Source organism: Ammospiza nelsoni, chromosome 15, assembly GCF_027579445.1.
Source record: "Ammospiza nelsoni isolate bAmmNel1 chromosome 15, bAmmNel1.pri, whole genome shotgun sequence".
NCBI lineage: Eukaryota > Metazoa > Chordata > Aves > Passeriformes > Passerellidae > Ammospiza > Ammospiza nelsoni.
This window is the reverse complement of record NC_080647.1, coordinates 14,977,613-15,196,733: the sequence shown is the minus strand read 5'-3', so window position 1 is coordinate 15,196,733 and position 219,121 is coordinate 14,977,613. Positions and strand designations below refer to the sequence as shown.

Genomic DNA, 219,121 nt, shown 5'->3' with positions numbered 1-219,121 from the left:
CAGCAATGGCCTGCAGACAAAGCCTGACCAGAAACTGGGCTGCATCCATGAGAGAAGATGATTTTCCAGATTTTGTTCTGGTCTAAATCAGATCTGACATAAGTATCCAAAACAAACCTAATTTAAGGCAGATGGACTGTGCTTGGTTTTGGCATCTCTCGCTGTTCATTGGCAATGGTGCAGGGTCACTGCACGGTCAGTGGTGAGGGACCTGCACCATCAGCTCTGCTTGGCCCCTGTGCTGGAGCTGGGAGCCCTCCCCCAGGGCTGTCCCTGCAGTAAAAGTGGCTGTGGCTCCTGCTCTGGCCCCAGCACAGGCACTCACTGCCCCAGAGTCCCAGGCTGCTGTCCCTGCCACAGCCTCAGGCACAGGTGACTCTGTGGGTGCTGCCAGCCCTCCTAGCCGGGCTGGTGCCTCACTGTGCCATGCTGGCTTCAGCACCCCACCTCGTGGGTATCCCTGATGAGCCCTGAGCCTGCCCTGTGCTCATGCACCCAGTTTTGGGTGCTGTTACCCAAGGCTAGAGGGCAATGGGCCTGTGATACAGCTGCAGCTGTCACCCCCTGTGCCTTTGTTTGTGTCTGTGTCCCCCCGACATACGTGCACATCCATGCCCATGTCCATTTGTGGGTCTGTTTGTGCCCATGGGCACATCCCTGCCTTACAGGCCATCCCAGCCCAGGCATCCACTGGGACTGGCAGAGTTCAGGGCATGGAGCAGGATTCTGGAAGCTCTGGACAGCTCCCACCATGGCAGCCCAGCAGGGCAAGCAGCTGTGTGGCAGCTTTGGGGAGTCAGTGCCACTGAGCCATGGCTACAGCAGCCCTGTTCCCCCCCAGGCTCTGGGCCAGGCATCCTGTCCTTAGCCACCAGCCTGTGGGGGTTGTCCCCAGGTCTGCACCCACTCTGGGGGTCCCTGCCTCCCTCTCTGTGCAGGCTAGCAGGGCTGCCAGGGATGGCACCACATCCTCTGCTGGGCAGCACCTCTGCCTTTCCTAGCCCGTGCTGGGGTTACTGCACATCTCAGCACAGCAGCTGGTGAACAACAAGAGCCAGAACAACACTCAGAGCCTCAGTGTATGTCTGCACAAACCATCTGTGTCACTGGTGTACCCACTGCCCCAGCAGCCTGCTCAGATAGCAGCCCAGCTCCATCCCAGAGCCTGGGAGGAAAGCATGTTCCTGAGGAAGCCTGTCAGGGGCTGGAGGGTGGCTTTCCCCTCCTGTACCAGTCTGGGATGTGCCCTTTTGTGTTTTGAGAGAATCAGCAGAAAACAGAGCCTGGCTTTGCTGTTGGGAGGCCTGTGATGAGCTGCCCTTATGGGGAAGGAAGGAGGAACCAGCCCCAGCACAGCTGCGTGTGGCTTGCCCTGGCAGTTGGGTCATTTCCTCCCCAGGCTTGATATGTCATTTCCTCATTGCCATTCCCCCCTGGAATGAAAAGGGAGCAGGATGGCTGTTGAGTCAGTCCCACTGTGTCTGGCCCAAGCCATGCTGAGCAGGCAGGTGGCTGGGGAGGCCCCTGTGGCCACTGGCTGGTGACAATGTGCTCTGGGGTTCCTGCCAGGGATGCAGTGCTGCTGGCTTGGGCTGTTGGGGGTGCAGAGGGTGGGTACTGCCAGCCTCCCTCCCCATGTGGCTCCACCACACCCCATGGCAATCATAACTTCATATCTTACCTGGATAACTTCATATCCAGCTGGTTTTGGGGGACATGGGGTTTTCCTGGTGGACCCCTCAGAGCAGCTCTCTGGACACCAGATGCTGCCACCTCCAGGGGGGTACCAAGGGGCCATGAGTGTGGCCATGCAGGCTGGGGGCAGGATGGAGATGGGGGCTGTGCTGCTGAGCCTCTGGAGGCAGAGCTGCAGCTGCAGAGCCTGTCCCTGCACTGCTCCCTGGCCAGAACAGGCCCTGGCAGGCAGAGATGTAGCAGCAGATTAAATTTTGATCCACTTGGGAATTAAAATAGGCTGGCAACTCTGCTCTGCTCTGTGACACCAAATGCTTCAATGTGAGGAGTTAATGTGCCACCTTCTTCCCTGTACATCTGAGCACTGTCAGATCCCCTTCCCTGCTGGTGGGGCAGAGCTGCAGTGGCTGCTGAGTGGGATGAATCCAGCAGCAGGGCCTGAGTCCTGGAATTTGGGAATTGACCCCAGGCAGATGTAAGAGCAAACTGGTGTCAGCTCCTGACAGTTCTTGCAGCAGCACTGGGTTGTGCTCCCTCACAGTCCAGAAGGGCTCCAGGAAATCAAAGCAGGTGATGGGGGAGATTTGATCACTCCTTTCTCACCTGGCTCCAGGCAGAGCCCAACCCTTCTGTTCCCTGTGGTGAGCTTAAGCACATATGACCCAGTAGCTGTGAGGAGCCTGTGTGCATCCAATAATCCTCTTGCCCTGAGCTGTGCCAGGTGGCAGCTCCCTATGAACACACAGGCTTAGTGCTCGCCTCTCTGCCTTTGCAGCCTGCCATGATGGCTGCTGTCACATGGCTTCTCTTCCCTTATTCTCCTTTATTCCCAGTGCTGCAGCTGCTGCCCTGGTTCCTGCTCTTGTTCCCCAGTCCTCACTGCAATTAGGCAAAGGGTGACTCCTCTCACAGCCTGTCCTGGAGCTGCCGGCATGCTGTGATGGCACCTGCACCCTGCAGGATGTCACCCTGCAGCTTCAGAGGAGTCCCTCTCATGAGACAGCTGTGCCCCCATGGCATCCACACCTCACTGAGGGGGAAGTGAGCCTGAGTGAGTGAGTGGGGCAGGGAGGAGATGACAGGCAGCATGGGCAGTGCAAGTGGCACATTTATGGTGCAGATGGGTAATTTTCCATCAGTGTGGCCACTTCCTGATGAACTACCCCTTCTGTGCCACCATCAGGATCACCAAAGGCTGCACAGGTGTGCTGGTTTCCCAACCTCATACACAAAAGATTTCTTGCTAATCATAGAGTTTTAAGGCTGTTACATCCCCTTGTCCTCCTTAAGCTTTCCCATTTTCCTGCTGTGTTCACCCAAGCACTTGTTCCATCTCTAATTTATATTCTCCACACAGGACCTCACACTGATGATGGTGCTTTGCAAGACTGGACAGATGACTGCTCTTATTTTTCCATTTTTATGCCAATGTGTCCTCTTCCATTTCACTGTATCTCAGGGCAGCCTGCACCATGGCCTGGTCAATGCTGACATTTTTAAAACCTGCTGAAGAATAAACATGCAGTTCCTTCAAGACCTGTGGCAGCTGTACAGGCACAGTAACCTGACTTGCAAAACAAACGGGTAGGAGACATTTTGACAAACTAAATGTAACACCCCTCCCAGCTCAGTTATCAAGACTTTGGGGTAATGTGAGTGTTAAATTAATTTAACTGGTCTGCACATAGGTGTGCAACAGTTTCTATCATCCTGGACAAGATAATGCATGAAAAATCATGATACATTACTGGGCAGGGAGCAGCTGCTATTGTTTACATAATACAAACCAAATTTACAGACAGAATTTAACTTGTTCAATGGAATTACCTGCCCTGCCTGAGAGGTTCTTAGGGACAGATCAAAAAGGGTTTAGATCTCATCTTGTTTGGACATAAGAACAGGCTAGAGATTGCTGGCCATACTCATCTTAAAATGGGAAGAAATGCAGGGGAGTTCTTGGTTCCCTCCTCTCTGAAGTGATCACTGAGCATTTGTTATGTTTTACAGGCTACTCCAATTGTGGGACAGGTGACAGGACAGGGAAAACTCTCCTGAATTTTCTCAAGCTGCTGATATGAAACATAAGGACTGGTCTGATTGAGAGCAGAAGCAACTTGGTTTTGACATCAGCCCTGAGCCACTGCACAGCAGGAGAGGAAAAGCCAGCAAGACAGAAGTGCAGAGAACCATGGTGAGACTCGTGCACACTCCTAGTGTCCATGTCTGTGTTTGCAAGTGACAGCAGCTTTACAACACCAACAGATGTGTCCCCCACCAAGTTTGTGTCATAAAGTGGCTCTGACACACAAACTGCAACTGCTGCAGGATTCAGTCTTGGAGTGGCTGGACACCAGGTGCCCACCAAGCCACTTGTGTCACTTTCCCCCGTGGGGTGTCCCTATCCTTGGCAAGGTGTTGGAACTAGCTGGTCTTTAAGGTCCCTTCCAACCCAACCCCCTCTGTGACTCTGTGATTTGTCCAGGTTACTCCATGGAGAGGGCTCACAAGCTAACATTAACCTGGAAAATGCATTTCCCCAAAGCCTGGTGTCTCCTCCCTGCTAGCTGGTGGAGACATAGCTGATGTCTTGATTACAATCATAGGCACGTGGTGACATCCCTGATTTTGTTCCCAAGAACTGAGCAGCTCTTGGGCTTTCCTACCTTCCTGCTGACTTTGGGCCCTGTAATGCCAGCATCAGAGCAGCCAGTAAGGACTCCACCTGGCTGTGATCTTTCCACATGTCTCAAAGTTCTGATGAGGGCAGACTGGGTTTCTGCTTCTTGTCTGAATTCCCTCACTCCTTCCTGCATTTTCTTTTGTCAAAAACCAGCTTCTTGATGGAACCCTTCTTCTCCCTCCTCCCCTAATAACTGGTGATACAGACCCATTGACTTCCATGTACACTGGGTTTTTCCCACAACTGGGGCAACTGCAGTTCTTGTTTGAGCCCCTATCTCTACTCTCACCTCAGATGGAGTTTGTCCCCAGTCTCAATCAGGTTACTCTCAGAGGTGGCTGGGCTCCCTGAGTTAACCACAGCCCTCTGACAGCCCTGAACTGGGCTTTGCAGGCACATGCCAAGCCCCAGCACAGTGCCAGAAGCTGCTGGTTTTCACTGGGCTGGGCACCTTCTGTCAGTTGGCACGTCAGTTTGCCAGGGGTACTTGCCTGTTCACGTGTAGTCCCAGGCTATGGGAGGTGATAACTAGCCCAGGCATTTGCCCAAATCCTTCCACACACTCTGCCACCCACGGACCAGCTGCCTCAGGGCACATTTCAGTATTGATTCACCCAAAAATTGTCTTCTCTTACACCAGGATGACACCAGATTACACAGACCCCATGATATGCCAACCATGTTAATTAGTAGCATTAAATATTTCACATAAGGCTGAGCAGGAACAATAAAGCCACCCACACCAGGTGGGAGTGGGAAATGGATCCTCTCCACAAGGCAGCTCCCCCAGCCGAGCAAGGCCATCAGTGCCAGGGGAAAGCACAGAGCCATGGTTTGTACTAACATGTTCCCAAAGAGATAAGAAGTGCAGCCAACAAACTCTGTGGCCCAACAGGAGCTGCCTACTTAGTAACTACTATGGCTAAAGCACACTTAGCACAGAATAGCCATTGCCTCAGGCCCCACCCTGGGCACCAAACTGTGGAGGGCTGACCCTGCCTGGACACCAGGTACCCACCAAGCTGCTCTCTCACTCCCCTCCTCAGTGGGAGGAAGGCAGGGAGAAAGGAAGATGGGAATGGAATTTGTGGGACAAGATAAAGGCAGTTTAATAAAGCAAAAGCAAGGCTGCATGTGGGAACAAAGGAAAACTAAATATTTATTGTCTACTTTTGACCAGCAGGAGATGTCCGGCCACTTCCTGGGAAACACAGCTTCAGTGCACAGAGCAGCTGCTGCAGAAGACAGATGCTTTAATAAAGAATGCCCCCCATGTCCCTTCTCTTAGCTATTGCTGCTGAGCAGATGCCATAGGGTCTGGAATATCCCAAGATCTTGCTCCCAAGAGCCTGCTGGTAAGGTGGGAATGTTAGAGACAGCCTTGACGCTGTGGGAACATTGTTCAAGAATAGCCAAAACATTGGTGTTTTATCAACAGCTTCCTAGCTACCAACACAAAACACAGCTCCACAAGGGCTGCTAGGGGTGAAATTACCTTCTTCTCAGTCAGACCAAATACAACTGTTTATTTAAAAAAAATTAACAGAAACTTTTAACAAAATCACACCGAACATGAGGACCTGAAAAGCCAGGCAGCACTGGGGGCATCACAAAGAGAAATGCTCTGCAGGCCCTGACCAACCCAAGGGCTAGATGTGCAGACAGGCACCTCCAAGTGGATGGTAAGACCTTGTCCACTTCTCTCATTCAGTGATACTGTTTATTGAGCAGGTGAGGTTGTAGATTAGAAACCTGAATCTCTTGTGCATCCTCACTAGGTGCCCAGGCACCTGGAGGGCTCCAATGGTGATAAGCTTTTAAAAAAAGTTCCATTCGAAAGCAACCACAGCTGCAGTTGCAGCTTGGAGGAAACCACCTGCTTAAGTGCAACATGAAGAGTATGTCATAGCATAAGGTGTGTGTGACATGCTGCATTTCTTCTTGCCCAAAATCCTACAGAGCTGTCCATTTTTTCCCGTTGTTGCCCTGTACCAGCACAGAACATCCTCTCTAGCTCAGGAAGAAGGGAGAATGAACACATGTATATCCACAGTCTAAGGAGAGTCACCTTTTGCTGGAACTTGGATCTCACTCCATACCCCAATCCCAAATGTGAGAACAGGGCTAGCTCTGGAAGGACAGAGCCCTCTACGAGCTAGGAGCCACGAGGCAATTAGTAGATTGCAGGCTGGTGATTTGCCTTCTGCATCTGGATGATCTTGCCAAAGCCACCTCTTCCCACATCGTAGTCTGTCCGGTATTCATCTCGCACCTGGGGCACAGCAACAACACACACATTAACAGCCAGCCCCCTGCCAGACCCCAGAATCATCACCCCCTCCTTGTTCAGCTGGTGGGGAACTGAAATTCACATTAGAAGCACTTCAACTTGTCTGAGATCTCTTCAACTAATCCACCAAAAAGGTGGTAATGGTGGTGAAAATGACCAAAAAGGATATATTTGATTGTGGAGATTTTTTTCAGGTAAGAAGCAAAGACTCCAAAATATTTTTTTGTTCAGCTTTTCAGTATGCCCTTCTGAACTGCCAGGCTTGGCCTTCAGAACACTTTATCTCATCTAAACCTCATCTTTGCCCTTGGGGAAACTGCTGTGTTATGAGATTGGCCTGGCAGCCACACTGCTTCCCTCTACTCAAATTCTGGATCATTTCAAGGGTACTACCTTGAATTAGGGAACATTCTGCTTACATTGCAGGAAGTTTGGAGTCCTAAACAAAAGTGGCCTTAAGTTCTATTTCCAGCCTTTATCACCAGGTGTCAATTACCAAAACAACCTGGGAGTGAGTAGCCTTCGTTATCGGGTCTTTACAGTCTGCACATCATTCTCCCTGAGACAAAACCAGCAAGAAAGTACACAGAGTCTTACAGGATCAAATTCAGGGATGAACTGGCATTGCCTTTACCTGTCCTCCAGTCTTTCCTCTCCCATACTGCCTCCCCTCCTTGAAGCCTGCGTCCCAGTCCGTGCGGATGATGCGGTCGTCCAGCCGCGTGCCGTTGATAAACCTCATGGCGTGCTCGGCGTCTGCTCTCGTGTAGTACCTGAGGCACTCTGTAAGGACAACTCAGGGTGCTTTTTGTTGGGCACAGGGAAAAAAATGAGGGAAGTATTGTATTTGAGAAGCTGAACTCTCCCCACTGCCTTCCAGCCTTTTCTGCTCTTCTCTACGGGATCAAAAACTGCACTCACGAAAATCCAAGCTAAGACCAGCTCAGCAAGGATTCTGTACTTTACTGTGAGTACCTGCACAGACAAGACAATGGAACAAAGACATTAAAGCCTTGCTAAGGGCAAGAAATCAGCCTTTTTGTACTATGTAAAACCTGACTGAAATAGAACAAAAGGAGAGCTTTGCACAGACAGCTCCTGGCACAACCTGTATAAGCGTGTACCCTCAGCTTGAAAATGCCCCCACAGCTTATCCTGCTACTTCCTTCAGGTGTGCAATTGAGATGAGAAAGCAAACACGTGCTCTGGACATGGAAGATGTCAGGCTGATGACTAACAGTTCTCATTTTGGCCCTAAAAGCATTAAAGAAATTAATGAATTAAAGGGGCTCTCTTCCACCTCCAGAAACTACAGCTCTGGTGGCACTCGTCACATATGGCACCACTCAGACTCGGGGTGCAGAGAGGAAGGTGCAAGGATGGACGGGATGTGCCTGGTAGGAAGCACCTGGCTATCACCTTTCCAGCAGCAGCACAGATACACTTGCTGTGCAGAGGAACTACAGGTGCCAACCACACCCGCGCTGACAGGAGGAACCAGAAAGGATACTCTACAAAGCAGAAGCCACAGGGGGTTTTCTTGATCTTGTCCAGCCCCATGACAATCCTCTTGACATCCCCGCACTTGGAGAAGAGCTCCTGGATCTGCTCCTCGGTGGTGTAGAAGGACAGATTGCCGACATACAGCGTGGAGGAAATCTTCAGCGATTTCTCCTGCAGCTGCCTGCTACCCTGCGGGCACAGAGGGCACACCGCGGGCTCAGCGCGCTCGCCGTGCCGCTCCCGCCGCTCCGTGCCCTCCCGCTGCCCGGTTCCTCGCACGGCCTTGTCCCGGCCTCAGCCCTCCCCGCCCCGGCCGGGCCCCGCCACCCGCCGCGCCGGGCGCACCCGGAAGTGCTGGTCGCGGTACTGGCTGATCTCGCAGTACGAGTCGCTGTTGAGCCCGCTGAGCGTGGTGTGCAGCAGCCCCGACATCGCGCCCGCCCAGGCCCCGCCGCCGCCGCCGGGATCCTTCCACAACCGCCGCGCACCGGACGCGGCGAGCGGCGCGCGACGGACGCCGCTCCGCCGCTCTGCGTGATTGGTCACACCCGCTGTCACTCAGGGCGGAGGGCGGGGCGAATCGGCCAGACGGGCAGTCGGCGGCGCGGGGGCTCGCCGGCAGCGCTGGGTCGGGGCGCGCAGGCGCAGTGCGGGGGCGCTGCTCCCGTGGCTCGGCGCCCCTGGCGGAGCTCCCTGAGGGGTCATGGCGGGGCCGCGGGTGGCGGCCGTGGAAGGTGCCGCGGGCTCTCCCTTCCCGATAAGTGCCGTCACTGGCGGCTGATGTTGGGCTGAGTGTCACGCCGCGCTGTCCTCCTGTCTTTCAGCGCTGGTGCGGGAGCTGCTGAAGGAAGAGGCGCCGTCCCGCATCGCCGCCCTCACGGAGGAGCTGTTCCGGGCGGCGGAGAGCATCTCTGAAGAGGACGGGAAGGTGGCGGAGGGAGAGCCCCCCGCTCCCAACCCGTCTGACGAAACGGGGGCTGCATGTGCTTCACACCCCACAGCCCTGGCCCAGGTTGGTGCTGCAGCTCCGTAAACACCAGCTGCTGCTGCTTCCCCCCTTTGGCGAGGAAGCTTAAAGTGTAGCACTACTCAAATGTAAAGAAAACAATTCACTTCTTCATTGTTTGCCCCAATAGCGTAAAAGTGTGTGTGTTCTCTTTGAAAAAGGACTTTTAAAGTAAATGTTTACTTCTTGCTAAGTACTCCTCTAGGAGAAATAAACCAAACATTATAAACAACCACCTGATAAACTTTTACAATGACTGAAAATGAGTACCTCCAATATAATTTTGTGTACTGGGATATTGTTTACCAGGCAGCTAAAATGACATGCTTGCTTGTTTTCTTCTTCCTTGGGTTATCTGCTGTCACTATGGGAATCCACAGACAGGGTGTGAATTCCCTGGGACCTCTCTGATCCAGTACCAAACTCTTAATGCATCAGTGCTCTGTGCTTGCATTTTTACTTAAAATTACAACTAGATACTACTAGTGGTTTGAAATAATAAATACCTTAACATCATCAGTAACCAGTAATTTTCCCATAATTATCATAGAATGGTTTGGGTTGGAAGTGACCTTAAATATCACCCAGTTCCAACCCCTGCCATGGGCAGGGACACTTTTCACCAGACCAGGTTGCTCCAAGCCCTGTCCAACCTGGCCTTGGACACTTCCAGGGATGGAGCAGTCACAGCTTCTCTGCATAACCTGTGGAAGGGCCTCACCACCCTCTCAGTATCTTACTAATATCTAATCTAAGTCAACCTTCTTTCAACATAAAGTCATTTCCCTCTTCCTGTTACTTCAAGCCCTTGCCCAAAGTCCTTCTCCAGCTCTCTTGGAACCCCTTTAGGCACTGAAGGTGCTGTAAGGTCTCCCCAGAGCCTTCTCTTCTGAACTCCGTCTGTCTTTCCCATCTGGATGTTCTCCAGCCCTTCAATCACCTTCACGGCTCCCTCCAGCAGATCCACATCCTTCTGAAGCTGGTAGCCCCAGACCTGGACACAGAATCCAGGTGGGTCTCATGGAGAACACACTGAGAACACATACTGATTCAGCTTGGTCAATGCAGAGGCACTGGTGCATTAAGAGTTTGGTACTGGATCAGAGGAGAGGTCCTTCTCACCCTGTCTGTGGATTCCCATAGTGACAGCAGATAACCCAAGGAAGAAGAAAACAAGCAAGCATGTCATTTTAGCTGCCTGGTAAACAATATCCCAGTACACAAAATTATATTGGAGGTACTCATTTTCAGTCATTGTAAAAGTTTATCAGGTGGTTGTTTATAATGTTTGGTTTATTTCTCCTAGAGGAGTACTTAGCAAGAAGTAAACATTTACTTTAAAAGTCCTTTTTCAAAGACAAATCTGGTAATACATGAATCTGAAATAAGGAAAAAGACCAGCTGAGATATTGTCCAACTTCTTCCTCTAAAATTATATTTTCAAGAGACATTTAAGAAGTAGCAATTATTAGCTGAGGAACACTGATTTTGGAAGTCCTAAATTTGCAACAAGGAGCGAGATAAATTAGCAAGTGTTGTAACAGAAAGTGTCAATAGTACAGTGTGTAAAAAAAATACAAGAGCATAAAAATGGTACCCTTCAGTTCTTCCTGAATCAGTTGGGCTAAATTATTTTTGAAGAAAGGAGAAATCATAAATTTGTAATCTGACCACTTCAATAAGAGGGGCTATGAACTCTCTCCTAGACAGGCAAATATGTATTCATAGGCAAGATCTGTCATGGAAAGTAGAATAAAGTGATGGAAAATCAGCCCCTCAGGGTGGGTTGCTAAAGCAGTTTATTGCCTTTATGTAGTGCTGTGTCTTTTTAACAAGAGTATATAGTCAGTAATCTTTGTTCTTTGTTTGCTAATATCTGAAGTTTCGAAGTGTAGGTATTTAAAATAATTAAGCTACTTAGTGTTCTTTTGGATGTGCAAAAGAGGTGAAGCCTTACTACAGATAGTTCTCAAATGTGATAAGATTCTTAGAGTTCTTTTCCAACCCCTTCAGATTTTAGGTGAAGAAGTGCTCCATCCATTCAGCATGCCTGTTTTCAGGTCACTGTCCAACAGGTCCCTGTGGGATCCTGTGACAGTTTTATAGAAAACTCACACCTTTGGTGTGAAAGGGAGCTGGGTAAACATGTGGAGAAACCATTCCTGTGAAACACATGAAAGATGCTTCTTTTTCCAGTAGTAAATTTCAATGGGATCCACATCCAGGACACAATTAAACTGAGTGGAATTCTCCTCTCCAGGTTGAAGAGAGTGCAGTCAGCTTGTGGAACTGGACAGTGACCAAACACATGGATGCTGTTATCAGTGATGAGCAAAGAGCCAAATGTACGTATGTTCTGTGCCTCCCTGAGAGTGTTCTGTGTGCTGCAGCATGGAGACCAAGCACTCCCTGCTGGCAGGCACATAAACAGTGCTGGAGATTTGTTTGAGTCTTTGCAGACACGGGCTAGAAAGAGAAGAGTGTACTGGTGGGCTTGTATAAACAGTTCAGGAAAAAGCATCCTGATGTAGTAGTTATCTTGTGACAGAGAATCGGTGCAGGCATTCTCATCACTCCCCTTTCCATGCCAGAGCACCAGCAAAGAGGTGATGTGACCAAAGGAAGCTGTAATTTGCATTTCTGATATTGTGGTTCAAATATAAAAATGTATGGAAATAACATAGATGTAAATCTTAGACTGTTGGTCACTTAATTTATATCAAGCAAGGTTGTTTTTTTCATGTAGCTATCTCAACCATGTTTACATACAGAAACATTCTAAATCCTCTTTTCACTGACCTGCTTTAGCCAGGTGCACAGCTCCTGGGTTCTCTTGGGCCAGGAGCAGGGCTGGGGGAAAGCAGAAATGAGCTTTTGGTGTTTTCCCTCAGCATGTTCTTTCTGTGGTTCTGTGGGATTGCAGAGTCAGGCCTACATTCTTGTCTTGAGGGATTATAGTCAAAATGATGTATAATCTACATCATATAAATTACAGCTAAGGGGAAAAGGGTAAGTTGACGCAAAGTAGAACATGATATTCTCAGATCACAGCTGAAGGGCCAGGGAGAGGCTGTTTTAAATACATTAAGTAGTGTCTTTTCCATCCCTGATGTTTAAGGAAGGTCTGAAATTTTTGCTTTTTACTTTGAAACTGTAAAGATTATTAAACTTCATTTCCTTATTTTGCTGAAGGCTATTTTGAGGGCTTTCAAGAAATGTTACTGTAAGCACCTGCAATGTAATTAAATCTTTGAATACCATGTATTTAACTTAAACTCTCTCTAAATTGTTTAATAGGTATTTTAATGAGAATATTTTTTTTTTCTTACTGTCTGAAAAGCAATTTTAAACATCTTGGCTAAAATTCAGATTTCTTTGACTCCTGACGCTTTCATATTTTTCTGTCTTGTGATTTAAAATGCCAGATAGTCTTTCAGATGTGGCAGGGCTTGACTTTCTGTAAAAAAAATTAAGAAGTAGAGAGAAGGGAACTTTTGAATGCCTGCTCTGTTTTCTTGCAGTGCGGTTTGTTGCCTGCAGACTGATTTGCCTTTGTGAGGGCAGCGATCCTCCGGAGGGAACTATTAGAAGACAGATTTTGGTAAGGCTCATTGTGGGTGTGTAATGAAATACAGTTGATCCCCCAGGGAAGTCTTCAAATCTTATTACATTTGCTTTGGAAAGAGAGTGAAGTATACGTCTGGTTCTGGAAGGGTAACTGGTGCTTTGGCAGGAACATTGCTGACTCTCTCTTCTCATCACTTAAAGATAAGACTGATGATCCCATTTTTTCCCTTTTAAGAACACAAAGTACATGCTGAAGTGGGACCTGTATCTTACAGGGATACCTTGCTGAGCTATTGGAGCTAGGAGTGTCTGGGCAGTGTGGTTATCACATCTTCTCATAGGGTAAAATATGAGCAGGACATGCATTTATTTCAGTGTAGTGAGAGTCCCATGTATTGGATAAGTGGGTCCCAGCTATTCTAAATGAGCCACAGCTGCGAAATCCTTAGTTGGGCAGCAGCTGTGGCTTGTAAAGATAACTGGGATAAAAGGGGTGGGCTGAGAGCCCTGGAGAAGCCCCTGTGAAGTCATGAAGAACTGTGCTACAGAGAAGAGCTACATGGTAGAAAACCAGCTAGAAGGTATGGACTTTAACAATATAATAACAACAGTATGGAACTCTAGAAATATGATAATAACAATAAGATAACAAATTTTCAGTATCTCATAATATTGTCTAGTAGGCCACCATAAGTCTTATGCTGTATCTGAGTGTTCATTCAGAAGTGAGAGTTGCTGGTCAGAAATTACAGAGCTGAAATACCCTTGTCCTGTGTTAGGTCTGTGCTACAACAAGATGAGCTCTTACATTGCCTTTCTTGAAAGTGACTGCATTTTCACAAAAAACTTACTACCTCCTTCAGATGTCTATGAAAACTGGGAAAGGATGGATAGATATTGGAAAAGCTGCTCTTGCAGATGGATTTTTAGAGAATGCCATGAATGTAAGTTCTTTGCCACTTTTGATTTCTTACATACACCCCTGGTTGTAAGTTCCATGGGTGATGCCTGCACTTTGTTTTGCAGAGTATAGAGAAGCTGTATGCCAAGTTACGGAAGGGGAGCGAGGGTGAAGCAGATATTCAAGTGCACAGAGCTGATGTGGAGAAGAGCCTTTTCAAAGTACTCTCTTACCAAGCTGAATCAGTATGTGTTCTCAGTTTTCCCTTATAAGTCACTCTATACCTTGTAGACGTATAGAGGGAAACTCTGACCCAGTTATTAGATACCCGAGTGCTTGGCATTGAGGACTTGCTGAGGGATAGATTTCCTTCACTTAGATAGAAGATAGCAGATCTCATGTTTGCATTCAGTGTTGCAATCATTTAATGATTTTTAATTTCCCTCATTTATCACAGTCATTCTTGCAGTGGTGTTTATCTCTTCTAGTTCAGATTTGTTGCTTTATAATTTGGCTATCATGGCTGTTTATAAAATAAACAGCTGCCTCTGAATTATACATGGGTCAGTTCCAACAGTGTCCTGTGCTTGACTGGAGAACAAGGCAAGTAACTGTAATTTAAAAGATGCAATTTAGAAATTCTAAGTTTTGAGAGGAATTGTTTTTCCTTCTGAAGTGCCTGAGATCTCTACCAATCCTACAGAGCATTACAGACACAGGAGTGCAAATACAAAGTATGTATGTATTTGCAAACATACAAACTGCATTTGTTGGTCGCACCACTGACCTGAGTATCTAGAATGGAAGTGCTGAAAATTCTCAGGAGCTACCCTAAACAGGACAAAGCAATGGCCCATATTTTTAATTTGATCATGGAGACAAAAGGAGAGGTGATATAAATTTTGCTGAGCTCTTGTATCATCTTAATGTGTGAATGATCTTGTCCCATGTCTCTGGCCTTTGCACACTACCTAAGCACTGCAGTGATTTTCTTGATCTCTTGATCATCTGGCAATATGGAAAAATAGAATTGTTATAGCACTGTAAGGACAGATAGCTAATCCCAAACCTAGCTTTACAGCATGTGAAAAGCCCAAGTCCTATTTTAAAGAATGAGGTTTTTAGTGAATTTTAAAGAGCAGTTGCACACTAACAGTTTGTTGGCACGCTCTGCTGCTTTCTCAGGCTGTTGCTCAAGGGGATTTTCAGAAAGCGGTGATGTGCGTGCAGCGCTGCAAAGATATGCTGATGAAATTGCCAAAAGAAGTAAGTGAAATCTTCCCTTTTTTATCATTCCAAACTTTGAGAACCTACTTTCCTCTCTCTATGTTAAAGCATGGCATATGCCACAGAAAATTTTGAAAAGTACTCTGAACCGAAGATCTCTTCTGCGATTGGTTGCCTCTTTCAGATTTTGTTGCTAAAAATTTTGTGTGGAAACAGCAGAGTTTTTTCAGAGTGCATTTTTTTATTGCTTCTCTTAGATTAGAATTTGAAATAGAATAATAAACTCTTTTCCTAAACAATGAGAAGACAAATCAGCAAGCAAGGCAAAAAGATTTCTAAATTGAATATACCACCTACTCGCTACAGAACCAGCTGCATTTTACATCTTGCTCTTGTATATTGCATCTTGTACCCCTGTGAACATTTGTCTGGGGACAGATGGGACAAGAGAAGAGCTGAGTTACAAAGTTATTGATATGCAAGTCTATCACTACCATCAGTACTAATCTTAATCTTCATGAAACTGTAGAGCTATGAATGGTTTTTGTAGTGGTTTTTGTAGCTCTTGTCTCACAGAGAAAACAAACTATCCTGTGCAGATTAGTTTTTTGTTTGCAAAGATAAAAGTCTGTTATTGTTATATGAGAATAAACTTCCTGACATTTATTTTCATTTGTTTACCTGTTTTCCAATATTTAAAAAACATTTTCTTCCTGTCTCTCTGGTGTAGATAATAAAATTTAAAGGGGCAGATGCAAATTCTTGAAGAAAAATATGGGAATTATTGTTGGAGTTTTTTTTAACCAGTTAAACTCCAACTGATTTTACATTGCTTTGTCATCCTCAGGCCATGTTCAAGTGCATCTGAGTACTAAGTTGCAGGGGTCTAGCTTTGATTTGAATTATAAGAGCAGAACTTCTTACTGTTGAAAATGTTCACTGGGATTTTGCCCTCCTGTTTCTCATTTAATTCTAAATTAATTTCATTCTTTCTGCTTGAACTCCTTCATTAAATAATGTTAAGCTTCTTGTGATGAAAGCTCTTCACAAAGCAGGAGCACTGATGCAGACAAGGTAAAGGTTTCTGATCATGGGAGAATGATACAACTTACTTCTGATTTAAAAAGTGGTATTCAAAAAATGAGGCAAATGGAAAGAGCTAGTGATTGCTGAGTGAATCCAAATCTTTTAGACTGCTGGGTAGCTCTCAATCCTAAACTCTTGCAGGCCCCCATTGCACCAGAGAGTCCCTGGAGAGTAACACAGGGAGATTATTGTGTTGTGTGGTACCAGAGATGAGCTGGAGAGGGTTGTGATCCTTGATAGTCTATGAACCAATGCTCAGAACAGGAAACTTTCTCTCCTGGAAAGAAAACATTCACAAATGAACCTGTGAAAAATAAGGTTTCACATCTGAGAGTGAGCTCTTTTGTCTTTATGCATATACCTACTCTGTGCTTTTGCCTCTGGATTGCAAAAAAAATTGAAGCAAGATGTTGTCCTACCCTTCTCATTTTTGTCTGAGAATTTGAAATCTGCAGTCCCTTGCAAAAAGCATCATTTATATTTGGGAAAAAAGATACTGCAGAGGCAAAATGGATGTAAATATTGGCAGCCTGCTGGCATATAAAATGACTTTTTGTCTCTTCTTTGGATGACATATGACAGCTGCAAATAATTTCAAAGAAATGACAAGTTGTTATGAACAGATGTTGTCAGGGCTGACTGATAAAGCTCTGAATAACCAAGCATTCAAAAGCAGTTTTCTTTTAAATCTTGTAATCCTTTTTTAACCCCAAAGAGAAATGCTGGGAAGAAGCCTACCATAAAACAGGTAGAGTCCTCTTCACTTATTATGTAAAATTTTTTTGTTATTAAAAAATAAAAGGGGGGTTATGGTATTACAGTTTTTCCTCTCTAAATTTAAATTTTTATTGTTTAATTTACACAGTTCCAGTGCTTTCAATATGATTTATTGAGGAACTCTGTGTTCCTCATATGTTTCAAAAATCCTGCTGTTTTTTGTGTCCTGGTCTGGTTAATGATACTTCACTTTCCCATCCAATTAATGATTCCATTTAGTCATCATCAGCATCCTCTTGCAAAAGGCCAGAAGTGATAGCAGTGGAAATATCTTGAAAGTAAAATGCATTTTAAGGAACCTGAGACTGTAGTGCTGTAGATGTAATGATGTTTGACAAGAACATTCTAGAAGCAGGAGTCTTTTATTCCAGACCTGTTACCTGTCAATCCTCTGTTACAATTTTGGAGTGGAAACCTATGAATGGAAGAGGTATGAACAGAGCTCCTTCTGGCTCAGGTAATGTGCAAAAATCAAATAAACAAACCCAAACCCTTTCTTCTGAGATGTAAAAACCTGTGTGAAGGAGAGGGGGAAGCAAGGGAAAGTAGGGGACCATTAAAAATGTGAGAATACAAGATTTTAGCTGAACCAAATGATCTGAGCAGATATTTTGTAATGGTTGTATATTATTGCCTAAAATCTATGTCTGTTTTCCCACATGGATTTTCCTGCCATTAGAATGAAAGTCATCTTCCAGTGGTTCTTTCCAATCCTCTCCCTAGCCCCCTTCCTCCAAAGGGATTAGTTTTCTGAAGAGTCCTTGACTGATGAAAAGCACAAACATCAAGGTGAAAAAGGAATGGGTTGAGATGGTTTGGGTAGGATCCAAATAACTGCTGTGGTATTACCAAGGGTGAGGAAATGTAGGCTGTGAGGAAGAGCATCCTCATGCTATGGTAACAGCCTCACTGCAGAAAATTTGTGTTAATGTCTTCTTGTTCTTTTAAATAGAAGAAAGTGGAGGGCAACAGGCCAAATTCCAAATCATTATCGTTGTATCTGTTGTCAAAGAGGATTTGTAGAAATGCTCAGAATTAGTTACATCTGGTGCTTTGGAGAATATTTTATATTTTATTCCTGTGGAAAATTAAATGCCGAGTCCCGATGACAAAATTTGAGGAGGAAATAAAGCTTTGCACAGTGCAAATAATAATCTGTAGAAAGAGTGTGGCTCCATCTAGTGGGATAAGATTTCCCTGGTCTGAGAATATATTAGATTAGAAAACAAGAGCCCAGTTACTGTTTTTCTTTCTAACAGCTCGCTATTCACAGCATTTGTAATCAAATCTGGTTTTGTGGCATTATCACTTTGTTTTCTCCTGGGTGGTTCTTTGTTCTGCCATTTGTCTCTTAGAAGAATAATGGGGATCACGAGTTACAGGTTCTGTCTTGCTGTTGGTGTGCTGTGGTCTGGAGACCAGTCATGAATAGATTTTGTGTATTGCCATATTGTGTTCCAGGTGAGAATGGAAACACTTGCTTCTTCAAAATTTCTGAGGTTAAAATTGATAAAACCTACCAAAATGTTTGAATATAGAAGATGTTACAGAATGTGCTGCAACAAGTTGAAGAAAGTGATTGAGTACAATTTTTAATGTAAGGGTAGAAGGAACCCAGAATTTTCTATTCTCTGGTAAAAGTGTCTATTGAGATTAGTTTGTGTGATTTATGTGATTTTTAACTGCTTAGGAAGTGGGAAAGGGTAGGAATTTTGAACATATCAGAAGACTGACTGAATTTATCTCTGTCATCCTGTTTAATTCTAACTTCCATTTATCATTGATAGCCAGAGTTATGACATTGGGAAGATGGACATGAAATATTCTGTTGGCAAAGAAATGCAGGTAAGAAATGGAGAAATTTCTATTTACAAATAGGAACATTTTGTTAAACTGACTCCAGTGTGTTATCTGCCTTTTCTGTGCAAACCTGCCCAGTGATGTCTTGGTCTCCTTTTTAGTCATCTGCTGTGAAGTTTGGCAGAGTTTAAAGTTCAGTTGTTACAAGCATCAGTCACTGATGAGCACCCTTAAATCACATTTGATTCTGCTATTTCATAGAAATCAAAGTGTAGAAAGAGGCTGAAGTAGATCCTGAAAGGGCATCTCTTCTCTTTCAATACACCATCAGTTGAGCTGTCATTTGTGATAGATGTTTCTCTGTCTCATTCAAAGTCAGTTTATTCTTTTACTTCTGACTGCAGATACGAAGATTTTAATTTCTTCCTCTTTATGTAAATAGTTTATGTATTTGAAGTCCATAATCCTGTAGGTCTTTGTCCTGCCTTTTTATTTGTTTGTTTTCCACTGTGGAGCGTGTGCCTCCTGTTATTTCAATTTCTTCTTTCATTCTTTTTTTCCCAGTTATCTGATTTTCCTTGCAGCCCTTTGGTTTTTCTCTGAATTCTAGTTGATTCATGTCCTTTGTGTACTGCATTTCTTCAAGACTGGATATATTTCAGATGTGAGAAATCACCTTATGTCTGATACCAGGCAGGGTTTTTTTGTCTCAAAGAGCTTTTATTTTTCACGGCCTTAGGATTTAAGTGATTTGTGTTCATATTTATGTTTGTATGTGGCTATTTTTTGTTCCCAGGCTAAAGTGCTGAGGCTGTTAGCCACGACCTATTTTGAGTGGGATTGCAGCCTGTACCTGGACAAGGCATTGAAAGCCATAAGCTTGGCAAATCAGGTACTGATTTTTGCTGTATTTAAAGATTGCTATACATGAAATTCAAGCATTTCTTGACATGATAATATAGACCACATCAATCCCTGGTGTGTTATCCTTGACAACAGATTGAGGTGTTTATGCTTTGTTTCCATGCTCTTATGGATATTTTAGTGTTCCCAGCTTTTTTTTTTTTTTTTTTCAGAAATACTTTTTTGCATGTAGAAGTAGAGCTGTCCTCCTGCCTCCTGTGTGTTAGTAGCAATGTTCTTTGATGGTGTGACTAAAATTTCTCAGATGTGTGAGTTGATACAGGCAGGCAGCTGGGACAACCACAAACCCACAGCTAAAGCACAGAGAGTAAAATGATTTCCGTTACCTCATTGTCTGGGGGATCCCCAGAGCAACACCCAGGCAGAGGCATGCAAGCAGATCTGAAAAATGAGGTGTATAAACATCAGCTACCCTGAAGGAAATTCATACATCTCTAAGCAGCCATTACAGTGAGGTCTCTTGATCCTTTACAAATTCTGCTTCCCATAGAGACTTGAATTAATTTTGTGCTTCTATCTATTTAGGTTAGTGAGGAGTAAATGAAATCTGAAAAATTCCTATTTGTCTTTCATTGATCATTAAAAAAATGTCATTTTCTGTTTTGTACAACACAAGTTTTAAGTATGAAATTTTGCTTTAAATGGAAGCTTCAATTTCTGCATGCTGCCTGAATTTACAGGCAGATCATAGTGCATATGCTCATGAGATCAGGATAAAAGGCAGTGTATTTTAGTTATGCAAATAATATGCTACTACAGTATCTAAGCCTTTTGTCCTATTGTTTACTTTTGCAAGGCTTTTTGAGGCAGAAAGTGTTTTTATCCTAAGTTTTGATAATGTACATTTGATATTGTGTGAGGGTATGGAAAACCAGAAGAAAATGTTTATTTTAGAACCTGAAAAATACACTGTTTTAGTGAGGACTTTATTATACAGTCTTCGTTATTTCCTGAATTTCTTCTTTTTATAAACTACTTTGAATCTACTCATATTAATTCTAGATTAATCCAGCCAATTCACACATAGAAAAGCTGGAAATTTTTCTATCATTCAGTAATGTTCAGCTTCTATTTAAAAATATGAAAAATGGGCCACAGCAAACTGAGAATTTTACATCTTTTGCTTTCATAATCCTTGTGGTCTTTTGGTGATGTAAGAATAAATAGTAAAGATGCACATTGCATTTAGAAGAAATTATGGCATAAGTTGCTTACCATTTGCTTCAGTCATTAAAATGGAAGTGAAGATTTCAGTGGGGAGTGTGTGATTCCTTAATATTTGTTTGTATTATGAATGTGCTGTACTCTCACAGGATCTGTGTTCTACAAAGAGCTGTCCAAGTAATGTATTGTTTTTCATTGTGCAGGAGAATTTGCACCCAGCGGGGTTTTTTTTGAAAGTTAAAATTCTTCTTAAAAGTGGAGCATCAGATGAAGATATTAACTCAGGTATCACAGCTTTCCCTAGGTTTTGTATTACTCCATATCCAAGGAGACTGCATGTGTCATACACAGAAAAACAATTTTATGGTTTTGGCAGAATCTTTATTAGCTAAATGTCCTTTTGGTTTTGAAGTATGAGACCTAGTACTCAGTGTTCACAGAGGAGGTATCCAGATGCTAATTTAAATAGCATTGCTGTAAATAGAGGAGGGAGAACACTTTGAAGGCTGTTAGAAGGAAAAGAGTGAAAATGTGGCAATGTAAAGCTACAGTTTATTTAGACATATGCATAAGATTGTGCAGAAGGTGAAGGTGCATTGACTTACACAGTCAGCACAGAAGAAAGGCTGGTGAAGCATTGCTGTTCTCTGGGTGGGATTTTGCAGATTTTAATCAAGAGATATCATGTGCTCATCAGTGTGTTGTTATAAACCTGTATTACAAGAGTTAATGTAAGTAAAATAAACTCTTTTCTCCTTATTCCTCACATTTGTCACTTGAGCAGAATTTATTCTGCTATGGAATGAGAGGATAAGAAAGTTTTTGGGGAGACTTTAATATAGAAAGGATAATTAATGTGTCAGATAAATTTATTTTCATAAATAATGAAATCTTAAGAGAGTAGGGTTGGAAAGCATCAGATGTGTAATGGATAATCTGAGAAATGTAGGATGTGATTAGAAATTTCTTGCAGAGAGCAGGGGTTTGGATGCTGTCAGACTAGCAGAAATGGTAACTCCACATTCCTCCTTGGGGCTTTCAGCCAGATTTCAAGTAGCCAGTCATTTAAACCTTACAATTTCAAATAAACAGACAGGAGCTGACTTGGGTTCTTCAGTTTGAATTGTGAAACCATAGAGTTGCCTATCAAAACACACTTGGCTAATGTTTAGTAACACTAAACCTCCAGTAAGTTTTTCAAGCACATTTATTAATGAGTGGGTGTCTTTTTTCTTGTATGGCTGGCAGAAAAGTGTGTGCTCTCTGTCTTTTGAGTGAAGATTCCTGCTAAATTTTAGGCATTTCACTAAAATCTTCTGTTGCACACTTGCATCAGCCACCTTCAAATGCTTCTTTTAACAACTCTTCCAGTCACGTCCTTGTGTATTCCTTCTCTGATCCCATCCAAGCTACAAATGTATCTGTTTTGTTCTTAACCATTCAGCACAGAGTAACAGTTTTAAAACTTTATCTGCGTGGTGTGAAACTGATACCTGCTTATCAGCAGCACTCAGTCCAACAGCTGATGCTCAGGGCATTATGCTGAAGTAGTTCCCAGTGCCATATGATACCACACCCAGCCTGAGCACTAACCTCAGTGTTAGGTTGTTCCTGCTGGATAAGGATGAGACATTTTGATAAAAGGCAGCTTGAGGCAAAAAAAAAAAAAATAAAATATTCTACTAAAGTTTATGCTGTTCCTGTTTAGAGAGACAGAGTGCTGGAATTCCAGGGCTATCAGCCTGTCACCTTTCTGTAGTACTGCATTAACTGTACAGTGAAAGGAAAGTCAAAACACAATAGCTATTATTCTTCCATTTGTGGTACATCTGTTATAGGGTTGCTGGATTTTTTTTTTTCAGTTTTGTTTCTGTCTTTCAAAGAAGGTGGAAAAGATAAGTGGTAAATTGAGCAATTAAGTGTCTAAGTTGATTACATAATCTCAAGTGCTTTGTGTTCTGTCTAGCTCTTGCAGAATTCACACACTTTGAGATGTCCTTAGACTTCTGTTTGAATACTGCCAAACTGCTGCTGGAGCATGGAAGGTATGAAGGCATCTCTAAGTGGGGTAAACACAATGTTTGGAGGTTTTGGGTCTCTTTTTATAAGCAAAGAACATCTATTGTACAATGATGCTTTGTTTCAAATAAAAGCTCATGGGGGTAAGGTGAAAGGTTTTGAGAGGGAGCCTGTCTTCTATAGCAAGGAGATAGTGATTATGGTAGCAACAGAACACAGTGTGAAATAAGTGTAGGGGCAATTTGCAGTGCTGTAGACTTACTTTGGAATGATTAAGATTCATTATGTAGTTTTATTATATGTCTGGAATCATCAGACTGACTTTTTTTATAAGCAACCATCAGAATGACTTTAGAGCCCTAGAACCATTCTTGAGAAAAACAGTAGAAGGATAACAAGTTACTGCAAAATAAATTGAGGCACGAATTTTTACCCTGTTAAGTGCTCCATCATGATTATGTATGTATATGCTTGTATCTTAATGCAAATGTGAAGAATAAACTCTTATGAATACAGTGGAAGAAGCCTGTGGTAAGAGGAAGCTGCCACTGAATAGATGAACTGTAACAAATTCATACCTTGATTCATTCTGTCGGTGTGATTGAATGACAAACATGCTGGATGGTGTGAATATGTTAATCTCCAGAATGGAAAATTAACAGCTCTTCTGGTGCAGCCTCTTAAAAATGCATCTCTGTGAATAGGGAATCAGTTGGTTTTGATTTTCTGAAATCTGTTCCTGAACGATTTGAATCTTCACCTGACCTTGGAAAAATTACCCTGCTCCACATCGAGTTCCTGCTGCAGAATAAGAGGGAGCTGCTCGCTAAGCAAAAGATTGAAGAAGTTATTATAGGTCTGTATCCATCTTTTACTGCTGTTTACTGAAAACTGGATGTAGTTGGCTAAAGTCTTGCATTGTAATTTTCACTTTTTTTACGTATTCTTGTTTTTCTTTCTCTGTATCTGTTTTCCATTATGTTTCTTTTACTTGGCAGCTCTCAACTTCCATATTGAACAACAGTCACAATCAAGTTTGGGGTTAAATTCATTTACTGGAGCAATTCCTTCTTTTTAGTGTAGACTGTGTGTGACTGATTCATGTGGGATTAGAAACATTAACCAGTAGTTCTGTGTAATGTTAATGCTTTGTCCATCCAGCCCAATTTATTTTTGTTTGTCAATCTAAGCCAGGTTGCATATCCTTGTTAGAGCAGCTGCATAACAGTTTATTTTTCAGGTCTGTTGCACCTGTAGCATTGTAGTACTTTTTGACTTCAGAGCTGCTGTAAAACAAATCCTATTTCATGTTGCATCTAGCTAGGACCAAGAGATACATTTACATTGTTCAAGCATGAAAATATTTTTCTCTTACTCACTGGGTATTTTGGGTTTTGCTTGGTTGATTGATTGGTTTGGTTTTTTTTTAAATAAACAGAATATGAAACACTGGCTCCTAGCTGAAACTATTGCTGTGTCCCTGTTTTTTGTTGCAGGCTGTAGAATAATTCTTAGATGCCTCTCAGTGTGCTTGTTCTTGTAAAGTTCTTGTAAAGTGATGATTTGCAGTATCTTTTCAGGTCATTATACTGGCAAACAGCTGTTGCCTGAAGCCTTGAATCAGCTGCACATCATCTTGTGGGACAGAGCTGCCAAACATTATGAGGTTTGGGACCAAATAGTAGTGTTCTTATTTATATCAGTGAAAATGAAATTCTTTTTCTGACCTCTTTGATATGTCTATTTTTGGTTAGAGTGCAAACTGTTACTAAGAGCCTTGTTCCAGCTGGCACTAGTTTTATTTTCATCCATCTGGGTGCTGTTTTCAATTGCAAAATCAAGTTTCAGGTAGCCTCATCTTAAGGTTTGTGCATGGGAACAGTTAATGCAAGAATTCCTGCTCCAGCTGGCTCCTATATGGCTCTGGGGCCTGAAGGGATTTGTTCAAGAGTAGTCAAAGAACTGGCTGGTGTTATTGTGAGGCTTCTCAATGATTTTTGAATGGTCTTGGGAATCTGGAGAGGTCCCAGTTGGCTGCAGGCTGGCAAAAGTTATCCCAATTTTCAAGAAGGGCAAGAAGGACAACCCTGGAAAGTACAGGCCTGTCAGTCTCACTTCAGTGCCTGGTAAAATTATGGAGATTATTCTGGGAGTTATTGAAAAACACCTGAAGGACAATGCAGTCATTGGTCACAGCCAGCACTAGTCCATGAGGGGGAAGTCCTGCTTGTCAAACTTGATTTCCTTTTAGGACAAGGTCACCCACCTTGTTATCAGCTGAAGCCAGTTGATGTCATCTCTTTGGATTTCAGTAAAGCTTTGCATTCTGTCTCTCACAGTGTCTAGACAAATTAGAGGGCTGGGCACTCACCAACTGTATGAAATCTAACAAAGGAAAGTGCTGGATTCTGCACCTGGAACAACCTGGAGGTTGCACTAGAATATACTTGACTAAATCTTTCATTGCTGTGACCTTTTTTTTTAAAAATAGGGAAGACATACGCAGTTTAATCACCCAAATATGTTTGTTTGGGTTTTATTTTATTTTTATATTTTCTAGGAGAAAAGCTATTCTGAAGCCCTTCACTGGTACAATTATTCTGTTAGCTTCTATACACCTGGGCAGATAGACCAGAACTTGGCTAAGCTGCAGAGGAACATGGCTTCTTGCTATCTTCATCTGAAACAAGTTGACAAGGTATATTTAATACATATGTAGACATACTTATGTCTTTATTTGCATTGCTCTTATTTTTGAGGAATTGGCTGTTTCATTTCTGCTCAGCCTTTGGTGCTGTCTTCTGGCCTCATCACTTTTGTTTCAAGGGCAGATCTGGCCCTATCAAACATCTTGAGTTATTCTCTAGATATCAGCAATGTAACCAGTAATGTTTTGTGTATCTTTTTATTTCTTTTCTATTGCAAATTATATACTAATTTCAAGGTGATGTTGTACTGATTTCCTTTAATCTCTTCTGTGAATAGGCTAAAGAGGCAGTTAAACAAGCAGAAAGGTGTGATCCAAACAGCATCTTTACTAAATTCAGTGTCTATAAGATTGCAGTGTTGGAGAACGATACTGATAAAGGTACAACCTGAAAGTTAAAGGACCCACTACAAGGAGAAATGCCAAATATATTAAAAATACATATAAATAGCTTTGGACTGTTCATCTTGAGAAAGACACCACAGAGGGTAGCTAGAAGAAGGGTCCCTAAGATCATTGAAAATGTCAGGCTGTAGATTTAAGCTGTAAAAGTGGGATTTAGTTGGGTTTTTTTTAGCACACAGTATGTAAGAGGCAGAGGCCTTTGCTATATTTGATTTTGTTTGGATGGAGCCTCTGTCTAGGGAAGAGAATCCTCCCATGGGCAGAAGCTCTAGTAGCATCCCAGGGTGAGAATCAGTCTATATTTTTTAGTATGCATATACAATATGGAGCTTAGGGGAACCATTTTTGCTGCTCTTAACTTCTCTGGACAGATGGAGCCTGAAGTTACCAAGAAATACATGAATTATTGAGATTACTTACAGAATGTTGTATCTCTGTAGCCTCTTTCTCCTTTATAATGAGTTCTGCTGTTTCATATTTTAATGAGGATCTTAGCTCAAGTAATGAAAATGGAGAAATAGTCTATAGTTACTTAGAATACAGAGTAATGTGCAGAGGTTATTTTCCAATGAGTTCTCTGCCATTTAATTATTCTCTATACAAATTTTATTGACAGCATAATTTGCTCACATAATATAGAGTGGGAAACACAGCACAGTGTGAACATAAAAGCAGTGGCACCCTTAGCACAAGCCAAGATGTGGGAGCTTGGAATGATGCCCAGACAATGTATTAGAGAAAGTCTTCTTGTCTTTGGTAACAAACAGTTACTTAGCAGAACAAAATTAAGATGTGAGATGAGTATCATTTGTGTGGCATCTTTGTTTCCTTAGATTAGTAACTTGAAAGATTTTTGGCACCTCCCTAGGAGGAAATGTGTATTTGAGGAGAAGTGTTGGTATGCTCAGGTTTTCTTGTCTTGGCTTTTCATTAAAAAAATAAAAATTATAGCCTTTCATAAATCATTAAAACAGAACTTTGCACCTTCCAATAGCTTCTATAAAAATGTTGTTTCCCTCTGTCTCTTTCAGCTATGGAAGCAGTTATTGAAATGGGGAAACTAGCAGAAAAGCCATCAGAACATGAAGACAACCTGAGAGTGGATAAAAATACAGGCAGCAACCTCTTGAGTTTAGCTGCCCAAATTGCTTTAGAGGTAATGTTGTCTTTGCTTTATTGATATAAGTAGGACAGCCTAACCTCTTTAACCTGGTCTAGATTTAATATTTCTCTGTATTTCATGGATTTCTTAGTTCTTCGTGCTTCCGCAACAAAGGTCTCACTCAAATGTGTTGTGTAATGCAAAGTAGAAATTATTTTCATGTAGAAGGAAGTGGTATCTTTTTAAAATTTTGACAGAAGAATAAAGAATTCTGAGTTACAAATGTTAGCATCTGGATATGACATTGTGTATTTCTGTAAAATTCTCCTTAGCAAAGTGTTTCATCTTCTTCTGCCTCTGGGATTTGATCTTTGATGTGAGAGGGGGAAGCTGTGTAAAAATACACAAAAATCCATGATGAAAGTCCTTTGTCCCGACTGTTTGCCTCTTGGTTGGTGGCCTGAGCACTGACTGAACTGGCTGATTGCATTCCAGGCTATCAGGGCTTTGTTCCCAGCCCTGTGAGGCATGAAAGCCTCAGCAACCTGTACTAGTCGTGCTCTTGCCACAGGCTCTTTGTGCAGGGAATCATATGATCTCTCCTTAGAGCTTTCTCTGCACTCTCAGGCAATTCTGTGCACAGTCCTTTGTTCGTTTTCCTGCTGCTGGGCTGCACAGACTTGGAAAATGTGGTTGCTTTGGGGTTTTTTTTTGTTTGGGTTTTTGTTGCTGTTTTGGTTAGGGTATCTTTTGTGGTAACTGAGGTAGTGCAGTATATACAAAACATGTTTTAATTCTTTTCAGAATGACCAACAAATTGTGGCTATCAAAGCTTTGGAGTATTTGTCTGAACATTTACAAGACTGCCGACAATTATTTACATCCTTAAAGTAAGAATTCAATATACATACAAGGAGAAGCATAAGGAAGAAAAGGGGATCCTTTCAGGAAAATTAGGGCAAAGTACACCATTGAAAAAAATCTTGTTTCTCTATTTCTTGTTTTTCTCATATTTAGATGTTTGGTCCGTCTGATGTTATCAAAAATCATGGCAGAAAATGCAGAGAAAAGGTGGGTCTCCTTGAAAAACCATTTTATTATGGTGGACGTGTTGTTCAAATTGTGAAAATTTCTTTTCTGGGCATTTTTTTCTTGCAGAGTAATCAAGAGATTATTTTTTATGCTAGTAAAAGTCCACCCACATGACTTTCTAGCTTGACCTAATGGCATCACATAGGAACATGTTTTCAACTTGTCTAAACTTTTCTTTAAATATTTGCTCTTTGCCTTCTTCTTCTTTTATTAATTCATATGCCTGTCAGACATTTTTAATGGAGGTTGTGAGCTAAGCAATCTCTTTGACACTAGTGGGATATCTTTCCAAAATTTGGAGTGACAAGAGTAGATCTATCTATAACTTGGAAAATATATTCCAACATAAATAATGTGTTCTGTTTGTTTTTTTTTTCTGTTGAAAAACATTAATCAATTTTCTGAAACTGAATTTCTTCTCCTTTCTAGAGATGAAGATATCAACTCCATACTGACTTACTTGAACTTGGGTATGTTTTTCTTTTATTTGCATTTTCTGGAGTTCTTCCACATGTGAACATTTTATTATATGATTAGATCCATTCCAATGAAATATTTAGACTCCTTATTTCAGTCCAGGCTCTGAACTTCACAGTGAAATCAATGAAAACTAGAGCTGGATATTCAATAGTATTGTGAAGTTGGATCTCAGTGCCACAGGTTTTGCTATCAAAAGCTTGCAGTACTGCTGCAAGTAGAAGAGATTTAAGAGCAGAATTAAATCAATAAAATGTTCCTAGAAGAAAGGCCTCAAAGTTGTAATTAAGTTTGTGAAATTAAGTAAAACTCCTCTGCATTAGACTTCAGTGTCAATGAACTTAGAAGAGCTGTTCTTGTTGGCATCTTCTCTAAAGTGCTGTTTGAGGCCCCTTCTGTTGTTTTTAATAGGGCTTTCTGAAGAATATTAGATTTAAGTTGTGAGAATATATCTTCATCAGGAATTACACAGGTGTTTTGGAAACCTCTGTTTTGTAGTGCAAGGATGAGACTTGGAAATGTTTTTATTCTGCTCCAAAAGTGGTACTTTTGTATTGAATTATGTTTTCTGCAGCTCACAAGAAACTTGCTGAGTCTTTCACAGAAGAGAAATTCACAGGGGATATGAGGATCCTTGAAGCTCACTGGTTTAGAAAAGTTGGTAGGTTGCTCTCTCAGAATCTAAACTGAATCTCCTCTCTTTACTGGTCCTTTAAATTTGCAGCCCTGGAGTTTGCCTTGAACTACAGACTGTGAAATCCAAACAGCAAATATTATCACAGATAAAGTGGTTTCTAGTGAGAAATGCAGCTCCCAGGGGCTGCCCTAAGCTTTATGCATAGAGCTGTCTCTGGATCCTCATTTGTAGTCTTTGTTACACTGTTTTGGTAAAGGATTAGTGCATTTGCTGTCTATAAATAAAAATGTAAGCATAGGCCAATTTTTCAATTTTTCAATTGGCCCACAAGCTGGGCCAATTTTTCAGCTTCTTGCTTCTGTCAGAGCATACAGGAGAGCAAAGAGTTGCAATGAGTGTCAGAAGACAGCTGCTCTTGCACACATGCTCACAGTGTGAGTGTGCTCCAGTAAAGAGCAGCAAGGGAGGGGGAGAAGCAGCAGAGGTCAGATACAGTGACATGAGCATGAATGGAATCAGGACCTGTCAAAGGCAGCATTCTCACTCACAGGATAAACAATTCAGAGACTACAAAAACATGTCCTATTGAATAAATGAATGTGAAAGTTGCTGGAGAATCTAAACATTTAATTGGGTCAAGCTCTCATACATGAATAATTTGATTGCCTTTAGATTCTCATGCATTTATTACTCAGAATTGTGTGATTAATTGCCATGTACTTGACCTTGCTGGGGTAAAATGAGGAATGGTTCAAAACATTGTGGGTTTTTCTCCTTTTGCTTTTTTATTTTTCTTGGGAATACTGTAAAACACTTCCCCTCATATGATGTCTTTGTTAACTAATATAAGAAAATGCTTTTCCCAGTTCATGCTTTTGTTGGCAGGGTGTGTGCTAGAAAGGGTTCTTGGTTGTGGTGAAGTTATCAAGGCAAAATGTGAAAGCTTGAATTAGCTATTTTAACAAATCACTAGTAACAGTATTTCTTGCTGTTGTTAAATAAACTGTTGATGACATATTGGTTCAGAAATAGAATTGTAGAACCTGAACTGCTTTTTGCTAGAGATTAGATGGGCACACATGTAGCAGTGCAGATTCTTATTCTAGTCTCCATTTTTGTGTCTTTGTTAGCTTGGAACTTAGCTGTACAGTTCAAGGACAGCCCTGAAAAGATGAGGGATTTTTTTGTACTGTCTTACAAGGTATTTACTTTTGCTAATAGTGTTTCTAATTGAGGAATATATTAATCTGTCTAGTTCTTGTAGAAGTCACATCCATGGTTTGGGTGTCTCCATGGAGACATGCTTGTATGCTCTAAAGATGGAGCATTTTTGTCACAAGGAGATTGACTTGTAATAGAAAATGTGTGCATTATTGTCATACTTCACATTCTGTTTCTTAAAAATGTAATCAGATTTCAATGAGAAGTTTCTAAAATAAATGGATGCTGATGTTTGTAAACTGTATAATTAATACAAACATGTGAAGTACTTAGGTCCTAATCTTTATGCAGGACTTCTGCCAACACTGTCAGTTTCATATGTGCTTGTAGAGGGGGGACTCCAACTCTGCTTTACACTTTAAATAGTCCTTTTTTATAGTTATGCCAGTAAAATTACAATATTAATATATACTACTCATGACTGATTCCTGCAAGTGTCATAGAGGAGGGTCAGCAATCATCTGTTCACAAGCAACTTGCTTTATGTGGGTAAAATTCTCATTACCTTTTCCTATTTTTGGTGTCAGTTGTCCCAGTTTTGTCCCTCTGACAAAGCTGTTCTGATTGCTCAGAAGACATGCCTGCTAATGGCAGCTGCAGTTGATCTGGAGATGGGGAGACACCAAGTAACACCTTCAGAACAGGTAGGGCAAAGCCTCTTAACCATTTCTGAGTGCACCAGTTTAGCATTTTCTCCTTCTGATTTTGAAGTCCTAGTTTTTTCACTCAAAACAGGATATTGAGAATGTAAGCAAGGAAATATTTAATAGTCAGAATTGATGCACCTTTCCAGACAACTCTAAGTGTTGAATTTCTGTAAATTAGTTCAGTGTCTTTGAATGGGTTTGTATCAATAAAGGGTCATGGCAGTAACTTCTGAGAGGAATTTCAATCTACAAGATATATCTTGTAAGGAGCCTGCTGCTAACTTTGGGTTAGTCAGAAAGACAATTACTGCTGTTGCTAAAAGTAGTTACCACTGTGGTTGTAATAAAATTCTTTTCTTTTATGTGTACATCTTTTTGTGGGTGGGAGGAAGAGGGCATTGTGCTTACTGTGATAAGAAGATTAAGGAAAACACAGAGGTTGTGAAGGAAGTACAGAAGTCTGGTATAGAATGATTGTAGAAATTCTGTGGAGGGCAATTGTTTTGTGGCATTTAGTGGTTTGTGAGTCTCAGTAGCACTATTTTATTCTTGGGAGATAAAACAGTCATGTCCCACAGGAGTATGGATGGTTCTTTCTGGGCCAATGTGAAGTGGCTTTGTCAGAGATATGGAGGTCTTTGAAAAAGACAAAAAACCCCAAAAGCCCAGTAACTGGTATAGATGATTTACTAACTAGGCTAATTCTTAATTTATTTTATAGCTGGTTCTGACATAATTATTCCTTTTGCTTTTAAAACCATGACAAAAATAACTTACTTGATTTTGTAAAATAGACGGAGCTTTTTAGTCAGGCCCTTCAACATCTTCAGACATGCAAGGAGGTATGGAAGGTGCTGAAATTAACAGGTAAGCCACAAAGTGTGTGTTCAGCACATGTAACTCTTAGTCACAATGTTAATGGAAAATACAGGGCATGTGGAGTTGCTGTCTCAGATGGAGGTTATTGGAGTAGATAGATAACAGTATGATAACAGCTGAGGTGTTAAGTGACTGTTGCCCTAGCAGATGCATGGTTCCCTTTTTCTGGTGGGATATTGGTAGAAAAATTCCATCAGATATTCTTTGAATGGCAAATTCCACTCAAATTTGCTCTTCTGTTAAGTCTGAGTGCCTTTGATGATTTTCCTGCCTGTTGGAAGCAAAAATTACCCTGTGGCCTAGAGAAAATTCATCATTACATACAGGCAGTCCTGTCTCTTTTGTAGGAGATTTTGCTAAAGACCCAACAGACACGTTGTTGCTGCTTTATGAATTTGAAGCAAGATCCAAACTGAATGATCCAACACTTCACAATCTTATGGAGTCAGTTTGGGAGCAACCCCAAATAGAGATCAAGACACTTGAAATCATTGCATGTAAGGACAAAGAAGCTTTCATTTCTCTTTCCTGTTCTTTTGAGGTGACCAGGATTATCATGTGTTGTACAATATACAGAAAATGGGTCTGACCATATATCTGAAGCAAAGATGCTTAGGATCTCAGCAAGGTTAGGAGAGCTGTGGTTTGAAATGGCAGATGACATGGGGGATGAACCAGAAAGTTGTGATATCTTTCCATTTCTAGACCCTGAGACACTCATATAGTTTGTGAGCCTGGAAAGGGTTTTTCAGATAAACTTTTACATGCTCCAAACTGGCAAAGGCCAGAGAATGACCCTCACTGATTCATGCCCCAGTGCAGAAGTTTTGGGCTGTGGACCTTGGATAGATACTTTAAGATATACTTTAGTATATTTGAGCCACTAAGATAATGTTGAGTTTCAACTCTCAAGTTTTTATAGTCAGTTTGTAAATAGCACTTCTCTACACTGTGCCATATTTTCATCTCAAAGTCCTAGTAACAAAAATGTGCTTGAGAATCTGGAGCAGGATCCAAGAAAGATGAGGAGCATTTAGAGCTACCATGGCAAGTCTTTGGAGGTGTCCTGTAGGATTGCATAAACACCTTCTGTTCTCCTTGCCCTGAGGGAGAGCACTCCAGTGCCTGGAGACACCACTCTCAAATCCTGCTCCTGCATAAGGTTTCCATCTGGATTTTTGTTTTCAAGGAGACAAACAAAACTCTTTAGACAGTGCCCCTCACCAGAATTTTTTTGTATTACTGCATTGGAGGTAAACAGCAGAGAATTATAAAGCTTTCTGTGCTTCTGCCTTGTTCTCATTGATGATGTGCTGAGTAAGAAAGAGGGAGAGAAGCACCAGCTGGTGACCTGCCCATTAAACAGATCTCTTTTCGCTTGTTTTTCACAAGGGATCTGGCAACATGCTGCAGTTTATTTTAGTGACCTAAGAGATTGAAGTTGACTTCAGTAATTTATCTTTTATTCTTCTCTATTTTCTTTTACTTTTGAAGCATTAGCAATGGAACCTCCAGCTCGGTATCCTGTACTGTGTAAGAAAGCTCTCAAGAGTGCACTAAACCTTCACAGAAAGCAGGCTGTCATTGATGCTGTGCAATTTAGGTTAGTGTTATCACATAGCTTTGCCATGAGCCTGTGACTGGAAATGCTGACTGGGCATAAAGCCTGCAATTTGAAAAGAAGTGGATTTTACTTTATATGCAAGGTTCCACTTCTTGCTGGCCAACCAATGTAACTCTGAAGGATGACTGCCTAACAGATGTTTTACCTGCAGTTTGTTCACTTGGCATGTTTTCTGGCACAGTCCTGTTTCCAATAAATTCATCTATTGAGGAAGGAAAATGAAAATTGGATCCAGAAGAGGTCTCTGGTTGTTTCTTGTGAGGAAGGTGTTAATTTCAAAGTTACTCTGGGTATTTCAAAGATAAAGAAGAGAAATTAAGGGTTGAGAAGAAAGCTATGAGTTGTAAGGTAGTGATGCCACGTAGTACATATGTGATTTATTTAGCATATTTGTGTTACTTATGCTTTCCAAGTTCCTTGAAGTGGCACTTGGCAAAGGCAACTGTTGATATTGTCTTTCTCACTTCACACTGAGAAAGGCAGAGCTGTTTTCAGTATTTGTTACTGACTTTCTGAGGATGCTGCCTACATAGCTCTTGTTGGGGGAGTTAGAAAATGTACTTTGTTCTTGCTGTCATGTGTAGCACCCTAGGTAATACTGTGATTTTCCTTCTGTGTTACTGTAGAGACCAGCAATGAAATAATTAAGTACCAATTGCTCTTGACTCTATTTTTCATAGTTTGTATGAATAAGATCTGATAGTACAAAAATGCATATTCTGCTACAAGAATGAGTGTGTTATGCACCAAGGTAAACATGTCTGACAATCATAGAGACATAACTCTGTGTGCTACTCATATTTAAAACTGTTTGTGCACATGGTATTTAATATTTCCTCTTTTGCTCTCTTTCAATCCTCAGCAAATGCTTACACAGTTTGATTAATATCTCTTTGCCAACTGGACTGACAGACTTGGATACCTGTGTGCTGCAGGAGGTGTGGGACTACTTTGAAGATGCTCTGAGTGTAGTCAGCAGCATGGTAAGTTGAACAGGAAACCAAGAGACTGGGACATGATCCTGAGCATGTTTGGAAAAAATTCTCATTAGACTGAGAATAATTAGCAAAATGAACATTACACAATGTTATATGTGGAGCTGCTAAGGCTTCTTCAGTAAAAGATACACTGAAGGTGTAGAAAAGTCTCTTGGATATTTAGGACTGCATTACAAATTTCCTTGGATTTTGTAAGAGTTTTTTCTCTCTTTGCTTAGGGTGACAGAACCCAACTGTTTTCTTACTCTAAAATTAAACTCTAACACACTCTTGACTTGTCAGTTTTGAAGTGAAGATTCTATTTTCTGGTGAGGTGCTGCTGCTTGTTTGCTACCACAGGATGCTTACCCAGAGATGGAGATCCTTTGGTTGATGACAAGAGCCTGGAACACAGGAATATTTCAGTACACTGTTGGTAAATACAAGGAAGCTGAGCAGTGGTGTGGATTGGGAATGAGGTTCCTCAATCACTTGGGCTCTCTGAAGAAGACCTATGAAGGCCATGTGAGTGTGCACAGGGGGATTTGAGGATATGGGATTGGCTGGCTGGCCTGAATTTGAGATGTGGATCTGGGTGAAGAAACCACTGCTGATGATCTTTAGAGTTTCAGGAAAATCGTGGTATCTAAATATTCTGGGGGAGCTGGTGCTAAAAGATTTTTTCAAAGTGAGGCCCGAAAAGTTTTGCTAGACAATAGAGAGAATAATGTAGCATTCTTTTACTGGAAGGATGATGGAAATGGGTGACTGGAAATAAATTCAGACTGTTTGTGGCCGTGGGAGAACCTTGTACCTTTGCCTGCTTTAACTAAAGCCAAGGTGCTGTACCAGTTTAGTTAAATCAGCTGTTACATACTTTCAGGTTTGGTTTCTAGTGTAATCTCATGTTTTGCAAATAGGCTTTAAGATGGTGTGAAGAGAATCACTAAAGCTCATCTCCTCAGGTGCAGCTTAGCCACTTCCTATGAGGGAGAAATTTCCAGCCTAGCACCTACAAAGTGTAGGTGACACTTTGCAATGACACTTTTCTTACTCTGTCACAAATAAGCTTCTTCCTACAGCTTTTGGCTGCTGCTCCTGTCTAGATTGCAGCCCTGTGCAGCCTGGCTGGTGTCACCATTCATTCTCTTGTGTACAAGCTGAGCAATCAAGGGCTTGGCTGTAACTTACACCATTTTAAATGCATCAGTTAAAGCAATGAGAGCTGACAATAAGAATCTTCCCCATCCTCAACATCAGCTCCCAAAATCTGTGATTTGGTGAATAGGTTTATGTGCTGGTGTAAGACTCACATATAAACTATGCTTTATGACTGTAAATAAAAGCACTTTTGTTAGGACCATTGTATTTAAACCTATGCCAAAAATCTTTACATGAATTTGAAATTCTGGGTTTAGAAACTGGTCGTAGCCTCCCACCTATTCCCTTAGTTCTGTTCTGTGTTAAATGATACATTTAGTTAAATTATACACTTAGTTAAATGATGCATTTTTATCCATCCTTGTTGACAACTGTGGTGCTCATATTCTCCAGATGGTTGGCCTTTATAGTGAGGTTCTGGACAAGCTGGACAGAGCAAAAGGATTTATTCCAAATGAAGAATAATGACAGCCACAAGTACAAAAAAAGGAAAGCAGTCTCTCTTGGAAGTGTTGTGCTGAATGAGAGGCTGTTAGCTCTGTGAAGGCACAGGGCCATGGGAGCAGTGGGAATGAAACCAGCATCTCCCTCTTGTTGGCAGAGAAGTTATGTACTTTTTAGGAAGTGTTTATTCAATAAATGTAATTGTTTTCCTCTAGGGAATAATTTTCATTCTCTGGAGCTTTTTAACAGTTAGAAATAAATATTTAAGTTTTACATGAGATGCCTCTGCTGTTGTGTAACAGGTTGGTTTAAATATCTGGTTTTAGTAGCAAATGGCAATGAGCACAATGAAAGTCTTTAAAAAGTATTCCATCTCCTCTGGTTGTCATAGCTGCCTTGCTGCATAAATATTTATCAGATTGTTTAGTTTCCAGTCCATTTCAGTGGGGACAAGAATCCAGAGCTATTTGCTGGTTTCACAGTCCCTTGGAATAGAAGAAGCAGCAGTGCTGAGCTCAGGGAGAAGCTGCAGCTGTCCCTGGCAGTGCTGGGAGGGCTCCTGAGCCCTGGGCCGGGCAGGTGCTCAGCAAGTCTGAGCACATCTGGGATGTGGCTGTGGAAAGCTGGGGCTGAGCCAGTGGGGAATCCTCTGTGTGTGAGTGTGGGGTGTGCAGGGAGCCCAACAAGGACCCACTGGGTCACTGGAGCTGCCACTGCAAAGGGCCTCTGGTCCCAGTCTGGGGTGGTGACACTGGGACCCCAGGAGGGAGCTCCTTTACAGGAGCATGGATCTGCTTAGTGTCAATTCTCCATTTCATGGTCAGCTTAAATCAGTTCACCAGGCCTAGTTTGGGTCTCTGAGACACTGCTTTCAGATCTGTAATGCACAGTGTGCTGCCTGTTTAACCAAGAAATACCTTTAAATCTGTAAAAAATCCAGGTCTCAGATGAAACAGAAAATTTTTCTGGAGTCACAGGTTTGGAGATCCATGCTGCATCACAGCACTGGGGGACTCTAAATGATGCCACAAACTCAAAGGTTTCCATCCTGCCTGCAGAATCTCCTTGGAGCCTGCTGGGCTGGCTGTAATTGCTGCTCAGTTCTGACTTGCACACACATAAACAGGTAAAGGTGTCACACTGTACCTGCTCAGAAAGGTCATGCTTGCCCAGCAAGTGCAAGGAGGTAATTATATACAGCCATAGAAGGCAGCAAACACTAAGTGTGGGTTTGCCTACAGCCAGAATGGTTTGAATTTTTTCCTTGCAGATACTCTGATTTCTTTTATGCTACACACAGCCCTGAAGAGCCCGGATCAGAAAAGTTTCAGACTCTGCTGATAGCACTCATCTCTTCCTGCACATTTTTACACAGTACATTTTATTCCAGGCTTAATATTTACCAAAGGGTTTAAGTAGGGCAAGAATTCCTCTCCTAGTTGAATCAGACTGTAATTAGCCATTTCCAGTGGCTGTTCCCTGTAGGTTGTCTGTGTGCAATCACACCTTTGCAGGTGTTTTCTGGTCCAGATGCAGACTGGTCCAGGCTAAATGTGCTTTACAGTTCAGCACTCCATCGAGGGTGACTGTGGTTTATAAATGTTTTCTAAACCAGCAACAGCTGACCTGTAAAAAAATAACAGAGCTGTTCATTCCTCCCCTATTCTTACCTTTTCATTGATCCCTGTTCTCTTTCAGCTCAGAGCTGTGTGCTCATCCCTGGATGTGCCCAGAGGGCTCCAGAGGGTGGCATTGCAGCTGTACTTTCCTATTTACACATCACTGTGGGAGCTCCAGGGTGTGCTGGACACTGGTTCTGTGCTGCAGAGCCCTCCCTGCTCCTGAGAGCACAGATGGATCCTCCAGGGCAGGACATCACAAACTTCCCTCCCTTTTCCCTAGCCAGTATTTTCTGCCCTTTTTTGCCCCTAATTTGACTTTTTAACCATTTGTGGAGGAGCAGCAGTGCACAGGCATGAGGGAATTGCAGTGTGAATTGGCTGAGTCCAAACCAACACCTGGGATTGATGGGGCAGGCAGCCTGCCCTGGGAAAAACGTCCTTGCTGAGAAGATTTGGGAAAGGACAGGGCAGAGAGGATCCCAGCCCAGCTGCTGAGCCCTGGAGCCCCTTGCACCACCTCTCACCCAGAGCAGCAGGAGCAGGGCTTCTCCACAGCCCTGCACTGAGGGTGCACCTCCCAGCAGGCACTGGGGAGAGAGCTCTGCTCCCACTCCTGGGGCTGCACTGAGCACCTGGGAGAGGCAGGACAGGAAGGGGAGCTGGCCTGGCCACTCACACTTAATAGTGGTCACAGTAATCAGAAATGAAGGTAATTTGGAAGAGGGCTGAAGCTCATTAGAGGATTGGGCAGGAGCTTTTGTCAAGCAGTGCACTGTAACCAGGGGAGGAAATTCCAGAGTCGCCCTGTGCTGAGTCAGGTGTGGTCCCAAGCAGGTCCTGCAGGTCCCAGAGGTGCTCACACGTGCTGGTACCATTCAGACATGCTGCACTGATTGTCTCTAACTATGTGTAATGTTTTCCCTTAGGGTTAAAAACCCTAAGGGTAAACAAATGACCCTCATTTGGAGGCAAGGGATATAAATAAACACTGAAGGTCAAGGTACCCAAGGATTCTTGAAAGAAAGAGACACCTTTGACAATATGATAACTTTACCTGCTTCACAGCAGATGCTTCAGTGCCATGAATCCTGCTGTGACAGCCTGAGGAAAGCAGAGAACAGCAGTTCTTGAAGATTGTGCTGCCAAGCATCATTAGCAACAACAGGCGTATCTAAGACAGCTCCATCAATGGGGAAAATAATTTGGAGAAAATTCTAATTACATTCCTTTAAGGCCCCTCTTCCAGTAGCCTCACAGCACAACCTGTGCTCTCCTGCTTAGCTAAGACAGCTAATTACCCAGAGCTGCAGACAGAAGCACAGACATGTTTCTCTAGAGCACAAGCAGCTTACAGTCTAATTTTCTAGAAGTGTCTTAGGGCAGATTAGTTTCATGCCTGTTGCAGGCAGCTTTAGCAGGACATCTTAGGAGAGAAAAGAACCAGCTCCTACATTTCACAACTGCACAGGAGCATTTTCAGGACAATGCTCTGCTATTTTCTGGGCCAGGACTTTGCAACTTATCCTTAGCCAGGAAAATGGGTGGTTACAGCTTTAACAGAGCCAGTTCCTTCTCCAAGCCACCCTCTTTCTCTTCACATGGTGTTTCTCTTCCAGAGGTTGTTCTGCCTCACAGCAGTGCCAGGGTTTATTTGAGAAGATAACCCTGTGTTCCTCTCCCCCTGGAGCCTGGATGTTTTGCTGTCACAGCAGATGAGGTGACACAGGAGCTCAGGACAGGCCATGGGAGGGGTGTCTGCAGCCCCACATGGGCTGGGCAGAGCAGCAACAGAGGATATTTCTGTGCTGCTTCATCCCTGGCTCCACATCTGTCAGCATGTAAGCAAAGTTTGATTTTGACAGTGGTAATTCTAGCATCAGGTCTGCTTAGCAACTGCTGAATCTTCTGCTGTTTTGTGGACAACCACCACCACCAGGCTGCTGATCTGATCAGTTAAAGGAGTTTCTAAATGGTTTTGAATTTGTCCAGTGAGCTTCACAAACTCAACAGTCAGCAAACTGTATGCCCATGCTCAGTGGGTACAATATCCTTGTTCTCCTGAAATCATAATTTGCTTCTCTTCTGTGCAGTTTGAAATTAAAAAAGAAATTGAGTATTTAAAAACCAAACCCCTTCAGCTCAGCTAAATGACAAAGCAGATTCAGGCACAAGAGTACTGTGACACTCCTCTAACCACATTTGTCTCAGTGAACACTCCTTTTCTTTGCATTTGAAGGTACTAAAAAAGTTATACCAGTTGTCCTTACAACTTCTGATATTTAAACAGCATGTTAAAACTGTAAAAAGAAGCTCTGTATTAGCTGGACTATGTATGTGCTTTGTTGTCTTTATATCCAATACAAGAACAATTATATAGCAGCCCACAGACCCTATTATTTGTAAAGCAACCTCCCCAGAATTCAAGCCATGATCCAGAATACATTATGGTGTTGTGTCATCAGGCCAGACTTGACCTGGCTTAAAACAACCCAACCAAAAGCACTTTTCAGTGGCTGAGTTGCAGCTCTAAATAAGCCCACTTCCTTTCTTTTATTTTCTATTTTTTTTTTACATTTCCTTTTTCCACTAGGCAAGTTCTCAGGTATCACCTTTTATACTAAAAAAGGCTATTTTTTTCCCCCTAAACAAGTGTCAACATTCCAGTTTGCCATAAAGAGACCATATGAAGAACTGCTAACACCAGCACCAAAAAAACCAGATCTGGTACACAATGAAGGACTCTACAAGAAGGTCTCAAAGACAAGAGTTCTTTGCAACTCTCTGTTTATTAAAAATATATGTCTCCTTGGAAGAAACACTGTTAACCAACTACTGTTGTCATTGATTCAGTACTGTCAGCTATGCCATGGAGTACATCATCTTTTCTCCACGTGACTCGAGAGAGGGAGACAGGCTATTAGGAAAAACCAGAAAAAAGAAAAGAAAAAAAAAAAAGACAAAAGATAGGAATGTGTGACTAGCACCTTAAGGACTTTCATTTCACTTACTCCGCTTCTTCAGGGACCGACAGTTATAGCAGCTGGAGCAGGACCAGCGGGGCAGGGGCTGGATGCCCGGCAGGAACCCTTTGCCAAAGTTCTGTGTGCTCCTTTAGGGTCGGTCCCAGCGACAGCAGAATCCTCCTGCCCTCCACTGTGCTCACAGCTGGGGCTGCTGCAGAGCCCTCCTGGCCCCAGAAGCTGCTCAGTCCCTGCAGGGCTCCTCGGGATGCAGGGTGGGCAGAGAGGCTCCTCCCCAGGCAGCACAGGGACAGGGACAGTGTCACTGACTGACACACAGAGCCATCACCTCGGGGACAGGGACCACAGGAGGAGACTTACCTGGGCGTGCTTGGACAGCGACCTCCTGTGCTGTGGGTGGCTCTGTGTGAGGAACAGCATCGACAGCTCTGGGTAAGGTGGGAACCCAGCACACACTGCTCAAAGGCCACGAGAGTGTCCCCAGCTCCACACAAGGGCCCGGAGCCCCACTCAAGCACAAAGTGTCCTCAAAGACAGACATGTCTCAGCTTAGGGCCAAGTGTCTCTGTGCCTCTCCTGAAAAATGCCAGTGCCCAGGGCATGGGGCAGCTCTGCACCCTGTGCTCCTCTGCTGCCAGCTGGGGCACCACTCCAGGGCTCTGGGGTGGCTGGGGGAGGCAGCAGAACCCAGCTCCAGCCACAGATTCACACAGAATGTCAGAGCCAGGCACGGTGGCCATGCTGTCACCTCTGCTGCAGGGAGGGCTCCTCCCGGGACAGCCAGCCCTGGCACGGGCACACAGCAGGGCAGGGGAAGAGAAGGGTTTAATCTGTCACTGATCTGCAAAATGGGAGTGTCCATCCAAGGCACAGCTGGGGGCTTTTCCTGCCAGTGGCTAATGCAGAAGGGAATGCCAGTGTGCTGCCACAGCCAGAATGGGTCATTCCACCTGCACCCACAGGTACAGGGCCAGTCCAACATCCCAGGTTTTTCACAGCAACACAGGACAGTGAGTACATTTGTTCCATGTGGCCAGTAAAGTATTTCTTAACTAAACACCACAGATCTAGATTCTATTTACAATAGAGCCAGCTTAAAAAATAAGTTAAAAAACTGGATTTTATACCCATTCAGTTCATCATTGACAAGAGAAAAATGGAATAATAATAATAATTATAATAATAATTATTAAAAAAGCCAACACAACAACACAATATGGTTTTGGTTTAAAATCAGCTTAAAAAAATAGAACCAAAAGGAAACCTCTCATGCAAACACATAAAGTGATGTGTAAAACAATGTGCAATTTAATATGTAGCATCATCCATTCTCTTGCTCCGCAGCCTCCTGCTCAGTCTCTGTCTCCCAGCCTCTCACAGGCCAGCTGCTGCTCCTTGCTCTGGTCCCTCCTGCACAGGCTGTGCCAGTCTCTGGCCTGTCTCAGACCCAGGGGGGCTGCAGGGAACTGGCCTGGATGGGAGAAGTTTCCAAAGCACCTGGTACCGTTTGAGCTCTTCCTGCCCAAGTGGACTCCCTGCACCGAGTGCTCGGGACAGAGGAACTGAGAGAACCTTGCAATAATACAACACCTTTCCAGAGAGGTCCCTCAGATTTCCTAGTCCACATACATATATATATATATATAATATATATATAATATCTCTCCTCTATATTATATATAAATTACATATACAGATAAATAAAATGCTTTCTGCTGCCCCATCTGTCGCACTGTTCAGAGCTGCTAGACGGTCACACTTGGAAAAATGCCCCTGGAGCTCTGACACCAGCTCATGTGTTCAGAGTCCATTGTTTCACTTGTCTTCTTACATTAGTCCTTAGCTGCCTCCTCCCATCTTGATTCTTCGTTTAGTTAATAATAATAATAATATAATAATAATATAATAATAATAATAATAAAAAAACGACCTTGAATGGGTTTTCGTCTGTCTCTACTGGAGCAGTGGGAAGGTCCATGCAGGAATGGTGGGAACAGTCACGTGATGAATGATATGAGTTCATCCCAACAAAAGAAACAGGACTAGAAAACTCAATTTTGCGACGATCTAAAAAAGGGAGCAGGAATAGTTTTCATATCCTTCCCCCTCGGGGCAGAGGGCTCGGATGGGTGGGACTTCAGAGATCTTCTGCTCACAGGGAAGCAGGAGGGAGACATCTTCAGAGTTTCTCTGGGGACGGGACCCAGATGTAGTGCCCGGACTGGTCCTCAATGATCTGTTTGATTTTGCTGTAAATTTCTTCAAGAGAGTCTCCTTGTACGATGGCTGGAAGAGAACAAACAAGACCCTGAGCCCCAGGCAGCACTGCCCTGAGTCAGGGAGCCCTCCTGGAGCCCCAGAGGGCACAGCCTGCAGGGACTGAGCCAGGCGGTGTCAGGGGAGCTGCCCTGGGCCCTGTGACACAAAGGGTTAAAGCAGCACCTCGGTGGGGATTAGCCAGTGCTGATCCCAGCTGGCAGAGCTCCTGGCTGTGTGCAGGGCCCTCCACACCAGGCTGCTAATCAGCTTTGCACGCTGTGTCAGGCACCGGGGCTGTGCTCACCAGAGCAGGGAAGGCAGGGCTGGGGCAGCTCATGGGGTGCACCAGGAACCCCCCCGAGGTGCCAGCTTTGTCCCTTCCCTCTGGTTTTCCCTCTGGCTGACTGCTGAGGGCTCCTCCTGTTTGCCTCCTGTGCTGCAGGGTGGGAACACAGAGCTCTCAGGCTGGGAAAGGCTCCCAGCAGCAGCCCCTGCCCCATCCTGCTACATCACAGCAAGATGCTCAAGAAGGGCCAAAGCTTTCCTGCCTCTGTAACCCAGCCAGGACCATCCTCCAGCATCTCTGCTCCCTCCTTCTAAGTTACTGGCACAGAACCTGTGGTAGTGACCATCTCTCTGCCCATTTCCCAGTTCTTTCAACACATTTCAGCCAACAGCATTCCTTTTTCACAGGTCAACATCAAACTCGCCCTCCAAGTGCACAGTGGCATGTTGAGGGCCTGTTTTCCTGGAAAAACAGCCAGCAGCTCTGGAGCCCAGGACAGGAGGTCTGGGGAAAGCTCACTGTGTTTGTATCCCATTATTTGCCCAGCTGAAATAAATTTTTGGAAAGCATCCTGCTTGGGGTTTTTCCCAGTAGCTGTTAGGCAGGTAATGCACAGTTTGGCAACATTTTCATTCCTCAACTTCAGAAGAAACAGCTATTGCACTGGAAAAAGGATGGAAGACCAGTTCCTCTGCCTCTTCACCTGCCTGTGGTTTTCCAGAATTAATCATGTTACAAACATTAGTTCCCTAATGCACAAGGATGCCTGTGTCATGAGCAGTTCATCTCAGCAGGCACAAAGTGTCAGCAACCCCTGACTGGCTCTTGAGCAAAGACTACTTAGGAAGCAAGCCAAACTTCCAGTCTTTTTTAGTAGATGTTTTGTAATAACTCATGACTGTCTCCACCATTTAGGTCACTAATTTTTAATCTTTCCCCTTTAGAAACTTCTCTTTTCTCTTTTCGAAAATGCTCCCCTTTTCTCCCATGCAGGGAGTTTACTTCCTGTAGACTTGTAGCACTTTGAAACCCTGTGCTTCCCCTGCTCGGGGATTTTTAGATTTTTATTATGGTTGAAGTTGGTGATTAGCTTTCACAAACTCAGAAAATCCTGCCTGACAACTTGTCTCCTCCTCTCTGACTGGTTTACTTCTATCCACTGATCTTGGAGCAGTCCCCTTGCAGAGCCCTCCTGGCAAAGTGCCATTTCTGTCTTGCTTTGATGAAGCTGGATGTTTTCCCATGACCCTGCAGTAGGACAGTGCTGGTAGAGAGGTCACAGCTGCTGGATGGAAAAATGAAGTAAATCAGATACAAGCCTGCTCAGGACACTCACCTGTAAAATATTCTCCAAACTCTTGCTCAAGTTTCATGGCTTTGTCAAAGACCTTGTTGGCCTGTTCATATGTCTGTCTCCGGTTCATCTCCCTGCCACACACAAAAAATAAGAAATTTTCAGCTCTTTTTCTCAGCAATGAACAGAAGCAAAAATAGCCCACAGAGCCAGGGTGCCTGGGAATCCTCTGCTCAGAGGAATGGAAGCTGTGCAGGACCCAGCTCCCAAGGGCAGCTCCCTTCCCCACAGACCCCAGGCTGCCTTGGCCCTTCCTCTCAACCTCCACAGTTCCTCCCACTGCCACCTACCCCAGCCCCTGCACCACAGCACGGAAGGGAATTCAAACCCAGACAATCCCTTAAACTTGTGAGACTGCTGCTGCCTGCCTAGGGTTTCTCATCCCCATAAAACACAGAAATAAGCAATTTGACCCCTTCTGACTTGAGAAGGGCTTTTCCCAGGCCCCTTGGTGCCAGCAGAATTCCTTCTGATCTCAGGGTCACTCTCAAGCTGTTGACTCTCCCCACAGATAATACTCTATGCTGCTGCTGCTGCTCAGAAGAGTTGCAAGCTCAGGTCTCCCATTCTTTCCAGCCTGCTCTACCCAGGGCCAGGAGCAGCAGGACAGGCAGCTGGAGAGGCACAGAACACGGTGCTGCACTTACATGAGGGCTTCAATGGATTTAGGTTTGATGAAAATGGCAATGGGATAAAGTTGTGCTTGTCGCAACCTCTTGATGGCATTGCCAGACACATCCAGGATGCAGTGCTTCCCCTGGAAAGGAGACAGGCAGGATCAGACCTACCCACACACTCTGCTCTGTGTGGGAAACAGCTTGCTCATACAGATGTGCTTGGAAAGGGAGGAGCCACAGAAATGAACCCCACTCCTAAGGCACAAGCCAGCTCCCAATGGCCTCACACTCCTGCTTGCTCAGGGCAGGACAGCAACAATGCAAAGGGACTGAGCCTTTGTCTGGACTTGTGAAACTATTTACAAGCCCTGGGTAGCTCCAGGACTCCTCCAGAGGAACGCTGCTGCTTTGAGGGCACCCAGGTATCTCCATTCTGTGAGTCCTGAGCACAAGGCTGGGCCAGCAGTGCCAGGCTTTTGGGTGGAGTTTGGATGACAGAGGTACCATACTGAGGCAGAGTAACACAGCTGAGAAAAGCAGCCACATGGCTTGGCAGGACTCTGGAGGGAGGAGAGGATCTGCTGTGCTTGCTTAATGTGGTTACAGCCCTTGATTAACACCAGGGGGGAAGGAGGGGAGCTGCTGGATGCATCCCAGTGTCAGGAATGGCACTTGGCACTCACCCGCTCCGCCACCGCCCGCACGGACTGGATGCTGGTGCCATAGAGATTGTCATTGAACTGCCCAGCCTCTATGAACTTGTTGTCCTGGATGTCTTTCTCCATCTGCTCCCTGGACACCACAAAGTGATAGTCCTGGCCGTCCACCTCGTTGTCACGCCGAGGCCTGGTGGTGTCTGCAGAGAGTGGGAACCAAGAGTGAGCCCAGAGTGACCCCACAAACCAGGAGGGACAAACCCACCCTGTGCTCCTGCCCCCTCCCCACGCCACAGGCAGGACCCTGCAAGGAGCAGAGCCAGCCCTGTGCCCTCCCTCCACCTGTGGCCCCGAGCTGGGACTTACGGGGCACGCAGGAACCAAACTTGTGAGGGAATTCCGAGATGAGGTCGTCGTTAATTCTGTCCTTGGTCGGGCCCAGGATGATCACTGGCCTGGCATAGTGAACTGCAAATGAGAGCCACACCTGAGCCCCCTGCGCTGCAGAGCTGACCCCAGTGCCACGTTTGGCATGGACCTGCCCTCTCCCTGCTGGCAGTGGGTGCTCCTGCTCACATGGGCACCCAAAGGTGCCTCCTCTGTGAGAGTTTATCTCCTCCTGGTCATGGTCAACATGTCCTTCCCATCTGACCCAAACCATCTGCACAGCCCCAGGGAAGGTTCTGCAGGTCTCCAGGGTCGTGGATCAGCAAAGCTGCTCCCTTGCTTGGGCAGGAGCCAGAACCAGGACAGCTAGGCAAGGATGCACAGAGCTGGGGGAGTGATGGGAGCCTAAGGGTCAGATCCAGCTCCTGGCAAAGACAGACCACCGAGGCTGGGACTATTCAGCCTGCAAAAGGGTCTGCAGGGTTTGGGCATCAAGCAGGGTTAAAGGCTGCAGGCTGTGGCTGGGGAGGGGATGCTCTGCTCTGCAGCAGGGACTGGGGCTGAGGCAGGAAGGGATAATCTTGCCCTCAGCTGAGGACTAAAGCCCAGCTCAGTTTTACAGGACCCCCTGGCTGTGCTGGGGACACAGGTGGCCCCACTGCAGTGGGCACAGGGCAGCTCAGCTCAGGACTTACTTTCTTGCCGCGTCACTGGCTCGTACGACAGGATGGTGTCCTCTTGTCCTTCTGCAACAGAGCCAGGGGGACAGAGGTGAGCACTTGCAGCAGCTCTCCAACCCCTCTGCAGCTGTGAGGAGCTGGCCCCTGCCCCTCCAGCCTCCTCCAGCTCTGGGGACACTCCAGGCTGTCCCCTTCACTCCACCCACGGATGTGAAGCATGACGGGCATGCAGCTATGTGCCCTTGAGCCACTTTAATTATTCATGTCCCAGCTCTGGGTCAAGCCTCCTCCTTCCCTCCCCCACTGCTGCAGGCTCCAGCCCATTGGGATGTTGCGTCCTCCCTGCAGGTATTTAGAGGACTTTCTGGGGACAGAGGGAGCATCTGTTGCAGCTGGATCCCATACTCTTGTACAGGCTTGGGCTCCAGGAGCCATCTATGCTCCAGGCCTGGCCTCTGGCCATTGAGGATGGGGCATCACCATGGACTGGGAGCCACCACCCCGCCCTGGAGCAGCCAGGAGAGAGCAGGGAAGCAGGCAGGCTCACTGCTACTGCCAGCCCCTGCTGTCCCTGCCCCGAGGAGGGAGCTGGCCGCAGCATCTCAGTGTCACCAGCAGGAAGGAGCAGCCTCCAACAGACAGGATGGACGTGCCCAGACGTGCACACTGACACACGGACACACGGACAGGGGTGGGAGAGCAGGTGCACACACACTTACTGGAACTGCTCTCGCTGTCACTGGTGTTTGATGTCACGCCCTCTGCAAAGCAACCAGAGAGATCCCTTCAGAAGGAGCCTGGGCAGGAGGCATGGGGGCAGCCAGCTGTCACCCAGCACTGGTGACCAAGGGCAGAACAGCAGTGGCTCCCCAAAACCTGCAGCCCAGCACCCAGTGGGACGAGTCTGTGCCTCGTGGGCAAGGGCGGCATCGTTCACCCTGGGCTGGGAGCCCGGGACATGCAAGGGATGCTCCAGGAGGGGACAGAGAGGCCAGGAGGGCCTGCCTGGCACATGTGAGGGCATCCCAGGCCGAGGGAAGGGGGAGTGCACAGGGGGTGCTGGCAGGGGAGCAGTGCAGCATGCACACAGCGGGCAGGGAGGGCACGGCTGTGCTGGCACAGGGATGGGGACAGAGGATCCACTGCCTCTGGGGACGGGGCTGGGACACACAGAGACAAGACAGTGACAGAATGGGACAGAGTTTGGGGCTTTGCTTGCTCAGGCTGATCCTAGTGCTGCGACCACCCCACAGAGCCTTGCTGGCTGCTGCCTGCCCCAGTCAGGCTCTGCACTGCCTGGGGTGTGGGGCTTGGCAGGGAACTCACACCCCATGGGGCTCCTCTCCCTGTTCTGCAGTTCTGCACATGTGGTAACCCAGAAAAAGGTGGGAACACCTCAAAATGTTGTCACTCTCCCCGTTCAGAGCAGGCCCACCATGGCCACGTCCCACCCACACTGGAAGTGGCTCTGAGTGTTGAAGCACCAACCAACCCAGACAGGAGCAGGAGGAAGAGGATGAGGAGGTGCAGCAGGCACTCAGGGCATGGCCACCACCCCCACACAAGCTCCCCCACCCTGTCCCACGTGCAGCAGAGGCACCTCAAGCCCCGCAGCCCCCGGGCTCCTCCTGCCCTGCAGCCAGGGAAGCACAGCTGCCCCAGGCACGCCCCAGGCACCGCCAGCCACACACAGGGAACAATGTGCATCAGAATTCAACTTACTCAGGTTCTTTGCTCCATAATAATCGTCACTTAACCCAGGGAAGTCCTGATTTCATAGACAGCAAGAAGGGGGAGAGGGGGAGAGAAGACAGCGCAGGAAAGGGGAGTCAGAGGGACGGGGGAGACAGAGCCAGACCGGCATTAGTGACAGGAGTGCAGAACGGCCCAGAGCTGCAACTGCAAGTGAGGTTAAATATCTTCAGAGCTGACACCATCAGCCCACTGCCAACACCCTGCCTTGTCTGGCTGGACCCCCTCCGCCCCCCAAGCTCACCCTCTCTGTCACAGAGCCCCCAGGAGCCACCCTGGGCCTGGGGAGGGCAGGGCAGCCACAGCAGCATCGCTGGCAGCAAGCAGTTGCAGCCCTGAGCTGCTGGCACAGGGGCTGAAGTGCTTCTCCTCATGGGGTGCCCTGGCAGGGCACAGTGGCTCTGTGCTTCCCCAGCACAGCATAAAGTCCTGCAATACGTGGCAGGAGGACACTTTTCCCCAGCTGTGTGTGTCAGCTGCCCCACACCACAATGCTTGCACAGGCTGTGGAAATGTGAGGCAGGGACCCCTCAGTGCCAGCTGGGATGGACAGGGCAGAGCACAGGGAGGGAGCTGGCTGTGTGCCTGTGACACAGGCAGGGAGAGAGGGGCCTGCCCCATCCCCGTGCTGTGTCACCTCACTGCAGGGCAGCCAAAGCCAGCCCCAGGTTCAGCACGGATCTCACTGGAGCCCAGCCATGTGCAGGCACTGCCAGAGACAGGCAGATGCACAGACAACCTCAGCACAGCCAGAGGCTTGGGCTGTCTGCTAAAATCAGCTGGCACCAGCCTGGCATGGGCAGCACAGGGATACAGGGAGCCCTTGGAGCAGCCCAGCAGCAGCTCCTGCTCTGTGTGACACCAGGACAGCCCCAGAGGGGAGGGGACGCGCTTGCTGTGCTGGCACTGGGGCACAGACACAGCTCTGCCTTGCCCACTGCCCCTTCCCAGAGGTGTGGGCACTGCCAGCTGGGTGCCTGCCCGAGGAGTGGATGCAGCCCAGCACTCAGAGGAGGGGCTGGGTTTGGGGAGCAGCTCCAGTGCTGCCCACATCAGCATTTGGGGCAGCAAGATAAACACCCTGCCTTTACTGGGAGCCCCAGGGTGGTGAGAGCTGTGGAGCTCTAACATCTGCAGCCAGCTACCAGAGATGCTCCTCAGTCATGGGTGGGCAGCAGGGTCATGGCTTCCCTGTGTCCACACTGGAAGGGCTCTCCAGTGGGAATGTGAAGCTGTAAGTCACTTCTAGGGAAGATGAGGCTGGGATTTCCCCAGGCCTGAGCCCTGGCAGGGACAGGAGAAGCTCTGCAGGAGGCAGCCAGCCCCTCACTGGGAGGGAAGCAGGCAGAGGGAGGGAGCAGAGCCTGCAGCAAAGGGGGGAGAGCAGGGGGAGGCAGAGCAGGGAGCTGGGTGGGTGTAAAGTTGGATGAAAAGATGAAGACATTGAACATGAGAGAAAGGAAGAGAGTGCCAGACTGCAGCTGTTGCTTTCATTTCCAGCTCCAGTTTCTCCCTAGCTGCTGGCACAACTGTGGAGCACAGACCTGAGTACAGGCAGGTGCCAGGACCCCTGGCTAGGGAAAGGTGCTGAATCTCTTCCCTCAGGGCAGGGAAGCTCAGGGGTGCAGGCTTTCCCTCTCTGGCCAGCTGCTACTTACGTTCCTGTCCGCTGCTCTCCTGGGCCAGGTTCTCTTTGCTCTTGTAAAATGGGAACTTTCGAGAGAGGCGGAAACTCTTTTTACGTTTCGTTTTGATCGACTGAAGAACAGGAGATGGGAGGAGGACAGAAAAAACAATGGTGTTTAACACACGTGGGGAAAATTAAAATGGAGACACAATGAGGAGCTGTGGCAGGGCAGTCACCCTCAAATGAAATCATGGAGATTATGTGAGAACTGTAATGCAGGAAAAAAATTAAGCATGGAGAAAAACATGTGGTAGGGATGCTGGGAAGCTGACGGGGCAGTCAGTAGCTCTGCAGGGGTAGTCAGGCTGCTCTTCCTCTCTTGTTGGCCTGTTAGGCACTGCTCCTGAGGTGTGAGGGCAGCTACCTTCACCAGCTACCTTCAGGCAGCTCCAAGCCATGAGCTCTGCCACCCCATCACTCCAATCATGGCTCCTTCCCAGCGCTTTCACACCATCCTGGGCTCCTCTGCTCAATCACTGCATATTCACTGAGGGTTTGTGCCAAGCAGATGTGGGCCTGGGGCAGGTCCAGTCACACAGCTCTTTGCCTTGGGATTGTTTGAGCTGCCCCATGAAGAGCTTTTGCTGCTGGGACTCATCCTGCCCTCACTAGGTACCAGTTCCAGGTGCCCCACCGAGCCCCAGATCAGCACTTACCCTGTTGGACTCAATCATGCCAGTCCTGGCATGGAACTTCACTGTTTTCAACCGTGCTCTCTCCTTCTTCTCCACCCTGATCAGGAGACAAAGAGCTGCTAGTCCCAGCCATGTGCCCCCCACGTGGCTCCTCAGGCAGCCAAAGGCACCCTTGGGTGGTGGCCCCGTTGGCAAATGGAAGCTGCTTCCAAGGAAGGGGCAGATGTGGAGCTGCCTGCCCAGGGTCTGGGCAGCAGCAGGAGAGGAGCCAAGCCAGCCTTCCCAACAGGGATAGGGACAGACTCAAGGCTGGCTATGCAGACCTAAAGGCAGCAGCAGCCAGCTCCTCTGCTCTCTGTGACTCCCCACCTCACAGTGGGATCTGACTACAGAGCTGGGCACACTGACAGAGGACACAAGGAGCAGCCCTTGCTCTCACACAGAGACCCAGACTGACTAACACCAACTCCCCAACCCCACAGGTACCACAGAGGGGGCTGATCACTCCCCTCCTCACCTGGAGTCTCCCCAGCTTTGGAGAACCTGCCCAGGGAGACCTGCACACAGCCCCAGCTTGCAACCCAACCCAGCTGCCCTGCAGGCTGCACAGGGCAGGTGCACTGGGACCACAGGGAGATCCCTCCTGAGCAGGGCCCTGGGGCTGCAGAGCTCAGGGAAATCCTGGTGTCACTAGGTGTGACAGCTCCGCTGAGGGACACTCACCTCTTCTTGCTGGGGATGACCCCGATCTGCTCGCTCTCGCCGTGGGCTGTCACCAGCCTGGCCTGCCACCACTCGTCATCCGAGGCGTTGATGACGTGCAGGATGTCCCCGTAGGAGAAGCTGAGCCCCTGGCTGGGCAAGCAGCTGTCCCTGGTCCGGTCATAGTCAAACAGGGCTCTGGGAGGGGCAGAGAGCAGCAAGGCCTTCTCTGAGCACGGCCAGGCAGTGAGGGCAGCAGCAGTGCCACCCTCCTGGGGCACTGCCACCATCACACCTGATAAAGTTTAACCCAAGCCCTGCCAAGGTGAGCAGTGCTGGCAGCCACCTGCACACCCCTGGGCTGGCAGGCTCAGCACAAGCCCTGAGGAGTGCAAGGCAGGAACAAGAGTGACTGAGAGACTGGACTGAGAGAACTCCCTGCTGACCTCAGCTGCAGGTGCACATGAGCCACGCTGAAAGTGCCTGTGGTTGGTGAGCAGGCCAGGCCCACAGCAGCAGCCCGAGGAAAGGCTGCTCCCCACCATCCCTCCATGGCTGTGGGGCCAAGGAATGGGATAGGGAACATCAGACCCCACTGCTGGTGGGTGGTTGCACTGGCAGAGACCACCAGGCCACCACAGCTTTGAGCACAGCCTTTATTTATGTACAGAGCCTGTGAGTGAGGAATGCATCTCAGAGTATATATATCTACTTCCACAACTGATCCTTTTCATAGCCCTAAACACCTCCCCTGAGAACAGTTTATTGAGTTTAAAATTATCTTCAAAATTAAACTAACCAGCTATAAAAAAGACTTTGGTTTTCTACTAGAGGAGCACAAATGCTTTTCCTGCACACCAACATCACACACAGCACTGCACCCTGTACCCATAAGCTGCTCTCAGAGGCTTCACCTGCAACTTGTTCTACTAATGTCAGATCACACAAACTGTGTCTGCTTTGATGCATTAACTTGCAAAAAGACAAAGAAAGGAACAAGTCACTAAAAGTACTGGCAGCAAAATCTCTTGTATTTGCTCCTGGGACACTGGCGCCACTGGCCCCCAGCCCAGCACGAGCCTAGCACTGCAAACACTGGGTTGCTGCTGGTTTAATCCTGGCCCTAATAAACCCTCTGCAAGCAGGAGAGACGTCCTCTGTTCTGCTCATTACCCCCTTCCACTGTGAGGACCCCAAAGGGGGTCTAAAAGCACACTGTAAGGGGAAGGGCTGTGGGATCATGCGGCACGTCCCTGGGGAGCTGCAGAGCTTGGAGGGCATTTCTGCCAGGTGAGTCCTGGGCTATGAAACCTTCCAGGGCACTTGGGGCTGGGTCTTGAATGGGAAGACAGGCTGTCCCATGGGGAGGGACAAGACCCAATGTGCCCTGTGCATCCAGATACATTCAGCCACCAGATCTGCTCTCCTTGCCCAGCCTGCTCGGGGCTGGGACAGCTCCTGTGCCTGTTCCCTCTGCAGGGCAGCCTGGCTGGAGCTGGCAGCAGAGCCCCAAAGGGTGCTTTGGCTGGAGGTAATCGAGCCTTGCAGGCAGCTCCAGGCCAGAAGATAAGGCTGCATGTGGCTGGCAGGCCAATGTGAGGTCAGTGCCGCTGGCCAAGGCCTGGGGGAACTGGTCAGGCCGGTTTCAAAGGCAGGCAGGCTGTGAGGAGCCCTGCCCACTCCCTGCAGCCTGCCCTGATCAGGGCCCGTGCTCTCCTCCCTACCCACTCCCTGCAGCCTGCCCCGAACAGGGCCTGTGCCCTCCCTACCCACTCCCTGCAGCCTGCCCTGATCAGGGCCCGTGCTCTCCTCCCTACCCACTCCCTGCAGCCTGCCCTGAACAGGGCCCGTGCTCCTCCTGCCCACTCTGCGCAGCCTGCCCTGAACAGGGCCCGTGCTCCTCTCTACCCACTGCATGCAGCCTGCCCTGAACAGGGCCTGTGCCCTCCCTGCCCACTCTGTGCAGCCTGCCCTGAACAGGGCCCGTGCTCCTCCTGCCCACTCCATGCAGCCTGCCCTGAACAGGGCCTGTGCCCTCCCTACCCACTCCCTGCAGCCTGCCCTGATCAGGGCCCGTGCTCCTCTCTACCCACACCATGCAGCCTGCCCTGAACAGGGCCCGTGCTCCTCCTGCCCACTCTGCGCAGCCTGCCCTGATCAGGGCCCGTGCTCCTCTCTACCCACACCATGCAGCCTGCCCTGAACAGGGCCCGTGCTCCTCCTGCCCACTCTGCGCAGCCTGCCCTGATCAGGGCCCGTGCTCCTCTCTACCCACTCCCTGCAGCCTGCCCTGAACAGGGCCCGTGCTCCTCCTGCCCACTGCGTGCAGCCTGCCCTGAACAGGGCCCGTGCTCCTCCTGCCCACTCTGTGCAGCCTGCCCTGCAGAGTGCACAGGGCCCGTGCTCCTCCAGCAGCAGCCACCAGCACCCCAGGACAGGCACAGCAAGGTCTGTGCAGGGTCAGGGCACCGCAGAGCCAGCACAGGAGGCCCTGGCACCCCAGGGCATGGTGCTCCATGAGAGCAGCCCCTGGCTGTGCTGGCATGCAGCACCCCCGTGGCTCGGTGCCCCTCGGGGCGCAGGGGCAGACGGCAGCTCCGGCAGCTCCGCTCTGTCCCAGGCCAGCTCTCACAGCCAGGAAAGCAGATGGCTTGGCTGGAGGGCAGGGCAGCAGTGCCAAGGACTCCCATGGCTTCCTCCTGGTGCCCAGGCACAAAGCCTGCCTGACCTCCATCTCCACCCAGCACGGCCCCAGCACTGCAGACTTTGCCCTCAGCAGTGCAGGGAGGTGACAGGCAGCATGTGAACCTGCCTTGCCCCTGCCTGCGCTGCACCCCAGCACCCCCAAATCAGCTCCAGCAGGCACTGGGGTGCCCAGCTCCTGCCCTCCCACAGCACACAGGCTGCAATGCAGCCACACAGGGCTGACTCAAGCAGCTGAGTAGCAAGTCCTGTAATTGATGTCCTGTCCACAGCACAGCAGCTCAGCTGGTTTCGGGTGAACTGTGCTTGAAACTACCCCGCCCAGAAGGGCTGGGGCAGCCTGGGCACCCGGCAGCTCTTCCCAGCACGTCTGCAGGGTGTGTGTCAAGCAGAGTGCAGTGATGGGCCACACTGGGGAAAAGCTCTCCCCTGGGATCACCCTCTCAGCAAGTCACAGCCCAGCTCCTTCTGGGTATGTGCGAGGGGCACAGTGCTGTGGAGGCCTCCAAAGCCCCATGGGGGGATGCACCAAGAATTAAGAAATGCTATGAGTATCATGGAGGCAACAGGGAGCTGCTCTGTTTCATAGGAATACTTTGATCCATGAGCACCTTTCCAGGCAGAGAACAGGCTCAACTCAAGCTGGACCCAGCCTAAAGCCTCCTCCACACATGAGGGTGCCCACAGGACAGCAGGGGAGTGAGGGCAGGCCTAACAAGATGATGTTTATTCAACACTGCACCCAGCTTGTCGCACACCCCCAGGAAGCCTGGGATGCTAAATCAAGCAAGATGCCTGCAGAGACTTGTGGGAAGGTGTGAACTGCAGGAACCCAGAGCTGCAGCTCTCCCCTCCTGCCATGCCAGGCTTGCAACATCTCCACCCTGCCTGAGGTCCCTCTGCACGGAGCAGCCATGCAGTGCGAGATGCAGCTGAGGCTCATGCAGCCTTGGCCCTTGCCATCCTTCTCACAGGGAAGGAGAAGCAGCATCCCTTGCTCCTGCCAGCCTCACCTGCAACAGGCTGCGCAGGGTTAGGATTTACAGGATTATTTTAATTACCAAGTTAAAATTACTCATTAGCGCTCATCCCACTGGCGCTGTGGCAGGCAGGAGGTGGCAGGAGGCAGGCAGGGATTGTCCTGTCCACACAGGACTTGCAGCAGTTTGAGCTGCATGGCTGTTTAACCCCTGCCTGCCTGTCCTGCAGCTGGCTCCAGACCAAAAGTGCTCTGAGGGCTCAGAGCAATAATCCTCCTAAGAGCTCATCTCCCATCCAGCCAGATCCTGCCACAGCAATGGCAGGACGAGACAAGGAGAAGCCTGTTAGCTGCTTCAGAGACAGTGCCCTGAAAGCTGCCATGAGCTGTCTGGGACACAAGCAGGGCTGGATGCCCACCATTTCCCTGTTCTCCTCAGTGTGTTGGGCTGGCCAGCAGCCACCCAGGCTCTGCAGAGACCACTGCTTTCCAAGCTGGAGCAGACCTTGGGAGAGGCATGCGAGCACACAGCCTTGACAAGCCAGTGCACAAGTCTGGTGCTCCCTCCAGGCTTTGTGATGCATCCAGGGCACTCCACTCCCCTGGCCCCCGACACACTAACCTCCTCTGAGGCTCTGCAGAGCCCAAGGCTGAGCAGTGACATCCCTGCAGCAGCCGTGGGGATGTGTCCATGGCACTGTACAGCCCAGGTTGAGCTGTGACAAGCCATGCAGCCCACGCTAGGGGATGTGCCCGTGGCTCTGCATAGCCCAGGCTGAGCTGTGACACCCCAAGAGGCAGCCATGCTGGAGGCTCTGCACAGCCCAGGCTGAGCTGGGACCAGCTCTTGCAGATGCGCCCATCCCTGCTGGAGGCTCTGCATAGCCCAGGCTGAGCTGTGTGCCCCCTGCAGCCCTCCCCACCCTCGGGGGCTGTGCCGGTCCCTGCCAGGGGCATTGCATAGACAAGGCTGATCTGTGACCCCTGCCTGCAGCCATGGGGATGTCCCCGTGGCTCTGCACAGCCCAGGCTGAGCTGTGACCCCCCTGCAGCCCATACTGGGGGATGTCCCCATGGCTCTGCACAGCCCAGGCTGAGCTGTGACCCCCCTGCAGCCCTCCCCACCCCCGGGGCCGTGCCGGTGGCTGCCGGAGCGGGCGGGGCCTTACCGGACGTAGAGCGATCTCTTCTCGCTGGTGCGGAGCGAGCCCGAGCCCGAGCTCATGCTGCTGTTCATCATCTGCTCCCGCAGGTCGTGGATCTTGGACTCGAAGCGGCTGTACTCTGCGGGGACAGGGCTGCTCAGGGCCGGCACGGCTGGCCCCGGGCTCATCCCCACGGGGCATTGTGCCCACCGGCCGGCCTGGCACTGCACACAGAGCTGGAGAGGTTACAGAGCCGTGCAGGGGTCCGGGCAGGGCATCTGGAGCAGGCAGGGCTCCAGCTGCTCCCAACCCCACCACAGCTTCCCACACAGCAGCTCAGGCAGTGCTGCTGTGACCTCCACTGCTCCTTGAGGGAATGGCTGGGCAGGACTTGGCAAGCTGCTGACCTACAGAACAGCTCAAAACATGGAGAGAGAGCAAGAGCCCCTCCAGGAGACCACTGCCCACCAGCTGGAGCAGGGAGACACAACCACAGCCACTGGGGGAGCCCCCAGTTACCGCTGTGCTGGCAGCAAACACCTTCTCCTCAGCAGGAATAGGGAAAAGGAGGCAAAACACGAAGTGCCTGCCCTTGGAAGAGGTGCAGGGAGGAGGAATTCACCTTTTGCTTCTACATCCCAGCAGCAGAGACGTGCAGGAAGAGCTGGGGAAGCCTCCAGAAGACAGCAGCCCCTTCCTGCCAGGCGGCTGGGCAGGAGCAGCCGCCAGCCCGGCACCCAGCGCTGCACAGCCCGACCTTCAGCCTCCAGCTGGGTGTAAAGGTCGGGCTGACACGCAGGGTGGAGGCTCCAGGCCTCCCTACCCAGGGCTGAATGAGGAAACTGCAGTTGCGGCTCCAGGAAAGCTGCAGGCACTGCCACAGCTCACACTGCCAGACCTTGCCTCACATCCGTCATTTTGTCCCTTGGGCAGGTACAGGTGAGAGAGGACCAGGCTCATCTGTGCTCTAAGACCTGCCTAGAAAGTCTTGTCCACAACCCAGTGGTTTAGATGTGGCTTGGGATTTAATTCTGGGAAGGGGAGCATGGCAGCTGTTGAGGAGCAGAGCCACAGCTGTGCTGGGCTTGTGGAGCCACCTCACACGGGGGGAGCAGCAGCACTGCTCAAAATGCTCTGTGGGCTGTTTGGGAGCCAGCCCCTCTCCCATGGACTGTCAGTGCAGACAAAAGCAGGGCTGGGGTTGTGGGATGGTGCAGCTGCAGCTCGGCAGTTCCTGACTCTACAGCCTGGGGATCCCCCTGCTACACCCACTTACCAAAGATACATTTTTACTTAAGGATTGGGAAAAAAAAAAAAAAAAAAAAAAAAAAAAAAAAAGGGCAATACACACAAAAGCTGCCAAGTGGCACACAGAAGCTCCATGCAGTCCATGCAAAGCCCCTTCTCCTGCCATGTAAAACCCAGAGCTGCTGCAACACCAGGCAGGGTCAGTTAATGTGGGGACCATGAGAGCCCCTGGCTGCCCCACACCAAGGGGCACCCACTGCCCCACCTGCCTTCCTGCTGGCAGAGGGAAACACAGACCCAGCAAGGCATGGACAATGCTTATTTCACAAGAAAACTGAATTCTGCCACCCAAGCAGCACCAGGGTTTTACTGTGCTCTCAGCAGAGGGAAGGGAGCTCCATCCCACTCCACATCTCTGGACCCACACAGCTCATTGTGCCGTGCAATACCCATAAGCTCTTGAATCCCAGAGGAGCATCTGTCAGAAGTGGGTACAGCTGCTTTTTAAGCCCTCTTTGATACAGAAGGGCTGTTTTCCCCCCAGAAAGCACCACTACAGCCCTTGTTCCCAGCCAGGTCATGGCAAAGTCTGCTGGGGCAGAGATTCCCTGCACACCCAGAGGGGAACGCTGCTCCTGCTGCACAGACTGACTCCTCCTGCAACACTTCTCCACAAGAACTGTGGAGGATGCACTGCCTGGGACTGGGCAGGGAACACAGGCCAAAAGGAGAATTCTCACCCCAGCATCAGGGTGGGGGTGTTGGAAGGGCAACCTGTGGGTGCCACTGCCCTGCCAGAAATGGCATGTGCATCCCCCTGCAAGCAGCCCAAAGCTCTCAAATGTCCCCATTTCAGCTGGGACACTCCATGGAAAGGGCCTTTCCTAGTTTTGTTAGAGTGGCCACACTGTTGGGAGGGAGTCACTAACATGACAAGAAGCACAAACCAGGCTGGCTACAGCAAACTGAAGGACACAGGGGCTGCTCTGGCTTTAACCCCAGAGAGCAAACACAGTCCTGCCCTAGGAAGGGTCTGCAAGGAGCCACCAAACCAGATTTGCCCCAGCTGAGGAGGGCAGAGAGTGGAGGAGCAGCCAGCCCCAAAACAAACCCACTGCCTCCCTCCCAGAGCAGGGGAGACAAGGTTACCCCAGGATTGAGCACAGGGCATTGCCACGTGCCATGGGCACCCTTTAAGTGCACATTAGAACAGCCTGAGACAATTACCAGCAGATCACCCCCAGCAAGGAGTGCCCCTGCCTTTGCTCCCCAACTTAGGGCCAGCTTGGCTCTGGAGCACCTCCTGTGCAGCTGAAACCCTCGCAAGAAGCTTGCCCAGGGTGCAGCAGGGAGGTGAGCCAGGGCTGATCCCCACAGTGCTCAACACGTTCAGGACATGCTTATCAACACTGCAAGGTATGTAACAGGTGAGCTGGCACCTCCTGCCCTGAGTGCCAGGGCACTGTGTGCCAGGATGTTTGCTCTTCTCACTCAGCAGCTCGATAAAAACACCCCTGCACCCTCCCACTGCCTTTCCCTTTCCAGGGTGTGGGTGTTCCTAGAGCTGGGCTGATTCTGTCCATCCTCAGTGGAATCCCTGAGTGCGTACATGAGTGTGCACATGCTACAGACCACCACCAACAGGCAGGGATCACCTGCCTGCCCCAAGATCCCAGCAGCAGCACACGTGTGTGACACACCTGCAAACACACCCAGCAGAGCCAACAAAGCTCTGGCTCTGCAGCTGAGCACCAGGAGACAGCACAAAGGAAACACACTGCCAGACAGGGGAAAGCAACTCCTGAGTACACATAAAGCCCTGGATCCAAAAACTTCTGCCAGGCCAGGCCATCAGCAGAGCCCAGAAATGCTCAGTCACAGATTTCAGCCCAGCCACTTGCAGAAACTACTGACAGCTTCAGTCCAGCATTTCAGCACCCTGACCCCAGACACCTTCCCTCTGCACAGGCCCAGGAAAGCAGAAGGAAGCACAGCCACAGGGAAAGCTCAGAAGCTTTTACAACTCATTGCACAGCCTTGGAACTCCCCTTTGAACAGACTGACTCAGAGAAGGGCCATAATGTGACTTTTTATACTTTCAGGTGAGGAATTCAAAGCTTTCTTGCATGGGGTGTGAGGAAGGGGAATTGCTAAATCCAAGTGCTGGTGATAGCAGCAGGCAAAGGTCAGGGGGAGAAGTGCTCAGAGGGAACAGACCTCACAAAAACTCTGAGGAACCATCACTCCCCCTCCTCAACAGCAGGCAGCAGTGGTCAAAGGTGCTGTGCTCAGAAGAAGGGTTAGAAAGAGGAGCTGCTGTCCTGCCTTTCTTGGTTGGTCTTTGATTCTTTTCCCTCCTAGTGTTTGGAAGGACAAAACAGGGAGGGCTCCTCATCCCCTGAGACTGCACAAGCAGCCTCTCTGCCCCTGGAGCCCCAGCGAGGTCAGGCACAGAGCACACTGTGCTCACCCAGCACCCAAGGCAAGCTCTGTCCATGCTCAGGTACAGAGACGGGTGCCATCCTCCACCTCTGCTAGCGGGGAAGAACTTCTCAAATCCCTTTTCCACCCGCATCTCCTCCTCTGGCATCCCACAACCCAGCTCTCCTGCTTTTTCCACATGACAAACAGAGAAAAGGCAAACATTTGAGAATGCACAGCCCATTGAGTGGGTCCAGCCTCACCCACACTGGGGGCTCACACCCACCAGGGAGATGTTTCTCCATGACTCTCAGCCCTTCAAGCCTCTGGAGCACTGAGGGCAACCTCCAAGTCACAATAGCCTGTACTTTACAGCCACAATGCTGCCTCCTGGGATGGCTGCAGCCCCTGTGCCGGGTGTTGCTGCCCCAGGAACCATCATGGACGTGGAAAGTCACCAGCTACAACACACTGACATTTCCGCCTGGGTCTAAGGGGGTTTCAAAACATTTTGTCCAGTTTGACATTTAAGAATCACTCTCGGTTGGTATCTTTGCCAAATCTCAAGTGGCAAAGGGAGCCAGAAATACGAGAACATTAAGCTCTTCCTGGAAAGAAAGAAAAAAAAAAGCCAAAACAAACCCCACACCCACAGCAGAGCCTGAGCAGCACCAATGACTCCACGCCCCAACGGCCTCTGCCACGGGATGGAGGAACAGCGGACACCGGGACAGCGGGACCTCGCCCAGCGATGCCACAGGAGGCACGGGATGAAGGGCAGGGCCCGGGGGCCATCGGCCTCCTTGGAGGGGACAGAGCATCTGGTGGGGAAAGCTGGTGGGGAAAGCCGGTGGGGCCCAGGGGAGAGGCGTTTTCCAGCGGACGGGAACGGCGGCATCCCGGCACGTGCACGGTGCGGCCCCGGGATCAGCCCCGGCCCCGCTCCCTCCCAGCGCTCGCCCTCGCAGCCCCCGGGCCACGCTCCAGCCGCCCAGCGGAGCCCCGTGCGGGCACTGCCTTCCCGCTGCCCCCGGCGGCACCGCCCGCCCCGGCCGCCGCCGGGGAACCCGAACCTAGCGATAAGGAAGGGCTGGGGCGGCGCCGCAGGTGGGATGCTCGCAGGGGGGACGAGCCCCAGCTCAGCAGCGACGCCCCGGCTCCAGCCCCGCCCGCACCGTGATCGCCCTGCGGGACCCCTGAGCTCTCCCGACCACGGGGTCCCTCCCGCAAGGCCCGCGGGACCCCATGGAGGCGGGCCTCGCGGCGACGCCCTCCGGCAAGCGGAGCTCTTCCCCCTCCCCCGAAGGCGACCCCGGCCCGTGGAGACCCCGCGGCCTCGCTGCCGGTGGGTCCCGGCGGGGCTGCCAGCGCTCACCTGAGACGGGGCGGCCGCGGCCCCGCACCCCCGGCCCGCACACAAAGCCGCGCAGGCACGGCCGGCGGGACGGCGCGGCCCCGCCCCCCTCCGCGCCCGCCAATCGGAGCCCGCCCCGCCCCCGGGCCACGCCCCCGGCGGAGCCTCGCCCGCAGCCCCCCGCCCCGGCCTCCCGACGGCGCGCCAGCCATGCCCCGCCCCCTCATCTGCATAACACAACTGTCTCATCTGCATAGCCACACCCCTCATTTACATGTCCCGCTCCCGGTGCCGGGGCCGAGCGCGGTGTCCCGTGGCGGTACGGTACCTTCGGGCCGGTACTGCGCGATGATGGTCACCGTCTGCCCCGCCCGCTTCAGCGCCGCCGCCGCCTGCTCGTGGGTGGCGTTGCGAAGGTTCACGCCGTTCACCTGCCGGGACAGGGACAGAGCGGCTCCGCTGAGCCAGACCCACGGGGCACGAACCACTGGGTCTACCCTGCGCCTCGGCCCCGCTGCCCCGCCCTGTACCGGTACCCACGGTACCCTCAGAGCCGCATCTCTCTGCCACTGCACCCTCAGCACCACGCCCGGTACTGGCACCCTGCTACCCCGCCCGGTACCCACGGTACCCTCAGAGCCGCATCTCTCTGCCACCGCACCTCCCGCACCACGCCCGGTACCGGCACTTCCAGCACCGGCATCCCCGGCACCTGCCCCCGGCCAGCCCCCCACTGCACGCAGCCCGGGGCCGGCCCCGGCACCAGCACCCGGGATGAATTCCCCAGAACCGTGCCCAGCCGGGGCTGTGGGAGCATGGAGGGGCAGAGGGTTCCCCACCGACTCACCGAAAGGATCCGGTCTCCCCTTCGCAGCTCCCCGCTGAGGTCAGCCGGGCCTCCAGCCAGGATAAAGGACACAAAGATCCCCTCACCATCTTCCCCCCCAACGATGTTGAAGCCCAGGCCGGTGGAGCCTTTGTGCAGGATGATTTTCCGGGGCTCCCTGTGAGGACACACAAGGGACAGAGAGAGATTAGGGTGAGGAGCAGCAGAGCTGGTGACAGGCTCTCCTGTGCCCAGGGCTCGTGGCACATTGGTGGGGCTGGAGTCACTCGAGTGCAGCCTGGTGTGACTCAGCCCTCAGCACTGTGGAGACTGATAAATCAGAAGAGGTGGCAGGTGGAGTGACATGAGACACAGCATGGACAGAGACAGAGCATCCACTGTGAAATGACACACAGAAACACTGAACTGCATGGTGGCGTCAGACGCCATAAGCCAGGAGGGTGGGATCAAGCCCCTCCACAGCCCCATGCACCCTTCCAGTGCCACAGACCCTGCACAGCTCAACAGAAGTCCTTCATTTTTTGATGACTTAATTCTGTCACAGCTCAAACAATAGGGAGGCAAAAGCAGAAAGACAGCCCGGCAGTGCAAAACTCCTGTGTCAGTTTTTGTCTGGGAGAAAAATCCAACGTGATGGGAACAATGGCAGCTCCCAGCTCAAGCTCTGGACTGAAATAAGGAACAAATGATGCCAGACAATTAGCACAGGCTGGTGGTGATTGTCAGCCAAGATGATACTGGAGACCATCAGTGCATCCACTGTGGCTGGATCCTGGGCACTTCCTTGGGTACCACAAGGACAAAGGACCATGGAGCTCAGCAGCCTCATCAATCATCACCTGCCAGCTATCAGAGGGAAATCTCTGGGCTGTGTTAGGAGAGATGCATGGCACTGAGTGAGGCACTCTAAAATGCTGGCAGACTTGTGCTGAGAGAACCAACCCCGGGGCACTGGGGTGGGGGGCTGGAACACACCAGAACCAGCAGATCAGGAAAACCATGGAGATGCTCAGTCAAAAGATGCTCAACCCCAAGTCCTCAAGATGTTACCAGCACCTGGCTTAGGGGCAGTGGTGAGGGGGCAGGGAGGGCTGCAGCCATCAGTCCCTCTGCAGTAAAGCTGTGCCCAGGGCTAGAGCTCTCTCAGGGGAAGAAATAGGTCAGGTTTCTGGGTCTGCAAACCCTGCCTCCAACCAGGAGATGAACTTGCTCTGCCCTTTGGGTTTTGCTGCTGCCCAAGCAACATGCAGGAAGCACAACCTCAACTCAGCATCCCCAGCACCCGTGAGGACCAGACAGTTTGCTGGAAGGCAAAGAGACCCTACAGGAATAAGGGGAGGAAATGAAGCCCCAGACAGGTACATCACAGATCTCAGTCCTGATGTGCACTCTTGGCTTCCATCCCCCTCACAAGAGGCATGGCACAGATCCTGCAGGCAGATCCCATGCTGAATGTCAGTGTTAACACTGGGACCTCGGCACAGAGCAGCTGAGGGGATCCTGTGGGGCTCTACTGGGTCTGGGTTGCTGTGGTGGAAAACAGATTCTTTGGTTCCCAGCCCTAGGTGCTGCAGGACGTGAGGGTCACTGGAGCCACATCCACATCTAAGCAGCACCTGTGCCATGGGAGGGGGAGAGACTGGATACTGCACTCTGCTATTCCTGAAAAATGGCTGGCAGGAGCCTCATGGGACACAGCTTCTTTTCCAGGGCAGCTGCTGCCTTTCCCCACACCAGTGAGTGCATTTGGACCACACTGGTGCCAGTGCACAACCTTGGTGCCAGCAGACCCGCAGCGATGGAGCTGCCCTGGGGGTCAGCAATGCACAGGAGGCTTTCAGCACTGCCCTGGGGCTCAGCAATGCACAGGAGGCTTTCAGCACTGCCCTGGGGGGGTCAGCAATGCACAGGAGGCTTTCAGCACTGCCCTGGGGGGGTCAGCAATGCACAGGAGGCTTTCAGCACTGCCCTGGGGGGGTCAGCAATGCACAGGAGGCTTTCAGCACTGCCCTGGGGGGGTCAGCAATGCACAGGAGGCTTTCAGCACTGCCCTGGGGGCTCAGCAATGCACAGGAGGCTTTCAGCACTGCCCTGGGGGCTCAGCAATGCACAGGAGGCTTTCAGCACTGCCCTGGGGGGTCAGCAATGCACAGGAGGCTTTCAGCACTGTCCTGGGAAGCACGAGCCAAGTGCTGAGCCCACTGCAGGCTGTGGATCTGCTGGGTGGCAGGGGGCTGTGTCTGGGCACACGGGCCCAAGTGGCGCCAGCCTGCCTGCAGTGGGGCCTTCCACAAGGCAGCACCATCCTCTAGTGGCCACCAGCACGTGCTGCATCAGGGCCACTGCTGAGCCATCACTGTCACTGCCAAGCCTCTACTGGGCCACTGCTGAGCCATTGCGGCGCCCCTGTCACTGCCAAGCCACCACTGAACCACTGCTGAGCCATTGCTGTGCCATGGCCACTGTCAAGCCACCACTGAACCATTGGTGAGCCATTGCTGTGTCACTGTCACTGCCAAGCCACTGCTGAGCCACCACTGTGCCATGGCCATTGTCAAGCCACCACTGAACCATTGCTAAGCCATTGCTGTGCCACTGTCACTGCCAAGCCACCACTGAACCACTGCCAAGCCATAACTGTGCCACTGTCACTGGAAAGCCACTGCTCAGCCACTGGAAAGCCCTGGTTATACCGCTGCCATTGCCAAGCCACTGTGAGCCACCGCTGGGCCATTGTTGTGCCACTGTCACTGCCAAGCTACTGCTGAGCCCTCACTGTGCCACTGCCACTGGCTAAGCCTAATCTGGGCTGCTCTTCCTGCTCTATGATCCACAAATGGGAATGCTGGCAGGTGCAAGAAGGACACCCTGCTGGGACCAGGGTCTCTGGTGTGTTTTCCAAATATTGTGACTCAGCCCCTTCTGTGGTGCACTGTAATGGCAGACAGCACTGCTCCTGCCTGTGGCATCATCCCCCTGTGCCCTGACAGCACAGAAGCTGCTACACCTGCTGAGGATGCAGTGCCAGAAACAGGCTCCAAAACTGGCACTGATGGTGCCAAGCCCAGTGGGAGAGGTGGGGAGGGTGGAGGACAGTGCTGCACAGGTCATGGTGTGCAGGGACACCCAGGTGTGGCTGAGCACCAGGAGATGAGAAAGCCCCATGACAAAGATGAGTGCAGACACTCTCCAGGAAGATGGCAGACCTACAGCAGATCAGTCAGGGTCTCCCATTCCAGCATCCAGCACTCAGCTGCAGAGTGGGAGAATCCTGGACAAAGCCACTGCATCCTCCACTGTAGGCACACTCCCAAAACCAGCTGCAACCTTGCTCCAAACAGCAGAGCCAGCCCTAAGCCTATGTCAAATGTTGGTTCTTATTAATCAGCCTAAGCCCTACAGTCCTGGCCCTGGGGACAGCACATTCAGAGCACTGGCCCCAAGGCTGTGAAAAGAAGAGGGGAAGCTGTAACAATCACCTGTAGAGCAGGACTTTCCAGGTCTCTCTCTCCCAGCCCCAGCTCGAGGCTTTGGAGAAGTTTTATACTGCATTTAGGCTTAGAGCAATGTTTCTTTATTTCCTGGCTTCAGGAAACAAACCTGTTCATGCAGCTTAAAGGATTCTACTGGGCCCCACTTGTTTGCAAGGCTGTGCTCCCCCTGGCCCTCCATCCCTGTCCCAGCTCCACCTGGGGACATCCTGGCAGCCTGTGGCACTGCTGGATGGCACCATCAGGGCAGGGAACACCTTGTGCTGCAGCCATTGTGAAATAAGCAAGAGAATGAAACTGAAATGCAGTTGTGTGAGGCTTGTGAAAGAGTAGGAGAGGGAATGGAGAGGGAGTGAATGCAGCAAGGCAGAGATTGACACAGCAGGGCTGGTCTCAGGGGATGAGCACAGAACTCATTATGGGGACCTCAGGCATTGCACTAAATGGCCTTTTGAGGCTCTGCACTGGCAGTGGGGATGACATCAAGCCACCACAGAGGGTAAGTGATGGACTGAGAAGGAGCATAATGGGGATGCTGCTGCCTGGTGCTCACCTGGTGAAGTCATCATCTCCAATCATGTGCCGAGGGATGGGCGAGTACCGGGACGGAGTCACCTGGGCAGGGAGGGGATAGGCAGGCTTGCTCTCAACGCTGCCCAGGTAGCCCAGACTGGAGTTATGGCTTATGTGGTTGTCAGCCAAGCCTGAGAAGGCTGCAGGGGAGGAGAAGGCCATCAGGAGCAGAAATGCATAGACAGTGAGGACACGAAACCAGCCCAGCTCTGCTCCCCAGCCCAGCAGGCTGAGGTGCCCCAGCCCCATGTGCCCCCAGCCCAGCAGGCTGAGGTGCCCCAGCCCCATGTGCCCCCAGCCCAGCAGGCTGAGGTGCCCCAGCCCCCGTGCCCAGCCAGGCGTACGTACTGCTGGCGTAGTCGGGGGGCGCGTACATGTCGTTGAGGTGGATGTTGCCAGGCTTGGCCACTTTGAGGTACACCATGTCAGAGGTGTTCTTCAGGGCGGCCACGGCCTCCTCGTGCCGCACGTCCTGCAGGTTGGTGTTGTTCACCTGCCACGGGAAAGGTGGCACGGCTGAGCAGGAGGGCAGGGAGCAGGGCATGGGAGGTGCCACAGCAGCACCAGAGGCATTGTCCCATCACCTTGGGTTTGGCCCCCCTGCCTGCAGACATTACTGAGCCTGCCCTGCCACAGCAACATGCCAGCAGGAGCCCCAGGGAAGAGGGGTGAAGCTGCTGACAGGATGGGTGCTGGGGTTCAGGATCAGCACTGCATGGCAGTGGGAGCTGTTCAGCCTCTCCTCACAGCTGGCTGTGGGCACGGGGCTTACCGCAAGCAGCCGGTCTCCGATCTGCAGGCGCCCGTCCTTCTGGGCAGCGCCTCCCTCGATGATCTTGGTGATGTAGATGCTGTTGTCCCCAGGGATGTGCTGGTTCCCAATGCCCCCTGCAATACTGAACCCCAGGCCTGAGGGAGAGTGAGAATGCAGGTGAGGGACAGGCAGATAGACAGACAGATAGACAGAGACCACAGCCACTGTGCCTCACAGGCATTCACACCCTGCCCAAACCCAGCAGGCAAAGGGTCACCCCAGCCTGGCCACCATGGGTCTGTCCCATACCCCGTCCCACAGCACTGTGGGTCTGTCAGTCCCATAGCCCCTGTCCCACAGCACTGTGGGTCTGTCAGTCCCATAGCCCCTGTCCCACAGCACTGTGGGTCTGTCCCACACCCCCTGTCCCACAGCACTGTGGGTCTGTCAGTCCCATAGCCCCTGTCCCACAGCACTGTGGGTCTGTCAGTCCCATAGCCCGTGTCCCACAGCACTGTGGGTCTCTCAGTCCCATAGCCCCTGCCCCCCAGCATTCCACACTGCTCAGCCACCCCTCAGCACTGCAGCGGTGCCACCCTGCATGCCACACCCCCCTGAGGCTGCACCTCACAACATCTCACACCAAGGGTCACCCCACGCTGTCCTGTGGGGCAGGGGGGCACCCTGGCGCAGCGAGCAGAGCTCAGGGCTCACCTTTGGGGCCCTTCATGAGGTTGACCTCCATGATGGTCTCCGGCGGGGGCTGCCGGCGGCGCACCACGAGCCGCACCACGGGGCCGGCCTCCTTCAGGGCCTCCACTGCTTTGCTGTGCACCACCTCAGACACGTCCACGTCGTTCACCCGCAGCACGCAGTCGTTCACCCTGTGGGCACAGCGTGGCCCTGAGCATCCCTGGGGAACCACCAGCGCGTGCCACCCTCCTCTGGTCACCCTGTGCCACCCTCCTCCAGCCCCCAAATGAGAGCTGCTCAAGCTGGCAGATCACGCCCTGCTGGGGTGAGAAAGGGATCCCTCCCAAAGCAGGGCTTGGTCCCTATAGTGCACCCCTGATGGAGATGGGAGATGAGAAGGAAGGCTGGGTCCCTGCCCTGGGCTGTAATGGGATGGGTGGGACCATGAGGCTGATACAGGGAGGGGAGGATGGGTGGCTACAGACAGGAGGCGGGTGGCCAGCGATGGACAACCCTGTCCAGAGGGGATCTGGCTGTGGGAAAGAGACATATGGAGGCCAAAGACCATATTGGGAAAAGGGGTTAGGCCCAGAGGGTCCATGCAGAGATCCTGGGTGACCCCCTGGCTGCTCCCCCAGCCCTGTACTCACCCTAGACGGCCATCCATGGCTGCTGCTCCCCCGGGGATGATCTTGGTGATGAAGATGCCCGGATCATCTGGAACATGGGGGTTGTCGATGCCTCCCGCTATGCTGAAGCCAAGGCCGGAGTTCCCCTGTAGGAAATCAAACGCTGTGTCCTGCCCCCATGGGCACCTGCGTGCTGCCAGCCCTCCTGAAGCGGTTCCCCCCAGCTTTGGGACTGCCTGGGGCGCAGGAGGAGCCCTGACAGCAGCTCTCCCACCCGGGGGTGCCCAGCCCAGGGGGCTCAGGGATGCTGCTGGAGGAGAGGCTGGTGTTCCTCAGTGCAGCAGCGTGGAGCACTGAACAGATGGAGGCAGAGTGGGAACCTCCCTCAGCACCGCGTCTCCACAGAGAGCGCGAGGCAGGCAGGGAGCTGGGGGAAGAGGAGGTGGTCCTTGGCGGAGAAAACCTCCCCTTGCTGGCTGCTCCCCAGGAGGAGACGCCGATGCTGCAGCCTCCACGGAGCAGCGGGGATTGTGCCAGTCACCAGCATCCCACTCCTGCCCCTCTGCACCCTGGGATGTAGCCCTGGCACAAAGCCCAGCTGGGGACCAGCAACGCTGATGACAAAATCTACAGCTTTGCGTGGAGGTGGTGATCAGGATGGAGTGGGCTCTCCAGTTCTGTCTCCTTTTCCTCACAGATATGCTTGTCCTGCCCAATTCTGCCTGGGGGGATGCAGGGACCACAGCTCATCTCCAGGCCATCCCCCCAGCATCTCAGGATTGAGTGGCTGTGGCCCTGTGCCGCCTCTCCCACTTGCAGGATCCTCATTAGTGACACACTCACAGGCGCTGCTTCTAGATACATGCCTGATGCAAGTGGACAATTCCTGCCTTTTTTGCTCTGCCTTGAAAATCAGATGGCTCCTTGCCTTGTTTCCTCATGTGGAAGAGCTGACAATTAGTCACAGACAGTTGTGCCTACCTCTCTCGTACACGAGTGGGCTCAGGCCAAGCTCTCCTGGCTGCCCATGGCACCGGTGCTCAGTGGTGGATGAGGGGGTGCTCTGCTCTTCCAGGGTCCCTGTGGACTCCATCTCCCCAGGATAATTTAGCACCAACAGCCAGATGGGGATTGCACTTCTCCCCGGCAATTTTGCCCCAGCATCAGTGATGCAGAGCTGGCTTTGTGACACTTGTGACACAGCACCAGGAGCCACCAATGCCTGTCACTGTGCAGTGCTCCCGGATGCTCCCTGGCCAGCTGGGATTTGGCTGGCATGTGACACACAGGCATTCAACAGTAAAGGGTCTAGGCTGCTCTCTTTCCTCTGTGCTGGGTTCTGATTACCCTGAGCCTAGCTCAAAAAAGCTCTTTACTGTCACAGAGACCAGGCCTGGCTGCAGCAAGGGAGGTGAGATTGCAAAATGATCTCCAGCCATTAGTTGTGCCTGTCTGTGGAAGGTCCTTGGTTAGCTACAAAACCTGGAAATGATCTGGGAGGTGTTAATTTTTATTCTGATAAACCTCAAAAAGGAGTTCAAGGGATTTCTTAGCTGACATCAGGGTTGATGCCCTGATGCCAGGGCAGTTCCTGCTGTGGACATGTGTGGTGGGTAAACACAAAGCCATGTCCCTCTGCAGATTGTGTTTCTGCTATTATTGCCCCTAAAATGCTGCTGCATTTACGTTTGTCCTTACAACAAAGGCAAGGATTAATAACAGTGACTGACCACGATTTTGGGGTGCACTGAGGTCAATTCTGGAAGCCAAACCCCCCAGCAAGGGGACAGCCTCACCCACAGGCACCAGGGTGCTTCTCCTGCATTAAGACAGGATTGTTGGATCCCACCAGGGACCAGGGGAAGGACCTGGGTATGGTCCATGCTGGCCCAGGCTGCTAAGCAGTGAGATTCCCTCATGATTCCTTGCTGTCGGAGAATGAATTGCTGCTCGGGGCTTTGAAATGAGGGCATCAATGAGTGCTGCCTCTCTGTGTGGTCCTGCCAGCTCTTTCCCTGTTCCCACCATGTGCTGAGGACAGAGGATGCTCTGAATCCCTGAGACAAGGCTTCTGCCCGTGACTGGGGCCCGGAGCAAGAAGCACTGAGCCCAAAAAGGAAGGAAGGAACCTCTGGGCTGGTTTCGTCAGGCACGCTGGGGAAGCGGTGGGTGAGGCGGCAGCCCCAGATAACCTTCCGTCCACCCACCTCCGTGATGCAGAGCCAGGGGAAGGAGGGAGATGACTAAAGGCACAGAGGAACAGAATAATGAGCGCTGCCTCTTCCCCTGCAATGCCGGCCACGCGGCGAGGCTGAGCCGCCAGCACGGCACCAGGGGGAGGCAGGGGCTGAGGGGAGGCCAGGGGTGATGTGGGGAGGGATGGGGGCTGTGGGGAGGCCAGGGGTGATGTGGGGAGCAAGGTGTGCTGTGGGGAGGGAAGATGGGCTGTGGAGAGGCCAGGTGTGCTGTGGGGAGGCAAGGGGGATGTGGGGAGAGAAGGGGGCTGTGGAGAAGCAAGGTGGGCTATGGAGAGACAAGGTGTACTGTGGGGAGGGAAGGGGAGCTGTGGGGAGGCCATGTGAGCTCATGTGGAGCTGTGGGGAGGCAAGGTGTGCTGTGGAGAGGCAAGGGGAGCTGTGAGGAGGCAAAGGGAGCAGTGGGAAGGGAAGGTGTGCTGTGGGGAGAGCGGGCAGCCTCCCACCACAGCCACTCCCAGCCACCAGGGCTGTGCCTGTCTCTCAGAGTAAACCCTGGGTCAGCTTTTCCCACTCCATTACTCCATCTTCGTCCCTCCTCCCCGGCTGCTTCCTGGGCAACAGAAAGCCCTTGGTACCCTGTGTGGTGCTGGCTTGCCCCTGGATAAACCCCACACATGGGGGGAGCTGATTCTAGCCACAGCTGGTGCGGCACATGCCATCACCTCTGTGCTGCCAACAAAGAAAAGCCTTGAGCAGGAGCTTCCTCCATTGTGGCTTGTTTCACTAAACAACCTGCTCTTGAGCACAGCATCCCAAGGCTGTGTGCCCTAGAGTGACAGGGAGCCTGGTGGCAGGGTGGCTTTGGTCCCTGTGCCCAGTTGTGGGGTGCACCCAAGCAGAGCTCCCCACACCTCTGTTTTCTGACAAAGGCAATGACAAAGAGCCCCCCCATGCTCTGCACTGATCAATTTGTGGGGGTGAGGGTGTGAAAGGGGGAGAAACCCTCCTCCCTCCCTTCTGTGTGCAGGAGGAGAGGGGAGCAGCAAGCCCACCCTGGTGGGAGCCAGACTGGCACAGCAGGTGTAACACCCCTGAAAGAGAGGGGGGAGCAGAGACAGGCTCTCCCCATGGGCTGTGCAGGGATGTGTGGGGGGCAGCAGGGCCGGGGGTGGGCGAGGGGGAGGAGGCTGCTGGTGGGTGGGTGAGCAGTACTTACCCTTTCCAAGACAATCTCTTCGTACTTGAACATCCCATCACTGCCATTCATCTGGAGAGAGGGAGACAGCGTGTTACGACTCTCTGCTGCTCCTGGGGGAATTTGTTTTTCCTCTCTGGTAGCTGAACATGAAGAATCCAACCTAAAAGCTGCACCATCACCACTGAAAAAGCTTTAAATGCAACTGCCTGAGCCTGCCCTGGAATTAAACCATGTGCTGCTTTTCTCTCTGGGCATGAGCCAAAGCCCACTGACTTTAATGCACTTCTGTGCAAAGCCTTTATTCTCCCAGCTCATTTCTCCAGCCATGAAAAGGAACACAACCGAAGGCACAAAAAGAAATAACACCTTTGTTACGCAGCATATAATTAACCTCAGGAATTCACTGCTTGAGGAAGGCAAGAGAGGGGGTCGGTCCATTTAAAGGGAAAAAAATGTCTGTACATAATAACATAATAAACACCTTTAGCAGCTTATATTTTTTAAATCTTTTCATAGCATGACTGTATTAACAGGCAATTCAGGATAATTTATTCTATGAAATTAGCTGGGTGCAAAGGAAACAAGGTGTGAGAGAGTGGGGCACAGTAAGAGGTGCAAACATTGTGATGCCCTTCTGTACAAAAATGGTGTAGCCTGTCTCAGTGCTGTACACCACACTGATCCCCACGCTCAAAAATCTCCCATACCCCAAGCATCAAAGCAGAGCTCTTGAAAGCATAACGAATAGAAACAAAAAGGGATGCAATTGTAGGCTGTAAAATGGTAAATGTAGACTCAAAAAAAAAAATCCATTCTCCACATCATCAACAGTGCACGGGAAAAATGTAATGGTTTCACTCCATATCATCAGGATCAGGCCAGAAAGAGCTGCCAAGGTCTAAAATTTAGCAAGATTTGCAATGCAATTGGCTACTGAAACATCCAACACTTAAAAGCAACAGTTTCAAGGAAAACTGAGTTGGAAGGGAACTCAGAGGGCCATGGAATCCAACTGCTGGCTCTGCATGGTCCCCCCAACAATCCCACCATGTGCCTGAGAGTGTCCAAATGCTCCTGAAGCCCTGGCAGCCTTGGGGCTCTCACAAATCCCTGAGGAGCCTGTCCAGCGTCCCACCACCCTCTATGTGAAAAACTTTGTCTAATGTCCAAGCTAAACCTGTCCTGACACAGCTGCATGCCCTTCCCTCAGGTTCTGTCCCTGAGCACCTGAGAGAGGAGATCAGTGTCTGCTCCTCTATTTCCCCTCTTGGGGAGGCTGCAGACTGGGGACCTCTGTCCTGTCTCCTCCAGGCTGAATGAGCAGAGTCACCTCACCCTTTCCTCATCTGGTCTCCTCTAGACCCATCTCTACCTTTGCAGTCTCCTTTGGATGCTCTCTAACAGCTGTAAATCCTTTTATTGTGGCCCCAGGGCTCGAGGTGAGGCTGCCCCAGTGGGAGCAGAGCCTGACAGTCCTCCCTGGCCCATCAGGTGATGCTGTTCTTGCTGCATCCCAGGCCCAGGTTGGCCTTTTTGGCTACCAGGGCACACTGTCGACTCACATTTATTTTGGAGGGGACTGAACTCAACCTCATAATTTGAGTCATTCTGGAAGAGAAGGGATGGGACATGGGTAGTTCTGTATGGCAAGGCAGAGGCAGTGGAACCTGCACTCAGCAGGCAAACAAACCCCTCTCTCACTGTGCAGTCCTGCCTCTGCCTGTGGCCTCTGGACACCATGCAGGGCTCCTCATGTGGGTTTTACATCCACCATTAACTGATGGCTCACAGATAATATGGAGCCACTTTCTGCATATGCTCTGTACCCCAAACTGGAGCTGACATGCCTTTGTTTGGACACAGTTCCCCTCACGAGGCACCAGCATGCTGGCTGTGTCCTGCTTTCCCAGCTCCTTGCTATCTGCACAGCCCTGCCATGCTCCACACCCCCAGAGTGCTGGGGCATTCCATGGAGGGGACAGCAGCCATCCTTTATGCTAAAGCCATCATCTGACACCACAGAAGAAAACCCAGCGAGGCTGGCTGAGGCTCTATTGATGGGTATCAAGAGGAAACAGGAGTTTTTCTGGGTGGCAACAATCAGGGGCCCAGGCAGAGGAGCAGTGCTGCAGAACAGGGTCTGCTGTAGGGCTGTGCCCCCTGTGACACACACACCCTCATTCCCTGCCCTGGGATGCCAAAGCAATCCCACACCCTGTCCTGCACCTCAAGGATGAGGCTGGGCAAAGAGATGGGAATGAGGGTCCAGTGAACACAGGCTGGGTGTGTTGTCCCTCCTTGGATGTGCCCTGTGCCTGGTGCCTCTCAGCCATGGGAAGATTTCAGGGGACAGTTCAGGGTTGGGACATCAGATACTCCAACAGTAGGATACTCAGATCCTCCCAGCACATTGGGAAGGGCTTTGGCCAAATCTTACAGGAGGATGCTGCAGCAGAAAAGCACCAGAAGTGGTGAGGTTTGTTGCCCTGATTTTTTAAGATTTTCTAAGCCTTCTGATGTTGACATTCTTGTAGCAAACTTTCTCACACACTTTCTGTAAATAACTTAAATAACTCTTTGTTTTGCATTCTTTTGTGGAGGAAGAGAAAGTTGATAAACTGTTGGCTTGTCCAGTGTCATTGGAGAGGTGGCACTGTCACCCTCCAATCCACTGTCACTTTTGGAAAACTATAAATGTTGAAGTCAGAAAATAAACTGCCCTTTTCTTCACCCTGAGAACAGCAGTGTGTGTGCTTGTGTTCTTTTGTGTTCTATAGTGACAGGGGTTAACCCACAGCAGGATCCCAGCCAGCCTCAGAGGGTCAGGCACACATGGTCAGTGCCACCTTGTGCTGTGCTCCTGTGGGCAGAGGGGCATTGCTTCCCTTGCCACAGGTTCCCCCTTGGGCATGGGCTGCTTTTCCTCCTCTCGTCTTCCCATATTGACTAACCCTAAGTGCAGCCAGCTCACTGGCCCCTGCCACCCTCAGAGCCTCCCTCAGCACAGCCCCCATCCCATCCCATCCCATCCCATCCCATCCCATCCCATCCCATCCCATCCCATCCCATCCCATCCCATCCCATCCCATCCCATCCCATCCCATCCCATCCCTCTCTGCAGTTGCTATCCCGGTGCGTGGGGTGCCTCTCCCTGGTTTTCCAGCAGCTCGGATTGCTGGCACCCTTTGCTACTACACACATTGTCCTCTGTGCTTTGGCACTCGGCACAGTTGCCACACAGGCAGCCATATGCACACCCACGGGCGCAGGGAACAGCGTACACATCCCTGCAGGATGGGATCTGCAGAGAGCTCTGACAATCTGTGAGCCATGAGCAGAGCCAGCGCGGGGCGGGACTGCCAGCGGCACCGGGGCTGCACCGAGAGCCCAACACAGAGCCTGTCACACACCGGGGCTGCACCGAGAGCCCCAAACAGACCCTGGGCTGCACCAAGAGCCCCCACAGAGCGCAGGGTGCACCGAGAACCCCGCACAGACATCAAGAGCCCGGCACAGACACCGAGCGCCCTGCACAGAGCCTGGGGTGCACCAAGAGCCCTGCACGGACCCTGGGCTGCACCAAGAGCCCTGCACAGACCCTGTCACACACCTGGGTGCACCGAGAGCCCGGCACAGACAGACCCTGTCACACACCCAGGCTGCGCCAAGAGCCCTGCACAGAACCCGGTGTCACACATTTGGGCTGCACCGAGAGCCCTGCACAAACTCTGTCACACACCCCGGTGCTGCCAGGCAGCTGAGCTGGGACAGCCCCACTCCCCAAATCGCCGAGCTGCCAATGCTGAGCACTGTTCTGCACTGCTCCCACAGAACCAGTGGCGTAGGTGTTTGCTTGGTGTGGTGTCTGCTGGGGTCAGCCAGGCCTGACCGTGAAGTTTTGGCACTGGTTGTGTTTTCAAAATTCACGCAATTGGAATGCCAATTAATTGTATAAGGAAGGCAAATGAAGAACTTAATATATACAACGTAACCAAGGGAACAAGCCAACAAAGCGAACGTTCCAGTGTCGGAAAATCAAATACCAGTCACTCACTGATGGCAAAAACCTCCCCATGATACCCACCAGAGCTGCCAGGACCTGGCTCTGCCACAGACTGATCCCCCTGTCCTTTGCCAGTGCCCTGTGCTGCTCCCCAGATCCTGTTTGGGGCCATCTCCAGAGGGAAGACGCCTGGCTGGGAAGATGCACCACACCCTGCTCTCCTCGGGTAACACCTGCAGAGCTCACAGCACTGTCAGGGGCCAATTAGCTGTTCCCAGCATATCCTGATCCTAAGCATCACCTGGTTTCTGATGGAAAAGAGTATGGGTATTTTTTCCAGGCCCTTCCTGTGCAACAAGCCCACCTGATGGCTCGGGAAGAGGCGCCTTTGCTGGCCCTCTCCTCCTCTGAGCAGGAGGGGAATGGTTACCGATGATGGCATTTAGCTCATCAACAGAAGGCTGCAGAGGGAACACTCATCTGATAAACAGAGGAGCACACACCTTCCAGAGCTACTGCAAGCTGTCTGCAGGCTCTGCCGGCCAACACCGCCACAGCCCACGTGGAACACCTCTTGAAATTTGCTGCAGAGTAAGGATTTGAGGTGGGTTTTTGGGTTGGGGGGTGATTGGCTGGTTTTTGTGGTTTTGCTTGTTGGTTTGTTTTTTAAATAAAAAAAGAAGGCCAGATTCATAAGGCAAAGATCAGGTTCCTCAAATGCAACCCAGATAGGCAACCAGGCTGCAAGAGTAAATCCTCTGCAGGAAGGATAACAGAGCTCACAGTCCCTTTTGGAGCAAGGTCCTGCCCGTATCCTGTGCTTGGGATGTGAGCAGTGGGACCTGCTGGTGGAGCAGCCTTTTATCGAGATAATGGAGAGGGTTTGAAGACTGCAGAGCCAGCCCCTGGTTGTGCCAGCCAGCCCTGGGTGTGGAGAGCATTTGGCAATGCCCCACAGCTGCCCCAGCACGGGGAGAGGGGAGCAGACCCGTGCCAGGGCAGCGGGTGCAATGGGCACCTCCCTGCTGGCACTGGCACCACCAGCGCTGGCACAGGAGAGCTCTGCCTGCCTGCACATGGCAGGGGGCCCAGGGAAAATAGGTCAAGAGCTGCCTCCCTTCACCTGCCCGTGTCCATGTGTCCTGCTGCAGCACTGAGACCTCCTGACTGCCCTCCAGCCACCCCCTGGCCTCAGCCCCTCGTGTGCAGTGCCCACGGGGCTGGCCTCGTGCACAGAGGGGATAAATGCCCTGTTTGGGGTCAGCCTTTGCCAGAGGACCAACCTGCTGAGCTGGGCAGAGTGAAGGGTTTGCAGCCCTACAACAGCTGTGAGGACAGCACAGACACACTGCCTGGGAATTGGCACTGGGATGGGCCCAGCCAGCACCTGGACCAAGGTGTGAGGGACCCACTGACTGAAATCAGGCCTGGAAAGCACCTGCCATCCTCACACCTGGCTTTTAGGCAACTGAAGGTGATTGGACCTCACTGCTGGGCAATGAGGCACCAAATCAAGCTCCAAGGAAGCCTGAAAACCTTCAACTGAAAACCTCACTCTGAAACTTTCAACTCCTCAAGGGCTTTGGAGTGACTTTCCTTGTTCATTTTGGAACTGCCTGGCAGCAAGAAGTTGTTTTAGCTTTAGAGAGGCAGCTCTGAAATGCAGAGATCTCATCTGCCATGGAAACTCTGTTTCCAATTCTCCATCTCCACATTATGGACATGCTGGGCAAAATCCACCAAGATGTGAAACTGTGAGCATGGATGATGCCCTCCAGCAATCTCCTTAAAATCATCAACGGATGATTTTAACACTGCAGGCATTTTATAGTGGATTATTTGGGTTTTTACACCCTGGGGATGCTGGGCTCTGCTCAAGCCACAGACTGAGCCCCAGCCATCCCAGTGCTGCAGCCCCCACCTCAGAGTGCTCCTGGGGATGGGAGTGGGTGGATGGGGACATTGAAATGCAGAACAGACTTCTTGATAAACAGGCAGGGCCAAATCAAGCCCAACAGCCAGTCCAATGCAATCAATGGAACTAGAACAGGAAGGAACTAGACTACTTCCATCTGTTTATCATTACGGAAAGCAATGAACAGTTAAGTAATTAAAGACTGGAAGATGTGAATTTAACCCTTCCAAATACATGCTGTACCAACGGGCTTCAGATTTTGGGTTTGTAAAAAAACCCTCATGTTTCCAGATTGGGCATTTTGGTGTTTGCAGCAAGGTCCTGGTGTGGCTCCTTTGCTGAGCTGGGAAACTGCTGAGTTGTTTTCTCTGAAGCCTGAGGAATCCAGCACCCCAGAGAAGGAAAAGATGGAGCAAGGCCTGTTTCCTGGTATAACATGGAGTAGAAGGCAAGAGTTTCCAGGCTGGATGCTGACAGGAATCAAACTGAGCTGTCTCCCCTGCTCTGGGCAGCCAGAGGTGACACACACCAGATCACAGCCAGCAGAGCACAGCTAATCTGGTGGCCCTTTGGACCCCTGCAGGACAGGTCCCAGCATGTTCTGCTGAGTTTGGATGGATGGGAGCAGTGACTGTCACCCCCAGCATGATGCTGGCACCTGTCTGGGGTGCAGAGCACCCCCTGAAACCCAGCCAAAGTGCAGGGAGAAGGGGTGGACATGGATAGGGAGGTGGAGGGAGAGGGAGGGATGTGAGGTTGATGAGCTGGAGCACAGGGAAGCAGCCAGGAGGCAGGAACGTGGAGTGCCCTGCAGTGGAAGGAGTGGCTGCTGCCCCACATGAGGGCTCCCAGAGCTTCCTGGGCTCTGCAGGGCTCAGGAACCTGCCTGGGGTGACAGAGCCTGTCCCTGGCCCCTGGGCTCTCCTCTCCTTGCCCTTGGGCTCACAGGGGCAGGCAGGAGGGATGGGCATGGATGGAGGGTGGCACAGGATGCAGTGCTGGTGCCTGCAGTGATGAGTGGGCAATGTTCCTCCAGAGGTGCGACATTTGGTACCCAGGGAGGGTACAAAATGGATGTGAAAGCAGCCTTTCCACCCAGGAATTCCTCTCTGCCCTACCATGTGTTTGGGGAAAGTAACCTTTGGGGACAGCTGCTCCCCTCTGCCACATTGATACAAGGCTGCTGGACCCAGGGCCAGCACACTGAGAGATGCACCACTGCCTTCCTCCCCAGTCAGGTGGCTTTAATTCAGGCTTAATTACACAGCCAGGGCTGGAAAGGTCTCAGCCAGGCTCTCCTTCTTTTCTGTGGCTCTTCTCAACAGCCCAGTGCAGCTCTGATGGGCACTGACCCCATCACAGGCTGTGGGCTGAGATCTGCAGATTTCTACAGGGCAAATTCAACCCCCAGAAGTCCCCTGCGGCAAATTCACCTGTGGCCACCACCCTGACTCCAGAGATGGACCCACCCCAGCTCTGAGTCCTGGTGCTGCTCCACTGCTGTGGAGGCAGCTGCAGTTTGATTCATCAAAAGTAAACCTGAGGCAAAGCACCCAGCCCTGGCAAAGCTGTGAGCTGGGCTCCTTTGGGCAAAGAAGGGAAACACCCCACAAGCACAGAGCCAGTGCTGCTGGCCAGACACCCATGCTGGCCACCCTGCTCCCTTCATCTGCCCCGCAGGAATGAGTTACAAATGTTCTGGGGAAGGATGGAGCAGGAGGCAAACCCTGTCTGCCACAAACTGAGGAGGATTATCTTATACTACACCACTACTACAGGGTGCCAAATGCTGCAAACACACTCACCAAGCACTGCTCAGCTGCTGGCAGCCTTCAGTGGCAGAGGAGCAGCACCTGGTGGGCCCTGCTGCCCTGAGGACCGGTGAGGGAGATGCCAGCAAGCACCCAGAGAGCTCTGCACTCCTCCTGAAGTTGCCTAAGGAGACTGAGGCAGTGCAGGAAGAGCCCCTCAACCCCCCTGTATGAGAGGCAGAGGAAATGACTGTATGATTAACCCTGAGCACAACCATCTGGGATCCCCAGCTCCTCTGCTGAGGCCTTTTGCCTTGTGCCTCCTTGTGCTGGAGCCCCAGCATCACCTGCTGCTGGCCTTGGCTCTGTGCTGTGTCACCCAGTCCCAAGGTTTGGGGTGGGATGAGCTATGGGGACATGGCGTGGGTATCAGGATCTTCTGCTGCCTTACCAGGGCCTCCTTGAGCTGGGAAAGTCTTTCCTGCATTGCTGAGCAGGGAAAATGCAGCACTTGATCAAAGGAAGCAAAAGGAAACTGGGAGACTTACAGAGAGCCCTTGTTCCAGCGAGTCAGTGTTCACCATAATGGGAGCGGGGTTGGCCTGTGAGGAGACAAAAGGGGGATGTCACCAAGCTGAGCCACGGACCCAGCCCTGGTGGTGCACTGCCTCTCCCCTGGCCACGCCAGCACGGACCCTCCAGGCCAGGCAGCGCTGGGAGGTTCGGGAAGGGCTCTGTTTGTCCAACAGCCCTGCGACAGGAGCAGGGCCACAGCACAGCTCTGGGCATCAGTCTGTCCTCAGAGCTGGTGTGTCCCAAACACCCCATGGCCTTGGCTGCTGGGAGGGACATAGGGAACACTGGAAATTCTCTCAGGCCTGTGTCAGACTCCCAAAATTTATGTGAATTTCACACTAGCGAGAGGTTAGGAGATATGAGGAGTAGGGAAAGAAGCCTTTCTGGGGGAGGAATTTACTGCCAGCACACCAAACACCTTCCAACAGCTGCTGTTCCTCCTAAGCACAGGGCCACCATGCCCTGAGAGAGGTGACAGCATTTGTTCCCTGATCCTCATGACTGCTGGGCAGCCTCGGCCCATCCTGACAGCAGCACACACATCCTCCTGTCCTGGAGGGCTCCCTGTGACCCCCTCCGGGTCCCTCCTCCCGGGCTGCCTCGGCCTCGGCTCGCTGCACATGGCGGGGCAGGCACGGAGGGAGGGAGGGCCGAGAAAGGGATGGGAGAAGGTGCAGCGCCGTAGGCCGGGGGCGGGTGAGGCCAGGGGAGGGACGGGACGGGACCGGACGGCTGGGGATTAGGGACGGCCGAAGGAGGGACAGGACGGGACGGCCAAAACCATGGGGAGGCCGGAGGAGAGAGGGACGGGACTGGGAGGGACGAGACGGGATGGGACGGGGAGGGACGGGACAGTCGGAGGAACCGGGGTGGGACGGGACTGGGAGGGACGAGACGGGACGGGACGGGGAGGAACGGGACGGGGCGAGACGGGACGGTCGGAAGAACCGGGATGAGACGGGAAGGGACGGGGAAGGACGGGACGGGACGGTCGGAGGAACCGGGGTGGGACGGGACGGGACGATCGGAGGAACCTGGGTTCCTCCGGAGTGGGACGGCAGGCGATCTGGGACGAGGATGGCCGGCCGGAGGCGCGGGACGGGGCCCGGAGGTGGAGGAGGAGGAGCAGGGCCGGGCCGCTGAGGGTCCCGCCCCGGAGCTGTCCAGCGCCGCCGCTGCTGAAGGCGGGGGCTGCCGGAGCCTCCTGGGCGCTGGGAATGAGGGAGGAGCGGCCAAAGCCAGAGGCAGATCCAGGGCTGGCATTCCCCGCCGCACACAGCGGAGCAGGGCAAGCCTGGAAGGGCAGCGGGGGCTGGAACTCGCTTCATTATCCTCGGGCTCGTGAGGAGAAGAGCAGCGGAGTGAGACAGGAACCACCGGGGAGGGGGAGTGAGCCTGCCTGGGCATCACCAACAGCAGCCAGGCAAGGTGGACTACTGAAACAACCACCAGCACCACTGCCTGCCCATCAACAGGGTGTTTGACCACACGGCCCCCCAGCCTCTGATCTGTGATGTTTCCACAGGAACCAGCTGCCTCCTCATCGCTCCTGTCTGGGTTTGCCCATCCCTGACTGAGAGCAGCCCATGAATGTCACACCAGCCTCCTCCATACCCCAGCACTGCAGTGCCCACTGTGCCCTGCTTTAGCTGACTCTATTTCTGACTATTCACTCTCCTCAATTAGTGGAGGAGAGAGTTAAGGACCAACCAGCCTGTGGTTTAAATCCTGCCCTGGAAGGTTCTGCTCTCATATGGATGGAGCAGGAGGTAGTTAATTTGATTTATTTAGATGCTTTCTGATCTTTCCTGCAGCTGTAACTATTGGTTACAAAACCATAGTTTTTATGGCAATTAATTCTCTAACTCAGGCAAATATGACCACTTCCAAGCACTCCTGCCAAACCCCTCCTCCACACAAAGGAGAATCACAATTTTCAGGTCGAGTGTCTTGGGATCTCCAAGTCCCAGAAGCAATGTTAAACTGGGAATATCCCCTCTCTGGCAGTACACAGCCCTTGTATTTAATCCAGATAATTTGAGAGATAGAATATATTAAACCTGGCAGTGGCTTTTATTAGTCCCCAGTGCAATTCTAGGAAGGGATTCCACATTTCAAGGCAGAAAAGAAGCACTTCTACTGCCAGCAATTAACAACCGGTAACACATCAAGGTTTGAACACCCAGATGCCAGCTCTTATTAGATGAGTTTCCAGGAAGGATGCAGAAGAGGCAGCCTAAGTGAATGTAGCCATCATGTGCCCCATGATTTATAAAAAGAATTCACATCCACAAATGATGCTTTGGATCCCTCCCAGGGAGAAGTGTTCTATATAATAATGTTATAGAGGCTTTTGCAGGTCCAGCCTGAGTCTTCCACTGAGCCCCACTGCACTCTTTGTTGAATTAATAATAGCCCAAAAATCACACATCACATTGCCTCTCTCACACACTGGTGAGCCCTGAGGACATATTTTGTTCAGCCTGCTCCCCGTGCACCGAGCATCCTTTGCAGCCATTCCACACTAGTGATTTTTTACATCTCGGAATACTGCTAGGAGCACAATTTCCCACTCAGGCTCCAGATGGGACCCAGGAGATACCCAGTGTGAGTGGCTGCTCTAAAACAAAGTCACACATGGTCAGGAGGAACTCAGACCAGGAAATCCCCACTTGCTTCCTGCAGCCAGCTATTCCAGCTACTACAGCAAAGGTGTTTGGGCATTAATTCTGACTCCCACTTGCAAATATTTCAATATTTGCACTTTAACTGTCCTACTGAAGAGACAGATAAGACCTAAGGCTCAGAAATAAGCAGAGCACCTGAAAATGAAAGATTTTGCCTCTCTCCACCAGTCAGGCAGAGGTACTGAGCAGCTCTGCTAGCCAGGGGAAGACAGAGACAGCCATAATTTTTTGCTGGGCAGCAGGAACGTGCTGGTGAATTAACCATGCCTTCAATTCCATAAGGAAGGGTAAGTAATTTATGCCCTAAGGAGCAGGGCCTTGCAATACAGGGAGGAGAGGGAACAGGGCTGTGCATTCAGACCACGTTCAATGGGGGCTGTCAGATCTCTTCCATCTAAACCCCTTCATCACAATATTATTTACCAAGCCCTGTTTGCGCTTGGGGGGTTTAGAATAGAATATATATATATATATAAAAATAAATGTAAATATATAAAGAAATAGAAATAGAAATAGAAATAGAAATAGAAATAGAAATAGAAATAGAAATAGAAATAGAAATAGAAATAGAAATAGAAATAGAAATAGAAATAGTCCAAGTGCTACAGTTCTCATTCCATGGCAGCAGAGCTGGAGGTGCCCTGAACTCTTTCCATCAGGCCCTTGGTGTCAGGGGATGGAGGCTGCAGGGACTCAAGGAGGACCTTGGGCAGTGAGGAGGGCACTGCACAGCTGCAGAGAGATTGATCTGGGCACAAAGCCAGCGAGGCAGAGGACAGCTGTTGAGAAAATCTGGGCAGCAACAGGAGTCAAAGGAAACCGTGGTGAAGGGGGATGAAGTTTGAAGGTCAGGATTGAAGCGCTCTCTGGTCTCCCAGGGCTGAGCGAAGCAGAGCCTTGCATTCACTGAGCTCAGCACAGCAGTCCTGGTGGCAGCCACAGCCCAGGAGCTGATGGAGGAGCAGCAATCTGCCCCAGGCAGCCCCAGAGAGGGACTGGCTCCCTGTACAGACCTTCGTGCCTGTTTGGGGCAGCTGCTGTGTGCAGGGCAGGAGGGATGTCTTCTCCTCTACAGGCTCAGAAATGCCACTGCAGCACGGGCAGGGAACAGCCAGGCAGGCAGCAGTGTTGGAAAAAATCTCAGGTACAGGATGTAGCCCTTCAGAAGCACCCTTAGATATCCCCTCTGGGTAGTGATCTGTGAGGGACTGCTGCTATTTGGGCTCCACTTGGGCCCAAACTGGCAGCCCAGTGACACTAACACTGTCACCTGGGAGCACCAAAGCCCCAAACATCTACAGGTATCACCCCTCACCTCAGTTCTACTGCTGTCATCTGCTGGCACAAAGGTAGGAACTGCAAAACATGATTTCCCAAAACTTCCAAGCAAAAGAAAAGCTGCAATTACATGCAAATGGAGGTTCACTAGCCTGCTGCTGAGGGTTGGGTCCTGCCCTGTGGCATTTCCCCAGGACTGCTCTCAGGGCTGGCACACAGGAGCTGGGCAGGGAGACTCTGAACTGAAAGTTCAAGATGATGTCTCCAGAACTGAGATTCCCAAAGCTTTTCCAGCTTCACATCCTCCACAGAACCAGCATGGGGCCAGCCCACAGAGGTCAGGAGATGTGTACCTGCTGGAGGCAAAATACACGTGCTACAGGTGTCCCAGGACAAGGCAACTGGATTGTGATCACAGATAAACACATTTCCATCTTAACCAGCAACAGGAACAACAGCAGCCTCCAGAGCAGGCCAAACACACAGAGCTGCTGTCTGCAGGAGGGTGGGATGTCCCATGTGTGGTGCAAGGAGGAATGTGCAGGACACAGTGGCTGCTTGAGACACTGGGCTGATGCATGAGAAGCAAAGCACTAATTTAACTCCTTTGTTTCCCCAGACTGGATCAGAGTGAAAATTCAATCTGTCTTTTAATATCCTTTGTTTCATATCATCTGAGGTATAATAGCAGCGCTCAGAAGGAAATGGCTCTGAAGATAAGTGAAATTCCATCTTTACATCCCTTTAAAAGCTCTCAGGAGCAGAGGTCACAAGTGGGGAAATGCCCAACAGAATTATCTAATCAGGGCTGACACTGAGCTGCTTGTAGTCCAGCTCCATCTGCTTTGATTTTTTTTTAAAGGGTGTTAAAGCATGGAGAAAGCTGTGCATTTCCAGCTCTGGAAGCAGCTGCTCTGTGGCAGGACCCAGCCCTGTTGAATTCTGGCTGTGAACAAGCAGGTACAGGCTCGGGGATGCCGAGGGTGCTGCAGGCAGTGGGGTCAGCCGCAGGATGCCCAGACACAACAGGATCTTGTGGGGAGTGGGTTTGCACCAAGCTGCTGAATCAATGTCACAGGAACGAGCTCAGGTCCTGCCTGCAGCACACACAGAGCCCCTGCTCAGCTCTCACCCTGATGAGCCCTGACACTCTCATCTGCTTTGTGCCAGCCTGGCTGCCCACATGTGCCCAGATGCTGCTTTTACCAACGCCGGGCTCCTTCCTGCCCCAAGCCAGGGCCCAACACGTGGCTCCCACTGCACCTGAGAGGACACAGCTCCTCCCCAGCAACCTGAACTTGTGGTCAAGGCCACACAGAAACCCACTCTTGAGGCTCCCTGAGGAAAGGAGGGGATGAGTCTGGCTCTGCCATTTCTGAACAGCAGGTGTGTAGAGCAGAGAGGTGCTGGCATCTTCCCTCCAGGTTGCCCCTGACCCCCCAGAGACCCCCCTGGTTTTCCCCTGGCTGTGCCCAGAGAAGCCACCTCACAGTCCTCCTGTAGGAAGCAAAGCATGGCACATCCCTCCCCAGACTGAAGCCTGCTCCCAGCTGCCCCATGAGATGCAGGGTTTTTCTGACATCTCAAGACCAAATCCATGCTTTGACCTAACTCTTCCATTCTCAAGGGGAGAGGTGCTGGTCCCAGGGTTGGTCCCATCCTCACAGATCCCTGTGCTCATCTCTCTTTTCTTTCCTGGGCTTTACATGGTGGCCAGAGCTGAGGTTGCTTGGAAGCATCAACAGAACTCTGAGGGAAAGTTGATCCTGCAGGGTGCCCACAGGATGGGACAGGGAAAGGCAGCAGAAAAAACCTGAAAACTTTTGGAGGCTGAGGAAGTTCTTGGCCAGAGATGAATAACCCTTCCTTTTAACTGGGCTGGATAAAGGAATTCTCTCTGCATTTTTCCTCATCTCCTGCAAGAGCAACCTGTTGGCTGACATGGTTTGGGCAGGGGGAGGACACGACCCAACAAGTGTGCCTGCATGAAGGGCAGTGACAGGCTGAGGCTGGCCCCTGCCCTCCTGCACAGCTCAAAACGTGGCACCAACGATGTAGGGAAGGATGCTGGGCTGACTCTGGAGCTCGCAGGTGCCCACGCCCTGTGCCAGTCCCATCCAGCCAGGTGCCAGCTGCTGCCTCCCTCCCCATGCTCGGCTCCCAGCCAGCCTGGTGGCCTGCAAGCAAGAGCAGCCCTTCTCTCCAGGCTGAGCTGGGCTGTTCAGGTGGCAGGAGCAGGCTCTGGGGCAGCACAGCCCCGGCCCCACGGCTGCCCCTCGGCACCGGCTTAAAGCGCCGCGGCCAGCCGGAAACAAACACGGAACACGGGACTTGAAAGGTCCCTGCTCACAAGGAGCTTTGGCAAAGCCACTGAAGTGCCCCAAGTGTAATGTGAACACAAGCAGCTACTGAAGGTTTAATCTTTGTTTTGGTGCCTTTTTTTTTTTTTTTTTTTTTTTTTGTTAAAGAGTAGCTTAAATAGGGACTGGAAAAAGCCTTTACTCAGTAGCAGCACAGGAAGAAAGCTTCCCAAAGAGAAGCTCTGTCGAATATAAGTTTCCATTTAGAAACCATTAAGGCCAGGGTGTTCAAACTTGAAAGTTAGACATCCTGTTCCAGGCTCAGCCCACTAAAATAAGTGACCCAATTTGCAGAGCTTCTGGACTTCAGTAGCTTCTCTTTGACCTGGCGGTACCAAATAAAATTTACTTGATTCCTTTTTGCACAGGAAGAGTTATTATCTGAAAGAGTCACATGCTTTTATCTTCCTCTCAGACAAATACATATGTATAGGGGGAAAAGAGAGAATAAGGAACAGTGTTAAAATAAAGATTTCTTTGGTTCCTGGGACTCAAATATCCTAATTTCTTCTTTTCAGTAAGTTCCAGTGCACACCCAATTAACAAGTGTTAAGAAACCTGTTTCTGTGGGAAAAAAAGCAAACCAAAACCCATCAACAGAGATTCAAGAAAAATTCTAGTTAATACAAAGGTGACAAGAAGGTATCTAGGGCCTGGTCTGGGGTGCTCTGAAGCACTGCATGTTCCCAAAAATAATTACACCCTTGGAACAGCCCTTCCGCAAGCCCCATCGAGCGAGCTCTGCAAGTTAAACTGCAGAGTTCATTCCAAATTCAGGTATTCTGCACTTGTTAAACACTGTATTAAAAGTTTTCATCTCTAAGTCCCTGATACATGCTCACAGCATATTGCTGGATTTGCAACGAGGGCCCTTGAGGACTCCCTACATCATCCCATCTTTGCATGTGTTAAAACCAGCTGTGAGCATTAGCACAGCCCACTGCACCCACAGTGCTGGCACAACCTCACAGCAGGGCTTACACCCATCCCTGCATCACAGCTGCCAGGCTGAGCCCCAGGCTCTCTGTCCCTCCTGCCTGCACACAGGATTTGGGGTGGCAGAGCCCCCCAGTCCCCACATGAGCAGGGCAGGACCTCCCTCCCCTGGCACCCAGAGCCCAGGTCCCCTTGCAGAGCATCCTGCACCGGGCTGTGCACAGCGGGGCCCGGCACATCAGCACGGCCCTGATTACTCCTGATTAGTCTTAATGACTTCCCCTCTCTAAATGAGCATTCACAGCTCGGGAAGGAACGGAAGCTTCTCTCCTCCCATAATAGCACAGGACGTGCGAGGGGCTTACCCGAGCAAGGCAGCTCTCCAGGAACAGTGACAGTGACAGCTCCTGCTGCCTCCTCCCACCTCCCCTGCACCAGGGTACCAGGCTGGACCTCTGGTACAGCTGTCCCTGGGTCTCCCTCTCATCCAACCCCCGTGGGACCCACACCTGAGGATGGCCAGCAGATTCCTGGCACTGGTCAGGACTGGGCTCAGGCAGGTTCAGAGGTGCTGGACGAGCTAGTGGAAAGCACAGCCACAGGGGCATGGACATCCGTCCTACAGGAGTGACAGCAGTGCTGTCACAGTGGAGGCTGATGGGCTTCCTGCTGCCCCCAGGTTCCTCTCAAGGAGCAACTTCCTCCACACTGCACACACCCCTGCTGAAACATGCCTGTGCTTGGCCCTGCATGCCTCACCAAGCACTCTCCTCCTCCTCCTCCTCCTCCAGCAGGGTGGCAGGGCCACATCCTCCCATTTCTGGCAGGTACTTTGCTCTTCTTCCACAGCTTGCATTGATGGGGTCTCTTCCACCTCTGGCTTCAGACCCTGCCTCTAGAGCAGCAGCTGCATCTCTGGCACAGCCAGCTCAGACACAGCTCCAGCCCCTCTCCCTGTGCTGCCCCAGGACCCCAAAGCCAGCAGCCAGGCACAGCTCTGGGGCTGCAGTCTGCACATCTGGGCTGGCTGGCAGGCAGCACTCAGTAACCCAGCTGGAGAGGAGCTAAGCTCAGTCCTTCAACTCACTTCTCTAATTCCAGCATTATCCCTTACTGTATTAAAGGGATGAGTCAGAAAAGCCAACGAGCACAAGGGTGCAGCCCCTGTCCAAGGGACTCACGTGCCCAAAGAAAGGGGGAAAGCCTTACAGGTGAATCAATAAGCTAAGGAGAAAAATGCCCTCAGCTGTTAACTCCTAAATGAATTCAACAGTGAAGGAGCACTGAGAACATCTGATTCTCCTCACTCCAGGGGATGGGTGACAGCAAGACACGGGATGCTCCGGGGCGGGTGAGGAGAACCAGCTCACTCAGCATCTGTGTGCCAAGGTTTTCCCAGGAGAGGCACAGGAAAGGGGTATGACTGTGAAAAAATAACATTATCTAGGCCTTGATTTCATCTGAGGGGCAGGAAAGGAACATCAAAAGCATGGGGAAAATCAGCTTCTTGCCAGGGGGCAAGGGGCGAGGGTGGGTGCGAGGCTGGGTGTGAGGCTGGGCTGGGGGGAAGCAGAGCAGCTCAGCACCTGCTCATAGCAACTCAGCTGGGTGATGACGGCAGGAGCACCAGATGGAGATGCCCAAGAAGCAAGCTGAGAGGTGAGATCAGATGGAGGGGGATATATTAGGAACAGACACGCAGATTTACACATCGTGAGTGAGGAGGTGACAAACAGGTCTGTGGAAGGGGAATCAAACTCTCACGAGGGAGTGGAGTGTGATGGGGAGTGAGGGACAGGGAAGACTCTCTGGGACTCCGGCTGGCAGGGGGACATGCTGGAAGAGATGCTGGAGGTGGAGGGAGGACAGGGGCACCACCAGTGGCCAGAGAGCAGGGGCTGAGCAGGTGGATGGGGCCAGGAGCAGATAAGCTCTATGTTCAGCCATGGAGCCAGACGCAAAGGACAAGTTTCACTACAGTTGCATCTACATTTAGGTTGCCAAAAATACCTTTCACAGATTGGCTGTCTTTAATTAAAAGGATGTCTCCTGTGCTTCTGGCACGGTACAGAACTCATCCTGCCACGTGGGGCTCTGTGTGGAAGCTCTGCAGGGGGGACTTTCCCATGGGACAGCTCCTCTTTGCCTGCATCCTTCCCATCCTGCCGGTGCTGGGCAGCTCAGGCAGTGGTGCTCCCCTGAAATGCCCCTCCACAGTGCAGGCACAGAGAAAAGAAGGAAAACTTCACCCCCTTACTGTTTTGGCTTCTCTCCTTCCCTCCAAACACGGAGAACGCCTTCCTCCTCTCTCCTCCTCCACGTTTCAGTGCAAAGATTTAGCTAATTTCTTCTATGAATAGCACGGGAGTAGCCATAGCAACATCACCCTGCCAACCTCACCACCTCCACTGCCTCCACGTCCCCGGCACCCTGTTCCTCTCACCCTCCCTCGCACCTCCCCAGGGAACATCTGGGGCTTCAGCCATTTCCCACAAACCAACCTGCATTCCCACAAACCAACCTGCATTTGGCTCCCTGCCTGCCCCCCTGGTGCTCTCCTTCCCTCCTTCCTTCCAGCCATACCTGCTCATCGCTCAGGATCCTGGTCTGAACCCCCATGGTTTCTCCACAGCTCTTTCCTCCCCCTGCCCCAAGAGACAGGAGCCCCAAGCCCAGCATCATCTGAAGGCTCAGCAAAGGCCAAGATGTGCTGTCCTGTGCTCACCTACTGCAGTAACTGCCCAGGGCATGGGAGGAACTCAACAAGCAACGTTTGTGCATTGAAAACCATCCTGGAAATCAGTGAAATGCTCACTGCTGAGGGTGGGCAGGGAAGAGCTGTCCCACTCCTCCACCTGCCTGCCCATGAACACTTCTGCCAGGGGTGGAGGCCACACAAGCCTGGCATGCTCTGGGCATCTGCAGGTGGTCAAGGTCTCATTGCAATGACCACCCCAAGAGGAGAAAGGGACCACAGAAAGGGGGACAGCAGGACCTTGCATTCCTGGCCAAGCAGGGCCAGCAGATCTGGGGCAGCCCTGGGGACAGAGGGCCCTTCCTCGCTGCATGCCAGGGAGCTGCACTGCCCTGGGCCCTGCCCCAGCCACCCAAAATGCACATGAAAATGCTGGTGACACCCTTGGGACCCTCATGGGGCTCTGGTCACTGTGCCTGGCACCAGAATCTTTAGAGTGAGCTGAGACTCAGGGCTGGACATTCCCTGTGGGAGGCAAAGGTGCTGCTTCTGGACCCTCAGCCCTTGGAGCAGGGCTGGGGAAGGGGCTTGGGCATGGGCAGGCAGCTGAGCACCCTCTCCTGAGAGGCTGTGGGGTCACTGTGCAGGGCAGAGGAGGGTTTGAGCAGTGCTGCACATCCGGGATGCTCCCCTGGATCACACTGCTGTTCCTCCCCCAAAGCCAGGAGTCCTCCTGTCACCCCAGCCTGGCAGGGAGGAACTGAGCTCCCCACCAGCCAGCAAAGGGGGACAAGGAGGGCACAGGGCCAGTGGGAGGGACAGTGATGGGAACAATGGAGGACAGCAATGACATCAAGAGCAGGGATTGGGAACTAACGAGCAGGGAACAGGAATAGATAAGGGAAAAGAAATGGGAGACATCTCAGGGGGGAGAAGAAAAGCAAAGCAAAAACGATGTGAGATACCTAGACCTCTGAGATTTCCTCCCTCCCTGTGGTGAGGATCAGGGATTCTCAGTTACTGGCATTGCCTGAGCAAGCTAAAATGTGTCCTAGAGAAGGGGAGAGGCAGGAGGAGAGAACAGACGGGGGCTGGACGTGGGAGGAGGTGCAGGTTGACGCTGGGACCGTGCTGTGTGTTGGGCAGCACGTGTGGGCACGTCTCACATGCCGTGGAGCTGCTCTGGCTGTGTGAGTGTGCCATGATGTCAGAGAACATACAGCACCATAGGCAACTGGGAGCACGTTTCTGATGTCAGAGCACTAGCACACGCTTCTCTGCCTGCACAAAGAAGCAAGGGGAGGAAAAACACTTAAATGAGAGCTGGTGAAGCTCCCCAGGAGGGTAACAGATCCCTGCTCACCCGGGAAAGCCTCCTGGCCTGTGCACCCCTTCCCACCTCAGCTGCTGGAAGTGCTTACAGGGACAGTGAGCTCATTTAAAGGGGCAGCCCTGAAAAATGGCAGCCCTGCCTCCAGCCAAGGCTCTCCTGGAAACGGAGGCAGCCTGTGAAGGAGATTGCTTTGCATCTGCAGCCTCCAGCCAAATCCACCCAGAGCCCAACACCTCCCGGCCTCCCAGAGCCAACTGGACCTGCCTGCCCGGGCACAAGCCATGCCTACATGTTTCCATGTCACCACCTTTTGTCCCTCTGCCCACCCCTGGGCTGGGAGGAACATGGATTCCTGGGGCTCAGGCGCCTTGGCTGAGGAGGATGAGGAGGAGAGCGTTGCTGAGGCGTTTGCTGCAGGCTTTACTCACAGCATACATTTGCTCCACACCGGGGAGCGGCCGCCTGCTCTGATACAGGCACTGCACACACCACACACGTCATATTCTACATGCAGACCCTGCTATGCTCACACAGCCTCAAACACTGGCATCCTCTGTTGCTGGCAATGCCGTGAGGAGCTTTTGATTTTCCTTTTTTTGTTTTGTTTTTTAAACATGATCAGAAAGGCAAAGGCAGAGCAGAGATTCCCAACGCGGACTTTCCGAGCAGCCCAAGCTCCATGGCAGCACCACAAAGAGACAATGATTTCTCTTCCACCATTGCAAAAACATGAAAGGCTCCCCTGCCCAGGCTGCCACGGCAGCAATGCAGCTGGCATCACTTCCTTCTCACGCTGCTTGCAATCGTCTTACCAGGAATACTGGGCCGGACCTTTCATCAAGCAGGAGCAGAAAGAAGGGAGCAAACATGCTTCGATTTTCTGCTCCCCCAGCTTGCTGCTTTGGATGGAGGGAAGGAAAGAGATAGTGGAGGAAAGATGGAAGAATGCTTGCCAGGAATCAGCAGGCCAGAGAGAACTGAGGCTGATTTTGATACAAAGAGACAGAAAGCAGGACCAGGCTCATAGGAAGGTGGCTGGAGTTTTTGGTGCCTTCTGTAAATATAATCTGGGCTATCAGCTATGAATCTAATTATTTCAACCAGAGCTACAGACAGACAGTAATGAAGAAAAAACAGAGGAAGGGAAGAAGAGGGTTGTGTTTGCCGAGAGCAGAGGAGGAGAGAATTCCCATTGATTCCCGTGTGTCTGCCTGCTACAGCATCTTGAAATAATAATTAGAAGGATCAATAAGAAATCATGTGAGGTTTGAAGATAATGAATGAAAGAAGCAGAAGAAGCAAAGTGAAATGCCTTTCTCTCAAGCAGGGTAAATTGTTTTTCAGGCAGGGTCTAGCCTCCATTTTAATGCTTTGCAAAAAGATCCAACCATTTTCTAAGCTGGCTCGTGGGTTCAAAACAAGACTGGTCTCTCTATTTAGGGGAGAGAGACACAGCCCGAGAATGGGTCCTGGAGAGCACTAATAAAATGAATGTGTGGGAAGAAATGGAGGCAGTGAAATGGGGCAGAATGCACACAGCACGCCAGCGACCAGAGCAGGGTTACGTAATAATCTCGGGGAGCAGGGACGTAGCAGCAGAGCGAGGAAACCACAACTCAATGGAGAGTGGGTGACACTTTGGGAGCGCTGGCAAGCAACACCGCGAACCCACGAGGCTGCCCAGCGGGCAGCACGCACCATGCCTGCCAAACACAGCCCGACGGGATGCCCTTGGCGCTGCCAGGGCTTCAGGCACCGCGAGCGGCGAGCACCTCAGCTGGGGCGTCCAAAATACATCAACGCCCGACGACCACCTGGCGCCAAGCAAGATCCGTTCGGCCCCGGGAAAGCTGCTCCAGTGCCGGGCTCCCAAGCCGGGCAGGACCGCAGCATCCAGCCCGAACCACGGCAACGCCAACCCGACCCGAGCCACGCCGCCGGTACCCATCCCCGGCATCCCCGGCGGCTGCTCACGCCCCCGGGGTGATGCTGCAGGAGCCGGGAGCCGCCGGGAACCCCGCGTCACCCCGAGCGCCGCCCGCCCCGCCGCGTCCCGCACCGGGGAGCCGCGTCCCGGGGCTGGCCCGTACCTGCTCGTACCAGTCGCGGCTCGAACACGTGCACTCGGGCCACCAGCCCGGGCCGCTCCCGTTCACCTTGGCCGCGCTCTTGCCCGGCGCCGGCGGCGGCGGCTTCAGCGCGGCGGGGTCGCGGGCGGGGGGCCCCAGCTTGGCCTTGCCGCGGGCGGCGGGCGCGGCCCCCCCGGGCGCGGGCAGGGTCTGCGAGCCGTAGCCGCCGTAGCCGTACTGCTCGTGCTGCCACTCGCCGTACGAGGGGGGGTCCATGCGCCGCAGGGCCGCCATCCGCGTTACCTCGTAGCACTCGGGGCACTTGCAGCAGTGGTGGTGCTTGTGCATCGCTGCCCTCACACCATAGAGCCGGCAGGGAGGGAGGGAGGGAGGCGGCGCGGAGGGGCGGAGGGAGGCAGGGAGGAGGGAGGGAGGGATGCTCAGGGGGCGGCAGCGGCCCCCGCCCCGCGCAAGGCGCGCCTGCCGCCTCTTCGCCCGCTCGGCGCCCCCGGCCCCGTGGGAGGAGGAGGAGGAGGAAGAGGAAGGGAGGGGGGTGGTGTTACAGCGCGGTGATCTCCGCGGGGGCGCGCCGCGGCATCGTCCGCAACGCCACTCAGTGCCGGGGCCGCTCCCGGCGCGGGGCGCGGGGCAGCAGCTCCGAGGCGCTCCGCTGCACGGGCCGGCTCAGCCCAGCCCGGCCCGGCCCGGCTCGGCTCGGCTCGGTGCGGGACCGCGGCACCTGCGGCGGCGCGGAGCATCCCTCGCCCTCCCTCCCCCGCAGCGGCCAATCCGCGCCGGCGGAACCTCCGCGCTCCGCCCCGGCGGCGGGGGCGCCGCTCACCCCCAGCCCCACGCTCATCCCCGCGCTCATCCCCATCCCCACGCTCATCCCCATCCCCGCGTCCATCCTTGCTCCCATCCCCGCGTCCATCCCCGCGCTCTGCCCCAGCCCCACGCTCAGCCCTATCCCCACGCTCATCCCCGCGTCCATCCTCGCTCCCATCCCCGCTCCCATCCCCACGCTCATCCCCGCGCTCAGCCCCGCTCCCATCCCCGCTCCCGGTGCCCGGGCAGCCCCGGCCGCGCCGCCCCCGCGCAGGCGGCATGGGAAGGAGCAGGATGGCAGGATGCTGCTCTCTTCACGCATCACCTTGCGGCTGCCCCCAGCCGTCTCCCGGCGCACCGGGCAGCCCCTGGGCAGCGCTGGGTTCCTCCCGCCCCGCGCGGCCGTGGCAGCCCTGCCAGCTTTGTGATGGACGCCAAAAGGGGCTCGCTTTGCTCCAGCTGCGGGCTGCACTGGAATAGGAAATAATTTTTCCAGATCTGAGCTGGTCACTAGGCTGGTAGCAGCACCTCTGCATCAGTTGTCACCTTGCTTTTTTGGAAATGTTACCACATGCGCTGCATCCAGAACAGCACCCTGGGGACGCTGCCACTGCCCCGTGAGCCACAGGTGCACTGAGGGTATAGAAACCCCTTATAGAAGGTCATTGCTGGGCCTTCCACCTACTGCCATCAGCGGATGGCAAAAGCAGAGCAGAAATGCCTGCTGGGGCAGCAGGGCAGGGGTGCTGCTCCCAGTGCAGCTCTATTACTATTACACCAGTCCTTCACCACTTGCAAAGAAGTGCAGGACTGGAAGAAGTTCAGAAGAGCCATCCAGACAAATTGATGGGGAGAGAGAGAAAAACCATTACAAACCCTCACATCTGACCATTTAGAACCTGAACCATGCCTCTTAATGCTCAAAGGTTGTAAAAAATACTAGGGTGGGTGAAAAACTATTTTAAAGAAATGGTACATAAATATGTAGAAGAGCAATGAACTGTGCACTGTGTACACAAGCAGGAGGGGGCCACAAGATGAGCCACAAGATATGGTGGTGCAACACCTCAGTTCAGGTTCCAAGGTCTGTAACATGGCCCTGGGCAGGAGCAGGGCTGTGGGAGGAGGAAGTGCATGATGGCTGGTCAGATAAATGCCCCTGCCCACTCCCTGTTCCTTCAGCTCTTTAAACTGCAGTACAAAATTACTTCTGCACTTCACCTCTGCACACAGAGGTGCTCCTGCAGGGCTTGCTCCCAAGCAGCCAAGTGAAATGGTTGCTTCTGGGTGAAGGGGAGGGGGCAGAAGACACCCCATAATCAGGATTGGTGCCCCCAAGTACCATGCTCCCCACTGCACAGTGCAGCACCTGTGCTCTCCAGCACTGCCTGCACGTCACTGTCTCTAGGCCGCTCACATCACCTCAGTCACAGGGTGGCTTAATGCCACAGGATGCTGGAGTGGCTCAGACACTGAGATTTCCCTGCTGCAGGCTCAGGACAGTCATAATGTCCCTGGACAAACAAGTTTAGAGCACCCGTGCTCCCCAGGCACAGCACAGCAGTGCTGCTGGGCCCTCAGGAACAGCTCCACAGGTGGGGCTCACCCTGCTGCTGGCTCACCCCGCTGCTCCCCTGGGCTCTCTCTGGACACTGACCAGCCCCAGGGGCACTGTGGCACTGACCAAAGACGTGCACCAAGATGAAGCCAATGGCTGCACACCAGACAGTGTTTCCACTGCAGAGCTCAGTGCCACAGGACACGGCAGAGCCCAGGAGCTCGCCAGGGCAGGGCAGGGCAGTGTGGGATGCCTGCATGCAAAGCAAGCTTGTTCTGAACTAATCAATGAAAAACTGTGTTTGAGTGCATGGCAGGAAAGTGTGCAGTGCTGGTTTTAAGAGAACTTTACACTTCAGGTTTTAAGAAATTAGGATTATCTCCACATCTTCCACCTAATTCTCACACCATAGAGCCAGCAGGGAGGGAGGGACCGGGGCCATCCTTGTGCCATCAGATGGGAATGGCAGGAGGGACTGGGGCCAGACTGAAGCTGAGATAGAGGGCTGCTGCACCAAAGTAGAGCAAAAAGCCTTGTAAAAAAGGCCAGGTGGCCATTGTCTCCCCCATGGGAACAAAAGGACATGAATGCCTTGTTGGCTCTCCACCCATTGGCACCTCTGAGATAACTTCATCAGTGAGATGTGCTCAGTACCTGGGCGTGGCTAATTACTGCTCCACCCCACTGCAAACCTGCTTCCCATTGTGGTTCCCGCACGGCACAGCATGGTCAGGTTCCAGGGACCCTGCAGCGGCCACCAGTGAGGCATCTCCACTGCCATGGCCTTCCCCAGAGCCGTCTTTGGGCCAAGCTCAGGCAGGAACCCCAGTCTGCAAGAGGCTGATGGGTGTGAGGAGAGCACCAGGGAACTGCACAAGCAGAATTTGTCACCCCAGCTGCTCACAGCTGCCCTGCCCCAGACACATCCCCTGTCACTGTCCTGGGATGGGGCAGGCAAGGACACAGGTATTCACTCAGGGGGGAAGTGCAGAAGCAAAGGACAAGAGCTGTTAGAGAAATATGCTTTAATAAGGAGCTGGGTGAACAACAAAGAGAAGCATTTAATTTGATTTTTTCCCTCCCATTTTTTTTTCCTTTTTTTTTTTGGTGCATCCTCCACAAGGACGGTGTCAGGTCCTCCCTAAGCTCTGCAGCCTTCACAGCCATCCATGCCCACATGGGAAGCACCCTCAGTGCCAGCCCTGGAGGGCCAGAATTACAGCCTCCACCCCACACCACTTCCCCCACTTCTCTTATCTCTTAGTGCCTCATTGCCAGTTGCAAACAGAGGGGTTTTGTGCCTCAGCTGCCACAGCTCTTTAGAGTCCTTCCTGACCTTCTTGCATCTCCCCATCCCAAACCCCACATTTCCCATTTCAGCTGCCAGGAGAGTTGTTTCATTTCTGTGCATTTGTAATGAACTGCCTGTGCCACCTGCTAACCTCAATTAAAAGGGAAAAAAGCAATCCATGGTTGCTGCTGCCTGCTTGCAACGTTCCCTGATGCTGCACAGGATCTGGGATACCTAATCAAGCTCAAGAGGAGGCCAGGGCTGGTTGGCCAGGGGCATCCACACTCTGTATTTCTCCAGCCTGTTTTAGTGAGTGGTGGCATTTTGGGAACTGGAGGTGGCTCTGCTGGGAGAACAAGTGAAGTGGGCACCTGCACTGGGGGCCAGGCCTGTGGCTGGCAGGGCAGGCACAGTGCCCAGCCCTTGAAGCAGCTGTGGGCATCTTGCTGCAGTAATGTGAGCTTTGAGCAGGCCTAGAGGAGATGGGAGCTGATTTCCAGGCAGGTGCCTGCATGGAGGGAAGTGATTCAAGAGCTCTCTCATTCTCTACCCTCTTCCTCCCGGTATTCTCCCTGTCTTGTTTAAATTCTGCTTTGGCAGCTGCTCTTTTTACAGGTGCTAATTTCAGCAAAGTGTCAAGAAATCCCCAGAGATTATGCTATTTACAAGGCACAGAGATGGCACAGAGATGGCACAGAGATGGCACAAAGATGGCACAGAGCTAGGTTTGGTCTGGTGTCACCGCATTTCAGCCCCTGCTGCTGCTGCCTTCCTCTCGCATCAAGTCCTGCGGGAAGAGGAAGGCAAGTGTGAGGGTTTGCTGTACCTACAGCCCTGCCAGGATGGGGGATGTTGGCTGTACCTACAGCCCTGCCAGGATGGGGGATGTTGGCTGTACCTACAGCCCTGCCAGGAGCAGGGGGTGGGAGGATGGAGCAGGCTGAAGGCAGCCAGTTCCTTGCAGAAACAGCAGCCACGTGAGGGCTTGACTGTCACCCAACAGGAGCTGGGTCCTGCCAGGGGAACCAAAGCCTCAGGTTTGCTCTGAGCCTGGCTGCAGACAGGGAGGCTTTAGGGATGCTCAGGAGCAAGGGGAGGACAGTTTTGCTTGGGGGAGGTGCCTTTCTCCATCACAATCACCTGCAAAAAGACACCCAACACATGCAGCCCAGGGAAATGTGTCTGTGTGGGCAGGCTAGGAGGAGATGAGCAGCAAAGAGAGGGACCAGCTGAACTTGGCTCAGTCTGACAGTCAGTTCCTCAGCACTAACACAGACCCCAGCCAGCAGGAATTTGCCATTTGCTGGGCCTGGGGCTTCTCAATTGGAACTTGAAGATGTGATTTGCAGGGCTGGGTGCACAGCTGCTGTGGGCAAAAAGGGCTGCAGGCTCCTGTGAGCACTGGAGGGTTTGTGCACTCACAGCTGGGTGGGAAGGGGCAGCATAAGAAACATCTCACTCCGCGGCTGCTCCTTCCTGCCACCAGCAGCAATTCACACTGGGAAAGGTGCAGCTGGAATAATAATCACCAGCCATACCAAGGGACCAAGAGCTCTTAGCACTCTCAGGGCAGATGCCCAACAAATTATTCTCCTCCAGGGCAAAACCATTTTTATTCTATTAATGATCCCTGATACGTTGCCCAGTTGCTGCACCCTTGCTTGTGGCAGCAATGGCACAGGAGTCTTTAATAGGCACCATTGGCTGGTTTCTGCAAACTCGCATCATGGACAACTAAACATCTTCCATGGTGTTCTGGGGAGGGGAGAGGAGTGATGGAGACCTGAGCAGGTCTTTCCAGCAGGGCTCAGGCTCCCTGCCTGTAAAGGAGAGCCTGGAGGCGTTATTTAATAACATCCAAATGCATCAGGCTGTATGAGATTCCTGACAGCCTCACAATGCCCACAGCTGCTCTCCCCATCCCTGGCAGGGATGCTTCTGCCCTGGGCTGGGGCACTGGAGGCACGGGCTGGCTGTGGCTGCCTTGATGCATTTTCCTCCGCAGCAGGGGGAGCCTTGCTGCTGCAGGGCTCGGCAATTACAGCGCTGGGTCAATTACCCACAGCCCGTGGTGCCCACTCCTGTGTGTGCCTCATTTCCTCCAGAAATGACAGAGCAGAGGGAAGGTTGGACACTGTGACCAGGGCACCACTTCACCACTCCACACCAGGGTCACAGCAAGGTGTTTTGAAGTCTCACTGTCTTTTAGAGAATTGGTTGCTATTTTTTGGGTACTGTACCACATATGCTTGTGCCGAGTGTGACATCACCAGAAATCCTGTTTCCCTGCATCCTTCACCAGTCCCAAGCTATCCCTGGGTCTGGTCACATACATCAGCCTTAGCGGGAGCCAAACACACCCTGCCCGGGCTGTGCAGATCTCCTGGCTGCCTCTGCCTGAGCTGAAATGACCTTGGGGCCACAGAGCCCCACGGGCTGACTCTCAGGGCTCCTCACCAGCCCATCCCTGCAGGAACAGGCTCTCTCCTGGAGTGGGTCAACACTTGGCTCGGACAGGGAGGAAAGGGCTCAGCAGATCCGCCCAGACCAGGCATCACAAACCTGCCCAGAGGGACCTTTCCCATCCAGGGCTCCGCGATGTCCCTTCCTCGATTATTCCCACCCTGCCTGTGGAACAATTAGGGGAACTCGGTGGGCAACACGCATTCCCCCTTTCCCCATGCCAGCCCTGCTCCAATCTGCCCCTTCCAGATGGAGCAAAGCCCATTCCGCACCTCCCACCGCCCACGGCCAGTGACTCACAGGGATGCTGCTGCCTCATGCGGGCAGTGCTGCCCCAGAACACACTTCCCGCCGGGAAACCTGCCCAGCCGCGGGTGACAAACCGGTGCCGGTGTCCCCTGGAGCCACGGGTGCCCGCGGTGCACGGGAGGAGCGCGCCTGGCCGGCCCGGCGTTGCCCCTTTAAGGGAGGAGGAGCCGCTGGCAAATTTGTGAATGGCTGTCCCCGCCCCCGCCGCGCGCGCCGCCCGCCCGGCCAATCAGCGCGCGTGCCGCAGGCTCGCGGCCCGCGCACGGGGCCCTCTTAAAGGCGCAGCGCCGCCACCCGCCCGTCCCCACACGGCCGCTTCGGGAGCCCCGAGGTGACCTTCAGAGCGGGATGAGGAGCCGCTGCTGAGGGCAGGCACAGCCCTGCCTTCCTCACGAGCGACACGCCAGCAACACAAGCCCTGGAGGGTGGCGGTGCTGAGGGTGATGTGCCAGCTCCCCTCAGCCTGAGTGCAGGGCTTGGGCAGGGACGGTCAGGCCGCAGGGCCCGGACACCCACACTGCCAGAGCACACGGCGGGGCTGAGCTCCCCCCAAGGCCATGGTGTGAGGGAGAGCAGGCGGCTGGGAGAGTGTTTCAGCACCCCACTCCTGTTCTAGGCCAGATCAGGAAGGCAGGAGCGCTCCCACAGCAGCGCAGCACTAAAGCTTACGAAATCTTCCTGCAGAAACACCCCACGAGACTCAGCTGTGCAAAACCTACCCCTGCACAGAGGAGAAACAGCTGTGCACCGTGTACCGAGGGGAGGGAATGAACAGTGGGATTGCAATAAACCCAGCTCCAGGTCTCCCCCTCCTTGCTCTCCACTGCTCCTCCCTCAGTCTGCTCTAGGCCAGGCTGTGAAATGATCTGGTCTAAAAATACCCCTTCAAGGGGGGCCAGCCTGGCAGGACACTGCCGTGTTTCCTGCACGCGTGCAGGTGGGGAGCTGGTGGTGAGGCTGGGCAAGCAGTGCTGGCCAGGCAGGATGGTGTCCATGCCAGTGCTCTGGGCACAGACTGGTGTACCTGAGCAGTGCCAGCCCCTACAGCTATCCAGGCCACAGGCTGCAGGAGGCTTTGCCTCAGCCTCAGTATTTGGAATAATTTTTAGGTGCAATGGCAGCGAGACTCCTACAAGGTGCTTTGTGCCTGCAGGGCTTGGGCAGGTGCTGCCCTGGGGTGAATCTTTGCTTCCTGCAACAGGGCAGGGATTGGTTTGAAATGCAGCCACTGCTGCAGCCACACACGATTTAACCCTCCCTGAGCAAGGCAACAGGAGGCAGCACACAGCACAGAGCACCTTTCCAAGGGCTCACGCTTGGATTCACAAGAGGGATGATTTCCAAACCCACGCTCATTTACTGTCCTCCCCCTGCACTTCCCCCAGCTCCTACCAATGCTGAGGATAATACATCTCTCAGCATAGCTTGATACTGATCCTCCAAATCCTAAAGACCATAAACCTTCATGAGCAGTTATCGTGGCTGCTTTATTTATAACAGTGCCAGCACTGCCTCTGCCACCAGAATCCTGATCTCTGTCCAGCCTGATGCCATTAAGATTCAGTGACGTTCCCCCAGCTCCAGCACTCCAGATAGAAAGCAGCTGGCCTGCCAGGCTCTGCCTTCAAGCTTGGTTTGTTTCTATGAAAATGGCGAGGAGAGCTCGTTTGTTTCGCAGAAAGGCACCTGGGGGATTTGTCCTCACCCTCCTGAGTTGCTGGGGTGGAGGAGAGGGTGGCACATCCCAAGCTCTGGCTCCATGTTCCCTGAGCCCCTGGTGGGTCTGTGCTGCAGGAGACAGGCTCCAGCTCTTTGCTTTGGTTGCAGCAGGAATATGGCCAATCAATCACCTGACGAGGCAGAGCAGGGAAGGAGGAACCTGGTGCTGCTGTGTGGACCCTGCATCAGCACATTTGGGAAACTTGATGAGCAGAGCAGAGACCCAGCAGAGGCAGTGCAGGAGCTCACAGCTCCTGGCCAAGACACCGATGGGGCTGGCCCCTGATCAGTCCCCATGCTGCTGGAGATGCCTGTGAATGGTCTTGGTTCTTGATTTCAGAGCTGCACATGGAACTCCTGAGTGTGGATCTCATCAGTGTGCAGGTTCTCCAGCAGCTGTGCTCCCCTGGGGACAGACAGACACAGACACTACATGGAGGCAAAGCTGAAGCTCTGATCTGGAGGCAGGATGGATGGACGGACTCCAAGCCTGTGTGGATGGCTCTGGAGCATGGCTCTCTGTGGGACACTCCCCAGAGCCTCCCGTTCACTGCTCCCTTTCTGCCATTGCATGGGGAGAGCTGCATGCACTCACACCATCCAAATACCTTCAAAACAGTGACAATGACTTGGGTGAATGGAGACACCACATCCAGCAAGATTTTCCTACGCTGCACAGCCAGAAACACCTCGTGTCTGCAAGGATCTTCCTTTTGCTGCTGGTTTTAGACAAGAAGTCCCCAAGTAGAGTAGGAATAGGTGACCATGCATGAGATTTTGGTTTGACAGCCTGGTGGCTCTACTGACTTCTTCATCCTTTGCTGAAGATGGATGTTGAGCTGGGAGAACTGAAGTCAAAGGATGTCCATCTCTCCAGCAGGAATAGCAAGAGCCTCTAGTAAAGCTGAGGCCATTCAACCCCAAAATGTCCACTGAAGTGACAGCTCCTACTGACACAACCCTTGCTGACCCCCTCTTTGAGCAGCAGCCTCCCTGGGACACAGCTGCCCAGCTGGGTGTCCCGCTGTTCAATGTGTGTGTGTTACTACAGACACACACCCTCTGGAGTTCAGCACTTTGGCTTCTGAGCCTGCATCTGCAGTGTCAAAACACAAAATCGCCGGAGAGCATCTGAATGCCCTGAAGCAACCTCTGGGCACAAAGTGGCTCAAGTGACACTGGGCAGCAGCCTCTGGGCTGGGGGTTGCTGCTTTTCTTCTCTGCTTCTCCTAAAATAAACATGCTCCTCCTTTTGCATGGCGATGCAATGGGGAGGGGAGAGTTCCTCCAGGAGCTGGTTGTTTCTGTGGTCCCATTGCTCGAGCATTAGCCATTTCCTGGGATTTTGGGGTTGCAGAGCTGATGCTGATGGGCTCAGGGCGAGATAAAGCAGTGGCCTGGTGAAGTCTGGCCTGCAGCAATGGCTTCAGCTGCCTGCCCAGTCAGCCCACAGGGAGGACATGGGCTGGTGGGGACAGCAGGGCACATGCAACCGAGCAGCCTGACAGGGGCTTCTTGCTGCATTCACTGTCAGACGTTCACCCACACCAGAGATCTGCTTCATTTCCCTGACGCTCCTCGCAACAGCAAACAGCTCCGTGGTGCTTCCCCTCTCCTGCATCTCACAGAGAAAATGGAGAGCGGTGAGAATGCAGCCAAGGCAGGGAGCGGGGAGCTCACAGCCGGCATCTCCAGCATCTGCCACACGCCCATCCCATCCTGACCCTGCGCTCCCGCCCGGCAAAGGTGCAGGCACGGGAACGCCCTTTCGGCCCGGCCAAAGGCACACTGGGAAAGAGGAAAAAACACTTGAGAAAAGGACGGAGAGGCAGGCAGCTAGTCGCCACGCCGGCGGCACAGCTCGCCTTTCTCTGCCAAATGCCCCAGGGAGCTCCATGGATCTGTGTGGCACTCGAGCCGTGGGTTAGGGACACACGGATGCATCTTGTGCAGCAGAGAGGGCTCACATCCTGACAGGGCGTTCCTGTCGGAGCTGTGCCCTCCCTGGGACACAGGGACGGGACCGGGGCATCTCTGGCCTCAGCCCCGCCGGGCTGGAGCGCAGACCGGCCCTGTCAGGCTCAGAGGCACCGCACACCCCGCACACAGCCGGGGCAGCAGTGACCCCTGCCAGCGAGCTCTCCTGCTCACCGGGGATTGCGGGACACGCATGGAATGCCTGTCCTCTGAGGCAGCTCCTCGCACTCTCCATCATATCAGGACCTGCTGTTGCTCCGTGTCAGCTGTCAGGCCGAGGCAGGGCAGAGCTGTAAGCTGAGGAACGCCTCGGCGGGCGGGAGGGATGCTCGGGCGAGCGGGAGGGATGCTCGGGGAAGGGAGGGATGCTCGGGGGAGGGAGGGATGCTCGGGGGAGGGAGGGATGCTCGGGCGGGCGGGAGGGATGCTCGGGCGGGCGGGAGGGATGCTCGGGGGAGGGAGGGATGCTCGGGGGAGGGAGGGATGCTCGGAGGCGGAGGGGCGGCCCCGCACTGGCGGTGACAGGGATGGAGTCACAGCGGCTGCGGAGCCGCGCTGGGGAGCCTGAGAGGGTGGCAGGGGAAGAGCGGCGCTTCCTCGCAGGCGCAAAGCTCTGCTCATCAGCGGCATTGTTCCTCTTTCCTTTATCTTTACAGCTGGCTGCTCCCTGCACGGAGGATGAAAGCGGCGTTTGCGGAGGGCAGCAGCCTCGTTGGCAGCCTGGGAGCGCCAGGCGAGTGTCACCGGCCACAGGAGCGTCCTCCTGAGTCTTCCCGCAGCACATGAGCCCTGAGCAGCCCTGCTGAGGCAACCACAGGGCTCGGGAAAAGGCTGAAATGAAAGGTTCAGCAAATAAAACCCCACGAGCCCCAGAACTCAGGAAAGGTTTTGCCTCTATTAGCCCCAACAGGGCTTTTTATCTGGCAAAGTCCCTTTGCTCTTGCCCCGTTGAGAGCTGAACATCCACTTTGCCACGGAGAGATAGTTTCAGCCCACCAAGCCTCAAGAGGAAGCACATGTTGCTGCTGTATTTACCGGCACCTCTTCCTTTGTAGCAGCCATTTGCACGCTGCAGGGCTCTTCAGAGCACACCCATATCCTTGCCAGCAGGCAGAAATTTCCTGTTCCTGGAAGCATTTGTGTGGAGAGGCAATCTATTTGACATGCATCTTCCTGGCTGAAGCCGATCATGGTAGCCTTTGCTCTGTTAACATTGCTGTGGAGAGCTGTGGGCAGGGGAGAGGACAAAGCCAGGGCAACGGAAAACTTATTTACATTGCTGGATGCAGTAAGGGAACTGCACTCAGTTCAGGTAGGAAAAGCCACCTCATTGTATTGCCTTTCATCAGTGGCAGGGTGTCCACTAGAGCTCTCATTCCTGGGCTGATGGCACCAGGGTGGCAGCAGGTGCTCCCCTCTGCCCTGGCATTAACTATCATCAACCTATAAAAGCTTCCCTGGTTCTTCGAAAAGCACTTTGCCAGCTCAGGTATTTTTGTGAAACCTGCTTTGGAAATGCCTGTGGCATAAAAAGCACACACTGAAGGCTGGAAAGCAGCAAGTCCCCGTGGAGCAGGGCAGGAGCTGGGTGTGCAGGTGTTGTGCAGCCCTGGTGCTGTCCTGCATGCTGTTGCTGTTGAGAACTGACACGGGATGTGATGCTGGCAGGAGCTGAGGTGTCCTCAGTGCCTTCATGCAGGAGTGAAGGAGGAAAAACAGGGCCTGTGCTGTGGTCCAGCAGCACAGCCTGTCCCAGTCTCCTGGGGAACTGCTGGAAATGCTTCCCTCTGTCAGGGCCAGGCCTGTATTCAGCAGTGAAGGTGACATCCTGGGAAAGGCTCACCACTGTGATGAAGAACTCTGCATCCCAGCACAGGGGCTGCTGCAGAGGAGCTGCAGCTCTCCAGCACTGCTTGGCTCCAGTTTGCAGGAAAGCTGCTGGGTTTCTGCAGAAAGCCAAGTTTCAGGCAGGACTACAGGCATGGCAATACCTGGCACTGAACACTACCATCCTCACAGCTTTTCACCTCCAGCTCCCTGCTCTGCCTGCAGCCATGCTGTGAAATGACCATCCTCTGGGATGGAGGAGGTTGCAGATGAGAGCTCTGCCAGAGCACAGAGCTCCCAGAGTCCCAGTCTGCCCACCCATGTTCCTCCATTTCAGGGCAGTGACCCCCTGCTCAGGGCTGGCAGCTGCAGCCCCTGCAAAGGGGTGACCCCTAAAGCTCCAGCACCTGGCACCAAGGACTGGCCCCATGCTGCCATGGGCTAGGAAAGAAGGAGGCTGGAAAGAATGACAGGACTTATTTCAGGTCTGGAACAACCTGCTTCAACAGCGAGCGAGTGAAGAAGCCAATCTGTTTAGTTTATCTAAGGGAAAGTTAAGAGGGAACTTAGATGCATCTATAAATACCTACATGTTGGGAACATTCTGATTGCCAAGGTCCTTCATCCTAGCAAACAAAGGCAGCAAAATTTCCTTGCTGCTGGGAGCTAAACCAAGAGAAATACAGGCTAACAGTAAAATATAGATTTTTAATGTGAAGGATAAATAATCATCAGGCCAGCCAGGCCAGGGACAGAGCAGATTCCCCATTGTATGAAGCCTTACAATCAAAACTAGGTGTCTGCTGCTAAAGGAGACATTGCAACCCAGCCAGATATTTGGGGCTGGATGCAAGAGCTGCTGTACTTCATGGCCTAGGACAGTTAGGAAAATCCCTTAAAATCACAACAGAACCTGTTCCCAATTGCTCAGGCTCTCACCCCCTCAAGGGTTTTGCCCTGTGATTCCCCTGTGGTGGTGTTTCCCACCCACTGGCAAATGGAAATCAGCAACCAAGCTCATCTTCTTGTCATATCCAGAAAATCACTGTCTCACCCTCCAAAAACTGCAAAAGATATGGTGAATGATTGAAAATGCAGAGAGAAACAAGAGAAAAGGAGAAATTAAACAGTAAGAGAAAAAAATGGGGTGTTACCCATTTTATTGCAGTCCAGAAAAAGAAGGGAAACATTTAAAAAAGGACAGAAGAGAGGCAGTGCAATTTTTGTATTTAAAATACTTTGGAAGAATACTTAGACTTAGCAAACAAGCATTATTTCAAACTTTGCCAAGAAAAACAACATTTTCATATAATTTTAAATCTGTGGTGAGCTCCATTCTTCCTGGCCACTTCATCCTTCCCAAAAGTGCATTTTGCCCTTCACTCATCCCTAAAACTCCCCTCAAATGCGTAGCCCAAAGGATTTTCTTGCACTAGGTGGAGGCTGAGCTTTACGATGCACATCCAAATAAATGGTGTTTCCAAGTAAATAAGACAGCAGAGAAAAGCTCCCGGGAAGCTGAGGAACGGACCTGCCATTTAAGAGCTCGGAGAAAAAAATATGGAAATCTGCAACATGGGAGCGTGCCAGCGCCGGGGGCGAGAGGGACGGGCCTGGGAGGATTTCCAGCTCCAGCAGCCTCGTTATTCCTGCGCCACATCCACCTGCCCTCCCAGCCCTCAGGGCTCACACCACTGCTAAGGCAAGGGGATGATTTCAGCGCTGTCCAGCCCCTGGCACAAGTGACTGCTCCATTTTCTGGTGAGAGCATCAGCAGGACAGCCAGGAGGACACCCTGCCAGCCCCAGGGGAGGGACCGAGAGCGCGCGGCTCCGCGCTGGGCCCTCAGTGCCAGGCAGGGCGGGAGGCGGCGTGGGGCGCACGGAGGCTCACCTGGGGCAGGGTGCTGTGAGAGCTGAGCACCAGGCTGCACACACTGGCTGGTGCCTCTGTCCGCCGTGCTGTCACCCTGACCAGCCGTGGCGCCGTCCCCGCAGCGCTGGCCCCCGCGGCGAGCCTCTGCTCACGGTCCCAGGAGCAGCCCTGAAACGAGACAAAGTGGGGGCACACGTGGGTAGGGCAGGGCAGCTGCCTCCAGGCTCTGCTCTGCTGCTGGAAGGGCCAAAAGGAGCTTTTCCCCATGGTGCCTTTGATGGGCATCCCACATCTCATGTCAGCCTGCCTGGCACTGGCCCCAAGGCCAGCAGGGTCACTGCAAGCAGCAGTGGAGGTTTGCTGGCCCCAGACTCTGGGACTGTGCCATTGCTGGGTTGCATTTCACGTTTCAGCCACACAGGACATCTCAAACACATTTTTTTAGAGAAAGAAGGAGGGATTGGATGGTGTCAGTGCCAGGAAGCCCAGCGACTGGATGCTTTTTTCATTCCCCTCACAGACAGGGCACAGTGGAAGGAGCAGGGCACTGCTCACACCAGCTGTGCAAGGCCCACAGTTGCTTCCCTGCTTGTTTCCACATTGATTTTTCAATGCCCTTGTTCAATCTTGGGAATTCATAAACCGGTCTGGCCACAGAGACTGATGGCTATTGCCAGCAGAGTTCACTGTTGGGTGGATCAAGGCTGCAGGACACCCAAAATAACCAAAGCAGGATCCCACTGCTTATGGCATAACAGCACTACAAATTAGTCCTTAAACACATCCTAGAGTTGCAGGTTTCACTTTAACTAGAGGGACTGGCAATGTGAAGGGGGTCAAGAAATAATGGGACTAAAGTGGCTCCTGAGTCAGAGGAACTCAAATATCTCCTGCAGTGATTGTGGGCTGTTTTGTCCTCCTTGTTCTTGATGCCCAAACTCCTTTAAAGTGTTCTTCCTTAGATGATATCATTCAGCTCCATCTTCCCTGTGTGACACTTAAATTTGGAGTACCCCAGGTATATGATGGGAAGCCAGTTCAATCTCTGAGGCAGAAAATGGTGTTTATCTGATAAGGTTATTTCACTGAAAGGAGGAATCCCTGGATTTTTGCATTTCTGCACAAATGTTTCCCTAGATTAGGGAGATCAGTGAGTGAGGGATGGAGGCAGTAAGTGAGGGATGGAAAGAAGGCCTGCAAAGACATGAGGCAATTTTATTTACCTTGGTGCCTTTGAGATAACTGAGACCCTACTGCTCAATTCCTGCCTCTCCACCTGGTGCTGTATCTTTTAGAATGCTGTTGAAAATTGAGGAGAATGCAAATAAGAGAGACACAAGTTACCTGAGAGCTGGGAAAAAATCCTGAAAAGGGAAACTTGAAAGACTCAACCTACTTCACTTATCAAAAGTGGCTGGATCAGAGAGCTGAAACGCCTCCATGGGAGACAGTGTCAGACAGGAGCAAATAATCCAGCTGCAACTGCAGAGCAGGAGCCAGAGCTGGAGCTGTTCACATTATGAGTAATTCAATTAACACTTGTGAACCAGAGAGGTTGCCTCATTAATGAGACAAGCTATCACAGAGAATGTGGGAACAGCCTGGATGTGAGCTGGGAAGGGGGTGGTGGCCAGCAGCCCCTGTGTCCCTTGAGTCCCTCTCAGCACAGGAGTGTGCAGGGTCTGGCCCTGCAGCACCTCGAGGGTGGCTCTTACCTCAGGCAGGGTTTGGGGCTCTCTGGGTGTGACTGTGGAGCTGGGCTCGCTGTCCCCAAGCTGTTCCCTGGCTGTGCCATGATGTGAATCCAGGCTCGGAGACTGCTCGGGTGCAGAGCGCAGCGTGAAATCGTAGAATTCATGGATATCTGCAAAACAGCAGGAGGAACAGCCTCAGGACCAGGGGGCAGCCTGATGCCTCACAGCAGCCTCTGTGGGGCGCAGCACCTGTGACCTCCACTCTGCCCCCAGGCTCTGAGCCCTCTGGGAGAGGCTGGCACCCTGGGAGAGGGCTCTGCTGGCCCCCTGTGCTTGCTGTGCTGCCCACCACTCCCCCTGTGCAAGGCAGGAGGTGTAGTGGGGTGCCTGGCTCACTGTGCAGTGCCCATGGCTCTGGAAGGCATGGGAATGTCCATGGAGCAGTCCACAGGGACTAAGAGCAAACCCTGCTCAGCAGCATCAATCCAACACCCAGCCCATCCTGCTCTCCTCCAGGCTGTGCCAGCCCCAGGCATGGCCCCTGTCCCTGCTGCTCTGACAAGCCTCCTGCACCAGGCAGTCCCTGCCTGCCCTGACACTGATGGGCTATTCCCTCCCCATCACAGTCCCCCACCACCCTGTGGAGGGGCTCCCTTCCCAGAGGACAGGCAGAGAAGCCACAGGGCACTCAGTGTACAAGCCCTAAAGCCGATGAGTAAAGCTCTGTTAACCCCAGCTCCCTCCCTGGTATCTCCCCTCTTCCCCCTGCACACTGCCACAACAGGTATGGCACCCTCATTCTGGGCTCCAAGGACCTGAGGCTGCTGTCGTAGACCACTGTGGCTCTAGAGAGTGCCATGAAATGGGGTAAGCCAGCCCTCACTGCTCCAGAGATACTTATGGGGTGAGACTGGGACCTGAGAGCAGGTAAAGCTCCAGAGGTGGGAGCCCAGCCCCTCTCCTAGCCCAGCCAGGATGATTTCACCCTCTTCAGGTGACACACAGAGGATTCCAGGGAGCAGAAGGGCTGCAGTGGGCTCTGCTCCTCCCTAGGGAAGCTCCCACTGCTGCACACTCAGGCACTGCGGGCCCCTGGCAGCTCCCAGTTATCCCCAGAGCCAGCACCTCCACAGTGGTCAACATATCCACTGCAGAAGTGTTTAATTTCAAAAAGGAAACTACATCAAAAGTGAGAACCTGTTTTTATGAAGAAACTGAAAGGGGTAACAAAAACTTGTGGGAGGCTCTGAGCCTATTTAGAGAGACCCACTGGGACACCAGAACAGACATGGAGTGTCTGGCTGGAGGATACTGTAAAGGCAAAAGGGAGGAAAGCAAGGCTTGACTGCAGAGGAAAAGAAGCAATTGAAAATGAGAAGACATTCATCTAAACTGCTGAAGCTGCATCCAAATGAGAAAACCAGAATGGATGGTAAATGCTGTCAGGTTAAAGGTAAAGCTCCAAGAGGTCAGCCAAAAGAGTTTGGTAAACGCCTTCCAAAAGCCATAAAAAAAGTCATAAATCCCTTCAAGCACCTGGGAAACAGGAAGCCTGGCAGAGCCTGCAGGGCCAAAAAGTCAAGGCAGCATAAATGAGCACTTAAAGCAGGAAAAGACACAGCAGGAACCTGAGATTATTTTCTGTACCTGCATCTGCTGTGGAGGAAGCTGGAGAGCCCCACTTCTGTGAGTGACTCCAAGGGCAAGCTGTGGCTCTCAGCTTGAGGGGGATGTGGCCACTGCCACGGCACTCCCTGGGAGCTCAGGAATGAAGCACCTGCACTTGCCCTCCAGCCTGTGATTTCTCACCTGAAACTTTGCCACAGCCTGGCACCACGAGGTATTAAACACCCACATCACAGAGATTTCAACAGGAAATCTGGTGAGCACTGGCAGTGCAAGCAGGGACACGCTGGCCACTGCCTGAGGCTGGTCCCTGGCTGCAGCAGGATGCTCTCCCTAAGCAGGGACACCTAATGTATTTATATTTATGCAGCTGCAAATTTGTCTCAGAGGTTCATCAGTGAAGGCCTGAGAGAGGAGGGTCTGCTGAGCAGGGATAAGATCAAGTGAGGAGGGTCTGCTGTTCTCAGTGCTGAAAAATACAGCTTGACCAAACTCTAAGACCCAACCATGAGGACAGGCAAGACATGGAGCTGGGAGCAGCCAGAATGTGCACTCTGATATGGAAGTGAGAGTCAGGAGTGGTGAGAAGAAGAAACAAAAGAGCTGCTCGCACATTTTTCAGCACAAAGCATATTTTGCTGACTAATAATCTAAAAAATGCACATGACTGACAGTCAATCACTTTATGCTATAAAAGGCCAGTCACACTTTTGCACAGTGAGAGCTTCCATCATGCCTCCCTGAGGTGTGTGAAGATCCTTCCCTTGGGTGGGAACACCCCTGGAGGTCACTCCTCGAGGATGAGTCAGAGATTTGCCCTTGGTCATTGGTGTGGGTGAGTGACATCAATCTCTACTTAGTAGTTGTTTAGCTAGCTTTAATATAATTGCTTTAATATTGCTTCAAAACCAGTGCACTACACTAGTAATTATAGCTATCCATATTGTTTAGTAAATAACTCTGATTAAGCTCTTTTTTTTTCTCTAATCCTTACCATTATTGTAATAAATTTAAACAAATAATTTGATAAATTTATATAAATGCATTAGGATTATCATCCTTAATCCTGTGGGACAAAGTTGTATAAAGGTTCAATTACACCTGTATAATCCTTTAGACATACATCATTGACAAAGTCTGGGGCTAAATTGGATCCAGCTGCACCCAGGCTCCTCTCTGAGGATGAGTTTAGAAAGGAAGGGTGTCCTTTCTTCACCTCATGACTCAACAGGAGGGCTTTATAATAAACTTTGTCTGGAGCTCCCACTCTGCAGAGCAGAGCAGGGCTGCATGCCCAGGCACAACTCCCCATCCTCTCTCCCAGTGTTTAACCATGTGCCCAAGCACTGCAGCAGCACATCCCTGATGCAGATGGGACAAGAGCAGCTTCAACCCCATCTTGCAGCTCCCAGGGGCTGCCTGTTCTGTGAGCTCCCAGCTGTAGAGGCAAAGCTGATATAAATCTCAGCTGCAGGCAGAGCCTGGCTGGGTGCCCAAGGGCAGCCCAGCCAGGCTCTGTGGCTGCCCTAGTGCAGGGAGCACTGTGCCACTGCCTGGCATCAGTGCCACTGCCGGGCATCAGTGCCACTTTTGGAGCTGCTGTTTTGTGCTGCCAGGCTCTGTCCTGTGCCCTGGGAGACAGCTGGCAACGATGGGAGGAGTGGGAGTCCCCAGATGTACCCACCACACCTGGGGCACCCCTTCTACAGCCCCAGGCTGCCCCTGAAACCCTCCCAAACCAGACACGAGGTCACAGCAGCCCTCACTTCACAGCCAGAGACACTGGACTTTGTTTTCGTGCTAAAACATCTCTCCCTCTGGTTATAAAAATAATAATTGCGTAACAGGATAGCAGCAGCTTCTGGCTGCACGGATTACACTGGGAACACACAAAACTTTGCAAGAATGAAAACAGGATTTGAACAGCCTCATTGTGGGGGTGTGCTGCTGCTGGCACCCCTGTTTGTCACCCATCTGCTGCAGGAACACAGCCTGGGGCAGCCCAGCTGGCAAGGAGCCTGAAGGGCAGGAAACTTGTCCCCTGAAGCAGCCACTCTCCACCTCCAAAACCCTCAGCCCAGTTTAGGTGCTTGCCAGAAGAGAGAATTGTTGCTGGCACCAGGGATTAGAGGAGTTTCAGGATTGGTGGATAGGGTTCAGGCAGCAAAGGACAAAAGTACATTTTAGGACACATGGATGTGGCATTAAGATAATATAAATATATGCTGGTTTCTCTCAATTCTCATGGGCATCACAAATTGCACACAAGTCTGCCTCACCTGTGCACTTTAAGAGCAGCACTACCTGAAAAGCCTCCATAAGAGGACACTGTGGTAGCAAAAGATGAAGCTGCATGTTCTGTCTCACAGCCCAGTTTCTGTCTGATGACATGTAAATCCATTCTGGATCTAATAAGGAAATGTAACTCAAGATTTACAGAGTTTATAATTTTTGGAACAAATTTTTCCTGGGGTTAACACATCAAATAAATGTCATTAAATATTTCTATAGCACCAGCATTTATGCACTAAAGCCTTGCCCTTGTGCCAGCCGGAACATGCACTTCCAGATTAATGCCATTTCTTCCCCAATGTGTGCCCTGTCACCAGCTGCAGCACCACAGATGACCCCAAGCAGAAAGCCCAGCCTTGCAGCAGACCCATTGCCATTCACACCCATGGCTGCCACAGCAGATCTTTTCCAAGCCAGCTGCAAGTTTCCATCCTTGCTATGGGCCAATCTGCAAGAGGAGGAGTCCTCAGGGTTGGGCAGCCTCCAGATTCCTCCAGTTTTCCACGCTGGCTCCTGCAGCCACCCGGTGAAGCCATTACACCATCCCCAGCTGCGCTATTGGCAGGCAGGTCTTGCTGGGGTTTTGCACCCAGGCAAGCACTGCCTGCCCCTCCTGCCTTTATCACATCAGGATGCTCATGAGGAAAATTTTTGCGGGGTAAAAGGAGCTGCAGGGGAGGATTGGGAGCCCAAGGAGCTGACAGGACCTACAGAGGTCTGCACTGGCCAGTGGTCAGGCACAGGAGAGAAGCTGAGTCCCAGAGGATTTTTGGGAGGAGCTGCTGGCAGCTGGGACAGCTGGACACACAAAAACCCTGCCTGTCCAGCTTCACCCACTGCACAGGGCACAACAGCCCCTTTCAGGCTCTGGGAAGGAAAGGTCAGGGAGCTGCTTTTGTGTGCAAGCCCCATCCTCCCCACCACACAAGAGACCAAGCACCTCCCTGAGGGGCTCCACAGAGCAGAGGGAAAGCGGGGTCACCATCACCCCAGCCCAGGCTCCTGCAGCACCCCTGTGCTGGGCTGTTTCCTTGCAAGTCACGCACTTGGCTCCACAGCCTCAGACACGGAGAGAGGGGCCAGCAGAAGGGAGGCAGCACAGCCTGTTTTCCCTCTGCACAGCCAAGGAATTTCTTTTGTGCTGAGCAGGGTTTGGCACATTCCAGCAGAGCAGCTCCCGCAGCGCGGGCCGTGCCCAGCCAGCCGTGGCACCGCCGGGACAGGAGCTGTCCTGGCACGGGCAGTGTGCCCCCGGCACAGGCAGAGCCAGGACAGGGAGGTGGCCACAGGGATTTAGAGGGCTGGGCCGTGATCAGAGGAGTCTGGCAGAACGTGGTGCATGTGCAGAGCAGCTCTGGGTATGATCGCAGTGACTGACCCATCCAGCACAGCACTGATGCATCCAGGACACAACAGAGGCTGGGGCTTCTGGAGACCCCAAACCAGCTTATTCTTCAAAAAAAAAAACATACAGAAAGTCATATCCCTGGCATTTTTCACGTGGAGTAACTTGGCAAACTCCATGATGTTTGGCACTGCTGGGAGCTCTACTATGGCCTGATGCATGTTGATGTTCTTACTCCAATCAGCCAGTGTGTGCTCCAGGAGAGCATTACCTGCAGGACAGGGATGGACCATGCTCACACATTCATCTTCCCCAGAGGCTGAAAACAGCAGGGCTGTGCTGCTGAAAGGCTGCAAGGGGAGGGAGCTCTGCAGCTGAAGCCTCTCCAGAGCCAGAAGCTTCTGGCATGGCATGGGGCAGTGAGATGGGAGCTCTGCACTGAACAGTGTCTGTCTCTCCTGCAAATCCTCCTCCCACACCAAGCCAACCCTGTGACTCGGAGCAGACTTCAGACAGAGACACAGTGGCCCACAGGGAAAAGGAGGGGTGAAAATAAAAATGAAAATAGAAATGTTCCATCATCCTTGCAGTGCTGTTACTGTGCTCCAGTAGGTTCAAACCATGGACACAGTGTGAGCCAGCTGTGAGAGGCCACAGCAAGCACACAGCCAGACACAATGTCCACGTTGGGACAGAGACATTCTCAAACCCACACTCCAAGGGGAAGCAGGGGGAGGGAGCTGAGGAGGGGGGGCGGAAGTAATTAATGCAAATTCCTAGTTTAGGTAAACACATCTAGAGAAAGGCTCGCTCTGGCACGGGGAATTAATATCCTGTTAAACCAGTTGAAAAGGTCACCAGTAAACAAGAGACACTCCCAGCACTCCCTCGTGCCAGGGCTGATAGGACACCAAGACAAACGGCTGAGAGCAGGGAGCAGGGACGCTGCAGCATCCGCCTGCCAGCCTGCAGCTGCAGCCAGCTCGTGTTCTCTGCAGCCACTCTCTCTCCACAGCACTCCTGCACTAACAGCAGCACCCTGGGCCTTGGGAAAGCTGCTTTGCTGCCTTCACACAGGCAGGACTGGCCCCCTGGGACTCCCCTCCCCAGGGAGGACTGGCCAGCACACAAAAGCAGCCAGGGGTGTTGGGCTAATGTCAGGTTGGTCAAGGTCACAGCCCTGCTGGGGATCCCTGCCTCCAGGCTGGGGATCATTTAGAGAGCAGGTTGTATGAATTAAGAGATAAGAAAGGAGATGTACACTGGGTCCATCAGTATGGGGCCCACCTGTCCTGGGGAGTGCACCCTTGGCACATTCCTGTGCTGCTGCTGGCACAGACATTCCAGCACAAGGCCTTTAAAAGGACATGCTGGGACTGACTGGAAGTCTCCAGGTGATGCTCCAACAGCAATTGAGAAAAAAGGATAGAATAAAATTACTCAGGACACAGCATTCAACTTCATTTTCAATGGAAAACCTGAAGCACAGAGGAGCTGCTGGCAACTCATCTCTGCAGGCACAGAAGTGGAACTCAGACTGCAGAGGTGTGAAGAAAAGGTGAGAGCTGCCAAGAGAACAGCGAGGAGGAGCACCAGGGCTGAGACAGCCTTGGGTCAAAATGCACTGAGAGTGAGCCACAGAGCACATGTGGAGCTCTGCACCCTGGGGCCTGGGCATTCTTCTAAGAGTGCTGAGCCTCTGGGATGCTTTCCTTCCACCCCATCAGGGAAACTCAGCTTCTTTCCAGGACATCCAGGAACAGAAACCACCAGGGCTGCATGCATTTCCCAAGGCCCACAAGGCTATTCTATTGAGGAGAATAGCAAGATAGCTGTATTGCACAGAGAAGCTGCTTAGTCCAGAGAGACTTCAGCTGCATTTGTCTCAATCCACATGGAGGACTTTATACAGTGCTCAAAATGCCATTTTCTGGTGTCCAGCCCCAAGATAAACCTGGCTGTTAAGTCGTGTGTGAAATGGAACTGCTGGAACAGTGTGTTTCTCACAAGTGCTGGTGGGTCTAAGCACAAGAAAGGACAGAATGCCCCAATGGAGCTTGGGTACATGCGGGTTCTCTCTTAAAGACAGAAAAATCCAGTTTTCCTTCCTGGACACACCTGGGCTGCACTGCACAGAGAGCGCTTACAGCAGGGCAGGATCCCTTAGCAGGTGCTGGGTAGAACAGGCATGGCCTGATTGAGAAGGTGTTACCCCTTGTCCTCAATAGACTGAGGAATGCTGTTCTCTACAAACACCCAGTGATTGCAGCCCTGCTATCTCCTGCCTAAGCCCTGGAGGGGAAAGACAGCCCAGCTCCCTGGCACTGCATGCCACGTGTTTCCACAGAATGCACTGGCATGGGATCAGGCTCCCAGGAAACCCCACTAAACACAAGGACTGCAAGGGACTGCAAGGCAGGGGCTTACCCAGCAGAGCCTGGAAGAGTTCACTTTGGAAGATGTGCGAAACTTTTCCAATGGAAGCTTTTAACTCCTGCTCCTCCGGGGACCGCAGGGTGCTTTGGTATCTGGTCAGAATTTCCACTGCCCGTTCAGTGTCTGCAGAGATGACACAGGAGTAACAAGGCATTAACATTTTGGGATGCTATAGGAAGGCTCGAGTGCAGCCTGGGATAATGCCTCAAGCTGCCTTCCAGTCTGGATTTTAAAAAGTCAGACAGCCACAAAAGCAGCCTTCCTTACACACACCTAGGAAAGCTAACTCTGCTGAGAGCCACTGAGGGCCCACAGCAGAGACTTGGGCAGGAGGAGAGGCAGTTCTGCCACCAACCCTGAAAATCAGGGGCTAAAATCAGATTAACTCTGAACCCTGTGGCACTGGGCAGGCTGAACACCTCTGCCACCTCCCAGGCACAGAAGCTGTTGAGGAGCTGGACACATTCTGGTTGCACAGGGCTATGAATACTACTGCAGGAGCTGCAGCCTCCCACATAGGGCCAGATGACTGCAGCAAAGCTGAGCGTAGGCCCATTCACATAGTGCAAACAGCTCAGCTACAGGAGTGGCAAAACTTGGGTTGCTACAGGGTGAAGCACAAGAAGCAGCAAGCAGCCGTGGGGCAGCAGGAGACAAGTGGGACAGGAACACGATGCCTTGGGGTCAGAGGAGATGCTGGTGAGGAAGGGAGCTGGAGCTAGAGGCTGCCATGAAGCAACATTTTGGTTAGTGACTGGGCTAGACAAAGCTATGAGAAAACCCTGGACCTAAAATAGTGGAGCTGTGATCTCCCTGCCTGGACACCTCCACACTTCTCTGGGCCGACAGCCAGAGCTGCCAGTGCAGCCTCGACCTCAGATGTGACCCATGCCTCAGGCAGGTGGTGAGCTCCTGCGGACCTTCAGACCATCCCTGCCCCATCAGTGGATGTTTCCCTTTGTCACCCAGGCAGACTGCAGACAAAGAGTGTCTGTGTGGGAAGGCAGGGAAGCTGTCCCGCCACTGCTGGAGACTCATCTTTTAAACCAGGAACTCATGCAGAAAGGATGACCCTGCTCATCACAGGGCTCTCGAGAATTCAGGTCATCAGACAAGGGGGCCTGTGTCTGCTCGGGTATGTGCCACCTGGTGTCCCAGCTCATCCAGCCTTCCAGCTTCTCCCTGGCTGAAAGGGAAAGGGGGTCCTCCTGCCTGTGCCACCAGCCCACACTGACTCATCGTGGGAGCAGAACAGGGAAAGGAGTCTGGGGAAGCGTGAACAGCTTTGACTTGGAGCTGGGCTCCAGAATTGCTCCAGTTAAAGTAGGGACTCCCCTGAGCTTTATGGCAATCCTAACCCCGTGCTATTACTTAGAGCTTCCTTTTCTGCAAGATTAAACAGTGGCTTCAGACACTGCCCAGCACACCATGAGCAAGGCTGAGATGTCACTGCCTGGTCATTCCTGACCTTATCAGCAGAACTAAAGAAGCTCATGGAGAGCTGGGGCCACCGCACCAGGATACAAAGATTGTGAACCTGGTGTAAACTTCCCACCACAGCCCAGGCTGTGCAGCAAGAGTGGCAGGCACCGTGCTGACCCCTGTGCTGCTGGCCACCCGTACCTGGTGACAGCTGTAGCAGGACACTGCTGGCCACCCATAGCGGGTGACAGCCACCTGCAGCAGGGCACTGCTGGCCACCCGTACCGGGTGATGGCCAGCTGCAGCAGGGCACTGCTGCCTCCCGATCTGGGCAAGTGCTGTGCACCCAGCGTGAGAGGGAGACCACAGGACCCTTCCTACAGCTCTCATTTCTTGGTGTCCAGGGCCCATCTCCACGTGCCTCAAGGCGCATGCAATCCCACGTACAGGAAGCCCCTTCTGGCAGAGCCCAAACCCCCGTGGCCGCTCTCCTTCCTCCCCGCAGCACGCAAGGGATCTGCAAGCAGAGCATCCCACGGCCACCCACTCTGAGCCACGGCAGCACAACGTGTCCACAGCCCGGGCAGGGCGTGGAGCGAGAGCGCCCAGTCCTGGGGTGTTAACCCCAGGCTCGCACGGCCGCCCGTGGAGGGGAGCGAGGGCGGGAGGTGCCCGGCAGGACGCGGAGCACCGGGCGCGGTCCCAGCGCGGGTCCCGGCGGGGCAGACACTTGTTGAGCGCGGGGCCGCGGTGCCCGACGCGGCGGGCAGGGCCGGGCAGGGCGCTCCTTACCTTCCCGGCGGATCATCGCTCCGCCGTGGCCGACGGCCGCTCCGCTCCGTGCCAGCCCGCGAGCGGCCGAGCCGCCGCCCGCCCCGCCCCGCCCGGCCGGAGCCGCCCCCCGGCCGCGGGCACCGCCTCCGGGAGCGCCCCGCCACCGGCGCTCCGAGCCCCGGGCACCGCCTCCGGGAGCGCCCCGCCACCGGCGCTCCGAGCCCCGGGCACCGCCTCCGGGAGCGCCCCGCCACCGCCACCGGCGCTCCGAGCACCGCCTCCGGGAGCGCCCCGCCACCGCCACCGGCGCTCCGAGCACCGCCTCCGGGAGCGCCCCGCCACCGCCACCGGCGCTCCGAGCCAGCCGGGCCGCGGGCAGGCTCGGCCGGCGCCCCGGGAGCCGCGCCCCGCCCGGCCTCCCCTCGCTGCCCGCTGCCGAGGGCCCGGCCGGTTCCCCGCGCCGGCGGTGCGTGGCACGGAGCGCCGCGGAGCGAGCCCGCCCCGGGCCGGTACCGTCGGGGCTGCGCCGGCTCCTTCTCCGGGCCGGCAGCGCCGCCGGCAGGGGAAGGCGCGGAACGGAGGACGCAGGCGTGCCCGCCGCACCCCTTCGGGCTCTGTCTGCCGCTCCTCTGCTTTATTGACATAAATAGACAGCAACAAGTCAAACTGACACGGTACCCTCTCCCGGTTCGAGGCCCTGCTGCAACGGGACCGATGCCGAGTCCCAGCGCTCCCTCTGCTGCCCTGGAGCAGCAGCAGAAGAGTGAGCGCGGTCCTGCCAGCCCCTGACACCCAGCACCCCCAGCCCTGCTCCTTCTCTTCCCCGAGCAACAGGCATGAACTGCTGCACGGAGTGCCAGGACCCTGTCCCGTGAAGATGAAGCCAGCAGCAGTAGGGACGGGATTTGTGTCCAGGATGTGAGGGTGAAGAGCTTGGCTTTCCCTTTGTCTTTTGAAAAGCCACTCCACATCCTCCTTCCTGAAATTCCTCAAGCCATGGGACAGGGCAGCCCCCAGGGGAACAGCCCTTAAACCAGGTGTCCCATCCCTGGCTGCAGAGGTGCTGACAACAGGCAGAGACAGCCCTTCCCCTGCACCAAACAGCCACCCAAATCCCCGCTCCTGTCCAAACCCCAAGGGAGAGGTCTCAGCTCCAGCACTGCTGGATAAATATTCTGCCCTTAGGGCACCCCTGCAAAGCTTTAGTTCCTCGTTGCCAGTGGGCAATGAGAACTCAGTTCCAAGTCTTTTCAGCTGAGGGCAGCTGTGCACCATGAAAGGAGCCAGGAAGGCCACGGTGGAAGGGAGGCTCGGAGGAAAGGAGCCTCGAAGCTGGCCTGCGGAGCGCTCCCTGCCTGAGCCGTGCAGGGCTCTGGCTGCCCTTCCCCACAGCTGACACAGGCGTCACTCTTGCATCAGGCTGTTGATCTTTGTGAGCAGCACATCCGTCTCAGACGCTGAGGAAACAGAGAAAAAGCATTTATTGTGGGCAGCCACCATCCCGCAGCGACAGGCGGAGCAGCCTGAAAAGCAGGTTTGAGGATATTCGGGAAATGTGGGATTCCCTAGTGCTGTCCCACAGGGCTGCTTGTTAACGGCAGGACAGGAGGAACTCCCTGGGCCGGGATTCCCTTCCCTCCCCCAGCCATCCCAAACCACTCCGTCAGGTTTGGCTGGGGAAAGCTGCCTGCCTGTCAGGGAGAGTCCCAGAGGCAGAGCCCGGCTCCAGGGGAGGGAAGCTCCCGTTCCGTGCGCACTCACCCGCTGGCCATCTCCTGCGGGAACATTTCCTAGGAGATGGAACAGGATCCATGTTAGCATGCAAGTCTGGTCCCACCGTGCCCTCCCCTGAGCTGCCAGCTGGAGCCCCGCAGTCCCCGAGGGAGCTGCTCTCAGTGCCTGCAGCACTGGGGAAAAGGACAGGAGCAGGAGCCCCAGCTTCAGCCCACCGAGCCCTGGGGTGCACAGTGGGTTAACAAGTGTGAACTAAAGCATCCAGCAGCTTGAGGCAGGGCCAGAGCAGACTTCTAGCTGCAGCTTGGAGGTGAAAGTTGCCCCCACACACTTCTGTCTTACTTAGCCAGACAGAAGAGCACCCGCCAGGATCTGAGCCCAGAGAGGAGTGGCAGTAGGTTTGGGTCAGCACCAGCCACCCAGGGCACACTACAGCCTCCCCCAACAGAGCAGCCTCGGGAGAGGGAAAGGGATCAAACCTACTTCATCAGGACGAAGGCCCAGATGATGATAAGTAAGGAAACACAGTCCACAACGATCCAGATCATGAAGTATGTGCTGCTGGGCTGCAAGGCAACGAGACAAGCCACTGAACACCATCTAGGGGTGGTGTGCCATGGCACAGCCCTGTGTGCCTGCTGTGCTACCAGTCCATTCTACAGGGTGGCATGCTCCCATGCCAGTACAGCAGTGAGCAAAAGTCACCCTCCAGGCAACTGCACAGGACCCACAAGTGCCTGGGACACAGGGCTGTGGGGCAGGCTGAAGGATTCAGGGGTCCCTTACCAGCAGCCAGATCGGGTGTTCCATCTCCTTCAGCACCTGGCAGGCGTTGGTGGTGACAGAGCTCACCCCTGAGCACCACAGCACGGAGAAGAGCCAGGGCTGGTTCACCACGTACAGGTTGACAGAGATGTTGTCCTGGCGGTACTGCCTGTGTGGGGACAGCCGTGGTCAGAGCAGCAGGCAGCAGGGTGTCACCACACTCTGCACAGCCAGAGGGGGCTGTACATTTGGGAAATGATCCAGCACTTGCAGCCACATGGAGCAACTGTCTGGAGATCCAGATTTGCTGGCAGGGCAGAGCACTGCAGCCAGCTCCATCCTCTGCACCAGCCCTGCCTGAGAGGGACACTTTTTCACAAGGCACACTCCCAGCTCTTCCCAGAAGCACACCAGTACTCAGCACCCTCACCTCTGCTGGCCCCTGGGACAGTCCCCAGACCCACACCACTCCCAGGTACTTGGACAAAGCGTTCTCACCTGATCTCCTCAGAGCTCATGTCCTGGTAGGGCAGATTGACGTGCAGCACTGGCTCCTTCTCATTCTCGACTCTCTTCCGGCCATAGACGTGCTGGACACCTGGGGCCTGCTGTTTGACATCTTCCCTGAAGCCATCTGGAAGCCAGAGGACCTAGGAAACAGCCAGAGAGCACTTGCAGAGGAGAGGTGCTCCAGAGAGTTTGTTCTCTTCCAATATTCCCTCACAGGTCCAGGCTCACATGGCCTGCTTAGACAGCTGCTTCCTGCCCCATCTCCACACTCAGCTCTGCCATGAGGATCTCAGCCAGGACAGTCTCCTAAGAGCTTGCCCCAGCCAAGAAACAAGCACAGGTCCCACTGAAGGGAGAAAGCAGTTCCAGCCAAGGAAATATGCACCAGTTAAGTCCTTTCTGGGTCTTTGAATGGCTCAAGAAGTGAATCCATTTATCCCCAGCTCGGCAGCAAGAATGCACCTCGGATCACCACTATAGTACAAGTCTTTTCTCTGTCCCCTCCTGATCTGCATTCCCAAAAGGCCAAGCAACGTGATTTGAGTGCTGATTTGTCCCCAGAGGGCAGCACATATCCTGTGCTGCAAGGGTTGGAGGAAGCATAAAGGGAGCACAGGAGGGTGCAGCAGGAGTCCCAGAGCTGCAGGGAGAGGTGTGGTGGAGTGTGGGGAGGTGAAAGCCTAGCATTGTACTCCTGTTCGTGCTGGCAGTGTTGGTCTCCTCCCTGGCCTGAGTCATTGTTTACACACCAGGGTGGCCAGTGCTGGGAAACCAAAGTACTTGGAGGGGTCTGAAGCTGTAGGCATTAAACTCTAATTATTGGTAACTTCTCCCACATGTGGGCAGGGCTGCCCAGCAGGGATCACATATGGGGTGTATGGGGTGTCAGGGAGGGTCAGTGTGGCTGGCAGGGCACCTCCCGCCACGGCAGGGGTGTGACAGCAGGGCCTGGCAGGGGTGGGTGGTGACCAGCTCACCTGCTGCAGAGGGATGCCTGACTGTAAAATCACTCCCAGGGTGACATTGACAAAGTTCTGGTAGTCACTGTGGTTCTCAGGCCGAAGGTCAAACATGATGGAGAGGTTGCTGTGCTTGGCTGCCTCTAGAGCCTGTTCCAGGGACGGGATCCTCTGTTCAGCTGCCTCCTGGCGATCACCAGGAGAAAGATTCTGCACAGTGGGGAATGGCCTCCGCTGCAAGGGTGAGAGAGGGCAGTCACCACAGGCAGACCACCTGCCAGCTTCCACATCCCAAACTGGTGCCTGGGGGACTCCATTTCCTACACTGGCTCTCCATGTGCTCTCCAGTGCAGACAGGCACAGGGAACCTCCCTATCCATGGGCACCCGTACCCTTCTCCCCATTAACAACAGAATTCAAGCAGCCCCAGCACCTGTGGGCATTCAAAGCTGCTCAGCAGTAGTTAGTCACCTTTTGGGAAGAGCCTGGCCACAGCTGCCTTCAAGCCCAGGCAGGCTGTGCAGCTCAGAGCAAATATGAGACATCCCCTCTGAAAGCAGCCTCCTCCATGACTCAGCTGAGGAGTCAGAACAAACCTCAGCTTGGGGCATAACTGCACCCAAGGGATTTGTGCATGCTTCTGCACCCTGTCCAGGTGTCTGCTAGGACCAGGAAAGGTTCTGGAGCCCCAGGGCAGGGCTAATGCTTCACCCAAGAATGCACCCATTCCTCACCAGCCACCCTAAGGACATTCCTGACCTCCAGAAACCAGCTGCCAGCATCCAGCTGCTGCAGGTCTGTCCAGTTGAAGGCAGTGCTGTTCAGGGCAGCCCTCTCAGGGAACACAGCCTGCACGTTGGTGGTCCTAGTGAGCTCCTCATCGTGCATGAGGAATGGGACCCCGTCAGCACTGGCAAAGAGCACAGAGGAAAGCCATGTGTTGTAAGCTGTTTGTCTCCTATCCCTGCCCTGGCATTTCTACCCCCTCCCAGCCACCTGCCAGAGTAACCCCCACCCTTATTCTACTTGTGGCCCTTTACACAAAAATGTGCACCTAGAGACCAAGCCACCAACCCAGTAGTTCCTTGCTCTTTGAAATAGCTGTCCCAATTACAGGATTGCATGAGATGAACTGGAGCCAGGGTCTGTTTTCCAAGCAGTACCCCTCCCCTGATGAAGCCTCCCTACCCAGAAGGCAATCTGCATGGGGAGGACAGAAACCCAGTACCTCTCCCAGATCATTGGGACACCAAGCTGGAGCCTGTCCCATACTGGGAAGGTGGGAGTGGCAGAGCCCTTTGAACAGGGCTGCCTGCAAATGCAGGCTGCAGCAGTCCTCCAGGTGTCTTCCAGAATGCCCCCTGTGGGAGGTGACATCCCAGGATACACAGCCCCTTCCTCCCCCTGAGCCCCTTTACCTCACCATGACGTCTGTCTCAAAGACTTGCACATCACAGTCCGCTGCCTTGTGCAGTGACATGAGGGTGTTCTCAGGGGCCAGCTGGAAAAGGGAATGGTGTTAGTGCAGGGAGCATGGGCAGGATGGGGCAGGGACAGGCACTCATCCTGCCTGGATGCACCCAGCAGCTTGGCTGGGCTCTAGGGCAGCCACAATGAGCCTGGGGTGACCTGGGTGTGATGGGGGGTCGAAAAGGACCGGGGGTAGACAGGCAGAGCCTGCCTCATCCCTGCTCCCCAGCCCACACTACACAGCCAGGCTTTCTGCTGGGACTTGCATGCTCCTGGTCCAGCAGTGCTCAGGGAGCAGCTCTGTCCTGCAGCTGCTGCATCCCCTCCTCACCCTGTGTTCATCCAAACTCCAAGTCTGGCTGCTGGGGGGATACCACTGTTCTAGGCTGGCCAGAGCTTGTCCAGGCTGTGGCCACCAGGATCTGTGCCTCACAGCCAGGCACAGCCTGGCTTTTCCTAGTGGAGCAGCCTGCCCATCCACCCTGAGCACTGCCAGGGTGCTGGTCACTCACCATGGGTGCTCCTCGATGGCCAACTAGGGCTGGCTTGGGGGGCAGCTGGTTCTCCTCCATGATGCAAGGGGAGGTGATTCCCAGGGGAGCCAGGTAGAGTGCAATCATTGCTGCACAGTACACAAGCAGCACAAACACCCTGAGACCTGCAGGCACAGACAGAAGTTATGAGGTACAGAGGAAGTATTTTGCAGGTCACTAGGAATAAGCCAAGGCTGCTTCACATGGCATTAACCTGTCATTGCCTTAGGTCAAACACTGCACCCTCATCCTCAGGAACACTGTGGATTTATCCCTGGCCCTTGCCCAACTCAGCACTTCTGCAGCACTCTGCCACCTGCAGCCCTCCTTCAGCTGCAAAGCAGGGAGGGCTGAAGCTGCAACGAGGGCTGCTCTTGAGAAACCACCAAGAGCAGGCATTACTGCCACACTGGAGACCTGTTCCCACTACTGCACTGCTCCCTGAGCACCACTCTACCACCAGTGCTGCCCAGCTGGGTGGCAGGACCCAGGGCACAGCCAAGGGGACAATTGAGAGCTCAGAGGGGTTACCTGTCCTGCGGGTGCGGTAGATGAAGCTGGCCAGGGGCCAGGCAAGGAGCGTCATTCCCCCCACAGCTCCGATGTGCAGGAAGGGACCTGTGGCCTGGAGAGGCAAAAAACACAGGGTGTCAGCCAGCACCAGTGCCTGTCCCCAAAATACACACGTCCCAGTGCCAGGGGTCTGCCCCTGCAGCCAGTACTGGTGGAAGACCCACAGTGCTGGGAGGGAGGGACAGGCTTCTGGAGGACAGAACAAACTCCCTGCTCTGGTCTAGCCACCATTCATCAGTCTGGTGGCAGCTGCTCCAGGCAGGACTGCAGGGGCAGAAAGAGCACCTTGCCTGGCCAGGCAGCAGAAGTCAAGGGCAGGGAATTCAGCCCCAGTGCACCCCAGCCATGCTGGGGACTTCAGTCAGCACCCTTGAGCTCAAGGCCACAGGTCAGGCTCTGGGTACAGCAGGGGAGTCCCTGCTATGGAGGTGACTCACCTGCAGGGAGATCCATGCACTTTTCCACTCCTCTGCCCACTTTATTCCCAGCCCTGTGAAGGCTGCAGCCACCACCAGGGCAGTCAGGATCAGCAGTACCTGTGGGGCACACACAGGGCAGTTAGGGGAGCACACAGCATCTTGCAGGCCAGGTAGAATCCTCCTCATCCCTTCCTTATGAACCCCTCCCAGCCCTGATACCCATTTCCCCATCTGGGTTTGCAGCTGAGCTCTGTGCTCCATGCTCTGAGCACTGGGAATATTCCCATCCCAGAGACTTGGGGCTGAGAACTGACAGCTGCAGCCCTGTCAGCAGGGACACACAGCCAATGCATGGGGTCACAGCAGCCATGCACAGCCCCAGTAGGCTGGTCCAGCTTCTGAAGGTGCAAGGGCAGCCAGGGCAGGCACCATCTCCCTGCACCTCCAGTGTCTCACCTTGTGCACCCAGTGTAGCTTCAAGGGCTGGCCACAGAGCTGCAAGCACAGAGCGAGGACCTGCAAGGGCAAGGAGCTGTCAGACTGGGCTGTGCCCCACACCTCAGCCCTCACAGGGCACTGGACTCAGCCACAAGAGTTCGGGCGCCCTGCACAGGCAGGGGCTCTGCCCGTGCTCAGGCTGAGCCGGCCCCAGATGCTGCAGCTCCTCCCAGCTCAGGGCTGTGCTCAGCACAGCCCCATTCCCCCAGCTCAGGGCAGCCCCATTCCCCCAGCTCAGGGCAGCCCCATTCCCCCAGCTCAGGGCAGCCCCATTCCCACAGCTCAGGGCAGCCCCATTCCCACAGCTCAGGGCAGCCCCATTCCCACAGCTCAGGGCAGCCCCATTCCCACAGCTCAGCACAGCCCCATTCCCCCGGCTCAGTGCAGCCTGTGCCCAGCACAGCCCCATTCCCCCGGCTCAGTGCAGCCTGTGCCCAGCACAGCCCCATTCTCCCAGCCCAGCAGGGTCAGGAGGGCTCACCAGCAGCACAGATGAGTAGCTGATCAGCACAGCTGTAGCTATGAGCAGCACCAGGGACCAGTCTAGCCACAGCTTCTTCTGCCTGAAGATGAATCTGCCAGCAAAGGGGAAGGTCAGAGGGGCAGGGGTGATGTGGCGAACAAGGCTCTGTGTAGATCCTACTCACTCGTTGAAGTTGTGGAAATCATTGAGGATGATGATAGCGAAGTAGAGCCACACCAGGGTGAAGAGGAAGACGCAGAAGAGGAAAAGGAACCAGCTGCAGTCATACTGAAAATAGAGATGAGAGTTATACACATACCCTCAGGGCTCCTAGCCCCCAGGCAGTGCTGAGACCCCTGGTATCACCCAGCCAGCAGCAGGGAGCACAGGGGGTCCCAGCAGGAATGGCCAGGGGTCAGGCACTGAGCTGCCATGGAGAGAGACCAGAGCTACCCTGGCTGCCTCTTTTGGCTGGACCCACACTACAGAAAGATGGATCAGCATGTCCTACAACAAACAAAATCTGCCTTGGTCAGGGTGGGGACGATGGCCCCTGTGACAAGACTGCCTCCTTTCCCATGCAGCACTCCGTGGGAACAGGCTGGGACTTTGGACACAAGAAGGGGAGGGGAGCCAGGTCCCACTCCCTTCTAGCTGCACGACCTGTGAGCTGGGCAGAGAGCAGTGCAGGGCCTCAGAACCGCCCTTGTAGTGGCGAGTCTGCAGGCTGGGTCCAGCTGCACTGCCCACAGCCACAGGTGCCACGTGTGTGCGGGAGGTGAGGGGTGCCACAGGTGCCAGAGGGACACCCAGCAACCCGGACTTATTTGTACATTGCAGGCAAGACAGGACAAGCCGCAGCAGAGCCACACCCATGGGAGTCGGAGACCTCAGAGGATCCCAGGGCCTGGCCACTCCCAGGTTGCAAATTGCTGGGGACACCCTCCCGGTGGGGCCACACCCAGCCCAGGAACTGTGTCTCCCACGTGCCTAGCCAGGTGCCCCGGGACCTGCTTGCCAGCCCAGCCCCAGGGCTCTGCTCTGCCCCAGGCACGTGCAAGCCCCACTGCTAATGCTGCTCTACCCCTCTTGTCACCCAGCAGGAGCACAGCCCACCCTCCCTGCTCCAGGCCAGGGCAGTTCCTGGACAGTGAGGGTGCCAGGTAGCACCCTAGCTTTCCTGGGGCTGGGCCCTGGGAAGCAGGAGCAGCAGCAAGAGGTCAGCAGCTCAGTGTTTGGGGCTGAGCATCCCAGCCAGAGCCCTTCCCCACCCCTGCCAGCACTCTGAGACTCCCACAAAGGGGCTGGCAAGCCCCAGCTCAGCATCACTCAGGTATCACCTTGGTGGTTCTCAGGCCCTTCCTCTTCTCCTTCTTGGCAGTGATCCACTGGCAGCTGTAGGGGCAGAGCAGGCAGGTGGCACAGGTGGAGCAGCAGCCAGGGGGGTCTGCCATAGCAGCAGACTGTGCCAGAGCCAAGGTCAGGTGTCCTGTGGGGGATACACAGTGTGTTGGCACAGAGCTCTCAGCACACTGCCCCCACCCCGTGGGGATGCAGCACTGAGGCATTTTGTGTCCAGGTACCCTGGCAGGTGGCCCAGAGTGCTGGGACACAGTGGGGCTGCTGGTTGTGTCCCCAGACAAGGCATGGTGCCAGGGGAAGCAGCAGCTCAGGGTGCAGCCCAACCTGTTCAGCAGGCTGTGCTGGGACCCTTCACTCAACAAGCTGGAACAAGCCTGGAGCTGGCAGGGAGCAGGGCCTGGGCTCAGCACTGCCTGGGAGCCAGGACCACTGTGCAGGCTCCAGGGGCAAGCAGCCTAGCCAGCCAGCGTGACAGCACCACTGCACCCAGGCTTCCCCACCTGCAAGGACTGTCCAGTGCCATGCCATGGCCTGGGAAGTTCCTGTTCTGATCCCTAAGTGCAGGTCCTTGCTGCTGCAGCACCATCCTGGCAGCCCCTGAGCTCAACCTGCACACCAAGGAATCCCCAGTGTGGCTGGAGGAGCTGCAGCTGAGCAGGCACTGGATGGCCTTGGTCCAAGTGCTTGTGGGGAACCCATTTCTACAGCCACAGAGATCCAGGCTGAGGGCAGGGCCACCACTGAGTTCCCAAGGCTGGCAAGGGAACAGAGCCAGGATGCTTTGCTGTGATCCCCAGATTTCTGGTGCTTGGCTAGAGGAAGCAGGGAGCCCAAAACAAGATCTTCCTCAATCCATCCAGAGAAATCCCATCTTTACTATTGCTTGTGCTGCTGTGGAGCTGCTCCTCCTCACCCCAACCTCCCCAACAGGCCAGGCTCACTGTGCAACACTATCACCCTGCAGATTAAGCCTGGCTCTCATTTCACTGTGACCACTGAGCCAGGCATGAGAGCCAGCTGACCACATCCTCCCAGCCACATCCTCTCCAGTGCTGGAGTGCCTCTCAGAGCTGTGTCCCATTCCAGGCTGGGCTGTGGAGAGAGGGAGCAGAGCTAGCCCAGCTCCCCCCTGGGCCAGCCAGCCAGACCAGGGCTCTGCCATGCCCAGCCTGGTCTGCCCCTGGAACAGGGCAGCACCCCAGCGCATCACCTTGCTCCTAAATACCCCCCCATGGGGGGCTCCAGGGTGCAGAGCCTGCCCCAGCACCCACACAGAGCACAGGGTCACACACAGGCAGGCAGCATCCCAAGAGCAGGACTCCATCCCTGGCCAGGCAGCTTCTGCAGGCTGGGACATGTCTGGGGGCTGCCATCAGCAGGTCCAGCCAGCCAAGGCACAGAGGATGATAAGCAGCAAAACCAAGCCCCACATCTGCTGCCTCCTCCAACTTCCAGGCACCAGACCAGCAGCTGTGACCTGCTCAGTGATGGCACTGAGGGAGTCAGCCTTAACACAAGGGATGCCATGGGTCATACCTCTGCTGTCACCAGAAGCAGAGTCACCACTTCCACCAGTGGGCTCAGCCAGCCTTCCCTTGGAGTCACCCTGTCTCCTGTCACTGCTCACATGGGCAGGGCACTGGTGTCAGCAGCTGCTGGCAGGCTCCCACGCAGAGTACATAGTACAGGAGGAGTGGCTGTGGGCACCAGCTGCAGCTCAGCTGCTCCAAGGGACTGCTGCTGCCAAGATTGGAGCTTGGCAGAGTGGCACAGGACTGGTCACAAATCTGCCCCAGTGGTGATGTTGGGAGGGTTTGGAGGGGAAATGCCACCCTGTTCTCCAGCTCAGAGTGCAACTGCAGCAGCATCAGTGGTTATGGCAGGGCACACATCCCAGACAGAGCAGGGATAGGCACACAACAGACCCTGCTCAGCTTCTGCTCTGGCTCCAGTGGGAGAGCAGCGGTGGGAGCTGGGGCTCCATCATGGCTGGAAGCACCCTCCTTCAGCTCGCACCAAACAACCCCCACTGCACACTCAGCCCTTGTGTGCGAGGCACAGGGAATCCGAAGGGCTGACAAACCCATTGCCACAGCCACCGACACGGCACCGTGTGCTGGTAGCCTCACAAGCACCTCTGTGCTGGCACAGGACAACCTGGTGGCGATACGCAGATCAATATCCCCTTGTCCTGGAGGAGCGAGCTGAGCCAGCCCAGGCTGTGTGCCATCGGGCAGGGCAGCAGGAGCTGGTGCCTAACCCTGGGCTCCTTTTCCTGGTAGGACGGAGGACAGAACACGGGCTCAGCATAGGGCACAGGGTGACCCCAAAACAGCAATAGCAGCACAGCCTGGGCAAGATCCCCCACTCTCAGTCTCATACCCGGGCAGCCATTCCAGTGTGCTCCCCATTCCTGCTCTCCAGAGCGTGGGAACAACACGGGCACCCCTCTTCCTTCCCCCTCACCTTCCCAGGACCATCACCCCCTCCCCGTGCCGCCTGCCAGCCCAGGGCAGCATGCCCAGGGCCGGGGCAGCCCCAAGTACCTGCTCCCCGCGGATGTCGCGCTGCCGCAGCCGGGCCAGGTGAGCGCGGGGCTGGGCTCTGCCGGGCCCATGCGTGCCAGCACTCGGCTCCGCTCACACCCTGCAGGGTGTGCCCGGCCCGGCAGGTCCGCACAGGCCGGCAGAGGCGGGCAGACTGCGAGCGGAGCCGTGAGGAGCGGGGGGCCGGGCTGGGGTCAGGGCGGGCCCCGAGCAGAGGGGGAAGGGGCCCCGGGGCCGTCACGCGTCGCGGCGCGGAGGAGTTTGCAGGCAGGCCACGTCCAGGCAGAGCCGGGCTCCAGGGAGAGCTCCCGGGAGATGGAGGCAGCGCTTCGTGCATCGCCGCGCCTTTGAGACAGGGGCTGCGGGAGCCCCTCGGACAAAAGGGGACTTTTCTCTTCCCGGCAGAGGAAGCCTGAACAGACACAGCCCAGGTCACCGCGGCAGGCCCGCCGGACACACCGGGGCATGCTTTGAAGGCAGAAGCACAGAAGTAAAAGTGCTTTTCTTGCCTTGAGCCGAGAGAAATGCTTCCGAATGAGTGCATCTGAACTTTGCTAAAGCAGCAGATGAAAAGAGGCTCCAGACAGGCCTGATGCCAGCTGAAGATGGATGGGCTGATGCCTTCCATCTTCCCCCTCCCTCCCTGTGGCACAGCATAGCTGTGTCCCCCATCCTCTGCTCCAAGTGAGCCAGGATGCACGATGGGCACTCAGACTTTTCTGCATCACTGAATTGATCCGTCATTGCCTGTGATCTCAGGGGACCCCTCTGATCTTCTGCCACTTGCAGAGAACCTGAAAAAGCTGATTTACAGGGAGGTGATGGAATTCAGCGGTGACATAGCAACAGCCAATTTAGGCAGAAGCCTCAGTGCTCAGCCCTCAGCTGATCCTGTTCCACACTACTGTTAACAGGTCCGGCACAACTCCTTGGGCAGCTCCATGGAATGTGCTGATTAAGGCCTTATCAGTGGAGGGTCTGGGGCACCGCAGGAGGGCTTGCGCAGGAACACCCATTGCTCGGCACCCAAAGGAGTAAGCTGAAAGCATTGCAGTGGCCAGGAATATCCCCCAGACAAGCCAGCAGCCCTGCACACACAGATTTTGTCAGTTAGCAGCTTGGCAGTGAGGTTCACCTCTTGCATCCATGTGTTCTGCTGACTCTGACACAGATCAGCCGCATGGCTACACGAAGAGCAAAGCTGTGGGCATGAGCTGTCCCAGCAGACCTGTGCCCCAGGAAAGTCCCTGGGATGCAGACAGCCCATTTTATGGGGGAGAAGGTTGGCTGTCAGGGATTGGATTGCAGGTTTTGAGGACAGGAATTAGTGAGCAATGAAGTGAGGTCAAGGATCACTCAAGCCAAGAAACACCTTAGGCAGCATGTAGGGGAAAACCGAGAGTGAATAAAGAGACCAAGGAAGTACTGGAGGAGGGGAGGTTGATGCAGAGCTCCAGGAGATCAAAAAGTTGTGGATTTTAGTGGAGTGAGGCAAAGTTTATGGAAGAGGCACCACGGGCAGACAGAACAGCGGGACAGGCGGGGGCGTCCGTCTGACCGTGCCGGGCTGGAGCGCGTTTCTCGGGGGAGCCGAGCCGCTCCCACCCAATGCTGCCGAGGGAGCCCCGGCCCCGGGCACCGCCGGGCGCGCCTGCAGCGCCACCTTTGCCCACACGAGGGCGGCAGCGCGGCCCCTCCCGCCCGGCATGGGGCTGAGGGGACGGGAGCGGCGCCGGGGCCGAGCGGAACCGTGTCCTGATCCCCCACGGGACGCAGCCCTGCCGGGCCCGGGCAGCCGCCTCGCAGCGCTGCCTGTAAGGGCAGGAGCCATGCTGGCTACTGACACAGCCGCGCGGGCACTGCCGCTGCCTGGCCGCCAGACGGCGACCTCGGCCCGCGCTGCTGCTGCGGGAGTGCCTGAGGATCGGCCTGTGCAAAAGGGCAGAGCTGAGCCGGGGGTGTGACCCAAAGGACAGGGCTTAGCCCGGTGCCGTGACACAAAGGGCAGTGCTGTGCCCAGGGCTGTGACCCAAAGGACAGGGCTGAGACCCCAAGGACCAGGCTGATCCCAGGGATACCATGCAAAGGACAGGGCTGAACCGGGGGTGCGATCCTATGGATAGAACTGAGTTTATGGGTGTGACCCAAAGGACAGGGCTGAGCCAGGTGTGTGCCAAAGGACAGGGCTGAGCCTGGGGGTGTGACCCAAAGGACAGGGCTGTGACCCAAAGGGCAGAGCCCGGTGTGCGATCCAAAGGACAGGGCTGTGCCCACGGCTGTGACCCAAAGGACAGGGCTGATCCCAGGGATACCATGCAAAGGACAGGGCTGAACCGGGGGTGTGATCCTATGGATAGAACTGAGTTTATGGGTGTGACCCAAAGGACAGGGCTGAGCCCACAGGTGTGACCCAAAGGACAGGCTGAGCCTGGGGATACCACCCAAAGGACAGGGCTGAGCCCAGGGGTGTGACGGGCGTGACCCAAAGGACAAGGCCAAGCTTATGGGTGTGACCCAGAGGACAAGGCTGAGCCCAGGGATGCCACCCAAAGGACAGGGCTGAACTGGGGGTGTGATCCTATGGACAGAACTGAGTTTATGGGTGTGACGCAAAGGATAGGGCTGAGCCCAGGGATGCCACCCAAAGCACAGAGCCAAGCTCAGATTTGATCCTCAGAGGACAGAGCTCAGCTCCGGGCCACGACACCAAACCCACATAAACCTGTGTTTATGCCTGACATAAACACAGGCATCATCGACATCCCTGCCAGCTAAGACTGATCTCCAGGAGCCAAGTCACAGATGAACAGTTAAAGCTAACAACCAGAGTGTATAATCAAGCTGGTTTAGCTCTACCTGTCTCACTACAAAGTCAGAGGCATCAGAATTAGTTGGGAAAAAGACAGAAAATTATGTTCCTGTCGACACAGTTGGATGAGCTCAGGTACAACATCAAGTGTTGCATTGATGTAAATAGAGTTTGTGTCCTGCCTTCATTTGAGAAAGTTCATCTGTGAGTGTTCTTTTAGATTATGGCAAACTGATAAAAGCACAGAGAGGAATGGTCTAAATAAGCAGAGAAAGTTATGTTGGTGTACTACAGTGCAGATGAAGTTATCTCCCTAGACTCTAAACTTGGTGGGTAGAACAGGTATTTTCAGCACATGTGAGTGACTTAACAGCTTCCTGTTAGGTTCCTGTTTGTCCACTGAACTGGTCACAAACTAGTTATTTCAGGAAAAAAAGGCAAGCAATTATTTCAGTTACTTCTGTTTTTAGCTATACTGCACACAGTCTATAATAAATATTCCTTTTAAAGATGAACTGTTTTAGGGAATGTTTTCCTTTCACATAATCTACTATAGGACTCAGGACCAGGAATAAAAGGAGAAGGCAATACAGGTTTGTGTAACATTATTTCACACTCTTTCACCTTGTACTTGTAAGAGACAACAGAACCTCAGAGTTTCACCATTTCTCTGCTTTTAACACTTAAAAAGCCAGTGACACAGACTGTGCTTCCTTCTCAGCCAGTAGCAGACCTACATAAACTGATAGACCAAAGCAATGATCTCCATCATTAACCTAAAGTCAATCTGCAGTAATATAGATTTTGCTACATATTAAAACTGTCCTGCATAGGCACGTTTAGAAATTAAGTTGTTTGAAAGAACTAATCACACAATGAACTGCCTGCTTAAGGGGAGGGTGTATGATCATGCCAGTAGTGTCAATTTTTTTCCTAAAGGCCAGAAGCTTCCAAAGAATTAAAGTCTGTGGTGAGCAAGCTTTGAATCAGATTTTTTTTCCCTCCAGAAGTGGGCTTAGTTAAGGAGCTCAGGAATGCAGATTGTGAGAGTATTATTCATCTTGAGGAAAAAACCTCTGTGGATGACTGTACTTATTTCAGCTCTTATCACAGAGTTTGTATGATACAAGGCAGATCACTTGACCCAAACTTTTCATGGGTGGTCCTTAAAGGTTTAATTTCCTGTGTACTTGAAAACAGCATGGAGCAGATTTTCAGGAGTGCTAATCACTAACTGTTGTAATTGAGATGAGCGATAGGAGCCCTGAGGATCAAATGCTAAGGAGTGTTAAGAGTTCAAGCCACAGGGTGACAGCAGATCTCAGCTTGGGCACTGCACCAGTGCTGTGTTTAGCCCCACTGTTTTGGTAGGAATCCAACACCTCTCGAGGGTTTATGGAGATTTAGTAAGGTAAACACAAGACCACAGCAGATCATAGAATGGCCTGAGTTGGAAGTGACCTTAAAGACCATCCAGTCCCAACCCTCCTGCCAGGGGCAGGGACACCTTCCACCAGAGCAGGTTGCTCAGAGCCCTACCTAACCCGACAGGTTCTTCCAGGGATGGGGCAGCCACAGCTTCTCTGGGCAACCTGCCAGTGTCTCACTGCCCTCACAGTGGAGAAATTCTTCCTGACATCTAATCTAAACCTGCTGTCTTCAGTCTGAAGCCATTCACCCTGGTCCAGGTACTCCAGGATCTTGTGAAAAGCCCCTCTCCATGTTTCTTGTGGGCTCCCTTCAGGTACTGGAAAGCCACAATAAAGTCACCCAGATGGCTTCTTTTCTCTAGGCTGAACAATCCCAGTTCTCTCAGCCTTTCCTCCTGGGAGAGGTGTTCCATCCCTCTAATCAACTTGGTGGCCTCCTCCAGCAGCTCCATGTCCTTGCTGTGCTGGGGAGCCCAGAGCTGGAGGCAGCACTGCAGGTGGGGTCTGACCAGAGTGGAGCAGAGGGGCAGAATCCCCTCCCTTGACCTGCTGGTCCTGATGCTTTTTGGGCAGCCCAGGACACTCTTGGCTTTCTGGGCTGAGAGTGCACATGGCTGGGTCCTGTCCAGCCTCTCATCCCCCAGTCCTTCTTGTCAGGATAAGCAACAGTTAAAATGTTCAGTAAATTTTATACTACAAAATATAGTTCAGAAATAATTTTTAGGCAGTGCCACGTCACATCTAAAGAGAAAAAATAATTCAAACAGGTAGCTCCTGCTTTCATTAAAAGAAAAAAACCAGTTATCAGATTCTGATAGTTAGATCTTGTAACACATGCTATGCTTCATTCATGATTTCAAGGACCAAAATATTTGGTTTGGTTCACATGCAGCTCTTTTTTTTTGAAACTTGAAACTAGTTTAGAATTTGAAGACGTTTGTCAATTGTCATTTCCTAATTGCATACTTAACTGAAGTCACAGAATAACAAACTTGGCAAATCTTAAGTATTAAATTTAGGATGCAGCAGAAGGTATGCTCACAGGCTATACTCACATGCAATTTTGCATCTTAACTGCATAACTGTGTTTTGTGTAATCTATACAAAGGAAGTGAACTAATTTAATTATAGCACAAATGTTTTTTCTGGTAAGTCCATTTCCTTTATACGGATAATTAACTTTACTGGAAGTTAAATTGTAGGCATAAATTACTGAATGTGACAAAACTGATATTCTGTAGATCTGGTTTCACCTGCTCTGCATGGAAAAGCACTTGACTAGTGGTCTATGTTATGTTCTGATCAATATTTGTGGGTTTTTTTCCAGGAAAAAATATAATATTTACTCTGTCAATAAAACAGTTTATGTGCCACTTAATGCCACTGCTCTACTACAAAAACATTTTTAGTTAGGGTTTTTAATGCTTGCTTACTTACTTTTAAGACATACCATTGTTTTTGCTCTGGGATAAGCCTTTACTGTGGAGTGTTTGCTCCTGCCACACATCTAATTTCTGCTCAGAGTTATAGTTACTGTAGAACAGCATTTTCCCCCCTTTCAACATGTAAAAGCAGCTGCAAGATCACTGCGTTAGGTCATGCTGTGGAACACAAAATTGATTTGTTGCTTGAGCTGCCTTTCTCTTCTTATGGTTTCAGAAGCCTCCCATGAAGTCATTACCACTCCCTGATGTTACTGTGAAGCCACAAACTTTGTTACAGCATTCGAGGGGTCCCAGCAGCTGTCTGGCAGAATAAAACCCTGCAGCAGCATTTGTGTCAAAAATGAGCTGAAATCCTCGACAAAGAGTTCAGCTCCCAAGCTATAAGGAGGACGTGTCAGGATACAGCCCAAGCTGCAGAATACCTTAGTTATTTACTTTGCACTAAAGTATTGCACAGACCCTGGCTGAGGTCAGTCCTTGCCCAAGGAGTGTCCCTTCAGATCCCCTGTGAGCCTTGCCACTCATGGGATTCCATCCTCTCTGTAAATCCAGGCAGAGAGAACAAAGCCCTCTTGCACACTTATTTTACCATTGCTTGTTCTCAGCAAGCTCATTTGAGGGTGAGCAGCAGTTCTGTGAGTCACAATGTGCTGCAGTCATTAATACTCCCACTGTACTTGCAGTGCTACTGTGCTTTTCCTCTTAATACCCATAAGCTGTTGCTATTAGACAGCTTTGCAGAGCTATTAGAGCTTGTCCTGCAGCCTTTAGAGAAACAATTAATTATATTAGATGCTTCCATAAAAGCCAATTCCTCACACACGTAGCTACCTTCGGTGCTTTATAGTAACTACAAAAACAACTAAAACTGAAAAAAAAATGCCAAAAACAAACACAAAAAGAAGCCCTCTGATAAAGGAAAGGCCCAAAGCAGTCCCACTTACCAGGCAGAAGCAACTCCTTGTTTCACACTCTCTTCAGTATGGAAGCAACAGCTGTTTGCCATTGCCAAATTTATAGGAGCAGCCTCCAGAAGTGTGCTAAGGGTGGGTTTATATAAGGGCCCTGGCTAGGGAGTGGCCAGCAATGTGGTGGAGTTGTGGGGTTTGTATGTCCTTAGGTGGCTGGTGGTGTAGCTGTGTCATAGTGGAGTTAATGTGTGCTGTTGCTTAAAGAGAGGTAGCTCTTCTTTATAAAGCTAATATTTTAGGTCTAGAATACTTAGTTAAATGTTATTTATCCACTTTAAGTATAATTTCCTAGCTGGTTTTGTTTATGATTTATTGTCTTGTACCTCTTTAAGGTTGTTTCTAGCTGTAAGTACCTTTAGGTACAAGCTCTTCTGATTTATTTAATATTGGTAAAATATGACAGTTCTTAAAGAAGAAAGGCATTAGTACTGTCTAGTATGCATTTTCCCACTTAACTGTTACAGATACCTACTATGAGTTTTTGTAATTGCTCTCTTTTAGTTACTACCCTGTGAATTTTCTTCTTACTCTTTAACTAGTCCAAAGGGTTTATGTGGGGGATTTCTAGCTAGTGGTCTGCATTAGTATTATTTTTCTTTATATTTTCTCAGAGCTACTGTGTAATCAGTATCTCTGGGGCTTAGCTTTTGGCTGCCTGTGGTTTCCAATATGGAGTATTTATAGTCAAAATACTTATTCTGAGGGGCAAAGGTGTCTGCTGAAGGGGCTTGTGCAGTTTTGAGGATAGCAATTTTCAAGTTTAACCTTTTATGGTTTGTATACTTTGAAAACTGCACTGCAAAAGATCCTTGCTGCTTTTTCAGGTGTAAAGGTTGACAACATGGAGAGGCTTGGCATTGTGTCTGAGCTGTTCTGATGAGGAGTTACCACCAGAAAATGCAGAAGAAAGCCATTTTGGTTTTTTTTTGGTAGCTGGTTTGCTAGAATCCCACCAGTTCCTATAAAGTTTTAATTAATGATTTGAAATAATGGTAGAATAATAATATCATGCTTACAGATAGTTTTGCTTTTGAGTCAGTAAAAAAGTTTTGATTTTGAATCAGTCAAAAAAACCATCTGCCTATTCAGATGTTATTAAGACCAGTTAAATAGTAACTTTGGAGGTAGTGTACTTAAAACAGCATGGCTCTTTAGTCCTTTTTCCCCCCCCCCAGCTTCATTATAATTCAAATTCATGCAGTTACAGCTTGTGCACTTAAAAAATGTGCCAACTGCTTTCCCTCACAATGTAGCTTGTGACAAAATACCCTTTTATACTTTTTTTCCAAGTTGTTTTTGGGTTTTGCTCCAAAACCCAAGGAAGTTTTTGATCCTGTGTCCAGAACAGAATGTATTTTGCATTGGGAAATAGAACCAGACTTGTAGTTCTTGTCTCCTGTGTTGCAGCACACATGCATTAATGCTCTCTGAGCACCTGTAGGCATCCCTGTAGTGCTTTCTGGAGAAGGTACTTACACAGAGATCTAAGGGCTGTTTCTGGAGCTTACCTTATCTGAAGAAGGTGCTTGAGTGCCCAGAATTTCTGTTGTTTGGTAGAACCGGTCTGGTCCGTGCCTTACGAGGGTGTGATGGGTTTGGAATTGGTGAAGCTGATGCAGAGGGTGATCTCCCTTCTTGATCACTGCAGGGTGATGCTGAAATGGGAAGGTTTGTTGCCTGAAATCCTGAACTCCAGCACTGTGAGCAGAAGCAGCACACCTGGAAGGAAGGTGCTACACAGCAAGCCCTGAGAGGACTTTCAGTGGCTGAAATGGTTGTTGAGAGGAAAAATGCCCCTCATAAACTTGCAGCTGTCACTGAAGGTACCCCCACAGCTTGTACCTCATTGCATTGGAGCTGTAGGAAATGTGCAGCTAAGGGAGGAGGGTGATTGCTGCCTCAGGTACTTGCACTTGCTTGCCTTGTCAGGTGCACTTACTGACAGATGGCTGTGAGGAGCTGAGAATATGCCTGGCTCAGCGTGGAGGGCTTGTCTTGGCACTTGGGCTGTTTTGTCACTGTCAGGCTTTGTTTGTGGCTTCTGCAGGGTTATACAGAAGTAGAGCAAGAACTTGAGACAGCCCTTACATGTGAAGTCTGGCATGGAAGGAAGCAACATGCTGGTTGGCAAAACAAATTAAAAAATGGTAGGAAGAACATAGGGAATGCATTCAGGATGAATCTGAAATGAGCAGACCCCAACAGGGATGCAGCAGTGACTGAAGGTTTGCTGGGAGGTTTAATTGGTGATAAGATATCAGGAATAAAACTGCAAAGCTTAGGTGGATGTTGTTGGGGACTTGTGACCACATGGAGTTGTGTGGCACTGGAGTGTTGGGGGTGTTTGCCAAGGATGTTTTAACTTCTCAGATCCAGGCTCTTGGCTAATGAACATATAGTCAGCAGTTTAGAAGGATTTACTTAAGTAATAATGCATGTTTCACTACTTTGTGTGCATGATGTGGGTGTTTTATATTATGTTAAATTCTGAATGAGCTTCCCTGGGTGTTAGTCACTTGGTTAACAGAGCTTGGTTATGTGACCATTAATATTTCTGTGAATATTCTAATTACTTTATTCTGGAGGTTTTTTCTGTTGTGTGAAGCCTAGATAAGTGTTGTGTTTTCTGTTTCTGTAAAACACATACAAACACATGACAAAACAAACACCCCCACCAAATGCCTAAACACAAACGCCCCAAACTTACACTAAACCTGTTGTGACATAAGCAGAGGTGGCAGGTAACAGCCTGACTGCAAATACTAAATTAGGTGATTTTTGTCACTTCAGGAATGGGCTGTATTCACAGTGAAGCATTTGGAGTAGCTCCCTAAATGGCAGGGGACTGGTAACCCAGATGGTTCTTCCTGGCTCTTTAATTTCCTGCCCCAATGTTGATGGAGTTCCAGGGCTGTCCTTTCCTGTTCCTTTAGATAAGTGTCTGTTTATCCCTTTTATAGATCATGGGGAATCCTTGAGCAGTGCAGGTGGGGTTGTGGAGAACAAAGGGGGATTTTTTTTTTGGTATAAGAGCACAGGCCATTCTTCTTTTTGGCAATCTGTGCTGGCACTGAATGCAGTAAACTTCCCTTGCTGCCTCTTGAAGTGTGTGGTGTGGATCCTGTGTGCATCCCTTGTGCAGCAGGCACCTCACATCTGTCAGGTAGTTGGTTTTGACTTTTGTGAATGAAGCTGTGTGTGTGCTTGAAAACCAGGGCCCTAAAAATCCCTGACATCTGCCTCTTAAATTGTATTCTGAGTGTATAGGAAGAAACTCATCTGAGATTAAATGGAATGTGAAATGGTGTTTAGCTGGGAAGAATATGGATTTACTGCTGGTGATCAGAACAGTTTCTGATAGTAAATATAAAGCACTGTGTTGAGGAAACTTAAACAGATACTTAATGGTGTTTCTATAATCAATGTGAAACATGCAAATGAGGTTGCCAGATTGCACAAGAGATACTCTCATAGATTCTAGCAAAATAAATAACACTTCTTGCAATGAAAGTCAACAATGAACAGAAATAATGCATTCCCTTACAGTAATAGGATATTCATGAACAAATTGTAGATTCCAGCCTAATCTGTCACGACCAGAGGGATGGGCCAACATCTCAAGTATTGACAAAACTTTTTTTCTTGGGTTATTTAATTTTTCAATTCATCATTAAGCAATACAATCAATGACTCAAGCCCCTATTTGAAGGGAGTTGTAACCTGAGCCCACTCTACTTGAATAGAAGCCCTCAAAACAAGCCTGAGTACAAAATTTCAGACATATGTAACTAGAAAGAAGTATAAGTAATCTTGGAAAGCTGCTAGGGTCTTAAAAACCAGACTGAGATACTTATTCTGCATCAAAAGGCAGATCATAGTGATGGCTTTGAGAAAGCATGTGCTCTTAAGGATGAAATGAAGTTTTTCTTATCCAGAGCTCCTACACTTCAAGAAGCAGCATGCATTATTGCTTGTATTATTACTTGATTGCACTTGCCTGGAAATTATGAGGATGAAGCCATTTAAAATCCTACACACTAAGCAGTATATTTGCTCATCTCAGTTTTTAATCTGTTAAGAAACTCAGTATTTAAAGTTAACACCAATCCTATATATAGTTAATTTTTTTCCCCACACAGTCTGTGATAGGCTGGTGTAGCTTTTTTTGAAAGAAGTATGTCTGAGTAATTGCAGAGGTATTTGATAGTAATTGCAGAGGTATTGGTAGTTTTTTTCACGCAAGTTTAAGTGTTCCTTTACCTTCCTGTGTCATCCTTGTGTGTGGATGTGTTGTGCCACTGGAGCAGCGGGCTGGGCCTGGGGGGAGGCACTGCTAAACTCTTATATCTCTGTCCCAGCTGATGCTGCTGGAGAAACAAAAGGCTGAAACTGTTCTCCAGAATGCTGGAGTGGCCTTCATGCAGGAAAGAGAAGGCTCCTGGGGAAAAGGGTAAGAATGAGATGGGCTGGGGAGGCAGAGAAGGAGCTCTGAGCCAAACTCAGAGCCCAGGACAGCGCTGGCTGCAGGCTCAGATGGATTCTTGTGCAGTCCAACTCCAGCTAATCGTGTGCTCCTGGGTGCTCTGAGCATTTGTTAGCAACTTTGAGAGAGGCAATATCTTTTGATTCATGGAGCATCATCACACTGGGGATCTAACTCTCATAATTCTTGAAAATAATCACAGTGCCTTAAGATTGAAGAGTTTCAATGAAAGGATCTCTGAACTGGAAATAGGTTTTGTGGTAGGGAGATATTGTGTTGAAGACCTGGCAATTTTTGCCTGAAGATCAGGCAATTTTTCTGTTCTGGAGTCTGGTGTCTTAAAGCCAATTCAGTGTGTGGTTCTTCCTGAGAGTTGGAGCAAGATGATCTTTAAGGTCTCCTATAACCCAGACCATTCTATGATAAAGAATTCAGGTGAGCTAAGCCTCAGCAACCTGTAATTAAACAAGAGTGCAGGCAGTTTCTGGGGGCTACAGGGACCTGCCTGGGAGCACAGGCTACTGCTGGTGGCGTGTCCATATGGAGCTGCAGTGCCAGGGGGTGGCTTTTTGGGAAGAATGATAGTGGCAGGTGCAGCCAAGGGCCCTGCTGCAGTGGGCAGATGGTCGTGATTCACTTCAGCACTTGAAGTAACTGTTCAGGATGCAGGCATTATCTGGATTTATGTGCCAGTAAATGACCAAGCACCTGATCTTTGAATCTGCTTAAACACCTAAAGATCAGAAAATGCACTTAAGAACAGTGTGAATTTCTTAGTCACTGAAAGCAATGAGATCAGCACCTTTTGGTATCTTAGTCTGATCACTGGGCTCTGCTTCTCACACAGTACTGTGTTCCTTCCCCATGGTCACTCTTTTATCATGGCTCTTCTTGATTCTGTTCTCTTTGTCAGGTGATGTCATTATTTTTTTTTTCCTCTCACAGCATTGATGTGAGCACGAGGATCCAGATGAGCCAGAACCAGGTGTCAGCTGAATGTTGCAGAGCGCCAGTGTAGCTGAGCACTGCAGCATTCTGCACGTGCTGAGCCCTGGGCAGCGTGCAGCCTCCCCTTCTGCATGTGCTGGGACAGGCACCTGTGCTGCTGGTGGGCACTCAGACACAGCAGGGGCTGCTGCTTCAGCAGGAGGAGGCCAGATCACCCAAAAACTGTGAGAGTATAAAAGCCAAGGGATTCCTCTGCTCAGGCTTCCTCCCTGGGAGCCACCAGGATTTGTGTTGCTGTGCCATGAGCCAGTGGGGAGTCCTGTGTGTGTGGGGTGTGCAGGGACCCCACTGGGTCACTGGAGCTGCCACTGCCAAGGGGCTTCAGTGCCAGCGGGGACAGTCTGGGGTGGTGACACTGGGAGCCCAGGAGGGGCACCTGAAGGGTCACACAGGAAAATTTCCCTAAAATCTGGGAAATGTGAGGACAAAGGCCAGGAATGGAAGCTGGCAGGTGTGCTGTCTTGAGGGTGGCTGAGTGTTCCTGTTTTGCTCCGTTTCTCTCCTTAGCTGTCTCTTCCCTTTCCTGGCTCCTGTAGGCAGCACATCCCCAGGAGCAGGGCTTTGTACCTGGGCTGTTTGCCTTTGGGTGAGCAGAGGTCCTTAAGATAATTTCTTGTTCCCTAAAGTGCAGATAACTGCCAGCACTGCTTTCATACTGAAAATACATCTGTTATGCAACAAGCATCATTGTTTTCTGTATAAATATGACAGTGTTGAGGTTGAGAATACCTCTCATGTCCCTAAGTTCCCAGTATATTCCTTGAGCCTACAAAGTAGGCAAACCACCCATGTATGAGTTTTCCTGCAATGAGCCCCATTCCTGAAGCATGTGCTCTACCTGCTGCTCACAGAAGGATGTATGTGAATTATTAATGATATAAATTACTTTGCAACTAGCTGAGCTGAGCCATGAACCCAGGGCATCGGGGTGAAATCCACTGTGTGTTAATGTGGTGATAGTGTAAAGATCAAAAGCACCTGCAATATCCTGGAGTTCATAAAGAGGCAGCAGCAGAAATGTAATAAAAGTAAAAGGAGCAGGCCCTGCTTGTTTCTCTCCTTGGATTTGCTGTCAGGTTTGTGATGAAGCACCGGGGCTGGAACTGTTTTGTCAGAGATATCAGGCCTGTCTGAGATCCCCACTGTTTTATTTTACTTTTTTTTTTTTTTTTTTTTTTGGTCTTTTACTTGATTTGCCTCTTAACCTTGCACATTACACCTGCCATTATGCACAGTTGCTAAACTGCTGTTCAATTTACCCCAAGTGTGAGATGCTTTATGTTGAAATTGTTCAGCTCAACTCCTGTGTTGTTTCTTAGCTTTCATCAGGGCAAGTTGCTCTCTGGCTTGCAGTGGGGAGCCAGATTCAGAGCAGTATTGATGTGTTTTTCCCTGTTTGCAAGGCAGGGGAGACACAGCCAGGCATTTTAACCTCTCTTCTGTGAAGACATTGTAAAATATAAATAGACAATCTTCAAACACCACTGGTGAGCGTATCTTGGGAGTTTCTGAATGTATTATTCTTTCAGGAGTCTCTTGAGTAAATCGCTGAATAAATTGCATTCTTACACTGTGGTATTGGACTGTTGAATAAAACAACATAACTATGTACTGCTTTGATATTTTTATTAGTATTAGCAGGAGATTTGGGAGCTTTTACTTATTTGTACTTTATTGTATGTTTGTGCTGCACCATGCTGTGCTAATTCAAAAATCCCAAAGTGAGTAAAAACATAATGTATTACTTTTTGCTAGAAGTGTCATTGCATTAGGCACTGGACTAATCCCACCTGAGATGCTGAGTGGCTCTGAGTCATGAAATTAAAATGGAAATTTCATGAAAGGTGCTGAATTTACAGAACTCGTTACAGTGTTTGCAGCCCATCATTTATAACCCAGCCTTTTTTTTTTTTTCCTCTTGAAACATTTGGATGACAAATGGAGAGGTTTTCTTCAGCTCTTCCAACAATCAGTGATTAAATTTACAGAACTCCTTTTACATTTCTCAGCTCTAGCTGATATAGTAAAACATTTTATCACTGGCTGGGTTGTCCCCATGGTACTGAGCTGTATGACAGTTTTCAGCATCAGTCCAGCTGTTGTTTTTATTTCAGACTAAATCTTCCAAAGATGAATAGCATGTAAAATTAGCAGTTTCTTGCCAGGGAAGTTTGGAAAGTTGTGTAGGTTTTTGGTTTAGTCCTAGAGCAAATCTATAACTTGGAGTAGCTAGCCTGAGAACACAGTGATGGATTATAATTTTTGATCTTAGCTCTGCACTGAAAAGCCTGAAATGGTAGGGAATGTGCCTTCCCTGAAAGAGATGCTGCACTGGATGAGGAGGGACTTCAAGTGTGCATTTTATTTGTATTTGAAATGTTGCTCTTCAGAGTTTGTTGTTACTGGGAAGCATCTTCTGGCAGTTCAAGATACTTCTCAGGATAAACAAATTCTGTCCTATTAATTTTTTTTCCTCTAAATAAATTCTTGCTAATGAAAACCTTCCCCACCTCACTGTCACATGCAAGGATGGAGTTTTTGCAGTGAGTGTCTGAGGCTGGGAACAGAGGAGTGTGGCACGGCCTGGCGTGCAGCATGATGTGTTCTCATGCCACAAACCCAGAGATCCTTCAGGGAAAGGCTGAGTCAGGAGCTGCTCACACGACACAGCAGGGAAATGGCACTTCCTGGGCCGTGCAGGGGAGGCAGACGTTCTTACCCTTGTTTATCCTGGTCTTTCCACTTGTGTAAATTCTACTTAATGAAAAACTGGAGTGCAGAGTGGCTGGATGAGGAGGTCAGAGCAGGGGCAGCTGTGGCCTGTGCAGCATCTTCTGTAAGCAGCTAGCCTGTGCTCTGCTGATCCAAGTGCTGGGCTCCAGTGGGTGAGCAGTCAGGTTCTGACCCTCAGGGCACCTGGGATCCACTGTGCCATGCCATGCTGGGCAGTCACACTGGGGGACAGCCGTGCTGGAGGCCAGAGCTGCTCCTTCTGAAAGCCTTGCAGGCACTAGTGAACGAGCTCTGCTTCTCACAAGGTTTAATACCAACAATTGGCTATTAAGCAATTCTCTGACTCGGGCTTAGAGCTCCATCTGGATGTGAACTTGGCAGGAACTTTGTCTTGGAGGATCTGGTCTCATGAAAAGTAGCAGTTCTTTGCTGTGTCTGCTTCTTTCCCTGCCTAGGGAAGCTGAGAAGGACAAGATTTGTGACTCTTTATTCAAGCACAGAGCTGGTGTCAATTTTAATTTTTAACTGCTCAGTTCTTAAGTCAATAGCAGCAACCATGAGACCTTCACAGTCAGACCCTCTTATTGAAACCTGTTGTAAAATCTGAGACATGGATTATTCCTCAAATCAAAGAATTCTTCAAATTGAGCCTGTTATTTGAGCTGGCCATGTGCATAACTCCATTTCTATTTAGCATGACATGTGCCTGAGGGAAACATTTCAAAAGCTGAGAGCACAGGATGCTCCTTCCACCTATGGAAATTCCCTGAGTGATGTCCTGAATGGGAGAGTGAGGTCTGGGTGCATGTATCAATAACAAAGTTTCTTTATTTAATGTGAAGTGGCTGCAGCTGCAGTCCTTCAAGTGAGGTATTTCCTCTACACTGTACACAAGGGTAATGAACTCTTAATTTTAGCAGGTATAGAAAAAGATGACCAAAGGAATGAATTGCCTGTTTCATGAGTGGTATTTCATCACTGGAAAAGCCTGGCCTGTAAAACTTACCAAAAAAGGTGAGGAGTATAGTTGCTTTCTTTGGTACAGCAAGGAGTTAAGTACCAGAGAGAAAGGAAAAAGTCACATTGGAAGACAGCATTTCCACAAGTACAGGTGGGTACAAATAAATCAGGCATAGTTAAATCAGTTAAAAATCAGCCTAAAAATAGATTGCCCCAAGAAAGTCTGTAAAACTCTTCTACTAAAGGCCAAGGAGGCACAAGTGTTAACTGCCTCTGAGATGGTGTTTGGACAATTCATGAACAGGAGGGTATGATTTGGTGCCTGCAGTGGTGGGGGCTCATTCTCAAGGGCTGGGAAATTCTGCAGCTCTTTATTGTGACAGCCAGTATCTGGTGGAGATATTTAAGCTGAAATGTTCTCTCTTGGTCTTTGAATTGGAACTGAATTAAACTCTTCAGTGGAGGCTGGGAGAAAAATGTGAAATAATATAAATGCCTTGCAAATGCTTCAGTTACTATTAAAACAGGCAGCAAAAGATAGTCAGCCACATCTGGCAACAACAACTGTGGGGGATGCTAATATCTGTCCCATTGCCAGTAATTTTTTTTAAATACCAACACAGAATAACACTACTCAATAAAACAGCATAATTCCTTTCCCTTTAAGCACAGCTGAAACCAACTGAAGAGTTGCTTTGGGGACAGTAAGTCTTGCTGTGTGATGTTTTCCAAAGTTTTGGCATGAGACACACAGATCCTGGGATGCTCCCCAGGCTCACACCAGCTCCATGGGGGCTGTGAAGGAAGGGGATTGCAGTGACCTGGCCAGGTGTGTTTATTGCAGCCTGGGCACCCCTGTGCTGCCTTTGATTGATTGCTTGTGGGATCTGATACTAAAGAGATGAAATGTTGGAAATTTTAGCTTGCATCAGCCAGGATGAGGAAACTGCACTTCCTTAAGAGAGTTTTTTGGGTGCTCCCTACCCACCCATCTGTGTGGGACATTTAGACAAATAAGCTCTTCCAGGGGACATCCTTCATTAGGAATTTCCAGGTTGTTTCTACAGGAGTCACCTTTTAGCCATATTTGTTGCTGTCTAACTTGTTCTTTGGAAGACAAAGGCTCTCAGTCCTAGCCCAGATCTCTGAATTTCCTTATACAACAAAAATCAAGCAGGGACAGAGGTGCTTGAAGATGTCAAGTGGGAAGTAATTTAAAAGTGAAAGGGAAGCATTACTCTACGAGCTAGCAAACCTTATAAAGGATTCTACTTGCTGATGGCAAGAATCATTTGGCCTGATCCCATGGTCTCAAGTGGAGAAGCAGCTTCATCCTGAAGTGACTTGCTGTGCTTAGGTTCAGTTTAGTCTGTAGGTGTGCTGGCAGGAGTGCAGGAGCACTGGGAGATGGCTGTGGGATGCAGCACAGCACCTCAATTACCCACCAGAAGTTGGCTGGGACATGGTGCTCAAGGTGGCTGCTGGTTACTCTGTGATAAAAATACAGCTACAAAACCTTGGCTGGCTAAGGTTCCTAATTAAAAAGTGAGGGTTTTGCAGTGGGAAGAAATATAATCAATGTAAAAAGTTAAAAAGCATTCCTCTGGTCCAAGCAGTGACTTCTGCAGAGTGTGGACACCAGGAATGTGCCTACACAGAATGTGCTGCAAGGTCTTAGAGCAGAACATTTTTCATCTCCTGGTCTTGCTGATTTTGGGAGATGGGTTATTTATTTTTTAATGAAAGACTTAGTCATGTTTTAAATCTACTTATGGATGTATTTTTGATTCAATGACTTTATTCTATAAAACTAGCAATCAAGGGCATGTGTGTAAGGACTGTTCTGGGTTTTATAGCTCAAGTACATCTCAGCCATTAGTTGCTTTTAAAACAGCAGGTCCTACTCTATTAATGAAATGGTTTTGATCTGCAAGCATGCAGGTTCTCTGATTACAGTGTTATCTTCAAGATTGCTATAAAAAATTAAATATATTCATGCACCTTATCCATTTCACAGTCAAAGCACCATCATGAAGCCTGTTTAAACAAACACAGACTGAATAGGGCTAATGTCTTGATAAATAAAATTTTGCTACCAGAGAAGAGTGGGAAGACCCCTGTATAAATATCACTTTAGAACAGGCACACACAGACTGTGGGAGTCTAATGTTGTAACTCTCCAGATGTTGTACAAATATCTGTTAGAAAAAAAAAATTGTGAAATAACAAGGAACAAAGATGATGCACTACATTTGCAGGATTTATGAACAGAACTGTAGGTAGAAATGGATGGATTCTTTTGGATTGTTGCTACCGATGTAAATGAAAATCTGAAAAACCTGTTAATGAAAGATGTGTGATTTTTGGCCTGAAAGCTGTGACAGACTAAGGTAATAGCTTAAATGTGAGTGAAAAGAATATTTTCATGGGGTTAGTGTGAGACAGGGTATTTTAGAAGCTTTAAGCTGCAGAACAAAGGGCTGGATTCATTTGGTTAAATAGATCCTGAAGCTTTGGGCTTCCAGGTGTGAGCTGTGGAAGGCCCTGCTGTTCCATGGTGCTCTGTCATAGCTCCCAGGAATGATTCACCCCATGGGCAGTGGATGGGGCTTTTTCCAGCTGTTATTGGATATCTTCTGATTTAATAAAGCAGCTTCAGTAGCAGCATAATGTGGTGGTTTTTGATCAGTGCACTGGAGGGTTTCTATTGCTTAAACAGATTAAGATACTGTACTACAGGGCTGCTAAAAGCAGCAGTTCTGCCTTGACTCTAAGCTTGCATAAATTACAGATCTCTGGTCCTCTGTCTTTGTGGGAGCACTGTTTCAACATAGCTGCTGGTGGTTAAAATCATTGCTTGTGTCAAAGGAAATGGGATCAACAAATGAAGTGAAAAAGATGTCTTTCCTTCTAGCTCATTTGGATTGTGCCATGTGGGACCATATGTCACTTGACCTTTATGTCCTTTGGCTAAATAGGATCAGTACTAATGAAAGCAAGTTCAGAAAATAGATCAGATTGCAACACAGCTTTGGTTAAAAAAAAATCAACAAGTTTCTTGTTTCGTCTCTGAAGCATTTCTGTAATAGCATATTCTGTTAAGTAACTTGAATTTTATGTGGGCAAAGGGGTTGAGCAGCACCCTGTGTTTAAAATCCATATTTTAGGTTATCCAAGATATTTCTATTATGGGATTCTGTAGTGCAAACATAAGTTCTAGAGCTTCCAACAGTTCCATAATTGATTATTCAAGCTGCTGACTGCCCAAAGCCACAAGTGTGAAATGTGATGGAGCAATGGCTTATCTCCTGAACTGTAAGAATAGTAGAAAAATAGGCAGACTTTCCTGGGTTTAGAAGTTGCATGATTTTTTGAAACTAAAATGCTTCTTTTCTGTCTGTTTTTAGCCTACTTCATTCCATTTTTTTTCTATCAAAGTGATCCTTGTCATAAAAGAAAACTCCAAACCCTGATGCTGTATTAATGATTTAAGACTCCAAAAGAGATTGCTTAGCTCTGAACTCCTAAACAGCTGGGTAAGTTCTGCCAATCAGTTTTACTTAGTAGGAAAAAGTCTTTTCCTGAAGAGAAATCTCATGGTTTTCAGCCAGGGGAAATAGTGTATAAGACAAAATGGTGTAATCCCACAGACACATCTGCAGAGGCTGCATTGCCTCTGGATGTGCTCTTTCCTGTCCATAAAAAGCTGCTGTGGGAATTTTCACCTGTTCTTTGGAGTGCTGTTGAGTCCAGAACAATTATACTGTTTTTGGGGGGCAGAGCCCATCTTTGAATGCTGTGTATGAGTGTCATTATCTGTCTTTAATATCCCACTGAACTGCTGTGTTGTAGCTAATTATGTTCATGGGGTAGAAGCTGTCACCACTCATACATACCTGCTGTGTTGGTGAAATAGATAATGCAAGTTTTTATGCAAAACAAAGATCTTAGAGATGTGTGTGATGCTTATGGGTTGCTTCTAAAATGGTGGGAAGCAGTGGAAATGTCAACTGTAATTAATGGCATTGCCTTGACTCACCACTTGTCAGGTTAGAGTACAAAAAGGTGAAACTCACTTGTCATCTGCCTTGCTGAAACTGTGCTGCCTTTCAAAAGGCAAAATGATTCACAGCAGAGTCTGATCTGGTCTGGGAGAGTGGTGATGCACAGCAGGAAGTGCAGCTGGAGGCCAGTGACTCGTGGTGCTCCCAGGGTCAGTGATGGGGCCAGGAGTGCTCTTCATTCCTCACCTGGATAACATCACAGTGACCCCTGGGCAGGTTTGCAAAGGATGCAAAGCTGAGAGGAGTGACTGGTGCACCAGGTGCTTTCACTGCCATTCAGAGGAACTGGGCCAGACTGAGAAATGGGCTGACAGGAATCTCATGAAATTCAGCAAGGGAAAATGCACAATCCTGCACCTGGGCAGGAGTAACCCTGTGTACTAGCACCAGCTGGAGAGCAGCTTTGCAGATAAAAGCAGCATCCTGGTGGATGCCAAGCTGACTGTTGTGGGGGGATGGAATATAGGTAGATGAAGGTGGTGTGGAAAGTAATCTTACCCCCTAAAGAGTTGCAGCTGGGTTAATTATTAAAGATTAGGAGCAGGCCTGATGTTAACAGGCCACAGCTGCAGCCAATAAGAAGCATGTTATAAAAGAGTGGATTGGTTGGTTGAGGGGTACTGGAGTCAGATGGCTGCTGTGAGGACAAGGAAGAGTCAGTGCCTAGAGGAACTGCCTACAAGAAACATCAAGGAGGTACAAAACTCTAGCAGTATGGAACCTTGCAGTGTAATGACAACAGAAATATAATGACAACAGACTGTGAGCAAGCAGTTGTGGGAAAGAAGGGCAGCAGCCTCCTGGGCTGCTCTGGGAAGGGCATTGAGAGCACAGCAAGGCAGGTGACCCTTCCTGTTTGCCCAGCCCTGGTGAGTTTGCATCTGGAGCACTGTGCCCAGGGCTGGGCTCCCCAGTACGAGGGACACACTGGTGTGAGGGCAGTGCAGAGCCAGGGAGGGGAAGGGGTTGAAGCATCTTACACACTGGGAAAGCTGGGACTATTCAGCCTGCAAAAGAGGGGGCTTGGGGCTTACCCATGTACATAATGAATGCCTGGTGGTGGGAGAAGTAAAGATGATGGAGGCAGACGCTTCTCATTGGTGTTCAGTGAGGCAATAAACACAAGGCAATAAGCAATGAAACATGAAGAAGTAAACACAAATTGAAATATAGGCTATTAAGCATAAGTTTTTTTTTCCTCTGAGGGTGATTGAACACTTGAGGTGGTGACTCAAAGAGGCTGTTGGATGACCATTCTTGGAGCTATTCAAAATTCACCTGAACAAAGTGATCCATCCACTCTGCCTGCCACTGCTCTGTGCAGAGGATCCAGAGGTACCTCAGCCATTCTGTGAGTCTGCCTGGATGCAGCCATGTGCCTAAACCCTCCTGTGAAAGGTAGCAATTGAGTAGGTGCACTAACAGCCTGAATAATCCTCTGTTACTGTGAGTAATCATCTCTGCTTGGATTTATAAACAGCCCTTTATGTTCCTGAGTGACATTAGTCTATTATCCTATTGCTAATCACTCCATTTGTTAGGAAGAGACGAAACTTGAGATAAAACTTACTTCATTGGTTACCAGTTAATGAGCATTGCAATTGGAATCCTTCTAGCAGAAGGGAACGTAGCTTTGTTGCACACAATTGCAGTGACCATGTGAAATAAGAATTTCATGAATTGAGCATGACATGGAGGGAACTGTGCCTGAAACCTGACCCCTTTGAGTTAGTGTGTGAATGACTGCTGGAATTGCATTTATTCTCTGTGATCTGCAGTGTTTGCCCCTTGGTGCCTGCAGCCTGTTAAAGAGCCTGAAGAGGAGCAAGCACTCGTGCACTAACAGGTTATTCCTTATTAAATTAAGCTCAAGTGTTGCAGGAGCACTAGACTAGATGAGATCCCTTGGATTACTGAGTTTTAGACCTTCTGCAGTGGTTCACAACTGTTCTGCAAAACTGCTTGGTAGAAGGTGTGTGTTGATGTGGTGGAGTCCTTTGGCACTGCCCCCTTACCTGTCTGGGGAGCTCTGCCACTGTTAAATCTGGTTAGTTTGTATTCATACAGTTGTCTCCTGAGCTGTACATGATCAGAACACTTAACCACTACAATTCCTTTCCTTGTGCTTGTTCCCTAATAAATTTAGAGGTGGAGGTATATTGGATGTACATGGCAAAATTTGCTAAAATGAACAGTTTAATGTTGGCAGTTCCGGGAAAGCTCTTGTGGGAGAGCTGTACAAAGGTCGCCTTCAATCCCTGTTTCATGGTCTTAATATCTTCTGAATTTCAGTATTTTGCTGTGGCTGGACTGGTGCCCCTGTCATTTCTCTATCAGATTAAGGCCAGGTTGGGTGGGGCTTTGAGCAACCTGGTCTAGTGGAAGGTGTCCTGTCCAAGACAGGGGAGGTGGAACTGGATGATTTTTCAGGTGCCTTCCAACCCAGGCCTTTCTATGATTCTGTGATTTACTCAGCAGAGTGAAGTAAATTAAAATTCAGGTCTCACTATTAATTTGTTGACTTCTGATCTTTATTTTAAATGAGTCAAGAGCACAAACCCCAAAAATCTTCTTGGTCTTAAATGTCAGGTTTGAATACAGTAATTCAGAGTTAGTATTTAAATGTGTTAGAGGCTTAGTTATTTGTTCTCTGCATTATGTAGGAGAGACATGGAAGTAAAACATCTGACACTCTATTCACTGCTCAGGCATTCATAGTCATCTGTGAGTTATTAATTTCATCTAGAAATTGCCTTCTCAATAGAATTTTTTAAAATAATGCTAATGAGATTGGTTTTACTGTGTGCTAAATATCATTACAGATTTGAAAGTTGGGCCTAAACTTTCTTTTTATTTTGCCCCCTTTAAAAAGGACCCTTCCATTTCTTTCAAGTGAGGTGCATTGCCACCATCTGAATTACACTGGCTTTTAATAATTATTTTTTAATATAATGGCTAGATTAAAAGTCTTCTAGTGCAAAAAATAAATAGGAAATGGGTCCGATGTAAATTTTTAATGTGCTCTGAAGTTTTTAAGAGAGTATGTAAGGTTACCTAGTTTGTATATTGTAAACAAATACATATAGTCACCTTCTTGTGGTAAAATAGATTTTAACTGAACTTAGCAAAGAAAAGGCTCAAATAACTAAAAACTCAGTGAACTATAGTAGTTTTCCACTTAGCTGAGTTGTTCTGGGAGCTGAGTCTCTCCCTGTGCGTTTTTACAGCTGGGTGGCAGCATTTCTGCAGCAATTCATTTGTATCTAAATGAGCTGCTCAAAGATTTTTATTTGGCTGCATCAGATGTTACGTGCTTTGTTCCTCTCAGCTGTGATTATTCTTTTTACAGCAATGTAAAACTCACCAAATATTAGTTACTTGTCTGTGGTAGTGAGTCCTAATGATGCTGCTCTGGATATGAGTAGGTGCAGGATTTTACAGAATGAGAGGAATTTATAAAGCAGCACGGCAGGGACTCATCTACTGACCATTCTGTCTCCTGCTGCTTGGGGTACTCCCCTACATTCACAGTCCGTGTTCAGGATTCCAGCTCAAACAACAGTTTGCTTCATTTATTCACACCTCTAAAGATCAATGCAAACAGACTGCCTCAATGGTCTGAACTGATATAATTTCCTCAAATCATTTTCCATTTATGTATGCTGCTGCTCACCTACATTGGTAAATTACATCTTATTGGTCATGCTGAATTTTACAAGTTTAAATTTTAAGCCATTGGATTTTATTATTATTTTCATCAGAAGGAAAAATTCCCCACCATCATATTTGCTTTATTGTGAAATTATCATAGGGCAATCACATATCTTTTTTATATGCCTTAAGCTTTTATGCCCCTCATTGTAAAGTTGGCTTTTCCAGGTTATTCTTATATCTGTTCTTTGAATTCATTCCTGTGTTATTCTGCCCTCTGTGAAACTCATTTTTTGAAAGGATGTGGTTTTCCAGGAACGTTTTACTAGGGTTATACATGTAATTACTGCCATTACCCAGATTTTAACAGTTATTCTGCATTTTATGAAGGGTGCTCCAGACATGCCCTGAGGTCAGTCTGAGCAAGTTACTGTGTCTGTCTGCTGTAATCCTGCCACCACTACCTGTAGCTTGGCTCTGTTAAAGCAGGTTTAGATGGATTCTGACTAGTCTGTTGGCAATTCACGTGGTCTTGTATCTTTTATTACCTGTGTTCATTTTTACAGTATTGAACTTTGTGTTAGCTGCCAACTTTATTAGCAAAGATTTTATATTGCTCATAAAAATATTCAGCAGCACTTGGTCAAGCCTGTTCCAGTGCCCACCCGTCCTCTGGGTGAGGAAGAAGCTGAAGCCCTGGGTCTGGCACCTGTCCTGCGACCATTTTTTGACTTGGCAGATTGGACTGCCCTTTCAAACCCCTTCCCTTTGACTGGGAGGAGTGATGAAAAGGTCACCTGCACTCCAGAGTCATTTACTGCTGCTCCCAGAGCTCTGTAATCCTTCTTGATACCTCTCAGACTGTGTCTGGTGCCAACATTATATGGATTAAATCTAACAGTTTGAAAAAATTCAAGTATATGTCGAGATAGCTTGATCTAGCAGATGAGTGATCTTGTCAGCTTTACAGGTTTGTTTGAGAAGATTTAGAAAGGCGTGGAAAGATTATGAAACCATGTTGACTGTCATTAATTACATTTTAGCTTCTAATTCTTTTTTGTTATGCAATTCACAGTTACTGTTCTGTAGCCTAATATGTTATACAGACTGTAACTCCATGGGTGTCCTTGCCAGTTTCACATCTTAAAACTACCCAGGGAGTCCTTCAAGCCTCGTGAAATTCAATGGTTTATTTGATTTATTAAACACTGGAATTTCACAGAATATGCTGGGTTGGAAGGGACTCACAAAGACCATCGAGGCCAGCTCAGGGCCTGCCCAGGACACCCCACAGTCCCACCCCGTGCCCCAGAGCACTGCCCAAAGGCTCCGTGAGCTCTGTCAGAGCTGCTGTGAGCGCTGCCCTGGGAGCTGTTCCAGTGCCCCAGCACCCTCTGGGGGAAGAACCTGTCCCTAATACACAGCTAAACCTTCCCTGACACAACTTCAGCCATTCCCTCGGACCTGTGATGGGTCAGCACAGAGGGGGATCACGGTCTGCCCCTCCTCATCAGCAAGATGTAACTGCAGTGAGTCTGTGCTCAGTCTCCTCCAGCTGAACAAACCAGATGACCTCAGCTGCTTCCCTTCCCCATCCTTGTGGCCTCCTTTGGATGCTCTCTGATGGCTTAATGTCTTTTTTGTATTGTGGCACCCCAAACCACCCCAGGACTCGAGGTGAGGCCACCCTGGTGAGAGCAGAGCAGGACAATCCCCCCTTGGCTGTGTCTGGTGCACCCCAGGACAGGGATGTCCCTCCTGGCTGCCAGGGCACTGCTGACTCGTATTCCATTTAGAAGCCTTCTCTGTTTATCTGACTGGTGCTTTGCAGATTCATGGATGCAAATCTTTTGGATGTGCCAGTTGGAAAATGCAGAGTCTAAATGGGTTCCTCCTTCTGTCACAGATAGTAATCTCTGTATTGTGTGTGACAGGCAGGACACACATGTCTGCTTAAAAAAAAAGAGTCCACAACTATCTACTGTACTTTCCTTAGTCTGCATCCTTGTTTAGGATTTTATCAACTGCATTTATTTATTTGACAATAATCTCTCTAATTTTGTTCTTGCTATATTTTAAAATGCTTCATTTCCCTTAAATGCACCAGTTTTATTTTCTCTAACCATATTGGCTATTGATATCTTATTGGTTTGCTTTTATTTCCTTCCTTTTAAATCCTTCTATTGATCACATATCTTTGAACTCTTAATTCTTGTTTGGCACTGCTAGTTTTCCTGTTCCATTATACTTAATGGGTTTTATGTTTGCTTTGCCATTTTAACATCCTCTGGCAGAAAGATTGAGTTGCCAGTTTCTCTCTTTACATTATTGTGTTCATGGCTTTCTAACCCATTTGCTATTTTTGTTATGTCTTTTTATGGTAAATAAATGACTATTAATGCACTGCAGAAAAATACTGAATATCCACAACAAAACCACTCAGCTGTCCTCAAAAAATTTCTCTTGCACACAGACATATGATTTATTTTTTCTTTTACTAATCCAGCAGGCTAGGGTTGTGCTTTCAATTAAAATGGCTTAGCTGAAGTAATTAGGATTTGTTGCTGTCAGCATGGATAAACTTGATAAAGAAAGAGACTAAATTATCTCATAGGGTTTTGTCTTGACTGTTTTTGTTAGCAAGTCTAGATAAATAGCTTGGAGCCATTATTGCTGAAAAGCCAGTTAGTGGCTTCAAGTTACAGCTGAATGCTGGCACCATTTGTACAACATTTGATATGCTACAAAACACTCTCTTCTCTGTGATACAGTGGTCATCCCATGGCCTGTGGCTCAAGGCAGGATACTTTGAGTAATTGCAAACTTAAATGTCTTGTAGTGAACCTTTTGCTCTGTTCCTACACTGTGGATATGATTCTTTCTGCCTTGACAAGCTGAAATTTCTGTTGCCTTTTCTTCTGCCAGGCTGGCTGCTCAGGGGTGCCCTCTGCTCCAGCTGCTTGCCAGTCACTCCACTGCAGAGCAGTTTTTCCCTGGGAAATGGGTCACTCCTTTAACTCTCCTGACTGCAGCAAGGTCCCAGCTGGGTAGTCCCGCCTGCAGGGCTTGCTGTGCCCACAAATGCACCCGGGAGCGTGCTGGGACCCCACACCAGGGCACTGTGGGCTTCCCTGGGTGGGCTGTGTGTGGTGTCATGGATCATGGGTAAATTCATGGCATGGCAGCAGGGAGATGCCTGGCACAGACTTGGAAAGGTGATGGAAGCCCCTGTGGACTCGTGAGTGGCAGCCAGTGGGTGTGGAATGGGCAGGAGGGTCCCGTGGGAGCACTGGGCATCGTGGCCAGACTCTGTTTGCAGAACAGAGAGTGTGGAATGACAACTGCTCAGGGCTTGATGCCCATGCTATGTGCATTTTGATGCCCATGACACGTGCATTTCAGATTGTGTGGGGTTTTTTGGTTGTATTTTTTTTTAACTTCTGATTAGCTCCAGCCTGGGTTTGTGATGCAGCTGGAGGGAATTTCTAGGCCATGTGCAGCTGGAAGAGATTCAGTTCCCATGCTCTGAGATGCTACAGTGCACATCAGAGCACTCTGGAGAGGGGTGCTGCTGAGGTTCAGTGCAGAAGTGCACTCCTGTATCCAATGAAGTGCAAAGGTGTTCCCAGTAAAGTTCCTTGGCACTGCTGCAGTGTGCATGATTACCAGGAGTAATTTCTCAGGCTACAGTAGATATCTCTGGTACCTCTGTATGGCAATTACTGTGAAGTACTGAGACTACTCTGAAGCTTTTTCTGTCAGGTCCTAGTTAAATTGGAGTTTGCATTTATTTTTTGTATTTTTATTGTTATTAGAGTTCATGAAGCCAAATTGCAGGAACATAACATATCTGGTTATTGGATGAAAGTTCCCCCAGTTTGTAGTCTAAACTCACAGTAATTAATCTGCTTAAAACCATATATGCTTCATAAATATCTTGTAGATATGTTATCCTCAGGCCTACTCCTATGCAGCAGCACATCCACCATTCTTTTATAATACACCTTAGCTCCCAGCCTTACACCAAGGAATGCATTTTTCACAGGCAGAATAATTGTATGAGTATATAACCGAGGATTCAATGGATCCTTTACACAAATGTTATTTCTTATTTCCTTTTCAGTAGCAAATGAGTTCTTGCCTTCAGAAATATGTGAGAACTGCAAGAGGCAGGCAGTGGTAATAGTGCAATAAATTGGCTTTAGAATTCTCATTCCAGGATTGGGTCATACTTATAGTTCACCATCAGAGCTGCCATCCTGCTGTAATTGTGAGATCTGGGCTCTGGGCATGTGCTGGATCAGCTTTAACTGATCTGCCAGACACTCCCAGCCCCTTTCTCCCCCACTGTTGAAAGTGAAGGGAGATGACCCATCTTGTTGTTGATCAGCATCGACTCCGACTTATTGATTAAATCAGCCACTTTATATAACAGTCTTAATTAACTTCATGCATATTGCAAAATTTGAGCTCACGATAGGTTACAGAGAAAACTCCAACCCCTCCTTTTGTTTACAATACCCGTGGTTGTTTATTGAAACCAAAATTAGTGTTCTCACTGTGATATGAAAAGTTCTCAAAACCTTCATATCTGTTCCCAGAGAGCCCAAGGACAGAATGTTATGCCTGTTATGGGAAGACTGTCTGAGAATCTTATTGTTTATAAAGTGGTGCTTGCGAGCCTAATTATTTACAAAATCAAGCCTGGGAATTGCTGCTTTACAGCTACCTTTTACTTTCCCATCAGCTGTATACCTTCATGGCCTCTTTCTTTAAACCATGCTTGAACCAGGCTCTCCACACCCCACCCTCCTCAACAGGGCAGGGGGAGGAAGAGGATGGAGCAGCTCATGGGTCAGGGTAAAGACAGGGAGATCACTCACCAGTTACTGTAGTACCAATTGTTATTTCTACTTCTTCACTGAGACAAGTGGTGGGATAGATATAGAATTTTTTACTGAAGATATAGAATTTTTTACTGAAGAATTGTAGGCTGAAACTATCAATATTCTCAGCGTTCTGCAAATGTTTTAAATTGACTACATCACATAATCCTAACCCAAATATGAAAAATCCAAAATCCTTTATTGAATAGAAAACTTCTTATCCATAAATTAAAGGGCTTGAATGAAGTCCAAAGAAGAACTGTTCATCCATAAATAACAGAGCACATGACTGGTGCTTCCTGCACCCTTGATGCAAAGGAGAATCTTGTGAGGACAGGGCTCTGAATCAGTGATGCTCTTTTGCCTTTCAGACTTGTTCAGTAATGGACTTCTGAAAAGATTTTACTGATATTTTTCTTGTTTAAACTTTTTGTCCTGTTTTTGATGGTACAGCTGTCACAGGCTCTTTATGCTGACTTCTATTATGAGATATCTCTCAGTGAAGGCTTGGAGATCCCTCTGGGCAATCCCAGTTCTCAAACTGAGCACTTCAGTTTAGTGGGACATGCACTTTATCTCTTCAACTTTTCACACTTGTCTCAAGTTTCAGCCTGCTACAGGATGTCCTTGCCTCTCTATATCAGTAATTTCAAAGCAAAAAGTAAGTAGGAGGTCCTCTTGCTGACAATTTAAAAACCAGGGCGGTAAATTTTATTTTAGTGAAGTGGTTACAAAAGTAGAATAAATTTACAGGGGAAAAAAAGCATCAAACAAAAGCAGCTGTTCTGCAGAGAATATGCCTGTCATTAGGCTGTTACCTCACATTGTGTTTCTCTGCAGTGCCTTCTGGCAGCATCTCAGTGCTCTGCTTTTGGGGCTCTTTAAAATGTATTCTGCTCTGGTACCCCTCTCTAATTGCACTTGAAAGTTATCAGGATGCTGGTGAGCACTAATGAGTCTTCAAAGAAGTATGTAGGGACTTTCACTTCCCTTTTGTTCATGCTAATTAAGTTAGGGAAATTTTATATTGTGCCTTGATTAATTCTGGGAATTTGTGAGAATGCAAATGAACATTGTTTATCTGGGGCTGAGTTATCTTTTGATATGCAAACACACTTTGATATGCTGATTTTCATTAACACTATTACCTTCCTCTTTGGGAAGGACTTTGAATTACAATTACAATTCCATCCAGCTCCTCTTGCACAGAAGTTGTGACTTCTGCTACTCATGTCTTCTAATTGGATACAAATTCCATAGTGTAGAAATTATCTGAACAAATTTCTTGTTAGTCTAGCACTATCAGGGATTTAATCTTGTTTTCTCTAAGTCAGACTGTGTCTATACTAGTTAAACAGGTGACCTGTGTGATTCTGGGTTCTTCCACAGCATTCATAGTCCCAGAGTATACAGAGATGACCTGCATTCTGCAGGCCGTGATTATGGCTGATTTTACTCTATTATGCTTAAATCTAAACCTTTTATTAGGGAAATCCTTGAGTAAAATAGTCTAGATACCAATATAAGTGAATAAACAGATTTATAAATGCTATATTTAGCATAGATTTATTTTTTCCATGAACTCTTGGGAGCTCCTAAGGGATCTGTTAACTGTTTTTTTCTGAACAGATAGGACAGAATTTATATATGAAAAATATGCAGTCAGTTTCTTTGTAGCTTCTTTGCATTTTCCTGGTGCTTCTCACTGAAAACACATATGGAGGGCTGTTCATGATGCTATTTTTATTCTTGGTTTGTCTCTTAGTATATGCTGAGTGTTCTATTATAGAGCACAGAGCTAGATAATGTGTTCAAGTGTTGTGGATATAATAAAGAAGGATCCCCTAAAGCTTTTGCTTTCTAATTATATTCTGGTTTAGCCCACAATGTGTCCAGACATCTCTTCCTTACTCTGAAAGACACCCTAAACATTAGAAAGTGCCAAGCAAATTAAAGCACCCCATCAAAGTAAACAACCACATGGCAGAGTCCATATGTTCTAAAATTAAGCATATCTATGTTTAAAACAATGTATTAATTCTGCTGCTAAAAAGGGAAATCAAACCTATTCCCCTGTGTGGAAAGAATCATGTTGCATTTTGAATGACTATTAGCATAATAATCACTTCTTGTGATATTTTTCAATTTAGTCTTTTCGAAGCAAACCCTGGAAGAGTATTTGCTCTAAAATAACTGTATCACAGACTTTAAATGCAAGCTGCTTTTAGTAATGCTGATGTACCTTTTAAGCTGCCTCTGGGGCTTTGTGACAAGGCTCACAAAGTGATGTCACTGTGTGCTCCAAGGAAGGTGCTGCAGGTCTTTTAAGAACTAAGGCTTAGTTACATCTGAGATGTGGAGATTTCCCAGAGAAACCTCAATGGCTGTAGCTCAAGGCAGTGAGAGTTACAAATTTGCATAATTATTTTGGCCATTTTGGGGGTTAGAAGGATGTTACATTTTGATTTAGTTTATTCTCTTTCTTTAGGAAAGCAATTCTCTGGCTGCAGGACATATGAATCCACTGAAGAGCAAGGCAAGTTTGGTCAGAACAGCTGATGCCAGTGAACAAGATGTGTGTTTTATGTTTATTAAAAACCTGCCCAATACTCTTAAAAGATCTTAGCATGTACCTGCCTGCAAGCCTTAGCAAAATGTATGGAGAAATATTTAGAGAAGCTTTTTTTTGACAAGTTCTATTGCTGTGACTTCAATGAACACCTTTCACAAGCAGGTGTTTCAGTGCCCTGCTGCCCCTTGTCCTGCCTTGTGTTAATATTCAACTTTTAGGTAGAAAAAGTCTTGAAAGGCTTCAGTTTTTCAAAACACATGAAAGTAAAATATCATATGTATCTACTTGGCTGACTCAGTGCAAAGTGTTCTCATCCTGAGCTGACCCTCTCTTGTCCCAGTGGCTGTGGGGCCAAGGTCTCTCCTCTGCTCCCTTTTAGCTGCAGCAGGAAATGACATTCTGAGCAGAACCAGCTGCTGGGCAGAAACCTGAGCAGCAGAGCAGGGGTTTGTGCTGGGATAGTGGGATTCAGAGAAGTGGTTAACTAAAATCTCATGGAAATGGGGAAATAATGGTGTTGTGGTTTGTCCTCTGATGGAAGTTAACAGCCCAGACTGAGAGCTCTGCTCCTTGTCCTCAGCTGCTGATATATTTGTGTATTGTGTTTGTGTGGCCAGGGTTTTGGTAGTGGGGGGGTTACAGGGTGGCTCCTGTGAGAAGCTGCTGGAAGTTTCCCATGTCCCATTCTCCCATTTTTCTGTATTCTGCTCTGTGTATTAATTCAGGGCAAGTGAGGAATACCCCACTGGTGGGTTACTGACTCTTACTTTTGTGAGTAACTCCTGCTTTGCCAAGGCTTTGGAAAGGAGTTGAAGGTTCTGTGCTTGGCAGGGGGCAAACAGGAAAACATCTACTCTACTCTTTCAAATAGATGTTGCTGTCATGAAAAATGCTTTTACAGAAATGTTGGTCACACTCTGACACATCTCCCTTCAGAACTGTCTAAGTTTCTGAGATAATGGCTCACAAAGAGTGCTACATGGCTACATGTTTGTAATTTGAGTATACCTTCTAAAAGGAGATTGTTTCTGCAAACAAAGTCCTTCTTAAAGTGTTAAAGCATCATCTGTAAATTGACAGATTCACTGAGCTGGCAGAGCACTCCCAGAGAGCAGCACAGAGGCACCCCAGTGTTCATCTTGCACCCAGTCCCTTCAATCATGCTGGTGTAAACCACAAGAATTGCTTGAAATAATGTGAAGCTGTTATTCAAAAAGCAATTCATGCAACAACCAAATACCTCTCAAAATATTCTTTTGCAAAGCAATAGCATAAGATGAAACAAGGAATACTCATTGGGAAGCAATGAACTTTTGATGTCAGTTTATTTTGAGCAAGCATTTCAACTTCTGCCTTAGTATGTATAAAATGACAGATTGTTTACTTCTATTTGACATACTGTATTTTTCATTTTAAGTTTGCTTTGTAGCACAATGTTGTAAATGCAATGAATGACTCAGTCAACCTATACTTCCTGAAAGCTTTTTAGCATATTTAATCATTGTCTGTTTGGAGGTAGCACAATTTATTGCTAAAATGCTTGTGTTGTGATATAAATTATGCTAAGAGGAAAAGTACAGTGGTTGGAGCAATCAGAGTAAAAGTTGATCTGTGTAGTGAGTGCTCTGCAGAAAGTAAAAACCATTTTTTTGTTGAATATTTATGTGATCATATCAAAATGATCCCTTCCCCTCTTGCTGACAGCAGCCAGCAGTGCACTTGATTCATTGCTCACAAGGTGATTTTCCAAGTTCCCAGCAGAGATACCAACACTGAAGTCCAGCTCTGTTTCCAGCACCTCTTTCTTCCTGTGTATTTTGTTTCTTGATTAAAAGGAAGGCACATTCAATGCTAGTGGGAAGAGTTGGGATTAACACTTAAAACCAGGCAGGCAGAGCTGAGTTTGAACCAGAGTTTGAGCTTGAGCAGGAGGTGAGTGAAGGATGCAGAGCTGCTCCTGGCTCTGCCTCTGCTCTGCTGAAAGGGAGACTCTGGCCACTCTTTCTCTTGCCCATGCTTTAAGCTGCTGCAGCAAAGTGAGCACACAGTTACTGTGTGAGTAAAAGCCTCTGAGGACTGGGTTCTTGTGCCTTGTGTTCCTGTTATCTCCTATAAAATGTGCCAGGAATCGGAATTCAATCTAAGATATCTCTTGTGTCTTCATCTATTTATTCCTTAATTGGTCTAGCCTGCCAACTGGATGCTCAGCCATACTGGCAACTTTTTTGATAAGCATGATTATCCACCCAGGACTAGACAGCAAAGGCCAAATAATTTAATAAAATTTGCTGATTAGCCACCTGCTTATCGTGGCTTTTCTCACAATTGAAATTACTGTGGTGCTGGTGGTAATATACAAACTTCTGTGGAGTAGTGAAGATTACTGCTAGAACTGCTTAGATTTGATCTGCTGTGCTGTAGACAAAAGCACTAAACTAAAAAATATTTGCTTAATGAATAGCACATATATGGTATTTTGCCACATAATGTTTACTACTTGTTTATCTTCAGCTGAATTATGTCAGTGAAATTTGAAGTGAAGAGAAAGAAATGTTTGAATTCAGCCCCAATTCTAAAACCAGTGTAGGTGCTTCTGAGTTTGAATGAGTAATCCCTCTTGGTGGTCAGGAATTTATGTAGCTGAGGAGGAAAAGACCTGTGTGGTCAAACACAGAGTTATAGTAAGCAGTGTTCCAGCCTCACTTTCTTCTAGTTTATCCCAAAACAATCCTTAAGCATAATCATCCAAAAGTATTTGTACACTTGTAAAAGTGTTTTGTATACTCTGCAGTGAGTAAAGAAACAGATTTTATTTTCTGTTATGTGCAAGAAAGTTAAGTATTTAAGGAAACACTTGCTTATGATAGTGAGTCTACCTAATGGGGTTATTTAAAAATGTTGTGATGATTGAGAAGCAGATAAGTGATACCACTTACACTTTTACATCAGAGAATTCAGGTGAGATGAAGATTTGCTAGAAGTGGCAGGCTGTAATGGGTGCAAAGAAAATCACATTTGCCCACATTTATTGGGCAAAGTGCAGGAGAGAAGTGTTTGTTCATTCCTTCTCTGATGGGGCTGAGGGGGTGCACTGATGTTTGGCTGGTTTGGGTTGTTTTTTTTTGTTCACTTCTGAAACTCTTTTCTGTAGGTTTGTCAGAGCAGTCAATGGCTTTAAAAGTCTGTGTGGTGTCTCCCTGTGCCTTAGGGAGCCAAAGTGACTTTTTTTGTTGTTAATACCTCCTGTCTGTATTTGGGAACCGATGCTGTTATCTCCAAAATCAAAGCAAGAGACTGCATTTGCTTTCAAGGAAGCAGAATATGGTTCTGCTTTGTTTGGTTTTTAGTAATACACAATGTCTGAAGCTAAATGCATGTGAAGCATCTTCACATAGGCAAATGAGATTCAAATACAGATTGCACTGCAAACTGGCCAGCTTTGATTAGGAGATGAAATACAGGTAAATCTCTTTTGGCTTCCCTGAAAACTGGAATTACTGTTCCCTACTTAAAAGGCATCAGCTGAAGAGCAAGTTGAACAAAAGAGTTGTTATTCCTGTCTAAAATAGAGAATTATTGTCAGGCTTTCCTTATCATCATGAGAATCTGTTTTACAGAACAGTACAGCTGCCTAGATGATACATTTTGATCTCCTGCTGAGTTTTCTTAATGGAAAGAATTACTTCCTTTTTTCATTATCAACTTTCTTTTTTACAGACAATATTTATTTTGTTTTTGCTTTCTGTCTGTCTTGCAGATGTTAATAATTTAATTCTGACCTCACTTAATCCATTTTTACACAATATTGAATCGATTTGGTCTCAGTTTATTTTACAGCTGAGATAAAAACTCATTGTTTCTCTGGGTAAGAATGAGCGTGTTGGGATCTGTGATAAAACCTATTGAAAAATCTGAAAGCTGAACCAGCCATTAAAGCAGCTGCAAAATTCATTCACCCTAATCTGGGAGAAGACCTGTCAGAGACTTCAGTTGTCACTGAACTTGTTTGAATCACATCAGAGAGTCAGAAGCCTTTCTGAGTGCTGTGACTGACTGTGAGACAGATCTGCTGCTGCTGAACCTGTTTCTGCAACTTGGAAACAAAGCAGAACCAGAACCAGACCACAACTGCACTTTGTTTACTGAGCAAAACTTATTTTTGATATTTTAAGTGAACATCTTGTTGCTGGGTTTTGGCTTAACTTAGTGAGTTGTAATTGGGCTCCTCAGAGAAATTGATGTTCTACACATTGAGTGATAAAAATGTTTTCAGAGAGCTTTTATGCCACCACAGAAACTTTAATAGTTTATTCAGTCCTGGAAACAGGAGGGAACCACTGGCACATGCAGTCATGTTCTCTGGAGCAATATTTCACAGGAAAGCAAGAGCTTCCACTGACTTTTATATGTGAAGTAGCTTAAATGTTGAAGAACTACAACGGTATCTGTAAAACCTGCTTTTAACTTTATCCAGTTTCACAAAAGGGAGCACTGCCAACTGTCCCCACTGTGTGAAGTTTGGTTGAAAAGAAAATACTCTGTTAGTTTCCATAAGAGCACAAAACAATTTCTGAAAACCTGCCTGTGTTCCCTGTTCAGAGAGAGGATTCCTTGCTATTGACTCTGCTCCTGATGGGGCTAAAAATCAGTTCTCAAAGCCTCTGTGAGTTGCCTTCAGACTCTGGAACTGCTGCTTGAGGCCCAGTGTTGCAGACAAAATTACATTTTACTCTAATTTTTCCTCTGTCTCAGTGTTTGGTCCCCAGGTTTAGTTCTTGTGCCTTTTTCCCTACAGATAGAATTTAAAATTGGCATTAGTGTGAGCCAAGGACATTGATAGCCCATGTTGTAGCTTAGCCAAATCTTGCCTCCTCTGCTTATAAATTTTGAAAAGATTTTGACCAGTAGAGAATATCTGATCCTCTCAAAAGCCATAAATGCAAGATATTGTGGATTTTTCATTACCTTTTAAGAATTATGAGCAACATGTGATGATTTTGTTTCTGAAACCTTGCCTGATGATCCCTTGCAAACTGAGGTTCTTAGCTACTCACACTGCAATTCTGTGCCAGTTTCATCTTTTCTCACACTACTGCCAAATTTTTCTTGATCATAAAAAGTCCCTTAAAATCTGGCAACAGATCTTCCTTGTTCCTGTTTCTGAGTTTAAATCAAACTCAGAAAGGTTTTTTTTTTTTTTTTTTTAAATTATGATCCTGGCATTAGTCTTTAAAAATTAATTGTTAAGAACTGGTTTAACTTGAACCTGATATTTTCCTCCTTGCTTTTTCACATGAAGCTCTGCTAAGGCGAACTCTTATTGTAAAAAATATCCCATGGTGGAGAATAAGAGAGCATGTACAGGAATCATTACAGAATATACCCAAACCTGTCAGCTATCTTAGTCATGCTGCAGTGCAATTTTTTGAAGAAAAAAAACCCTGAATGACTTAAAATGAATGACTTGTGATTTTTTTTTTTTTTCTTTAAGTGCATCTGAGTTTGAGTGTTTCTGTGGTGTAACTTCAGGTCAGGTGTCAGCATAACACCATGAAATCTCCACAATGCAATCTGAGTTAAAATGATGTCTGGATCAGACCTGGAGGTCTCTGCATTGGCAGATGAGTAGGTACAGAGAAATCTGAATATCTGGGAAGGTTTCTGTGTATATCTTAGTGTAATCATTCTGGTTTTGGTTCTGAGGTGGTAAATTCAAGTTTTTTAAATCAGTTCTGGAAAATTCAAGGATGGAAAATATATTTTCCCGAGGAACTTCATGAGAGTTAATGAATCGTGCTATAAAAACAAGGTTGGAGTTCAAATCGTATGTTAAAGCAACATAATAAGGGGAATTTTGTTATAACTGTAAATTCTTGGTTGGTGGTTTTACCTTAGGGCAGAAAGTCAAAACTGAACTGAGATTACTGATCTTGTTTGCTACAAAGTGACTTCAACAAAAATGCCCCAAACCAAAGGACAGTAAAGTAATTTTGTAGAATGAATGGTTTCATCCACTTACTCTAAAGCCTGTTTTAGGCCACTCTTGTGTGTTTTATTTCTTTATGCCATCTGAAATTTTAGAGACACATTTTTCCCCAGTCACCAGTTTTAACCCATCCTTTGGACTTGCTGTGGGCCATTGAGAGCAGAGCAGTGGCACCATGGGCAGCACCTGTGCCTAAGGCTCCTGCAGAAATTCAGAATTTTCTCTCTGCTTCACTTTCCAGTGGATTTACACATTTTTCTCAGTTGTGAATTAAATTTCCTCCCCACCATCATAACTTGCCTGTAGAGCATGACAATGTTCAAGTGGACTTGAAAAGCAGAAGGAAACACCTCCTTTTACTGCCTTACAAGCTCAAATTACCCCATTGTCACTTGAAGTGTTCACACCTCCGAATAAAATTTTGATGGATATCTTTGTATCACCAACTTAAAGACTTCATATTAGGTCATTAGTCTTCAGGTTTTGACAGGACTGTGAATATATTTTACAGTTCTCATTTGTGCTGTGGTCTCAGGGGTCCCAGGTAATGTCCACAGAAATCCATAAAAAAGACTTCTGTTAATTCTGCCTGTTGCATTTGGATTCCTACACTTGAGGATACAAAGATTTTGTAGGCCTCAGGATTTCCTATTTTTTGGATTTTTTGATATAGGAGTTGCCACATGAGATAAAAGCAAGGCTCCCCTGTCTCTGCACTCTGTCTCTGGTAACAGTCAGGACCAGTTTTTGAAGGAAGGACATGAGAAGCATTGCAGGAGCAATAAAGGAAGAGCTTCCCCCAGATGATTTGGTTTCCTCCTTCCGTCTGTGAGAAGCTGAATAAAGACTTGAAGCAGGAGAATTTACACTCTTCAAAGTTTTAAATCCTTTGACTAAAAATAATTTTTTCTCGTTGAACTGGTGATAATTTGCCCTCCACTTCCCCTGCTGTTAATTAAATCCTCTTCATCTGTCAACAATAGAATGTAAGGTTTTTCTTAGTATCCCATATAAATGGTTAAATCTATTTATTATATATAATGTCCTAAATTCTGCAGCATCATTTGCATTTATATCTCAGTTGTTTTGTTTATGTATACTTTTCTTCCTCTTTTTTTTTGGCTATGTATTTTTCATAAGCACATTTTTTATACCTTTTTAGTTTATATTTACAGAGCATAGCAAATCACAACATGTTTCATGCAATCTGTCTCTGCTTCTGCTGAAGAACAGCTACTGATTTGATGAGAAGCCAGCACTTTTAAGGTGGGTGATAAAGCTGGGCTCTTAAATCTATGTATAAATGGGGTTTATATATACTTTTTATAGGTTGTCTGGTTTCTAAGATACTTGCACTATTCTGTTGGTTTGGTGATAGCTCTTGATATATGGAAGTTGAAGTTCTTCCTTTATCTTTTGGGGCTCAATCTAGAACATCAGAACAAAAATTCCTGCCCTTGTTTTCCACGTGGCTCTGCTTGAGAACACCACATGGGGCATTGTCACAAGCAAGGGACAGCTTGCAGCTCAGTCTGTGTGCAGTGCAATAGCTCTTCTTGGGGATAACTGGTGATTAGTGCCTGCAAGGAAAATATAATTGTGTGCTGCTTTGTATTCCCAGGGTAAACTGAATCCCCTGTGGGTGTGAAGGCCCAGGTTCACTGATAAATCCAATGAAAGCTGACCAAGGTATGATTCAGACTTGTTTTTGGTGGTTTTTGTGCCTTAGAGGATGCTGGTAGGAACCCAGTGGTGGAAGTGAGAAGAAGTAAACAGTGCATAACTCAGTGTTCTGCCCACTGTGGTGTTCAATAGGAGTTCCAGGATGCTGCTCCTCTTTGCACAATTCATCTCCTGGGAGATGCTCAAGCCATGGGAACGTGCTGATCATCTCTGTTCCTCCTCCTGCTGTCTGCAGACCCCTCGTGTGTGCCTGTGCTCCCAGCTGCCTGGTGATGGGCCCGTTTGCACATTACTGCAGCCTGTTCTATATTCTGTGTGGGTTCCACTATGCACGTGCAGTGTCACAGAGTCATGGAATAGTTTGTGTTGGAAGGGATCTTCAAACGTCTCTAATGCACATCAAAGAGGAGGCTTTTTGGTTTCATGTAGATTAAATAGTGTATAGATTAAGAGTTAAAAAATAGGTTTTATTTAATCATATAAGAATTGACACAATTTTGAGCTGAAGATTGGTCTAGCCCAATATCCCATGTTTGTTTGATGGCAGACAAAAGAGGATGCTCAGGAAGGAGTCTACAAATGGAGCAATGGTGTAGTGGGACATCCTCAAAGATGTCTTCCCTCTCCCTAGAGATTTGTGGCACCTTAATGGATAGACTATTTCTATTTAATTGGTGGGGAATTTGGTGAGGTGCCACCCACAGAAGTTCAAGGATTGTGCTTAACAGGGAACCTCATCATTGAGACTGATTGTGGGCACATTGATATTCTGGCTCTGCTGTTTCCTACCATCAAAGGAAGACCCTGTCTGATCAAACCAGGTGTGATGGCCTGACTTACACAAAATTGATTTCTGTCTCAGAGAAACCTTGACTCATGGTTTTCAGCTTGTTCAGAACACATACATCGTTACTTTCTTTTATCTTACATGCCATGCAATTAAAAAAGCATGGACTTTTCTGAAGGAGAAAAAGTTGATCAGAAAAGCCTGTTGTACAGAGAGTGCTGTTACAGGACACAAAACGATGCTCTGATCATGTTTTGACTTTTTTTTCACATTTGGACACAGAATTTAACAACCTCTTGACTTTTTCTTCTTAATCAGGAACACTTTATTTTTGTTCAATTAAAAGAGTGTCTTGGAGCTACATGGCTTCAGAAAGGTCATGTTGTAGACCCTTATGCAGAACAATTGTCAGTTGATTCTCCATTCATTAACTCTGCAGAAGGAGGTTTTTCTTTCAAGATGAGAAAGAAATCAGTGGCACAGTTGTTTTTCTTGTCTTCTGATTCCACTTCTTTTTGCCCATGGTATGCAGCTTGTAGTATTTTCTACATCTCTGTGATATTTTTTTTCTTTTTTTCCTTTTTTCCTTTTTTTCCAGAATAAGTTTTTCAGTTTCTCCTTTAGTCCAAGCTCCTTCAGGAGTTCTTGTGCACTTTTGGGTCAGCCCTAGACAATGCATTTGTGGTTTCAGGAGCAGCAGTCCCACCCCACTTCCCCTGCCAGTTCCAGATTTGCTGGAGATTTTGGGTGATGCTGGGTAGTTTGAGCTCCTGCCTGAGATAGAATCCTGGTGATGCAAGGGAGACTCAGGAATTTGTGGCCTCAGAGTTTCAGGAGCTGTTCTTTAACCAGCTCTCTGTGGCATTTTAATTTAGGGCTCAGCCCTATTCAATCCCAGATGTGAGATCTTTAGAGGAAATACTTATCCTTCATTTTCTTTGAGTATGTCTTTGGATATGCTTTGAAAATTAGGATCTCTAATGTAAATACATCAGAGCTTTTAGATTTGGGAGGGTGAACAAGGAACAAATATTTAGCTTACAACCTTTTCACAAGCAGATTTAAAAAAAATTATTTACTAGGTTTTCTACAGGATTGTGAAACATGGCTTTTCCTTTCAACCTCTATTGGTCAGGATTTTTTCATTATTAGATTAATTCACTTGAGAATTTTATAACATGGCAAAATAATGTATGCCTAGAACATTCAGTTATCAAATTTAACTCTCACAGGGAATTAATGAGCAAAGGTCTCAGCAGAGCTACAAATCTGTTTATTTTTGCAAGGTAATAGGAAGAACAGTCAATATTTTTGCTGTGCTTGTGCAATTTTGATTAGCAGCTCTCAGATGTGGATTACCTGGACTTGACAATAATAGTTTCTACCTTTTGCCAAGTTTTTGCCCAGGTTAATTTGGCTCTACTTCTGTTATCCAAACAAAAATGGAAATTTTCAAATACAAAACATGTCAGAGATCAAATCACTGGGAAATGTGTGATTTTTACATGAAGAAAAACCTGTTGTGACAAAAATCATCAGTAAAATGCTATAATATGGGTAAAATGGTGCCAATATGTAAAATAACAGTATTTATTAAAATGTAATGGGTTGATATCCTTGGCTTGATTTCAAACATTTTTCATAATATTTCCCTTGATTCATTGCAATGAGGCTACATTTGACTGGGCTGTACGTATTTTTTATCACATTTATTTACCACTTCTGGCAGCCAAAGATATCAGTGACATTTAACTAACATGGGTAAATCAAGGAGAAATATATCCCCTCCCAAGCAAATGTACAGTGTATTTAGCAGAGATAAAACCCTCTGAAGTGTGAGTTCTCTACCCACTGAATTTGCCCCAGAGCTTTGATGCAGCTCCAGGTAAACTGGCAGGTATGGCATGATGGACTCTGTAGAACAGCAGGTTTGATTTTCTGGTTTGTTTTCTCACTTTTCTCTGGTGTGGGGTTGAGCAAGTGGCAGTGTGGGGCTGAGTTTCAGGATGGGGTTAAACCATGACAGCAGTGCACAGAGGTCCAGGAATTCTTGTTCCTCCAGTGCAGGGGGCACCTGGAGCCAGAGGAACACCTGCACTGCCTCCTTTGGCCTGAAACACAGTGGGGAGAGGGCCATGACCCCAAATCTGGGGGGGATTTCTCACCCCCTTTTATAGCCATGGCCCATAATGCTGCAGAACAAATGGCCCTTTTTAAACATCCATGTCACTGGATTCACATTTTCTTCCAAAACCCAGAACATTTCTGACTCACTGTAGTCCCTACTACAAGCTCAGTTTGCTAACTTTGTGCAAAAAAAAAAGTAGGAAACTTGGTGTCTACTGCAAATTACTTACCCTGGAATGTCACACACTGTGTAGTGACATGAATTAATCTCTTAATATGCTCTGCAGTGCTGAAAAATGCTTCAGATGCCTGAATATAGCATTGCAGCAAGTTCTGATGACAAAAACATATTGCTCTTCTCATTTTTAATCTATTACTTGCTCTGTGACAGAAGGTTGCTTTTTCAAGCTGTGAATCTTCCTGGTCTGGAAGATACAAAAATAATACATTTACTGGTCTCCAGGACCTGCCAATAAATCAATAATAACTGGATTTTTGTTCCTGATACATTTGATCAATGAAGTGAAAAAATTCACAAAGTTTCTCTTTAGAATAAATCATCTTCTCAAAAGCCTGATAATTCACTAAGTTTCTGTTAAGAATAAACCATCTTTCCAAAAGCCTGTCCTTTCTGATGAGAAGATATTTTATCCTATGAGATTTTTTCTGTGTAAGTGCAGTCCAAGTGTTCTCAATCAATTGCAGTATTTTTCTAATTTAATAGATGATTGCTGGGTCAATGTCACATTTGTAACCATTGCCTGAAGATGTTTTTTCCTCTTGTCATCAGAGGAAGACATTAACTTCATAATATTTACATGGTTTAATATTTTAATTTTTGTTGTAGTGACGCCGGACAAAAAAAACTGGGAATGTTATTTTCACTCCTGAGTGTGGAGGTCAGGACTAGAATTGATCAAGTGTTTGAAACTTCTGTGCCAATTGCTACAATATGCCTCAGGGTTTTTTTGTATGTTCCAGCACTCTTAGTTTTAACAAATTGGATAAGATCTCCCTGTGATGCAGCACTGCCAGCTGCTCTGGTTCTGCTCTCCTCATTATGGCTTTGTTACACCCCAGGCACTCAGGGATGCTCCAGGGCTTTGGGCAGCAGTGGAAATGTCTAGCACTGCCTGGTACACATCACTTGTGGCTTGCTGGCACCAATGGATTTGTCCTTGGAAACAGAAACTTAATGTCTGTCTTTAACGCATGCTTGCATTGTTCTTCCAAATCTTTTTTCCCATTTTTTTATTATCTTTATTTCCCATTTATTTATTATCTTTATTTAAAAAAACCCAATCCCAGAGGGTGTTTAAGAGTCCTTCTTAATGTTTTGTGCTGTTAATTATTGGAAAGGCAATGGTTTTTCATAAGTCTCTGGAATGTTTGCTTGTGTTCTGTGGTTTTGCTGAGAATGGTCCAACAAAGCATGGCCCCAGATCCCCACATGGAATTCCTTGTGCCACAAAACTGAGTGAACGTGGTGTTCTGCCACAGGAAATAGTGCTTATTTTTTAATTTTAATTTTATTTTTACATTTTTTTATTTTTACATTTTTTTATTTTTACATTTTTTATTTTTACTTTTTTATTTTTACTTTTTTATTTTTACTTTTTTATTTTTACTTTTTTATTTTTACTTTTTTATTTTTACTTTTTTATTTTTACTTTTTTATTTTTACTTTTTTTATTTTTACTTTTTTTATTTTTACTTTTTTTATTTTTACTTTTTTTATTTTTACTTTTTTTTATTTTTACTTTTTTTTAGTTTGACTTTTTTTTAGTTTTTAAATTTAATTTTATTTTAATTTTTTTAACTGGGTGTCCCCAGGCAGATGAGCTTGGGTTACAGGGACAAAACATCTTCTAGCTTGGGGTAGGTTCTTGTCCTGCTGGCTCAGAGGATGGATGTGCCCTCAAATAACTTCAGTTTCCGTTTGCTATCAAGAAATCTGATTGCAGATTTGTTGTGGTCAGGAGAGAAGAGTGAACTTAAAAGCAGGTGAAGATCTGAAGCATGTCAGCAGATGTATGAACTATTAGTACCCCAAGCAGGGCAAAGCCATATTTTGGAGCATTTTGGGGTGCAGAATAAAATCATGGCTATTCATTTCTACAAAAGCAGACTCTATTTGGAATTTAAACCATTTCTTCCTTTCTATTCACCAGTCATGCAAATGCCTTTGCCAGACAGAGACGCCTCAGGGATGAAGATGGACCAAATAAAACCAAATGAAGAGGGACCAATATTCATGTAGCTGGAGATTTTGGGAGGTCCTGACGTGTTGGAGGGAGGAGGCAGAGGTGAGATAAAGTGGGGTTTCATCAGTTCTTGCAGACAGAATCTGTTTAAGGCAGAGGAATCATCTGCAGCAATCTGCCACCCCAGTAATTGGGTTCCTGAAAGTCTTCCAGTTAATACAAGGTGCCAGAGTGCTTCAAACTTTGGGAATTGAGAGTCCTGTTTAATTTATATTTTCTGTTTTCTGTTTCTGAGTGCTGTGGGGTCAAAGTACATTATTTTCACAGAAGGAGAGAGGAAAAAGTAGTAAAATTAATATTCACCATACATATTCCCAGTATGTGAGAGGAGATGATAGATGCTATGCATATGTGTGAGAGCTGGTGTCGAGAACTTGTGAATTTAAACTTGAGAAGGACAGGGCTTCATTCCAGCACATGAGTTTGTTCAGCTTTTCCCTCTTACTGAAGTAGTTGGGAGCAGACAACAATTAAGATTAGTAAATCTCTCCTCTTTCAAATTAACAAAAAGGGATGAGAGCAGCTTCCAGTGCCCACCTCTCAAGTTTGCACAGAAAATTTAAATAGTCTTGAAGCATTGTTGAGAAAGCACATAAAGAAAAAATACTTTTTCTCATTGTTTTGCTATTTGGCTTTAAAACAGAGAGTGTTTGGTTCTGTTGGTAGCATGGATGAATTAGCTATTAATGATAAAGTTTGATATTATTTATGATTGATTTATAATGAATAGAAATATGAAAGTGTCAGCAGCTCTCAAAAAGAAGCAAAAGGAATTCTAGGATTTATAAGGAGAGAGAAAATAAAAGCCCTGTGGTCTTGGTGTACCTGCATCCTGAATACTGTGCCTTGTACTGATTCCATCTCTGTAAAAAGGATATCAAAAAGAATCTGTCAACACAACTTTTTCCTAAAGTAGAAACTAGATAATGCCTGTCAGGAATGTTATAGGCTTGGGAAATTACAAGGGAAGAGAGATCATATTTAATTTTCCCAAGGGTTTCTCTTCTACATGGATCCATAATTTATATTCCCATTGCAGGGACTTCTCTTAGTCCCCTTAGTAACTGTGGGTTTGTTTACCAATTACAGAATGCAAGGATGAACCAGTCTGATCACATTTTAAGTCTTCCAGGATGTCTTCCCAAAGCATTTTGCTCTGCTTCTCTTGTCCAGCCTCAGGATTCCCCTTAAAAATCTATTTCCTCTTTAGAATTTGTAATCCAATAATTCAATTCTCCTCTGCTGTATGAGCAAATCTCACCCAGGACCTTGCCTAGAAAGAGCTGAAAGGAGAATATACAGTGTTAAATTCAATATCTCATGACTAGCTAATTAAGACTTTTAAATTTGTTGTACTACTTTTACGAAATGTTAAACTCTGAAACAAGTGCTTCCATGGAAAAAACATTACTTTTCAGACACAGCATTTGTTACTTTACATTAAATTTTGAATTTAATGTGATATGGGATTAATGTTTAGAAAATTGCTTTTATTTTATGGATTCCTTTCTTTAGATTGCTGTCCTGCATGTGAAAATGATCTCTGTATTTTTACTACGAAACACATACTAGGAGCTTTATTGCCTGTTTTATTGTTAGATCAATATAACCTCAAATATTGGTTTAAAGGCTTTTCCTACTATAAAAAAGGGAAATAAGGATATGGAAATATATGCAAGATATGCAAATACAGAGGAAGTGAAGAGTGTTGGAGAGCTGTGATAGCTCTGTGGTAGGCTGTAGAATCTTGTGGAGTTGTCACTGCCAGGAGCCCATCTTTATTCCTGAGGTCATGTTGGCACCTTGCAATAACTTGAGCCTATTTGAAAGAGTTCTGAGAAAAACCTGGGAACTCTTTTGGGCAGCTGAGAAAAATCTGGGAACTGTTTTGGGGAGCTGATTTCTGAGCTGCAGACTGGGTTTCAGAGAACTGACCAGCACAACAAAGCCAGTGGGAGAGTTGTAGAGCCTAAAATCTCCCAGCCTGGAGGATGCAGAAGGATGACAAGCCATGTTCTGTTCTGTGTACACTGCAGTGAGGAACTGAGTGCTGCTCCTTCCATGAAATCTGATGGGAAGCTTGTCCCCAGCCCCTGCAGGTGCAGCCTCTCGCCTGTGCCAGCTGTGCAGAGCTCTCTGCTGCTTGCAGGGATGCTCTCATCCCTTCTCTAGGGGCTGCTTTTGTGCCTGCCCCTGATGCAGGGAATTATGTGTTCCGACTCCATGATTCAGAAGGCTGAACAATTGCTTTATTAAGCTATTCTATATTACACTAATACTATACTAAGGAATACTAAAGAATGCTAACCAAAAACCCATGACTGTCTGAGACAGCCAGGACACAGCTTTGACCCAACTGGCCAAGGAAACAAAACAACCTTCACTGGTGTCCAATAACTAAATCTCTTTGAGTGAACAATCTCCATAGCACATTGCACATGTGCAAAGCAACAGGAGCAGTGAATAGAGATAAGAATTGTTTTCTTCTCTGAGCCTCTCACTGCCTTCCCCAGGAAAAATCCTGGGAGAGAAAATTGTCTCTCTCTGTCCAGAGAATGTGAATACCACTCCTGCTCCCCTATTCCTGCCTTTGATGAAGTCCTTTGAGACCCTCGTTGTGTCACATTTGAGAGCAGATCCAGCCACAAATCCTTCCTAGTAACCTGGAATTGAGGACAGTCCATTTTCAAAGTTGTAGATATAAGAATATAGAGTCATTTATGAGGAAAAAACCTCCCAGCTCATCAAGTCCAACCATTAACCTGGAGGGGCCAAGCCCACCAGTAAACCATGAGCCTGAGGGCCACATCTACATATCTTTTAAAGCCCTCCAGGAATGGTGACTCAACCATTTCTCTGGGCAGCCCGTGCCAGTGTTTGACAACTCTTCTGCTGAATATGTGTCTTAGAGCAAACAAACTCTAAGATTTGTGATTCATTGGCAGCAGTGATAAGAAAGGAAGAAGCAGTAATAAATTGATAAAGCAATAATAATCCTGGCTACCTCCAAAATAAGAAAAAGAAAAATGTTTTTTTTTTTTTCCCTTGTTGTTTTATTTTGTTTCATTTTTGATGCTTTTGTGTCTGGCAGTAAATTGTCACTGCAGATCACACCTCTGACTATATTTCAGTTGTAAGAAACCTGGACCTGAAAGAAGTGTGATTATCTGGAGTAGTGGAGTGACCTGACTGCAGAATGTGCTAGCACTCTTTGTTCTCACTTCTGCAGTCACACTTACGAGATTTGTGTGATGCCTTCAGCTATTACATGAACATTAAAGCCTTTTCCCACCATTTGATAACTTTCCTGATGGGCAGCACGAAGGACAAGCAGAACTAGTTTTGCCCCCAGGACTGCTATAAAATTTTTGGAACTTTGCTGTACTTCTACTCTCTGTGCTTGAAAAATCTTGTTTGGAGACCCCTTTTCAAAATAAAGTTGCAGATTGGGCTCTGAACTATGAATTACTTGTGCAGTATCCCTGCATTCACTTTCTCCTGTTAGAGGCACATGATTCCTCTGTGTGGAAAAGATTTTAGCCAAAATTATTTTCTTGACTTCATCACGCTACTCCTTTTAATTTTTTTCCAATCTGGAAACAGCAGTTACTGTTTTGGTGGAAGGAAAGGAATCTAGAGCTGAATCTTGGATTGAATCAGAAAGGAAGAGAAGGAAGGACTTGAAATGAGCTACAGCAAAAGACAAGAATCCATACAAAATGTTTGTACTGAGGGTAGCAGTGTCCTATGCAGATATTTATATCTTCATAAATCCAAACAAATGTCTCTTACCTGAGAAAGATTATCTATTAGTTTCTTCAGTTAACAGTGAGGGAAAGCTGAGATGTGAGAAAAGAGCTTTTAAATATAAGGTAGTTGAGCCCTGAGAACACCTCAGCTCAGGGACAAATGAGGAATATTTTCTGCTGTTCATAGGGGTCTGTCCTGGTAATGTGCCAGGGCTGCAAAAGGAACAACCTTATTGATTAAAGTGCAGTTTTGTTGTGGTGAGTGCAAGCAAGAAGTGTCACTCTTGCAATAACAAGGTAAAGGACACAACCACAGCCCTGCTGAGGAGCACTGTGCACACACAGGGTAAATAGAGAGGTATTCAAGCTTTGAAACAAAGTGGAAAGGGAATGAGGAAAAGAAACCCACAGGGATGAAGAAATGGGCTTAGTAACAGTAAAAAGAAATATCTGGCTGTGCTTCTTTTTCTGGGCAAGAAGGAGAAGAAAGCGAGAGGAGAAACCCATTAAAATTAAGAAGCATTTAATGTTAGATTCTATTATAGAAGGGATTGATTGACTAATCTTCCTAAACGGACACTGATAGATGAAAGTGTCTCTGGACAAACCTTAGAGGTTTTTGTGCAAAAAGGCTCTGACATTCCTTGTCAGGACTGTAGCAAAGGGATTTCATTGGTTTGTATTTGGAAAAATTGGGATATATGCTTGATTGGTGCCTTCCTTTAGAACAGTTTTGGTTCTGCAGTATTTCAGAAGATCCAAGAACTTTATATTTCCTCAAGAAAATGCTTTAAAGCTGTTTTTTTTCCAAATGATTATTTTTATTTAAGGTGTTTTCATCTCTAAAGGTCTTCAGCAGAAAAAAAATCTTTTGCTTATACAAGCTTCCCATGGAACCCTGGCAGAATTACTTCAGATTTTCTGCTGGGGCTGTGAAGCACTGTTGACACCACGGTGGTCAAGGTGCAGTGAAATGCAGTCAGAGCTCTGGATGTACAACACAGCAGAACTGGGAGATGAAGGACGTCCCTGTTCCTGGGAGAGCAAAGTGCTTTATTTATTTAAAAAAGCACCTACAGTTTCCAGAAGATTATTACTCACTATTTTGCTCTTTCAGGAAATAAGGCATCCTTAAGTCTTTATTCTGATTCAGAAATATTTTCAAATATCAGAATTGCTCTCAGAAAAAAGTTACCAGCTTTGTCTGGAAGCCAGTGATATTTGTCTGTGTGCTTTATCTCTCTGCATTTGGCACAGCTTTGAGCTGGATATATGACTTGATTTTTAATCTTACTATTATATAAAATATTGCCTTTTAAATGGATAACTTTGCAGTAGTTCTTTCCAATCAGCACTTTGCTGGCTTTGTGCTTGTCACAGGATAACAGCTTTGTGCAAACTTATGTTGCCATAAAAAGCACCTTCCCACTGTTTTGGCCTTGCAGAGGTGGGCTGGTTAGGGCATGGTTTGTGGGAGAATCAGTGCAATAAAGGAATGGCTCAATCTGATGTAAAATCCTTGAGAAAGGTTATAAGGGGTGATGGAAGCACAAGAGGGGCTCTGTTCTGAAAATTTTCTCTGATTTGCTTTTTAAAAGGAAAAACTCTAAATGCAAAAAATGCAGTTCCTTGTTCTCACAAGCATTTCCTTCCTTGGTAACTGTTTCCAAGCTGAATTGTTGACAAAAACCAAATCAAAACTCACTCTAGTCTTTGAAATCACTTGACAGTTTTCCCTCTCCTGTTTTAAAGTCTGTATGGGTGGATTGATTGGTCTGGTTAATGCTTTTTTCTGTAGTGCCTCCAGTGGCAAGAGGTCTCATGCTGGGGTCAGTGGCCTGAGCGTGCAGGGGTAAAGCTGTGTCAGAGACCAGGAAAAGCAGCCTGTGCTCGTTAATTCAGAGTTTGCCTCCCTCTGCTCCCCTGTGCCAGTGTACAGCAGCACCACAGGAGGTGTTGCACAAATTCCCCAGCACTGAGTGCAGGGAGATTTGTAGGGGGTTTATTTTTGCCTCGCCTGCTCCAGCTCCATCTGTGTTTCCTATTGGAGAGCTGCAGCTGTATGGATGTTTGCAGAGAATTCCTTGGCAGTCAAACACCAGCCAGGGAAACAGGCAGGAATCATCCCATCTTTCTGAAATTACTTGTTTTCTTCATCTCATGCTACTGAGTCCAGAAGGACACTCAGAAGGAGAAAATTGTTTCTGTTTAAGTGAAGAGGTTGCTAAAAATACTTTCTGTTTGGTTCTGGTGGTTTTTTTTTGCATTAAAGTATTTTAGTACATTTTTATTTTTCCTATTTCCCAAGTGCATGGAAATAATTTTAAATTTAGTACAAAGGTGTGTCTTTTTTTGCTAACATGCAGACATGCACCTGAAAGTGAGGTTTTTGATATTGTGGAGGGTAAGGTGAGAGCATGTTAAACAAAGAGAAATTGTATTTGACTGTGGATGAGTGAATTTGTCTCAAAGTTATTGTGTTGTTTTTAAAACAAATTTCCCTTTTCTTAAAGCTGTCTAGATTTTAAAAGGAGCCTTTACCATCTTCTTAGTGTTGTGATCCACATTTGCAGCCAACTCAAATTATTATTCCCAAAATAGGCACTGATCAAACAGTCCTTTGCGAAAGGGTGTCAATAACATATTTCTGTCCAGTTCAGGGAATTCTTGAATTTACTGTTATTGATGGCACAGGTACTAAGAGTCATTTTGGAGCAGATATCTCTGCCATGGCACAGCAGAAGTCATGAGCACTGCTTCAAAGGTGACTGCACTTTAACTTCTGACCAAGGATTTCTGATGGAGAGGGTTGACCCTAAGTCTTGCATCTTGGGAAGTTTCCCATACAAAAAATATATATATTTTGAAAAATTAAGTTTAAAATGATGGAAATATAGTAGCAGTGATAGTAGTAGTAGTAATAATAATAATAATAATACAGTGGAATTTGATTAAAAGTGAATGAGGCAAACAATTCTCAGTCTCTGTGTGCCCAGGGTCTCCTGGGAGCCAGGTTATGTGAATTTTACTGCACACAAAGGGGAAACTGCTGGTGTTTGAGTTGTGCCATGGTCTCAGCTTTCAAGGAATGTGGGAGCAGGACTGAGACAAAGCAGTGCCTGAGGCATGGAAGTCTGACTCTGCTCCACAAAAATTCCTTGTTGCTACTCCTGACTGCAGGCTCCTGGCAGTGACAATTCAAAATGCACATAAAGCCCTGCAGCATGCCTGGTACCCACCCTGCAGCCCAAACGTGTTAGACTCACTGGGAAGTGAGCTGTTTGATGGTGTTATACCATCTCTGATAAAATCAAACACGTGGAGTTCTGTATTTATTGCCTGCCCAGCTTCCCTGAGCTTAAACACTCAGCAGAGAAATCAGGCTGAAGTATTTGTCTCTAATTGTGTTTGCCTGCTGTATAATTGTGGTGATTAATTGAGTCTTCTGTCCCCCTGGGGACCCTTCATCTGCTGTCTCTGGGCAGCAGGGATGGCTGATGGGTCCCCCACAATTGTTTCCTATGGTAATGTAATGTCTGTTTTCCACCTGTGAAAATCCACAAGTCTTTGAGTGTTGTAGAGAACAAAGTATCCTGGGATGTCAGCAGTGAATTCAGGACACCAGGGACATGGGGGAAATCTCTAACCAGATTGGAGTTTTGCTGAAAACTCCCCAGTGCTCCAAACTTAAACTGACACCAACATTTTATTGTGGTTCCTTGGTTTGGAAAATACATAAAACTGAGGAGGCAAAGCATGGAGAAGCAAGTATGATACTAAATATATTAATACCTACTATAGAAGAAGCTTTCCTTCCTCAGGATTAATTTTGCTGAGAAATGACTGTGAAACATTTGCGAAATGAGTCATTCAATTTGTCAGTCCTAAATTGGTTGGCTTAACTTAGGAAAGTACATTTTATGTTTACTCATGTAACCACAGCTATGAGGAAGGTGGCTAAAGAAGACTCCGTGATGTTATTGGTGGCTAATTTGGAAAACATTTCTACATGTGACTCTGCTGGGAGGGGACATGAATGCCTGATTGTGCAAGCCCTTCATTGTTTTGGGACACTTTTGAATGGACTGAGGGATATACTCAACTTTGAGAGGAAAAATTTCCCAGCTGTGCTGAGTAACTCTAATATGCTTTCAGTAGCCTTCCAAAGTGTTATTCATGAGGATTATTTAGAGGTACATCACTCATTCTTGCTTCCCAGGCAAAAGAAGAGTGCACAGAAGACAAACATAATTGTTTTTATGTAGTTTTATCTCTTCTGAGGTAATCATCAGTGTTGAAGAGGCCCTGGAAATAAATGCTGACCATTGCTGCAAGGGCCAAGGTCTTCTTGCTCTTTGCATTATGGAACTGGAGAACTTGATAAAGAGGAAAGGGTGAAAGAGGGCAATAATGCTGCTGTAGTTCTCTTTTTCTGCTCTGGAAGAAAGGGCATCCAAGGTGCTTCCCTTATGGCTTTGGAGTCACAGAAGAAAGGCAGTTTGAACTGATAATTGATTTTTCTAGAGAACAGAAGGCCAAATAGTGACTCATGGGCTAAATCCTGTTTGCAAAGCACTCTTCTGACCTGAGAAAATGACAAATGGCTGGTGGCTGTGTGGCTTATGAGCTCCTCAGCATAAAGAAGTAGCATTGCTGCCAGTCCACAGTAGTTCACAGTGCTTCTACTCCTGAAATAAGAAAGGCCCAGCCTTGGTTAACAACCAGTCCCATTTTCTGGGATGATTGACAGCTACCATGGCATGGAAATAAGCTGCCCTGACATCACTTCAGGTTTTAATGCTGGTCACAGGTCCTCTAAGGACCTTGGCAGTCATTGCACTCAATTGTGCAGTAAGGAACAGAATCAAACAAACAAATCTATCAAAGTATTAGTATTTAAAATGGTTGCTCATAAAAATCACTTAAGCATAGAAACAGAAGCAACAAAGCTGCTTTGTTGTGGTTGAAATAACTCCCAAACCAAGGTGCTGGCTGCTGCAGTGATGGGCAGGGCAGGAAGATGGGGACTGAAAGAGGCTGCAGGCACTGCAGGTACACCCAAAGCCAAGGAGCTGAGGGGAGGGGATGTGCAGCAGGATGTGGTCCTGTCCAGGAGTGTAACATGTCCAGTTTCCATGTATGGTTACTATGGTTAACTAACAATGATGAATTCTTTTAAAGTCATATCTGGTTAAATTACAAAATGTCTCACCCAGCATCCAAAGCTGCTTCAAGTGAGTTGCCTGTGTGTGCCTGATTTTACAAGCTCAAGCTGTAAGTAACAAAACCAAAATAAGCTCTCATTGTTATGAATCATTATTGACTAAATGATTTATGGTGTAAGCAAGGCACTGCAGATGCAGGTGGGTTTTATATTGCCTTTCTCACTGATTGGAATAAGGTCACTTTGTCTCCATGTGACATTGGTTTGGATTAATTACAAATTTTCCATACAGTCCTCATCCTTGAGATGCAGCGTGGTGAGACTTTTGGAGGTGGGATGATTGACACCAAAGAGTAGCAAAGTTAAAGGCAGCTTGTTCATTTCCATCAGCAAAATCACACCCTCCCTTGTTCCTCTGCTTGGCTAGTGCATGTGGGTGGCCCAGAGTTGGAGAAAACAGTTTTAAAATTGAAAAAACATCTCAAATATTGACTCTAAACCTGGGTTTGCTGCTGTTGGGCAGGTGACAGTGGCGTTGCAGAATGTAACAGGGATGGGGGCCAGGGCACTGGAGCACCAGGGTGTCCATCCTGCATCCCTCTGAGCAGCTCCACTTTTCTTCAGGCCATCTCACCTCCCTACACAGCAGTATTTCAAGGGTAGTGAAACTTGTTTCCTTTTAATTTTTTTCTTTCTAACAAGGAAAAAAGAATAGGTTCTAATTTTTGTTCCCGACAACAATAAAAAAATTGGAAGTTTTGAGATGACTGGAAAAATAAAACAATGTGCTATCATAAAGCACTTATTCTGTCAAATATTGTGGAATCACAATATTTCATGATGCCATTTCCAAAATAAAATTGTTACTTTTTCAGATTGGGTTCACTGTTTGTTATATGAAAATTGTTTTGCATCAATGCACCAAAAAAATCCATGTAAGCCATTCAAGGTATCAGAACTTCTAGAAAGGAAAGCTATTACTAATTGTGGACTTCTCCCAGCCTACATAAATTCTATTTTTGAATATATTCAACATAATTGCTCATTATGTAAGTATGTTAAAATGTACAACACCCTTACCATGTCTTCCTTCATTGAATGTCATGCTGTGAATTACAAATCTGGTAATGTAGAAGTGTAACTTGCACATTCCAAATGCAAAGATCTATTTTCTGTTCCAAGTCTGTTATGAGACCATCTGTGATTGCCAGTTTGTAAGAAGTGGATAGGAGCAATAGGAGTTTGCATGCAGGTTGTACATAAACTCTGGTCTCTCCCTAACTACTGTAGTGTGCAGTTTGTCAGCTTTAGAGAACATCGACCAACTTTTTGTCTTAAGTTATGAAAATTTATGCAGTATTTATGTTCCAAAGCTTTTTCATAACTGCTTTCTGACTAAGAAACCATTAAGAGCCCAAATTATAAAAATCATAATTAACTGGGTATATGGTATTGCTGTCTGGCAGTGATCTCTTTATGGAAGAGATGCGGTCTGCCTTACAAATGAGGATTTAGTCATCATCTCTGCTGGGTTAGTACAGGGGAGAGGCTCTGTCCCTGCAGGTCGATCAGGTGTGAGGGGGTTTGGGCACTGGAGCAGTGTCAGCAGGCAGAGCAGGGCTGTGCACAGCACTAACACAGCTGTGGGGAAGAGGAGCCCTGGGCTGATGGACTCTGTGTTCAGCCCTTCTCTGGCTGTGCAGGGTTTTTTTGGCTGTACTGGCACTGCTGCTGTGTGTAACCTGCTTGTGCTGAGAGTGCAGCCAGCCAGGCACTGACACCAAACTGCTGAGCCACCAGAACTCGCAGAGAAACCCTGGCATTGCTCCTCCTGTGCAGGACAGAACTAATTTTTTCAGAGTGGCAACTGTGCAGTGGTTCTCTGAGGTGATCTGTGGGTACAAATGTGTTGCTTCTTTCCCCTGTTGTTTTATTTTTTTTTCCCTTTCAACAAATGACAAAGCTGCAACGATCCTATAGATTGGAATGGCTTGGATTTATGAAAATCAAAACACGGCATATTTTAAAGCAAAGGGTGGTGCAGGCTGGGTCACTGCTGTGTCCCACAGCCCGTGTGTGTTTCTCGGGTTTGACCAATGAGTTAAAATCTCCAGTGCAGCTGCATGGAAATATTTGAGTACATTTTTGCAGAAAGATAAAGTCAGGTGATCACAGAACACTTGCCTGACCTGCCAGCTGGTACAAACACAGTGTTTCTCTCCAGCATCTCCATTCAGCTGCAAGAGGTCTCTTGTTGCCTATCAGAATTCTAATTTTGCTGGGAAAAAAAAATGAAAAATGTGCGTCAATGGTGCCATAGTCTAAACTATTATGAACTGCAGGGTTTTTTTAGCGTTTCTTAGTGTGGGTTACCACAGATAATAATAGTATCCTCTGCACTGTGCAAGATTGCTCTCAAATTTTAATGGCTGTTTTGAGCTTACTGGGGGTTAGCAAAGAATCTCAGTGTGGGCTAAGTGAAGTAGAGATGAGTTTAGGATGTATTTTATTTGAACATTTCACCAAACTTCTACTGAACATTTTTAAGGACTAAAAAATCTGACCTACCACCGCCTAACTCATCTGTCCATCCAGCAGTAGCCCTTCTCATCTGTGGGAGCAGTATTTGCTCTGCTTGCCCCTCAAAAATCCACAAATGTTGGAAGCATCGATACATTTTTGCTGATGTATTTATGTATTTTTGTAAAAAATCAATTAATTTATGAGCTCTTCATTATAGCTTGACAGTGGCCCCATCTTCAGAAACAACTATAAATTATGCATCTATTTTAGCCTTGTTTCCTGAGGCAATTCAATTTTTTTTGGAGACATTGTCAGTCTGTCCCTCTGTGTTCACCCAGTAACTTTTTAACCTGTTGTCAGATTACTGTAAAACCTGACAGAGAGATGGATATTCAGCTTACAATATCTGGAGGGATTCCATGGCAGCAGATGGCTAATTAAAGGAAAGCAACCCAGTTAGTGTCCGTGAGGGAAATGTTTCATCATGTGCTTAGCACTTGAGTTCTTCATGGAATTTATACGAAATATCCCAAATCTAACAAAGCTTTCATTAGTGCCAGCAATGTGTTACACATTATGGAGCCACAAACCTACCGCTACTGTTAGTTCTGCAACTCACATTTTCTTGTTGCCATTAACTATTTGAAGGAAAACAAACAAAACTAGTTTGGAAGCTAAGATTTGTATTTCTAGACCAACTACTTGTTTTACACCATGATTTTTGAATTATTATAGTAAAATATGAGGATCAGTGTGCCCTGCCAGCCAGAAGGGCCAAATGTGTCCAAGCCTATTTGTGATATGGATTATAGCTTAATTATTTGAAAAAACCCCTCAAAATTTAAATTAGTCCTTATAATTCCTCCCCTTTTGTTATATCTCATTCTTTTTCTTTTTTCCCCTCTCTCCTAACGAAATAAATCAGCTCGTTTTCATTCCACACAGCCCCAAACCAGCATCCTCCAGCACCTGAGCTTTTCCAGAACACTTCAGTGAAACTTGGGCAGCGAGGCCACTGCATTTTAAAGGTCTTTGGAGTGTCTGTAAAATTACATTTCTGACAGAGCAGCAAAGATCCACTTTATCTGGCAAACACTGGGTAGCAGGGAGGAGGAGCACCTGTACCTGCAGTGTGTGGTTTCAGTGCTGCTGTTTGAAGTGAGTCTCGTTATATTTCTGTGCTGCTCCCAACCCCATCGAGCTCCTTCAGCTGGGTCCCAGCAAGGAGATGTCAAAAATAAATTAGTTCCTAAATAAATTAGGATGCTCAACCTCACTGGTGGAACAGCAGCTAATGCCTGAGGATTGTAAAAGTGTGTACCAGTCCTAGAAACGAGTTTCTTGATAATAAACTGCAAATTGTTCGTGTGGAGGGAGTGGAGCAGAGCCCAGGGAGGTGCCAGGCTGCATTTCTGGGCACAGCTCGCTGCTGGGCTACTTTGGCAAACTCAGAAAAGGGGGAGATTTGACGATGCTCTGTGGAGCTGGGATTGCAGCTTTGCTGATCTGATTCGTGTTTCCTTGACCATAGGTATAAAATTTTATCAGAAGCCAAAGTTTTCTTCAGTTGTGGAGTATATAATGGTGTAGGATCAAGATGATGCTCTTTACTGCCACAGAAAAAAAATGAAGCCTTTTGCAGAATTATGTTTAGTGATTAAACCTCTCCAAAGAGGTTCCAGAAATGTTCACATGCATGCCTTTATTTTATTGGTGTGGTTCTTGTTGGTAAAGCCAGTCTTTGCTGTGCTGCAGAGAGCTACATCTGAATATTGCCTTTTCTTTTGAGAAGGCAGAGTCCCAAAGGTAAATTTTAGCCAGTATCAGACCATATCTCCTGGAATCCACCTGGTCTGAGTGTCTCTTTCTAGAACAACTGTAGACAAAGAGGGCTTGGAGCCTGGGAGATGATATTTTCCCAAACTGATCAACATTCACTGTTTTAAATCTTGCTGTTCTGGTGATCCTTGCAGTGCCCTGTTTCTCTATTTATTTTTAAGCTTCTCATCTAAGTGCTAACTTGTGATAATGAGTTTCACAATTTAATTGCACTGTGTAAAGCCAGATTTTTGTTTATCAAGTTAATAATTCACTTTGAGTGAATGTCACATTTTTCTTGAGCCCTGGGGCCTGAGGAACAGAAGATAGGAGCCCAAAAATATTTTAAATTTGCTAAGATCATCTAGAAGTCAGTAGGGCAAATCTCCACAGGTGCAGGAATTAGTCACCTTCTGAAGTGCTATCTAGGAAAATTTACTTTATTTGAAATTAAGCAGATAATGCTTTAGCCAGCATCAGAATTCTTCTAATTATTGGAGTGATGATAAAACAGTGGTGCCTCTGGGACAGAATGTGAAAGCATCTTCCAGCCTGCAGTACCTGTCCCCTGCTTCAATGGCATCAATTGATCTTGGCTCCTCTGGCATCAGTGGAATTGCAGCTCCTGTGGAAAATCAGAGAGTGGGAAGTTGAAACACTCTGCTTCTGCTTTGTTTTTTTTTTTTTTTTAATTTATTTTCTTTTACCAGCCTGATTACTGAATGAAGCAGGGCCAGTTTTCTGCTGTTTTCATGTCCCTGTGCCAAAGGCAAAAAAAAAAGTATAAAAGTGGAAGCTGTTCTTTTTAAATTTATAATCCCTTAATTTGCGCTCTTTGCACAGTTTTGAAGACAAAAAGCTTTAGTGTACGAAAGTATCTCAAACCCTAACCAAAACCTCTCTTTTTTGGGGGTTTTATTAAGTTAATCATAGGTCTCCTGACCTCTGGTTCTAGTTCTTTCTCTTTTGCATCTAGATAACAATTGTGAAGGAAAAAAAAAAGCATAGATACAAATGTCTTAGTCTCTTGATCTTTGTTTAGCATGCCATAAACAGGGGGAGATTTTTATGACAATTAGTTTTAGTTTTTTTTTGTTTGGTGCCTTATTTTTTTTAAATGTCAAATAGCTATTAGCACCTTTGAGTTTGATTCTTTTCTAGATTTTACACTGCCTGTGAGGAGTTGTCATTCCCTTCTCTTCTGAAGCATGGTAGCATAGAAGAATGGATTAAACTTAACCCAAGTTATTTTTGTAGTTTGAAGTGAACACAGTCTCATGGAGAAATAGCAAACTGTTATAATGCTGAGATTCCTTCTCTCAGGGTGATTATTTTAACACAAGCCATGGTGGCAACACGGGTACCAAGCAGGTGGGGAAAGGGAATTTCGCATGAAGAAGAAGAATTTTCCATTGTTGTGTATTTTGCTCCTAACCTGCCTGCATAAAATGCTTACTTTAAAAAAAAATTAATTTTTTTTTTGATATCTGCAACATGAGCCTCGTCAACTCTGGAACTTCCTTCAGAAAGCTTGACAGGCCATTTCTTCCCACCTAATTAACAATTTGGTTACCTCAATCTATGCATTTTGTTTCTGGAATTTATGTAATTCGAGAGCACACCTATCCAGAAACCAGTTTATTGTGACTGCTGTGCTGTGTGGCTGCTTGAAGGCACAGAGAGCTGACACCTGCCCGGGCACAGGAGTTCACACAATTTAGAAACACAGTTCTGAGCTGTCACAGTCTGCAGTCATTGAGGGCACCCTAAAAGCAGCTTTGCTGCAATCCCCCAAAACTCTAATGTGGTTAGGAGCAGTACAGAATAGAAGACAAATAGCAGTACAGAATAGGAAAAAATGAATTTTTGTTATGGGGCTCTGTGGTGGATTCTCTTGTAGGCGTGTTTAAAAGTACTTTTCTGAAACAAAGTCTGGTTCTGGAGGGACTTTGTTCAGGAGAGCTTGTGTGCTCAGAACCCGCTGGAGGTTTCTGCTGGGTGTGTGCCAGCCCTGGGCAGCGGCGCTGCCGTCGGGGTGGGCTCAGTTCAGTGCCACAGCAATCCTGCCGTGCCAGCCCCCCGGCTGGGCTGAGCACCGGGGCTGTGGGCTCAGGCCTGGAGGTGATTTCACAGCTCCTGAGCCTGTGAAACCCCGATGTGCTGCCCCCGAAGCTCGGTGGTGAAGGATGAGCCTCAGGGTTCCTAATTGCAGCACGTAAATCTGGTCAATGCCTCCCCCTTGTGCATGTGCATTGGGATACAGCTCTGGCTGGGTCTCCCCCCTTGCTCAGCAATGAGGGATTTCATCCGGGGCTGAGCTGGGGTTTGCTGCACCCGTGGCTGCTGCTCCTGGCTCTGTTGTTGAAGGCATCAGTGACTGTGGAATTACAGAGGAAAAGGGAGGATCTTGAATGCCTTTAATCTGAGCTGCATTTCCACCCAATACCCCGTGCTTGTGCCGTTTAACTGCACCTTTTCAGTGTTCATGCACATGTGCCATAATGCTGGGAAATGTCCTAAATAAGCCAGAAAAGTATTTAATGGTATTTCTTCCCCAGTCCTCATAAAAGCTCATGGTCTGATCAGGTCTGCACACAGATTTTTACTCCTTTCTCTTGCTTAGCCTGCCACCATCGCTGATTGCTGATGACCAGTGATTCAATGAAGGGCTGAGTCTCTATAGCAATTAAAAAATCTCATTGTCAATAATAACTGGCTGCATTCATGTCCAGAAGCCATGTGGCCATGTAGAAATGTGCATTGTCATTCTGACTAGCATAAAATAAGCTTATGAAACTTTAATGCAGACCTATTGCTCAGAGGAAAATCCCCCTACTTGCAGCAGGATGCTGAGATGACACAGCTGTTGGTTTGTATAGTCACCTGCTCTCTCCTTTGCCTGATGGATTTGTGGAAATCATGGCTCTGCTCTTTATTATCTATTTCTGCTTGTAAATCTTCTATGACAAGAGAAAACCTAAATGTATTGTGTTGGTGTAGGGAATTAGAATACTATTTTCTTTTTGTTATTATCTAGCTAGAGAAATGTCTTTCCTGTCACAGCTGTTTCCAGGGAAAAACACATTTACATTATTTGGTTATAATTTCTAGTACTATGATGTGAACTGTTTGTACTTCTAAATGCTTAAAGGACAATTGGAGATATTTGGTTCTCAGGGGTGAAATTTCTACATACCTTTTGCACAAAATTTGAATCTCAGACCTGTTAATAAAAAAATATATTCTAAAATATAGATGTACATTTCGCAGCAAGGCTTTAATTCAGACAATATGCATCCAAGTGTTAAAGATATTTCATTTTAAAAACATATTTCATGTACTTCTGAAACACTTTTCTCTTATCTGAAACTGTCACCACATTCAAAATGAATACAATTTCAATTCCAGAGTACTTAATCTCATTACATAAGTAGAAAGTTCCAAACATGATTGTGTTTGTATTGATTTTGTTTTTCTGAGGATTGGATTCACTGCATTAAAACTTTACAGAATAAATCAATTTTTTTTTCGTTTCCACTTACAGAGTCGTTTCTAATGACTTTGTTTGCAGTGTGACATTAAGAAAAGATGTACTTAGCTGCTTTGTAAAAGCTGCTTTGTTTTCTCACTCTGATCTTTCCACAAAGATCACTTGGGAAGGGCAAGAGTTAAGCTGAAATACTGGATTTTCAAAAATAGAGGACAAACTGAAATACATCCCTTTGAGCTGCCCCTATCCCCTGTGTGTACCAAACCCCTCATTTCATGGAGTGCATAAATCCAGAAAAACACATTACTGATCCCATTCCAGAACACATGTGGGCTCTGCTGTCATTTCTAGTGATGTATCTCATAACTTAAACATGAATTTTAGCTTTATATCTAGCCCATTAAGGGGACAAGTAGAATTTCATGTAGCTTCTCTAATGCGTGGTGGCACTGTGGAATTTGCATGGCAAGATGATCTGGGGTATTTTGCAATGGATTTATCTATTCCTATCCCCTCCACTGAACTTTTTTTCTTTTTTATTTTTAATTGTTCTGTGGGGTATTGAGTCTGTTCAGAGCTAAAGAATTGCATAATTTAGGAAAAAGGAGCCTTGATGGAAGCTACATTTCTGATATTTCTGAGGCAAATATCAGACAAGATGTTGCTGTCAGATCTTGTAATTAGATAGGAGGAACTTCAGCACAAAAATAAGTCTTTGTACCCCTAGACATCTATGTTAAGAAGTATTTATGAAAGAATTAAGTTTCTGCTGCGGTGAATGGAGCTGATGTTTGTGTTTCCATTTATTCAAAAGTGGATTTCTGGTGATGCTCACATCCTTGAGCAGGGCAGGTGAGACTCACCAGCAGCTATTCTGTCTTTAGCACTGGATTATTGATATCCTGGGGAAGAAATGTAAATGTTATGTAAATTATTCCCGATGGAGTTCAGTCCAGTGGCAGTAAGAAACCTGATTACTTTGTTCTGACCTTTGGTAGTCTCAAATGTGTACATATTTCCAGTAAAATAAATGGATGCCCATGCAGGCTTTGGGCTGCTTAACATGTATTTCCTACTTCAACAAAACTGAAACATTACAAGGACTCTACCCTATTTTTCAAATAAATAGAATTTTCCTTTTTTTTTTTTTTTTTTTTTTTGTCCTCTAAGCTGAAAACTCATTAATAATAACCATCAGCACTAAGATTTCATAATTCACCTTGACTGAGAACAAGAGACTCCACAGTTTTTGAAGGTCTGTAGAAATGATGCAAATTTACCAGAAAATTCTTTTCCTAAGTATTACAAAATTAGATTCCTGTTCTCTTTGAATGAAATCTTTCAATATATAAAATAATATTTCAACGGTCCATGATGTAATTTGGTATGAAAACAGCAGAAATGAGTGAATGTCACTTTGCCTGGGAATTACTCTTCTAGAACTCAGTAACTCACAGCTAGAAATACAGACTTTACAGTTTCTTTTTAATCATGGTCTGCTGGCACCTTCAGCTTAGATGCTGAAAATAAATCTTTCTGCAACTAGTTCAATGAATTTCTTAAACTGTTATCCTAAATTTTAGATGTTGTCTCTCTCTTATTTTATTCTCATGTCTACAGCTTTATTTAGAATCACATTGTTTTCTGTGATTTTTAATGTGTTGTGTCTTCTGTCACTCATTTTGTCACTTCCAGTATATGTGGTTTCCAGTGCTAAAATTATAAGTCTTCAGTTGATTTGCATTCAACACTTGCCCACTTCTTAACTTTAATAATATCCCTGCCAGTGTTAGGTTTGCAGTTGGACTCAGTGGCCTTAAGGTTTTTCCCAACCTAAATGATTCTAAGATTAATTCTTCATTGTGAGTAAAAGCTTGTTGCTACTATAGAAAAATGTATTCTACAGAGTTGAAATAATTTAATTGCAGGCGAATTCTCTGATTGTTTGACCTTTTGAGTTTGCAGATACTGTGCTTATTTAATGTTCACTGTGTAGTTCAGGGCTATAAATTATCACATTTTCTTCCCTGGTAGAGATCTGTTATTTTCCAAAGTCTACTGAAATTTGTGAGACTGAAATCACATAAGGAATTCAGTAGCTTCATTTCCAGCTTTTTAAAGTGAATTTTCATAGTTAAAAAACTATGAAAACTATAAAAGCTTCTCACCACATCCTTGAAGGACAGGAATGAAGTAATCAATCTTGTCATAACTGCTAGCACGTGCACTTTACAAACCTTTCATCCTTTCTGTGGACCCTCTTTGGAATAGATTCTCACTTTGGTTGTTCTGGCAGCTTCCAGTGCTGCAATCATGGCAGTAGCATCAGGAGTTCTCAGTGGTGTCTGTACCACAGCTGGGCTCTGATAGCCAGCTCCTATGAGCCTGCCTGCAAGAGGCACCAAAATCCTCAGGTGGGACCTGTGGAAATCAGTGGATGTTTCAGGTGAGCACCAGCTTGTCCTTGTGGAAACCAGCTGGTGTGGAGACCAGAAGCAGCTTGTCTGATTTCTTGTATTTAGCCCTGGTGATTAATGGAGAAACCATTTCTAAGCCCTGAGGCACCAGAACTTTCTCCTGTGCTTTAGCAGAGTGTCCGGCCTGGCATTGCTGGCAGCAGGGACAGTCTGCTTTCCATTCACTGGGTGGGTGCTAGCAGAGATTCACTCTTCCAGACATAACATATGTTTTGGGGGATTCAGAGGCAGCCACCTGCATTCTCAGCATTGAAATGTGAGTAATACTGTGGTGATACCTGCTTGCTGCCTGGCAGTTATTAATATTTAGCTTCCTTTTGTGTGGGGGTTTCATTTCCTGAGAAATATCCTAGCAGGGAGTGACAAAATGGGTGTGGCTGCAGGAGGATGCTGCCACAGCTCTCCCCAAAGCCTGACCCTTGGCAAAACCCCTTTACTGGCACAGTCCAGTGTCTCACTGAATGAGACAGTGTTGGTAGATGCAAGGGATGTTTCAACCAAGGGCACTTGATGGGACTTTTCTCTTTCCTGGTCTGTTTTCACTGGCACACACTACAGCTCCTGCACTCCCTGCAGGAGTGTCTGTCTGTCCCTGTCTGTCACAGGGCATGCTGAGGTGGCTCTCTGACTGCTGACTTCCACAAGTGTGGGAGCATCCAACCTCCAGCCCCCTGTCAGTTGAGGCTCTGCCCCTGCCACAGATTCCTGATAATCAGTGATAATCAGCCCATGCTGTTGAGCTTGGCTTTACTACTCCAGTACCTTCAGCAGCTGAGGAGAACAGGTTATCAGTGACCATTAATGATGCTATTAGCCCACGCAACTCTGGCCATTAAACAGCTCTGAGGTTTTCTAGGGGCTGTGAGAATTTCTCCCTCATTAATAGTGAAGTTGGAACTTAAGGGGGCTCCCCTAGGGAGCACAGTTTCTTTTCTTGGAGTACATGAAGGTCATTTGGTTCCTGAGGTCTGACCCAGATTTTCACAGAATGGTAGGCTTGCAAATCTTGCAGTGTTTAAGGACAGACAGAGTGTTTTTCATCAGAATAGTACATCCGCTTTTAATGAAATTACTTTCATTTATGTGTGTGCATAAGTGTCTGCAAGAACTGAAGGTCTTGGAGACTGCATGTACTGCAGAATGCTTGCATCAGCATCTAGCATGTAGTCTCCATATAAAACTTGTGCTATAAAAACTGCCAAAAAAGATCTATAGTGTTTGCTTTGGGTGGGTTCCAATTTCTGCTCTACCCTGAGAACAAGACTGCAAGAGAGGGAGGGGATTGCTTAGCAAATTAGTCCTTGAAATGCAGTGACTTGTAGGTCACTTTAGCACCAGGCCATTGTAATAAAAAACTTAGTCCTTTTAAACTATTTGTAGCAGGGGATCCAGGCTGTGATCTGCAGTACATCTAATAAAACTGTGTTCAGTGTACTTGGCCTTTTCCATTAAAGAGTTCTCCACAGAGCATTTTGTTTTAATAACCATCCAAATCATGATAATAAGTAAGTAAACTTCATCTGCTTCTCTGACATTTCATTGTGACACAAAATAAGTGTTCAATGATAATTTATTTCTGGCTATGGAACGCCAGAGATATTTAATTTTTAATAACTGGAGAAGTTTTAAAAAAATCAGCGTAGACGGAAATTACAAATGTGTTGAGACTCTTTTGGGTTTTAGATACATACCTACTGGGTATGATATTTTATTTAACTTATAAACCAGAGTAAATATTACAACTGGCTAATATTCTTACACTTTTGTTGAAACCAGCAGACTGACTACCAGTTGGGCTTGGGGACAGCAGTGAAAATCATTTTGAGCAGCACAGAAATGTTTTGTTCCATGTGCAAATAACCCTGCACTACTTTTTGAAAAGTTTGTAGGCAGCAAAGGCCCACATCCAGGAAAACCAGGGGCAGAAACTGTCTGAGGGGACCTGGCAGTGCTCAGAGTTGTACCACTGCATGGGAATCCAGCCTTTAATTTTTCAGCCCACTGCTGTGCTGGCTTGCTTTTATAATGTGCCATCAAAAGCTCTTGGCATGGTGACTGCTCTCTTTGGTGCCTGTGACCTCTGAGTCTCAGTTTTGTCTTTTCTCAGACCTCCACATGTTGGATTTTGGGTGTATGGGGCTCTAAGTCATCTATGACTCTGAGATGCTCAGAATTCTGACTGGCCACAGCCCACAAATATGCTCAGACATCTCATGCCTGTGCTTAAAGTAAATCCATGGCTCTTTGCTTGCACCAGAAAGACAAACACAGAATTTGGGAGTGCTGCAGCACAGACAGAACTTCCCTGCCTATGTCAGAAGTGCAAGGATGTGATTTCACCCCTTGCTGGTCTCAAAGGGAGGTGCATCCTAGTTTTCCTTCAGATAGGAGTTTTCAAACTTGTCAGGAGCTGTAGGTTATTTGAGAATCTACATGAATATCCCAGAAAGTTGCAGTATTTTGCTAGCACATGAAACTTCATAGAGCTTGGGTGGCTGCAGCTGCCAGTGCTTTTTATGTCAGCAAGGGCACCCAAGGAAGCTGAATTTGGGAATTAGCTCTGCAGACGTGTCTCCTCTGGTCCATGCCGTAGCATGCTATGTCTTTGACATTGTCTTTTGACAATGGAAGTAAATTCTGACCTTATCTGTAAGGATTGCTCCTGCTGAGTGATGGAGATTGATCATAAGAGCCTGACATTTTTTCACGGTTAATTAGTTTAAAATGAGAACAGCTCTTGTATTCACTGCTGACTATCAGAGGCAATAATTACAAGAGTATTTTGTATGAACAATCCATATCCTGTTACCTTGGGCTGCTGCTGCTACCCAGCTAAATGTTTCAGGAAAGATGATTTGCTTTTGATGATGATCAGTAAAAATAGATTAATGGGAGAGTTCTTTTCAAAGGGTAAAAGGAGGGCAGGCTTCTCCATGCAGCATGGAAGTGCACGTGCTGAGGGGAGGATGGTGCACACAGACTGGGGCTTGCTGCCTTTTTGGCTTTCTGATAGAAAGGCTTCTTTTCCAGGAGTGTCTCAGCATTTCTAGGTGAATCCCATGTCTATGTCTGATTTAAGCCTTTTTGCTCTTAATAAGGTGAATGTTAGACTGAGGGCTGCCAGATTTCAGAGTGGAAACAAACTGTATTAACTGGGCAAAATAACAGTATCAGACCCTTTACCTGAAAGGGAAAAGGAAATATACCACAAAATGAAACAGAAGGATGCAACTTTCTGTCTGGTCATGTGTGCTGCTATTACCTAATTACTGAGATATTAAGGCATGCAAATTAAGTGCTCTTCATTATGTACGATGATCTACTTGTGAAGGAATGCATGCCTTGGGAAGTTGCAAGTAGGATCTTTACAGCAGTTGCTAATAAGTGTCCCAGTATTGGGATGAAATGAATGTAGATTAGCTAATAATAATAATAATATATTTTCCATTCCCTGAAGTGCTTCTCATTTGGTTGCTGTGAGTGGTGGGTTTATATATGATGCTGTTAAAGGGCACTCTAAAATGAGATGTTCTAGAATTGCAGTTTTGGTGCCAAGAGTTCCTGGTCCTGGAAGTAACTTCTGATATAAGTGCCATTTTACACTGAAATATATCTCTTATGTAAACAACACCAGAGAGGGTCAAAAGTTTTAGTTGTCTATTTACTGAAACAAAACTGTTAGTTGTTTTTTATAATAGTTTTTTTCCTCTTAAATATGGTCAAAAGGCAAAAGAAATGGATGAGGTGTTTTTATTGTTGAACTGGTTTCATACCTCTTCTGGAATTTATGGAAGAAATGTTCCCTAAACTTCATTGTATCCTTAAAATCCCCTGACTTTTTTATTTAATCTATCTTTGGGGAGTCTCTGAATTAAAATAAAATAAAATGAGGATCTTTTATATATTATGAAATAAAGTGAGTTAGCTTGGAACCATTGACCTTTGAGAAAGGAAGAAAAGGAAATATTTGCTTGTGGTTGTCTTCCATATAATGAGAGATCTGGGAAAGAGTGAATTGTAGGCATCACAGGTGTTTTTCTCAGCACTTCTTGCCCCTCTGAAAAAGGTGTCAATTTAATTAGAATAACTTTGAAAGGAGTCCAGGAGACATGAAATTATTTTGCTCCAGTTGTGAACTACATCCGTTGTTTTCTCACTTCCCAGCTGCAGTCCAAGTCTGATGTAGTTCTGTTCACAGTGATCCCATGGTTGAATTTGACCCGTGTGTTAGTTAGAAAAACATTAATAATTGTTTTGAGTCCATCACTGTCAACTGGTAAAGGATGAATGAGCCTTTCAAATGTTAATAACCTAATAAATGAATATAGGAAAAAATCAAGTTTTTGGTTTTGTTTGTGTGGGGTTTTTTTTCTTAATCTTAAGACAGTTTTCAACTTATTAATATCAAGACAGAAAATTTGTCAGAGGCATTTTTTAAGAAGAGATCTAAGAACACTTAAATTAGTTCAAGGTATGTTAAAATATTCCTATTCACAGCAGAGTATCATTGAGAATGAAGGTTTGTTGTGCTCTTCATTTTCCAGAATTACATGTGCATTTTATGAAAAAAAAAAAAAAAAAAAGATTCAATATGATGTACCTGCTTTGGGAGGTAGGAATGGCTTAGAATTTGAACAGAACCTTGAAAAATGTGTTCTTAAAACATGTCCTCTGGTGCCCTTCCCACCTGCCAATCTTAGCTGTAGAGAGAAGAGAATCCTTTAAAAATATTTTATTTCTCAGATTGTGAAGCATCCTGTGTATATAATAAAAAAATTCCTTAAGGGCTGAACTGCACTTCCAGATTGTGTCTCTGCTGATGAAGCTGGGATGTTTTTTTAAGCATGACAGCAGTTCACTGCATAAAGTAGCAATTTCTCCTTGTAGCCTTTTCATTGAGGCGTTTGATATCACTCCTGAAAGCCAGAATTAAAGAACACTGACTGGTGGAGATAGGCAGTGCTTTTTCTGCACCTTGAGTTCCTTTCACTCTGGGAACAGCCCAAGAATTCCTCTAGACTTTCAGTCTTGGTCATTTGTATTTAGGTGTACACTACTAGAGCTGGAGAAATTCTGATTTTATGTACCTTAGGTAGTGCTGTATTCACACAGCAAATGCATTCAGCTGGATGTGACACCACTGCTGATCCTGGAGAGGAGCCTCAGGGTGCCTAACCTGAACTGGAGTAAAAGGTTCACATAAATTGCTCTTCTCCTTATTGAATCCAGAATAATCATATGGCAAATCCTCTGGCCAGCGACACATCCTTTAAAGGCAGCTGGATGTTTGTCTTGAACACCACTCTGCTTTCCTGGGACCTGGCTAGATTCTGAAAATGAGATCCTCCAGAATTTCTTACTCCCTTTCATCGTGAAAACCAGAGATGACTACAGGGAATGGGGTTTTAAAAAGCTCTTACAGTATCATCTACAGCTGTATCAACAAAAACTCACAATGTAGAAATCACATGAGCTGCAGTGGAATCTATTTATCACTCTTGGCTGTTCTGCTTCCCCTCAGCTAGCACCCTTCATAATGAGCTGCTGAGATTTCCATGGTGATTTGCATCCTGACTGTCTATAAGCAGTGAGGTCACATCTTTCTCTTAGCTTTATCTTTTAGCTGGATAGATTATTGTTTCCTGTAAATGCAAAACCACACAGGTGTGTGTCTGGAGGGCCAGTTCAGAACTGAAGGAGAGCTGTAGGGCAGTGCTTGGCTTTTGTCATCACTACTGGAAATGGAAGGTTTTCAAAGGTGTTCTTTTTAATGCAGTTTAGAAATCAATAGGATGGAAAAGCTCATTTCCTAGCTGGTGTCTGAAGAGGTAAGAATTTGTGGACCACCTGACATAAGGCACTGAGAGGCAGAGATGGAAAGTTGTTCTGCAGCTGCCTGACAGTTCATTTTCAGGCATGGACACACAACTCACTGTGTGTCCACTTTGAACAGTGCATGGGAACCCACTTGGTGTGGAACTGCTCTCTGAGCACCCCCTTGGTGACACAGAGGGAGCACAGAACGCCTCGAGCATTCATTAGGGATTAGGGCTAAGACCAACCCTTTATAATTTTTTTTTTTTTTTGCAAGCCTGTTGTTGGAAAGTCTCGAGAAGCATCACTATGTTTAGATTGGCAAATTCATCTTCTGGCTTTCCTGCATGCTGGCCTGCTGAGTAGATGTTCCTGACAGGAGCAGGGTGAGTGCCTTTAGTGCAGACAAACATGGGATGACATCCCACAGCAGCTCCTTGGCTCTTGGTCTGCCCCAGAGACAGCAAGTGGGTCTGACACCAGCTCAGCTCATGCTTGGCAAGTGGCTCCACACCTAAAGGGGGGATATTTACTTTTGTGGAGTTAAAACTTCCAAAATCAGAGCTGCAGAGGGTTTGCCCACAGTTATTTTCAAGCTGATGCTTGCAGGGAGGGTTGAAAATGTGGTGTGACTTACTGTGCATGACAAACAGCATTGCTTTATAGCCACAATGAGCTTTGTGGGAATCCAAGCAACCTGGGGGTCCTTGGGAGATGAGATTTGGAATGGCTTTAGTGCAAAATTATTCTGATTGCTTAGTGTTTCTGAAACAAACTAATTATTAATCACTAGCAAGCAGTGTTTTCACCTGCTCAGAAAGACCATTGGCTTACAGAAAGACTGAAAGCACTTTGTCCATTTCTTGCATGCCTGTGGGTGTGGGAGGTTTGGTGGTTCTGTGTTTCTGTGTTTTGGTGGCTCTGTGTTTCTGGCTGAGGATGCTGCGGTTCCCTGGTTCTCTGCAGTTCCCTGGTTCTCTGGTGCTTTGACCTTCTCTCAGCCCCTCCCTGAGCACAGCTCTCAGATCTCCCAGTGCCATTTCTCCTTGGTGGGCTCTTCAGCAGCACTTTCCACCCTGTGCCCTCAGCTGGAGGCTCGTGGTGTTCATTGCAGCCCTCTTGGGAGGGTGGCTGTGCTGCTCCTGGAGAGGCAGGGATGCAGTGAGGTGGGGAAAAACCTGTCAGGGAAAGCACTTCTCTTCATTTCAGACTCACCTGTTTAGGAGGAGAGGATCTCAGAACCAATAAGCAGTGCACAGTTTAGGTGCCCAGGCTGCCATTCTTACCATCACTGAGAATGGACAAATTTAATGATTTTGCTCTAGGTCTGCTTTGGAACTTGGATTTTCATTTCTCAGCTCAGACACCTTCCCAAGGGAGAATCACCTTCCCAAGTCCTGTTATTATCTCAGCCCCTTGAATCAAGTCAGACTCAAAGCTGTCCCCCTTGAAGCAGAGAAGGGTACAAATGCCAGTCTTGCTCCTTTGCTTTCTGTCAGTGTATGGGATTGATGTCACTTCTCAGTGGCATTAATTACCAGAGAGTAAGGAACGCAGGCAGCTGTGCTCCAGCCATGATAGACAAGACCTTTCAAAAGTGAATTCAGCAACTCTTGATTCTTTCATACCTAAGAAGAGATTTGCCCTGCTGGAAGTCCCTTGGCATTTTTAGCCAGCAGGTATATTAATGAATGACAGGAATAAATATACTTACTGGAATTCTTCTGTGGTTTTTAAAATGAATTTTTCAAAGTTCAACCACCACTGCATCATGAATAGGATTGTGCTGGAGCCCAGTTTTGTACAGATTTGTAGTTTCCAGGTTGCTGTGTCCTAAAGTTGTAAGGAGTGCTCTACACAGCCCTCCCTGCAGCACTCATGTAAGACTTATCCTGGATCTCCTGCCAATAAAAGCACCTCAAGCAAGCTCTCTTGGCAGCTGCAGGGCTGTCCTTCCTCCATCACTCCTCACAAAGGCAAAGGCAGTACTTATCCCCTTGGCTGTAAGGGGAATTAAGTAATGAGGTGATAAAAGTGTGGCAGGGACCTGACTCCAGAGGCTCGGCCGGGCCAGGAGGGTTAATTGTGGACACCAATGCTTCAAGACAGGACTGCACATAACACCTGCTAAGCAGTTTTTAAAATATGTACAGAAAGTTCTGTTGGCAAAATACTTTTCTGAAAGTTGTGGTAGCTCTGGAGGAAGATACAGATGTGCAGCTCAGGACTCCTGTGGCTTTCATTCCTGGCACATGTCCTGCTTCCAGCTGCTGCTTGGGCTGGCTGCAGGTCTTTGGGAGGTCTTGTTTCCTGCAAGCCCTCTGCAGAGATCTTGAATACTGTAGGAAGTGTTCTGCAGTGCTGGACAAGAGCTGATGTTTGTGTTTTGCCCACAGTTTGACCCAAGCACGTGGATCATGTTGCTGGGGCTGCTGGGCTCTCTGCCTTCCCTTTGGAAGCTGTGAGTGGCACAGCTTAGCTGGTATCAGCACTGTCACCTGCTGAAAGGGCCTGGATTCAGATTGTTACTAATACACTTGGGTTCAATCCTGTGTCTAGATGATACTGCCAGGGTCTGAAATCTGCTCCCAAGCTGCATACATTCTGCCTCTGTCACAACAAATCTCCCTTCTGCTCATCTCCAGTTCTTCTTTCACTGCACTGTGGCTCTTAAGATTTATCTGTGCTGCCTTTTTTGTTCTAAGTGTGGGTATTTTAGAACAGAATAAGTAGTCATTAAGTAGAAATACCTTTTTCATATTAGCTAGGGCAGGACTAGCACTTTCCTGTCCAGAATCTTGCACAGCACCTGGCTGCAAGGGGAGCAGGGTCAGGGGGTTTCAGTGCCACCTGCCCAGCTGCAAATGGACAACCTTGACTGTCTCCTCCATCACCCCAAACTAGTTCACTGTTCACAGCATTCCTGACATCACCTCAGGAGGAATGTAGGATTGAAAATTTGGGCAGAGCAGTGTTGAAGATAATACACATTCCTCTGCAAAGGCAAAAATTAATGTAAAACACAATGATGAAATAATCTGAACATCGATTACCACAGAGATAACTGAAAGGAAAATAGCAAGTTGGTTCATTTGCTCATTAGGCTTTGTCAGATCATTTTCAGTAAGAAAGTTGAGGAAGATCTCCAAGAAGCTTCAGGAAGATGATTTCAAATTTTAGCAACTTTCTAGAAAGTTAGAAGATCAGGGCTGTTATTTGAACTGCATTTACAGTGACTATATTTGTGATATGGAAAATCTTTCAGTCTTATACATGTGTCTGGAATCCCACTATCAATGTTCAAGATGAAAAATCTTTGAAGTTCACATGTGTCAGAAAGATTAGATTTTTAGTTCTGACTGCTTCCTCACATCATTCTTTCTGTCAATATTTGTCTCTACATTAGGTGCTGTAGCTCCTGTTGCCTTCAAATGTGAAGGATTATCAGATTGGATGTCCAGTGATTCTGTGCTGCACTACAAAAGTTCATGTACAAAATCTTAACACACCATAATTCTGATTAGGAAAGTTACATATCCTTGTTATCTAATCCTTCAAACTAAATAGCTTCAGCTAAAACCTCTTCTTTCATACCAGGCAACAGGATGGTCTGAGCATAAATGAAATTAGAAAGTCGCCCACTGCACCAGTGTAAATTTGCCTACTATTCATCATGGATCAAGTGCTCAGAAATATCATCCCTGAGAATGAATGAGCTGAAGTCACTGAGCCAAATTCATTCTGGGTACAGTGGCACATTAGGCTCTTCTCATTCCTAATGTAGCTGTGAATTTGGCCCAAACCAAAATCCCCATAAATCAGGAGGAACAGAAAGGACAGATGCTGTATCCTGAGAGATGCACTCCTCTGGAAACTGTAGCTCCCTCTCTTGCCTTTTCATCCCAAGGAAGCAGATGGTTCCTCACTCACCCAGCTCTGATGAAAGCACAACGGGTAAAAATAAAAGCAGGGGGCTGGATTCCTTCCTTGGCTGAGCTGAGTGTGGTGCCACGAACCCTGCTGGGAAGGCAGAAAATGGAAATGAGTGTGAAGCACAACCCAGAGATCTACAGGAGAATTTGTGTAACTCTTACTGCTGGAAGAGTGAGGGAATGTGCGTGTGCCCAAAAGAGAGATGAATGCACCCCACTCTCACATCTGCTGGCCACGATGAACAATCTTCAGGAAGCTCTGATGCTCCAAGTGCTGTTCTTACTCCTCCTCATGAGTAAGCAGGAAGCTCACTAGCTCAGATTTTAATTAACGTTGGATTTAATTACCTTTTTTGGCTCTTTGATTTAAAAATATTCCGGTATCTGTGTACATCCAGTTTGTAGAACAATAGGGGGGGAAAGTCTGCTTAGTCAAAAACCAAGCAGCAAAGAAGATCTTCCTCATGTCCTTAATTTCTGAAAAGAAATATGAAAACTATGTGGTAACTGATAGTTCAATGCCAACCCATGCTGAATTGACCCATTTAAGTTTTGTAGAATTTGGAAATAAAGACCTATGGAAGCTTTCCCAAATGCTTTGTGTGAGGAAATAATTTTCTTTTTAACTTGGGCTTTTTTTGCTACACTTCAGTGAGAGGGGAAGTAAACATAAACATCATCATAATAGTAGTAACAGTAGTAGTAGTAATAATAATAATAATAATAATAATAATAATAATAATAATAATAATAATAATAATAATAATGCTACAATGATTCAAGTAAACTTCTGCTCAGTACATTTGTGTTTTCCTGTTCTTCTCCAAAGCCAAACTAATGGATTTGTTCAGATCAAAGGGGGGGGCACATTATTCATGTCCTCCTATGTCACATCCTGTATGTAATCAGCTGTGACAACTCAAGGTAAGGCATCCATTAGTACAAGGCAGGAGCAGAGATGTGTTGATGGAAGAGGGAACATACATCCAGCTCTGGGCATGGCTGTTTGGTATCTGGGGATGACAGGAAGGTTATTTTGAAACTTCAGAGCTGCATTTGGAGATCATGTGCTGTAATTTAGATTGTCTCTCAAAACCTTCTGTTTGTAAGTATGCTAATTGCCACAGCCTAGCACTCAGACACTCGTGGATGTGTGACTCAAAGCCTTTTAATTATGCCAGCTGCCATTAGTCCTGCTCTGAGTGCTCTTGGTCACATGCAGGTGATGGGCAGTGGGATGGGGCTCAGAGCTGATGAGGAGATGTGATTTGAGCCTGTGCTTCATGCTTCTGTTGATCCAAAAAGGACCCAATTTGTTCTGAGCTGCTGCTGACAATGTGTGATATAGTGCCTTGCTTTCATCCTGTTATTAGTTGGTAGCAGTGAGCAAAATGTTAAATCAATAGGGTTATTGCTTCCAGCAGGATAAAGGTTTTTGTATGGCTTTTGTAAGTTGTTAATATATGGAGCTTTGCATTTGGAGTGAAGCATGGAGCCTTTGTTTGGAAGATTAGGGATCAAGACAAAACCCATCAATCTGTAGGAATGAGGGGTTTCTAGGAAGAGAAGCTAAATTCTGGCTGAGAGGAACAAGAGCAGGGTAAGGAGTGGGGAGCAAGTCCTCAAATGATGTGGAAGCACAAGGGCTCTGCATCTGCAGAGATGGTTCAGTGCTCCCTGGGAACAGCACCCAGATCCTCACTCCTCACTGTCCACCCTCTTGGGAACTGATTCCCCTTTTAGAGGCAGCTGGGGGTGCTTTAGACCATGAAAGCCAGGACTCCTGCTCCTCCCCAAGCTCCCTGAAGCTCTGTTGGAGCTTGTGGTGTTTGCTGTCACAGCTGGGTACAGCACCCTGTTACCAGCAGGTGGGAGAGGAATGTGAGATTGGAGAAATACTCCTGGTTTTCACATCCCCCCAGGTAAGTCCAAAAGGCTCTCAGCAGGTCAGCACCTGAGCAGGGTCACCTGTAATTATGTTCTTTCCAGCAGAAGTTTGCTAGCCTAAGAACCTGCAGGGTGAGTTTCCAGGGGTGCCTGATAGTACTTAAATATTCCTTGTGACAAGGAAGACAGAGTTTAGATGCTGGGTGAAGCTAAGGAAAAGTAGTAAAGCATCAGAATTTACTGCCCAGGGAAATTTAGAGCCTTCACTGGTGAAGGTCAAGTTAAACACCTGTGGAAAAGCAAAGGATCACAGGGGAAGGGAGCAGCCCTTGACCCTCTGAGCTGTGCCTTCCAGCCAGAATATTTTGTGCTCTCTGCATCAGGCAAGGCCATTTTAGCACCTTCTCTTCCCAGTTGTCTTCTCTCCTACTGCAGCAGCTCACTGTTTTCATTCTTCCTAGTAAGGTAAATATTTTATGCTTTTGGCTGTTTCCTCTGAATTATTTTCTTGGTTCTGGTTCTTTCCTGAGCAGAGCAGAATGAAAGGATTTCTCTACACACCTGGTTTCTCTGTACACCTTGAAAAGCTTGTTTGGGTTTTTTAAAGCAGTATTGTAACACCACTTTGTGATGATCTTGTACATGGTGATCTTGTGGTCTACACATGCACAGTATAAAATACAAATTGCAGAAATAGTAAGCTGTGTACAAAAAGAATCTGATTCAGCTTTTGTGTTTGTGGGGCTTTTTCCTTTTTTTTTTTTTTTTTTTTTTTTTTTTTTTAATGCACCAGATGGTTTCTATGCAGGATTAAGTCTAGATAGCAAAGCAATTATACTGTATATGTCAAATTTCCTCCTGGGTGTATTTATAGAGGTATTTCTGAAGCAGAGTGTCTCCAGTCAGATTATTTAAAACAAATGAAACATCTTTGTTGAGAACTAGCAGTTAGGATTTGTGGACTCATGTGTGCAAGAAAATACACACAGGGTGTTCTGAGAATGTCTCATTTGGCTGTATTAGCTTTGATGGAATATCCTCTAGTTTGGCAGTAGTCAGATGAGCAAGAAATTAAATAAAACTGCACTATATGAAATATTCCAGTGCTGATATTGAGGTTTTTATTAGATTCATAGTGAATTTAAAGATCAGTAGAAAACCTCAGGTACTTGCCAATCAAATGAACTTGTGAGAGTGCCACTGCTCTGCTTTTCTCCTTGGAAAATGATGGGGACAAGCAGAGGCAGGTGAGACCTAAATTCATATTGCAATTCAGAGAAGGTATAAAATTGCTTTCTTCAGCTGTTGGCTGGAGGAAGACAGATACAGAAGAGCAGTGAAAGATGTGCTCCCAGGCTTTCAGGAGACCTGGTATTTGAGAGTACTGTGAATACACTGATTGGTAGACTTTAATACCAGATTCAGTAATTTTTACTATATGGTGCTGGGGTTGTTTTCTCCTTTTCTTTCTCTACTGAGTTCCAGAAGCTGTCTGTGTCACTAGTTAGGTACATGCGTATTTTCCAAGACATTTTTTTACATGTCACTGCTTGGTATTCATTTTTCTGTAAGTATTTCTTTGTGTGTCTCTTGCTGTGCAGCACAGTGTCTACCTCCCAAATGCTTTTTGGCTGCTTCCATGTTGGTTTTTTTTGTTTTTTTTTTTTTTTTTTTTCCTGTTCCATCTTTCTTTTAGAATTGTGAACTTCTGATACGCGCTCAGCATTCCAACAGAAGTTCCACTAGCGTGATGTAGGAGCTGAATGTGCTCATGGGCTTCCTTTGGAAGTTGTCTTTTTTCCTTGAGGGAGGAACTGGAGGCAGCCCATGAGTTTGGAGCTGTGGGGGCTCTGCCAGGCTCCTGCCTGGTGTCCAGACCCAGCCGGCAGCTGTCTGTCTTGGAGAGAGGCAATGTGCAGTGACAGCAGATCTGCCTGGTGGGCGGTGCTAATGATTTCAGTGCAGTCTCAGGTTTGCTCATGATTTGGAAAGAAAGTGAGATGGCAAAGAGAAAACTTCCAGCATTGGTGATGGAAGTTATTGCTGGAAATTCTCTGGTAGTTGAGGTGCCCTCAAGATTCTGCTATGGCTTTAGCAAAGGTTTGTGCCTCTTTCAAATATTAAAAAGGAAAATAATAGTTTCAGAATACTACAAGTTGCTTGGTTGTTATTGCAAAAGAAAAGCACATTTCCCCCAAAAGCCATTGTAATTTTCAATTAATTGCATGTGGTACTGTCTGAGTAATAAAGTTATTAAATATTGACTGATTCCCCACTCTCCCACTGCTCTCAGTATATCTATGAAGGGTTTCCCAGAGGAGCTTTTGACAGGCTTTAAACAATCAACCATGACAGCGTGGAGGAAAAAGTATTGTTTAGCTTGCTAATCTCCTAGCTCTTGTGTTTTCAAGGCGATTTTAGTGCTTTTATCAGTGTGTCCTAGTTCCTGTTTCGCTTTTATGATCATTGTGCTAGCTTTGGATGTTGACAGGCTGTGGTACCTCAAGGCTGGATGGTTTGACTTAAAAGCCCTGAGACATCTTGTTCCCCAGACACAACTCCTGCAGAGAGGTCCCTGCCAGTTTCCCAGGGCCATCCATATGTATGTATGTTTTTGGTTTTTTCCATTATTTTGGTTGGCTGATATTTTTCATGTTCTCATTCTCCTCCTACCAAGAAGAATCTGCCCACATTTCCTTGGAGGTTTGTCTGCCTTCTGTGGGAGGATTTGAATATTAGCTCTTCATCTTTTCTGTGTCCCTCTATTTTTGTTGCTCTCTCCTTTTGCTGATTTATGGCATATATGGAAGCCAAGATGCAGTAAAGGACATAAGTGATATAAAAAGAATGCACAAAGTTAATCAAGTTATTTTTACCTGTCCCCTAATATCTTGATATAAATGCAGGTATTGCATTGGGTGATTGAAAGTGGAAGTATCTGTCTCATCTTTGCAAAAGGTTGCCACATCTTAGTGGAAATAATTATCTTCTGCACAGCTGGGGTGATAATTATGGTGTTACAATGAGTGCAGTTTTCTTGAAGTTATTGTGCTTAGCAACAGACCTGTTTTCTCTGTTTTCCTAGATTCAGCTGATTCACATTGATCTATTTTTGGCACAGGGATTAACTTTGGGTAGGGGAAAAAATTCCAGCTTGAGATGTTCTACAAATCATGCAGTCAAACTTCCGTGTGTGTGGGAAAGCTGCAAGGTCAGAACAGCTAGAGTGTAAGGGTTTGTTCTCACCCTGGGAAAAACAACTCTCTGGGCATGATGTCCGCCCTGCCAGACTGCTGCTTGAGTCAAAAAAGCAGCCATGAAAAGATGTAATTCCAGCACTGCTTGTATGCAGGATGAATGCTTTATTTTCAGTGCCTTCAATTCTTTCTTTTATCTTTAACAGATAAAAGCCAAAGACAAACAAATGGCACTTTTCTGTTCTTTGTTAGTTATGGCAAAATACAAGAACTTTTTCTGTAGTAAACTTTTGAAGTAGAATGTATTTCACAGTTATTTGCTAGCAAAATGTGCTGTCATCTTTACAATAGCAAGCCTTAGAAGAAGGAGCAAGCCTAGGGAAAAAAGAACTTCTGAAATATGAACTCTGAGGGTATTAAATAAATCACTGTATGAATGACTGAACAGTCATGTGCTGTTCATGGTCAGCTGATGTCTGTTCCATCCATGCTTTTATGAAATGCCTTTTACTTTCTGCTTCATTTGACAGTAGATGTCTGTAGATAGATTTAGGTAATTGACTGGATGCTGTGTAAACCCAGCAGTTTAAAGCAAGTGCTGGAGAAGGTCTCCAAAGCCTATTCTACCATTTCCATTAGCCTCTGTAAAGTGTTCTGATAAGATCAAGATGCATAAGATATTATATGTTAAATTATGCAGCCAGCCGGCCGACTGTGCTGCTGGAGCCTGGGGAATGACAAAAGCTATTGTTAGGGCCAGCCAGAGGTGCTCCTTCCAAAAACCTCTTTTCTCTTGTTGCTTTTTGAACTTTGCATATTAAAAGTTTTTCTATTCAGTCACTCCCCAAAGGCTGGAATGTAATTTTTTTTTCCTCACAGGATGATTTCATTGATGGCACAAAACCAATTTGAAATGAAAGAAGCAAAGGACTGCATTTCCAGGGATTTTTTTCTTTTCTTGGGATTTATGCTTTTGTGGCATCAAACAAGCTGAGTTTTGAAACTCAGTCAGAAGACAATAATTAGCTGGGGCACTATTTGATAGAATCTTGAAGGAAAAGAAAAGAGGACTTATTTGAAATCCGAATGTTTTAGTAATTTAAGAATAATTGAGAATCTGTAATGGAAACACCCCTTATCACAGCAGCTCCAAGTGGGGATTTAAAAAGAAACTGGCAGTGGAGGAAGAGTACGTTAACATGAATGCAGCAAGAAGCAAAGAAATGAGGTGCACAGTGAGGGCACCCTAACACAAACTTGTTTCAAGATTTATTTTGTCCACTGCCAGGCTGCAAACTGAATCCTGACTGCCCTAACATACAAAGTGGACTGACCAGCTACAGCTCTTGTTTGGTGCAAGGGTTCTTTGCAGCGACAGCCCAGGTCTGTAGATTATTTTTGACATTGCCTCTGGAGAGGAAAGCTTTATTGTCTGGAAGCCACAGTTCCCTTTCTACTTCAATACTGTGTTCAGTATCCCACTTGAATGAACCAGTCTAGGAAAAATAAGATTCATTTAGTAAAGAATGAGTTTCTAAAGCAGACTGAGCAGAGGGAATATTTAAGAATGTGATGTGGAAAAGGAAGAGCTAAAATTCTTTGAATGAATCTTTGAATGAAGTCTGGTCTCTGTGCTAGACCCAGCTCCCTTTGAAACTCTACTGGGTTTATGTTTTCTGCTCTGCTGCTGCTCTGCAGGAAGCAATGCAGTCCATTGCTCTGGGTCCTACAGCTTCAGTCTGGTGCTTCTTTTCCTTGAGGAGTGGTGCTGTTGTTGGATGCAAATTCCTTTGTGTCCTGCCTGACTCTGTAACCTTGCAGCACAGCTTTTCCTTTGTTTACTGGCACCTGGTAAACAATTATCTGTGCCTACGAGGCCCATGCTTCCCTGCCTCCCATGGCTGACTGCTTTTAAAAAGGGACTGCTGTACCCATCAACAGGTGTTAGCAGCATCTGCTATCAACGTGGCATCACCCCAGCAGCTCTGCCAAGGACCTGGCACTCAGTTCATGACACACCCTGTTGTCATGATATTTTCTGAAAAATCCTTTTGCTAGGATTTTTCTCCTGAGAAGCTGAGAGGCCTCAGAAATGAAATGTAAACAATGATTATCTGCTGCTGTGGAATGCAACAGGTGCATCTGTGATTGGTGTAATGTGGTTGTTTCTAATTAATGGCAAATCACAGTCAGCTGTCTCAGACTCTTTGGTCAGTCACAGGATTTTATTGTCATTCTTTTCTATTCCTTTCAAGCCTTCTGATGAAATCCTTTCTTCTAGTCTTTTAGTATAGTTTTAATATAGCATTTTCTTTTAATATAATATATATCATAAAATAATAAATCAGCCTTCTGAAATACGGAGTCAAGCTTCTCATCTCTTCCCTCATCCCGGGACCCCTGTGAACAGCACCACAGACCCTCCCCATGTGCAGGCAGAGCCACTCCCCATCTCCTGCCCTGGTGGCACTGGCACATGGTGTGGGCCCAAAGCCCCCAGGCAGATAGATGGGCTCAGGCTGCTCCACGTGTGTGAAGCAGGGATGTGTATTTGTGCATTTGTAAAACAGGAGCAGGGTTCCCACACAGGAGAGATAGTGCAGCTCTCAGGCATGGACTCACCTTTTGGATCCCCGTGGGTGGAGTGTGCTCTGATCTGTGTTTCCCTGACTCTTTTTGCTGTTATTCAGTGCTATGACTAAGGTCTATATCAGCTCTTTTTCTTATCTCTGCAGAACGCCTAATCTTCAAAATGTTTTCTCTATGTTGTTAGTTTTCTTTGAAAATGAAAGTATTGAAAGTCTGATTGCTAGTGGATGTACAGAGGAGCCTGCTTCCTGTGGGTAGTGCGCTATACTGAGGATGTGTGATGGCTTTTGTTGCGTTTCTGCCATGTCTTTGTTGCTGTGCTGTTTCCCTGTGGCTGTGTAATTGTAAAAGGCAATCTGCTTTAGGTCCTATTTTTTCACAAATCCAAGTAACTCGTGCCCATCATCCTCCCTTTGTCTGCAGCTTTCTCAGCACATTCTGTGTTCCTAGAACCTGGGAATGGCCCCTAGCCAGGAGTGTTTGAGCTCAGAGCTGGCCAGGGTTTGCATTGTGGGTTTGCAGAGGCTCAGGGTGTTCTGGCAATGCTCTGTCTCCTGTAAAGGGCCATTCCAGCCCCATCTGAAGTGCCACAGCTGTGGGTGTGTTTGTCATTCTGTGCAGAAAAAGTGCAAGGTTCCTCCTGATGAGAAAGCCTATGAACCTGAACTACAAATCACTTCAATGACAGAGTCCTGAGTCTGTTGGAGGGGTGTGCAAACCTTAAACTTCTCATGACCCCCTCAAACCTCCCCAGCCTTTTCTGACTTCAGGGAGAAGCCAAAAAAGCATTTGCCCCAGACAGCTCAGTCTGGCCCATGGGACCAGCCATTTGAATGGCAGCAAAGCTTCTCATTAAACTGGTGAACAGAACACTGGAAAATGTCCCCTCAATGATTTATTTTTTGGTTGCTCACATTGTTCAGAAGGGAAGTTGTCCCATTAGAGGGCACAGTAATCCCTCCTGGATTTCTGCAGGGAAGTGCATGTCTTCCTTCAAGGATTGCCACTTCTCCAAAACCTTCCTATTTCTGTCTGTTGTCAAAATATTGTTTGTTGATTGCAAATTTCTTTTGTTAAATTTAGTGGAGAGCCAATCACAAAAAATTAGCTGGGATGTAGTAATATCATTATGTTTTATTGTCTTCCTTTGGAATTAATATTCCAGAAATCCTGTTTTAGTGGTTGTACTGCTTAGTGACTGAGCAGAAGCTTTTAATGAGATAACACTGCTCCAGTTGGGACCAGCAGGGCTTGGAGGGTGTGAGTTGTTAGGCAGTATTTGCAGGGGGTGGCCTGAACACTTTTATTGTCCAAGCAATTTTGCATCAGTCATTTAGGTTTCTGCATTGACCTACAAAATTTTTCTTGTATTAAATACCCATCTCAGTTCTGGTAGCATGATAAATCTAGAGGACTCTAATGGACTTTTAAAATATATGTGATGTACAGCAAAGTGTTGCCTTCCCCCTCATTTATTTGTAAAATCTTTTGCATTCTTAGTAAATGTACCCTTGAGATGTTAGCTGAAGCCCATATTTTTCCTGTGGGAGATGGTGAAAGGAATTAAATAGAAGCATTAGTCTGAATAGTAACAAATAACCAGTTGATCAAACTGAACAAAAGTGGCCATACTTAATCCTGAATAGTTCCCCAGTGCTAGTACAAGCATTCCGTGTGCTAGGTGGAGCTAGCATGACATTTTTAAGGCAGCAATAGAGAAACCCAGTCCTGCTATAAAAGGACAATGTGTTTATATATTTTAGATCATTCACTACTAAAATTAATGATAGGTTTCACCCTTCTGCCAAAGCTTCTTTGTAATTTTCTTTTTAGCCCTGGTTCAGATAAACCTTTGCAGTGCTCCTGGGTTAATGTGCTCAGGCTGAGCAATCACAGCTCCCCAGCGAGTGTCCTGCCAAGGGGTTATAATGCAGGGAGCTCAAACACCTTGGCACAGAGTCAAAACCACCTGTGCCTTCAATTTTAACCTGTGAAAACAATTACCAATTTTGTGGGAAGAATTACAAGCTGCAAAAGTTTAAATAAAATAATAGTGAATTTATCCCAAAGTAAAAAAGTAAAATTTTAGAGATTTTAAAATAAGAGTTCAAAAAACAAAATAGAAAAATCTAAGCATATCATGTCTTTCTCCTTCTTCTTCTTGTCCTCCATCTTCTGCTGTAATAGTAGCACTTCTAGATTAGTTTGAAGTAGAAACAAACTGTCTAACATAAGTGATAAGTATTAAAAATTATTGTAAATAAAATACACATAGTTTTTAGTATAAAAGAATAACCCACCCTGAGGGCAGTCAGTGTGCCTCAACCTGACCTACCAGACAGACCTCTGCAAGTCTAAAACAAAAAGTATTAAATAAGACAAAATAAACAACCTTGAAAACCAAAGCTAAAAAATCTCAACTTCTTTCTCAAGCACGGGGCTAGAAAAAAAACTTTTTAATACCTTGAAAGCCATTTCAGCAACAACTCAAAACCCAAAAAAGGGAGTACAAGGGCCTCACAACATGTCATGGGTGCAGAAGGGGATGGTGTCATCTCCCTGTGCTCCAGCAGGATTCCTGGGGCCACAGGAGCTCTTGGAATTGCTGGGGAAAATGAAACAGAGCTGTCCCCAGGTGTCCAGGCTAGGACAAGGCTGAGGTGGAGCTTGCTGAGGCATTTCAGAACAAGGTTTTGACAGCTGCTCTATGAGAAACCCCCTCTTCAGCCCAGCATGAGCAGGTCTCCCTCTCTGCTGTGGTGTCAGCTGTGATATCTCACTCCTCTCTCACTTTCTCAGCTGGGGTTTGTGGACCTTGCAGGTTTAAATAACTGACTCTTTAATTCTCTGACTCCATCAGGTGCTGCCCAAAGCATGAACAAGCTCATGCTGCAGCTGAGAGACAGAGGGGCACCCCCAGTATGCAGGTTTCCAGTGCAGTTCTGTGTGAAGGGAAGGCTCACTGCTCCCACAGTCTGCTCACTGCTTTTTGGTGCTGAAATCGGTTCCCTTTTCATGAGGTTGTCAGTGCTAACATGCCATAACCTGCACATGGAGATGCCTTTTAACTGGTGTTTGGGTTTGGGACAGCAAGGCAAAGGAAAGGTGGGGATTGTCCTCTGGCTGCAAATCAGAGATACGGTCTCCAGAAGTGGAACAGGAAGTTGGAGGTGTGAATCTGCTGGTCCCAGCATGGACTTGACAGGCTTGTTCTGTGTTGCTTCCCGTGGACTTTTGAACAGAAGCAATATTTGTCAAATTCTTCAAAGGTATGGGGTAACAGCCTTTTAGAATTCTTCCAAAATCGTATAAAAGTAAAACAGATATAAATAGAAAATCTAACATGGCCATAAAATAATGTAAAATTTTTGATGAAAGGAAAAATTTCATTACAAAGAAGATCCCCAGAAGGAAGATGAGGTGGGGAGGGTGCCAGAAGGTGTCCAATGGCTTTGCTGTGTCCCCCTGTGCCCCTGGGTGCTGGGGTGCTCCCCTGGCTCTCTGGGGCCCAAGCCTGTGCAGCTCTGGTCTCAAGCTGAGGGCACACGAGCTCCTCATTTGGCATTAACTAGAACAGTGCTTCTCCAAGACCTCTCCTCACAATATTTCCCTGGTATTTGTGTAGCCCAGTTGAACACAGAGCTTGTTCATCACAGTTGCCTGGACAGATCTTCCTGGTTGTGGAGCCTTTGTTGGTGCAGGCAGGAGCTGATGGGGACTAAGCTGCACTGGCATTTTTCAAAGCACCTCCCAAATATGAATGGAATCTTGGGGTCATTTTGAAGAATGGGTTATGAACTTTGTTAGCCCAAAATAACTCATCAGCCAGAGGCAGAGGGAGAGCCCATGTTTCCCAGCTTCCAGTTGCAGTAGCATTGGTTCCCTGTTTGCTCAGCAGAGAGACAAGGACCCTGGCACAGGAAAGTCAAGAGATCTAAAAGTAGCATGTTCTTCCTACGGCTTATCAGCTGTTCACAGCACATATGGGCAGAAAGGAAGCTTAAATAATTCAGTCTCACTCCTTTTTATCCCAGCTCAATTTAACCTAGTTGTCCTACAGTAAAGCTATTACCAGTGCTCACCTTCCTAAAATACTTCTAAGCTTCACTTCGCCTGCACCAAGAAACAGAGGATCTTCTTCCTGTAGTTTGGGCTCTGTATCCATGTTTAATCATTCTTGCTGCATTTGAACCTCAGGAGAGTCTTTAAATACCCAGGTGGTCACTTTGCTACAGCCTGTTTTCTCTTTGGCACCTTTTGGGGTTTTAATTCCTAGCTGCTACCTTTCTTTCATTATTGAATCAGAAAGAAGCACCACCAGCCAGAGCCATGGCCCCCCATCTCTGAATGATGATTTGTCTTCTTTGAGAGCTTCATTCTGAATACATTGATTTGTACTTGTAGATACCAGAGCTGATTTTGGCTCTAGGGTTTGGCCCAGGTTTCTCTGACTACAAAGGACATTCAGTAGATATAAAATTATTGTCTGATGAACTATTCCTCTGGTCCTATTTTAATGTTTAATTTCTCAAATACATTTGAAAATTTCAGAGAAAGAAAGGCTGACTTCTAAAAAGTAGTTCAAGTAGGAACTCTTGATAAAGGTAAACCAGCTAGCTTGTAAAAGGCAGCTGGGGGGACCTTATAATCCCCAGGCTGTCCAAGCATGCTCTTTTGACTCTTTGCCAACACATTCATTGAATTCTGCAAACCTTACTCACAGTGCAAATACTTCCATTTCTAAATCACAGGTACAAGGAGGTCTGTGGGATTCTAATATCTAAATACAACGGAATATTTTCAAGCAAAACATAAATACTGATTTAAAACAAGAAAAAACCAAACCTTGCAAAAAAACTACAATATGATGCTGATATCTTAAAGATTCATAATCAGGATTATCTGCTTCTAAATGGGCCAAGTCAAAAGAATGGTTTGTCTTGCAAATAGGGTGTTTGAAAGGATATTTGGGTCTCTGATGTCCCTAGCTTTTCCCTGCAGTGAACTCCCATTCTAGTCACCATGCATCTCCTTGGGTAAACACAGCACACTGTACCTATGATGTGTCCCAGTGAGGTGCTGCAGCCTGGCAGTGTGGCTTGCTTGGATGCTGATGCCTTTTTTGAACTTCTGAAGTTTTTCCAATATAAATAAACCTCAGGACTGATGGCTCACCAGGCTAATGTTCAAAACTGTAAATGCTTTGGTTGCTCCTTTTGTTAGTTTGGCTGGAGGCAGTTTCTGAGCAAGCTGGGTATTAAAAGTCAGTGCTGTTGCTTCTCAGACTCCATGCTCTGGTATCTGCTATTACACCTCTCTTCTGGCTGGAGCCCTCTCAGTCTCACACCAGTGATTCTGAACTCCAGACATCCATGGGGTCATGGCAGGTGCTCAGTAGCTGGTTATTGGTGAGGGCTGATAGGAAAAACTGCAGAGTGGTTGTTGATACAAAAATGTTGGGGGCTGCTCTGTTAGGCAGCCTGGAGAACAAGTTCAGGGAACCCTGGGGTGGAAGGTTTGGCATGTGCCAGAGACTGCCAATTTGTTTGTAGCCAAGAGTTTGTAGGGAGTACAGAGTCAGGCATTACCTGTAGGCACACAGTTTGTGGTGATTGGGATGGGGCTGTGGCTGAACCTGATCCCCAATGGGCTACAGCTGTGAGCAGCATTGACAGCAATGAGTGTCCAGTGCACTGACCAGTCACCAAAGGGAGCAGAGGACTCACAGGTGCAATGCATCAGCATGAGAGTATAAAAGGTTGGGCTAAAGAACAAGAAGGGCAGTTGCTTGCAGCCTTCTGAGGGGAGATCATGCTACTCTGTGTGGGCAGATGCCTGAAGTCTTCTGATGTGGTAAGGTGGGATTTTGTATGGGGATGCTTAAAGCTTTCTGAAATTGCATGTTGATACTCTGTATTGTGGCCATCTCAGCTGTGGCATGTGCTGTGACGCTTACCCTTTACAGATTTTGGACATGTGTGTGAAATGTCCTCCTTAGAGAAGCTTTCACCACTTTCCAAATTTTTTAACTTGGTCAAAATTTTTGGTTCATGGTCTGTAGAGGAGCTGTTCACTTTACTCAGTATGGTTCCTACTGTGTGTGAGAAAAGCGGGTGCAAGGCTCAGGAGGGACAATCTCCCTGCCAGTTGTTTAACTAGGGTGTCCTGGCTTCTTCCAGTGCTGCTCTTGCCATGGTTATGTGCAGGAATTCAGGTGCTTGCCTTAGGGGTTGGCCAGTGCAGAGCTTCAGTGCATGAAGTGTGCAAGTGCAATTCCAGCCATCACTCTCCAGAAGGCTGAAATGATTGTGCTGACATTGCTTCTCACACTGTACAGAGCCCTTTCCTCCCACTTTTTATATGTGACCTGAAGGGTGAGCCAACAATAAACATATGAATTGTTTACATGATGTATGAATTGCTTGTGTGATGTATGAATTGTTTACTTACCTGCCACAAACCAACCATGATCTTTTTGCAACTTGGTAACAGCAGGGCACAAGCCATTTATTGGAAGATGAATTAGTAAAAGAATAGTTATAAAGAGAGGTCAGATGTTGAATGTCAGGAGTAGAGCATGAGAATTTTGTAACATGAAGGCTGAGGTCAGTATTCTGGGATTTCTGAACAGAGATAGCCACAATATTTACAGGACCCCTGCAAGTGGGTACAGTTTCATCCTGCCAAGCCTCCATCTCTCTTACTCCTGCTTGGCTTTATTTTTTTTTCCAAAGTAGCCATTTAAACTCATGCTGTTATTTTTATAAGTCCCAGTAGGGTCAGCCTGCTATATGCTCTTGACTGCTGTCTCTTGGGTAGTTGCTTGTTTTGTGTGCATGGACACGTCCACCACCTGGGAGCTCTGAGTTTCAGAAGGCTTTAGAGTTGATATTCCTCAGGTATCACATAGCAATACACTTGGAAGCATGTTTCTGAAAGTTGGGAATAGTTATAGTCAGGTTTCTGACTTCCAAAGTTCTTTTTATTTATTTTTTCTTTTTTTAAACCCCCACTCTAATGATGTCTGTGTTTCTTACAGTTTACGTTTATTTATTATGCATTTAAAGTCTTTGAGAAAGGTTGATTTGCAGTGCAGTCTAATTAGAATACATATATTTGGTGGAATATGCAATTTAGTACAATTGTGATGTGGATTTTGGGTCTTGCCGTTGTTTGCAGACATCTTTAATGATTCAGCTTTCTGTAGTGTGATGTTTCCCAATATGATGGCTTCCTTACATGCAAATATTTTTAGAATGAAGTCTTATATTACACTAAATACCAAAGAAAATCTACCCTTGCTAGCATGTGCATACGTTTTAGTGACAGACCTGGTATCTGACAGAAAGATATGACCCTACTGACCTGAGTTTCTCATGCCAAAACACTCTGTTGTAGAAAATGGAATAACTCAAAGGAGCATTTGATCTTATGAATTTAATAGGCAGTCATTTCCCCTGAATTTAAAGTTGGTTGGTCCATCAGATCTTGTAGTTTTAAGAAGTAATAGTGCCTGTACACAGAATATTTTCAATTGAGTGTGCTGCAGAGGGCTGCCTTCTTTCAGGACAGATCCTTGTAGTGATGTGCTGGTAGTCACTGTGCTGTGTTTGCATACTAATCAATGAGCTCAGGAAGCATTAAACTCGAGAAATCCTCAGCTATCTTCTGGAGAACAAATTTGATCTTTGATACCCAGGGGAGAAACTTCGGGAGCATAAAGCCTTAAGTGTCTCTGCCTAGCATTTTGATTGCTACTTAGACGTGTTTTGTAGGTCTGGTGTTAAAAGCCTTTCTTTAAGATATGCAATGCTTAATAAAGAGAATTTTGAATTAACTCACTGTGGTATTTTTGCACAAAGCTGCATGGCCTGGAAACAGTGAAACATGC

The 219,121-nt window shown here is 48.2% G+C and overlaps 4 protein-coding genes and 2 long non-coding RNA genes across 9 annotated transcripts; 3 read left to right on the top strand and 3 right to left on the bottom strand.

Annotated features, from left to right (window-relative positions):
- Window positions 1–5,871: 5,871 nt before the first annotated feature.
- On the bottom strand, window positions 5,872–8,684 carry LOC132079878 (nuclear cap-binding protein subunit 2). Of its 2 annotated transcripts, none has more exons than XM_059482719.1 (4): window positions 8,514–8,684; window positions 8,176–8,357; window positions 7,300–7,438; window positions 5,872–6,647 (listed from the first exon to the last, which is right to left on the bottom strand). In XM_059482719.1, the coding sequence occupies exons 1-4, from the start codon at window positions 8,598–8,600 to the stop codon at window positions 6,549–6,551; spliced, it is 507 nt and encodes a 168-aa protein (XP_059338702.1). In that variant the 5' UTR covers window positions 8,601–8,684; the 3' UTR covers window positions 5,872–6,548. The 2 variants fall into 2 exon arrangements, with proteins under 2 accessions (XP_059338702.1, XP_059338703.1); XM_059482720.1 differs by having other exon boundaries at window positions 8,176–8,352; window positions 8,514–8,633.
- A 187-nt stretch (window positions 8,685–8,871) lies between these two features.
- On the top strand, window positions 8,872–36,189 carry TEX11 (testis expressed 11). The gene is given in 28 exon segments (XM_059482973.1): window positions 8,872–9,180; window positions 11,435–11,519; window positions 12,696–12,775; window positions 13,605–13,685; window positions 13,768–13,887; window positions 14,828–14,908; window positions 17,104–17,189; window positions 18,520–18,577; window positions 19,329–19,424; window positions 20,824–20,905; window positions 22,587–22,665; window positions 23,344–23,495; window positions 24,220–24,305; window positions 25,200–25,337; window positions 25,625–25,727; window positions 26,783–26,907; window positions 27,658–27,743; window positions 27,871–27,924; window positions 28,375–28,415; window positions 28,997–29,083; window positions 30,190–30,260; window positions 30,808–30,924; window positions 31,722–31,794; window positions 32,154–32,303; window positions 33,301–33,409; window positions 34,293–34,413; window positions 34,768–34,932; window positions 35,962–36,189. Coding segments are annotated over 28 exon segments (2,907 nt in total). The 3' UTR covers window positions 36,034–36,189.
- Window positions 36,190–41,835: 5,646 nt separating this feature from the next.
- DLG3 (discs large MAGUK scaffold protein 3) lies at window positions 41,836–118,964 on the bottom strand. Of its 2 annotated transcripts, XM_059482770.1 has the most exons (24): window positions 118,918–118,964; window positions 116,695–116,826; window positions 109,026–109,174; window positions 107,329–107,478; window positions 80,081–80,134; window positions 71,882–71,932; window positions 68,489–68,613; window positions 67,860–68,029; window positions 67,164–67,300; window positions 66,740–66,884; window positions 66,372–66,531; window positions 62,328–62,484; window positions 61,809–61,911; window positions 56,482–56,596; window positions 51,652–51,828; window positions 50,950–51,025; window positions 50,265–50,364; window positions 47,574–47,615; window positions 46,870–46,920; window positions 46,154–46,255; window positions 45,815–45,987; window positions 45,162–45,271; window positions 44,497–44,588; window positions 41,836–42,901 (listed from the first exon to the last, which is right to left on the bottom strand). In XM_059482770.1, exons 1-24 carry the CDS (start codon window positions 118,931–118,933, stop codon window positions 42,795–42,797), a joined length of 2,694 nt encoding a protein of 897 aa, XP_059338753.1. In that variant the 5' UTR covers window positions 118,934–118,964; the 3' UTR covers window positions 41,836–42,794. The 2 variants fall into 2 exon arrangements, with proteins under 2 accessions (XP_059338753.1, XP_059338755.1); XM_059482772.1 differs by lacking the exons at window positions 61,809–61,911; window positions 62,328–62,484; window positions 66,372–66,531; ... (8 more) ...; window positions 116,695–116,826; window positions 118,918–118,964 and adding an exon at window positions 61,502–61,580.
- Window positions 118,965–119,518: 554 nt separating this feature from the next.
- Window positions 119,519–130,863, bottom strand: GDPD2 (glycerophosphodiester phosphodiesterase domain containing 2). Of its 2 annotated transcripts, XM_059482883.1 has the most exons (16): window positions 130,732–130,863; window positions 128,164–128,312; window positions 127,008–127,111; window positions 126,842–126,935; window positions 126,319–126,378; window positions 125,881–125,979; window positions 125,402–125,495; window positions 124,850–124,995; window positions 124,286–124,368; window positions 123,627–123,777; window positions 122,886–123,101; window positions 121,897–122,048; window positions 121,420–121,567; window positions 121,117–121,199; window positions 120,661–120,689; window positions 119,519–120,356 (listed from the first exon to the last, which is right to left on the bottom strand). In XM_059482883.1, exons 2-16 carry the CDS (start codon window positions 128,275–128,277, stop codon window positions 120,304–120,306), a joined length of 1,626 nt encoding a protein of 541 aa, XP_059338866.1. In that variant the 5' UTR covers window positions 128,278–128,312; window positions 130,732–130,863; the 3' UTR covers window positions 119,519–120,303. The 2 variants fall into 2 exon arrangements, with proteins under 2 accessions (XP_059338866.1, XP_059338865.1); XM_059482882.1 differs by lacking the exon at window positions 119,519–120,356 and having other exon boundaries at window positions 120,362–120,689.
- Window positions 130,864–168,921: 38,058 nt separating this feature from the next.
- On the top strand, window positions 168,922–174,700 carry LOC132080205 (uncharacterized). Its single transcript, XR_009419519.1, has 3 exons — window positions 168,922–168,995; window positions 169,351–169,418; window positions 174,498–174,700. It is a non-coding gene; the product is annotated as an uncharacterized LOC132080205 (long non-coding RNA).
- A 42,319-nt stretch (window positions 174,701–217,019) lies between these two features.
- On the top strand, window positions 217,020–217,640 carry LOC132080204 (uncharacterized). The gene is made up of 2 exons (XR_009419518.1): window positions 217,020–217,083; window positions 217,410–217,640. It is a non-coding gene; the product is annotated as an uncharacterized LOC132080204 (long non-coding RNA).
- Window positions 217,641–219,121: the final 1,481 nt, after the last annotated feature.

Bases quoted from the DNA above. Each gene is read 5' to 3' on its own strand.
- DLG3 (XM_059482770.1), bottom strand. The intron at 66,885-67,163 runs GTAAGCCCCGTG...TTCCCGTGGCAG, and splicing joins TCGGAGACCGGCTGCTTGCG to GTGAACAACACCAACCTGCA. The intron at 50,365-50,949 runs GTAAGTGCTGAT...CCTGTTCTTCAG, and splicing joins GCATGATTGAGTCCAACAGG to TCGATCAAAACGAAACGTAA.
- LOC132079878 (XM_059482719.1), bottom strand. From the start codon at position 8,600: ATGTCGGGGCTGCTGCACACCACGCTCAGCGGGCTCAACAGCGACTCG. The intron at 8,358-8,513 runs GTGCGCCCGGCG...CTGTGCCCGCAG, and splicing joins ACCGCGACCAGCACTTCCGG to GGTAGCAGGCAGCTGCAGGA. The intron at 7,439-8,175 runs GTATCCTTTCTG...AGAGTGCCTCAG, and splicing joins TGTGGCTTCTGCTTTGTAGA to GTACTACACGAGAGCAGACG.
- GDPD2 (XM_059482882.1), bottom strand. From the start codon at position 128,277: ATGGCAGACCCCCCTGGCTGCTGCTCCACCTGTGCCACCTGCCTGCTC. The intron at 124,996-125,401 runs GTAACCCCTCTG...CTGTGCCTGCAG, and splicing joins CTACCGCACCCGCAGGACAG to GTCTCAGGGTGTTTGTGCTG. The intron at 120,690-121,116 runs GTAGGTTTGATC...TCCATCTCCTAG, and splicing joins TGGGCCTTCGTCCTGATGAA to GAAATGTTCCCGCAGGAGAT.